General features: G+C 39.4%; 1 protein-coding gene across 3 annotated transcripts; it reads right to left on the bottom strand.

Annotated features, from left to right (window-relative positions):
* Positions 1–70,508: 70,508 nt before the first annotated feature.
* Positions 70,509–224,840, bottom strand: LOC149302367 (KH domain-containing, RNA-binding, signal transduction-associated protein 2-like). 3 transcript variants are annotated; one of them, XM_089482593.1, is made up of 13 exons: positions 224,750–224,840; positions 182,734–182,861; positions 163,515–163,631; positions 147,655–147,801; positions 123,136–123,260; positions 118,563–118,573; positions 116,800–116,990; positions 111,127–111,139; positions 104,437–104,458; positions 101,024–101,039; positions 79,625–79,707; positions 74,266–74,324; positions 70,509–70,603 (listed from the first exon to the last, which is right to left on the bottom strand). In XM_089482593.1, the coding sequence occupies exons 1-13, from the start codon at positions 224,838–224,840 to the stop codon at positions 70,509–70,511; spliced, it is 1,098 nt and encodes a 365-aa protein (XP_089338719.1). The 3 variants fall into 3 exon arrangements, with proteins under 3 accessions (XP_089338719.1, XP_089338720.1, XP_089338721.1); XM_089482594.1 differs by lacking the exons at positions 101,024–101,039; positions 104,437–104,458; positions 111,127–111,139; XM_089482595.1 differs by lacking the exons at positions 101,024–101,039; positions 104,437–104,458; positions 111,127–111,139; positions 118,563–118,573 and having other exon boundaries at positions 116,800–116,998.
* Positions 224,841–288,358: the final 63,518 nt, after the last annotated feature.

Here is a 288,358-nt window from a genome sequence, read left to right on the forward strand (position 1 = left end):
TTATTATAAAGTATTTGTATATATATGTCCAAAATATGTATGCCATGTCAGGTGAAAACATTTATAAGCAGAAATACATTTTTATTATCCATTTTGTTTAACTTATATCACTTCCCAGGTTATTTCAAAAATATTATTTGTATTTATTTTTACCAAATGGTGACTTTGTAACTGTATAAATAATATGTAAAATTCATAGATTATTACACGATTATTAGAATACAGTTTCATATTAGTAGGTTTTTGCTGTGCTCTTCATTTTATCTCCTGCTTCTTAGTGGTTTATTCTCAGAAGCAAATTTGAACTCATTATAAAATGGGGCCACTTTCTAGATCTCAGTGGCATATGCTTTCCTTTGTGATAAGCTTGACATTTTAATCAAGTACAGATACACATATTAAGTGTTTCTGCTGTTAAGACCCAAGGGAAGCACCTATAGCTGACTAATAAAAAAATCTTCTGACAGGCAACAACCATAGGGATTGTAAGTAATTTTAACAAACCTGAGTTTTCCAAAATGTAATTTTATTAGACATTTCGACTGGTAAACACTACAATTCAAATAAAAAGTATATACTTTTAAGTACAGACACTGGATTTAGTTTTTATTTTCCGATTAACACGTGTGTTAATGAGCGTCAAAAGTAATCTATATCATTCTTTCCCCTGGGACATGGAACAATTTTCATAGTTTTCCATTAGTTATCTTTAAGTGACAACTGCCTACATATACTTTAACTATAGAAGTATATGTAGAAAAAGAGAAAAAATTTGACAGCAGATGAAAATAACTTGGCCCATCTTGTGTGTCTTTTCCACCCTGCTTTAACCCCTTCAGTCCCAGGGGTTTTGGTACCTCAAGTCCCAGGGCAATTTTGCCTTTTGTCATACCCAATTGGTTGATGCCAGAGGATGCCCTTGCACGGCCCTTTAACTCCTGACGGCGAACCTACGGATTTCTGCTCCCGTTAACCCCTGCGATGCTGCGTAGATAAGGTTGGCTAGATGGGGAAGGGAACAGGGAGATTAGTAAACGAAGATGAAGACAACCAGGAAGATTCTTCGTGTTGTGTGTCTTCGTATACTTTTCGCCGCTGCCATGTTCGTTTGTTCGGTATTTGGGCTGAACAACAAAAACGCACCCTTCGGGTTCGTTTTCATGTTCGCCCAAATACAAATGCTTGTCCTGAAAAAAACAATATATAATGTGTGGGGTGCACTAAATGACTAAGTGGGCAATCAGAGTTGAATAAAGACATAGCAAAAGCACGATAACTGATCTGGTCATTTATTATTATTTATTGATTTATATAGCGCCATCAAATTCCATAGCGCTGTACAATGGGTGGACAGGAAAAAACAAGTAGTATGTAACATAACAATTTGACTTACAGAGACAACAGGTGAGGAGGGTCATTTAGAGCAAAAAAAAACAACCCGGCCCTGAACGGGTAATTACATACAGACACAACAGATGCTGAGAACTCAGCTTGCCATCTAGCCTTACGGTACTTTTCCACAAAGTTCCTAGCAAGAATAGGAGGGCCTATGAGGGCAAAGTGAATATTATGCGTAATTGAAACAAAAGGAGGAGTGAGACTAGGGAGTTGTAGATCTCTTGTTGTAGTAATTGGGGTAAAGCAGTTTTAGGTTGAAAAATAGGATGTATAAATAAAAACAAATAAAAACAGTTCTGTGGTCGGGTTAGTGCTTGTGTCAAGCTGGTGGTTTTCACATGGCTTGTGGTGTTTCAGGAAAGCTACAAGGTGGAAAAGAGAGACCTGAATAAGAGAAAGTGAGTGTTTTAATGTGAAAAAGGGGAGGGGTTATGGCTGTAGGAGCCCAGAGGGAGGAGGGGATTAGGAAGGAAGGAATGTGGATTTTAAAAAGTAAACCTTAACGTTTGGCCAACAAGAAACCATGTCCCCAAAATACATATTTGGTATGTATACAAATAAGGTTGAATACCATTTTTGATTCTTCTAAAGAGCCTTGCTTAAAATAGTGGCTTTCAGAGGACGTGTGGTGTTTCAGGAAAGCTTTTTTGATTCTAGTAAGGAACCTTGATGAAAATGGTGGTTTCCAGAGTGCTTGTAGTGGTTCAGGAAAGTTACAAGCTACAATGCATATCTAAAAGGCAGATTGTATTCATACAAGATACATATAATTAAGAGTAAGCCTAATAAATAAAACTTAATGTTTAATAGTAATAATTCTAAAAAAAAAATATTTTCTCTATTTTGTATAAAGAAAAAGTATTGTGCCCATTCACAATAGACCCTCATGCACTAGGCTCTCCCTTTGACTTTCCACAGCTATGTTGATGCTTTGAATGAATTATGAATTGTTTGCCCAAGAATTGATGCAAATTATTTCACAATAATTGTTAAATGTAAGAGTAAGAGATAGCACTGAAAACCTAACAAGATGAGTTAAAGTTTGCTGACCGTGCTTGTTTCAAAATGAAGTCACTGACTATGTGCTTGTTTCAAAATGGAGTTACCCACAATGTGCTTGGGAGTAAAATTACACTCAAAGCTTACGCCCGAAAATCAAGAAAAAACTGTGTGATATAGAACATGCCTTAATGCCAATTTCTAAAGGTATAATATAAACTCTATCACCAACTCTAATACACTTACAAGAGAGTTGGTGAGGTGTCTATAAGCTTTGCACCTAAATGGTGTTTGTACAGCGAATTACAGCTGCATGGATTTTTGGAAGAGATAGACCTTAACAACCAATACACAAAAAGACAATCTACACCTGAATACTAGAAGAGATGACAATAATTAATGAAACATTGTTCAAAGTAAAACAAATATTTCATTACCTACACACTTATCAATGCAGTGTAGACATGAACACAATACCATAAAGGAAAGGAGCTTAACTTTATAGCACATATAACAACCCTACACACCTTTCATTAAGTGCTTAGTTATTGAGCCCTCTAGCTGGCTTTGCTCTGCTCAGACCCAGTCCCTTCTATTATCAGCCTGTGCTGTTTGAAAGACTTCCCGGCACCCGACTTTGGCACCGTTTACTGGACTTTGTGTTTCTCCTCTATCCTGACCCGGCTCGTTACCCGTTGTTGCACCGTTGCCGCCTACCCTGATCCTGGTTCACCTCCCGAACTCCGCTTTAGATTTTGGCCTCTTACTTCTCCACCCTGCTGTACGCTCCCAACACGACCTGACAAAAAGGCTAGCAGGGTGCTCGGCTGTATAGCAAGAGGCATTAGTAGCAGGAACAGGGAGATGGTTCTACTGCTTTACAGATCTTTGGTCAGGCCTCACTTATAGCATTATGTACAGTTCTGGAGACCACATCTCATAAGATATTGACACGTTGGAGATAGGTCTTTTAAAAATCAGTGGAACACCATTTTATTATTATGACACTGCTATTGTCTGGCTGCTTCTCTGCTCACTGCCACAGTTACACAGCTGAAGACTAATAAACAGCCTGTCATGGTTACTCACGTGTCTGGTAACTATCTCCTTAGTTACCATGGCTAAGCCCATTATCCAGCCCACAGCCAGCCCCTTTATACAATTTAAGCAACAAATGTTAACTTTCTACTGGCCCTTTTATTGTTTCTGGTTCAAGAGTGCATTCTCTTGTGTTCCTAATTACCAGTGTATTACTTGGCTTTCTCTGACATCCCTCCAAGCTCCTGATTCCGGGCTTGCTCTTGACATCATTGATCTCCGTATTCCTGAGGTGTTTTGCACTTTACGTTTTGTGTCTGTCTAGTTTCTGGTCCCTAACAGACACCTTAAGTAAGTAATAAAAGTAGAATCGTTGTGATATTTTCATTCGCTTCGTGGTAGCAAGTGACATTTTTATGAATAACTCATTTATGGATATAATAATTGACGTGTCAAGCACGTCACGGTAAAACATCATGTTGGCGACACTTGAGTTTGATCTCTTTCTCCTAGCAAGTGGTGCCGCTAAATGCCTCAACATCGAAATGCCTTGTCTGCAGAAGTTAGGAGGCAATCATTGATAAGCTTAAACTGTGCTGAAATGCCTCAATATCGAGTTATTCAATGACAATAAAAAACCCACCCCAGGGTGCACTGTGACCTCTTCGAGCGCCATACCAAGAGATTTTGTCTCATGTACCCATTACAAAATAAACAAGTTCGCAAGAGGATCTCTCCAGACTAGGTACAGGTACTGCCCAGTTTACTAATCACAATTTGGGCAGACTGGATGAGCTTCCAAACAACCCAACAAACCTATGCATTGGTATCATTGTATGATTTAGATGTTGCTGAACACATATTTGGATGTGGTTTGAGAGTGACACATACCAGGAGCTGTAAATATGTACCTAAAGTAAAATGTGTGTGGAAAAAACACAAAAAAATACTACTGTAAACTACACACCAGGGCAGGCTCTGCCACGCTGACACCCAAACACACACCAGGACAGCCTCTGCCACATCAACACCCAAACACACACACACCAGACCAGGCTCTGACACACCGACACCCAGACACACACACACACACACACCAGGACAGGCTTTGCCACACCGACACCCATACCAAGACAGGCTCTGCCACACCGGCACACCAAACACACACACCAGGATAAGCTCTGCCACACTGACACCCAAACACACACACCTGACAGGCTCTGCAACACTGACACCAAAACACACGCACCAGGACAGGCTCTGCCATGCCGACACACCAAACACACACACCAGGACAGGCTCTGCATCACCGAGACACCAAACACACACACCAGGACAGGCTCTGCCACACTGACACCCAAACGCACACACCAGGACAGGCTCTGCCACACCAATACCCAAACACACACACAAGGACAGGCTCTGCCACACCGGCACCCAAACACACTCATACTAGGACAGGCTCTGCCACAATTTACTGCCACTACTCCTATTTAATAAAAAATGCAGCTTGAAATAGAATAAATAACAAAAAACCTTTACTTTTCCTCCCACTGGATTCTGGGCCTAGAAAGTTTTGTCCTCTGAAGTGACTACAAATTCGGGAGGGCGTTTTATCTCTGGATAAATAAAAATTACATAGTTGTATTTATTCCTACAGTAAGTAAAATGCCAGGAAACAGATGGCCAAAAACACCCTAGGGCAGGCTCTGCCACACTGACACCCAAACACACACACCAGGGCAGACTCTGCCACACCGACACCCAAACACACACCAGACCAGGCTCTGCCACACCGGCACCCAAACACACACACCAGGACAGGCTCTATCACACCAGCATACCAAACACACACACCAGGACAGGCTCTGCCATGCCGACACACCAAACACACACACACACACCAGTACAGGTTCTGCATCACTGACACCCAAACACACACCAGGACAGGCTCTGCCACACCAATACCCAAACACACACACAAGGACAGGCTCTGCCATGCCAACACCCAAATACACACACACACACCAGGACAGGCTCTGCCACACCGGCACCCAAACACACTCATACCAGGACAGGCTCTGCCACAATTTACTGCCACTACTCCTATTTAATAAAAAATGCAGCTTGAAATAGAATAAATAACAAAAAACCTTTACTTTTCCTCCCACTGGATTCTGGGCCTAGAAAGTTTTGTCCTCTGAAGTGACTACAAATTCGGGAGGGCGTTTTATCTCTGGATAAATAAAAATTACATAGTTGTATTTATTCCTACAGTAAGTAAAATGCCAGGAAACAGATGACCAAAAACACCCTAGGGCAGGCTCTGCCACACTGACACCCAAACACACACACCAGGGCAGACTCTGCCACACCGACACCCAAACACACACCAGACCAGGCTCTGCCACACCGGCACCCAAACACACACACCAGGACAGGCTCTATCACACCAGCATACCAAACACACACACCAGGACAGGCTCTGCCATGCCGACACACCAAACACACACACACACCAGTACAGGTTCTGCATCACTGACACCCAAACACACACCAGGACAGGCTCTGCCACACCAACACCCAAACACACACCAGGGCAGGCTCTGCCACACCAATACCCAAAAACACACACCAGGACAGGCTCTGTCACGCCAACACCCAAACACACACCAGGACAGGCTCTGCCACACCGGCACCCAAACACACACATACCAGGACAGGCTCTGCCACACCAGCACCCAAACACACACATACAGGACAGGCTCTGCCACACCGGCACACACACACACCAGGACAGGCTCTGCCACACTGGCACACCAAACACACACACACCAGGACAGGCTCTGCCACACCGGCACACCAAACACACACACCAGGACAGGCTCTGCCACAACGACACCCAAACACACACACCAGGACAGGCTCTGTCATACCAACACCCACATCAGTATGGGTTAATCTGCACAAAGCATAAAAATGCTTTCCACACTGGTTTGTTTTTTTGTGTGTTTCCCCTCTTGTGTATTGATGCCCCAGCCAGGCCCCCCTTTGGTTTTAATGTATACCCCCCACCCATGTGTATTGCCCCATGTGCATGTATTCCCCAACACCCTTGTGTATTGATTTATGTGATGTCCCCCTCCAGCCCCCCTCCCTTGTGTATTGATGCCCCTTTTTCTGGTTAATGTACCCATGTGTATGGATGCCCCCTTTTCTGGTTAATGTACCCATGTGTATTCCCCCCAGCCACCCACCCCCTTTGTGTATTGATTTATGTGATGCCCCAACCACCCTGTTGTATACTTATACCCCCAAAGCCCGTACATGTACGGACTCAGTGTGCCAGCTAGTCCGTGACGGCCAGCCCACCACGGATGCTGCAGGCTTTTGCACCGCATCATAGACGGCCCTGGCGCAGCTGCTTAATTTAGATTAAGGGCGGCCTAGGGGGCAATTGCCCCCTGGCCCAGTCTGCCCCTGCACCTCTGTAGAAGTGTGTAGAAGTATTGCTGAGGGCCAACATTATATCTGCTAAAATATGGTTATGGAAAGGAGTAGCATACTTGCACACAAAAATAATATGCATAAAGAAACCAGGCAGCATAATAAAATTATTACAGCTGGACAATATCTGGTTGCCTTGATATAAGGGATATGAATCCTCATTTGTCACATTATTCTTCTCTGCAACAAGATCATGTTGAATGTCTTACAGAAAATAATCAAACAAAAGCTGAAAGTCATATTTTTTTTAAGCCTGTCTGCTGGCACTTGTTTTTTTATGAGATTCTCATGAATGTTTTCCAGTAATTTATCAGCAGGTTTATTGTTGTTATCATTCATCAAGGAAAGTGTGAATTTATTTGCTACTCCCTCACGGTATATTCTTCACAACAGTAATATCTGTGCATGGCCTAGAATGTGCCATTATTTTTTTGTATGTATATATTCTAAACATACAATGTGGAGACAAAATATATATGTTCAGGGCCATAATTAAGTCTCACTGGACCCTGCTCAAACCTTTGTTGTTGGACACAATCTGTTCTGCTGTTCTAACTGCTAAGCACTGGATATGATGTCATATTATAGTGCTCCGGCTCTTATGGAGATGTAGAGGCATTATGTTTTCCTCCACAGTGTTAGTGGGCTGGTTATGAGGGTTTTTTTCTGTTCTTCCCAACCTGCCCATCAAGGAACCAGGACTAGAAGACCTCTTCAAATAAAAATATATCAAGAATGAGTACAGGTTAGATAACTGAGTGCATGTCCATTTCAAACACTCGTTATTTTTTATATATAACGTTTTTAAAAAAAAAATTGAATATGTTTATATACTAAGAGTCTTACCCTATGTAACTAAATCTTAGCTTTAAATCTTGTTGCTAAAATAACATGTGGAATAAGCAAAATACAAAATGCTAGGGTGACCACATGTCCCAGACTGCCCAATGGGACTTTAAGTCCCAGGTGCCGGGCAGCCTTAATCCAGGACAAAGCATTGTGTGGCAGAACCTGTCCTGTGTGTCAGAGCCTGTCCTGGTGTGTGTCTGGGTGTCAGAGCCTTTCCTGGTATGTATCTGGTTGTTTGCGTGTCAGAGCCTTTCCTAGTATGTATTCGGGTGTTTGTATGGCAGAGCCTTTCCTGGTGTGTATTTGGGTGTCTGTGTGCCAGAGCCTGTCTTGGTGTGTGTATTTGGGTATCAGTGTGTGTTTTGGTGTCGGTGTGGTAGAGCCTGGCCTGGTGTGTGGATGTGTGTCTGGGTGTCGGAGTGGCAGAGCCTTTCCTGGTATGTGTTTGGATGTGTTGGTGTGGCAGAGCCTGTTCTGGTGGGTGTCGGTATGTCAGAGCCTTTCCTGGTATGTGTTTGGATGTGTCGGGGTGGTAGAGCCTATCCTGGTTTGTATGTTTTGGTGTCGGTGTGGCAGAGCCTGTACGGGTGTGTGTTTGGGTGTTGGTGTGGCAGAGCCTGTCCTGGTATGTGTGTCTGGGTGTCGGTGTGGCAGAGCCTGTCCTGGTGTGTGTGTGTCTGGGTGTCGGTGTGGCAGAGGCTGTCCTGGTGTGTGTGTTTGGGTGTCGTGTGGCAGAGCCTGTCCTGGTGTGTATTTGGGTGTTGGTGTGGTAGAGCCTTTCCTGGTGTGTGTGTCAGGGTGTCGGTGTGGCAGAGCCCGTCCTGGTGTGTGTATGTTTGGGTGTCAGTGTGGCAGAACCTGTCCTGGTGTGTGTTTGGGTGTTGGTGTCGCAGAGCCTGTCCTGGTGTGTGTGTCTGGGTGTCGGTGTGGCAGAGCCTGTCCTGGTGTGTGTCTGGGTGTGGCAGAGGCTGTCCTGGTATGTGTGTGTCTGGGTGTCGGTGTGTCAGAGCCTGGTCTGGTGTGTGTGTGTGTCTGGGTGTTGGTGTGGCAGGGCCTGTCCTGGTGTGTGTGTGTTTGGGTGTCGGTGTGGCAGAGCCTGCAATGCTGTTTCCTAGCATTTTAATTACTGTAGTAATAAATTGATTTATTTAATGTTTACTTATCCAGAAATAAAACGCCCTCCTGAATTTGTAGTCACTTCAGAGGACGAAACTTTCTAGGCCTAGAAATGAGTGAAAGGAAAAGTAAAGGTATTGTGTTATTTACTCTTATTTCAATCTGCATATTTTATCACAAAGGATTAATTGCAGAAACTTGAATGTTGTTTGGGATCTTAAGAGTGAAACCCAATTTAGTTGTAAGAACTGATTTCATTATTCTCGTTGGTTTCACTGTCCTTCCCCCTTAAGAGAGGACCTTTTACATAAACATAAAATCACCAATGTGTGCATTTAAAAAAAAAAAAAGCTGGGATGAAGTATTCATTTGATGATGCAGTGCTAGAACAATTGTGGTGGTATTAATAGCCAAAAGTTTCTTACAAGAATATCGTTAAGAATAATGTGATCACTGTTTTGTTCCACTGAATAAAATGTAACTTTTTCATCTAAAAATTCTTGCAGTAGCAAATGTTTTGAGTCCATTATGTCTAATGTATTTAATTTATTAGGGCCTTTTAAAACTTTTGCTTTCTGGCATTTTAATACAAATATTGTGATAAAAAGAATGTTTTATAGTTATTTGTATGACAAATAGTGTGACTCGGGTATGTATAAGGGGTACGTGTGGGTACAAGAGCTCAACCACAAGATACACTATATGGGGCTGGTCTCCAAATGTTTCCAGGGCTGCTTTCCCAGTCCAGCCCTGCAGTTGGGGGGCATGAAGTCCTATGTGTGTTATCTGGGTGCTAGTCAGGTTCTACATGGGCAGTGTGGGTGCCAGGGCTGGCTTTGGCGTGTGCAACCTGTTATCTATGCCTGTAATTTAGGGGTTTTTATCTATACCTTTATTGTTGAGTTTTTATGTGAATTCCAATTGATCTATACCTGCAAAGCTGGGTTTTTGTGTTATTCTGTTGATCCATATATGCTATGCTATGTTTCTATACAAATACAGGGTTTGTATGTCTTATTCAGTTGATTGATACCTTGAAATGCTGTTTCATGTGTTGTTTATATGATCTATACCTGAACTACAGGGAATAAGTAAAAGAGGGGTATGGCTTAGTAAATTAAGGGACTCTGGGGATGATTATGGTGGAATATGTATATAATTAAATCTGAAATCAACATATCAACATTAAAAATATGCACCTGTGTGTGTAATCTCATGCTCTTCATAGTGTGTCCCTGAATGGCAGAAATAAAATGTGGTCACCCTACTGGGAGCGCTCTAGAGAGTTCTAAACCTTTTGAAGTCAGAGTTATGGTGTATTAAGGAAGTTTTACTTAGGACAGTCCTTAATAGGTTCTTAACATTTAAGATCCAATATACAGTTCAATTTAATAACACATTTAACTTTCATACTTCCGTAATCCTAATTTCTTTACAAAGTCATTAGACAAATGTACACAAATTTATAACACTCATTGGATTATAGCTTGTTTTGCTCACCATATGTGTTAAATATATTTTACACCACCTTATGTGTTTCCCCTGTGGCTATGGGTTCCTCTGAGGTAAGTGTAAAAGTGTTTGTTTATAGGTGTTTTTTATACCAATCTTAATCTGTAGTTCATTAGGTGTTCTGAGAGTGGAACCATTTCACACAGTTTTATATCTTATATCTGGTTTTTTATTTTATATCTGGTGCATCCGTTTTGGTATCTTTCTCTTAATAAAACCTTTAGGAAACGTTTAAAGGAGAGCTTTTTCTCATATACTTTTTAGAAGATCTTTCTTGTGGACTGATGTAGATACTTTTTCTCCCAGGGAGGAAGCCAAAGAGAAATTAACTACATCACCACTAACTACATGAATATACACAAAAAGAAAGCACTCACCTAAAAGTAAGATGATAGCATATAGACATGCCCATATTGGCATAACTGTTTTCTTATGCTTGAAGTACTGTGTATGGTGAAGGAATTTAGCACATTTTTGCTCACCGTAAACATACCTAATCTGATATTTAATTTCTTAGATTTTGCTGAATGTCGTGATCTGCTGAGATATAACAACTTCAGTAGAGGTGGGATCGTGAGACTTCTGCAATTTCCCCACTTTGCTATACTCAAAACTATGAGTAATTTGCTCAATGCAATGGTAAGGGAGAGAGTGAAGGAGGTAAGTATGAAGAGAATGAGAGAGTTGATAAAGGAGAGAGTAGGTATGCATGCATGTACAAGTTAAATGCCCACGGTTAAATATGGTGGTGGCTCTTTAATGTTTTGGGGCTGTTTGTCTGCCAGAGGACCTGCATATTCTGTTAGGATACATGGCATCATGGACTTAAATATCAACAAATATGAACAAATATTAACTGAACATGTGACTGCCTCTACCAGAAAGCTTAACATCGGCCGTGGTTGGACCTTCCAGTAGGACAATGACACAAAACATACATCAAAATCAACACAAAAATGGTTTACTGACCACAAAATAAGGGTCTTACCATGGCCAACTCAGTCCCCTGACTTGAACCCCATAGGACTGTTTAGTTTAGATGACATTCACAAACTGTTTGGGCAAAGCTGGCAGTGTGGGACATGTTGCTTGGGGAAGTTGTGGGGCTCTGCTGGTTTCTAGTTACGCCCCTGCTACTGTGGGAAGTTCCTAGGTGGGATGATTACATTCCAATTGTTCTATAAACATTACTAAATAATAAATAATTATCATGATAATCCAATTTCCCCCCTATAGGCAGCTTCTATGTGTATAATTAACAACTAAAGGGACAGAAGCCACATATATATACTGTTTAGATCAACAGATATCTTCAAAAAATCCTGAAATAGGTACAAATAAAAATTCCATCTAAATATATTCACATTTGATAAAAATGCATTTTTGGTTTAGGTAAAACTTTAGGTTTAGAATGCAATATCTCTTTAAATTATTGAAATCATCCAAATGAAGGTAATCTTTTATCTCTAGATACTTCTTGTCTGCTGTCTAATGCACAACAAGAAACAGAGATACATTCTGTTCTAGGTGGTGTTTGTAGTGAGCACAGTGGGGGATATATGATCATGAGAGTTCTGTCAAACATTGCATACCATTTTTTTCTTGGAGAAAAGTATATCTTTCATTATAACATCCCATGTATTAAAAATTCTGAAACAAAATAAGAAGAATCAATAAATATAGTTTTTATTAACTAGAGATTTAAAAATGAGTCATTGTTTTTTCCCCCCATTTTCTAAAGAAATTTTAGGACTGGTATTTCATCACTTTTGGTGACCATTCCTATAAAAGTACTGTTGCACTAAAGCCAATAACAGCCATAAAGAAATTGAGTTTTTTTCGCCTAATCACAAACTTGGCTTTATTGCAAAGAACATAGTATTGATTTTAGCCCGGAACACCAAATGCAGTGCCTCGCTGAATCACACTTCACTTTTCGCATACAACAGAAAATATATCTGAACAGAAAGCATCCTTTAAAGAGAATTGTATATAGAATATATGTTACTTTGATATATCAAGCAATTTAAGTACATTTGCAGAGAAGTATTTCCTGTTATAATTACCACAGCTAACCTATCATTCAGAATATATTTAAAAATTTCATAATAAAACATTTCAAAGCCAACGATGATACACCAAAAATTTTTTTTTTTTAAAAACCACCAAGAAACTGCTAATGTGCTTTGTATTTTAGGTAGTGAAAGAGAACTGGATAGCCCAAAATAAATTCAGTGTTCAAAAGATAATAATGTCAAATATTTATAAATGAAAAGTACTTCCCTTTGTTTACAGCTGCCACCTTAGAAACAACCCTCTCCAAAAAGTTGTAAAGCACATGCAATGTATGACAGGACGCAGTTTACTTTTTGCAGATGTAGTTATTTCTCCCCTGAAAGTTTTCATCCTTTGAATCCCAAGGAGATGGAAAGTGATTTTTGAGATCTACCTTTGTGGCACTCAAACATTTCTCAAATTTCTTTTTAACTTAACTCAATAAAGTTAAGTCGTTATCATCCTCTGCCTTACTGTGAACATTCTGGGCAAAGCTGACACCAAAATTTAAAATATGATGTATTGGAGCATGTACAGGTTTTACAAAAATGCAGCTGTAGTACTCAAAGCTAGAATCTTTTCACTTAATGTATTAACATTTCATGCATCTATTTTTATATCAAAAGTTTGTGGAAAACTTTTCCTAGCTTCTCTTAAATAATTGTTCACTTTCGATAGCTTCTGGAAATGTGAATATTTTACCCCCATCAAATCAGTGGCCCAAACAAATGTGCTAAATTTAGTTTTTATCAGTGGTAGGAAAATCTATCAAATAATTTGGGATAATTCCCAGTTGTCAAGAGTAAGCAGTCTTTTTAGCAAAAGTGCAGATCTTAAAGCCATTAACACTTTATATATTTCTATGCAATGTTTCTGTTGATTTGTACAAATGCAGATCTTCACCTGTATTTTTATTGTTAGTATTTTATAAATGTCCACTTCGCAGTGAAACTAATATTGTACTTTATTTATATATATTATACAACTTGAAAATGATAATACAAAAATGTATAGGCACTGTGTTAGTACACTTTTTATTATTTTTACCATTTTACTCTTGTGTAAGTTTTTTTATTCTTTAACAGAACTCTCTTTTAAGCTGCAATCCTGTATGTCTTTTTTCATAGCACCATATTTCATTTTTATTATATTTAGTGAGTTCCCATGGGACCTAATTAGTCTGTTTTCTGTTTTGTTAGAAAGGGATATAAAAGGCTACCTATTGAAGAGATCGCCTAAAGATGGGAAAAGTCTCAGTGATCTTTCCTTCTTGTTGTTATTGTTGTGTAAAAAGATTGTTTTTAATTGAAACTGCCAATCTAATTTGTGTCAGTGCAACATTAACAAAGCAACTCACAGCATGATAATCCAGAATGCTGGATTTCAAAAAAAGAAAAGTGTAGTTAAATTATAAATAATATACATGTTAGACGTTGATAAGAATTTATAAATATCAAAATTACAAATACATAACAATTTCAAAAAAATTGCATCCAGTGGTTCCAAGGTATAGAATCTAATTTATTTTTGTGTCTTTTCCAGTCTATGTTAACGTATAAAATGTTTATTACAGATAATTTTAGGTTTATGCACACTGTGGATTTACAGAAGCGAAATGACAGGTTATTTGCATATAATAAGGTATGTGATTAAAACATTGAATATACAACTTAAGGAATGAAAGGAAACTTTAAATTATTTTAAGTAGGGTTTGTTATGGAGACAAAGTTTGGAGTTCTAAGGTTCATAAAGAGGCATTTCATTCACCGGGAGACCAATGGTTGCTGATACAGAGTTGATATTCCAAGCTTTGGCATATATTTATTGATGTTACAATCAGCTGCAGTGAAATGATTGTCCTATGCAACAGATTCTAAAGATGTCCAGAATAAGACGGGATATATAAAAGTAGTAACAGGTTACTGGCAACCTTTCCCAAGGGGGTCAACCAGGAAGTCTTTGTATGTGAAGGCTTGCCACCCTCAGAGGCTGACTTTGTGATTACTTCACTAAATAATGTGCTCATGAAGAATTAATTCAGATAATATGACATTTTGTTTTTCACAACTACAAAGTATTGCAATTGACACAAACTTGTTACATATTTGTTCAATAATAACCGTTTAAGAGTTCATATTAAGTTATGATTACAGTATATTGATGATTGTTTTTTTATTTGGAAAGGTGACATTAATATCTTTGAACAATTCTGTGAGTTTCCTTCACTGGAGAATATAGAAGATATTAGGTAAACTTCTTGGATGTAAAAATATACAAGGAGAGATATTCCATACAGACTAACAAATCTACCCTTACTAATAGTGTTTTGCACGTTAGGGGTTTCCATCCACCAAGGAAAAAGCATGCAATATCTTATGGTAAGGAAAAATCACCAGGTTGCTGGAATAGCTGAATAGCTTGATATAACAATTTAAACAATAAGATTTTAATTGAATTTATTAACTGAACAAGCCCCTAAAAATAAGGATATTATTCCGTTAACACGTTTTCAATGTTTTCTAAAAGAATACATAGAAGTATGCTATTTAATTGGCATATTTTGCAATTAGATTCAAATGTTTGATACATTTATTAAAGGTAAACGAGTAGTAGACTTTCCAAAACCAAGGAATATAAAGAATGTTTTGGCATTGGGTAAAACATTAAAGTGTATCAAAGCAATTGTTTTATTCATACCAATTGACCCACTCACAGACAGGTAAGCACTTAAAGATTAAGAGCTATTATATGTATCTTACAGAGTGATCTTGGAGGAGGGTAGGAGCATTTTAGTTGCCAAATACCAGACAAATTAAATATATTAAAATATTTGTTCTGGGAACATAGGTATAATATGTTGATTTATACTAGTTACATAGTTACATAGTTATATAGGCTGAAAAAAGACATGTGTCCATCAAGTTCAGCCTTTCCTTTATCGGTTAATTTGTTGCTGTTGATCCAAAAGAAGGCAAAAAAACCCAGTTTGGCTCTTTCCAATTTTGCACTAACCAGGGAAATAATTCCTTCTTAACCACAAAATGGCAGTCAGATTTCTCCTTGGATCAATAAGCCATTTCCCCATAATTAAAGATTATATCCCCGAATATTATGTTTTTCCAAGTATACGTCCAGTTGCTGTTTAAACGTCTGTACAGGCTCAGATAAAACTACCTCTGCAGGCAGAGAATTCCACATCCTTATTGTCCTTACTGTAAAAAACCCTTTCCTCTGCTTTAGACTAAATCTCCTTTCTAAACGCATGACCACGTGTCCTATGCATAGTCCTGTTTATGAACAGATTTCCATACAATGGTTTGTATTGGCCCCGAATATATTTATATAATGTTATCATATCCCCTCTGAAGTGCCGTTTTTCTAAACTAAACAGATTTAAATTTGTTAACCTTTCTTCATAACTATAGTGCCCCATTCCTTTTATTAATTTTGTAGCCCCCTCTGCACCCTTTCTAGTGCTATGATTTCCTTCTTTAGAATAGGTGCCCAAAATTGCACAGCATATTCAAGGTGCGGACTTACCATTGATTTATACAGAGGCAAAATTATATTTTTATCCCGCAAATTGATCCCCCTTTTTATACACGACAATACCTTACTGGTCTTAGCAACCGCAGACTGACATTGCACATTGTTGCCTAGTTTGTTGTCTATAACAATTCCCAAATCCTTCTCATTTGTCATGACCCCTAACTCACTACCGTTTAGGGTGTAGGTTTCTTGTGCATTCCCTAACCCCGAAGTGCATAACTTTACATGTATCTACATTGAATTTCATCTGCCATTTGTGTGTCCAGTCCCCCAGTCTATCTAGATCCCTCTGCAGCACTGTAATATCCCGATCGCACTGTATTACTTTACCTAGTTTAGTGTCATCCGCAAACACAGAAACATGACTTTCAACGCCTATTGCCAGGTCATTTATAAATATGTTGAATAAAATTGGTCACAGAACAGAACCCTGAGGGACACCACTTACCACTTTTGACCAGCTTGAAAATTTACCATTTATAACAACTCTCTGTTTTCTATCTCTAAGCCAATGTTCTACCCAAGCACAAGAATTTGCAACTAAACCAATTTCCTTCAGTTTGAATACTAACCTATTGTGTGGAACCGTGTCAAACGCCTTGGCAAAATCCAAGTAGATTACATCCACTGCAACACCCTGATCTACACTTCTACTTACTTCTTCGTAAAATGCAATTAAATTAGTTTGACAGGACCTATGTTTCATAAAACCATGATGATTTTTCCTAATAATACTGTTCTTCCCAATTAATTCTTATTATCCCTAAACAGCCCTTCAAATACTTTTCCAACCACAGAAGTTAAGCTCACAGGTCCATAATTTCCGGGCACAGAGTTTGAACCCTTTTTGAATATAGGAACCACATCTGCCTTCCTCCAATCCTCTGGTACAATTCCTGAAAGAAAAGAATCCCGAAAGATTAGAAACAGAGGTTCACTTATTTCCTGACTCAGCTCCTTAAGTTCTCTTGGGTGAATACCGTCAGGCCCCGGAGCTTTGTTAATATTAACTGTCTTTAGTTGCTGCAGCACCTTGTCCTGAGCCATCCAATCACAGTTTGATTGAAAAAAAAATTCAGTAGTCCTATGTATATCCATTACCATAGGTTCCTCCTTAACATATACTGAGCAAAAATAGTTATTTAAAGTTTCTGCTTTTTCCTGGTCCTCCTTAACCAACACTCCCCTCTCTGTTTTTAATGAACCTATGTTTTCATTTCTTGTTGTTTTAGAATTTATGTACTTAAATAATTTTTTGGGGTTAGTTTTGCTCTCTTTGGCAATCACCCTCTCATTTTCTAGTTTAGCCCATCTAATCAGCTTTTTGCATGCTTTATTGGCTTCCTTATATCTTATATAGGATGCCTCTGATTTGTATGATTTAAATGCTGTAAAAGCCATTTTCTTATTTTTAATTTTCTGCTTAACCTCCCCACTAAGCCACGTTGGTTTAAATTTGTTTCTTTTATATTTATTTCCTAGTGGTACATACTGAGAAGTGTACCCTGCTAATATTTGTTTGAAAATACTCAATTTTTCCTCAGTGTTTTTATCACTGAAGAGTTTATGCCAGTCAATAAGTTGTAAAGCTGCCCTTATCTTATTGAAATTGGCCTTCTTAAAATTATACGTTTTAGTATTCCCCATGGGCAATTTCTGCCCCAAGCCCTTTTTTTTAAAAAAAAAAAGCGAAAGAGAGAAAGGGGCGCCGAGTGGTTTTCGCTTACCAAGCTGTCAGTACCCGCTCGGCGCCCCTCTCTCTCTCCTCTGCGGCGAGTCTCCCTGTTCGGTCTCGGTGCCGGCTTGTAATGCTGAGTGCCGGAAGCATATTGTTTGCCAAATGCAAATGGCACTCTTGTGAAGCTTGATGAATATTGTTTTGCACTTTGCTGTCATTTTCCATGCTCTCCATTGCAAGTGTTTTTGGAAATTAGTTAAGAGCTAAGTTAATAGCTCTGTTCTTGGCTACAATAATATAATGCCGTGGAAGTTGCAGAAAATGTTATGTTTTTCAAGCTCCAGCTTTGTTATTGTACTGACAATTTTAAGGCGTACATCATATGTTACCCCATAATATTAAAATTCTAATATTAGAATCAAAATTTACTGTGTTGTAATAGCTCCCTAAGTCTTTCAAAACACTTTACAATTGTAAATATGCAATTTCTTAATATAATTGCTCAAAAAATACAATAATTTTATTTCAGCCTTCAATAAGGTTCTATAGTAATCTAATTCAGAAACAAAGTAATATGGGTTTTATTTGATTTAGTTTCAAAAAATTGTTTTTTATCTGCAGGCCTGGGGGCTCCCATGTTACGTAGACTTAATATTTTGTCTGACTTCCCTTGCTCAAACATAACTATGTTGTCCTACTAAACCATAGCTGATAGCTAGTTAACAAAACAGACAAAATTGAAAAAGTGCAGGCTAACTAAGATGTGCTGTAATTGTCCATTGCTTGACATTGGACAGGTTAGGGGTCATCCAGAGGGCAAGTGTAGGTCAGGGCCTTTTGCAGCTAAAACCAGTGCTGTTGTTGTCAGGCATGTAGGGCAGGTATCACAGCTGAGGTATGTTTCTTACCTCAGCTGAATTGGCAAATATCTGTTCCTGAACGAGCGTCACAACCTCCCTTTCCTAAATTTTATGTTTATACTGTTGTGGCTTTCATAAGGGTAAAGGTTGCCTCTGGTTTAGGGTGGACAGAGGCTTGGTTATTAAACAATCTGGCTAGGGAAGGGCGGATTATGTTATGTTATTTTTATTTGTTTGTTATTTACATTAAATGGTTGTTTGTTAATACCTCTTATTCCCTCTAATAAACCCATGGCCAATTTTAAAATGTGTTTGTGTTTTTTTAAGTAGTTTATTAAGTTTAAGATATATACATGCAATGGACAATAGGGTTATGTCTATTCCAAAACTAAGTTTACTTCTGTGAACAGTTCTGCAAAGACTGCAATATAATCAGATAAACTAGGATTACAAAATGCATTTACATTTGACACTTTACAAATATTAAAGAGAGCTTATATGTAAATATTACAGTAAACATATAACTGTGCAATCCAAGTGTACGATGAACCTTGGAAACTAATGGATAGACCTACAGACAACATTGATTGTCTGCTTCTAACTCTAAAATGGTTTCTGTAACTGAAGTAAAACTTTATGTTGTTCAATAACAAACTGTGAACTTTATTAACAATTCTCGTTTTATTCCTGTGGGGAACTAAACTGCAATTGCAAGAAGGAACCACTAGGTGTGCTCAGCACAACAATCATAATACAGTGTTCCTCAACCTACTCCTCAAGGCACATCTAACAGTCCAGGATCCAGGTGTGTCTAAGGTTGAAAGTTTAAAGTTTAAAAAACAAAAATACCTCAAACACGTTATGCACATCTGAGTAAAACCTAAACCCTGGACTGTTAGGTATGCACTGATGCATTGAGGAGAGAGTTGAGGAATAGTGATATAAGAGACAGCAAAACAACACTGAGCTTATTCTGATGTCAATGGAGATAATGTTTCTTCTGCAGACTTCAACCTATTTTATTGTTTACCACAAAACAGTATAAAAGGAGTTATTGTATTGTCTAGTAGACCTAAAACAACAGAGCTAAAATAACATGTGGCATATAAACATGACAAATATGCAGCTGTCCAAAATCATGAAAACTAGAACTAGAAAACTTTTAATGTAAAGCTAGTAATGCAAAAATAGAGTGGGTTCCCTTTAAATATGTGCTATTTTAACTTTAAAAATGTCTTACAACAAGTATGCCTTGTTTTATTGACAAACTTCTTTGAGTATTACACCTAGTACAATGAAATATAAAGACCCCAACATTAAATCATCGGTTATGTTTAGAAAAGCCCCTGGCAGTTTTATATGTCTTGCCATTTTGATTCAACATTTTCAGCTAAGCAAACCTTTTGCATGCACCAAACAGTGTGCTTAATGACCCAAGGAAATTTCACTATTCTGTCTAATTAGCGTATGGCCTCAGAGAAAGTGGTGGCAGTGAAATATAAAACCCAGTACTTGGATGTGCTATTGATTAACTAAATTTCCAGAATGTCTTGTAATACAGAAATAAACCATTAAAATATAATTAATATCTTTTTTAATTAGACACTTTATTTTGCCTAGGTAAATGAATTGTGCTCAGACAATGAATCTTGTTTATTATAGCTGACCAGCAGTCCTATGAATACATTGTAATGGTGTACATTTATGTTTATTGCTAAATGTTGACATATAAAATATATTCTGTTTGCCCTTAATAGAATTCTGTTATTATTCCTTGATATGCTTCATGTTTGGAATTCTCATAACAAGTGAGTATGCTCGATTTAACATAATTATTTGACTGAAATAATATATGTTTTTTGTTGTGTTATTTTAAGAATATACCTTTATCTAAAGATGATTTTTTTTTATTTTTTTTTAACAGCAATGCCCTGTACAGGTTGCTGTATGGAACTTGCATTTATAGATATGTAACTACTGTTTCTTGTTGAAATACTGTGGAGGGTACCTAAGCCTTTCTTTAAACTGTATTTCACATGTCTAGCTTGATAGGCTGATGTGCCAAAGGTCACACGTGATTTCAATCCTAAACCCAGCTGCAAGGAAAGAATACTTTGGGAGCTGTATTTATTCACATTTGGTGCTGTCCTAGGCCTAACCCAGGGGAGCATCACCAGCCATCCTCTCCTTCACGCCACAAACCCTACTGTTGAGCATTGGGATATACTGGTATTCTTCATTTTAAGGACAGATCATGGTGGGTATGGCAATGTGGCTTTATAAACCAAAGTCCCAATAAAGTATGTTAATTTGCATCTGATTCGATTTTGTGTCATTACTCTGGTTACTCATTTGGAAATTCTTTACCAAAGTAGCACCTAACTCTTAGGACTATAGCAGCTACCCACCTGTAGCTGACTCACAGTGTGAGAAAAGCAGCAACGGTCAGGGACTTGCCAGTAGACCCTTGGTTCCCATATGTCAGTAAGTTATTACTGGGCAAGTGAGGGACACATTACAAAATTGGACATTATAAAAATGATATTACAATCTCTTTAAATAGGCCTTGTTACAATATATTAAAAGTTTGGGTTCAGTTGTGCAGTATAATGCATTGGTAAGCTAATAGCTGTGCTACCATTGCTGCTCCACTACAAATGTCGTTGTTTGTCAATTGACATTCAAAAAATCATTTGTGACTGTGTTTTTACAACTGTGTAAATAAACCATTTTTATACATACGTTCTTTTTGGCTTCTTTCAGGCTCGTATAGTGCATTGCTGGCCAATTCTACTGACGCTGTTTGTCAGTTGACGTTCGCAAACATTATATTTGTGCTTGTGTGAGCAACTGTGTATTCAGTAATAAGTAACCTTATTTTCAGATTCACTTGCAAGAAATATGTCTTCCTACTGGACAAAGAACACATATGCTCACTACTGGAAAAGATGATTTGTCTCTAATACTTTATTCTGTTTATTTTTCACTGTATTTTCAGTTGCTGAACTCCTAAATGATATGTGAGATTATAAATTGTGTAAAGAAACTAGAAATAAGGAAATAACAAATGCCATCTATTTTCTCATCATTTACGACCAATCTACTTTCTTTAAGACCAACACAATTCTAATGAACAGCATTTTTTTTTTATTTTCATAGAATTTGTATGAATTGTCCTAATTAGATAGTTATATGAGCTGGTTCCTAGTTAAAAGGGTGTATTTGAAATACAACTCCTTAATGAATTGAATAGTACTAAAAAAAAAGCTGACACAGTACGAAATTTGGCAGTTATGTCTATTACCACCTTAGCAATATATTTGATGAATTCCACCCACAGATGGATTTTAGTCTACAATCACTGCAGGGCATTATCATTTATTCACCACCATGAACTTTACACTACAGTGAATCAGCCTGCAGATGCCAAGTACAGTTAATTTAAAACATTCACAAAAAACAACAACAATATTCAAGTACTGTACCTAGTTGTGTCTTCCTAAACATTTGAAAAGTATGTTGTTGTTTTTTTTGTTAAGTTCATTTTTCTAGTTGATTTTTTTCCATAGTAGAAAATATAAACAAACAACAAACTAGAAAAACGCCCAAACTGTAGTAAGCGGTGTAAAACAGTATATGTCGCTCCAAATGCCTGCTGATTGTCCCCCCATGTTTATTGCCAGCTAATAAAGTCCTTTCGTATACAGATTCTGGTGGAATTATTTGGATTGTGTTCATTTTGGTGGTCTCGTTCTCTGCAGCATTGGATTGTTTTCTCCGCATCTTCGTTTTGTAGAAATTATAGAAACCTGATGAAAACAAATTAAATTAAAGCCACACTTAATCCATATTTTTGAAATAAACTATATATAAGAAGGATGCAAACCACATTCCTAAACTAGTATGGTCTTACAATAAAACCGAAGTTAGAAAAGAAAAACACCAGCCACGTGTAAGAAATTGTATAAACAAATACTTCCCAATTTCTGTACTGCTGCTGGCCAATCCACACTCGTCAAATGTTAGACAACTCAAAAATCGACAATATTGGGGCGCATGTACATGTAGGGAAAAAATATAACAATAGTGTAAAACTGTGGAATTTGTATAATAAAGATCTATGATATAATTGCACCCACAAACAAACAAGATATGTAAAGCTCCTCAACGGCCAATGTAGACGATTTCTTTTATTTCTTCATGAAACTCTATCAAAATAGATATAAAACCAGAATAGTGCAGTATCCTTAAAATCGCAAAAGGCAAAATGCACTTACAGTCGCGATGGCATACGGACATACACAACTTTTAGAAGATTCCTGCATTAGAATACGGACATACACAACTTTTAGAAGATTCCTGCATTAGGACACGGACATACACAACTTTTAGAAGATCTCTGCGTTAGGATACGGACATACACAACTTTTAGAAGATTCCTGCATTAGACATACACAACATTTTGAAGAAATGCCTGGCAGATGAGGGAGGTGGTGTGGGTGGGGTGAGGAGAGAGTGGAAGGTGGAGAAAAGTTGTTTGGGGTTGGAGAAAAGAGGTGAAATGAGGGAAGAAAATAATGTTTGTTTAGCCAGCTGAAGGGCAGATGTGTAAACGTGGAGGATGAACTTGTAGTGGTTGTAGTCAGCTTCGGAGCAAGATTTCCTCCAGACACACTCAGCAGTGCGGGAGCATTTTTGTAAATAGCGTGTCTGCCTTGAGTGCCAGGGCTGAAGCTGACGACGTGGAGATTTGCAAAGTTGAGGGGAGCAAGTGAGTCAAGTGCAGTTGATAGAGTGTTGTTATAGTGTGCTGTGGCAAGGTCAGGGCAGGTTATAGTAGAAGTCTGGGAAATGCCAAGTTGAATTAGATTAGAAAATTGGGAGGATTAACATCATTCAGATTTCTACAGGTGCGGAGGCGAGGAGGAGAGGAAGTAGGTTTAGGTGTTAGTGTACGATTGTAGGTGAGGAGATGGTGATGGGTAATGGGGATGGGGCGACAGGTGAACTCTGATATGGAGCAGAGATTAGAAAATACCAGGTCAATACAGTGTCCATCACGGTGAGTAGGGGATAGAAAAAATTGTAGGAGACCAAAGGAAGATGTGAACGAAAGAAGTTTAGAGGCAGCAGGGGAGGGTGGGTTATCGATGGGGATGTTGAAATCACCGAGGATTATGGTTGGGATGTTTGGAGAGAGAAAGTGGGACAGCCAGACAGCTAAGTTATCCAGGAACTGTGAGGAAGGTCCAGGAGGGCGATATATGGCTGCCACTCTGAGAGAGAGAGGGTAAAACAGGGGTATGGAGTGAACTTCGAAGGAGGAGAATGACAAAGAGGGGAAGGGAGCGTTGATAGGAGCAGGAGGGGGAGAGCAGGATTCCAACACCGCCCCCATGTGTCTTGCCTGGCCTAGGAGTTTGGCTCTCATATGTGAGAGCAGCAATAGAAGCGGTGTCAGAAGAGGAAAGCCAGGTTTCAGTAATGGCTAGGAGGTTGAAAGAGTTTACGACAAATAGGTTGTGCATGGCTGTGAGTTTGTTATAGACCGAGAAAGCGTTCCAGAGGGCACAGGAAAAGAATGGGGATGAGAGCTGTGGTTTATTGGTAGTGAGATACTTAGTAGTGCGGGACCTGTGGTGTTTTCTGTGGGAAGGCGAGCAAGAAAGGGTGGGGATTGTTAGGGGACCGGGGTTTGGATTGATGTCACCCACAGTGACAGAATGTGGGAGTAGGACTTAAAGTAGTGGGTGGTTTTGGTAGCGGCAGAAGTAAACAGAAAAATGTTTCTAAGAAAACATAGCAGATCATGCGAAGCAAGCATAGGTGATGGGAGGAGGGAGGGTGAGATAAGGATGGTGAGGGGATAATTATGGGGCTTGATGCAATAGGATATGGTGATTAGTTTCAGAGGAGAGGTGAAAAGAAGGAGCAAGATAGACAGTGTGAACATACTGTATCTGTGTGATTAGTGAGGGTTACCTGTTAGTGTTTGCAGTTCCTCCCCCCAGTTTCCGACTCCAGGTGTTAATTCCTGCTTGCCACTTAGAAACAGGGCCACTTGAAAATAGGGCCCACAGAGGCAAGGATCAGAGAGCCAGGCTGTAGATGTTTATAGCTGAGTGGCCCAGATGGAACATAAGACATAAGAATAAAGCAGTTACTTAATTCACCCTAATCAAATTAGGGATTGATATTATATTGTGACATTTAACAAGACAATGTGTAATTTTGTCTCTAAAATACATTATAACCAATAAAATCACAAGTATGTTTAAAACAACCCTTTCCCTCAAACTATGGTAAAAACCATAAATTGCACAATACAGTGGATTAATTATATTGTGATGCAGAGACACACAACAACTTTACGTTTCACTATATGATGGAGTAGGATACTATTTTAATTTTAAAATCCATAAAATATGTCTTTGTATATCTGTCGAAAAGATTAATACAATGTCAGCTTGATATCATAAAATTCTCTGGAGCAAAGGCAACTTCAAGCAAATAAATCTTTTTCAATGTGACAATCTTTCCTTTAAAGTCATTAAGATGTTTCAAACAAATGAAATGGTTAAACTCTACTGTTTCTGTCTTTTAGAATACATAAAGGACATTGATCAGACCTGACTTTCAGTCTTTGAACCTGCACAGTTCAAATAGCCAGAATGGCCTTTTTAATTGTGTATTGTTTTTTTTATTTTCCAGATTGAAGACGTTTATCAGTCAGTTTATCAGTGCTAGAATGGACTAATGTATAGGAAAACTAAGCTTAGCCTGTGCTAAATGGCAGAAGCTGAGTATTGGCCATGAGGATGGGCAATAGATGATAACCTTGTGAAGTGCCCTCTTCTGCTTCTGTATGTCTTAGCACCTGTGTGCACTTAAATGCATTTAATTGCTGATTGCTCCTTTTAAATTTTCATGTGGTCTCCCTTGGAACTCAGGCAACCAGAGGACATTTTTCAATCCATTGCCAACTGGCTCTAAGTTGATTATTTAAAAAATGTAATCTTTTTTTTTTATCTAATTTTTTTTCTTGTTTTGCACCTGTTTTTGTTTCTCTTATTTATTTTATCTTGGTCAGAAGATGAAGGGTTGAGGGCATCGCTTTTTACACAATTTTACACAAATGCAACTTACACAAATAAACTCCAGTTTATTGAAAGCACTACAGATGAGGCTCTAGAGCCTCACATCCCTGTACCTCTGTTGGAGGCTCGTGATGAGGCTCTAGCACCCTGCATCCCTGCAATCAGATTGTCTCTCTGGGTGGGGTTCTGGTGTCCCCATCCCAGCACGTCTGACTTTTGTGGGAGTTCTCCTGTTCTGCATCTCTGTACTTTAATTAACTGAAGTGGATGGGGCTCTGTTGCTTTGCATCCTTGATCTTCCAAAAGCAGTGGTTATTCTCTTCTCCCTCTAATTTGTACAATTGCCCTTTGTCCTCTGCATTGCTCAATACCAACGTCCGTGATCTTGAGGCATTACTGTCAAGGTGGTATAAGATCTCTTTGGAAAAGATGAGTCCCTGTTTCATAGTATTTCTAGAAATTCTAGGCATCTACCCTAACTTTGTCCCAGGTGGTAGTTTGGACTATCCACCAGGATTATTGGATCCCACAGCTGCTACTAGTGGGACATGATCGGGGGGAACTAGCAGGATATTCCTGGCTATCATTACCAGCTTCCTCGTAACGAAAGACAGGACACACCAGTCAGGATTTAAGTGAACATGCTTGATTTGAATTATGCATAGTTTATATTGTCACTTTACCAGGGATATTAACATACACAGGAAACAGAGAAAGATTTACATAATCAACACATGGGAAGACACAATGGGAAGACATTATACAGAGAACATTGGCACCAGACTAATCTCATCACATATACAACAATGGCTAATTCACAACAGAGGTGAGTTTATTAGAGATGCTACACTTAAATGTGGACTAGACCATGAGTCATTCTTGATATACATACAAATAAAAACAAGGTAATAAAAACACAAGTGATTACAATGTAACCAATGCCAATGTAAAATAGCACTCTCAATATTTTTTGTAAAATGGCGATCTAGTATCACTTGCATTTTAAGTCAATTTGCAGTTTTGTGAACTGTTCCCATAAGATTCCTGCAAGCTGTACCTTTAATGAGACTGTTCGATGGATGCTGTAGAGCAGAGTAGGTTAGATACAAGAGAACAGACTGGACTGGCAAGAGCCACCAAGGTCAGACAGGCCGGGTCAGCAACGGGAGTGCATGGACAGAAGCAAATGAGAAGACTAGGAGCAGGTCAATCAATACTGCAAGTTAATTTATAGTTCATTTTAGTGCAGTAAATGTACTGTTGTAGGGTGGATTAGGAAAGCTGTAGTGACTACTGTAGTGTATTGCAGGGACTGCAGCAGACATTTTCCCCGGTGGAGTTGATTAAGACAGTTGCCCATTTATGCTGCTAGATAAACCTATAATTTGTGGACAAGTTAAATTTTTTTTATTATCTATCATATCATCTATTATTCTTCATTGATAAATAAATATTGGTGATAATACATATTGGTGACAATCAGTAGTGTACCTACAGGGGGTGGGGCGGTTCATACAGAGTGCCACTCATCAGGGTGGTGCCGGTGGCCCGACGGCTGTGGAGCTTGCACACTGTGTGAGAAAAATCTTTTGCCGCCCAGGTTCTTGCTCCCCTTGGGCAGGGAAAAGAGTTTCCTCAACGCAGTGCGTGGGCTCCACAGTGCGGCACCAGTGATGCTCGGCTAGCCCCTGAACCAGAAATGGGACAGACAGGCTGTTAAGGGGGGGTGCAGAGGAGGCACAGGCAGGTTTCTAAAGTGGCTGAGGTGGTACAGGTAGGCTGGTTCAGGGGCAGAGTTGGCACAGGCAGGCAAAAATTATTTTTTTTAAATATTTTTTAAAAAGATTCAGTCCTGCTCCATGGGGCTCCATGCGCCTATCATCTGCCAGTGTCTGCCTGCCCAGGCCCAGTGTCCTACTACTACTACTGCTGCTGCTGCATGTCTTTGACGTCCTTACACTGGGGGAACCTTTTTTAAATTTCTTTAATGAAAGGTGATTCCGGACGGTGTTTGGATCTTCTCTTTTGGGAACACCCCTGAATGTCATTCCAAATGAAAAAAGGCCCCTGAATCCCGTCCAAGCTGACCGTCCAGAGAAAAACAAAAGACAAAATTTGTTGCCCAAAATACGGCCAAAATTAAAACGAATATTTTGTCCGAATCGATTTTGCTTGCTGTGCACAAGTCTAGCTTCTATTGACAATAAGAAGCTATTGGGAAGACTCTTTAGAAAGAGGCCTCTTAGGTCCTGAAATCTTATGTAACCATTACCTTTCTTTTTGTATGTTCTATTCAACTACAGACTACATTTATTTCTTGTGTTAATAGGGCTTGTGGTAGTGTGTGCCTCTACAAGGGACTCTCACAGCAGAACAGAACACAGAAGTTTCAAAATAAAGTCAGTTTTATATTACTCTGCAGCCCACCTAACACAGTCTCTTGTTAATAAACAGCAATTAAAAGAAAAACAATTTCCTTCACACATAGGAGGCTATAAAGCTCACTTGCATAAATGTTCTACAGGGAATCCGTCAGGTAACATCCAGTGCCAACCTGGAGGCTTCTAACACTGCCCTCTCTTGGTGACTTGTTAGGGGGAAGGGTTTGTACACTCCATCAAAGGATATATTGATTTTTATTATCACTGATAAGTGGCAAATTGCTTATGGACCTCAATAGATTAGCATAAATGAATATACCCCAAAATGTGTCAACTAATTGATTTATCACTGATACCAACCCTGGCTCTCACATGCGGTGAACTGGCCTTGCATAATGAATAGTAAGGTCAGTGAGGTGACTTAAATAAATCTGATTTGACTATGGAGAACTCAGTTCTTCTTGCAGTGGAAGCTCATTTCAATTGGTACTAATAAATAGTGAAGTTGCTTAATTCAAGCTACAAGTTTCCTGGAAACTCAGTTAAAAAAACTCATATTTTAGTTAAATTAAAGGGTATATTCATCATCAAAGGTAGGGCTGGATAAGCCAGCCAGTGGTATGGCATGAGCTGACCTGCAACCAATGATGCATGCAAACTCCAAAAATTTAGGCCATTTGGAATCTGGTTGACATGCCTTCCCACTTGACAAAGGCACTAGGCTTGAGTCTGTTTGACTTCTTTATTATTATTTATTGTTTTATATAGCGCCATCAAATTCCATAGCACTGTACAGTGGGTAGACAGGACATAGCAAGTAGTATGTAACACAACAAACTGACTAACAGAGACAACAAGTGAGGAGAGCCCTGCTCAAACAAGCTTACAATCTAGAGGGAGTTAGGGTGTATTACACAATAGGTAAAAGTGCCGTTGTTAGGGATAGACCAGCCACACTAGTAAAAGTATTGCAGGAGAGGGACTTGAACTTATTTCATATCATAGACATGTGTCCAAACAGCAAAAATTTACTAAAACTGTATTTCTTAATAAATGTAATGTTCTTAAAGGAGATAATGGTAGAAGAAATGTGGCCAGAAGCCACGTGTAGATGAGTCTCATTAGTCTGGGTGACAGATTGTGAAGCAGTTTCTCAGCAAGCTAGTATAAAGTATTTATCCCCCCTTTCATCCTTACAGAAGCAGTTAAAGAAATCAGCTGCCATCACACATAACAATAAATTGTCCAAATTCATTAGAAAGGAAGTTAAGATGGCTGCACCCAGTAAAATACTGATAATTATATACTATAACATTCAATCAAATATGTTTTCCCCATATGCTTTATTTTTACCAGCTCAACATGGTTTATATCATAATATTGACATAATATTTGAATAAGTTATATATTTACTCAAGGAATCAAATTTTTTCTGAAATTATATACTTTCATATCATAATAAAATCCAGTTTTGTGTCTAATTACATGGCAGCTTCAATATGACACCATCTTAACATTTTGTTTAGGAAATGCAGAGAGCTTGATTGTATCAGAAACCTCAAATAAGTATTATAAATATATCATTATACTTAAATTGGGACTCACTTGCTTGGCATTAATTTTATATCCCACTCAGCCTCTAACCATAGTAAAATTGCTTCTTTGTACATTTAAGTATTTCTGGTCTTGCACATTTTATCTGTGTGAGCTGTATACCTGTCAAGTAAGCAGAATTCATAACGGGAATCAAGAATAGATGAGGAAATTCACCTTATTTAATAAAGCAATAAGCCTTTAGTGCAGGCACCATGAGGATTGTTCTACACATTGTAAGTCATTTCGAACACTTTTAAGGAACTTTAAAACTTATTTTATGCATGAATACTAGAACACACACACCATTAAAACATTTATAGGAATGAGAACAAATCAGGACTGCATTGGAAAGTCTCACAGCAAAATAGATTAGGCAAACCATTGTGGTTAAGTGCCTGCTGCACTAAAATACAGTTTAGTCTTACAAGGAATACTTATTATTAATCACTCTTGGGAAAGTTTCTTTGGATTATATAAAAATATGATTGCTGTACCTGTTATCTGTGACTGTGATTTTTTTTTAATGTTTTCTTACAGAATAGCCCTGCATTGTAGGTTGTGGTAGTGATCAGGTCATAACTGCTTTGTAATCTAGACTTTACGAACACATCCTTAACCATGCATTATATAAGGCAAAAACTCAGCTCAACTTCAATGTAGGCATACACTGATTTATATATTTTGTAGGACTAAAGGCATATGATAATCAGAATATGTTTTGATAGGATATAAATTCAGTTACCAAAATATATTTGAAATCTTAGTCTAAGAAGCAGTAGCTGGCTACCTCATGACAAAATTGTTGTGGGTGACTTTTCTCCCCATGATGTCACATACATGAGTTTAGGCAAATGTTACATTATGTAAAATTCTTATGTAAGATTTCCCAAATATCATTCTATTGCTTAGTTTCCTCTTACAGTCACATAACATTTTCAGGAGACATGTTGGTCCATAAAACCTACTTCTGTTCTAGGTAAGTTCTGTTCTAGGTAAGAAAACAAAATCAATGCATTGACCATAAACATACTGTGATAACACGGAAATAACATGATGTGTTTCCATTGAAGACTTGCTCCCGTCACACAGTATGCAGAGGGGGTGGCACCAGAGTTGCCCACCATCCCGCCGCCACTGTCCTCAGCTCCCCACACATGAAGAGCTGGACGGCGGAGACTGCAACGAATGCTGTCGCAGAGAGGATCGACGCCCCACCGTGCACCCACGGGAGAGGAACGAGAACAGGCTGCGGCCGTACGGAATGCACCTGACACTCATAGACCATCTACAAACAGTTCATCATTAAGCACTATGATAATGCCTCAAGCAATTGTACTTTTTTTGAATGTGCATACGTATCACTCCATGCAGATCTATAAATAAAGCCTTTACAAGAATTCGCAAACCACTCCTGGAAGTTCCTGAATGTATTTCCCTTTAGCCTTGTTGAAGTATCTACCAACATTACCATAGATTGTAAGAACACTACTTAACCATACAGTGTTTATAAGACAGATATGTAACTAAGTATATTTTTATGAACCATCCTTTGTCCTAAGCAAGTTGTTTATCCGTGGACCTGATTTTGTGATCATGAGATTATCTCTCTAATTTCTGGGCGATAGCAGAATTTGATTCTGCCCCACGATGGCAGTAGATCCTTTCTGGCTTCTTCCTCTTTCTAGACTGTCCTGGGTAGCTTTGTCGACACCCCTCTTGACTTGGATGCGTGACACCCAGGGTTTTGGCCTTCGGTTACCTACTCATACATATACTTCTCAATGCCTGTCTCATTTGTTCCTCAAATCCTACTGAACCTCTCTATGTGACAATTTGAACGGCGCCGTATCCATCCATCCATTTACATGCATTGTTTTTATTTTATTTTGTTTATGTTCTACTGTTAATCTTGGCTACTCTCCAAAACTGATTTATGTGCTGACATATCCTGTAATATTGTATCCATAATTTTGGCTGCATTGTAATTCCTTGTACCGTATGACCTTTTAGATGCACATGCTGTACACTGTGTATGTATTATGCCTCTTCACAAGCTGTTTCTCTTTTATGTGTATCTCGCCTGATGTACACTGCTCTCTTACAATGCCTGATGTACCATTCCTTAATGTACTATACAATATGGTTTTCAATAAACGGAGATTTGAAAAAGATAGATATATGCAAGGCTTCCATTTTGCACATTTGCATACGTGGAAACTCATCCCCTAGTGAATATATTCTGAATGAAGTCATCGGTATTCAGACAATGAAATCATACTGACACCAACATTTTCTGAAATCAGAGTAAAAAATTCAGTCATTATGGCAGCCCATCTGTTTGTCCCATATGTTATTTTGGCCCCCTCAGCCAAAGAAATATAAGCACCGACTTTCCCAAGGACCCTGTTTTCCCCTTTTGCTGGTCAGATACCCCTTCTCCCCTGCTTGCTGTCTCACCAGGACCTAGCCACAAATTCATGGAACTGTACTGCAGCTATGAACCGCAGACATGCCCGCCAACAATTGCAATGCCGTCGTCTATGAACATCCATTGTCCCACCACGTCAATCTTTTTTGACTATAAAGAGGAAGCTCATTTTGGAACCCTTGTTTTATTATCCATCATTAGGACCAGGGTTTACCCAGAGTTGGCTATGTAACTCTGGCCTGGCTTTCCATGCTGACTATTCCTGGGGACATTCCCGACACTGTTGCTCAGGGTCTCAATGTCGGATGAAGTCACTTTTTAGAACATACCACCTTGAACCCTGAGCTCTCCATTGGTAACCCAGATTGATGCCGCTCCCTCTGGATCGCCCCGAATAGTGACTCTTTGTCAGGTGGGCATTGGCAGCCATAGAACTCTATAGAAGAGTTGGGCTGTCTGGTAGTTAATGGTATTATACTGATCCAATTATGTTGTTAAGTTTTGACTAGTGCTTGGGTGAACACAAAGGGTTAATCCCTTGAGCAATTCAGCTTTGAGCAGCAAGGTCTGAGTACGGAGTAGTCTGAGTACTGGTCTCAGTCATCTCCAGAGATCCTTTCATTGGTACAAAAGTTAAGGGATAAGGGGGCAAATCTGAGGGTATGGTGCTAAACCAGAGTTTGTAAGTGTACCGATTAAAATAACTATTTGTTCACTAAACTATTCTTGTATCATCATTTTGCATAATAAAGGGCAAGAAGACCCCAAAAACTGGATAATGAAATTGGTACTTAAAATGCCTGGCACTTTATAATGAATATTGATTTTACAAACTTGAAACAAACCCCTACATTTTTATAAATTTGGATCAATTTTGTTAAAATATCATTTGTTAGATATATATGTCAAACTATTTTTTGAGCAATGTCCAAATACCCTGTTCTTGAAAGCATCAAGCAGTGATATTGGAATTATTTTATACAGTAATTTCATTTCTTAAACATAACTTTTTTTTTAAGGAACAAAATGGTCGCAGATTATTTAGCGTTGGAATGTAAGGTGTTAAAGTTGGAAAACTATTCATCAGTTATCAGTAACAAACATATTAGGAATTTTTTATTAGAAATTTTAATTATGCCTAATTATGTATCGGCCAAAGCATAATTAAGCTCACCCGCCACGTCAAGGCACACTCTCAATAGGGTGAGAACCTACTCTCACCTCCTACATAGTGGGCACACAAAGCAGTTTATACTGCTACCAAAACCAAATTAATGTGTTGGGGGAGGTGCAATTAAACCTCCTCCCATTTAACCCCTGGACAGCAAGCTGCAACCAGACTAATGAGGAGCCAACAACCTCAAATATGTGCAAACAGGGAAAAGAAAAAATGTCGGTGCGCTAAGCTAGTCTCAGGCTCAAATAATACAAATGTATAATATGAGGCCTACCTAACAGTGTGAGCATGCTGCAAATACAGTGTGTTGGCTGTACAATGTATACAAAAAACAAAATACTGTCTGCGCTTCTCACCCTAATAAAGTTGGCAACAAATATATAAACATAATATAAATGAGAGGTAGCAGTATAAACTGCTTTGTGTGCCCACTATGTAGGAGGTGAGAGTAGGTTCTCACCCTATTGAGAGTGTGCCTTGACGTGGCGGGTGAGCTTAATTATGCTTTGGCCAATTCATATAACCAAAACCTCTCATTTATATTATGTTTATATATTTGTTGCCAACTTTATTAGGGTGAGAAGCGCAGACAGTATTTTGTTTTTTGTATACATTGTACAGCCAACACACTGTATTTGCAGCATGCTCACACTGTTAGGTAGGCCTCATATTATACATTTGTATTATTTGAGCCTGAGACTAGCTTAGCGCACCAACATTTTTTCTTTTCCCTGTTTGCACATATTTGAGGTTGTTGGCTCCTCATTAGTCTGGTTGCAGCTTGCTGTCCAGGGGTTAAATGGGAGGAGGTTTAATTGCACCTCCCCCAACACATTAATTTGGTTTTGGTAGCAGTATAAACTGCTTTGTGTGCCCACTATGTAGGAGGTGAGAGTAGGTTCTCACCCTATTTAGAGTGTGCCTTGACGTGGCGGGTGAGCTTAATTATGCTTTGGCCAATTCATATAACCAAAACCTCTCATTTATATTATGTTTATATATTTGTTGCCAACTTTATTAGGGTGAGAAGCGCAGACAGTATTTTGTTTTTTGTACTAATTATGTATCCCTTACATAAAATGTAATGGTACAAGTGATTACTGCATTGTGATTTGAACCATTATAGTGGAGGTTTCTCTTTAAAAGGGAAGGGTCAAAGTAGATCTGCTGGTTTTCCCAAATGTTACATTTTGTAGTTCAGAAGCCTAAACAAACAAATGATTCATATAAACAGATTTAAATAAGTGATACATATGCTAAAAATTGTTGATAATTACTACCGTATTTGCTCGATTATAAGACGAGGTTTTTTCCAGAGCAAATGCTCTGAAAAATACCCCTCGTCTTACAATCGGGGTCGCCTTATAATCAGACCTCAAATAGGTCTGACTATGACACTAAGATCCAGATCCCCTGCAGTGATGCAGGGGACCTGGATCCTCCTGTGTATGCCCCCCACCCCAACTTACCGGTGCTTCTGAGTCCCCGGTGCTTAGTCCGGGCAGCGTGTAGAGCTCTACGCGATTCCCGTAGAGTGGAAGTTGTCTACACGAATCGCGTACAGCTCTACACGCTACCGGGGCACTCAGAAGCACCGGTAAGTTTGGAGGAGGGAGGGGGAGGATGTGTTAAATGGGGGGTATAAGGCATTTCTGGAGGCAGAGTCCTCTGTGAAATGCCTTTAAACCCCCTTAATGCCACTCTGCCACCAGAAATGCCTTTTAACCCTCTATACGCCACTCTGCCTCCTGAAATGCCCTATACCTCCCTATATGCCACTCTTCCCCATAATATGCCTTTTAACCCCCTAAATGCCAGAGTGGCATATAGGGGTATAAGGCATTTCTGGAGGCAGAGTGGCACAAAGGGGGTCAAAAGGCATATCATGGGGCACAGTGGCATATAGAGGGTTAAAAGGTGTATCATGGGGCACAGTGGCATTTAGAGGGTTAAAAGGCATATCATGGGGCACAGTGGCATTTAGGGGGGTATAAGGCATTTCTGGGGCAGAGTGGCAAGCATGGGGGCAGATGTGCATAACTGGGGGGGGCAGGTTGGAAAAAAAAGGAAATAAAAACAAAATATTTTTCTCAATCATAGCTTTTATTAACAAACAATTGTTCACGTAGTTTACATGAATTAACATTTACTGGTAAAACTTTTTTCCTATAGGGTTGTCTTATATTGAGGCTTTTTCTTTTTTTCATAAATTAATATTCAGATTTTGGGGGGTCGTCTTATAATCAGGGTCGTCTTATAATCGAGCAAATACGGTATATTAGAAAATGATTTTGTTTTTCCAAAATCCACTGTGAAGATGTATTTGATCCTTGACTATTCAATTTATTACTTTTCCCCTTTCACATTAAAATCTTAAAATGTATTGTAGAATGTGTATAGGGTATAAAGAAATCACAGGAAAGTCCTGCTCTAATACTCTTTATCCCTTAATAACACCAATGGAAGAATATGACTGTGTAGCTGTAGATTTGCTAATAAATAACCAGGCTCTATATGGCAACAGATACAAACACATTGGAGTCTATTCGCTAAACAGCAAGTGCTTACGAGCTAGCGAAAATTGGACAAAGTCAAACTTGCAAGTGTACTCACATTAGCACTTGTAAAAAAAAACAACTTCCATCACAACTCCCATAAACTCACCTGGAGGAGTGTGGATGTGAGTTGATGGTAGTTGAAAAAAAATAAGCAACTTGCAGATTCATTATTGTGGGAGTTTAAAAGTGGCCACTGTTGTCGATTTTGACAGTGGAAAGGGGTCAGCATGGGCACCCTGACTGGTCTGAGGCTACACAGGCCCATACGCAACAAACTGTGATGCACTGTGTGTTCTGACACAATTCTATCAGAACCAGCATTAACTTTTTTCAGTAATTTGAGCTACAGTAGCTCGTCTGTTGGATTTGACCATACAGGCTAGCCTTTCGCCCTCCACGTACATCAATGAGCCTTGGAAAAAGAGAAACTAGAACTAGAAATTTAGCTAGCAAACATTTTTTTTAGTACCATACTTGTATTACTACTTAGAACTAAAACCAAAAATAGTTCTTAAGCACATAGATATAGAGTAATTCGTTTTTACTAAAATTGAAAAATGATGCAACAGTGCAATGTGTGATTTCATACAGTTCACTATTAAAGATGAAAGGATCAGTTTTACTTTTACATTTCTTAATGGCAGTCCTAGTGTTCCTGGTAGGGATTCCATTTATAGCTTCTTTTAGGTTGTTTTTTTCCCAGGAGATGTTGCCATTCTTCTTCAGACTCTAGTTCTCCATTAAGTAGAAACAATGAAGATATATTATTTGTTAAACTGTAAGAAGGTAAGTGTATGTAATATGGCCCCATTTATGTGAGAAAGGAAAACAAATTATATTTCTTTAAGAAATTATTTTTTATACTTTCATTGTGCAAATGTAACCTAAACAACTTTTAAATGTATATTAAAAAATAAGATGTCATTTTGTTCCATTCTATTCAACACAATTTACTTTGAAGCCTAAAAACAGCTCCAGTTTGACATTAAGTACACCATTTGGTGTGACATTTATTGTAAATGTGATACATACTAGCTATACTATGATGCCATGCCTTGGTATTAGCAATGATTAGTCTATGAAAATATAAGAAATATTATTAAATAATAAAACAGAGATTACCAAGGTGAATTGGTTCACTGCAGATTATTTTTTCAAAGGATGGGGACACCATTTTCATTCTATTACACACTCATTTTGGTCCATGCATTTGGAAAAAATTACAGAACAGTGACAAACTAATCTATGTTTTTAAATATCAGTTGTTCACATAACATTTATGAATGGTATTTGTTATCATAAATATCTAATAAAAGTTCCAATCTTCTTAAATGTCAATTAGTGCATTCCAATCTCAACATGCAATAAACTGCATTTTCCTATGGGCAAGAACTTCCTCTTGCCTGTTTTTAGAAATGTTCATGATTTGTACCATATCCATCTCTTAGTTAGGATCCCATTCTGTAGCCAAATCTGAACAGAACTATGCAAAGCTTTATATCAGGACTGCATATTATTATTATTAATTAAAAAAAAAATAAATATATATATATACACTGTAGCATCATCATATTCCGCAGCGCCATACAAATGGTAAATAGGACAAAACAAAAATCACATAACCATTTGGACTTAAAGAACAATATAAATAAAACCTGGTATTATAATATTTACAATATATATTATTAAGGGAAAAGTACCTATTATTAAAGATCTATCAAAGATTATTGCAAGCCTTATGGACTTGCAGCTTGTTGCGTATGGGGCTGCATAGCCTTAGACCAGTCAGGGTGCCCATGCTGACCCCTGTCCACTGACAAAATCACCTACAATGGACATGTGATCATAAGAACTGATTTATTTTCTTACATCACGTGGATGGCCTGGTATGTGTTTGTCGCTTACCTGGAGAACACACGGCACCAGGATGGATCCATGGAAGCCCCACGTCGCACCTTACAGGACTTAAAGGAGCTACTGCTAACGCCCTGGTGCCAAATACAACAGCACATCTTCAGAGGTCTAGTGGAGTCCATGCCTTGACGGGGCAGGGCTGTTTTGGCAGCAAAAGAGGGACCTACACAATATTAAGCAGGTGGTCATAATGTTATGGCTGATCGGTGTATATATAGGGCAGTGGCAATGCAAGTGGTGGCAGAGAGCGGAGGAGAGGCGAGCTGAGCAAACAAGCTGCTCGTCTGTGAGAACGTTTTCTGTGAGAGCTTGGTGCCCCTTTCTCTCCTCTGTTCATGGCCTCATGGACGCAGCCCATATGTTAATATATATATATATATATATATATATATTTATTTTTTGCCATGGAATCAGTTTATTGATTACACACCAACCACAAGTGGTCATATCCTTTTAACAGTGTCCCACTAAAAGGTTGCACTTCATCTTTGGGACCCATAAAAGTAATATCCTGTCAGTTGTATTGCTTTTTTTTACTCTTGCAATATTTGAATGTGTTATTGTGAATTTTTAATTCTTCATGAAGCAAACATCCATTATTTTGCCAATTGGCCAAGCAAAAAGCACAGTGTATATACATTGCTGCATACTATTTTTAGTTTTGCAAAATATTGTAGATGCAAATAATCTTTCACCTAAACTGTACTTTGCATTTCTATTTATTTTTTATATGTGATTTTCTGTTCACAATATCCTACAGCCATATTTTTATTGCTGTAATTTAAACTGATTCACATTGAAAGTGACCGTTTAAATTTTATAAATTTACACATTTATAATAATAAAACTGCCTTGGGCTAAGAAGCAATTTTGTTCTACCCTTGCTAGGAAACACTTTTTATACTGGTCATTTCAAGGAACGTGACTCCTATATATATATATATATATATATATATGAAAGCTCCTAGTTTTCTTTTGTGTTAAGAATGAACTAACACTTGAGGAGTTATTTATGCAAGATTTTTTGTTTCATGTGAGGGCTGAATTTGTGAGTTGGACTTTTGTCCAAACTCAATTTTTTTGAAAACTCACAAGCATTTGCACTTGAACAGTCCTGATAGGGAGATTGCATTTTTGGCAGATATGTGGGTCAGGTAGAGATGACACACTTATGCTTTACATGTATTGTTCAATCGTTGAACAGTATTATTTAAAATAAGTTAATCTTTTAAAGTGTTTTTGTGTGTTACAAAATGTAATATGAATTCTGTTCTTCATGAGGTCTTTTAACAAAATTGACCAACAAATCTGCTTTTATTTCTAATAAATAGCAACTATTTTATAGAATTTGATGGCAGTTAAGAAATGTTATGCCCATTTAGTCCTTGGTTTTATTTTAGATTCACGATAGCCGTATGCTCATTGAATGCATGTTTGAATTCCCTCATTGTAGTAGCCCCTACCACACTGAAGTAAATGAAATGTGTATTTAATGCTTGCAGGTCATCATTGTAAATAGAAATACCTCACAGACCACAAACAACACAGAATGAAATAGAACATGTATTAATGAAATAAAATTTCACAAGTTTGTAACCTGTGATACAGAAAAAAACATACTTCATTTAAGTGCTAAATGTACTTAAAACTAAGACAACCTTGAGTATACTCAGAATATCATTTTCAAATGTTAGTATCAAAGTTCTCAAGATCAAGATAAGCACAGAAGAACAAAAGTCACAAATATGTCCATCATATATAATTATATATTGTACTTAAAATGTTACATAGCAACAATACAGCAACTTTTTAAAATCTATGTATGAAAAAAATCCTAATGTAAAATAAACACGTCATTGTGAATTTTTTCAGATTAAAGTACTAAAGTATTTCTATGTTCCACTATAAAAAATACAGTAAACAAAATAAAGAAAGACTTTATTTCTTAATTATGTTGTTGCAATTTTATGATATCATTTTGGTGATAGATACTTCATTTTTCAGAAATGTAAATTCCAATTTCTCTTCCTAGTTTTACTTTGTATCATTTCTGAGTATAATTGCTTTTTGGACATCACTCAAGTTTATTATACATTATTTTAAATGTACAGTGATTTTAATTATATAGGGAAGTTTTAATAACATTCTCTTATCTTACATTTGTCATCACAACATATTGATGTTTGTAATGCTTGTAATCTATATAGACCTGGGCAACTTCATTCCTGTAAATGTTGAAGCACACTTTTCTACTATATATATTGTATAATCTAAAACCTGCATTTCATTATGTTCACAAAAATGTATCATTTAAATGGAGAAATTAATTACAGAGATAGAACCCTATCCACTAACTTTTTACTGTTGGAATAACGCTGGCTGCAGTAGAATATCTGACAAATTGGGACAGATAGGTGCAAGACGGATTATGTTTGTTTCAGTCACATGTTTACTTGAGCGTGTCTCAAAGTTTTGGTCAGCTGCATCATTACAATATCAGAATTATTAATCCAGTGCCATTACTTAAGGTAATTTTCCTCAGATCGAGGGGCCCAACAATGGGAGACACATGATTTGGCTTTCATGGGTTCTATGACTTGTAGCCTATAATCCTCTAATTAAATAATTTACATATATTAATTATAGGCTGGTATTTGAATCCATTTTTATTTTCAAATAAATTAAATCCTATGTAATGAGTTGTTCTTAGACTGAGATAACATTCAACTAAAGGTCACCAATTAATCATTCCTCTATGCAGATGAAGCCCTGCTTAGCTTTTGTTTATATTGAGAAAATGGGGTAATCACTACTAAACCATTGATACATATGATCCCAATTTTAGTAATTGAGCGTTGCAAAAAATGTGTTGTTTTGACAATGAATACTAAAGCAGTTATGTTAATTTAATTATGATTCTCTAAAATGATGTCTATTACATCTAACATAAAATGATGCAGTGAGTCTATACAGAATAACGTTTTTTTCTGCTGATAAAACAAAACCTAAGTTAATATTTGTTTACCTCAACTATATGTGGGGAAATACTCAGTGAAAATAAAAGCATTTCTATGTAAAAAAATGTTTAATTATAGATAAGTATATTAGCAACAACAAAACTAGCCAACACAATGAGTTAAATGGAGAGAAATATGTTGACTTTAAATGACTGTTTTTGTATATCTTCTCCAACTTTACTACCTATATAAATAACCAGCTAACTGGCCCTAAACTTCTGTCTCCATCATAAACTTATTTTGGTTCTTATTTCAGATAAATTCATATTTGTGTATGTTTGTGTATGGGCTATTATGTTTTTTTTTTATAATATATAATGAATAAGAATAATAATAACAATAATAATATATACTCTACTTATGTAAAACTGTCATAGTATACTCATTTTAGCTATAGCCTGCAGACAATCCCTTGTAAGTGAGACTTGTAGGTTGTAGTTACTAATTTCTGTGTGTATATTCTAGGAGAGGTTTACTTTTTCAGGCTCTTTTAAATACATTTGTGTTCATACTATATCACATTATACATGTGAAGATAGATTCCAGTGCGTAACACATTAAAATGTAAAATGTTATTGTAAATGCATTTTCATTTTTTAACAAAACAGTAGAATATTATTTCCAAATTAATTTACATCTATTAACCAAATAAACAGTGATGGCAATATTTATTGTTTTTCTTGATGTTAGTACTTCTCAACTTATATTTATGAAAAATAATACATTTTAACTAATAACTAAAAGAAAAATATTACTTAAACACTTACAATCAGACAAACATTCGAAACACGCCATATGTATGTTTATAATAGATCAAAAATATTTCAACCTGAATGAAAGTAGTTTGGTTATTCAAGTATCAACTCATAACACATAAAGATGTTAAAAAGCTACAAATCTAAAAATACTGCCTGGCACCCAAAGATATGTAAAAGTAACACTTACATTTACTGGAAAAAACTAATAAAAACAAACCGTGCTGGTCAAAAACATATGATACAATTATTTGGGATATACTAAATGATGCTATATTCAACATATTTATTTTAGTGATTTGCGGATATAATTATGGTTTATCTATACAGGAATCAACTAGACATTTGTTCGGATAGCTTTTATAAATATTACAATATAAATTGCAATGTCACTCGGATTTTCAGAACATGGCTTGAATCAGAGGATACAGTAAAGAATATTTGTTAAAAAGGTATATTGAGTACTGAACTAAAATTAAACCGTCACTGTTTATAATCTTTTAAGTCTTTCAAATTCACTTATTTAATCATTACTATTTCTCACCCTACTGTTGCTAGACTTACTGGTTTGTGGTTTTCAGACTCTTCACTGCCCACTTTGTTGTCAAGCAGTACTGCATGTTAATTTATTATTTTCTGGTTTCATTCTTCTTAATTGTGATTGATTAAATAATTGTATAACTGACATTCCTTAGCTATTTTAATAACTTTTGAATAACCTTGATCCCATTGATTCATTTGGACCTTACATTTTTTTCTTTTCTATTTAATAAGCAGAACAGAAAAATACGTTGAGGTCAGTTAGACCTTTATCCTCATTCCGTCTCTTTCATTTGCTGTCTTTGATCTAGCTAATTCCTTTTTTTCTGTACTTCCCCTTCACATTTTCAATGTGCAATCTGATAAAAAGGTAAATCGCTTTACTCATACCTCTAAAAAAATAGCATCAGTCCCTGCAACTCATAGGAATTATTTACACTCCACCCTGGTTGCATTTATATACATTTGTCCGAATCTATGGCTTCTAATGTCTATGTGTTTCTCTGACGTGCATATATTGCCACTAGTGTTATATATTGCCAACTTTGTCTTGTCAGTAGGCTATGTTAACTGGTACTTCTCCAATACTCTATAAACCACTAGCTTAGCTCTGACCCAGACTATGTACAGTGTGTTCCCTATAAGCACCTGATAAATCACAGCATGCATGCTCTCTAACACTTCACAAAAAAGTAAACTATAATAACTACAATTATCTGCATTGAACAGCATACCCCACCTAGGCAAAAATATGTAACATGGTTTATAAGTCCTCTGATTTACTTCTGTGTCCAATGTGTTACTCCATCCTTTAGTGTATTAGCCCTGTGATATCTTAGAATTCATAAATCATTGTGATTAGTGTATAACTTGAAATCTACCCCAACGACATTGCACGTTATTTTCTTTCATCTTATTTATGCAAATTACATCCACCCTCACTATATTGCACAGTAGAGGTTATCACTTCCATTTACCTTTGTAAATGATGAAGCTGTCTTAGGTTGCTGCTTGTTTGCGGGTCTTTCTGCCTTCAGTTTTGTCTTCAGCGAGTGAAATACAATTCAGTTAAGGCTTACCAGTGGTTTGCACCTTGCGGTAAATCCTATGTGTTTACTTTCATAAATCTTCTCTTAATTGCAGACTTTGACAATCAGATGCCTGGTTTCTGAAGAGTGTCTTTGACATGGCTAGATGTTGACAGGCTTTTTCTATACAGAGGAATAATTATTTTTCAGAATGTATAAAATTGTTGATTTACATGTTCTTAATGTTTTTGCTATCTCTCTGGTGGGTTTGTCTTGTTCTTCACCCCATTGATGTCTTACTTTATGTCTATTGACACCTCTTTGCACCCCATATTGAAAGTTCAAAGCTATAGCTTCCAAACGCAAATTCCACATTTGGAATCCAAACCTTATGTTGCAGAATCTTGTAATACCTTTTTTATTGGACTTATTTTAAGTTGACTTGCTTGGTCAGAAATGACTTTTGACTTGATAAAGGGAGGACTCCCGAAAGCTCGTCTATTATTTTAAATACTGTTAGTCCAATAAAAAAGGTATTACAAGATTCTGCAACATTCTGTTTTTTTGCATTCTTATACACTGGACTAATACGGCTACCCCAAACTACAGAATCCAAACCTTTTAACTCTAGACCTTTTAACCGCTTAATTGTTCATGAATTAATGACCGAGCATGACCTGAAACATTGCTGTTATTCCTAATCGCCCAATTCTGAAGTAAACACCTTCAAACAAAAACTGAATGTCTACACTTCAATCACATTTTGATTGCTTTATTTCAAATCCATTGTGGAGATGTACAGAGTTATGTTATTAAAACTATGTCACTGTCCAAATACTTATGGACCTAACTGTAACAAAAGATACATTTAATGTGCTGACCATAACTAATTTTCAGTTATAACTATTATGCGGTACTAGGTAACATTTTTTGTAAAACAAGCTTGTCAAATTCTATTTATGTGAAACAAATTAAACAAGGCTAACAAAATATAAATGGCAAAACCTACCAGGTATGGAATTTGATTATAAGAAAAAAAAACAAAAAACCCCATAGATGTTAGCTTTAACATTCTGTCAAAAATGTTGTTGTCTGATACGCTGCTGTATAAATAATAAAACAACATATTAAGCTATAAACAGAAAGTTTTATGTTGAAACAAATACTGTTTCCACACTGCCATTTGGAGATCTATCAAGACTTGACTAGAGTTGGGTGAACAAACAGAACTACACCATCTGGAGATTAAATCAGTGTCATGGCCACCCAGTAATCAGTTTATGATACCTGGAGACCTTAAGGCTAAATTAGGTAATTGTATATATGTGCATTGTTGAAATGAAAACAGAAGACAATCTATCATTATGTTATTATATTTATTTAATGTTTTTTTATTCAGAGTTATGATTTTCAGCTCTGACAAGTGTCTGTACCAAAGGCATAGCCAGGACATTGTTGGTTATATTGTAAGTGAGGAGTAACTGGATAACTGTACTTCGATGGATAACTATCAAGTTCTATCAATGCATGAACACACACTATGCGATATTCCGTTTCTTGTGTAGATCTAAATTTTATTCCTTAGGCAAAGGTTTGCTGAATGCATCTACAGCCATCTCTTCTGTTGGATAGTACTAAATGTCAATTAAACCTTGTTGCATGTCTGAGCAAATGGTGCTTCACTTCCATATGCTTGGTTCTGGGGTTAATCCTCTGTTTCTGTCAATATAATACATCTTTGGTTGTCTTCTAGAATTGGTATGGGTTTAGAAATGTCAATCACATTGCTTCCTGACATGCACGGGCTGATTCTACATATTCTGCTTCAGTTGAAGGAAGTGCACTAGACCAGCTTATGGTTCCTCTTCCTAGCTAAAAGATGTAACCATTTGTAGACACTTGCGGTCAGTAGTGTCTCCATCCCATTCAGCATCTACATATGCTATTTTCCTTGGGTTTGCAACTCCTGTTAGCTGCAATGTCATTAGAATAGTTTATTTTAGGTATACCAGTACTCTCTTCACAGCATTGCCTGGCAACAATGTCAAGTCTTCTTACAGTGTATATTGTTATAGTATAAACATGTTTTTAGTTTCTATGACAGGTTTTCTGTTCCCTTGTGCTTTAGATAATTTGGTTCAATATGTGTTCTTTTTTTTAAATTTTCTGACTTTGGTTGAGCTTCCATCCTTTTTCTCTGATATCTGATTGTAACCCTCTTCTTGTTCAAAACATGATGGCATCAACATAGATTAGAACGTATTTCCATTTATTGTCTTGGTTTCTATAATAAAGACATGGATCTGCTTTCGTCCTTGAGAATACATCCTCTGTGAGTGGTTCATTAATTATTTTCATTCCAAATTCTAGCAGCCTGTTTAAGACCATAGATGAATTCTGATGGCTGTGTCATGTAAAGTTAATCCTTGTTGTCTCTGCATATGAAAGCAGTTTTGACATCTAAGTGCTTCACTTGCATTCCCATTTTAGCTACTATTCGGAGGAGGGCTCTTAAGGTAGAATGCTTTACAACTGGAGTAAATTTCCTCTTAGTCTTCTCCAAATGTCTGAGTATATCCCTTGGCAATCAGTCTTACCTTGTCTCCATGGATATTTCCTGTTGCACTGTATTGGACTTTGGAAGTCTAATTGCTCCATATGGTTTTCTTATGTTGCTTGTCTACATTTTATGGCTTCAGCTTTGTGTAATTTTTCAATGTTCTCCTAGGATGAGGATTCAAATATATCACATGTTTTGGCAGTAAATGACAACTTGTAGGGTGGTATCCCTTTCATCACCCGAATTGATCGTATGTTGGTTGTATGCCTGTTTAAGAATGCTTAATGTTTACATTCCAAGTTCTACTTCTTGTTCTGACTCCTGAACAACATCATTTTGGTCACTGTCTTCTGCTGGATCTGTAGACAGATTTCTTTTTTCATGGGTCATGCAGTTTGGTGTCTGACTTCAAACTGGACATTTAGGCTTATTGTGACTTTGTTTGTCTTTGGGTATAGGATTCTATATCCTTTATAGTGGATACTATAATCCACAAGTATGCCTTTTATGGTTCTGTCGTACAATTTGGAACTTTTTGCTCGGAGTATATGCATATGCTTTACATTGAACCACTCTGATGTGCCCTAAACTGAATTTTAATCCATTCCACATTTTGTATGAAGTGCTCTGGAGTCATTGTTATTATTGCTTCTCCTCAATACTTGTTATGCAGTTTGGCATCTGATAGCACATATCTGTCCATTTCGACTAAGGTGCGATTGTACCGTTGTTTGGTACATGATACCTTGTTTATTTAGATACAATGTCACTTTCTTACTTATATATTCTCTACCATTTCCAGTGCATATTATTTCTAGTTTCCCCTGACAGTTCTTGTTAGTCATTGCTATAAAGACTTGACGTTTCTCCAACATCTCATTTTGCACTTTATTAGATACGTTGTGGTGTATCAAGAAAAGGTATCAATGAAAGTCAGCTAGTAGCTATTACCACCAGGTGTAGGGGTTCTCTGTGGTCCACACACACATCACTATGTATAAGTTCCATAGGGTTTGTGGTTTCCCTTTGTTACTTGGAACAGTAGTAAGCATTGATTTGGCTTTGATACAGCATGTACGTTTTATAAGCATATGACAAAGCTTTCTGATAATTTCGTTTTTGCAATTTCCTTTATGGCATCTAGATTTCAATGTCCTAATCTTTTGTGCCAAATATGGATACACGTGTCTGACTATAAGTGACTTTATTAGCTTGTTCAGTCTCTGTATTTTATGTAAGTCTGCCTTCCCTGTTGCTAGGATTTTTCTCCCTTTTCTTAATTGTGCATTCATTGAATCAAACTGTAAGTATGTAGCTAGTAAACATTTCTCATCTTGTAGCTTTCCTGCACTTTACCAAGCAGTCTGCTTACTAACATCTCAAGCCAAGCTCTTGCAAGATAGAAAAGCATCACTGCACCATAACAGCCTATTTACTACCATTTTCGCTTGCTTGGACCTCTTGTACCTCTATGCAGGATCTGCAAGCAAGTGTCTTAGTTCAAATTTTGTATATTTATGCATATTTGCACATTCCTTTGTCCATATCGCCTCACTCTCTGGCCTCCTAAGATCTCAAGCCAAGTTCTAGGTTTGGGACATATAAAACATTTATTATTTTAATACTTTGTCTGATGGTGTCATTTAATTTAGGAACCCTTGACCATTTCCTTCCACTGTGGTACTCCTTCCGTCCTCTAAGAGTACTTTATCCTTAACGCTGGAATAAGTTTTTGTAAAGATCAATCTACCAATCAATTTACCATCCATTTGGTGTGATTTGCAGAGCGAGCTTAAAGCAACCATTCCATGATGTCTTTGTGGTTTCATTTGTGACTGCTTTAGCGCTTTTTCTTGGCGTGCACGGTTCTTCGTGTAGCTTTCGAATGAGCAGTCCTTTTTTACACGTCTAGCATTTTTGCAGTAGAAACACCCAACAGTTTCTTTCATTTGTGTTTTTACCTTTATGTATCTTAAGAGCTACTTCTAGTCTCTTATTGTCTTCATGGCACATTTTCTCACTTTTAATATATTCATCAGTAAATTTGGCCTTTACATATTCCAGTGCTAATTCTGGTTCCAATCTTCTTTCTATGGCATTCATAAGGGCACAGTAAGAGTATAGAAGATTCTATAGTAATAATGACACCATATGATCTTCCTTAATTTCTTCTCCAATTCCATGTAACTGGTCCACAATCTCTAGCATTGCATTCACATGTGCATTTCTTGACCTTTTAAGATTTCACCTTATACAGTTTTCACTGCAAATATGGTTTTGTAATGCAATTCACATGCCTCACTCCAACGCACCAACACACACGTACACACTCACATAACAACATACTTACACTAAAACAATCACACCTCATACATCACCACATCTCACACATCACACCCTTACCTTGCTTAGAGCCTTTTCTTATAGCTGCTCACATATAGCAGCCCCGGTATTACCATGGGTACAAGTGGTCAGAATGGCCCTGTTCAAAGAATTTTCGACTGGGTTGAGAGGCTAGCCCACCCCTGAGCACAATAATGAAACTGTAACAAATGTTCTAGGGTTTGCTATCTACCGCTATGGAACATATACAATATTGCGGTTCCTTCATAAAACAATCATACAAATATCTTAGGGTGAGGCATTGAAAAAATATATGACATAGCAGCAAGATAGTAGTTTCACATACAAAATGCCAGAAAACAGGTAATTTGTAATTCGAATTTAAGCGGAAAGAGGAAAATGATCAATGTATTGTATCTAAGAATTAATTATGGGGAATAGCGTGGAATGTTGTAATTTCATTTAAAATTGGTTATAAAAAATCATTTTCATGTTTTATATTTTTTAAGAAAGGACTTTTATCTTTTCATTGTGTGAGTCTTCAGATAAATTGCTTTCAAGCTACTTTGAGACTACACTAAAAATTATTATAAGCCTGTACTCCCTACAGGGTATAATTTGTAATGACTCCTCTACTGGTGTTAAAGTGCTCATTAATAATAGCTAGGACGAGAGCCAGTGTATTGTATTTGCATGCAAACTTTGAATTATTTATTTTAAACTAGAATGTGGATATGCTTTAATGCACACTATCATCACCTGAATGAGTAAAACTATACATTGGGGATAAAAAAGTCAAAGTAATTTTCAGTGTCACCTTCAAAGACAAAAATTCAACAACAATTGTTTAATGCAGTCCTGTCTTCAGTCCACGGAAGATAATGTGTTGTATGTCATTAATCATTAGGCACAATTTCAATATTAATGTGGTCATTGGGTGGAGAATATTTTGATTTTTTTTGCTTTTGATTTTTGTTTTTACTTTTCCCTGTCTTTTTTATTTATCTTTTTGATGACCTCTTTCCTTGGTGGTCTTTTATAATTATGACCTTAAAAGGTGTGGATTAATTTCTGTTACTTACAAGTTGCACTGTTTTGGTAAAACCCTTGCAGCATCCAAATGATGTCTTAATGGACTTCATCCAGGGCCGGACTGGCCACCGAGATCCTGGGAAATTTCCTGGTGGCCCGGCCGGCAGACCAACATTCAAAGCGGCCGCCGTGCGTGCTAAGTTCAAAACAGCCGCTGAGCAATGGTCGTGTCTCAGCTCTTCGTCCTACGTCGTAAAAAGGGGTAGGGCGAAGAGCTGAGGCATGGCCATTGGGCGGCGCGGTGCATGCACGCGGCCGCTTTAATTTCATGAACGTCGGCCTCCATCCGCTGCCCCCACCAGACACCAGGGAATCAGAAGCAGTGGTAAGTCGGGGGGTTGTGTTATATGGGGTTTCATAAGAATTTTCTGGAGTCAGAGTGCCCCATGATATGCCACTCTGCCTCCAGAAATGCCTTTTAGCCCCCTATATGACACTCTGCCTCCAGAAATGCCTTATACCCCTATATGCCAGAGTGGCATATAGTGGTATATAAGGCATTTCTAGGCCCAGAAATCAGTGAGAGGAAAAGTAAAGGTATTGTGTTATTTACTCTTATTTCAATCTGCATATCTTATCACAAATAATTAATCGCAGAAACTTGAATGGTGGTTGGGATCTTCAGAGTGAAACCCAATTTAGTTGTAAGAACTGATTTCATTATTCCTGTTTGTTTCACAGTCCTTCCCCTTAAGAGAGGACCTTTTACATAAACATACTGGCAGACCGCTTTGTACCATGAACTGTGTACGTTTAAAAAAAATAATATCAATTTATCTGGCATGAGGTATTCATTTGATGATGCAGTGCTAGAACAGTTGTGTTGGTATTAATAGCCAAAAGTTTGTTACAAGAATATTGTGAAGAATAATGTGATCACTGTTTTGTTCCACTGAATAAAATGGAACCTTTTCATCTAAAAATGTTTGCAGTAGCAAATGTTTTGATTTCATTATGTCTAATGTATTTCATTTATTAGGGCCCTTTAACACTTTTGCTTTCTGGCATTTTAATACAAATACTGTGATAAAAAGAATGTTTTATAGTTATTTGTATGGCAAATAGTGTGACTCGAGTATGTGTAAGTCGTGCGCGTGGATATAAGAGCTCGACTGCGAGATAAACTATATGGGGCTGGTCTCCAAATTTTTCCAGGGCTGCTTTTCATTCCCAGTCCGGCCCTGACTTCATCCCCCTACCAGTTTTTTGGCTTTTTTTAAATTAATCTCCTCCATTTTACAGGTTAGGGGATGGCACATGTGCCATATGTTATTATTTTTTTTATTATATAACTGCTTATTTTCTCATAACTGATTAGTGACACATTAAGTGACTGATCATTGATCTGTCTCACTAATCAATGCCAACATTCATTTTTTTTTTTTTTACTTTAACCTATTAATTTCTGTCCGGTCACTAATGGCAACTGTCAGGATTTGGAGTTTAATTGTGGAATATATTAGGTATCTATGTGCTCAGGAGAAGTGGGAGATTATTTTTCTTATAGGTAGCCCGGTGTGAATCATATATCCCAAAATGTCTGACATGAAAAGTTAGAGAAAAATGTTCAAAACCCTGTGTTCCCTTTAGATTTGTGGTTGTAGTGAGCAATTTAGAAAGCAAGCGGAGTGTCTTTAAAATCTTCAAGGGGTGTACTTTTAGAGAATGTTTTGTTTTATGATGTTAATTTGAAAGGTGGGAACTCCAATATATATTAGACTTGTGAATTCAGATTTGTATGAATTGCAATTTTAATGAACAGTGAAAATATTTAAATATTCAAGGCAATTTAAAAATGCTCTGTTCTTGCAAGCTTACAATGTGTTGGGTGGTTAAAGGGCAAAGGATAGGTCTTGATTGCAATGGGGATGATATGGAGAACCATGTGTTGAGATCTTGCAGGTGGAAATGACAAATTATTTGTTTAGGATACTGACTAAGGATTTTAGGAGGGCAGGTTGTATGCTTCTCTGAATAGGTAGGTTTTAAGTGAGCGTTAAAAGTTAGGGGAAGTAGGGGAGAATGGGGTAGAGAATTCCAGATGATTGGTGCAGCACAGGTAAACTGAATATGGAAACAGGAAGAGATAATGACGATAGAAGAGATGCAAGTTCTGGGAAAAATAAAGGATGGTTTGGAGAGTATTTGGATAAAAGGGCATTGATGTTGGGTTGCAGAGTTGATAAATGCCCTGTAGGTTAGGAGTTTCAATTTCAATCTGGGTGGTATTTTTCTGGAAACAATGTTTAGGATGGATTGGAACTACACAGTTTGTTTATTTAGCTCTTTAAACAAACCCAGTTGCATACATAGACTATAATTGTATGAAGTCAGAGACAAACTACCATTTTCGCACATTTGTCACTCTAAACATTAAAATATTGGTTCTTGCTTGCGCTATCATCCGTTGCATTTTGGGTAATTTACAAATATGTTTTTTGCACATTCTGAGAGATTCAGCTGGAGATTTTGTTGGTTGTGCATTTCTTGAAAGTTACTATAATAGCAATTTTAATGTTTGAAATGTTTGGCATGGAAGCGAGACCCAAATGTTATACCATAATCCAGTTTACATGTGTTATAATTCCTTTCTGTGATAAGTAATACAAGCATCCTAATTGCCACACTTTATTTGTACATCTTACAACATTTTAGGGATTCTTATAATTGGCAAGCTATATTTAACATTATGCATATTCCCTACATGTTTTCATAGCAAGCGTGTTATAAATACATTTCCTTGGCAGTAGAGTAAATAACAGAGCTTGTTTTCTTTTATCTTTTTGGCAAGGCAATTATATCATTTTCAAATGTGTCTAGACAAATTTTCCATGGCGGGGAAGAATTATTAGCACCACTCAGATCGAATTTAGGGAGATCGAACTGAAGCATTAAGGAGAGTTGGCATGTCAGGTATAGTGGCTACATAGCAAATTTCTGCAGTCAAAATCAATAGACATAACACATACCATTCAGTTATGTTTCCTCCTGTGCTATACTCTTTTATAAAACATTTGCAATATTCTGTGTTTTCCCCATATCTTTCTAATATCAGAAAAAATGAATTAGGTACATGTTTGTTTCAGACAATTGAGATGAAAGCAAGGGAACTAACACAAACATATAACTTCATAACCTACTGATTACTATTTAAGTGACTAGAGTGGTTGCGATTAGACATGTCTATGGAGTATACCTTTATTAGCACTTATGTGACTTATGTGACCTATTTATTTAGCTAAGGAGGCATTAAGAAGAAGCAAAATGTATGTTCGTATACATTTTTATTAACATATTTCCTGCAGGTTATGTGCACATTATTGTGACTTTCATGACTGGAATACCCTGAGATACACCAATACTCACCAAACATTAGGATCTCCTAAAAAGAGGAATATCTGGAGAAAGGGATTTGGTGTCCAAAAAATGGTGAACTGAGGTGTTTGCTATAATATATGAAACTACTCTAATATTTCCAGGCTTCAATAAAAGAGGGATTTGGGTCCAAAAAAACCCAAATAGACAAGCTGAATAAAAAATGACTCTCTGTATCAAATTATATCTTCATACATTATTTTAAACCCCACATTTGTTGCCAATGTATTTTTAGAATACATGCAGGCTTTACCTCCTTTTCCCAGTGTGCATGCAAATTCTATTGTTGGTAGAGTGGAGAAAGGTTTTCAAAACAGAGGTATTATTTAGATTTATTTACAATACATTTATATTAGACAATCTAGTTGATGAATATGTCGCCAGTATTTGCCATGTTTTCTGTGATGGTCTGTATATTGGGATGCACATTTTAGTAATAAACATCAAAGATATGCAAATAAGATTAAATCAAATATACTGTATTAAAGTATATTAAGTTGTAGTTCCTTAATTTAAATATTTCAAATAGTATTTTGGGGGGATTTTGTGCACAGGTGTGCAAATCATGTGTATGGCTCCCAGGAGTGCAGCAACTGACGGATATTTAACCCTCTCAATGGTGACATTCTGTTTCATAATAGAATAATAGATATCAATAAACATTAATCAGAAGAAACATGTGGCTGCATTCCAAGACTTATTCCGGGAAGTCTGCCAGCTAAATAATAACAAATAAGAATATGTCTGGAGCACATTTAACTCCTGTAGTCAGCATTTGCTGTATCAAGGGAGCGCTCCAACTTTGTTTTGCATCTTTCCTTTGATCTCTTTGTGGCCAACTGGTATTGCAGTTGTCAAATCCCATGTGGTGATATTGTCATTTCTGACTTACGTGAATTTTGGCTGAGAGTGCTTGTTGTTGCTAATGTAGTCTGGAACATTAAATTGCTCCAGACACTCATATTCAGAATGAACATTCTATATTTTCCAACTAAGATTAAATTTAGTTGTGAACATTAAATTGATCCCCTTGTATCTGTTTGTTTTTTAGTTTGGATTTTTGAACCAAGGGGATTCACTTGTTAATTTAGTAAAGCTAGTAGGGAGATTTCAGTGCAGCAATATCAATTTTTTTTCCCCAAACATTCACATTGTGAGATCACTGTAAAAACTAATGAACATGGAGACAGGATAAAGCAAATGTATAATACATGAATTAAAGGACAATGGTAACTCATGTTTAAAGTACTGAAGTTTTAAGAAGAAACACTGAGAAAATACATTAGATTGACAAATGGGTGAGATCCTAATAGAAAAGGGTAGTCATGTATCTCTTGGCTGCTGCTGTACAATATCACTTTATCCAGAAGTATTGGAATACATTCCTGTTTAAAAGGAACACAGCTCCAGGAACATTTGGTAGAATGGGGAACTTTTTTATAAGCTTTGTTTTTACTGACAAAAAAAGCAAAATATATCAGTGAATTGAATTAAGTTTTGAGGTGTGACGAATACATTTTTTTGCATGAGTGGATCCCAGGTCTCAATGATAACTAGTTCTGTCAAAATAAGTGAGCCAACGATTGACTCACATGGATTTTTGCAACAAGATATTTATATTGTTGATAAATTATACATATTGGCATTGAAATATTGGATAATCTAAAATAGGAAATGTACCGTATTGGCTCGGATATAGGCCGCCCCCGTATATAGGCCGCACCCTAAAAGTTTGGTGCTTTTTTAAAGAAAAAGTTTTTTTCTTTAAAAAAGCACCAAAAAAACATGCTGCCACTCTGCCCCCCCCCGAGATATGCTGTCACTGTCCTCCCTCCCCGAGATATGCTACCACTGTCCGTCCCCCCCCCGAGATATGCTGCCACTGTCCTCCTCCCTCCCCGAGATATGCTGCCACTGTCCTCCTCTGCCCCCCGAGATATGCTGCCACTGTCCTCCTCTGCCCCCCAACTTACCGGAGCTGACTCCCGGGTGTCTTGCGAGGCCGGCGGGGGACATATACGCAATACGCGTATACAACTTCCGGTGCCGGCACATCCGGCACCGGAAGTTGTATACGCGTATTGCGTAGATGTCCTCCGCCGGCCCCGCAAGACACCCGGGAGTCTGCTCCGGTAAGTCAGGCGGGGGGCCAGAGGTAAAACGCATCGTGCGGTTAGACAACCGCACGATGCGCTTAGACAACCTTCCGTGCCGGCACCCCCCCCGTGGGAAGTGCTGGCAGGGGAGGCTGTCTGAGCGTATCGGGGAGTAGGATGCAGGTCCCCTGCACCGCTGCGGGGGATCTGTATCCTAACCCCGCTGCCTGCCCGGCGCCCGGGACTGCATGTCCCGGGCGTCGGGCGCTAGACCCCGAATATAGGCCGCACCCCCACTTTAAAGACTTAAAGTGGGGGAAAAAAGTGCGGCCTATATCCGAGCCAATACGGTATGTCCGCCCTGCCAGTGGCCTTCCTGCCATCTGCCCTGCCAGTGGGCTTCCTGCCATCCGATCTGCTTGAGGACTTCCAAGCCATGTGTCCTCGCTACAGCTCCCTTATCCTCGCTACAGCTCCCTTATATTCTGTTTCCAGTCCTGCTATTCCATCTTTTGTGTGCCAGTCTGTACCTACCTACCCATCAGAATGCATCAAGGGGAACAGACAGAACCCCTAGTATCCCCTGCACCTGGGCTCCTACCCAACCTGCTTGCCTGTGTATCATTGCCTGCAAACAATAGTTGCTTTAGCTGGGTGTCCATAAACCATTTTTTTCAAAAATGTTAACATGCTACATGTTAATAAGTAACTGTTAGAATCAATTTAAAATATGATTATAGACAAACTGTAACCAAAAGCACAAAGGAGAAACTTTACCCTATAATGAAAGGAATTAGGGAATAGCTAATTAATTCATGATACATTTATCCACCAATTAATTATACAGAAAATAATGTGTTTTTTACTTGGGTCTCATATTAGAGTATCAGATTACAAAGAATGCAGTAGTAAAAAAAAAAGAAATAAATAATATTTTATTTTTAAGAACTTAATGCTTGAGTTGTGATTGCTACATTCAATATGCTAAAGGTTTTTTGAAAAAAATACATAGTACCTGTTAAAACCATCACATGGTTAAAAAGTTTGTAGGCGATTCAAACCTTTCAAAAGCAGCATCTAAGTTGTACCTCTTCTGCGCTGTAACATAATGAAATGAAAAAGGAATGCCTAATGTTTATTCATTTATATTATATGTAAACAATGTTTAAAATAAAATTGTGAATGACAATGTATTGAAATGGAAAAGAATTAGCAGATTTAGGAAATATCTGGAAGAGCATTTTCAGAAAGGGGCCTATACACTTCTTGTGACTTGGAAATAAAGTTGACTGTTGAAGGTAGAGTTTCATGATTTAGATAAAGTGGTCCACGACACTAATTTGTTAAACTCAACTTGACTGCCAGGTTTCAAAATATTTGCGAGCTGCCACACTAACTCTCATGGACTTGGCTCAACCCCAAGTCGTTACAAGTTTCAAGTTACAATGTAAAGTAATGCAGCTTGCAAATTCATGAGTGCTTAGAAATACAAAATAGATCAGGCTTGCACATTGGACCTTAGAACTTCAGGGTATGGGAGCTGAATTTAGAAAAGGGGACATTCCAGCTAATACAGGTAAATTAATAATTTCCCAAAGCCAATTAAACCCAATACAATGCAGTCTTAAGTCATTTGTTACACCATTTAGAATTACTTTGAAGAACCCTGTTCTGCATCTGAATGCTCTTGCCCAGGCGGACCCCAGTAAACATCCTGCTTCCAATCAAGCCTATACACCTATGGAGCCTCTGCCTGATGTACTAGGCTGATCAAATTTTAGCAGTGATACTGTGATACTCCTTTCAACAATATTTGGCTTTTTAAAATAAAAAAAAATACATTTGTACCTTTGTAGTGTGACTTGACATATGCTCTAGTGTTAGAAAATGTAATTTTTGTCCCTAGGACAAAGCATAAAAAAAAATATCCATTAAGGGTTGATCCTAGTGAAAACAACATTACTGATAAAATTTCATATAAAGCTATATACACTGCTCAAAATAATAAAGGGAACACTTAAACAACACAATGTAACTTGAAGTCAATCACACTTCTGTGAAATCACACTGTCCACTCAGGAAGCAACACTGATAGACAATCAATTTCACATGCTGTTGTGCAAATGGAACAGACAACAGGTGAAAATTATAGGCAATTAGCAAGACACCCCCAATAAAGGAGTGGTTCTGCAGGTGGTGACCACAGACCCCTTCTCAGTTCCTATGCTTCCTGGATGATGTTTTGGTCACTTTTGAATGCTGGCGGTGCTTTCACTCTAGTGGTAGCATGAGACGGAGTCTACAACCCACACAAGTGGCTCAGGTAGTGCAGCTCATCCAAGATGGCACATCAATGCGAGCTGTGGCAAGAAGGTTTGCTGTGTCTGTCAGTGTAGTGTCCAGAGCATGGAGGCGCTACCAGGAGACAGGCCAGTACATCAGGAGACGTGGAGGAGGCCATAGGAGGGCAACAACCCAGCAGCAGGACCACTACCTCCACCTTTGTGCAAGGAGGAGCAGGAGGAGCACTGCCAGAGCCCTGCAAAATGACCTCCAGCAGGCCACAAATGTGCATGTGTCCACTCAAACGGTCAGAAACAGACTCCATGAGGGTGGTATGAGGGCCCGACGTCCACAGGTGGGGGTTGTGCTTACAGCCCAACACCGTGCAGGACGTTTGGCATTTGCCAGAGAACACCAGGATTGGCATATTTGCCCTGGCGCCCTGTGCTCTTCACAGATGAAAGCAGGTTCACACTGAGCACATGTGACAGACGTGACAGTCTGGAGATGCCGTGGAGAACGTTCTGCTGCCTGCAACATCCTGCAGCATGACTGGTTTGGTGGTGGGTCAGTAATGGTGTGGGGTGGCATTTCTTTGGGGGGCCGCACAGCCCTCCATGTGCTTGCCAGAGGTAGCCTGACTGCCGTTAGGTACTGAGATGAGATCCTCAGACCCCTTGTGAGACCATATGCTGGTGCGGTTGGCCCTGGGTTCCTCCTAATGCAAGACAATGCTAGACCTCATGTGGCTGGAGTGTGTCAGCAATTCCTGCAAGAGGAAGGCATTGATGCTATGGACTGGCCCGCCCGTTCCCCAGACCTAAATCCGATTGAGCACTGGGACATCATGTTTCGCTCCATCCACCAACGCCACGTTGCACCACAGACTGTCCAGGAGTTGGCGGATGCTTTAGTCCAGGTCTGGGAGGACATCCCTCAGGAGACCATCCGCAACCTCATCAGGAGCATGCCCAGATGTTGTAGAGAGGTCATACGGGCACGTGGAGGCCACACACACTACTGAGCCTCATTGTAACTTGTTTTAAGGACATTACATCAAAGTTGGATCAGCCTGTAGTGTGGTTTTCCATTTTGATTTTGAGTGTGACTCCATATCCAGACCTCCATGGGTTGATAAATTTGATTTCCATTGAGAATTTTTGTGTGATTTTGTTGTCTGCACATTCAACTGTGTAAAGACGAAAGTATGTCATACGATTAGTTCATTCAGATCTAGGATGTGTAATCTTAGGGTTTCCCTTTATTATTTTGAGCAGTGCATAATGTATTTCGGGACAAAATTTATTCAATATTTATTATGCATGAATCAATTTAAACACATACTAAATGCAATACTTTTTCCCCCTTAGTTGTTTAGTTAGCACTTTTTTTTATATTTTTCATACTAAATAATAGTGCATATGTATGGGTATGGTTTAAAAAAGTTTTATTTATAATTTGGGTAGGTAAAATAAATATCAGAGAAGGAAATTACGGTATAAACATTTAAAGCAAAGTTGCAAAAATGTTTTAGACCTTTTTAGACCTTAAGTGTACAAACAAAATTTGGCCTCTTCTTCTTTTTCCGCTCATGGTGAGAAATACACAATTGGCTATCGCACCGCTGCAGCCACTGGGTCGCTCAGTGGAGGGGATAACTCTCTTTCTCTGAAAGGCAATATAACACACTTATATACAGTTTTGATTTATTTGTTGTCATGTGAAATGTCAGTTTAAAGAAAAAGAAATAATACAAAGCACAAGGCTATTTTTTAACAAAATGTGTTAATAAATGGAAATAGCATTAGTATGTTTAACATATAAAATATATATTTTTACAACATATTTTACCATACAGATCTGAGATAATTCTTGCTTACGTTTATAACTATTTCCAGTAAAATACAAAATTATAAAGGAAAGATTGATACAAAATTACATATCTCTATCCATACCTCTCATCACACTTTGTATGATGTTTTGTTCCCCAAAAGCTGCAGAAGCTCCAGGTTAGCATCAGAGCCTTGTGACTGACCCCACCTTAAAAACTGTTGGAAAGATAATGGAAATTAGACATTAGTCAAGGTAATAAAAACATGCATTTTTTGCAAACTTTAAACATCCATACTAACATTCATGTACACAAATATTTGGAAAAATAAATCTTTAGATAGATTAATGATATTCTACTAACGCTTCTGAGTCGCTAATCCCAAAAGCGTTCACAGATTTTAAAACTGTTGAGGGAGGTGGAGATTCTCCATAAAGCAGACTAAGCACTTGCCAAAAGTACGCCTTGTCTTGGGTGTGTAGTGGTGATACATTGAGATCTCTAAATAGGTATTTAGAATGCTAAAGATCTCAACGAGTACATAAATAAGTTGATGTAACTGGTTTTGAGTATTGTATAATAATTAGGAAGCTAGAGAAGGGACTGCATTCAATAATGATAGAGGTTCCTGTTCTATAGGCCGAAGCTTATTATAAAGCAATGATTGCTAAATCATTGCATAGCTTCTTTTATATCAAAAACACACAAATCAAGTTACGGCAGGAACTTGAAGGCAGATAAGTTAAGTTGGTTCTTTCATGGGAAGATGAAATTAATTGCTGAGATCACTATCGTTGTTTATTCAGTGTAAGTACCATATATTACTTCCTAACTCATACATCCTGAATAAATAGTTTTCACATTTAGAGATGCAGACCAGTGGTTGATACTATCCTCAGAGAAACTGTACATTTATAAGTCTTTACAATCATGTGGATCATCTAGCCAGGTAATCTATCTCAAGCTTGTTTAAGTCTGTTTTATAGGCAAAATTTAAAGCTGGAATAAAAAGTTAATAATTATTAAAGAATTCCAATTTATTTCAGGTAAGGAAAATAAAAAGTTTGACCTTTTGATGTTTTTGTTTTATTAAGATATTTTACTACTGCAATTGCATGCATATTAGACTGAAAGACAACCAAAATCAGTCTGGACAAATGTTTTGTTCCTTTGTTTCTACATTTGTTTTTGTAGAACAAATTGTGTTTCCTGACATTTTGATCTGCTGACATGAAATTTCGTGGATTTTAGAGAGTCTCTCTCAGAGTTCACCATGATTCTACATGTTACACAATACACAGTCACACAACCCTATACGCATGCCTCCTACACCAGACAAAGTAACACTAACCTATAAATATGCATACTAAATGACACAGGGACACTATCCTATTACTTTCCCTGCATTTGCAAATGGAGATTTAATTTTGTGATGTCATTGTAGGACAGTGTTTGGAAAAATAAGCCTATGTAGATGAGTCTTTGTTGGGCTGGACATCTTTAAATATAGTCCAGGAGAAGTGGAAATATTTAAGAGATGTTCTGTTGAAGGCAGCAAAACATTGCATGTAACGTGTTAGTAAGACTAAAAGGAAAAGGAAACCACTGTGGCTCTCTCCACAGATGTGGCACAAGTATTGAAGGAGAAAAGGGTAGCATTTATGAACTATAAGCAAACAGAATGAAGAAGATGAGAACAAATTTAAACCTAAATCTAAGGCAGCAAAATGCATTATCAGATGTGCCAAAGCGCACATACAGAGGAGAAATTGCCAGGCTAACAAAAAAACTGTGATAAAACGGTTTTTAAATATTATTGAAAGAAGAAAATGTAAGCAGTGAAGGAAAATAAAAGAAGTTATGACAATAAGGATAAATATCTACTTGAACTCTGCAAAATAAAACCAGAGAAGTCCATACAGTATCAGATGATATACACTAAAAGTAATTAAAAGAGCTTTAAAGTGTCCTGGAAAAATGGTTGGTAGATGTATTTAACCAGTCACTAAGGGCAGGAGTAGTTCCAGAAGACTGAAAGTTGACAATTGTAGTATCACTACACAAAAAAGGTAGCAGGGAAGACTCAACCAACTATGAACCAGTCTTACATATGGGCAAATTAATGGAAACCATTGTAAAGGAAAATATTGTTAAATATCTAGATATAAATGGGTTCCAAGAACAGAAACATCATAGGTCGACTGCAGGGAGATCTTCTTACACTTATTTAATTTATTTATTTCACTTTTTACTTTGTACTCACCAATAATGAACACTAGCCATGGAGCAGACCAAAAAAACAAAAAAAACCCACAACCTTATAAACTAAGTTAACAATAACTGGGAGTATTTGATACACAAAATATAATTGGTCAAATCAGAAAACCACTGTGTTACTAAAGCATTGAATTAGTTTACTATTAGCAATTAGTTTCATTAAATCCACCACATAAAACAAATTATTAAGAAGCATAAAAACTTGAACAAATTCTCACTGTCATATAATAATCCAGAGCAGGATACCATATTTGGTGAGTGAATAAGAACTTGCATCTAACAGGACACCAAAAAGAAGCTGTTAAATTGAACAGTAGTACCACATGAGATTAAACTCCAGTATTCTCTGTTCAGCTGCTATAGTAAAAGGAAAACAAACTTTCGACTGACTGGACGTACTTCCACTGCTAGGTTAAAACATAATACAGCATGGGGTTATGCCAACGTTTCTTGCACAGTTGCTGTAAATAATAAATGGAGACCTCTGGCCGCCAAAAGAAACATCATGAATGTTCCTATATGTAACAACAGTCTGGCACTATAAATTCAAAAAGCAGAGCATTTCATCATAACAATAATTAACTTCAATATCTGGTATCACCAGCTTCCACCTCTGCATTGCGACACATACTTTTTAATATTTCTATTACTGATATAAAACATCTTAATGGTAATGTGTGTCTTTTTGCAGATTATACAAAGGTCTACAACAGGATAGACTACTAGCGGAACAAGCCAAATGGCAAGTGATTTAAGTAAATTAGAAGACTGGGCAAGAGTGTGGAAGCTGCAATTTAATGTTAATAAAGCACCATTTAGTATTGGGGGCACTGTTCTGTCAGTCACAACGTTAGAGAGTGACTGGGGAGTAATATTTATGAGCATCACAAAAAGCAAACAGAGTGCTGGGTTTTATAACTAGATGCATTAGTAGCAAGCAGTGGCGTTACATCATGCTGTGCCCCCTCATGTGCCCCCAACTGAAACGCTGTATTTTTTTATTTTTTGAAGCTGCGATTGATGCGGAGGAGAGAGAGGGATGCTAAGTGGTCGCTCAAGAATAAATTTTTAGCAACCGCTCTGCGCCTCTCTCCTCCACGAGGCCTCTGTCTTGGTCGCGCCGTCACTCAGCAGTGAAGAACCGCGGCAGAGCTCCCACCGCAGGACCTCTGCAAGGTAAGTGAACTTCAAGGGGGAGGAGGGAGGAGTAGATAGTGAGAAAGGGGAGATTGGGGTAGATAGTGAGAAAGGGGAGATTGGGGTAGATTAATTAATGTGTGCATGAATTGTGTGACTGAGTGAGAGAATTAATGAATTTGTAAGAATGAATATATGTAAATTTGTGTGAAAGAGTGAGAGCATAAATGATTGTCTGAATGAATTGTGTGAATTAGTGAGTGACTGTAAAAGTATTTGTGTGTATCATGCCTTTTAACCCCCTATTTGTCACTCTGCGCCTCCCCCACTTACCAATACTTCCCCAGACTTGTCCCCGTAATTCAGACTCCCTGGTGTCTAGTGGGGGCAGCCGGTGGATGTCTGTGCACTGTGTGTAGACAACCTCTGCTGCCAGTTAGTTCCGCCGGGGCCTCTATGACTGAGCACCGGAAGGTCATAGAATCCCCCAGAGGAAGTGCTAACAGCAGCAGAGGCAGCCAAAGAGGAGGATACAGGTCCCCTGCAGCGCTGCAGGGGATCTGGATCTTAGTCTTGTAGTCAGACCTCTATTTGAGGCATTTGAATATAAGAAGAGGGGTATTTTTCAGAGCAAAAAAACCCCTTGTCTTATAATCGAGCAAATACGGTACATCGGCAGCAGGGGCTAATATTAATATATATTGGCAACAGGGGCTAATATTAAAGAATTAAAAATAACTGCCATATCATGGTCTTTACTAAAAAGAGATAAGTACATATTATGTACTTAAAAATGCATGTCTAATGCATATACAGTATATATATATATATATAAACACACAGACACACACACACACAAATATATATATATATATATATATATAGTGTATATGTATCATTTTATAATTGGCTCCCCTACTTTGGTCCCTGGCCCTCCATGTGCCCCCCCCCCCAATATGAAAGCTGGAGATGCCACTGGTAACAAAAAAAAGGGAGGTGGTTCTGACACTTTTACAAATCTCTGAGTATTGGACACAGCCAGTCTCCAAAGACACTATCTCCAAAATTATATTGACGTTTTGGAGTGAGTTCAGAGGATGACTACAAAAGCAGTGAATGTTTTTCACGATAGAAAGAAATATTAGGAAAGATTAAGGGAACTCAATATATATAGCTTGGAAGAAAGAAGAGAAAGAGAATATGTGATGGAATATACTCACATACCTGAAGAGATTAAACAAAGTACAGGAAGGAAGTTTCAAACGGGGACACATTTTAGAACAAGAGGCCATAATCTAAAACTTGAGGGTCAGAGGTTTAGATGTAGTGTAAGGAAATTTTATTTTACTGAGAGGAAGATAGATCCATCGGAAGTGGAGGCAAATACAATAACGTAATTTAACCATGCATGGGATAGGCATAAAACTATCCTGAATCCGACAAGATCAAGGACCGATTAAGACCTGAATCTTACATCAGGAAAAATAATCAGACTGGATGGGACAAATGGTTCTTATCTGTTGTCAGGTTTTATGTTTCTATGTTACCCTGTACACAGTAGCACTAACCTATACATATGCATATTACACAATGCACTCACACTATCTTAGGCACATGCATATTATACAATAAGTGATCCTAACTTATGTACATGCTTACTACCCCATACTCAGTTACCCTGTCCTATACACATGCAAACTACGCAATGCAGTTCACACTACCATAGACACAAACATACTAAACAATACACATGGTTATTATCCTATACACAGTCATCCTACCCAAACAAATCATAGTGGCACTATACATTCTACCCAGTCACACAGAGCTTTACTCATTTATGTTATACTACACATAGTCATACTACTCTATACAATTGCATTCTGAAAAATACGCAGATTGCAGTAAACCATACACATGAAAATTACACAAGTTACTTAACCTACATTATTTTAATTATTTACTTTGGCTCAATTGGCTGTTCCTCTCCTTAACTAAATCATTTTGAACTTTAACTAGAGTCCAACAGTTATTTACTGTTTGTTAGATTTTATGAAAAATTCCTATAAAATTCCAAGTGATTAATTTAAGGAGACGAAAGAGGAAGAGCAAAGGACAAACAAATGATTGAAAGTATAATGGAATACTGGAAGTTTGTTTAAGGATCCCTTTACATTTTTGGAGTGCATGAATTAAGCAAAATTTATTAAAATTAAGGTTTGCACAAATCTGAATGCACAAGTCTAATACATATAGTATCACCTTACTAACAATGTTTGAAATAAGAAATCATTATTAGTGAAAATCTGAGAGAAAGTAAAGATGGAACACAGATATACAGTCAAAATAAGCTACTTATATAGGTATAATGGGGAACTCTCCGTGTGTGTCAACTGCGTTAGCATTCCTGCAAATGGAATTGGGGATTTGGTCAGAATGAATGATCTCCTCAATGCTGAGAAGTACAGGCAGATACTTATCCATCACGCAATACCTTCAGGCATCTGCAGCATGACAATAACCCTGACAATACTGCCAAAGTCATTAAGAACTATCTTTAAGAACATCCTGGAAGTGATGGTATGGCTTCCCGAGCTCTGATCTCAACATAATCTGTCTAGGATTACATGAGGAGAGAGAGGCAACTGAGGCTGCCTAAATTCACAGGAGAACTGTGGTTAGTTCTCGAAGATATTTGAAACAACCAACCTGCTGAGTTCCTTAAACACAAAAACTGCGTGCAAATGTACCTAGAACTAAAATAATTCATGCTACTTTGTTAAATGATCAAAATAAATTATTAAAATGTCTACTTTTGAAAGCATTCTTACTTTAAAGCATTTTTCACATGTGCCTTCACTTACATCACTTTTGCTCCGTACTGTGTTTATATATGTACAAACCCTGTAGCATGATGGCCATACACGTCACATTTAGGGGTCTTAAGCACAGTCCTCTAGGGCAATCAGAGTCAGAAACACCAGCTGCTTTATTTCAACTGTTCTAATGCCAAACCCCAAAACAAAAATCATAAAAGGAAACACGTAGCTCCCAATTGGAGCCCTCTCTAACTGTACGATGTTGGCCCAGACTGACCAGCCTAATTACCCACTAAGTTGACCTCTCAGCCAGATCCAGCTAAGCCAGGCTCTGGAAAACCTCCCCCATACAGCACACAAAAGGTCCAGGTAGGTAATGCCTCACTTGGCTCAGAGATGGTCGTCTTCAGGGCCTCTTATTGCCCTGGGAGCACAGGGGAGCTTCCTCTTTCCCCAACAGTCTCTCTGAGTATCAAGCTCCAGGGGTTTTTAATGACCTGTGCCTGATGCCAGCCCCATAGGAATCCCAGACCGGATCCTGCAAAAGAAGCGTACCAACCAGTCCCCAGAGAGATCCTTGAAGTTACAAAATAATAATTCAAAAAAAAATTACTTAAACACCTCATACCCCTTTATTTAGAAATTTAAATGAAAAAAACCCTTCCCTGTTTTCAACCCAAAAGTTGAAATCTAACAAAAAACATGTAGTATGTATTTTGCTCCACTATTAAATATTCTTTGAAAAGCATGATGTTATCTAAGTGTGTTTGCAAAAATATCTTTTGTTTTATTATTTGTATAATAGTAAATAACAGATTAAACATATAATAATAGTATCAAATAAACACCTTAAAAACACTATAAAAAAGGGGAATTTTGATTAAATAAGCATATAGTAAAAAAAAAGGGTGGAAAACCCCATGTCAGAAATGGGTTAATATTAGTTCTGTCTTATCCCTTAAAATGCCAGCTTATCACGGCTGACCCGTGAGCCGAAAAGGTAGATGGTTCCTAATAGCAGATGGCAACCACAAAGTCCGTGGCGAGGTACAAAAACGATAATCCAAAAACAAGGTCAGGTCACACGCAATGGTCGAGGCAGGCAGCAAGGAACGTAGGTCAAAAATCAGAAGGAAGGATCTGGTACACTAGTAGACTCAATCAGGAACGCTTAGGTACAGAGGCAGTAATAGCTTGATACTTGAGCAATGATCTCTCAGTGGAAGGGGCTTTTATAATTTGAATTTGGCGCCAAAATGACGTCATACTGAGAGACGCGTTGCCATGGCAACGCGTACACAACTCCTACGTTGCCGGCGTCTATCAGCAGTAGCAGGGAGTGGACGCGTCTCCATAGCAACCTGGGACCGCGTCCTCCTCCCTGCTGCTCTCTGCCGGCAGTGGAGGGGGCGTGCCTGCACGCAGCCTCTGCTCGTGTCTGTGTCAGCGAGCAGAGGCTGAGAGGAAACCCGACGCCGAGACCTGCCGACGCTGGAACCGGGGAGAGGGTGAGTTGATTTATGACACAGCTATATACAACAGCTTTAGGCAGTGGTCAGCCCGTAGTGAAGCCATCCTTCTATAGTAATGTACTGTAAAAAATTTCTGAAAGGACTAACATCCCGTCATATGGTCAACTATGACAAACTATCCAGCATGCTGGAAAAAAAATATAAACTTGGATGTATTTATGGGTTTAAGACATGACTATGCTAGGACAATAGTATTCTCTTACCTATATACATGAACCCAGGGCCGGCCCGACAATGGACCCGAGTGGGGCAACCGCTCCAGGCGGCACTTTTGAAGGGGCGGCACTTTGCCGCCCCAAGCCCTTTTTTTTTTAACGTGAAAGAGAGAGAAAGGGGCACCGAGTGGTTTTCGCTTACCAAGCTGTCATTAACCGCTCGGCACCCCTCTCTCTCTCCTATGCGGCGAGTCTTCCTGTTCGGTCTCGGTGCCGGCTTGTAATGCTGAGACCGAACAGGGAGACTCGCCGCAGGACTGCTGAAAGGTAAGTACAAGGGGGGGGGGGGGGCGGCAGGGACGGAATGAGAGGAAGGGTAGATAAGGGGGGGGGCATTTTTAAATTCTCCCCAGGAGGCATTTTGCCTTGGGCCGGCCCTGCATGATCCTATGTATTACAAGAATTGGGTGTTTGACATAGATAAGAATGTGTTAAATAAGTAGCAAAAATAGGAATTAGTGCAGCTAAATGAACTGAATTATGGTAAAAAAACAGAATACATTTGCAATTTAGTAATGTTAAAAAATTCTTATAATACCTATTTTAAACATAGCAGCATGTGTTTAATCATGATGTAATTATGGTATATACTGTAGAAGGTTCCTGAATTTCATATAAACATCAGATATGTGAAGCAGAATTTAGCCTGCACTACTGTATATTGTACTAAATGCATATGCCTTGCCTAGCTCAAAATGGATTTTTCCCCTAGTGGGTTAATTCTGTATTGAAACTAGCAATGACCCATCAGTGCCACTGGATGCTAGACAGGCTGTGCCAGATCCCAGAAGGAGAAGAGCCGCCAGAAACAGGGGATCCAGGGACACTTTTCATTTTCTTATATGTGATTTTTGCTTCTAAAGTAAGTGAAGTAATAGACAATGTAAGAAACCCTTACGGTGTATTTTAGAAGCTTACCATTTCTCTACATCATTCATGATTATCAATGCCTTCTGCAGTCCAAACGTATCAGTTATATATTCTAAGTTTTAGCATTCATAAGCTTGTAAGTATCAGAACCTATATGAAAAAAAGATAACATTTGCGTTTAGTCAAAAGATCTTGCAGTTTATCTCATATTATATTTACAGAATATAGTAACTGTTTTAGCGTGGCAAACACCAGTGTTCAATGTGTGACAAGAATCTTCTACAGTCTGAACATTTGCACTTGGACATCTCGTGCTGTATGCTGCTGGAAACCAAGCTGCAATCAAAGCTACAGCTAGTTTTGCTTATAATAGAACTAGATTTAGCAATTTGTTTTATTAAAAACAGTTATGTACATACTAGGACACCACTTTCTGTGACAAGAATTATCACAGAAAGTCATTGGTCACTTTGTACTTCTAGGGCACTAGGGAATTACTGAAATTTTGACCATAAAAACTTTTGCTGTCTACCTGTGATCAAGGACATTATGTTTTGTTTTTTAATACTTCTAGTCTCCCCAGTGTCTCTGTGGAAGCATAATATGCCAAATTTCCCTGAAGCTCCTAATGCACGTTGTTTGTGCTGATGTAGCTATTTTTATGCGCTACATACTTAAGCACTCAGTGGCCCCACTCTCTAATTATTTATTCAGTATTTATGTGATATTAAAGTATTGGACCGCAATATGGTCCTTTGTCAACAATGACCACGCTGCTGTCTGAAACATTGAAATCATAATTGCAGGATAACTAATTTATTATAGTCCCGTTAGTGTGAGTCACCATTATATGTTGTCAAGTGGTAAAGTATCTTGTAGAATGAGGTCATGTTAGCTAAGAAAGGTTACATTGATACATATGTTCAAAAGTTCATCGAAGTAAAAACTTATATGGAAAAAAATATGTTTTTAAACTTACAGAGTCGGTTACTGTCGTTTTCATTTATCAATTTCCCAAGTGTCCCAATAACCAGAACATCTGAAACAGAATATAAGAAATTAACCATACAATAGATCACAGTCTTGTGACATGTACTTAACATTAAACTACTTGAAAAGCAATGAATTGTTATTTTCTATACATTTTAATATATTAGCATGCAACTCCAGCTGCAAGGAATTATTGTGCAAATATGCAAAATAATAAATATTATTTATCCTCATCAAAAAAGTAAACCAATCACAGTGACAAGAAGCCAACATTTAACTTTCCACAAAACGATATATTGGGAATACAAATCATTTTGATTGCCCTACTCCGATTTTTTTTGTTTTCTTCAAAAATTTTAGTTATATAGATCATGTTAGCAAGAGTTGCATTACTATTATTGTTAATTTTAGTTCTGTTTATTTACTTAAGGTTTATACCATATAGAAGAATTTTGATGCCACTAGTTAATGTTAATTATTTTCTTTAATAGCCTGTATTCCTAGTTGTTATTTTCTTGCAGGTTTACTTTTTTAACTATAAGTAGCTTAATAATTAAGAATATTTAACATTTGATTGCATACTGAAAATTACAGCGTTACTATTAGTGTTACCTGTTTATGGTCTAGTCATCCTTTGAGTTCTGCGACACTTTTCCTTAATAATCAACAGCCATCAAGTCTGATAGTCTCAAAAGAAATATCAACCCTCTAAACTGCTTTCAAGGTTGGTGAATTTTAGCACTGAAAATTACAAATAAAGTTTTTGAAGTTGAAGTTAAATAGCAACATTTGGGCAGTGACACTGATGATTATTTGTAAAGATAAATAGTTAATAATCAAATGCAGTCACCACACTCCTAAGCGTGAAAACCAGAATAAGAGTCTACACAATGCTCGCACGTTAAAGAGTAAGTTTAATGTTTTGGGGGGAAGTTCCAAGTTTGAATAGCTAGGCATTAGGACAGTCTTATGGTAGTGGTAAGTGGTACACTTACCTCTTTTTACCTCCATTACATTCTCACGGAAGTCATGCTAGTAGCACAAACAAGTCAATCAGATTTTGGTTTAGCAAGATGGAGCTTAAAAAATAGTTTAGTATCCATTTATAGTATTAGATCCAATTTCCCATTAGCAAATCGGTCATTAGTGATTTCTAGTGGTGATTCATATAACAGTTTAGATTGTTAACTTTTAAGTTATTTAACAAGCAAGAATTATTAATACAGTTTTAAAAATCTTACACAAAATACTTATAACAGGCTTGGGTTCGTTTTGTAGTTTTTAAATGTAAACGTTTAAGTCGTCCCTAGAAAAGGAAATAAAGCAGGCATTTAGAACTAGAAAGCAAGTGATTGCAAATTTAGTTTCTTACAAAAAGTTTCAGCTTTATTGACAAATTATGGCAAACATATTTGACAAGTTATGATTTCCTATTTAGAGAAGATTACACATTGACTCTTATGTGATTGTTTTAACAAGTACAGATTAAAACACTGAACAAATTCAGTTAGCTACATACATACAGTAGCCAGTTTGGATTTCAAGCCCATTAAAACAGCATTTTAAATTAAATTTACAAACTTAATATTGAACATCTTGTTTCTTACATATATTAAAAATTCAGTTTAAAACACTTTATCTACAATTTAATTATTTTCTGGTCAAAAACATATTACAATAGTTTAGCGACCCTACACAAAAAACAGGCTTTGCATTTTCCGAATTTATCAAGAGAATTCATAGTTAGAACACTTTCATGCTTTTATAAAAAGTAATACACCACAATGAATCACAACCACGAGAACATTATCCTGTTTCATGGTTTATGGACTACATGATTCTGCAAAAATGCTGAGTCCATGTTAGAAAATAAATATAAAGCCAATGTCACACCAATGTCTGGAAGTGTATAGGGAAACCAAAAACAATAATTCCCCAAGATAAAAATGGACTATTACTTGTCATGTTGCTGTTTATGCAGAGCCGTAAGGCTATTAATTGTCTTTAAGATGAGGCCACAAATGTGCAGGAGGCCTTCAATATCTACCATACGGATGTTCTCGGTAGCCTCCTCTAGATGTTCTTTGAGGTGGTACTTTTAAGCTGGATCGGGATGTGGTCCATTCTTGCCCTAGAACCAAAAACCTTATTAATTATTTTCTTGGTAAATTATGTTTAAAGCCATTGAAAGTTCATCTTGTATTTTGTATCATAGATCAGTAGTCATTTACTTCTACATCTAGTTGAGTGATATCTTTGTATCATATCTGTGTATATATTTCCTATAAAGGGTTGCATGTGGTATTCAATATAAATTGAGAAAAAAATAATGTTTAATGGATTGTACAATAAATGTTTATCCAACCATTGTAGCTATTGTACCTTCAAGGCCAATGAAGCAAAATAATACACAGTACTTTAGTAGTGTTTCCTTTATAATTCATCCCCTACATCATTTTTATCATGTTCAAAAGATCTTGCACACATGGTGATAACTAATTTGATGAGTGAACACAACTGCAATTTTAGTCATTGGTGAGGCTCAGAAGCTTAATGGTTACATATCATCATACCTGGTAAGTCATTGGGTTTCACCCAGAGTCTCTATCCTGCTTCTCCAGGTCTCCGGTTCACTTTCCTCTTCCTCCAGACAAGGAGGTTTCATTTTGCCCATGACCACTCCCCACCAACTTCCTCTCCTACTCCTAGCCCACTTAAGGCTGCCTGAGGCTTGTTTGGCCCATATGCACAGGTAACTTTGCCTCTGTGTGGCTACCCCACCCAATGAAGCCACTCTCCCAAAAGGTAGCCATATCATATTTATATAGATGCTAAACGTGAAACCGGGGAAATTATCTTACCATTATCGTAAGATACATTTCTAAATTTAAATCTACAATAAAATGCAAGAAATAGTACATTTACACATTCTGGTCAGCTAATTTTATTGTTAAAATAATCTATTGTTCTTATTAAATATTCTGAATATTTTAACAGAATTCTTCAGAACTAGAACATACAGGACATAGTTTTATAATTTAGAATTATTTTACTGCTATATCTTTTAACTAGTAGAATACAGAAAAAAGCAAACTTCTTGTAGCTGCTGGTACCGCTGGCAGCTTTTATTACAGTTTACACTACTGTATGCTGAATTTGTATTTTATTTTATATGCTGACTACTTGTTTAATTTTGCTCCCTGTAGAGAGAATCACTTGTTATAAACTTCCATCTGTCTCCCAAGAGTCACATTTTTAAGTGCTTGTGGCGATGCAATTAAATTCAGAGATAATTATTACACACTTGTGAATGATTGCAAGACGTAAATAGTATATACTGTAATTAATGCGCACTCAAACTGTCATCTTTATAGTTTATTCTGCAAACATCTTTGTTGTACTTAATTTTAAGATAGGTTGTAATTCAGGAAAGTTACATTTACAATACAATACTAAATCAAGAACACCACTGCTTTATCAAACATATAAAACAATTGATAGGTATCCACAGTTTGCATATGCAACCATACATGTATGTATAACTGCCCCATACAGCTGTATCTACCTACTGTAGTTTTTATTTCCAATCTTACCAAATCTCTGTTTTCTCCTCTGAATGTTACAACACAATCTAATACTGTCTGAAAGTACTAATGCACTAAACTTCTACATCCTTAGGAACACCTTAATGTTTTATTACTGTTTATTACATCCTTATCTTCCAGAAAACACAATTGACTGAACTTTCTGCTTTATATTTTATTTTGATCCCTCACAAAGACTTTGCCACCTGCATCACTGTGCCAAATCAACCAAATCAAGCTTATCATACAGCGTCAAAAATGTTTGGCAATTGATTTAGATTTGTGTTATGTAATGTGCTGATGCATAACAGCTCATTGAAAAGAACCACTTCTAAATAAAGTAATGCCTGACAGTTATTTTCTAAAGACTGCATTTTTATTGCTAGATGAGCAAACTGTGATAATAGCAACATTGAAGACCGCACAGCTTGAGTAGGGGACATGTGGGCCTGAAACATTGCTATTATCACAGTATGTTCACTTGATAATACAACACAATTTTCAGCATTTTCCTTTGTGGATTTAAGTGCATTATATAAAACTTTACTAACATTTTACTAAAACAAGTGCTAAACACCCTCTACATCACTCTTGTGCTTGCATGTCCTTCTCTGAAACGTGTGAAAACTATTTACACACCAAACCCACCTATAAAATACAATATACACATACATAAATAATAATAAAGCAATAAAAGTTACAAATACCCTCTATTAACAAAAGGTGTGCGGTGGTGTTATATCAATTTGATATAACACCACCGCATACCTTTTGTTAATAGAGGGTATTTGTAACCTTTATTGCTTTATTCAATTCAAGTCATTTGCTCAATGGCACTGGATTGCAAAATGGACTCTGGCTACCGGGGAGCATGATTATATATTCTTGTGTTATGACCCTGTATCGCATAATTCACTGACTTTAATGGTATCCATAGACTTGAATGAGGACAAAAATATTGGGATACCTGACCATTACACCCAGAGGGACTTTCATGAATTTGCATTCTAGATACATACACTTTAATATGAAGCTGGTCTCCTCTCCCTTTGCAGCAATAACAGCTTCCACTATTCCGAGAAGGCTTTCCACAAGATTTGGGATTGTTTCTCTGATATGCCCATTCATCCAGTGGAGCACTTCTGAGGTCAGGCACTGCTGTTGGATGAGAAGACCTGGCTCGCAATCTCTTTTGTTTTAGTTCATCCCAAAGGTGTTCAAAGGGGTGACGATCAGGGCTCTGTGCAGGCCAGTCAAGTTCTTCCACACCAAACGCATCCAACCACATCTTTATAGACCTTGCACTGGGCTACAGTCATACTGGAATAAAAAAGGGCCTCCCCCAAGCATTGTATTGCCCAAAATGTATTGGTATGCTGAAGGGGACATACCAAGCTATTTTGAAGAAAAGTCCTATGCTTCCAACTTTGTGAGAACAGTTTGGGGAAGGCCTTTTTCTATTTCAGCATAACTGCAAGGGGGGCAGCTACATATTAATGTCTATGTCTTTAGAATGCCATGTCATAAAGGTCCCTGTAGGGTAATGATCAGGTGTCCCAATACTTTTGTCCATATAGTATTTCAGACTGTAAGTGAGATTCTGGTAGTTACAAGCAATTTTATAATGTGGTTTTTAAAAGCATCCAGATATTATGGAATGCATATAGTAAATAGATACTGTCTGAATCAAATATATAAAAGTAGAACTTGCAGGACACATACATTATCATCTTTCTTCATCCCAGTTACTAACTGCTCTAATATAACATTATGGTCCTGCTTCTATGTGTGATGAACAATGTAGATATATATTTGGCTATATTTGAGCCAACTTATAGCCAAATGGAACCTGTTGAAATAATTTTTCTTTTTCTTAAATTCTCCTTTTGTTTAGATTTTTTTAAAGTGTGCCCCAATCCTACTTTATCTCCACATTCACTTGAATTTTATTACTTTTATCTTTAATAGTTTCTTGTCAAAAAGTACATTTACATTTTAATGTTTTCAATGATGTTGCATAATGAATTAATTTCAGATTGAATTTCCTTTCCACAAAATGATAGAACCTCTAGATTTACTTTACACCTCTTTCAGATACCTATAAAGTTAGATACTTAAGTGTGAGATTACGCTGGTCCATTAAAAATATCTATCTATCTGTAATTAATTTCATATATAGTGCAAATAGGTAATAAATCATTGTTCTTACCATAATTATTGTAGCTCTCTTCAGTTGTACCATGTGCATAATCATAATATTCTGGTACACTAAGACATATAAGAAATAAATAGTTACAAAATAATGTTGTGTACATATTCTTTTTATCTTGAAGGTCTTCATATTTCATTTTGCATGCAAAAACACAAATTTTCCTAGAACACAAACTAATTTTTTAACCGTGGCAGGGATAAACATATATTAAAATGTATATTTTGGATATAGTATTAAAGTGTAAATCATTATAATCCTATATTTTACGTTTATCACAATGTCATGTACTCAGTTCCTCAGGACAATTTTTGTATTTTTACATCAGTAGTTACTATGCTATATGCTATTTAAATTAGTTGTAAGAGTAAATAATATAATTATTATAATATTATAATGCTGTTCCATGTTAGTACATTTGTTAAATATGGATCTATGGAGACTGTGAATATGGAAGCAAGATGATGGAAACATTATTTGCGGAAATTGTGCCATTTAATTACATACACGTTTTTAGCTCGCTATTACTTGTTAATGACACTTACTGTCATATTTTGCCTTTCATAAGATTAACGTGCACATGAAAATGTTGGATGTAATTTATTGACGCTCATAGCTTAATTTCACTGATGAATATATTCCAACATCCCGCATGGCAAATAATGGTTGCTGAAGTTATGAAGGCAAAAATACATTTTAAATCATACTATTCAATGATTTTAGGCGTATCAATAAATGATTCTTCTTAGTTTTTAATTTGCTTTTGTTGCAAAAGTTTTTACAATTTTTATCGTTATGCACATTTAATGGAAAGTTGGATTAATCTCTCTGGAGTTTATTTTTATTGAGTTTTATAACAAAATAACTCATACACCATGCCAATTAACATCTGCAAAAAGGGGAGACCGTGATATGTACGGGCAGGAAGGTCCAAAGTAATGCCTCATTGATGTTTTTCTTTTTTTAAATGGAACAATAAACAAAACCACATAACCACTTGAAGATCTTTTTTTTTCTATTAGAGAAGAAAATCACATTTGGCACAAGTCGCTTGTTAACTCATAGTGACAGCAACAAAGGGGAAAAGGGACACTGTCAGAGCTGTTTAACTCCTCATATAGAATATGTCCTCGTGTGATGCAATGTGACTGTCCAACACAGCAGTGTTCCTGGAAACCTATAAGTAATTCATTCTGAAAATGTGATTTGTAGTAAATGTATTAAGACTTACCACATATCATCTCTTACAGCAATTGGTCAGCAGAACGTTAGCATTCTTAAAACAATGGGGTAATTATGGCATACTGATAAGTTATTAGTTTAATAATAAGCAAAGATCTGCATGCTATATGAAGTCCTGCTAATAATGTTATTAATTATGCATAATCCAATGGTGTTACACAGAAATGTAACTATTGAAAAGATTATCTGTTACTTGGGAAAACAATTTTGGTGCATGCTCCTGATTTCTATGTTTCAATGTCATGTGAAGTATAACTGAGTTGTGCATTGATTATGTGTCAAGTATCACTGAACATTGCCTTTGACTTTATTCTGACAACTACATTTCTGGCTGAGAAGGGGTTTTGGATGAAATATGTGAACTGTTGTTCTATTTTATCTAACCTTTACTTAATATGATCTATAAAAAGTAACCGGAGTATTGAACCTGTTAATAAAATGTGTGCAGGGAAATAAAACAGGTTAATTGCTTGCAATAAAGCATGTCTCTTTGTTGCCCAGGGGAAGCTCAGTGATATAGCTTTGCTATCAGACCAGAATTTGAAGCTGGTATTTGGACACCCCAATCAAAAACAGGAAATTATTTTCATGAGCTTGATGCTAATGTCCTGAGATGGTTTGCCAACACATGATTTCCGGTTCAATTCCAATCAATGTGAAGTGAATTTTTTATTCAGCATAATATATTGAGCCCACTGTGTGTTGTACACCCATTTAGACTGATCATCTTGTGTACATACATGCACACACACATACACACATTTAGAGTTTTATTATATTTCTTTATTGATAAACTAGGATTGAATTTCCCTTTTCATGTCGTATAACAAAAATAACATAATATAAATTAGTAATGTCTGCATTCAGATTTAATCAGTAGTGCCACTGATTAGTGCTATAGTCTGTTTTGTCTTTTTTTTACTATGAGCTGTCAGTATTGTTGTGACACAAATAAATGCATATGCATAGATGAGTTTATCTACTAAACAAGGCGTATCATGTAGGAGGATATATTTTCAGTATTTAATATTATCATTCCAACCAAAAAATGTTTCCAGATCTATTATACTTACTCTCATTAGTACTAATAATAAACATAACCTGTCTGTGAAAAAATAATATTTAATCACCATTTCTGTGTGACTATTTTAGAAAGAGAAACGCACACATTGTATTGTAGTAGTTTTACTGCAGAAAATACTAAGCAGGAAAATATTCGACATATTTACTCCCTAACAGCACAGAGACTTTTTATTAAAGTAATGTTTCAATAATGTATTGCCTACTAGGATAAAAAAGTAAGTATGTGTTTAAAATTAACCATATTTCTCTTGTGCCACGTAATTAGTGTACCGTATTGGCTCGAGTATAGGCCGCACCCGAGTATAGGCTGCACCCTAAAAGTTAGTAATTTAAAGTGTAATAGATATGCTGCTACTCTGCCCCCCGAGACATGCTGCCACTCTGTGTGTCCCAACGAGACATGCTGCCACTCTGTGTGTGTCCCCCCGAGATATGCTGCCACTCTGTCCCCCCCCCGATATATGCTGCCACTCTGTGTCCCCCCCCAGATATGCTGCCACTCTGTCCCCCCCCCGAGATATGCTGCCACTCTGTGTCCCCCCCGAGATGTGCCCCCCTCCCCTAGACTTACCAGTGCAGACTCCCGGTGTTTTGCGCGGGGACATCTATTCTACTCAGAACGGTATACAACTTCCGGTGCCGGAAGTGCCGGCACCAGAAGTTGTATACCGTTCTGCGTAGAATAGATGTCCCCCGTCGGCCCCGCAAGACACCCGGGACTCCGGGAGTCTGCACTGGTAAGGAGGATTATTAAAGCTTACCGCGCAGACGTTCACCGGGGAGCGTAAATAGCGTCCACTGCCAGCACGTCTGCACGATGTGCTTTAACAATCTCCCTTGCCGGGACTCCCCCATGGGAATTCCCGGCAAGGGATATTGTTAAAGCACACCGAGCAGACGTGCCGGCAGCGGGGGTTTATGTGCATCACCGCTGCCGGTGAACATCTGTGCGATGCGCTTAGACAAGCTCCCGTGCCGGCACTCCCCCCGTGGAAAGTGCCGGCAGGGGTGGCTGTCTGAGCGTATCGGAGAGTAGGATGCAGGTCTCCTGCACTGCTGTGGGGGATCTGTATCCTAACCCTGCTGCCTCCCCGGCACCCGGAACTGCATGTCCCTGGCGTCGGGCGATAGACACCAAATATAGGCCGCACCCTCACTTTAAAGACTTAAAGTGGGGGAAAAAAGTGCGGCCTATATTCGGGCAAATACGGTATATGTCTAATGTATCTAATTCGATATACCGTAGCACCTTGTTTGATCAGTAATTCTAAATAAAAGAATTACAAAATTGTGTTTTCTTCTACGTACCTTTTACATGGGTTTTTCAAAAACTATTAATCTATTTAGTAAAATTATTTATGTTGGTGGAATTTGTTATTTATGTGCTTTCTGCAGTGTCTAAGTATGTTTGGCCAAGAAGCATTTATGAAAATAAGAACTGTGATAGGCTTCCTGTTATCTACTGCTATTCAATAATCAATGAGTTATAAGGGCAGTGATAGGAAAAATTATTTCTGCATTAACCAGGCATTGTGAAAGGTCAACCACGGCGTGTTTCTCGTGCAAAAATGGCCACATTCGCACTGCATAATGTATAATTAATGCCTGTTGGTTGCTAACAATAAATTATTTGGACTTTTACAAAATACAACTCCATAGTGGAGAAACCTACATTTAACACACAATAGAGAAAGATGAATGCATATATTTGCGGGTATACTTTGATAAATGATATTGAACAAACAAAACTGTAAATTATGCTAAATCATTATCCGTTCACAATCGATCTTCAACTGAGAGTTCACAAAATTAAGGCTGACAATATTCAGAGATTCAAATAAACCTTTTTCCATCTGCATAGACATACACTGACAATGAGACCAAATTACGTATTCTGTGTAGATGCTTAATGATTAGATTTGGGAACAAAATTTGTTGTCCGACATCCAACTCACTCTCTCACACTTTATCACACTCTCACTCACTAATTTTAATTCACTCTCTCATGCTCTCTGAATGTCTTCCTACCTTCTCTGCCAGCCACTTCTGCTTCAGTGTCTCACAGTTTATCTTCTATGTCTGTCTTCTTGTTTTTCATGGTCTTATCCTTTCTCCTCTCTTTTATCTTTTCCTTTCTCTCTTCTTTCTTCTCTCTTCTCTCTTCATCCACATTTTGGCGGCCATAATCTGCAAACATCCACCGCCGATCAAGGGTGTGGAAATCACCAAATGCTCCTCCATCTTGACAGTTCACACAAGCTTATCTTAGGGTAAAATGGCAGAGCTATTGGTGATATCTTATCCAATGGTTGGAGGGTTGGGGGAGAGGATATCACCTGAAGCTCTGCCACGGGGGGGGGGTTCACACAGGGTTATTTTAGTGCAAAATGGGGGAGCTTCTAGTGACGTCCTCTCCCCTGATCCACCAATCTGGGGAGAGGTTTTCACGAGAAGTTCCGCCATTTTAACGGAACTTCACACAGAATTATCATAGGGCAAAATAGTGGGATTCCGGTGACATCCTCTTCAACCGGAGGACAGGACGTCAATGGAAGCTCCACCATATCAGTGGAAGTACTTTACGTGGAGATGTAGAGGAAGAAATACGAGAGAAAAAAAAGTAGATGAAGAAAAAGAAGATGTGAGACACAGAAGTGGAGCTGCAAGACACCGAAGTGGTAGGCAGAGAAGGTACAGAGACATTCTGAGAATATGAGAGAGTGTGAGTGTGAGTGGAAGAGCCCACGAATTTCAAACAAAAATGCAAAGCTTTTTGCTTCAGGTTCGTTAGTTTTATAGAGGGTCTGGCCTTGTTTTCGTAAATTGGTACAAACTGACAAAATCGATAAATGTTGTTAAATTTGCAATTTCTACCAAATGCACAAGTCTAATAAGTAACATTAGTGTAGAAAATATAGAAGCACGATTGTTGAAATCTTATCCTATATCTATTCAATGAAATGGATTCCAAATACACTATGAAATAACTGATAAGGAAAATGTGTCATATAATTGTTGTTCAGTTTCAACATACCTTTCGGTTTGCATTTCATAATTGTTGTCATAGGCTTCGTAATTGTGCTCATCATAATCATCACCAAATCCGTCATCATAACCCTATAAATATATTAAAAACATAAATGTTAGTAATTTGGTTCCGCTGTATCGAAAGTGGAGGTTAATAGTGTCTACAATGATCATAGTTTGGATCTCTCAAGGTTTGACCCCAAGCCTTAGAATTTTCAAACCAGGCTCAGGATCTTAAACTTGCAGAGCAAGCAGTCTGGAGCTGTGACAGTCTGTGACTCCTTCACATGTTGATTTGATGATAAGATCTTCACAATTGATGCTTTTCAAGTTGTACCATCACAGCTCAAATCTTAATAAAGTAAACTGGCTACTTTATTAAGATGTCTACCTCCTGATAAGTAATATTTGTTATTATGATCATTATTGGAAACTTTTGTTTGCCACCGTTATAGATATAAATATAACATTTAGCAGGTGAAGCACTTTATATAGATCTGCTTTGTGCTGAGAATAGCTGATTATGGGTTGGAGTGATGGCATAACCATCTGCGCAGTTGACTGAATATTAAGGGTTCCCAGGTGTGGTAAAAGCCCTAGCTGCCATTGAACAGACAGTATACAATTTTTGTGGGTTCACTAAACAGGGAAAATGAGAATCATGGATAAATAAAGAAAAAATATTTTTTGAAAATGTTTTTTATTCAGCTCCTCTTTACTTATTTCTCAGTCTGTTTTTAGGAGTTTAGCAATGTGCTTCCAAGTATAGATTGCTTCACCTGCTTCATGCAGCATTTTCCCCAGAAAATTACAAAAGGTGCTAAAAAACTCCAGTGCACATGCATTTAAAATACTGAAGGCCATGGGGACTTGCTAAATGACTCAGAACATTTCATCACCAGATTTAGAAATCAGTCCAAAGTTAAAAATAAAAATATAGAAGATCATAGCACATTTCCATTTAGAATACTTCACTGCATCTGAAAATTAGTTTGTGTTTATTCCAAAATTCAAATGTTTAATTTCATCACCATCTTACAAGGTCACTTTTTTGCATTTTACCTGACATTAAATGTATATTTATTTGTTTTCCTGTTCTTAATGGCATTTAAGTAATATGTGTTTTCAATCTGCCAAATATTCTTATATATTAATTTATGTGCATTACATTTATATATTATTAGTTTAGGTTACATAAACTACTACTATTCTGAATAAATTTTATCAGTATGACATGTGTGTCCTGGTTGTATATATAGAATTTAGAACTCCAGATAAAATAACTAGAACCTGGGACAAACATAAATGGCCTATTTGAAACTTGACTTGAAAATTAATTATTGGATGAGAATCTCATACTCATATCGGTTAACAATTCAGCTCACCATGCACATATTTTAACAAACAGCTCACATTTACCTACGCTGTTAGCGTGTGGAATCACGGTACTGCACGTCTCATTTTCAATAGAGAACCATAGTGCATGTAAGGCCATAAGTCACCCAACTAAGAGCAAAGTAATTGAAAATATAGGTACAATTGAGCTAAATTTGTCATAAAAATGAGATCCCCTTTGCCTTAATCAAAAGTACAAATAAAAGGGTAAAACCAGATGGTCTACTTGAACAAAATACAAAAATAAGAAAAAAAAATATTACATTTAAAACTAACTTTCATTATTTACTGAATAAAAATAAATATAATAAAAGATAATATGGATACAGCACTTAAATATCAGAATTGGATACATTTTGCATATGCTAAATTGTCTGTGGAAGAACTAAATTGCAATCTAAACATGTAAGCAATTTAGTTCTATTATTATTGAATACGAGTCTTATCTGATTGTTTTTATTCCCTTTATTTTTATTCAGTAAAAAGTTAACAGGTTTTCCCACTTTCTTTCTCTTTGTGGACAGAGTATTCATTTTACATGCATGGTAGATTCAAATTTACTTGTTTGGGCTTCAGGCCAATTATCACTGGTGAAAATTATTTTCATTTAAAGAGGCGCTACATATGTCTGATTGTTCTCTTTAAATATTTACGTGGTTCATTTTGCAAATGCCTGGGGGTAATCTGCAGAAACACCCAAAATGCTTTTCCCTCTTTCCCAAATCCACCTAGCAAAATACCATGCACTGGTTCTGGTGAGGGCTGAGTGCAGGGGCTCTGTTTAGACCTCAGTGAACATTTTTAAAGTCCTCCCATTGATTTCAATGGAGCATTTTCTTGCCACTGATGGGCTGCTTGAAGCTATCGATCAGTTGCAGGAAAGTTCTTCCATTAATGTCAGAATTACTGCAACTTTTGTGTCAGGTAAGACACAAATGGGACATTAGACTGTAGATTATTGTTACATTTTTGTTACAAGCTGTGCATTACATGTGGTTAGTTCAGTTGATACTTTTCTCACAGAAGTCCCACAAATCTATTATGGCCATAGCCATACAAGAGGGATAATTAAAAAAAATAATGCTAGCAATAAACACCAAAAATGGTTTTAAAATGTAAATTGTCCAATATACAAATACTCTAACAATTACTTTAGACATATCTACAATCATTTCACTGTAGAAAATTTGACAAAAATGTATTAATTTAAAAATGTATTCATTTTAAAATGTATTAAGCTAAAATGCTTAGATAATGATTTGAATGTTTGGGTACATTCCAATTAGCCTTCTCCTAAAACTAGGGGAGGCAGTATCCACATATAATATTCCACATTCTTGATTGCTATATTACAGCAAGTTCTCTTTTCTCAGTTCTATACACCATAGCTTTCCTCTACATGATCTACACAAATAAAAACACCCAAACTAAATTCATTCTTACTTGTGCGTAGGATTGTACATGAAACAAAAAAATGGTAACATTAGCAAAACTCTATTATTATTATTATTACTACTTATTCTTTTGTAGCTACTCCGCAAATCACCCGGTCAGCATGTAAGTCTGTTTACAATTGCTCTTTCCTTTTCAGTTTCTCCATACATGTCTGCCTTTTTAAAATATATTTGTGCCATATTCCTTTAGTATCTTAGCATACAAACCATGAAACTGGTCTGAATAATAATTCCTTCTAGAGTTGAAGTTTTGCTCATGAAGCCCAAATGGCTAATCTTGCTAACCTGCTAATGGACTTTAAATTCAGTGAAGCCTTATAACGTAGCTTTCCTTTAATGAAGCCAGATCCTTATATTTTAACACTCATTCGGGAAACCAATTAACTCTAGGTCTATTGAACAACTTGAGCAGGAAATAAATCAAGTGTTAAAATATTGGTGAAGAGCCAGGCTGTCTGTAATTAGGTTACTGATGTATCCAAAGCAGCCTCCGATATGCTCTCATGGATTGACAGCTTCTACTGTCCAAGGCAATTAGAATTTATGTCCCAGTTTCATAGGTGATATCTGAGCAATGAAAACACAATACAATTACTTTACCATTTTCCAACCTATTACTCTGACACGTTTCAGAAATATTCTAACTTTTTACTTTTTACTGTCTAGCTATTGTCTATACCACTAATAATGTAGGTCCTACCTAAAGAATTCTGAGTATATTTAAATAGAACACTCTGGCATACCACTTGTTTGTAATCTATGTATTCAAATTTAAGGCACAACTTTATCCATTTTTTCATTCAATTCTATATTTACTAAATGTAGCACTTTTATAACTAAATGTGGTATTAGACATAAAACAGTCACTGGGTTTAGAAATGATCAATGCTTTTAGTGACTTAATATATACAGTATATATTATACAGTACTGTGCACATTTTTTAAATGGGGTGAAAAAATCTAAAAAATGTGCACAGAGAATTTTGAGCTCCCCTTGTAGGTTAAATACAGATGCTGCATTCAATCATGCAAGTCAATGGAGCCCAGATTACTAATCACAATGTTAAGAAATAAATAATGTGGTAACATGTAACCTAATTCTTCACTGATGTCACCATCAGGGAAACCATCAAGTTTCTTTTACAAATCAAAACAAGCAGATTCATGTGCACCCTATAGGGAACCAATGAATACAAAATAGTGCCAACGTTGTCCAATTAAAAGTTAAAGTTTTACATTTTACAATATTTTTCTAATGTTTCTACTGTAGTGGAAGGAGATGCTTTTTGTTTGTTTTGAACCATCATGTTTTAACAAAATGGAAAAAAAGTCAAAAATATTTATAAAAAAGAAAGTTTATTTTTATGAGCAAGATCAAAAATTTGCGCTGGATCTTGACAAACATGTGGCAAGGAAAGAGTTCAAATAAGGGCATTTGAAAATACCCATGGGTGTTTAGTTTTCAAAAATTCAACTCTCCCAAATAGGACATGGGCATAGACTGACCAAATGTCAAAACTCAAAAAATGCACGCCTCCCAAATGTGGCATTTTACAGATGCTGCATTCAATCATGCAAGTCAATGGAGTCCAGATTACTAATCACAATGTTAAGAAATAAATAATGTGGTAACATGTAACCTAATTCTTCACTGATGTCACCATCAGGGAAAGCATCAAGTTTCTTTTACAAATCAAAACAAGCAGATTCATGTGCACCCTATAGGGAACCAATGAATACAAAATAGTGCTAACGTTGTCCAATTAAAAGTTAAAGTTTTACATTTTACAATATTTTTCTAATGTTTCTACTGTAGTGGAAGGAGATGCTTTTTGTTTGTTTTGAACCATCATGTTTTAACAAAATGGAAAAAAAGTCAAAAAAATTTATAAAAAAGAAAGTTTATTTTTATGAGCAAGATCAAAAATTTGCGCTGGATCTTGACAAACATGTGGCAAGGAAAGAGTTCAAATAAGGGCATTTGAAAATACCCATGGGTGTTTAGTTTTCAAAAATTCAACTCTCCCAAATAGGACATGGGCATAGACTGACCAAATGTCAAAACTCAAAAAATGCACGCCTCCCAAATGTGGCATTTTACATCCGAAACAACCTACAAACCTATGCATCGCTGTAGTCAGAATATGTTGCTTAATACATATTGGGGTTTTGCTTGGCAGTGACACATAGCAGGAGTTCTTAAATTATAACTTAAGTAGAATTTATGTGTGAAAAAACACCACCAAAAAGTACAACTATAAAATTTAATAACGGCTGGTGGCAGAATTAGTACATGGAAAAGAGTTAAAATACCAGCATTTGAAATGTCCTGAGGTGTCTAGTTTTAAAAATATATGGTTTGATTGTGTAAATTGAACTGGCTTCAATGATGTCCCAAATGGGATATGGGGGCAGGAGGATTAGATGTCAAAATTCCAAGTTGAAAAAACAAAATGTGCATGTCCCAAATGTGTTCCTTTTGGCCCCAAACAACCTGACAAATCTATGCATGGGTGGGATCACTGTACTCAAGAGAGGTGTGAAGTTTACAGAGGAAGAGGTGCGGTCTATGCAGGAAGGCGTGGGGTAAATTAAGAATTGGGGGACGCGTGTGAATAGTCAGGCCGACAGCAACACAAAACCTAACCGATAATGCTGTTATGTGGATTCTCGGCCATGTATGATGGGAATATAAAAAACTAATACTAAGTTTGGGACATGTCTATTCCTTAAGACATTCCACACTAAGATAAAAACTTCCTTTGGTTTCCTAGAGGTAAATGTTTACATTAAAAATATCAAAAATAGCTGCACTGTCAGTATAAACAAAAAGGACAATGCACTAGCTATAGGTAAAACTATTTCTGACATATCTGCCGGTGACATATTTGTCACCTTATTGTTCCTCTCATACATTTTGCTATTTGTTCTTATAGACTGTAATTCATTGAAGCAGTTGAGCAAATTTAAGTGTGAGATCAAAATTATTCTTTTGGTACATTACATGTATGAACTGTGGTTATCGATCATTAAAATTTCAGAAAAAATAACTGTCAGAATCTTTATATAAGATCTTCATCTTCACTATATTGTATTATTGGGTGCAGTATGCCTCTAGTAATGACACACACAAATGTTGATTGGAAAAAATATGTATATATCACCAGCGAAGGAGAAGCATATCCCACTTGGTAAAAGACTGCCGATAAGACACCCACCCACACAGAGGCGTATCTAGTGAAAATAGCGCCTATGGCAAGCACTGAAATTGCGCCCCTGTCCAAACTTCCACACATTAATTCACACTCTTTACTACCCCCTCTCCCTCCCTTGTCACTTTCTAACCCCTTTCACTCCCCTTTCCCTACTACCCTCTTCCTCTCCCCCTTTGTAGTTCTCTCACCTTGAGGTCCAGCGACGGGAGTCTTCTGTCTTCCTGCACTGCTGCGGTGCCCGCTGCTTCACTGCTGAGCGCCGTAATATGACGTCATATTTCGCCGCTCAGCAGTGAAGCAGCGGACACCAGCGAGCGGCTTTTAAACGCTGTCTTTTTTTTTTTGATACGGGGGGAGAACGAGGGGACCCGAGCCGTTGCTAGGAGTCCCTCTCTCCTCCGCATCAAAAAAAAAAGACAGTGTTTAAAAGCCGCTCTCTGGTGCCCGCTGCTTCACTGCTGAGCGCCGAAATATAACGTCATATATAACACTGTTGCTAGGCGCCCCTCTCTCTCCTCCGCAAAAAAAAAAAAAAAAAAGACGGCGTTTAAAAGCCGCTCAGTGGCGCCCCCTTTCAAATGACGCCTATGGCACGAGCCATAGCTGCCATACCCTAGATACGCCTCTGCACCCACATATATCCAGCTCCAAGGTGTCAATACACCAATATTCAGCAGGAAATTAAAATGAACTGGAAAGATAATTAATACATTACTTTGGAAAAAGAGTACCAGCCATCAGACTTGGAACCTGGCACTCTACACAATAAAGCTCTGTTATGAGGATACTTTCACACTGGGACTGACTCTGTCACACTGGGACAGTCTGTGTGCTGCACTTCCTTAAAAAATGAGCAGGGTAGCGGCCATCAAACCTGGGACCTTGGACTCAACATAACATAGTTCCATTATTAAGATACTTGTAAGTCAAGGCTGACCACACTGTGTGCTGTGCTTCCGTTCAGCAAATCGGGACTCGAAATAAAAGATTATTGGAAAAGACAAACTTGAGCATTACAGGAGGACCATAGTAGTAGTAAAATGGACGAATGTAAGTTCCACCTCCTGGTAAGGCTTTGTCCAGGTCATAATGAAGTGTCTTGATTATCAGTTTTATATTGCACAAAGTGTTGCAATCAGCTGTTAGCATAATCTACTGTGTTAATAAATGTTTAAACATCCTATGTCCAATGAATAAAAAGCACATAAATAAAACATCCCAATGTATTACTCATAATTACTTAGCGGTACATACTACCTATTCCCTTACGTCCTAACTGGCAGCACAAGATGGGTATTACTGCCCCTGTGAACAATTAGGACAGGTGGAAAATTAATGATTTACACAATTAAATAAACAATTAATCCCCTTACCCCCCCTATAAAGGGAACTCCACCCCTAACCACAGTGTGCTTTTTTCTGTCCTTTGGACATATTGGGACAGGTGGTGGTCTCTGTGTGAGACCTTGTGTTAGCTTGCTAACCTTTATTTTTTTCTTTTTCAGGTGCCCTCCTGTTTGGATTGTGTATCCTATTTTTGTTTGCTGCCCTGCTATGCCCGCAGGACGGCCTCATTTCACCCAGCTTTATCTGTGTGTTTGTGCTGGATCTATACCTGACTGGTTTGGATGTCTCCTCCCAGCTGCTTATCTTCATGTCTGATGAGCTAGTCTCCTCTGTGATGTCCTGGAGTTCTCTATGCCTCCCCAGTAGTCGTTTTAGCTGCTGAGGGGGAGGAATCCATTCCTGTTCACAGGAACAAACTCACAGCGATACTGAAGCACGAAGACCACAACAGGGTAACTAGAGAGAGCACTTCCTGATTTTTAAATCCACTGCCTTCTCCAAGCTCCGCCCCTCAGATGACATCACTGCAGAAAGCCTCCTGCCCTGTCTAGCAACGCCCCCTATATCAGCAGGACCAGAGAAGGGCCGTGCCCTGGTAGGTATAGATTTCTGAGACTGGCGGGTGCGTGCAGACGTCCGTCCGCACCTTTCCGGTACTGAAGGAGTAACAAAATCTATGTTTCCGCTTAATGTAGACCAGCAGCGCCCATGGGGTTCTTTCCCCTAAAGTCGATATGGCCATCGCCAAGATGTCCAAGAGGACCGTGGTACCCGCGGATAATGGATATCTTTACAGGATACCATGGATAGGCGCATAGAGTGTTCCTTGCGCCGCAATTATGCGGCTGCTTCTGCCTCAGCTACTGTGGCTATATCCTCTAGTGAGGTTACTAATTTTCTGCGCACCTGAAAGTCTCAAATCCAGTCGGATATTGATGCAGGTGTTCCAAGAGACGATCTTGAAGCAGTTCAAAACAGCTCAACTGGCTGTGGAATTCCTTTCGGATGCTGCGCCTCAACATCTGAAGCTAGCCTTCAAATCTATGGCGCTATCTGCTGCTGCAAGGAGACCCCTATGGTTAAAACCTTGGAAAGCGGACAACGCCTCCAAATTTTCGCTTTGTGGGTTGCCTTATGAACCTGGCAAGCTGTTTGGCAGTGAGCTGGACAAAATCATGGAGGGCCTTTCTGACAAGAAAGGCAAATCCCTCCCCCAGCAGGTTTCTAGAGGGAGGGGCAGACTGTCCAGAGGATCCAGGTCCCAGGGACCTTCTAGATCCCAATGGCATCAGGGGACTCAGAAGAGAGGAGCAGGTCACTCCCGCGGGTCCTATGAGAAGAGAAAGGACTTTTGACGCAGAGAGTCTGGCGCCAGAGAGTCTGGAGGTAACCCCTCCTCCGGTGGGAGGTCGTCTATCTTTTTTCTGGAGGCTTGGGAGAGGTCCATACCAGACCTCTGGGTGTTAGATGTAGTCTGGTCAGGCTACAAAATAAATTTTGTTTCCCTACCGCCTCTGAATTTTGTTCTGACAAGGATTCTCTCGCGCGAGAGGCAAAGAGCCCTAGAGGAATCTATCCACGCCTATATACAGAAGTTCCTCCAGAAGAGCGTGGATTCGGCGTCTATTCACCAGTTTTCCTAGTGCCCAAGATCACAGGAGACTGGTGGATGATCTTAGATCTACGCTATTTGAACAAGTTCATAGCGAGAAAGAAATTCCACATGGAGTCCATCCGCTCTGTAATAAATATCTTACAGCCGGGAGACGCGATGGTCTCAATAGACTTGAAGGACGCTTATCTACATGTTCCTGTTTGCCAAGCCCACAGGAAGTATCTGTGTGTGGCTGTATCCCTTTGTGGCGAAGTGAAACACCTTCAGTTTGCTGTCCTTCCCTTCGGAATCTCCTCTGCTCCGCATACCTATACCAAGGTTGTTGTTGCCGTGGTAGCAATCTTGAGACTAGAAGGCCTAGAAATCGTCCCATATTTAGACGATTGGCTTCTAAAAGCCGCTTCTGCAGAAATTCTGCATTCTCATCTTCAGCAGGCTCTGGCTTTTCTCCACCAGTTAGGGTGGATAGTAAACTACCAAAAGTCTGAGTTGGTTCCATCCACTTCCAGGAAGTTTCTGGGGTTCATAATCCACTTGACCCGGATGACTCTCTCTCTGTCTCTCGACAGACACAATCGGGTTGTCAGAGCCACCAGTTCTCTAAGGACCCCTCAGTCGGTGTCCATCAGAACGCTTATGAAGCACATGTCAGCGACTGCGGATGCAGTCCCTTGGGCCCTTTGGCACCTATGCCCTCTCCAATCAGAAGTTTTGGGCATTTGGAATCGCAACCCTTTAGGGTTGAACAAAATGTGCACCCTGTCTCCTCAAGTCCGTTGCTCCCTTAGTTGGTGGGAGCATCTGAAAGATTCTGTTGACCACGGACGCATCCCTTCTAGGTTGGGGAGCCCATCTAGAGGACATTCAAGTACGAGGTACTTGGTCCCGTCCAGAGAGCCTTATGTCTTCGAACTTCAGAGAGCTCAGAGCAATCAGATTGGCACTCCTTCACTTTGCTCCTCAAATCCGCTGTAAAGCGGTGAGAGTTTGTTCAGACAACATGACGGTGGTTTATTACATCAACAAACAGGGTGGCACGAGATCTCAACCTCTTCTCAAGGAAGTGGGAAGGATCCTATCATGGGCAGAGCAGAACCTCTCCCACCTCTCTGCAGTCCACATTCGGGGATCTCTCAATGTGGTAGCGTCTGAGTCGGGGTCTCAGTGTTCCAGGCGAGTGGTCGCTAAACCAGGAAGTATTTCATCAAATTACTCTTCGGTGGGGAATGCCAGAAATCGACTTAATGGCTACGAGGTTCAACACCAAGGTGAAGATCTTCTGCTCCCTATACAGGGAGGACAATCCTTGGGCGATAGATGCTCTGTCCATCCCTTGAAGGTTCGGGCTGGCTTACATCTTCCCTCCAATTTCCATGACACCAAGGATATTGATGAAGATCAGACAGGACCAGACCTCGATATTGCGATAATTCCATTCTGGCCGAAGAGGTCATGGTTCACCCAGCTCATGAGTCAGGATCTGTACTGGCAGCTTCCAATATCAGAGAACCCTGTGTTTCTGGGCACAGGGTCTCGCCTAGATCTGAGAATTCTCAATCTGACAGCCTGGAGATTGACAGCTCCCTATTGAAGGATAGTGGACTTTCTTCTGGGGTCTTGAGGACTTTGTCTCATTTGAGAGCGGAGTCTACTAATAGAGCTTACAACCGGATTAGATGCATTTTTTCACTATGGATTTCCTTTTGCTCTGTTCTGATGTTCCATTCCTTGTTTCTGCTTCAGCTCTTTGCTTCAGCTTTGTTTCCTTTATAAGGTGTGCCCCACCCGTGTGTTCTGTTTGTCTCAGTCTGCAGTCTAAAGGTATGTCTCAGTGCTATGTGTGTTTGGATTACATGTTTGGTTTGTTTCGTACCACTGTCAGCAGGGATTAGCATTAGGACCCACCGTCTTTGGAGTACTTTGGCATAGTGATGGGCTAAGCATACTATGGCCATAAGATGTGACGGAATCTCCAATAGTTCTCAAACAGTCCTAGGCTGGTTTCTGTATTTGTGTGTGTCAGTCTGTGATGTACCTGTGGAGTGTCCTGATCTGTCCTGTCCTGTCTGTATCCCCGGTAGAGGGGTGTCCTGTCTTGTTCATGTCTTGTTCCATGTAGTGCCCTGTATTATGCATATCTTGTCTGGTTATGTTTATTCCTTGTCATGTGCCCTGTATCATGTATATCTTGTCTGTTATGTTTCTTGCCTGGTCTCCCTACCCCTTGCTTGTTATGTTTCTTCTATAAACTCTGCTTAGCTTCCACACTCCCAGCCTGCAGCATCCCGCACATGAGTCTTGTGCTTTGTCTCATGCCTGTTCCAGGGTGCCTGCAGGATTTAACTTCGTTCTGGTCTACATCTGCTGCTATATTAGGGCGCTGGTATCTGGCTGCATAACCCTAGATGCTCAAAACCCGGGTGAGTGCAGTCGCCCTGCACCAGGCCCTGTCCTGACACTCTGCTACTGCATGCCGAACTCCTGAACTCCATCTTTGGGCGCGCTGGGTCATTACAGTCGTCCATATGGACCCAGTTTCCTGACAGTGGGTTTCTCAGATCCACCATTTCTTCCATATTACAGTTCCTCCAAGATGAACTGGATAAAGGCCTAGCTCCCTCTACACTCAGAGTGCACACCTCAGCCATATTGGCTTTTCTAGGAAAACCTCTGTCCCAAGAACCTCTTATCAGGAGGTTCCTTAAAGGAGCTGAAAGGTTAAAAACTAAGATCCTGAGACCAGTCCCTCAATGGGACCTTACTGTCGTGCTCAGGGGGTTATGCTCTCCCCCCTTCGAGCCACTGGAAAGCGTGGACATGAAGTACCTTTCTTGGAAGGCTGCCTTCCTAGTGGCGATCACCTCTGCCAAGAGAATTGGTGAGTTGCAAGCTCTTTGTGCCTTTTGAGCCTTACACCCTATTCCTGCCTGATAGGGTTCTCCTAAGGATCCTGCCAGCTTTTTTACCGAAGATTCCTTCGTTTTAGAACATTAATCAGGTAATTTCTCTACCTGTTTTTCACCCGGATCCTTCAACAGAAGAAGAATCTCTTCTACATACTCTTGACGTCTCCAGATGTCTGCAGATCTATCTACAAAGATCCGGTGTCTTCAGGACAGATGAAAATCTCTTTCTACAGTTTTTTGGCAGGAACAAAGGATCTAAAGCTTCTAAACCATCCCTGAGCAGGTGGATAAAGAAAGCCATCAGAGAATCCTTCTCAGCTCAAGGCTTGCCTCTTCCTGCCTTTGTCCGCGCTCACTCTACCAGAGCGGTAGCTACCTCGGCTGCTGAGAGGGGCCTCATCCCTCTTCAACATATTTGTGCTGCAGCCTCCTGGAGTTCTAACTCCACTTTTATGAGCCATTATAGGCTAAATTGAAGATGTTCGGAAGACACTGCCTTTGGGCGGTCTGTTCTGAACGTCGTTCAGCCAGAAGACCATCCCTCATAGGTAATCTTCTAGCTACTTCCCCTCCTGTGCTGCCAGGTAGGACGTAAGGGAATCGTTAATTTCTAACGATAATTTGTTTTCCCTTAGTCCTAATGGCAGCACACTGATATCCCTCCCTCTTATATTTTTTAATTAATTCTTGTTATAGCACACTGTGGTTAGGGGTGGAGTTCCCTTTATAGGGGGGGGTAAGTGGGTTAATTGTTTATTTAATTGTGTAAATCATTAATTTTCCACCTGTCCTAATTGTTCACAGCTACAGTAATACCCCTCTTATGCTGCCGTTAGGACTAAGGGAAAACAAATTATCGTTAGAAATTAACGATTATCCTTTAAACATGACAAACTATATAAACACATCACTATATTTATACACAAAAAAACTCAGAAAACATTTAAAGGGAAAGGTTAAATAAACTGCTACAACAAAATCTACCCATTCAAGTAAAACAATATATGTATATGTCAAGGGGCTTTGCATTATACAAAAAAAAAGGAGCAGAAACCAATCAATTATATTTCTATTATATAAATTATATTTTATTCTTTTACTTTTCAGAAACATGCACATAGGTGCAAGACAAGTTAGAGTGTTTATCCATCTGCTCTTATGTTGAAGCAGATTGGTGAAAAAGTCTCTCCCTCTGGGACTGCTCTAGCCTGTAATTCTCCGTTATTTGAATCATGCCATTCAGAAAAAATGTTGGGCACTTGAACTTTTGTGGTTTTTACTCAAGATGTCTCTCATATGGTCAAATACCATCTTTGAAACACCTTGTTGCCATTCCTATGTCCTCTAATTTTGTTGGCTTGGTGTTTATTATTCACAACACCTTGGACCCTCTGGATGACTCTCTAACAGTCTTTGCTATTACCACAGGGGAATGGCTGTCACGGAGCTGGCTAGTCTGACCGACTACCTCCCCTGTCTTGTGCTCCCTTAGCCTGGGACAACACACTTTCCCCGGTTCCCCAGTCACTAGCCGAGACTCAGTGTAGGGTAAAACCAAACGAAGACTGATTTCTTTTGGACACACAGAGCTGGATATACCCAGCAAAACACACATTAACATAAAACAAGATATTGGGACACAAACCGCCCCCCTTAATCTGCCTCCCAGAGACAACAGGGGCAGTAACGGGATTAACAATACAATGGGGGGGGAGACTGATTTTTACAACATTAAACTGAAACAATGGCAGTCACTCCCTGGTGGCAGATCCTGGCTGTCTGCTGGAGATAATCCCTTTAGCCGGTGATGAGATGATACTGCTGGGGGTAGCCACAGAAGTCTCTACAAACCCAGGGCCCATAGTCAATAGGGAGGAGGCTGGCAGTCAGGCTTCTCCAGTGGTCCCAGTGATGGAGGCTTCCGTCACAATTCTCCCACCTCCGAATTGGACTGACACAGGATGAGACCCCAAACGGGTTGACTCCGTAGTCAGTCAGCTTATTTGGCCCATCAATGCCTTCCCAAAATTGGTGCTCCTGCTGCTGCTGGGGAGATGGGCCGGCTGCGCCATCTCCCGGGTACCGCTGGGGAGTGATGCCTCCTGCTTCCCCTCCCTGGTGCTCCTGCTGCCGTTGAGGAGGGAGGTCAGGTTGATCCGGTCCTGGAATTAGGTTCTGCCGCTGGGGAGATGGACTGGCTGTTCCACCTCCCTGCTTCTGCTGGGGAGGCGGGTCGGCCGCTGTATCTCCCTGAATTCCTGCAGCTTTGGTAGGTGCTGGGCAGAGGCCAGTGATGCTCTGTCCGGTTGCCAGTGCTTCAGCTGGGGTTAGGGAATCTTGTGGGTCGCTGGGGAGGGAGGACCAGTTCCTCCGCTCCCGGACATGTGAGCTGCCGCTGGGGAGATGGGCCGGCTGCCGCATCTTTCTCTATTCGTCTGCTTAGACTTTTGGTAGCCCTGCTGAATCATCTTTTTATAATTGTCTATCTCTGAACCTTCACCCTTAATAAGGCTTTTAGGCTAGAGGCTGAAAGTAGATTATTTGTTGATTCCTTTACACATCGGTTGTGAGTATAGTACACTCATATCTAATATATAGATCCAAAAAAAGGTGACTTCCACATTGCAAGTACATATGAATCTCAAATGAATCTCAACTTCTTATCGTTATCATTGAGATGATCTTGCACACCTCCAAACCCACTTCATAGGGGACGGAGGAGTACAAGTTTTCCACATCAATAGTGGCCAGCAGGGTGTAATTAGTGACATTTATCCCCTCATCTATTGGAATCCCCAGGTATTCATTATATAAATTTCGTCTGAGGGTTTAATGATGATATTTAACATTGAACATAGTTCATCCAGGGGTTCTTACTGATTTCCTGACTAGAGATGGGAAGGCCTGGAAAAACAAAATGGAAAAATTTGGAAAAAAACTGGGTTTTTGTCCATTTCTTTTTTAAAGCCTTTTTTAAGGAAACATTGGAAAAAAATGGAGTGTGGAATATGTAATATTTTTATGACATGGTATTCAAACTATATAACATGAATGCCTTTATGAAAGAATTCTGAGACTTTATGTAACGTTTCAAGTCATTGCACATTCTCTCACGTCAAGACAAGCAAATTCTGAGAAAATAAATAGAATGCAATTCTCAAATAGCATCAATATGCATTTCTGTCTGTAGGAACGCTTTAGTAGAGTGACCACATTTTATTTCTGCCATTCAGGGACACACTATGAAGCCCATGAGATTATATATACCGTATTGGCTCGGATATAGGCCGCACCCGAATATAGGCCGCACCCTAAAAGTTAGGTGCTTTTTTAAAGAACAAAATTTCTTAGAAAAAAAAACCACTTAGTGGAACAGATATGCTGCCACTCTGCCCCCGCGACATATGCTGCCACTCTGCCCTCTCCAGACATGCTGCCACTCTGCCACCCCGAGTTATGTTGCCACTCTACCCCCACTGAGATATGCACTCTGCCCCCGAGATGTGCCCCCCCCGAGATATGCTGCCACTCTACCCCCCCCTGAGATATGCTGCCACTCTGCCCCCAAGAGGTCCCTCCCCTTGACTTACCGGTGCAGACTCCCCGGGGTCTTGCAGGGCCGGCAGGGGACAGCTACGCAGTACGCGTATTAAACTTCCGGTGCTGGCACTTCCGCCGTGGGAAGTGCCGGCAAGGAAAATTGTTAGCGTACATCGTTCAGACGTTCACCGGCTGTGGCGATGCAAGCGTTAACAACCTCTCGCTGCCGGCATGTCTGCACGATGTGCTTTAACAATCTCCCTTGCCAGGACTCCCCCCGTGGGAATTCCCGGCAAGGGAGATTGTTAAAGCACATCGTGCAGATGTGCCGGCAGCGGGGGCTGTTTACGCGCGCATTGCCGCTGCCGGTGAACGTCTGCGCGATTTGCTTAGACAACCTCCCGTGCCGGCACTCCCCCCATTGAAAGTGCTGGCAGGGGAGGCTGTCTCGGCGTATCGGAGAGTAGGATGCAGGTCCCCTGCACCGCTGCGGGGGATCTGTATCCTAACCCCGCTGCCTGCCCAGCGTCGGGGGCTAGACCCCGAATATAGGCTGCACCCCCACTTTAAAGACTTAAAGTGGGGGGGAAAAGTGCGGCCTATATTCGAGCCAATACGGTATATATATATATATATATATATATATATATATATATATATACATATGTATATATATATATATATATATATATATATATATACATATGCGTTAGACATGCATTTTTAACAACATAATATGTTTTTATCTCTTTGAAGTAAAGACCATGATTGGAATATGATTTCAGAATAACAGCTGAACTGGCAGTTAGTTTCCGTTCTTTAATATTACCCCCCTGCTGCTGATATGTATTAATATTAGCCCCTGCTGCCGATATATTAATATTAGAAACCTCCTGACAAAATAAATAAATATCAGACCCTGCTGACAATACATTTTATATTGAAAAAATTGGACCCTAGGCAAGCATTTCCTTGGGCCCTGCTCCACGCTCTATGTTCCCTAGCATGCATTCATTCCCTTTGCTACCACACCAAAGAAAAATATTTGCCACAGTGACTGCAGATTAGGGGAAGACTGTGAGAGTCAGTGCAGTCTTCCCTCCTTCTGACCCTACTGTGACATTGAGAGGTCCTCTATGTTCCCTCATTCACTAAGCCATACCTCTCTTTTACTTACTTAAATAATGCATGGAAACATAGCATAGCAAGTATAAAGCAACAAGTTAACACACAAACCCATCTTTGCATGTATAGATCAACTGGAAATCACATGTAAACTCAGCACTGAAGGTATAGATCAAATAAACAACACATGGAAACAGCATTGCAGGTATGGATCAACAGAATAACACACAATCCTAGCTTTGCAGGTATAGATCAATTGGAATTCACATAAAAACTCAGCATTACAGGCATAGATCACAGGTTACACACCCCAAAGCCAGTCTGGCCTGCCTGTGCCATCTTGCCCAACCTGACCAGCACAGAGATAACACAGATAGGACTTGCCATCTTTGTCCCAAAACAGCCCGGCCTGTGCCATCTTTGTCCCATAAAAACCCTACCTGTGCCATCTTGGTCCCCAAGGCTCAGACAACCTGCTTGTGCCATCTTTGCCTTTCTACAAATCAATTATACATCTATAATACACACAAACACTTTTACAGTCCCTCACTAATTCACACTTTCATTGGCATAATGCATTCACACAATCATTTACACATAAATATTCATTAATGAATTTTCACACATTTATTAATTCTCTCACTCATTCAGACAATTCATCCATACATTAATTCATACTTTCACTCATTCAGACAATTCATCCACACATTAATTCATTCATTTTCTCACTCATTCACACAATGCATCCACACAATGCATCCACACATTAATTCATTCATTTTCACTCTTTATTTTAATATTCTTACTACCCCCTTTCTCACTTGCTACCTCTCCTCCCTTTTCTCACTATCCATCCCCTCTCCCCCCTTTTCTCACTATCTACCCCTCTCCCCTTTCTTACCATCTACCCCCCCTTTCTCACTATCTACCATCCCCCTTTTTGTAGTTAACTTACCTTGCAGAAGTCCTATGGTGGGAGTGCAAGGCCTCTCCTCCGCATCAAAAAAAAAAAAAGGATGGTGTTTTAATTTGGGGGCCACTGATTCCATGACAATGCATTGTCCCTGATTGAGGCTGCCCGGGACATAAAGTCCCATTGCGGGCAATCCGGGACATGTGGTCATCCTACGCTTTAGGGAAAAAGGCCTCAGTTTAGTTTGGTTGTAGCTGAGCTCTATCTTTTTGGTATACAGAAGTTGGTTGTTTCTGTCCTCTAAGTTAGGCCTCGGTTGACAGGTAAGAGAGTTAACTTCATCTGAACAATTAGATTGTCTTTATAACCTTTCTAAATCTAAATTATTCTTATTAATGCTCACCAATGTAAAATGGTGAGACAAATATTCTGATTTCATGTATAGTTGACATGTATAATTGACATATACAGACCTTGTTTCATTTGTAAAGCAAAAAGCACATTTAGTTTTTTATTTACTGAATAAGCTGTACTTTTATTATAAACACTGGATTTTGTGTTCCTGTTGTAACAAAATAAATTACAATTTGTAAAATGACTCCATTATTTTATATTTTTCAGAAAAAAAATCAATTTTTTACAAAGAAAAACAGGGAAATGTTTTTTCCCATGGCTGTAAACTTTCCACAAATTTTACATCTCTATCCCTGACAAATTTCAATGTGAATGTCTATTAGTTATTATTATTATTATTTATTGTTTTATATAGCGTCATCAAATTCCGTATCGTTGTACAACGGGTAGACAGGACATAACAAGTAGTATGTAACATAACAAATTGAGACAATAGGTGAGAAGGGCCCTGCTCAAACGAGCTTAGTCCAAATATTATCAATCTCTTTTTAGCAATTTTGTAATTAAATTAACAGGCGCCTTTGAAGGTGGAGGCATGAAGGAACAGGCAGGTCTGAATTCTGAAAAAGTCAATATGCCTATTTTCTATTGTATCTACCTCATCTAGATGGCCATTCTCTTTAAGTAGTTTAGTTCTTTAAGTATGTCTTAACAGGCCTCATCTCTGACATTAAAGGTAGTCTGATTACTCTCTCCACCACCTCAACCCCTGTGCAAGCCCCAGAGATTGTTGACCAAGGTTATTTTTCAGACATTCAGAAAAAAGAATTTGTTAATAATCACTTCATCAATGCTTAAGCTAAGCAGGCATGAAGAACCTTACATTCTTCATGTCTCTCTCTTGTATTTTAAAATAAATTTGCGATTCTTGTTGCTATGTAGGCATGCAATCTCAGAAAGAATAATTATTTTCTCAGTGTGTTACAAAACTAAAGAACACTTTTTCTTTTTTTACTGCATGACTGCTTTTACATTATATCTTATTGTAAATATTGGGACTATGTAGCAGATAACTGAAACCTCCAACAATGTAGCTTCACTTGATTTATAATTTGCAAACACTGAAGTGAAACACATAAAAGCAAACTCAATTAATAAAGGTAAATTGAGCATGTAGAATTTAAGGTATTTCATTTGGTTTTAGTGTGCAGATTCATATTTCTCTATGAAGGAGTCATATTAATTTTGTTATTTCTTTTTGGAGGATAATTATATTGTTGTAAAAAACAAATCATTTGTTTGTAATATAAACCACTGATGCTTACATCAGCTGAATCCTTTTATCTGGTCTCTATCAGTCTACATGTTGTGATGGTAATAATTTTAATGCCCCAAAAATTTTTCAGGATTACAAAAAATAAATAAAACATTTCTATTATATTCTAGTTTTTTTTAAATATAATTTCTTGTTAGGTTCCTATGTCATGTTAACAAGAATGTAAATGTTGTCCTAATGCACCCAGAGAGGCCAGTATCTTTAGCAAATGTGTAGTATCTTTTACAGGATCCACATAAGCGTTTAAGACCCCTGAGGTCTACATCATGTTTTATCAATATTTGAGTTTTAATATATTTGAAAGCTAGATCCTATGAAAAGGAAAGCATATTGCTCTCATAATGTTTCAGTAACTACTATGCTTAGAATCACTATTACTCATCAAGAAACTGTTAAGAAGCTATTTATTGATGCAAATCTACTAAGTACTACATCATACACTCATGCAATGGTGTTTAAAGAATAAAATGAGCAATACGTATATGTATACCCAGATGTGGCCCTAGGCATTGTGGTGCCTGGGTCCTAGGACAAAATGCTGCCCCCGACCAAAACCACATCCATTATGTTATAGCATGATTAAATTAATTCTTTCATGCTATCTCATTCACTCTCTATCACACTTTCATTCACACTCTCTAATGCTCTGATTTTTTTCCTACCTTCCAACTGCTTCCATGTCCTTGTCTCCTTTCCCACAGCTCTGCTTCTCCTCATGCCTCTTCTTGCTCTTTCTTCATCTACTTCTCCCTGTTCCTTCTTTCTTCGATGCATCTCTGTAAGCATGGCCTCTAGCATCACTTCTGCAAAAGGACGGCACTTCCAGGCTTCCCCATCCTACCAACTGCAAGAACAGCAAAAAGGCTGCCCCTGGGGCTCTACTCTTTTGCAGGAGTGCACCAAGAGGGCAGAACATTGCGGCTAAAGAGAGGTGCAAAAATGCTTCTCTTTTTCTATGGATCTGGAAAGAACAAGCCTTGGGCCACCTGAGTCCCATGGACCCACCAGGACCAATGTACGGACCGGGTCTCAGTATACGGTACATACATGAGTTCATCTCAATGATTTCTTTTTATGTCCTGCCATTTATTGTTTTAATATTGTTATCTAAAATAAATTGTGAGCTTGATGGTGACGATCGGTAGGTAACGAGATGTATATATTTCTTAAAGCCATAAACAACAGAAGAACACAACGCAGCTGGCACAAAACTGGAAATGCTATGAAAATATTTACTTTTCTTTGAGCATTTCTCACTTCTTGCAAACACCCCTGTGTATTTATTTAGCTGCATACATTAATTTAGTTCATTTTAAGCATGTTTGGGCTCTTGACATTGCACCATTAAATGAAATAAAGCACAACATATTTTTCATGTTGTTCCTAGAAAATTGAGCTTTTGGTAAACAATCTGTGACACTAATGCTAATTGAATAAAAATCGGAGCAAGTTATTTCTACCATGGGATAATTAGCTTGTGCTGTGCTAAAAATTACTGTCTGAAGAAAATAAATCGATTAGACACATCAACCTTTTTCTGTCCTTTTGAATGAATTGTATGAGACAAGTTTTGCCTGAAGGTACATTTTGCTCTGATTCATATTTATCATTCTTCTTTCAAAAACAAACACCAAAAAGACAACAAAAAATACTCTCGGACTGTTGTCAGTAAGGATACTATAGTGGAAATAGAATGTGGTTGTGCATACCATTAAGCACTGTGCAATATATATATTTTCATCGTGTAGCTTTTCATTAATCAAAAAATTCAATTACATAAAAAATATGAGGTACTTATACAGAAAAAAATGAGGGGTGCTTAAGAGCCTATAAAACTACCGTATTGCATGCAGTTCCGGGCGCCGGGCAGGCAGCAGGGTTAGGATACAGATCCCCCGCAGCGGTGCAGAGGACCCGTATCCTACTCTCTGATACGCTCTGACAGCCTCCCCTGCCGGCACTTTCTACGGGGGGAGTGCCGGCACGGGAGATTGTCTAAGCGCATCGCGCAGACATTCACCGGCTGCAGCGATGCGCGCGTAAACAACCTCTGCTGCCGGCACGTCTGCACGATGTGCTTTAACAACCTCCCTTTAACAATTCCCACGAGGGGAGTCCCGGCAAGGGAGATTGTTAAAGTACATTGTGCAGACGTGCCGGCAGCAAAGGTTGTTTACGCGCATCGCCGCAGCCGGTGAACGTCCACACGATGCGTTTTACCTCTGCCCCCAAGTCTTACCAGAGCAGACTCCCGGGAGTCTTGCGGGGCCGGCGGGTGAAAATCTACACAATACGCGTATTGTCACGAACCGAGGACACAGGTAGATAAGGAGCCCAGGTGCAGGGGATACGAGGGGCTCTGTCTGTACCCCACGATGCATGATGGCTTGGGGTTGGTACAGACAGGCGCAGGAAATAACTCAAAGACAGAAGATGCGGATTAAGAGTTGTATTGCATATGATGGTACAATATATATATATATACAAAGAAAGTCACTTGGCAGGAAGCCCTCTCGTTGGGGCACACACGGCAGGAAGCCCTCTCGTTGGGGCACACACGGCAGGAAGCCCTCTTGTTGGGGCACACACGGCAGGAAGCCCTCGGGTTGGGGTACACTCGGCAGGAAGCCCACTGGATGGGGCACACTCGGCAGGAAGCCCACGGGATGGGGCACACTCGGCAGGAAGCCCACGGGATGGGGCACACTCGGCAGGAAGCCCTCGGGTTGGGGTACACTCGGCAGGAAGCCCACGGGATGGGGCACACTCGATAGGAAGCCCACGGGATGGGGCACACTCGGCAGGAAGCCCACGGGATGGGGCACACACGGCAGGAAGCCCACGGGATGGGGCACACACGGCAGGAAGCTCTCTTGCAGGGCACACGGCACGACTATAAGCCCTCTTGCAGGGCACACGACTAGAAGCCCTCTTCCAGGGCACACGGCACGGCTAGAAGCCCTCTTCCAGGGCACACGGCAGGTTGCCCACTTGCAGGGCACACGGCAGGTTGCCCACTTGCAGGGCACACGGCAGGTTGCCCACTTACAGGGCACTCGACTTGGGAGTCCACTTAGTGGGGCGCTGGCCGCAACTCAGGAACACGGCAGGTTGCCCACTTGCAGGGCACACGGCAGGTTGCCCACTTGCAGGGCACTCGACTTGGGAGTCCACTTAGTGGGGCGCTGGCCGCAACTCAGGAACACGGCAGGTTGCCCACTTGCAGGGCACACGGCAGGTTGCCCACTTGCAGGGCACTCGACTTGGGAGTCCACTTAGTGGGGCGCTGGCCGCAACTCAGGAACACGGCAAGAGACAAAGCAGGAGCAGATCAGGAACCAAAGCAGGAACAAATCAGGAACCAAAGCAGGAACAGATCAGGAACCAAACAGGTAGTCCTCAAACGTTAATGTCAAGGCCCAGACTGCAGGGCTGGGCAGGTTTATAAAGGCTGACTTGATCAGGTAAGCAACTGCAGCTGGACCTGATAATTAGTCTGAGTGGTTCTGAATGGCAAGGGCGGCCATTAGTGGCTGGAAACATGAAATGAATGGCACAAAGTTTAACCAAGTCCATACAGCAAAGGGTGAACGTTACACGTATACAACTTCTGCTGAGTGCCGGCACTGGGAGTTTTATACGCTTATTGCGTAGATGTCCCCCTTCCGGCCCCGCAAGACACCCAGGAGTCTGCTGTGGTAAGTCGGGGGGGCAGAGTGGCAGCATATCTCGAGGGGGGGAGGACAGAGTGGCAGCATATCTCGGGGGGGTGCGGCCTATATTCGGGTGCGGCCTATATCCGAGCCAATACGGTATATAAGGAGATAGAACAAATAAGGGGTACTCTCAGACATTTATTTATATGTATATATATATATATATATATATATATTGTATGTGTATGTATATATATATATATATATATATTAGACTTAATCATTTGGATTCCTACAAATTCAAATTTTAATGAAATTTGCCAATTTTGTCAATTTGTATGAATTTCTTTGATTCTTTCACTCATGCCCTCTCACACTCTCACCCACTCTCTCTCTCTCTCTCTCTCTCACACACACTCTTATTCACGTTCTCACACACTATCATTCACTCTTTCTCATGATGTCTCTGAGTATATCCCTACTGTCCCTGTTTCCTTGCAGTGCAGCTCCACTTCAGCATCCTCTTGTTCTGTTTTCTTTCTTCGTTTACTTCTCTGTGGATATGGCCTCCTGGCGAACTTCCGCAAAAGGGCTGAGCCTCCAGACATACCCTCTCCACCAATTAGTAGAACATAGTAGAGGTAGTCCCTGTGGCTCCACCTTTTTGCAGAAGTGCACAGGAAGGCCACAATAATGTACATAGATTGGTGGAGAAAGAGAGGCGCAGAAATGCTTCTCAGGGAATCTGTCTTTAGAGCTGTCTTCAGAGCCATGGGAACAGCCTCTCCCCCATACTACCAATCATGAAAAAGGGTGTGCCTGGAGGCCCCACCCTTTTGTGGAAGTTCAGCAGGAGGCTACAATCTATCTTTATCACCTAGAAATTAGGCATGGCCAATCAAGCTCTCCTTACGAGAGACACTTAATAGTGCACAATATTTATAGCAAGTCCATATAGGTTACAATATCAGATTGCCCCATGACAAACCTAAAAAAGAATTCTGTGCATGTGTGTCCTTTTAGTTTTAGAATCACTGAGAAAAAATTGGAAATACATTTTTTATATGTAGAAAAAGAAAACCATGTAATATTGTTTAACCCTTTAAAACAGTCATGGCATTTTTTCCATGAACCAGCAAAGAAAACTATGTTATGTTCTTATTCTCTGGAATCAAGATTGCTTAACCAGCCTCGTGACATTAATTAGAAAGTGGGGCTGTGTATTTGCACAGACAGTGATACCACATATTAACCTGATCTACTGCATTTTGGTAACTCTAGTTGTGAGGAAATTTACAAAAATACATTCTTGTAGAACTTATTTCTACTAAGAAGGAAGCCTTAAAGTTGCCAAAGGAAATCACCTTCCAAACAAAACTAAGCATGTAATAGACGATGACAGTGCCAAAGGGCTGTAGCTGACAGGGCAACAATGCACCTGAGACAGGATTTGGATTTATTTTGCTTGGTAGCAGCCGATTCTCAAGAAATCGTGATGCCTCCAAGTTACTCTATCTTTCTTTTTGGTACCTAGCAACAGCTTTTGGGAAAATTCAACACATTCTTTAACTACTGTCTTCTAGTGTAAAAGATTTGAAATAGGTGGCTTAAAATATGTGTCTTAAACCATTAGCTTTTCAAGGTCTGTTCAAATAAAGGCTTTCCTCATTGTTGCTTATAAACCTGGTTTTGCGGGAAAGAAAGATACATCCCTAACATATCTTACCGGCATAAAAGTTAACAAATCTGAATGCCATGTTTTGCAAGATGATTTATTATCCCAATCTAAAGAAAATGCAGCTAGTGTTTTGAATTCCATCAGTTTACTAGTGCCACAGAACCAGTCCACACTTTTTAAATGGTGCAAAGCAATTGTACATAGACACAAATTATATAAATGGAATTTCTAGTTATTTAATTCACCGAGCAAATGTTGCATTATATATATAAAGAAGCCCAAAACTGTTTATTAAAGAAGAGGCTTACTAGTGAATGGTCCTTTATAATGCAGATTAAAGTCATTTAGATAAAAGTGTCACTATATAATATAATATAATATAATAATATAATAATATAATATAATGTGAATATATAAGTATCACATTTAAAGGGACATTCCAGAGTTTCATTTAGCTTCATCAACAAATAATGCATATTAAGGTACTTAATAAGTATTTCAAAATGCATTCTTTAACCTGTAAAATTAATGGAAGCACTTATGTGCACTGGGTGCCTCATTAGACCCCCCCGAAGATTCGCTGAGCCAGCACTCTATGCCTACTAGTTGCAGGGTGGGTAAAGAGGCAAATGCAAATACAGGGATGCTCCAGAATCCATTCAAGCATTTATAAGGATGTCACAAATGTGAAAAGGGACCACTCAACTGGCATATGAATTAAAGTCCACTTTAAACTTTAAATTGACTTTCATATGTGGTTTATATTCTATACAAAGATGTCACTAGTCAGAGCTGGCCTTAGGTATTCTGGCGCCCCCTGTGCGGACTACTCCTCTGGTGCCCCCATCCCCCAAAAAAGAAAGAAAAAAAATAGCTAATCTGCTGTAACAAAAACATTTTTTTTAAATATTGAAAAAACTGGACCCCGCTACCACACCAAAAAAAAATTGCCACACTGACTGCAGATTAGGGGAAGACTGAAAATCACATGTTAACTCAGCATTGAAGGTATAGATCAACTAAACAGAATCAGACATACAAACCCTCTATTTGTAGGTATACAATAATAATGTATGGAAACAGAGCGTACCAGATACAGATCGACAGAATAACACACACCCAGCTTTGCAGCTATAAATCAATTGGAATTCACATATAAACCCAGCATTAAAGGTATAGATAACCCCCTAATTTACAAGCCTAGATCACAGGTTGCACAACCCAAAGCCAGCCCTGGCATCCACATTGCCCACATAGAACCTGATCAGCACCCAGATTACCCACATATTACAGCCCAGCCTGAGCCAACTTTGTCCCATAACAGCCCAGTGTAAGACATCTTTGTCAGCAAACTATGTACCCCCTCTTCTCACTATCTATCCCCTCTCCCATCTACCCCCTTCTTATCTGCCCCTTCTCACTATGTACGCCCTTTTCACAATGTACCCCCTCCCCCTTCTCACTGCCTTCCCCCCATTCTCACTATGTTCCCCCTTCCCCACTTCTCAATATGTACCCCCTCATAATAATAATAAATAATGTTATAATTAATTTACCATGATTTATTCTTGCTAAGATGACTTTATGTTATTATTATTATTATGATTTGAGTAACTCTACTGTTTTGGACTGTCATGTTCTTGATGTAGAGGTATCATCACTTACTGGCTGAGAGTAATATGATTTAGAGTCAACCATATTTATTAGACTTGGGCACCAGGGGGCTCTTCGTGTTCGTCTTCGTGCTGGTCTTCGTGAAAAAAAAATCTTCGTATTCCGCGAATATTCGCCTGTTGCTGTCTTCTCTTCGGGCGAATATTCGTGGACATTCTTCGTGTTCGTTTTTTCTTCATTTTTGCCGGTTAAGGGGTTAATACAGGGTTAACGCGTACCGCAGCAGCTCTGGCGCCAGGAGCTTAACAGTCCGTATGAGCAACTCTATTGGTCGTCAGCAGGGGGCTCGTCTGCCAATGGTTGATGGCAGACGAGCCCCCTGCTGGAGGCCAATAGGGTCGCTCATACAGACTGTTAAGCTCCTGGTGCCGTAACTTGTCCGGCAGATAATAAATGATAGAACAGGGAGACCAGTGGGATCTGCCGGACAAGTTGCTTCATTAGGGGTTAACTTTTTAAAGTCTGTACGAGCGACTCTGTTGGTCGCTCGTACAGACTTTTAAAACCGCAACGCTGCAACATACCCGGCACATCCCACTGGTCTCCCTGTTCTATCAGTTAAATGTCCGTACGAGCGACCAATAAAGTCGCTCGTACGGACATTTAACTGATAGAACAGGGAGACCAGTGGGATGTGCCGGGTAAGTTGCAGCATTGGGGTTTTAAAAGTCTGTACGAGGGACTCTGTTGGTCGCTCGTACAGACTTTTAAAACCGCAATGCTGCAACTTACCCGGCAGATCCCACTGGTCTCCCTGTTCTATCAGTTAATAAATGATAGAACAGGGAGACCAGTGGGATCTGCCGGACAAGTTGCTCCATTAGGGGTTAACTTTTTAAAGTCTGTACGGGCGACTCTGTTGGTCGCTCGTACAGACTTTTAGGCTCCTGGTGCACTTGTTGCACCTTAAGGGGTTAAGGGGCCGTGCGAGTGAGCCTATTGGTCGCTTGCACGGCCCTTTAACCTATGGAGACCTGCAGGGTCTTCCTCTGGCATCAACCAATTGGTTGATGCCAGAGGAGGTCCCTGTAGGCGACCAATAGGCTCATTCGCACTGCCCTGTAACCCGTGACGGCGAACCTGCGGATTTCCACTTCCGGGAAATGCCGTGACGCCGCGATGCTGCGAAGATAAGTTAGAAGGGGGGAAGAATGGTAGACGAAGACGAAGACGAACACGAAGATCTTCGTGGTGTGTGTCTTCGTCTTCGCCTACGTTTTACCGCCGCTGTCTTCTCTTCGGCGTGTCTTCGGAACGAACAAGAAAACACACTCTTCGTGTTCGTTTTCGTGTTCGCCCAAAGTCTAATAGGAGTTTTTGTTATTGTACTAAGCTAGATTCCTATAACAAAGTCATCACACTGTATTGCTATTATACTCAAAATCTAAATTGATTTTTCAAGTATCACCAGCTGCTTGTCAGGGAAGCCTTAGCTCTTTATTTAAGTGCTTGTGGCATAATATCTAATCAGTTTTATTTAATCAATATGGTATCCAGCTGTTCTGATCCCACTAAATATAAGTTAGGATTTAATCAAATAATGATAGCTATGCCTTGTAGGTTTTCTTTGAACCCAGTTTTCCAAACCCTCAACATAAGAGGGTTATTAATAGAGTTGAAGGTTATAATTGCAGGAAAAGGGTGTACTTTGTTTACTAGCCTTGATAAAATTGGACAACTTCCTATTAATTATTTAAGGTCTGTTTTAGAAAAAAATATGGTATGTATATTTCTTCAACGTAAGTGAATTGTGGTAGTGCATTGTTGTAATTCTTTCGCCATTTATTTTTACCCAGGGCTAGATTTATGTTCCATGAACAAGCATGGTAAAAATGGATGGTCTAATGGCCAAATGGGATGGAACATGGACAGACCAATACAGAGCATTGGTATTGTACTGTGAATTAATACAAAGAAATGTGTTCCAAGAAAGTGACATATACTGTCAACTGTTTGTGGATAATAACACATACACACAGCCTGCATGTGCCATCTTTGCCCCCTAACCGCCTGCCTGTTCCATGTTTGCCCCCCAAACACTTACACATCCATGCTAACATAAACACTTACACACATACATACATTCTCATTCTTTTTTTTTTCAATTCACCGTTTATTGCAAGGCAGATAAGACAGAGCACAAAATCTCAACAGCAGTACAAAAAACAAGATACATAAGGTACATAGTCAGGAGGGGTCGCCTCCCGTAGGATACAGGCCAATTAATTGTCAGCACGAACACAAATGTACAGTATCCATTGAAGGCAAGGAGATTTGTGCTACATAACAACCGCAATCGACAAACAGTGGCTGTAGGCAAAACGGCATGTGTAACAACAATAACAAGAACAAGAGCAAGAGTACCTGCAAGAAAAGGACAGCGTAAGTAGGAGAGGGTGTCTTGGCAGGAAAACCAGACTGTCCCACGTCACAGGTAAGTCAGGTACATCAACATTTCGTGTAAAATCAAACACAATATGAGTGGTAAACATAAAAGAAATAAAAATATAAAGTAAATGGACTGAGATCGGAGATCCGAAGTGGAGGCAAAAGGCAGGAAAGGACTCAAGGCACCAAGGAGCCCGGACGGTCAGCAAGGGAGGAAACATAGGTGCGCCAGTGGAACCACTGGAGTTCGACCGAGTGCTCCTGGCCCCTAGCAGCCCCCGTGAGGATCTCCATCTGGTAGATAAATTCAACGCGTCGGAACCAGGCAGACATAGAGGGAGGGCTGGCGGATTTCCAGGATCTAGGAAGGGTGGTGAGGGCAGCATTAATTAAATGAAATTTGATGGAACCTTTGTAAGACTTGAATGGGATAGTGTTGTGATGCAGGAGAACGGATGCCGGGGTGGCTATGAAAGACTGGTCGGCTACCGCCCGGATAACTGTAGACACCTTGTCCCAAAATGGCCGGATTGCCAGGCAAGACCACCAGATGTGGTAGAGGGAACCAGTGTTACAGCGCCAGCACGTAGGAGGGATCTGGGGTAAAAATCTGTGTAGGTCGAGGGGAACCTTGTACCAGCGGGTGACAATTTTAAAGAGCGTTTCCTGCACTCTGCTGGAGACAGTCCCCTTGTGCACAATCACAAGCATCCTCTCCCAGTCCTCCAGGGAAAAAGAGATCCCCAGGTCTCCCTCCCAGAGTCTAAAGTAATAGGGTTTGGTACGGACCACGGGGGTGAGCTGAATGGCGTACAAGGCAGAGAGGAGGTGCGGGGGTTCCCTGTCTGCCATGCAAGGCACGAGCGAGGATGCCTGAGGAGGCGAGAAAATGCTTAACTTGATGGTACAAGAAGATCCTCGGGAAGGGGTTAGTCGGGGCACCAGTCAGTTCCGTCAATGGTTTAAAAGTGGAGCCCTGGGAGACATGGCAAACCCGAAGCACGGAAACAGAAGGGGGAAGCGTAAGGGATGACATACGAATGGCATCTCCCCCAGGCACACAGTCAGGGTGCCCTGAAATAGGAAATAGGGGAGAGGGTTCCAGCAAAACTCCTCCAGCACGCATAACCCCTTTGAGTGCTTTCAGTGTTGACGTAATCAAGTGATGAGGGGTTTGGACAACACACCTCTGCAGTTCAGAGATCCAAGGAAGGTCACCGAGGGGACAGGATAGGGTCGCGGCCTCAACCTGAAGCCAGGGCCGGCTAAAGCCAACAGACCATTCGACGATGCGACGGAAGTGGGCAGCCCGCCAATACAGTTCCAGATTGGGAAGGCCCATCCCCCCCGACGTCTTTGGCCTAGTCAGGTAGGAAAAGGAGAGCCTAGGGGGTTTGCCCTTCCATATGTACCGAAGAAAGGCACTGTGACACTTATGTATGTAGGAGCGAGGGAGAAAGTTGGGTAATGTCTGAAAAAGATAAAGAAAATGAGGAAGAACATTCATTTTAAGAACACTAACCCTGCCGAACCAGGACACATGGGGGAAGGCCCACTTAATCAAGTCAGCGTGGAGGGTAGCTAAAAGAGGATCAAAGTTCAGGGCCTTAATCTTAGTCAGGTCCAAGGGGATGAGGACGCCGAGATATTTAATAAAATCCTCCTTCCATCAAAAGGGCATCGTGGAACGGATATGATGGGAAAGGTCCGGCGGAAGGTGGAACCCCATTACCTCGGACTTGGACAAATTGATTTTATAATTGGAGAGATAGTGGAAATGCTCAAGTAATGACAACAAAGCAGGGAGAGAATGGTACGGGTTCGAGCGCGTCACAAGGACATCATCAGCAAACAGCGAGATTACATGGGAGCGACCTGCTATCTCAATACCTTTAATGACCGGGTTGGACCGAACCGCCGAGGCAAGTGGCTCGACCCCCAGGAGGAACAAGAGGGGAGAGAGAGGGCACCCCTGACGCGTCCCATTAGACAGAGTCACCCCACCGGATTGGAGTCCATTAACAGTAACGCGGGCCATGGGGGAGGCGTACAGCACACGGATACAGGTCAGGAACCGCGCACCCAGACCGATACCCTCCAGGACATTAAATAAAAAGGACCAGGAGACCCGGTCAAATGCCTTTTCGGCATCCATGGAGGCAAGAATCATTGGGGTCCGGAAGTACTGGGCATGCGCAACAATATCTATGACCTTGATTGTGTTGTCTCGCGCCTCCCTCCCTGGCACAAAGCTAATTTGGTCCGGGTGGATCAGACCCGGCAAGAGGGGACGGAGTCGGTTAGAGAGTACTTTTGCAAATAGTTTGACGTCCACATTGATTAGTGAAATCAGTCTATAGCTACTGCAGAGGTCCAGATTTTTGTCAGGCTTGGGTATGACCACAATACAAGCATCCAGCGCCCGAGGGTCGAAGGGCTCACCCCTAGCTATAGCATTAAAGTGAGTGAGTAAACGGGGGCCTAGTAGAGGTAGAAATCTCTTATAATAAATGGCAGAGAAGCCATCCGGGCCCGGGCTCTTGCCTGAGGGAGAGCTCCTAACTGCAGATTCAACCTCGGATATCGTGATTGGATCGTCAAGGAGCTTACTGTCGTCCGGGGTCAGAACTTTCTGAAGGTGCGCATCCAGGAAGTCAGCAGTGGCCCGCTGAACATCCGAGGGGGGCCTGGGCTAGGTGGGAGATTGTAGAGAGAGGAGTAATAGTGCTGGAAACACTCAGCGATTTTATGGGAGTAGAAGTGCAGCTGATTATGTCTATCACGAATCCTGAGCAAATAGCTCTGAGCCCTTTTCGCTCTCAGGGCCCTAGCCAGCAGTTTACCTGGCTTGTCCCCGAATTCGTAAAATTTATGGCGCGTCAGAAAAAAATTACGCTTAATACGCGTGTCGACCAGGGACACTAGTCTCATCCGAAGGGCAGTGAGTTGTAGTTGCAAGGACGGAAGGAGTGTCAGTTTATGCCTCACTTCCAGCTGTGCTATTTGTCTGGTAAGGGACAAGATAGAGTCCAAGCGCAATTGCTTCGCCGGAGCCCCCAGCCCAATCAGGTGGCCTCTCATAACTGCCTTATGGGCCTCCCAAACAGGGATATGCCCAGGGATATACGCCTCAGATATGCCCAGGGTGGAGTTCTACGCGAAGTAGGTAGAAATATGGGAGAACAGAGAGGATACATTTTCAGGGTCATCCAGCAGAGTCTCATTAAGCCTCCAACTCCATTGTGGCTTAGGGAGCGCGGACAAAGAGATAGACATAAACACAGGAGCGTGGTCACTAATAGTGGAAGGACCTATCTCAGCAGAGTGCAGGATGGAAGTGGGATATAAAAAAGGTATCGATCCTGGAGTAAGTAGTATGTGGCGATGAGAAATGGGTATAGTCCCTACCATCCGGGTGTAAGACCCTCCAAGCATCTATGAGTTGGTTCAATTTAAAATGTTTGAGGACTTTGCGAATCATGGAATACGGGATATGTGATCTGCCAGAGGACGTGTCAGACAAAGGGTCCATATTAAAGTCCCCACCCAGGACAGTAATCCCCTCCTGGAAATCCGCCCGCTTGTTAAGTATGGAGATGACATACCTACTCTGCTGTGGGACTGCAGAGAGTCCCTAGGTCACTGTCCAGAGAGGACAGGGGAGCTCGGGGGGGGGGGGAGGCTCGCGAAACAGGTATAGAGGGGAAAAAGTGGAAAGGGATGAATGAGCAAAAAGAAATAGGTGGGTGAGCAGGGAAAGAAAAGGAATGCAACTACTGCGCCGTCCGCCTAGGAAAGCAGAAAGCTTCCCACGGGTCCGATAGGGTGGGGAGACAGAGCATGGAGATAACGTGCACCCAGAGGAGGTCTCAAGGGGCATAGCCCCGGCAAGGAGGCCCAGGTTGGCGGCCATATCTGAAGGGGGCGACACAACATGTCAGGTAAAGGCACGACCTCACCGACAGTGGTCTCGACGTACCCAATAAAAGTTTAAACTAAACAAAAACACAGCAGGTGTAGTATATAAAAAAATAAACATTAGTACAGAGTCACAGCCCCGGGTGTGCGTAATGTGTGTGCAGTGTAGAGCCAGGGGTAGACTAGGGCCAGTCCCACTGGGCATCAGGTCTGGAATGGGAGCCCAAATACAAACTGCCCAGAGGAGGTATGGCAGTGAGCACAGAGGCCCGAAGCATAGGACACGGACCCAGGCTCGTGTATGGCGGGCACACGGTCAGAGGCGACCAATCGGGTATAAGACCCAGAAATCAAGGCTATCAGCAGTCGTGGACATGTCTAATGTGTGCGAGGTGAGGCGTGTATGAGTGGGTGCGAGGAGATCAATATGGGAAAACATAATAAAAACGTGGAAAGCGCAAACCGCACAAAAAACATAACACAAAAAAAACCCAGAACATAATACCCGATCAGAGTCCACAAGTCCCGGACTATGAGGATGAGGGGTTGCGGTCACGGGCACTCGGAAAGGCGGGTAGAGTTCAGCAGATAGGTGCCCGGAACCAGGCCAGAATCATCGATATCCTCACCGGGAGATGCAACATGGAGAGCAACGAAGAAGGTCAATTCAACCGGTGGTCGGAGCAGTAGAAGGAGCGCGTTGGGACCTCTTCCTGCGGTTGGTGTGCGGGATCCAGGAGCCGGCCGGGTGGGAGAGAGGTTGCAGAGTCGGCGGAGCAGCCTCCCAGTCAGGAACATCAATGGGGGGCAAGTCCATTTCCTCCAGGAAAAACTTCAATTCGTCGGGTTGTCTCAGAGTGGAAGTTCCCCCATTTCGCCTCGCGATAAGCACAAATGGAAAGCCCCATTGGTAGGGGATGCCTGCAGCACGAAGCGCTGATGTGACGGGTCGCAGTGCCCTGCGCTTCTGAAGGGTAAGTGGAGACAAATCCTGGAAGACAGAGATCTTCTCCCCTTCAAATTCCACGGTGCCAGCCAGACGGCATGCCTTGAGAATCGCCTCCTTGACCGTGTACTCGTGCATACAACAAACCACGTCTCTTGGTGGAGCAGACGGGGAACCCCTTGGTCGAAGAGCACGGTGAGCCCGGTCAAAATGGATGGGAGAGTCCACAAGTCCCGGACTATGAGGATGAGGGGTTGCGGTCACGGGCACTCGGAAAGGCGGGTAGAGTTCAGCAGATAGGTGCCCGGAACCAGGCCAGAATCATCGATATCCTCACCAGGAGATGCAACATGGAGAGCAACGAAGAAGGTCAATTCAACCGGTGGTCGGAGCAGTAAAAGGAGCGCGTCGGGACCTCTTCCTGCGGTTGGTGTGCGGGATCCAGGAGCCGGCCGGGTCGGAGAGAGGTTGCAGAGTCGGCGGAGCAGCCTCCCAGTCAGGAACATCAATGGGGGGCAAGTCCATTTCCTCCAGGAAAAACTTCAATTCGTCGTGTTGTCTCAGAGTGGAAGTGTCCCCATTTCGCCTCGCGATAAGCACAAATGGAAAGCTCCATTGGTAGGGGATGCCTGCAGCACGAAGCGCTGAGGTGACGGGTCGCAGTGCCCTGCGCTTCTGAAGGGTAAGTGGAGACAAATCCTGGAAGACAGAGATCTTCTCCCCTTCAAATTCCACGGTGACAGCCAGACGGCATGCCTTGAGAATCGCCTCCTTGACCGTGTACTCGTGCATACAACAAACCACGTCTCTTGGTGGAGCAGACGGGGAACCCCTTGGTCGAAGAGCACGGTGAGCCCGGTCAAAATGGATGGGAGAGAGTCCACAAGTCCCGGACTATGAGGATGAGGGGTTGAGGTCACGGGCACTTGGAAAGGCGGGTAGAGTTCAGCAGATAGGTGCCCGGAACCAGGCCAGAATCATCGATATCCTCACCGGGAGATGCAACATGGAGAGCAACGAAGAAGGTCAATTCAACCGGTGGTCGGAGCAGTAGAAGGAGCGCTTCGGGACCTCTTCCTGCGGTTGGTGTGCAGGATCCAGGAGCCGGCCGAGTGGGAGAGAGGTTGCAGAGTCGGCGGAGCAGCCTCCCAGTCAGGAACATCAATGGGGGGCAAGTCCATTTCCTCCAGGAAAACCTTCAATTCGTCGGGTTGTCTCAGAGTGGAAGTGTCCCCATTTCGCCTCGTGATAAGCACAAATGCAAAGCCCCATTGGTAGGGGATGCCTGCAACACGAAGCGCTGAGGTGACGGGTCGCAGTGCCCTGCGCTTCTGAAGGATAAGTGGAGACAAATCCTGGAAGACAGAGATGTTCTCCCCTTCAAATTCCCTTTGCCAGCCAGACGGCCTTGAGAATCGCCTCCTTGACCGTGTACTCCTGCATACAAAAAACACGTCTCTTGGTGGAGCAGACGGGGAACCCCTTGGTCGAAGAGCACGGTGAGCCCGGTCAAAATGGATGGGAGAGTCGTCCGGTTGTTTAAGCAGCGAGTTGAAGATGGTCTGCAAGGTGGAACGGATTTTCAGCCAAGCCACGCACCCGGAGGTTGTTTCTCCTGCCCCGATTATTGAGGTCTTCGAGCTGCCGCCTTAGCTGTTGTAGTGAGTCCGTGTGTGTGTGTAGGGTGGAAGAGAGGTGATTAATCCTCTCACAGGTAGTCGAATGGCCTTCCTCAAGTGTGACCACGCGGTCTCCTATCTGTTTCAGGTCATGCTTAATATCCACGAGGTCGGCCCTAACTCCATGGAGAGCATGCTCCAGCGAAGACAGCCACAAGGTCCACTTTCGTCGGGAGCAACTTGAGGGCTTCTCTCCTCAAGGAGGACAGGGAAGGTAAGCCCGGGTCCGGATCCGAGAGGCCCAACTCTGAGCAATCGCTGGCCTGACTAGCAGGCGAGGGCGCCATCTTGGCCTCCGAGTCCCACGAATCTTGGTCAGGTGTGCCATGGAAGTAAGACCGCATGGAAAGATTGGAGGTCTTATCCCGGGTCCCTAGAGATCTAGGGGTACCCCCAATACGGTTGGTCTTCCCCATTAGCAGGTTATAGCGGAACGGAGCGTAAGTTAAGGCGGACGGCGAGCAGAGCTAAAGGCTTAAGCGGCCATCTTGATCGAGCGCTGGCTCCGCCCCCCTACATTCTCATTCTAACATACATTAATTCACTCCCTCACGCACCCCCTTACCTCACCCACAGCTTACCTCTCTGGTGCTTGCACGCTGTGAGAGTAGCCTAGCTTTTACCACAGGGTCACACTGCATTCCTGCCTTACCCTGCTGGTCCAAAACTGTTCACAAAGGGCCAGTTCGATCTGGACATGCCCAGTCCCACCCTCTGTGAATAATTGTGGACCAGTGTGAAGGAAGCAGGAATGCTATGGGGTAACGTTAAATTACCCTGCTGTAAAAGCAAGGCTCCTCACACAGCTCATGAGCATCAAAGAGGTATGCTGTGGCCCTTGGCATGCAGGGAGAGGGCGAACAAGTGATTGTAGGGGACATCTAGGCCCCCTAGAGACGTGGGAGCCATCGCAATTATGACCCTGGTAGTTTTGCTACCAAGTCAATTGTTTAATGCGACGATCACTAGGATCTCTAGTTTTAAATTATGACTTCTTGTTCTAACATTTGCTCATCTTTGAAATAAATATTTCTCCTGTACCTTGTTAACTCCCTATATGTGTTTTAATGCTATCGCATCCCCTCGCTATTGTCTCTAACAAGCTATACATATTAACTAAAATGGAAGTGTTTGGTATGAAAAGCATTAAAGAAGTTTATACATAGCTTCTCAAGCTCAGTTAATCCATAAAGCAGCCAGTAACCATATATTAGCAATTTATTTCTTATACTTGTCAATTCCTTAAATATTTAAGATCCTTTCGAAAACATTTCAAATAAGGTACTGGCCAGATATTTTCTTCTCCAGTGACATAATATATAGAAGAGCTCATGAAAAACGTCTGTTGAGACGTTTGTTTGAATTAAATAGATCAATATCTCTGATAGATCTTTACCAGAGTCAAAGATCCCAAGTCAGCTAATTTCAATAACAAAATTGAACCGTAAACCAGAAATAACACAGATCACTAAAAGTATTGGCCATCTTCTAGCATATTGTACTTTTGGAGTTCCCACTGGGAGAAACTCCATTTGATATGGTAATTTCACAGATCTAGGTATTCGTACTAGAGTGACCATTCAGTCATACGATTATTAGTACTTAATAATGAAGAAAATTTTCCATACGTTAATGTAAAGGTTAAACAGTGTGGCCATATAGAGAGTGTAACAGTACAAGCTAATCCTATTGGTTTTTACTATTGTGTTTCTATTTTTGACTTATTGCCCAGAATTCAAGTGATTCAAAATGACGGTGCTTTTGGAGTATTAGGGAGAGGATGTCACTGCAAGCACCGCCATTTTGGTAGAAGTTTGGCCAGGTTATGTCCGTGTAGATGCGGATGAAGATAGCAGATAGCTAAGGGAAAATCTGTCTCAACAATGTAAAATCTTTTACTTTTTAGGTTCCGTGAACTATATTGACCAAACTTGTCTTTGGACGTGGTGCTTCTTTAAATATGTCTCCAACATGATGGATATGTCTGTTTTGCTCAATACATGTAACTTCACACCAAAAATTACATTCATATGTAGAACTTACATATTCATCATAAGATTCAGGATCAGGTGGTGGTGGTGCTGAACGATATCCTGGTGCATTTGGAGTTCCTCTAGCTCTTGGCGTAAGGACTCCACGAGCTACTGGTGGAAGTGGCAGTGCTCCGCGTGCAACAGGTCCACCTCTGGGGACTGTACTGCCTCGGCCAGACAGAGGTGGAGGAATTGCACCGCCTCTATTCCTATAAGAAAATTATTACAAAATATTTATACAAATAAAAAAGTAAAATTGTTTTCTACATCACTCTATTTATGGGTACCATTTCTTGTGCTTTAAATGATTTGAAGCTCTATGGATTTAATTTCTATACTAAAATCAGGATAAAAGGTCAGTCAATCAATGTTTCGGAGCACATTTTTTTCCATAGACATAAACAGGTTACAACTATGTAAAATTTATTAACATGAGCGCCTGGGAAAATGAAAACCTTTTGCCAAAATGTTTCAGAGAACATTCTTTTTAGTATATTCACTAAGGAGTGGGGGTAGGGGGTATTGATTAAAGTAAACAAATCCCTACCTACACCCTTGTAGTGAGGTGCAGTGGGGCAAAAAAGTATTTAGTCAGCCACCAATTGTGCAAGTTCTCCCACTTACAAAGATGAGAGAGGCCTGTAATTTTCACCATAGGTACACTTCAACTATGAGAGACAGAATGGGGGGAAAGAATACAGGAAATCACATTGTAGGATTTCTAATGAATTCATTGGTAAATTCCTCAGTACAATAAGTATTTGGTCACCTACAAACAAGCAAGATATCTGGCTCTCACAGACCTGTAACATCTTCTTTAAGAGTCTCCTCTGTCCTCCACTCGTTACCTGTATTAATGACAACTGTTTGAACTTGTTATCAGTATAAAAGACACCTGTCCACAACCTCAAACAGTCACACTCCAAACCCCACTATGGCCAAGACCAAAGAGCTGTCGAAGGACACCAGAAACAAAATTGTAGACCTGCACCAGGCTGGGAAGACTGAATCTGCAATAGGCAAGCAGCTTGGTGTGAAGAAATCAACTGTGGGAGCAATTATTCGAAAATGGAAGACATACAGGACTACTGATAATCCCCCTCGATCTGGGGCTCCACGCAAGATCTCACCCCGTGGTGCCAAAATGATCACAAGAACGTTGAGCAAAAATCCCAGAACCACACGGGGGGACCTAGTGAATGACCTGCAGAGAGCTGGGACCAAAGTAACAAAGGCTACCATCAGTAACACACTACGCCACTGACGTGGCTGACTAAATACTTTTTTGCCCCATTGTATGGAGGGATGAGGTCCATTCAAGCACGGTTTGGTAAAAATCTGTGTTTGCTGCCTTGACACTTACAGTGCCCTCCACTAACACTGATACCCTTGTTAATTGTGAAAGAATGCTGTTAAAAATTATGTAAATACATAGTTACATAGGCTGAAAAAAGACATGCGTCCATCAAATTCAGCCTTTCCTATATCTGTTAATTTGTTGCTGTTGATCCAAAAGAAGGCAAAAAATCCCCGGTTTCGCTCTTTCAAATTTTGCACTAACCAGGGAAAAAAATTCCTTCTTGACCCCAAAATGGCAGTCAGATTTCTCCTTGGATCAATAAGCTGTTTCCCCATAATTAAAGATTATATCCCTGAATATTATGTTTTTCCAGGTATCCATTCAGTTGCAGTTTAAACGTCTGTACAGACTCCGATAAAACTACCTCTGCAGGCAGAGAATTCCACATCCTTATTGTCCTTACTGTAAAAAACCCTTTCCTCTGCTTTAGTCTAAATCTCCTTTCTTCCAGTCTGAACGCATGACCACGTGTCCTATGCATAGTCCTGTTTATGAACAGATTTCCACACAATGGTTTGTATTGGCCCCGAATATATTTATATAATGTTATCATATCCCCTCTGAGGCGACGTTTTTCTAAACTAAACAGATTTAAATTAGTTAACCTTTCTTCATAACTATAGTGCTCCATTCCTTTTATTAATTTTGTAGCCCGCCTCTGCACCCTTTCTAGTGCTATGATATCCTTCTTTAGAATAGGTGCCCAAAATTGCACAGCATATTCAAGGTGCGGCCTTACCATTGATTTATACAGAGGCAAAATTATATCTTTATCCCGCGACTTGATGCCCCTTTTTATACACGACAATACCTTACTGGCCTTAGCAACCGCAGACTGACATTGCACATTGTTGCCTAGTTTGTTGTCTATAACAATTCCCAAATCCTTCTCATTTGTCGTTACCCCTAATTCACTACCGTTTAGGGTACCGTTTAATTGTTACCCCTTTGATCTCTTCTTCAAAAAATACACAATGATGCTCTGCTCTCATGGATATGAAACAATAGCAAACACAACACAAGTTAATCCAAAAAAGAAAGTAACAAAATTGTAAAATATATGTGTGGCACAATTATTAGCACCCTTTTAGCCAATACTTGCCAAAATAACAGCCCTGAATCTTCTACTATAATGCCTGATGAGGTTAGAAAATAGATGGCAAGGTATCTGAGACCATTCCTCCATATAGAATCTCTTCAGATGCTTCAAACTTCAACTCTGACAGACTCTTCTCTTCAGTTCAACCCACAAGTTTTCTATGGGGTTGTCAGGATCCACAGGAGATTCAAGCAAGCAATCTTGCAGATTCCAGGTGAATCACCTATCCACTACTTCACCAGGTCAATATTGGGTTGCTGTTTCAAATCCCTGCAGATCCTGACATATCAAGAGCATGCAGGAATAACATGGCCAAGGATAGGTAGAAGGAAAAAAAAATGCCAAGAAACACCTGGTAGGGTAGTGATTCACCTGGAATCCACAAGGTAGCTGGTTTGAATCCCTGTGCATCCAGACAGGGGTTAAAGTCAGGGGACTGTGATGCCTGTGGTAGGACCTTAGTTTTGTGCTTAGTAAACAATTTTTATGCTGATTTGGTGTGTATTTTGGATCACTGTCCTGCTGAAAGATCCAACCAAGGTCTATTTTAAGCTTTCAGGTGTTCATTTAACATCTGTTTATATTTGATATTTTCTATGTATCCTAATAAAATGTCCAGGTCCTCAGCAGAAAAACAGCCATCGCCATATTTAACCGTGGGCATAAGGTAGTTTTCCATATGGCAATCTTTCTGTGTGCGTCAAGCCCACCTCTGGCTTTTATTGCGAAAAAGCTCTATTTTGGTTTCATCTGACCATAGAACCCGATCCCATTTGAAGTTGCAGTAGTGTCTCGCAAAATGAAGACAATTGAGTTTGTTTTTGGATGAGAATATATTTTTTCGTGATACCTTTCCAAACAACTTGTGGTAATATAGGTGATGTCAGATAGTCGTTTTGGAGACTTTCTGTTTTGGAGATTGTTTGGATGCAAATTGGGTGCTGAGCAAGTCCTGTCGATGCAATCTGGGTACTGCAGAAAGATCTATGTGTGCAATCTGGGTCCTGGGGCAAGTCCCATGTGTGCAATCTGGGTCCTGGGGCAAGTCCCATGTGTGCAATCTGGGTGTTGGGGCAAGTCCCATGTGTGCAATCTAGGTGCTGGGGCAAGTCCTATATGTGCAACCTGGGTGCTGGGCAAGTCCTGTGAGTGTAACCTGGGCTTCTGGGGCAAGTCCAGTGAGTGCAATCTGGGTGCCAGGGCTGGACTTTAGGGGTGTGCGACCTGTGATCTATGCCTCCTATGTGGGTCAATGAATACTAATGTACATTTTTCACTTGATTACACTTTGGTACTTTTCTGTTTGTGTTTTTGAGTCTAACTTTAACATCATAGAAATTTGTTTGGACAACTGTTTTACCTACAGATACTGGTTGTAAGAACTAGGGAAGCTTGCACCAATGGCCCAGCACATATAATTAAAAAGTGATATTAATTTACTGATAGTAAAAGATTCTAACACATTTAACATCTCTTCTAACCCCAATAATATAAAAGGACCATATGTAATTATTGGTATAGGCAATAGTCAAAGATATGTAATCATTGTTCATAAATAAATGATCATTAAGATATATTAATAGGTTTCAATGATAGGCTTCAGGGTTTCCTTGACCTTAAATATGGAATGAAGGATTTGCTGAACAGGCATTCTATAGATATGATAGTAACTTGTTAATGCATGGTATAGTTGTAACTGTAAAAGGGCATTACAGTGACCACCTAAAATAGGGTTAAGACGTGTAAAGACCTTAGTGAGCATGTTTGAACACCTAATTAGGTGAAGACCAATAGACTGACATCATTATCCAAACCGTATATAAGCTAGGCATTGGAGAGGCATGGCAGGAGAGGTTGAGGGAAGATGTACTTGCCATCCACGGACTCTTCACGTCCCAACACTCCCTCCATCCTCAGGAATGCATAGGACAGATGCTATCAACTAAATTCCTTTCCAAGGTTTTGTAAGACTTGTATTATTTTTGTTATCTACTTTTTATATTCTTCTTCAATTTTTGTTCGTATTAAATCTTTTACCTTTGTTTGCATCTAAGTGACTCTGCCTATGTTTGACGCACATACATATATATGTGTTCCAATTATTTGAAGTTTGTGTTGGCCCTATATTTTTATTACATATCTGGCATGCCAGCCCTGCGTATTTTTTCCTGACCTGTTTGTGTTGGCCCTATATTTTTAATACACTGATGTGATATCGAGAGTTATGTTGTACCACCATTAGTGTCTGACTCAGTATGTGCTGATGAGAGATATGTCGTACCACAGTGTGTGTATATCTTGCTCATCTATCTAATGACAAGAGATACACTGTACCACTTTCAGTGTCTGGATCACAATATAATGATAGACGTTATACTGTTGTGGTTGTGGTATACCACTGTCAGGCTCAGTATATATACACAGTATCTCACAAAAGTATTTTATTATATCTTTTCATGTGACAACACTGAAGAAATGACACTCTGCTACAATGTAAATTAGTGAGTAAATTAGTGAGTGTACAGCCTGTATAACATAATATAACTCAACACACAGCCATTAATGTCTAAACCTTGGCAACAAAAGTGAGTACACCCGTAAGTGGAAATGTCCAAATGGGGCCCAAATAGTAATTTCCCCTCCCCAGTGTCATGTGACTTGTTAGTGTTATAAGGTTTCAGGTGTGAATGGGGAGCAGGTTTGTTAAATTTGGTGTTATCGCTCTCTCACACTCTCTCATACTGGTCACTGGAAGTTCAACATAGCACCTCATGGAAAAGAACTCTCTGAGGATCTGAAAAAAAAGGATTTTTGCTCTTTATAAAGATGGCCTAGGCTATAAGAAGATTGCCAAGACCCTGAAACTGAGCTGCAGCACGGTTGGCAAGACCATACAGCGGTTTCACAGGACAGGTTCCACTTATATCAGGCCTCGCCATGGTCGACCAAAGGAGTTGAGTGCTCATGCTCATCATCATCATATCTAGAGGTTGTCTTTGGGAAATAGACATATGAGTGCTGCCAGCATTGCTGCAGAGGTTGAAGGGGTGGGGGGTCCGCCTGTCAGTGCTCAGACCATTGCATACGCCACACACTGCATCAAATTGGTCTGCATGGCTGTCGTCCCAGAAGGAAGCCTCTTGATGCACAAGAAAGCCCGCAAACTTGAAGACAAGCAGACTAAGAACATGGATTACTGGAACCATGTGGATGTGCATTTTATAACCTGAAGATTGATTTCCCATGCAATGCAAACTTACAGATAGAAAAAAGCTTTACTTTCCTTCAAAATCAAGTCAAACAGATCCATATGTAGCAAGACATCAACAATAACCTAGATCTAGACCTTTTGTTATTACTGATCTAGTTGTTTTGTGTTGTTGCTAGCAAGAAAATGTTTTTTTTTTCCTTTCCCCAGGACAAATAGTGCTATAAACATAACACAATATTCACTAGAACTAAAACAAGAAAATACATTTTAAAAAAATGCACACCATTTGGAATTGTACTTCAGATTTTATTTCTAATGACTTCCATGCAATAAAGTTCTTAATAATATTCAGCTGCATTATGTTATTTTTATGAGAATGCTTTACTACATTGATTCTCGGTAGAGAACAATGGATCGCATATTGATAAACTACCGCCTACAGTAATTCTTGATAAATAATGTTTAAAAAACAAATTCCAAATAAAAATATATGCAGTACAAATTTGTTTTCTATGGTATTCTCCCTTTAAAAACTATTAATATTAATTGTGGTTTCTGATGGGTCCTATCGAGTAGTAGAAAGAGCACCAATTTCAGGTGCAGTGTTGTTCTTGCAACAACCAGACTGGACAATGATGTTTCCCTTATAGGATGTCACAGTACTTTTGTTGCTCACCTGACAGTAGTGGGCGGCACTCTAGCCCCTCTACCTCTTGTACCCTTTCCTCGGTTCGAGTCTTCAGATCCATTTAAATATGACAATTCTCTTAATTGCTCTTGCCGAATTTCATCATTGTAATCCTGCCAAAATGTAAAAAAAAGCACTGGTCAAAACACTGACATATATATTTAGAAAATTAAAATATTTGGACACTAAAGTGTATAATTGTAGAAGAGTCTTGCAAGGCTGTTCAACATTTATACATATTAAAACAATACCTATAAGCGTCAAACTTGCACAAGATGGGCAAATGTGCAACTTGCAAATTTAATGCAGTGTGTGCAAAAGCAAGTCAAATGCAAGTTAACTTGCATTTGCACACACCCCCAATAAACATGTTCTCAAATTGCATATGCTTGACAAGAGAAGGCTGAGTTAATACAAGTTGATTGAACAATGTAAATTGAACAATGAAAGCAACTTGCAGATGCATTTACTTAAATTGTTTGCCAGTTGCAAATACATGTTGAAAATTAGAACCTTAGGGCAGGGATGAAGGGAGGAGGAGAGGTACAGAATTTTAAAGGGTTTGTACTCATTGTAACCCTCTTTACTCCAATGAACAGGGGGGTCTAGGATGCTTCTAAATGCATTGAATTAATTCTTACCCCACCATCCCATGAATTTCCATGGGGGTGGTAAAAAGGGATTATGGGATGAAGTATGTGTCTCATATGTATACAAGTTTTCATGTATCACCATGCCTTTGCCAGAAACAGTTAGTCACAGGCACTTGTACACATTTGCAAGCAACTTGCATATCAGTTAATGTTTTACGAGTGCTATTATGCATAGCATGCAACCTTAGTCAGACCAGGTCAATTAAGGGTTAACTCAACCTTTAAATGAATAGACCCATACGTAAGTGGATGCATGCTTTAATTTTGTTGAATATCCGCAGGATATTGTCTTTGGCTGTATTGAGGGGAAAAATTGAAAATGTTTTTTCAAACAGTTGAAATCTAAAACTGTATAGTTGCAAATCATTCACATGGTATCCAAATGCTTTTCTTCTGCAAAAAAAATGCAGTTGCAGTATAACAGCACATAATACATATGTGAGTTTGCACTACAACATACTAGTGAAAACCTTTTATATGGAGACACTGGGTATGGGAATATCCAGTGCTGTTTTGGCTTTTCCAAAGTAAACACAAGGTACTCTAGAACCAAAAATGAAATGTGCCTTGGCAATCTTAAGTTCAAAATATACATGGAATATACATCCAATTATGTGGATTTAACCAAACCAGTTATTTAAACATAAAGAGAATGAATGTTTGTACTAAACAGCAACCCTAGCAGAAGGTTAGATCACTAGAATTAAATGAAATTATACAGTATGGAAAGTAAAAACAATCTAACTACAAAGAATCTGGATTTCAATTGAATTTATTTTTTCAAGTTTTCACAACACTTTTTGGTTATTACAAGACTTAATTAGGATCATACGGAATTTTAAGGCTTAATGAACATAATGAAACTTAATTTGTTAATGTATTTGATCTCATTGGATGTTCAGAGGTTGCTTTGATTTTATTACACTAACACTTAAACTCGGAATAAGGAACTTGCTGTGTTACTCACTAAATGAGCACCTTTTTCATTTGTGTCTATGATAGGCTATATTCTAAATCTCAACAAACGCTTCTGGCAACAAAGTTCCACAGTAGCATCCTTAAACTTTAATAAACACCTGTGTGTTCTTACTTTGGTTAACGTAAATCACTTTTCAGATAACATATAATTAGTAATAAAAGACACTATAAAGTAAATATTGCCTAGTTTGAAGCAGATGAGTAGAGGGATGGTTGCAGTTATAAAAGAGTGCACATATATTAGACTTGTGCATTCAAATTTGTACAAATTTCAAATTCACCAAAATTTGCTGATTTTGTTAATTCGTACAAATCCCCAAAAATGAGGCCAGAGCCCCCCACAAAACAGATGACACCTAAGCAAAAAGCTCAGACGTTTTGTCCGAAATCTGTTGGCTTTTTCATTTGCGCTCCCTCTTCCTGGAATTTCACCCAACGTTATGTCCACAGAGATGCAGACAAAAGAAAGAAGAAAGAAGAAAGGATATAGAAAATATAAGATAAAAGGTGCAAAAGAGGATGTAAACTATGTGTACTTTAAGGGGATATGAAGTGTATGTATTTACATATATTGCAGGAGCAAGCCCATAGCTGACAACTAGACTAGACAAAAACAATTTGAAGAAATGTTGTCCATTTCTTATCAGACAACACATTTTATTTCCTGCCATTTCAGTTGGGACAACATTCAGAGGGGCTTTTTCATTAAGAATTGAAATTCATTGTCATACACCCGCATTCACTCTCCCATGCTCTCTCACTCTTCCAATTGGGAGATGCTGTCTTCTTGGCACTACCCTTTTCCAGAAATACTCTTTGAGACCAGAATAATGAAGATTTTATTTGCACATTTTTCTGCTAATCTGTCTGCATAACTCTGGACTCTTGGAATACTTCTGCAAAAGACCTCTACCCTTTTGCAGGAGTGGTCTGGGAGACCTGGGTCACGGAGAAACTGATGGAGAAAGAAGACAAAAGAACGAATAACAAGAAGAGTCAAGAGAAGAAGCTGAGCTGCGTGAAAGGAGACATTAACCTGAAAGCGGTCAGCAGAGAAGGTAGGGAGACATTGAGAAAGAGCGTGAGAGAGTATAAAAGAGAGCATGAGAAAAGTGAGAATGAGAGAGCATGAGAGACAACAAGTCTACTGGCAACATTATTGTAGTTTTTGAAAACTACAAAGACTCTTACAGAAGCATGAACATACCTCTTTAAAATGAGCCATGTTACTACAGGGAAAAGTAACTGGGGACTTGTGTTTCAGCTCCTTAACTTTACTATAGATTATGGAACAGCCAACTCAGTGAGCTTCTGCTAAAGGAAGAATTTGGCTGGAACCGGATAATGTATGGTTAAATTAGTGAAACTTTTCCAACGTCGCTCCACCCTTTGAACTTCTAAAGGTCCACCTCGGCCTTTCATAGTTGAGAAACCTGCCAGCACTGGTCCTTAACTGCTCTAAACCTGGCCCTTCATAATAAATAGTGATATTAGAGAGTGAAAGGCACAACTCTCCTGCCAACTTTCCTAGTGAATGGATTTCAAATTGGTGCTTGGATGCCAGTTTTGGCTCTGCTCAGTGTCGTCTGAATCATTTATATCTCCTTTTTTCCTTAGTTTGTCATTCCTTCTGAATAAAGGACCCAAAAGCTCACATGAGTCAACATGTGGGACCAATAAAAAATATTAACCTACAACTAAAGACCCTATGCTGAGACACAGATTGATGTACATATTTAACATATATTTTTTGACATTCTTTTGAAACGTGTTTAAATTAGTTTCTATACCACTTTTTTGTTCTCATTAAATTGCCAAACTTACCGGCACCTGTAATAAAGATTACTCACTGAAAATAAATTGAATAACTAAATTTAGCTTAACTTTGCTTTATACTGTAACCGTATTGCAATAAAAATGAACAGTGCTTAGTTTTAGCCCATTAACATGCAATTGATGCTGCAAGATCAAGCAGCAAGATCCATTATAGGGACTTGAAAAAACCCAAAAGCCTCATTTGAACAACTGGAATCTATTATTTAAATCAGTATTAGATTTTAATGCATATTGACTCTCAATTAGTAATCGGGCCATGTAACAATTACAAATTATTTCCCCTGATCTGGATATGTGTGGACAGATTTTAGCACAAAATAAAACTCATTAACACTTTACAAATGTTATCATAGAGTATGTCAATTAGGACATCTCTTGAATGAATGTCTAAGATAAACAAGTATACATCTAAACTGGTCATTATTGCTAATATACTAGAGGGAATGACAGAAGACAGAAGAAGAAGAAGAAAGTGCTGTGGAAAAGGACACAGGGACACTAAAGCAGAGACAATGTAAGAGAGTGTTAGAAAGAGTTACTTAGAGTTTGAGAGACAACATGAGTGAAAATGTGAGCGACAGTGATTAAAAGTGAAAAAGCAACTTAATACAAATGAAACTGTTGAGCTCTCTCCTCAGAGGTGTAGCTGGGGGGCTACTGGGACTAAAGCCCCTGGTCTCAACTTCCTAGGCTTGAATGGAGACTCTGGGGCCTAAGCATACTTATGAAATTATTATGTGCAAGCCCAAAATTTTGAACACGGAAGATCACAAAATTCACTTGTCCTGGGGAAAGTGAATTTTGTGATCTTCCGTTTTAAGCATACTTAAGCTCCAGGGTCTCCATTTGCAGCTATGGGCTGGCTAGGGAGCTCATAGATCTCCCTTTATCTGACCCCAAACTAATGCCGACCACTGGCATATAATGCCATAAAGGCGGAGAAGGAAATTAGTAAGCATCCCCCTGACTCTCATAATAGATGCAGTGGTATAAAACCATTTAAGACCAAAAGCTGTAAACCATACAAACATATAAATGAATCATCTACACATAGAGGAACTGAATCATATTAATGTATACATCATTCAGTGCAGCCGGTATACATGGTACATCAATAGCAATAGTAAATGGAATGTTTTGCACGCCACACATTATTTGGGCGCAGTGTCTCAGAACATTATATTAATGTTAAAATTTGATCTTTCAAAAAGAATGGTTTGATTCTAAGAATATTATTCTCTTCAAACTAAAACAATTTAGTGACAGAAGTTTTATATTATATACTGTATATATATATATATATATATCTATATATATATATATACATATAGATATATATATATATATATATATATATAGTTGTGTGAAAAAGAAAGTACACATATAGGGACGTAAGAACAATTGTATGTTACTTAGCAGGTCTAAAAAATATGTAAATGCAATTTGAGATGAACAAGAATGCATGACATATTACACGGTGTCATGATTTATTCAACAAAAATAAAGCCAAAATGGAGATACTATATGTGAAAAACTAAGTACACCATTACTGCTTCCATAGGAATTAAGATGCTAAGTAGCAGACATGTGCTGCAAATCAAATGCCCTTGTTTAATTGTTCATCGGCAAGTGTGACCACCTCTGGAGCATTCAGATGTGTGTTAACACAATCCCAAGGAGGAAAGACTTGATCTTGAGCAATGATCTTAGAGAACCAATTGTGTCTACCCATCAATGTAGGTTGGGTTATAAGGCCATTTTCAAACAATTTAAAGTCCATCATTGAAAGAAAGTTACAAAAGTAGAAAACATTCAAGACAGTTGCCAATCTTCCCAGAAATTGGGAAATTGCAAATTCTCCCCAAGGTCAGACGGTGCAATGCTCGGAGAAATTGTAAAATGCACAATAGTTACATCTCAAACTCTACAGGCCTCAGTTAGCATTTTAATTGTTAAAGTTCATGACAAAACAATTAGAAAACAAATGAACAAGTATGGTTTGTTTGGAAGGGTTGCCAGGGGAAAGCCTTTTCTCTTTTAAAAGAACATGAGAACACAGCTTAGGTTTGCAAAGTATAATGCAGTCTTGGATGCCAAAATAATTGAATGGATAATGCAATGGTCAGGAGACAGAAGGTTGAAGTAAATGATGTTTATTTGGAGGAAGTAGCCATTACTAAAGGAGTACCTCAGGGATCAGTATTGTGACCAGTACTTTTTAATCTTTTAATAGAGATATTACTGATGGTCTTAATGGTAAGCAATAATCGCTTTAAGCTGTGTGTGTATGTGAGCGCATAAGTTTTGCAGCCACAATGTGCTGTGCGCACAAAGGCTACTAACATATTTATCCCCTCCTCATCCTCAGCCCCTGAGTCTGGCAGTGTGCAATGCAGTGTTCCTCTGCAAATCTGCTGGTCAGAGCTGCACCAGATATGACATCATAACCCTGTGGCGCTGACTGGCAGATGTGCATAGGACAGAGTTCAGAGGAGTACAAAAATGGTGTGTGGTTTGCAGGATAAAATTATCATGAAAGACTAAGGGCTTAACATGTATAGCTTGGAGGAAAGAAGAGAGAGTAGATGTAATAGACACATTAAAATACTTACACTGATTTAACAAAGTACAGGAGAGACGTATATTTCAATGGAGAAGAAATACAAGAGAGAGTTGTAGATAAATGGAACAGTCTCCCAACAGAAGTCGAGAAGGCTGATACAGTGAGGGTATTTAACCATGCATGGAACAGGCATTAAGCAATACTGCTCAATGACCAAGGACTGATTGGAGTGTGAGTCCTTACATCAGGAAAAACAGCAGGCAAGATGGTCAAAATGGTTCTTATTAGACTTGTGCATTCGTCTTCGGGCGAACATGAAAACGAGCACGAAGAGGCCGTTTTTTTGTTCGTTCCGAAGGAACGTAGAACAGAATACAGTGCCGGCAAACCGTAGGCGAAGACGAAGACTCACAATCACGAAGAATCGAAGATTCTTCGTGATCGTCTTCGTTTTTGCCGCGCAACCGCCAAAATTTCAAACAGGAGTGAGCTGATCCTCGTCTGTCCAATCAGCTCACTCTTGTGACGTAACGCTAAGGGTCTCGTCCAATGCCTGTGCTGCTGTTTTTTGAATTCTGAAGGCGCCTTTATAAGACCAGAGCTTGCCTGAGAGATCCATTCATTTTTCGCTGTGACTGCTTTGGCAACACTGCTGTGCTGCATCCGAGCGTTACAGAGAGAGATTGTTCTGTTCTGTGTGAGACTGGTAAGCCTTAGCCTGCCATTTCTCACTGTGTACTTCATCCTCACTTCAGTGCTACTTAATTAATATATTTAATAATAATAATTTGATTAATTTAATTTTTTTTAAATTAATTTGTCATCAACTTTAGTGTAAGTGCTGTTGAGTTGACAGTGCACCCAGTGCCTCAGTGGCACTGGGGTGCCCTTGCCCTGGGCTGGCACTAGTGCCTATTGCCTGTCCTGCTTAAATAAATTAAATAGAATTTATAAATTACAATTTAATAGAATCTATAATTTAATAGTTCATTATAATATTATATATATATATATATTTGTCAGTCATATATATATATATATACTATAGTATACTAGTGTAGAGTGTACTGTAGACATTCATCTACTAGTGTCTAATTTAAAATCAGTAATATTAATTAATATAATTAATAATTGAATTCATTATAAAATTATATATATATTTGTCAGTTATAGTTAGTAATAGTATACTAGTGTAGAGTGTACTGTAGACATTCAGAACATCTACTAGTGTCTAATCTAAAATCAGTAATATCAATAATTCTCTAATTCTTTCTTATCTTAATAGTTAATTAAATTAGCTATAAATAAAAGTAATAATATTAATTAATTACTACTAGCGTATAGTTCAGCTAATCTTATTAGTACTGGTGCTGCAGCTCTATAGTTTGTGCTTTGTTTTAGCAACAGTAAGAGACCAAGTCAATTTTTCTTAATTAATCTTTCATTTTATTTCATTTGTTTTGCTCACCTCAGTCCATCAGTGAAGTGAACTTGTTGGGCTAGTGAGTGCAGCCGCATAAGTGCTGTGTTTTTTTTTGATCAGCAAGCAGTGACGTTAACTGTTTTGCAAAGATTTTCTCATTTATTTTACATTTTATTTCAATTTTATTAAAAGTACCCTTAGTGTTTTGCTCACCTCAGTCCATCAGTGAAGTGAACTTGTTGGGCTAGTGAGTGCAGCAAGCAGTGAAGATAACTGTTTTGCTGTGACATTTTATTTTATTTCTAATTCTTTTCAAGAAAAATTGACTGTGACGAGCTGTACTAAGCAAAGCTTCAAGCTACTAGCTGTAGTACTAAAATAATTCTAATCTTCTTTAATCTTAATCTATAATATATTATAAATAATAATATTCTAATTCATAATCTATAATATAAGTAATTCTAATTCTAAATTCTAATTCATAATCTATATTCTTCTATCTATAATACATAATATATAAGTAAATTAGTTCTAATCTATTAATATTATATAACTTAATATTAATTAATAAATCATATACTGAATCTGATTTAACCTCACTTTAGCTTAGTGGGTTTGAGAGCGTCTGCCTAGAGGTAGACTTATAGTAAGGAAATATAGCTTTAGGCTAGCATAGTGGTAGGCTAAGCTCTTAGGTCCGTGTAAATTCAAATTAAAAATAAAATACTGCTAGTTATTAAATAGTTAATCTTGAGTTAATAATTTCAATAACTTTAGGATTTTGGCAGATTGCACACAGCACAGTGCAGTAGTGCATAGTTTTACTTTTTAAGCAGTAGCACTGAAGAGAACTTCCTCTAATTTTTTTGTCTTTAATTCGTTTTTCCTTTTTTTTATTTTTATTTTTTTATTTTTTTTTTTATAGTTTTTTAAACACTACACTACACTACACTACACACACAACACAAAATTTGAAATGGATCCTCCTTTTGGGACTAAGGAGGGACAAGCTCCATCTACCACCACCACCACCACCACCAGCACCACTACCAGCACCACCACCAGCTCTAAGATGCAGCCTTTGCGTCAGTCTAGTCGGCCAAGTAGGCCAAGCTCTCGCTTATCATTTGGGGAAGCATTGCTTGAAGGATCATCAAGTAAAGGAAAGGCACCAAAAGCAGGCAGTAGTAGTGCGGCTAGGCCCACAAGCTCTATGGTTTTTTACGGAAAGCCTAAAGCACCAGAAGCACGTTCAAAGTTAAAGGGTAGCACAAGTAGTACCAGCCCAGTGACTAAAAAGAAGTGCCTTTTGCCCCAAGCAGCATCTTCCCCATCCACCAGCAGCATGCAAGGTACCAAGCAGAGCCAAATTAGCAGCAAGACTCAGAGGGGTCCCAAACCAAAGCGATCTCATTCCTTTGTAGGGAAAACCACCACCACCACCACCCCCGCCTCTACCACCACTAGTGCTGCGCCTACTGTTCCCACTGGTACCGCCACGCCATGTCCTCCTAGTACCTCTAGCAAGCCACCAAGTCCTTACAAAATTTTTGTAAAGACAGTTAGAGAGAGGGCTACACATAGTGGAACTCCACCTAGCGAGGTAGCAGAGGAGCCTGAGACTGAGAGGCCAAGTGCAGAGTCTATTCTTCCTGCTCGCACTACTACTAGTCACGAGTCTCACGACGATATCAGTCTTAGCTCCAGCCTAGCAGGAATTCCATTCGATCTGGCTAATGAAGAGCTAGACTATGAGCCAGAGGAAGTAGAGGAGATGAGTGGTCAGGAATCAGATTCCTCAGGGAGCAGTGTCCAAATGACTAGTGCACAATTTTCCCCTGAGCCTCCACCTTCTCCGCTACGATCATCACCATCACCACCACCAGCAGCAGCAGCAAAACCTAGCAAATCTAAAGCAATTAGCAGTCCCACTATGGCCAGTACTGTTACCACCAGTCCCACCACCACTAGTTCTGCCTCTGTTCATCCACCCCGAGCAGTAAGAGCAGCACCCAAGGCACACTCCAAGGCTATGCGCGCCCCAATTTGGGAGCACTTTGAAAATGTTGAAGAAGGGCGCTATGGAAAGTGCAAACATTGTGGGAAGCTAATAAGCAGAGGGAAAGTGTCTGGCCATTTTACCAGTGCTAGCATGAAGCATCACCTCAGCACTCAACACAACGCTGTGCTATTGGGGAAAGATGCAGAGGTAAAACTTAGTGCAGGCAGCATAGCTGGTGGCCGTGGAAAAACCCCAACAGCTTCTTCTTCTGAGCCAATAGCAGCAGCAGCAGCAGCAACTAGTGCTGGCAGCCAGAGACCAAGGCAGGTTGGAGCACTGCATGCCCAGCCCACCCTGGAAGAATTTGGGGCATTCCACTCCAAGAGAACGATGCCCAAACAGCAGGCCAATAAAGTAACGCGACTTATTGGTCAGTTCATTGCTGTTGGAGGGGCATCCTTCTCCATGATTGAAGGGGAGCCTTTCAAACAATTGATGGCGGCTGTGGCTCCACAATACACAGTTCCGTCACGTTCCACTTTCAGCAGGAACATTGTCCCCTCGCTGTATCGGTCCTGTGTTGCAGCAGTGAAAGAGGAGCTTTCCAAGGCTGCTGGTCAGTGTGTTCATTTCACTACAGATTTGTGGAGTGCACCTAGCGCCCAGCATGCCTTTCTTTCTTTGACAGCACACTGGTGGCAGCCCGGTGTGTCTAAGGAAGTTGCTGCAGCAGGCTACCGATCATTCCTTCTCCATGCAGAAGTGATGGATGAAAAGCACACTTCCCAAAATATTCTGCATGCGATTAGGAAAATGTTTAGCCTTTGGGTGGGAGCAGAGGCGGGCACCAATGTTGAAGTTGGTTTTGTGGTAACTGACGGAGGTGCCAATATGGTGAAAGCGCTGCGAGATGGTCATATTGTTGGTGTGCGCTGTGCAGCCCACATCATCCATCTTGTAGTGAAGGCAGCAATGTCAGAAGGAACTAATGTGGCAGCAGTAGTTCTGTCCCGCTGCAGAAAGATCGCTGGGCACTTTCACCATAGTGTTAAGGCTAGCCAACTTTTGAGGGAAGAGCAGGCGAGGTCAGGTCTTCCCGTACACTGCCTACGTCAGGATGTCAGTACACGGTGGAACTCCACGTTAGACATGCTAGAGAGGATTTTGGAGCAGCAGAGGGCAATCCATAATCTTGCCTCAGAGCACAATATTGGGATTACCTCTCCATTGAATAGGGAGGATTGGACAGTGATCGCCCAGCTAGTGGCAGTCCTTAAACCATTCAGGGATGCCACAGAAAATTTAAGCTCAAACACTGCCAGTCTGGCCCAGGTAATCCCTGTGTTCTCCCATCTAGGCAGCAAGATGGATGTGTTCCTTGGAAACCGTGAGGCTGTTCAAGGTGGCACTCTACATCCTGACGTAGCAGCCATAGTCAGGAAGCTGAAGGATCTGCTAAAAGTACACCTTCGCAAGCGAATGGAAGAGAGTCCCGAAATGATGCTAGCGTGCCTTTGTGATCCAAGAATTAAGGGAAAGCTAGCTTTGAAATTCAATGTTCTCAGTAGCTACCGGGAGCAATTGGTCAACAAGGTGCGTGACTGGCAGCGTAAAATGGGAATGCTGTCCGAGGAGGGTGAGGTGCAGGAGGAGGAAGAGATGATGTGGTCTGCTACCCCTAGCAGCAGCATCAGCAGCAGTGCCACAAGCAGCACAACACAGCCGAGTGGAGCAGCTGCGTTTTGGGAAGAGGCACTTGGCAGTATAGTTGGACCATCTGACAGAGCTAGCAGCAGAAAGGAGAGTAGTGCTGCTGAAATGGTCAAACTTTACCTCTGTGAAGTTCCTTCTGCTCCTAATGTTGATCCTCTTAGCTACTGGGATGAAAAGAAGAGTGTGTGGCCTGCACTCTCATGGGTTGCGCAGCAGCTTCTATCATGTCCGCCAACCACTGTTCAAAGTGAGCGCGTGTTTTCTATGACTGGAAACATACTGAGTCCACAGCGCTCACGCATGGCACCTCATCTGATGGAGCAGATTGCCTTTCTTAAATTCAATCTGCCCAAATTGGGTTACCCAGCTCTTAGCTTGGAAAGTTAAATTTTTTCTCTCTAATGTTTAAGGTAGTTTCTCCCCCTGGTTGCACTTGCTGCGGTGTGGCAATGCCTGCTACCTCCGCTGGTGTAGCCAATTTACGCTAGGGCCTAGTGTCTGAGCTCTGTAAGTCCGCTCCCAAACGCCTAGGACTGACAGTCTTTGGATGCTTTGCCCTGGGGTGAAACAGGTGAGTGGGTCGTCAATTGCCCACTCATTCACCTTTTTCCGTTTCCAACGCTGCTGCTGGTGGTGGTGCCAGTATCTTTTGCCAGTTCGCTTCCTGGCTGAAATCATGCCTCAGATGTCCCTAATGGAAAGGGTAGTTTCTCCCCCCTGGTTGCACTTGCTGCGGTGTGGCAACGCCTGCTACCTCCGCCGGTGTAGCTAGCTTATGCTAGGGCCTTCTGTCTGAGTTCTGTAGGTCTGCTCCCAAACGCCAAGGACTGACAGTGCTTGGATGCTTTGCCCTGGGGTGAAACAGGTGAGCGGGTCGTCAATTGCCCACTCATTCGCCTTTCCCAATTCTGCTGCTGCTGGTGGTGGTGCCAGTGTCTCTCTTCAATGCCAGTTCGCTTCCTGGCTAGTGTCATGCCTCGAATGTCCCTGATGGTAAGGGTAGTTTCTCCCCCCTGGTTGCACTTGCTGCGGTGTGGCAACGCCTGCTACCTCCGCCGGTGTAGCCAGCTTACGCTAGGGCCTTGTGTCTGAGTTCTGTAGGTCTGCTCCCAAACGCCAAGGACTGACAGTGCTTGGATGCTTTGCCCTGGGGTGAAACAGGTGAGCGGGTCGTCAATTGCCCACTCATTCGCCTTTCCCAATTCTGCTGCTGCTGGTGGTGGTGCCAGTGTCTCTCTTCAATGCCAGTTCGCTTCCTGGCTAGTGTCATGCCTCGAATGTCCCTGATGGTAAGGGTAGTTTCTCCCCCCTGGTTGCACTTGTTGCGGTGTGGCAACGCCTGCTACCTCCGCCGGTGTAGCCAGCTTACGCTAGGGCCTTGTGTCTGAGTTCTGGAAGTCCGCTCCCAAACGCCAAGGACTGACAGTTTTTGGATGCTTTGCCCTGGGGTGAAACAGGTGAGCGGGTCGTCAATTGCCCACTCATTCGCCTTTTCCAATGCTGCTGCTGCTGCTGCTGGTGGTGGTGCCAGTGTCTCTTCTCTGCCAGTTCGCTTCCTGGCTAGTGTCATGCCTCAAATGTCCCTTATGGTAAGGGCAGTTTCTCCCCCCTGGTTGCACTTGCTGCGGTGTGGCAATGCCTGCTACCTCCGCCAATGTAGCCAGCTTACGCTAGGGCCTTGTGTCTGAGCTCTGGAAGTCCGCTCCCAAACGCCAAGGACTGACAGTGTTTGGATGCTTTGCTCTGGGGTGAAACAGGTGAGTGGGTCGCCAATTGCCCACTCATTCGCCTTTCCCAATTCTGCTGCTGCTGCTGGTGGTGGTGCCAGTGTCTCTTCGATGCCAGTTCGCTTCCTGGCTAGTGTCATGAATCAAATGTCCCTAATGGTAAGGGCAGTTTCTCCCCCCTGGCTGCCTCTGTCTGCGGTGTGGCAACGCCTGCTACCTCCGCCGGAGTGGCCAGCTTACGCTAGGGCCTTGTGTCTGAGCTCTGGAAGTCTGCTGCCAAACGTCTAAGACTGACAGTGTTTGGGTGCTTTGCCCTGGGGTGAAACAGGTGAGTGGGTCGCCAATTGCCCACTCATTCGCCTTTCCTATTTTTCAATGCTGCTGCTGGTGGTGGTGGTGGTGCCAGCATCTCTTCTCTGCCAGTTCGCTTCCTGGCTAGAGTCATGCCCAAAATGTCCCTAATGGTAAGGGCAGTTTCTCCCCCCTGGCTGCCTCTGTTTGCGGTGTGGCAACGCCTGCTACCTCCGCCGGAGTGGCCAGCTTACACTAGGGCCTTGTGTCTGAGCTCTGGAAGTCTGCTGCCAAACGTCTAAGACTGACAGTGTTTGGGTGCTTTGCCCTGGGGTGAAACAGGTGAGTGGGTCGCCAATTGCCCACTCATTCGCCTTTTCAATGCTGCTGCTGGTGGTGGTGCCAGCATCTCTTCTCTGCCAGTTCGCTTCCTGGCTAGTGTCATGCCTCAAATGTCCCTAATTGTAAGGGCAGTTTCTCCCCCCTGGCTGCCTCTGTCTGCGGTGTGGCAACGCCTGCTACCTCCGCCGGAGTGGCCAGCTTACGCTAGGGCCTTGTGTCTGAGCTCTGGAAGTCTGCTGCCAAACGTCTAAGACTGACAGTGTTTGGGTGCTTTGCCCTGGGGTGAAACAGGTGAGTGGGTCGCCAATTGCCCACTCATTCGCCTTTTCAATGCTGCTGCTGGTGGTGGTGCCAGCATCTCTTCTCTGCCAGTTCGCTTCCTGGCTAGTGTCATGCCTCAAATGTCCCTAATTGTAAGGGCAGTTTCTCCCCCCTGGCTGCCTCTGTCTGCGGTGTGGCAACGCCTGCTACCTCCGCCGGAGTGGCCAGCTTACGCTAGGGCCTTGTGTCTGAGCTCTGGAAGTCTGCTGCCAAACGTCTAAGACTGACAGTGTTTGGGTGCTTTGCCCTGGGGTGAAACAGGTGAGTGGGTCGCCAATTGCCCACTCATTCGCCTTTTCAATGCTGCTGCTGGTGGTGGTGCCAGCATCTCTTCTCTGCCAGTTCGCTTCCTGGCTAGAGTCATGCCCAAAATGTCCCTAATGGTAAGGGCAGTTTCTCCCCCCTGGCTGCCTCTGTTTGCGGTGTGGCAACGCCTGCTACCTCCGCCGGAGTGGCCAGCTTACGCTAGGGCCTTGTGTCTGAGCTCTGGAAGTCTGCTGCCAAACGTCTAAGACTGACAGTGTTTGGGTGCTTTGCCCTGGGGTGAAACAGGTGAGCGGGTCGCCAATTGTCCACTCATTTGCCTTTCCCATTTCCTTTTCCATTTCATTATTTTCCTTCTGATACACAACCAACCAAACATAACACACACAATAACACATATAACACATATAACACACAGTGACATCACACATAACACACATACACACACACTTACAATGCACAAAACACAAGGACCTTTTCCTTGTTATTTGCCCTGGCCTTCACTCACTAATAGCATTACATTAACACTATAACTCACACTTCACCCTATAACATTTTTCCATCCACATACCTGCCAACAGACCCAACTTTTTCAGGGACAGTCCTGCTTTTTTCCAGTCCTGTCCCATCTAATTTAGCTAAACTAGGTATGCAAAATGCAAATACACATAGGTAGTTATAGCTCGGTAGGTAACGCTACTATAAACATTTAATAAATATAATCAAGTACTAAATAATAAATCTAACTTTAAAATACATTTAAATAAACCCCTATTTTTTTTAAAAAAAAAACATTAAAATTAAATTATTATTATTTAGACATAATCCATCTTTAACCAAACCAGTGCACTGCTACTAATCTTAAACATAACCTTACATTAACCCTAAGCTATTTTTTAGTTCTTGTCCAACATTTTTCCATCAGCATACCTGCCAACACACCCAAGATTTTGGTGGACAGTCCTGCTATTTTCCAGTCCTGTCCAATAAGTAAGTTGGGTTGTTGCAAAGTATGCCATTGTAAATAGGTAGCAAATGTTAGGCATGTAAAGTGGTCCAAAATCAATTTAAAAATGTAAAATATTCCCTATTCTTTTATTAAACATCTATGGACAGTACACCTCGGTATGTGTGTGCAACTCTATTGGTCGTTTCGGCAGGGGGCTCGCCTGCCATCAACGAATGAAGTGCATTCTGCAGTTCTGCAATTCACTCGTTGATGCCAGACCAGCCCCCTGCCGAAACGACCAATAGAGCTGCACACACGTACCTTCACGGCAGCTGCTGCTGCTGTGATGTGTTATTAACCCCGTATTAACCCCTGCTAGGCAACCAGGAGGAAAACGAAGATTAAACGAGCACGAAGAATGTCCGCGAATATTCGCCCGAAGAGAAGACAGGAATGGGCGAATATTCGCGGAATACGAAGATTTTTTTCCCCCGAAGACGAGCACGAAGACGAACACGAAGAGCCCCCTGGTGCCCAAGTCTAGTTCTTATTAGACCTGTGCATTCATCTTCGGGCAAACATGAAAACGAACACGAAGAGTGCGTTTTCGTGTTCGTTCCGAAGAGACGCCGAAGAGAAGACAGCGGCGGTAAAACATAGGCGAAGACGAAGACACACACCACGAAGATCTTCGTGATCGTCTTCGTCTTCGTCTACCATTCTTCCCCCCCTTCTAACTTACCTTGTCTTCGCGGCATCGTGGCAGTTCCCGGAAGTGGAAATCTGCAGGTTCGCCGTCACGGGTTACAGGGCAATGTGAATGAGCCTATTGGTCGCCTACAGGGACCTTCTCTGGCATCAACCAATTAATGCCAGAGACTTTACGTCGAGCGACTTTATTGGTCTCTCGTACTGACATTTAACTAATTGAACAGGGAGGGAGATCAGTGGGATGTGCCGGGAAAGTTGCAGCATTGAGGTTTTAAAACCCCAATGCTGCAACTTACCCTGCAGATGCCACTGGTCTCCCTCCCTGTTCAATTAGTTAAATGTCCGTACGAGCGACTTTATTGGTCGACTTTATTGGTCACTCGTACGGACATTTAACTAATTGAGCAGGGAGGGAGACCAGTGGGATGTGCCGGGTAAGTTACGGCACCAGGAGTTTAACAGTCTGTACGAGCGACCCTATTGGTCGCCAGCAGGGGGCTCGTCTGCCATCAACCAATGGCAGACGAGCCCCCTGCTGACGACCAATAGAGTTGCTCATACGTACATTTAAACTCCTGGCGCCAGAACTGCGTTAACCCCGTATTAACCCCTTAACCAGGAAAACGAAGAAAAAACGAACACGAAGAATGTCCACGAATATTCGCCCGAAGAGAAGACAGGAACAGGCGAATATTCGCGGAATATGAAGATTTTTTTCCCCCCGAAGACGAGCACGAAGACGAACACGAAGAGCCCCCTGGTGCCCAAGACTAGTTCTTATCTGCTGTCAAATTCTGTTTCGTAAAATATAAACCGTACAACAAAACAATCATCATTATTATTGATGTATGTATCATTTTTTTCAGTTTGATAAAATGCTGTTCAGTATGACATAATTTATGAATTTTTAATTATTTCAAATACTGTGGTTTGCATTAACTTTATGATTCACGCTGCCTAAAGACATTTAGACATAGGGAACTGCTGCAAAAATGCAATCCCTTTGGTTAAGGTATGAACTACTGTTAAATCATGCTATTATAAACTAAGGCTATTGAATGTGTATGTTTTTACATTGCTTGAACTCAACCAAAGTAATGGAGGGCAGAAACAATAAATTCTACAAGCACCAATTACTCACAGTAAAATGTCAGAGCAAGGGTGCTCCTTCTGCCCTGAATAAAACACTGAAGGGCAAGGAAGATTATTTTTCAGCAAGCCAATGTTGGAACATTGCCACCAGAGCTGTGAGTAATGTTCCCCAGTTAGATTCATGTTACAATAAAATTTGTTCAGAATGTTAAAAGGGAATGTTTGAGTATAGTGAAGAAATATCCTTCATATAGAAAAATCAATACACTGGGCATTAAGTTCTAAGTATGGGATATAAAACATGTATTTAAAATGTTGTTGCTTCTAATTTAATTTTAATATAATGATACATTTTAGACACAAAATTAATAATTTTGTATTCTATTAAAAATAAGTAAAAGCTGCCCTATCACAGATGCGGTTTTAGCCTAAGTGTGGACCAAACAAACTTGATCAAACAAATAAATGAAAAAAGGTCCAAGGTTAGCAAGGGAACATACAACGTCGAGAGATACAGTATGTATATGTGTATATATAGTATATGCATTATATACTCACTGGCCATTTTATAAGGTACACCTTGCCCTCAGAACTGCCTTCATTATTCATGGCATACTTTCTATGTATGTGTGTCCCCCACACTATTACACCACCACCAGCAGCCTGAACCATTGATACAAGGCAGGATGGGTCCATGCTTTCATCTTGTTTACAACAAATTCTGACCCTGCTATCAGTCTGTAGCCCACCTGCTTCAAGGTTTCGATGAATTGTGCATTTAGAGATGATATTCTGCATACCTTGGTTGTAACGAGTGGTTATTTGAGTTACTGTTGCCTTACTGTCATCTCAAACCAGTCTGCCCATTCTCCTCTGGCCTCTGACATCAACAAGTAATTTTTCGTCCACACAACTGCCGCTCACGGCATGTTTTCTCTTTTTTGGACCATTCTCTGTAAACCCTAGAGATAGGTTTACAGAGAATATTAACACAACTTGACACCCACACACCCAGACAGTCACATTAACACAACCAGTTACACACACTAACACACCTGTACAGACACTTACACTAACACACACATAGGCAGTCACACTTACACATGCATGCACTAACACACCAAGACACTCACACTAATACATACACCCAAACACTCACACTAACATTCAAACTCAAACATAACCAGACACTTACACAGACACTCACAGTAACATACATATACTAGTATATCCAACTCACACATATGCAATTAACTCACTTGTTTTGCATCTACTCAGCCCGTCTTCAGTGCAGCTTGCACAGAGTTTGCAGGGTCATGCAATGTAACATTATGCAATGCTGCTGAACCCATAAAGAGGTAAGTCTGGGAGTTAGGATTTAGTTCTTTATTGGTTCTTGGGGGACAATTACCCAAGGATGAATATGTTAAAACTTTTGTAATATTAGGTTACAATAAAAAAACAATAATTTTAGTACTAAATAAGAGATGTGTTAAATAATAAAAATAATTCATTTTCCTTGAAGTGTAAATGGGCATCTTAAAAGTTATTTTTGTGTTTAAATACTTTTGTGAAAGCATAATGGAGAACCAGCAAGTCTACTGAGTATTCTTTAGATCGATATTTTTTCTTTATAATTGGCAGACTAATACAGAGTGAACATCTTAATGTAGACGCATAGTACTTGCTGACCTTCATTGGCAGCAATTGTTAGTGTGACAGGTACATACAGTTCTTTTGATACGCTTTTGTTTTCACCAATTCCATCTGTTAAAAATTACGTAATACTTAGCATAAATATTTTACTACTAGTTCTGGAAGATATATGTAACTCTTTTTTATATTTTGATATCTAGGTACATAACACTTACTCGGAAGCTCAAAAACTACAGTGGACCCCAAATATGTTATCAAGGGTCATTACACCTCATATAACCAGAGATCAATGCTAACATTAAGTAAGATCCGCATCTATAACCACTTTATCAACATGCTAAAGGTCAATTCATTCGCAGGGAAATTGATTGGGTAACAAATTAGCATGCAAATTGATACATTAGAACTAATGTGTAAGTCTGGCAGACCAATTTATAAATGACAGGTCCTTTTTTATTACCAAGATGAAGATCACACTTTTGAGGAGAATTTTGGATAATGTATAAATAATGTCCCTGGGTAACATTATTAAATATGAATTATCAAGTCACAATAATAATAGACCCAGCAATAAGATTCCCTGTCTTTGTGCTGGTGTGCCTTACTGTATTCATGGAAACAATGGTGCATTTTTTATGCAAGCATTTGTTGTGCTGTATTATTTTACTTTAACTTCTTTTTGAACGTTGCCTCCCTCAGCCTATTAGCTTGTAACCTTACCCACAATATGTGCCTTCCATCTGGGTACCTTGCATCTATTATGACACGTAGGGAAACTAATAAATCTACTGCATACAGTAGCCTTGGGATAGCTGTCAATCAACTATCCAAAAGAAGACCAGTCCTAATCCCACAGGATCCAAAACTGGATTATATTTTTCAAAGAAGGCACCAACATATGTATTTTTAAGAACATGGTGCCCATTTGTAGTTGGAAGAATTAGTAAACGTGGTTGAAAACATAATAATCAATTGGAATCTCCCACCTAAATTATAATTTTATTGTAGGAACCAATGGAAAAAAACTGCAATATTCCTTTTACTCTGTCAAGAACTAGTCAAATAATCATGGCTTATGTTTTCAGTTATAACCATATAATATCAAATTGTACTTAAAATATATCTGACATTTTTGTAAGTAATGTGATTGATAATGATTAACCAATGGATGCTTGAGTCATTGGTTGGCTGAAAATACTACCAAATTGTCAAAGTCAACAAACAATCACAAATTGTGCTGACATGGTATAATCAATATGTATGTATAAAACAATGTTCCAAGCCAAATTATTAGAATGTATAATTATGTTCAAACAGAGTAATAATCAATGCATGTATTTAACTGGAATCCTAAAATACTATGTAATCAAGGCATTATAAATTCAAACTTGTTGCTTCCCACTAATGAATAGTTTTATTGGTAAATATATGTTGCTGTAGTGAGTAACAATGATTACATAGATAATAAATACATACCATTTATTTTACAATTATAATTGTGGTGCACCAACCATACACACACATTCATATCACCCACACATACAATATATATATATATATATATATATATATATATATATATATATATATTTAGTAGTATTTAAAAAAAATGTAATAAACTATATACTTCACAAATAAGTTATTTGTCAGTATAATAAATAAGGGAATGGAAATAATTTGGAGCTTTATGTACAGCTTAATAGCTTGGAGCTATGTTTCCCACTTTTTTAAAAGATATCATAAAACTATGGATGACACAACAGTGACATAATTAAAAATACAATACCACACTAGGTTCTATGATGATGATAATGATAATGTATTAGAACAGCTGATTATGAGGTTACTAACAGTATATGTTTTCAATTAAAACAGAAATTAAATATTGCTAGTAGCAAATATATATGAACAGAGCTTTGAGAGGTGTGAGTGACTTATGGAGTAAGGACAAAATAACATGCCTTTCACCTCTGTGTCAAGCTGACCAGGGGTTCTGTTTTTTTATCTTGCTATTCCTAGAACTGTGAGAATTAGCTTTTAGCAAGTCATCAAATTCATGTTGTTACATTGAAGGTGATGAAGGCAGAAGGAATCCAATCTTTAAAAAAATGATTCAATTCATAAAGGAAATACATGTAAATGAAAGGATAGAAAAATTATGTCAAGAAGATATTTCCAGCACAATGATAAAAGGCAAAGCTGATCACATTTAGGGTTTTTTTTCCTGGGACTCTAAAAACTAAACGGATAACTCCAATCATATTAATACAAAATATAGAATTTATAAAAATCAATGGAGTATTGTAAGAAGTGAAAACAAAGCTCTTGTAAGCAGACCACACAAAAAAACAAGAATTAAATACAGCAAGAATTAATGCACAGGAAAATATTTATATTTGTATTCATGGCACATACGTTGACTATATGAATATCCTATTATTTCACAGAGGAAAGGCTTTTTAACACAGGAATATAAATCATGGTCAAGAACATACTGAGACTAAAACTAGATTTTTTTAAAATAAATATGTTACTAAAAATGTGCTTGATCTGATAAATATGTCTATAGTAAGCTCCCATTGTTAAAAAATACATTTTAATATCAATTTGTAATACCAAATTAATCAAAATGCATAAAATATGTGCGTATTATTTTTCAGAATGATCCACTCAGGTATTCCCATTTAATAACATGTTCTAAAATTCCATTGTTGCAAATCTACCGTGTACCCACTTATCCTTAAAGTCCAACATCAATTAATCAACCTTCCTGGTAACACTTCCAGAAGGTTCTCTCATCATTAGTAAATGTGAATGCAAGAAACTTTGCTATGAACAACAAGGAAAAATCAGAGGAACAATGGTACCAGAATGCAGACGTGATAATTCACTAGCTTCTGTAGTACTAAAACATCCATGGCGATTAGATTAGCCAATTTTATCTAAAGGTAGAACAAAAATATAAAACATATTCTATTCTATTGTCCATCATTGACTGTCAATGATGGTTGCAAAGTGTCAGTGTGCAATACTGTTGCAAACTATATCTGTTACCAATGTGTGATTTCACTTGTGTGGTAGATACTGTATATGTTTAGAGAAACAAATGTGAATGTAATGTGTATTTGCTATCCTATTCTAGTAACTAAAAGTTAACGCTTTTTCAAAGCAGGTCTAGATATATGTAAACACAATCACATCCTTTGTTGCATGCTATAAATCTGTTACAATTGCATGTGCATGCACTGCAACACTACACAAATGGTAATTAACCCTTGCAATGCCAAATAAAATTAGCCATTGCAATGTAGCCACACAGCTAAAAACAGCCAACACCTACAACAAAATAGTATGTCTGCCAACAAAAAGGTTTAATGAAATGTGTGTGGCTATAGTGTGTCAGTTTATGCAAAAGTTTGCATGTGTTGTGTGCATCTCAATTATTTTGCACATAAGAAATACAATTTCCAATGAAAGTAGCTAATGGCCGAATAAAAATGGTGTGGCTAATTTGTTCATTTACTGACCAATCTTTTTAACAAAGAAAAAAAACATGTTTCTGGGCAATAATAGAATCAAGCCCATTGTGCAGTGCACATAGAATTTGGATTAGTCCTTAGATTCCTTACAAATGAGCCAAATGGCTACTCACAAATAGTTCTGATTTGCAGGAGGCATAAGAAGTAATTCTGAGGGTATGTTCCACAATGACACCAGTCTGAAAAACAAAAGAGAAAAATATCCAATAATAATATAATATCTTTAATTTTTCTAGATTAAAGAGATGATGCAATCATATTATGTAGTGTATCTGTCATAAAAATGTAAGTGTCTTTAGTGGGCGGTCTACATGTCTTACAAATAAGGACTCTCACTAACTATTTAGGCACTGGTTACAAAACATTATTTCCTCCAGTGTTGTTAAGGTGCAGAGAAAAAAACAATTTTGGAACCTTGAATGAACTGACTACTAGTGGCATTAAGATTAGGTAAAGCTAGCTGCAGGAATGAGGAATGTGGCGCTTGGGAACATGATTATAGTGCTAGAAGAGATTGCGTGCCTCAAATATATGGGGGTTTTCTATCTCTAAATCCACTCTGGGTCATACTATACAAGGTGCTGATTTAATAATATGCATGGTGCATCAAACTCAATGTGATTGCATCACCTTTATAATCTAATTGCATTAAAGATATTGTAGTAAAATTGAATATACTTCTATATATTTGAAACACTGACATACAGCTCATATCTATATTATTGTCAGATATGCTTGTAACCCCTCTATGTAATTTGTGAGTTTTCCTTTGGCTCCTTTGCTTTCAGGGAAAAATTACTGAATTTCCAAGCTGAACATTTAGTGCTCTAATGGGTATTGCAGGTAAATCTGGTATTTTCAATTGAATTACAAAAGGGGAATATACCCTCAAAAATATAACCCAGATACATATAATGAAACATTATAGCTCAAGCATCCTATCTTCTCAACAAAACCACCTCTTGCGATTATGTACAAATAAACAGAGAAGCAGCCTCTTAACAGAAAGAAAAACAATTCTACATCTAGATCAAAAGGTGTTCATGTATGTATGCATTACAGACAATTCGACAAGCAGTCTATAGGGTTCTACCATAGCAGTTAAGAGTCATAGGTCAAAGATGAATCTGTTATATCAACCTAGGGAACCAGGACCAAGGCAAACATTTGATAAACCAATCAGCCACTAGAGACAATATTACTTCAGTGTGAAGCATTGTTATTGAGTGACATTAAGTGTCACTCCCAAATTTCCCCTTGCTGCAAGGTCCATGAACAACCCAGGAGAGAACATTATGTGCCATCAGGATGATGGCTTGCCAGTTAGAAAGCAAAGCAGTATACTGTTTCTGGTATAAACACAAATTAAATCACATACACATATAGTACAAATCTGAAAAAGTGATATTAAATATTTTTTTTTCATACACAATCTGTAGATATATTACAAAAGAAGTATTTGTGCATAAGATTGTAGCTTGCCAGTATAATTTTTTTTTAAAAGTCAAAGTATCCCAATGTTTCACAAGCAGTAAAACACATAGCACACCTTGCTATACATCAATAGTTAGAAGGATAGTAAGATTTTTGGGGACTTTCAGGGATGGAATTCCAGGGTGTGTGTCTGTTTAATTAGACAGAACTAACCACTTGTAGTGGTGGGGTTAGCCCAAAAACAATTGAAAGTGGACAGAATATGGTAAGATTTGAGTGGAGAGTGGGCTGACTGTGGAGAGGAGCCAGCAGAGCAAAGCTTAATTCTTACGCCCAGAGATTACATACACCAACAGAGGCCCAGTAATGAGTTATGTTTTCCTGAGCCTCATAAAAAATATGAAGAGATCCCAAGTACACGATGTCACAGTTCTTTGTACTTTATGCAAGAATCCACATCCTGGTATTTTCTTTTGGATCCCTATTTGGGATAAGAGGTAATAAGTTTAAATGGTATGCTTTATTCTAGCTAAACTGGTGACAGATTTATAGATTGGGGGAAAAAAACTTTCAATTCTGAAGCATAATTCCATCATCATAATAATTAACTAGATTCAATACCTGAAAATGAATTTCTGCATTAAATTAATATACTTTGGAGAGAGAACAATTTGCATATGGCGTCAGGTTGATGATGTCAGTACGCAAAGTCAAGTAGTATTAAAGTAAATAACCTTAATGCCTAAAATAAAAAAAATAGGATGTGTTTATATTGTGTAATATTTTGGATTTTGTTTTAAGATATAACTAACTTATTATTGAAATGAGTATGTAAAAACACTAAAGCAAGTTTAGCAATTTATGTGAGATGATCAAATTTCAAATGTACAGTCTTATTCTACGTCAGAAATATAGTTATTCTGACATAACTATAACTCTGACATACATCTTATAGATAGATTATTAACAGCACAATAAGTTAATACAATTTTAAAAAAATGGGTGACATTTACCGGAACAAGGAATTTTTTTATCTCTTCTAAAGCATGACTCATGCGTGAATAAGCTTCCCCCGGTGGAGCAAACACTTCAATTAATACATGAAGTTCATCACTCAAGTGTGCATATTTCGCTTCCCCACTCTTCCTTAATTCTTCTTCCTGAAAGATGTCATTTATAAGAATGAGAATCATTTGTATCACATTGATTTATAGCAATAAGACGCAACTTCTATAGAAAAAAAAATTGAGAACAAAGTACATACAGCTCAGAGAAATTTGAAATATATTAACTTAGAAGCATTCCTCATTATGGATTCAATTAGGTTATTTAAGATTTTCAACATTAAGTAATTGCATATGGCTTATTAATGTTCCACACTTAAATATTTTAGATTTAAACTAGCTAGTGATTGCTTGACTTCGACTGACAATTGCAATGATAGTGAACAAGAGAAGTTGGATCATTAGTGTATATCTGATGAAAAATACATCATAACTGTACATGATGAGGAAACATTTGAAAAAGCTTCATGCCTAAAATAATATTATTATGAAACCAAAACTCAATTTTGCATAATAACATTAGGGTTAGTAGCACTGTATAAAAATGGGAAAGTAACAATCTAAAGATTAACTAAAGAATTAACAAGCAAAAAAGCAGCTTCAACTTTATAGGTTTGCATATGATAGCTGCAATATGACTATGTGACCTTTTCACTAAATGTGAGTGCATTCATGAAAGAAAGGGTTAAATAAAGGTGCAACTCAAAAATTCTCTAAATCCAACTAAACTTTGCTCTTCGAATTCCATAACCTATAGTTGCTTGTGGGTTGGAACTAAGTTTGACATCCCCAGGAGGCTGTGAGATGACTTATTTTAACCCCCTTTCCTGCACAAACTTAAAATAAATAAATAAATGTAAAAAAAAAAGAAAGCACAAAACAGGGGTCCCCAGTAGCACATAGAAACAAATTAACCTCTTAACAACCCCCCTTCCTCTTGTTCCTGGTGGGCCAAGGGTAGTTTAATAAACCTGGAGGTTTATAAAATACCCTATGGGCAAGCCCAGTGCCGGATATAAAGACCCGGAACGACTATACTTCTGTGTGGTCTTTTGATGCTCTATGTTTGATTCTGTATCCTGAAGCTTTGTTTAAACTCCTGGCCTGTCTGACTACTCTCCACCTTGCGATTTTGCACTTTGCTGACCTAAACTGTGTGCCATATCTGGCTATCCTGATCACTTGCTCTGTGTACCAACCTTGGTTCTATCTGACTACCCGCTTAGTGTACCAGACTCGCCATTGGCTGCCTACCTGTACTGTGTACCTGATCTGGCTTCCTGGGGCTACTTGTCCTGAGCAACTACATGTGGCATCTCCTATTTACATATATTTGGCCCTCTGGCAAATGCTTTTGTACCTACAGTTGTGCTCAAATGTTTGCATATCCTGGCAGGAATTATGAAATGTTGGCATTCATTTTAAAAATATGACTGATCATGCAAAAAACTGTTTTTTATTTCAGGCTAGTGATCAGGTGAAGCCATGTATTATCATATAGTTGTTTGGTTCATTTTTAAATCATAATGATAACAGATATCACCCAAATGGTCCCGATCAAAAGTTTGTTAGGTCTCACGTGGATGCACCTAGCAGACTAGATACTGAGCCATAGGGAGCATAAAAGAAAGACCTACGTAACACAGTAATGAAACTTTATAAAGATGGAAAAGGATATAAAAGATATCCAAAGCCTTGAAAAAGACAGTCAGTACTGTTCACAAATATGTTGTTCTCTTCATACTAAGCCAAGGTCAGGTAGAGCAAGAAAGATTTCAGCCCCAACTGCTAAAAAAATTGTTGGGGATACAAAGAAATGCCCACAGGTAACCTCAGAAAAAATACAAGCTGCTCTGAAAAAAACAAAACGATGTGATTGTTTTAAGAAGCACAATACAACGATACACGAGCTACATGGTTGAGCCTTTACTGTGCCAATGCCACAAAAACACCCTGCTACAATACCTTGACACGGCTCACAGCTTCTGTCCCACTGTAATATGGAGCAATGAGACCAAAATAGAGCTTTATGGTCACAACCATAAGAGCTATGTTTCAAGAGTTGTAATAAAAGGGATTTAGGATAGTATGGTTATATAAGTAGTTATACACTCACTGGCCACTTTATTAAGTACACCTGGTCAAATAGCTAATCAGCCAATCACATGGCAGCAACTCAATTCATTTAGGCATGTAGACATAGTCAAGACAACTTGTTGAAGTTCAAACCAAGCATCAGAATGAGGAAGGAAGTGGGGATTAAAGTGACTTTGAATGTGGCATGGTTGTTGGTGCCAGGCGGGTTGGTCTGAGTATTTCAGAAACTGCTGATCTGCTGGGATTTTCACGCACAACCATCTCTAGGGTTTACAGAGAATGGTCAGAAAAAAAGAGGAAATATCCAGTGAGCGGCAGTTGTGTAGACGAAAATGCCTTGTTGATGTCAGAGGAGAATGGGCAGACTGGTTTGAAATGACAAAAGGCAACAGTAACTCAAATAACCACTTGTTACAACCAAAGTATGCAGAATACTATCTCTTGATGTGCAACCTTGAAGCAGATGTGCTACAGCAACAGAAGACCACAACGGGTGCCACTCCTGTCAGCTAAGAAAAGCAAACTGAGGCTACAATTGGCACAGGCTCACGAAAATTGGACAATGGAAGACTGGAAGAACATTGCCTGGTCTGGTTTCTTAAACATGGCAATGAGTTCACTGTACTCCAATGGCCTCCACAGTCACTAGGTCTCAATCCAATAGAGCTCCTTTGGGATGTGGTGGAATTCGGGAGAATTCGCATCATGGATGTCCAGCCAACAAATCTGCAGCAACTGCGTGATGCCATCATGTCCATATTGACCAAATTCTCTGAGGAATTTTTCAGCACCTTGTAGAAAGTATGCCATGAAGAATGAAGGACGTTCTGAAGGAAAAAGGGGGTCCAACCCAGTACTAGCAAGGTGTACCAGTAAGTGTATAACAAGTTACATTGTAGTAAACATAGTACAGACAGCTGCTGATACAAGATAAAGGCGGTAAAGAGACATCGTAAACAAGATGATGGCTTAAGTTCTCAAATATTCGACCAAGCCATGAGTGCCTGGCTAGCATCCAAAGGCATGGCCGACCACTACTATTTACATCAACAAACAGAAGTGATGACAAGATAATACCAAGTGACGTCAACTATGTACCAGGGTGGAAAAAAGACCAAGACCCTGCACAGCCAAAGTGTCTCCTGTGGTGTCAAAATGCATGCAAGATCAGTCCAGGGTCAGCTCCAGGGACCCCTTGCGTCTGAGAGCAAGTGGCTCTTTAAAAAGACTGGTTCCAGGGTTCCCAGTCCACTCTGAGTTGCGAGATGATCAGCTAGGAGAGTGATAAATACTTGGCTTGGTAATGTATTACTGTAATATTGCTTGATTGATTTGATTTCTTAATTCGCTCATACACACACTTAACTACTATCCGTTGTAGTGAGAATTTTGTATTAAAGTTTTGCTTGATCAAACTGCTGTAGTAAGTGTTGTAATTTCATATCCTCATTCATTAGGCAATACAGGGGTCAATAAGGCCTATAGTGAAAAGAATACCATCCCTACTGTGAAGCATGGTGGTGGCTCACTGATGTTTTGTGGGAGTGTGAGCTCTAAAGTCACAGGGAATCTTGCGAAAAATTATGCCAAGATGAATGCAGAATGTTATCATGAAATACTGGCAGACAATTTGCTCTTGAGCCTCCACACTATTTGGATCATTGAAGTCTTAGGGCTCAACACTTCAGTAGGGTATCCAGGGTGAATAATTCCTATGTTGTATGTTCCTGGTGCTGGTGTTGTAACACTTGCAAAAGAGGATAGACAGACTGTAGGGTTTGCGTTAGGTAAGCTGGGTTGCTGAGCTTAGAACAGGCCTGTAATTAACAAAGGAAGCTCTTGATGTATCTTGATGTGACAAATGTAAATGTAATGTCTCTTGAATTAAGAGGTCTGGTTGGGCTTTACTGTCTTCAGATCTCTTTGCATTAATTAGCCCGGGGGGGGGGGAATTCCCCCAGGCCGCCCTGAATCTAAATTAAACGGCACCCACTGAAGTGGTCGATTCACTTTAGGTCACCGATTATTGGTTGCTCTCACATATCAATGTCAATGGCCTAAACTTGTTACTTATAAGTGATCTGATTAGATTAGATTTAACCAAATAAAATGCTCACTGATTAATCATCCTTTAGGTCTCTGATCATTCATCTGTCTCATTGTTCAATAGCCAGAGGCCTAATTTGAGCATTATCCCTATCAATATACAGTAACTGTAACTTAAACATAACCGTATCTAATACTTTCACGTTCCACTAACAGAACTCTGGCCCTACCCCTTACCCTATTCCCTAACCTCTAAAATCCCCCACTAGGAACATAACCCTGTTTTGTCAGCCTAGGGTCATTTCTCTGATTTTCTTTTTTATTTCTTTTTTTCACTAAACACTTTAATACACAAACCAAACAGCTAAAAACATTTCAAAGTTTTATAATAAATTAGTACAATACTAATACAGCAATACGTTATACTACTCGGCATACTCCTATGCTAGAAGATATTAATCACATTGTACAAATCCATTTTATTATTTGCCCTATAGAAAACTATAGAGCTATAATAATTCATTTAATACAATAGCTTTAACAATAATATATATATTAAAAAAAATTAATAATTAAATCCTATATTCTAATTTTATATGCCCAAAAAACCAACCCTCAGATCTCTGTTATTAAAAATTCCAAATTCACTGGCCTCCAGTGTATTCTTTTTAACTGTTTTATTGTGTACACAATAAATTAATGCAAAGTAAATGTTGCTTTCATTTTCACAGTGGAAAATTCACTATTGCGCTAACTCATTAAAAAGATTAAAATAATTTATCACTTCCCTTGTGAGCCTTAATCAAGCTATGAATAAAAAAAATGCACAAATTTAAATACTTGCTATAAATAATTGAAATTTATTCAAAACGGAAACAGGAAACATAGGGAGTGATTAAGTGTTACAATCCAAGATAATCTGCTGCCTTTTGAGAAAAGGTTTTATCATTAATTTACAATAACTGATCACAGAACTATAAAACAGAAAACAAAAACATAGGAAAATTTTATTTTATTCTGGGATTTTTGTACTGGTCAAGAAAAGATTTGAGATATTTGGGAAGACTCTGCTATAGCTACATTTAGTAAAATTTTAGTAAATTTAGTGAATTTTCCACTGTGATAATGAAAGCAACATTTACTTTGCACAGATTTAAAGGATGTACCGGTTTGTCCTAAGGGGCACAAAGGTATTAAAACAGTACTAGTGTTCGCATGATATTTTCAGAGGGATGCAAAATACTCCTTTGAATGTATTCTAGCATTGTTATCTTAGTCCAAGATGTACAGACTAGCTACTTTTGGTGCTACCTTTGCTAAACAAAAGAATAGCTTAGTTAACCTGACACAAACACTCTGACTAATACAAATCTAAAGAGCTAAGGGTTTAATTCCACAAGCAAGGCTTCTTTACTACAACAGTGAGCTCAAGGAGGTATTTAGTAGGAAAAGTCACCCAAACGTCAGCAATAGCAGCCTCCACATTTGCAGATAAACACAGTTAATTCGTATAAAATAAATATAGGTATTTTTAAATTTCAACATACATCCCTGTATATAGCATTCTATTTAATGCTCAAAGAAAAATATTTAGTATTCCATGGGAGTTCCCTTTTCATAAAGAATCACAAATCATTCAGTTTGCAGAAAATAATTATCTTTTGAGTATTTATCTAAAAACAGCTAGTCTTTTATAGGTCCAATTAAGAACTCTAATAACATATATGAGTAAAACTGGCACACATTTATTAAAACTAGGTATCAAACATCCTTGCTAGAAATATATTAGCAAACCAAAAATAAAACCAAAATTCTTAAAAAAGTTTTTAAAATATTTAAAATAATTTAAATTTAAAATAAGTCAGATAATAACAGATACATATACTTCCAACCAAAACCATAAACTGATTTCCAACCATACCAGGCTAAATGCATTTATCTGATGGCAAAGAATATATCACCATTAACACATTAAAAAGGCGCTGTTCTGTGATTATGCTGGCTCAGCTAGTACCACGGTGAACTTTTATTGTGAACATGGTTTAAAGAACACTATTCAAATTAACTGTATTACCACTAACCAAGATACAACATTCTTAATGGAATTCAGCACAATTCGATTGATGTTTGTACTTTGTTTGAGAATTGTCATGTTCCTGGCAGGTCTCCAAATCTTTCTCAGCAGAATCTCTATCAGAACTGATAACTGACAAAATTAACTACAGACACTACGGGATATTGTTTTTAATAAACTTAGACTCTGGAATAAATACACGAGCTCCCAATACTGTCTGCTAAATTTTTAAAACCACAGCACGCTTGGTGCTCTGCAGATGATATTAAATGAAAAGGTGGTTATGCTGCAAAACACACATGAATTAAGAATGTAATAGGCTTGTGTAAATAAACAAAAAACAATTCAGACAAAATTTTCATTTCGAATTTAGTCCATTCATATTCAGACAACAAATTTTGTTTTCAGCCCTTTTGGTTCAGATGAAAATCGAGGGACATTTTACATTCGGAAACTAAATTTGTTGTAACTCATTCTAATTTACTCTCTCGTGCTCTTTTACATGGAAGCAGTTGGTGGAGTAGGTAGGCAGAGTGAGTGTGAGAAAGAGTGAATGAGAGTGCAAGAGACCGTAAATAAGAGAATAAGAGAGTGAGTGAGAGTGTGAGAGAGCAAGTGAAAGAACCAACAAAATTCAAACAAAAACTTTGCTTAGTTTCCTTTTGTTTTGTTGGGGGGTTCCCTCGTCTTTTCAGAGATTTGGATGAATTGATGTTATATAATTTTTATGATATATATATATATATATATATATATATATATATGCTTGCTTTGCTCGCTCACATGCTCATGGGAACTCATGCATGCCTAAGAGAGCACGGCGGGCGCATGTATGACATCAGTGAGGCTAAATATGTGCCCTTACCTCCTGCTTGCCTTGAATAGCACACATATTGAACACATATGATTTGCCCCAGCACACAGATTCCACACATGGGATTTGCCCCATGAGCCAGATCCACAAATCCACAGGACTTACTCAGCACCCAAGTTTCAACCAAAAGACTTACCCATCACCCAGGATGCATGCACAGGACTTGCCCAGCACCCATATTGCATCCACATGACTTAAAGAGTACCCAAGTTGCATCCAAAGGACTTGCCTAGCGCCCAGGTTACATGCACTGGACTTGTACTAATTGCACTAATAGAACCTGCCCAGAACTCTTTTAATTTTTTTTACTATCTCTCCCCTCTTTCGCTATATATCTCTACCCATTCTCATTATCTATCCCCCTCACCTCTTCTTAATCACTAACCTTGCTGAAGACCTGTAGGGGGAGCAGTGAGACAGCAGTGGGACAGCAGTGAGACAGCAGTGGGACAGCAGTGGGACAGCAGTGGGGGCAGGTAACAGAAGAGATAGAGGGGCACAGAGCAGTCACTGAAAAATTGTTTTTCAAGAATCTTCCTGGAACTTGGACACTAGTTTATGCTTCTGAATTAACTTGTAACACTAACAATTAACAACATAACATAAATATACCTCCCTAATTCCAATATAGGATACCACAATAAACACTCTTAAAATAGGGTACAGTTGTATTTGTATACTGAAAATACAGTAAAATCTTGGTTATGTTATTGTTAACATAAGATTGTTATAACATGCATGTATCATTTAGAACTGCCTTTTAAGGGAAACATAGAAATACACATTGGTACAGAATACTATGCTTACACATAAGGTTGCTGAAAGATCTACTTACATAAAGCAGGGAATATCTGTATATTCCATTTTATGTGTAAATTTATAATATTACCTATATGTTATGAGAGTGCATGTTGTCTGGGTAGCTAGATATCAAGATTCTATTAAGCATTTTGTTGTTTGTCAGTGTTAATACCCAGTATGAATCCAACAATGTAATACATTCATGGTTAGTGTCAGCTAAGAGGAACATTTATCTTCTCCTACTGAAGCTATTAAGAACATCTGCAGCAAAATAAAAGAAGGTTTACATGGTATTTACGCTTAACAAATATGGACCCTTGCTTTACTGTTATTAACAAAGAATGGTTCTATGACATATAGATATTATCTTTACTATTAATAAGCTTACATTACATAAACAAAAACATATATCACATAGATTAGGTTGCGTTACAGTATTGTAGATTACTCTTAGACGACTTTCCTTTTCTTGCTTCTAGAGTGGTGCAAGTAAACATCCAACATCCAACATCAAATCTGCTCATCTTTACTTGTAACATTGGCTGCCCACTCATTTTTGACATGTTTCTACCTGCCTCAAATCAGATATCTTGATATTATATGAAAAATGTGTTGAAATACATACAGATATGTATACATTATAGTTCGGTCAAAGGAAAGAAAGCAATTTAAAAAAAAAACTTTTCAAAAAAGTGACTGGATTTTTTTGCATTGTGTAGAGAATAATGAAGTTACAGATTTAAATACAGATATCCTAGATGCCATCTATCACAAAAACCTTGTTAGCAACATGTCGATAGCCAATTATTGTCTTAGTTTTCACAAAGTACACTCAGATTTCTTATCAAAGGGTTCTTTTGCGGTAAGAGTTTTTTGAACAGAACCTGTATGCTGCTTTTTACTTACTAGTAGCTTGGATTTCAATTGTAAAAGTTTGTTGATTTATGACATAGTTTCCATTTCAACATGTTGAGCTAAATACATTGAATAGATGGATAGGCAGACTTTGCCAATGAAATGTGAAGGGCTATAAAAATGTCTCAGTGTCTGAGACAAATAATAAATATAATATTTCCCTCTGGTCTAAAACAACATTTATTCTGTAAAAATAGATATACTTTATAATTGATAAACCTTTGCATTACTTTTTTTTTTTTTAGATTTTGTAAAGTTTTGGTACACACAATGTATATATATATATATATATATATATATCTATTGTAGCTATATATTCTCCCGCTACATATAGTTACTGTAGATAAGCTACCTACCTATGACATATGGTTTCCATGAATTTTAATTTTAACATACACTTTACAGACATAACAGATTTTGCACATTTTAATTAGGCAAACATGAATTTCTATTTCTGTCATATCAATTTGAAAAAGTTATAGCTGCCTAAATTTAATTATTACAGGAAATGTAGTGAAAATAATTAACTAGACATTTCAAATATTTTTTTTTTACGTTTAAGCAAATTAGGGTAATATGAGCAATTGTTCATCACAAATGTGCAAAATGGAATAAACCAGGGATAAGATGAGAATGACATTTGTGCATCACATGATGGGAATTGATATATATTGTGCTTGGGATTAACAGATTCAAATTTCAAAATCCAGTTCATACAAGAAAAAAAAAATTAAAGGTCATTAAATTACATGTCAAACCTATCATTTAATACCATAAAACACCTTAGTGGACTTCTTAAGCGAGATTGTTTATACAACCTTATACGTCCCACTGTAATTATCTTTTAAAATTATTATTATGATGTGAATAAGATGATATATGCAAAATGATAAATGTCCCACAAACACACACAGCACATTTATGTGAAAATTGTAAAATCAGTGCAACCTTGACTCATTCCTACTAAAGTCATGCTCTAATGTTCCCTAAAATCAGAATATGAAATGCAATTACCCAAGTCCACACTCAATTTAAAGCACGTAAGATAGATTTCTCTGTGTCCCTTTTGTGTCTTCACAAATCATCTTCCAGAGCAGAACTGGTGGTGTTAACCCGATAGCTACACAGTAACAAAACAAGCTTCTCCGGGAATATTTTGGCCTGAAAAACAGTATTTTACCATCAGTGGCAAAAGTAACTCTATCATTTTGACTATTCTTGATCAGTTGAAATTATATATACAAAATATACATAGAATGAAATGAGGACAACATAGAGGGTATGTGTTTAAAGGAAATTAAGCAATACTGCAAACACAAACCCTTAAGGGCATCGTAAAATTGGAAACACTAATAAACACAATAACTAGGGCCAGGGATAAGATTAAGTCTTTCAATATAGCTACTTTAGTGCATCAGCAATTAAACAGGAACTTTTTCGGAAAGGATGGGTTGTAATACAATTCCCATGTAATTGTTCCCATGGAGTATGCTGGTGATTATTTCTTTCTCTATGAATGCTGAATTTAAATGTTTTGCTATTCAACTGTAGAACTTGCTGGTCATTGCAAATAACGTATAGTGGAAGCCCATTGAAAACAAACACACTGTACTTAATAAAATCATTTTTTAATGAAATTACATATGTTGGAGGCATTCAGGAAAGCATGTGTTTCCTTTAAATTATAGAAGTATTGAAAAAACTATTATTACATCTAAACTTACTAGTAATAATATTCATGTAGTATTTCTACTAGTATGGTTACAGGTACTATTAATAGTAATATTTCCAAAACTTCAACTACTAGTCCCACTAATGTTAACACTTATCCTAAAGCTTCTTCTAATACTAGTACCCTTTATTTATTTTTTTAGACTAAACCGTAGATTGAGCTAGATTCAATGCTGGAGATACATTTATCACAAGTAATTGAAAAGCAGTTCACTTTTAGATTAAAATTTAAAACAATTAGATAGAATCAGTGATTGATTTTATCTCAGTTAATGTGAAATAAGATATCTGTTTTTCATCTTATTTTTTTCCATTGCAATATATGCAATGATGGCTATTCTATACTGGAGATTTATCTCTGACATTGAGTCAAGGTAATATTCATATCAACATTGCTAGAGAAGTTTAGAAAATAAGAAGTATCCCAGGGGCGTGTCCAGAGCCTGACTTCGGGGGGGAGGCACTCACACTAACACACACCAGACATTTACACCTACACACAACCCACACTTATATTAACAAACACACATACATGCCCTCACATTAACAGAATGAGGCAATAACACACATGCACACACACACCAAGACACACGCACATTAACACTACTAGACGTTTAACACACACTAGCAAACATGAACACCTGGACCCTATACGAATATGCCTAGAAACTCAGACAGCCAGATATTCATTCTAACTTAATCAGACACACTAATGCACACTAACACAAACATCCAGATAACAACACTGACACTCACACTAACATATCCTGACACACTCACACAAACTAACATACCCAGCCACACACTTATATTAGTATATATACAGTTGTGCTCAAAAGTTTGTATACCCTTGAAGAATTGGTAATATATGTACCATTTTTAAAGAAAACATGAGTGAGCAGGCAAGACACATTTCTTTTATTTCTTATGGGATTCAGATTCAACTGTAGGTTATAACAGAATGGTACAATCATTAAACAAAACATGGCAACAAAAAATGAAATGACCCCTGTTCAAAAGTCTGCATAACATTAGTTCTTAATATTGTGTATTGCCCCCTTTAGCATCATGACAGCTTTCAGTCTTTTGTCATAGTTGTCTATGAGGCCCCAAATTCTTGTGGAAGTCATGCAAGTCATGCAAAGTCTTTGGTCGTCTTGTATGAACCGTGCATTTGGGATCTTATTAAGGTCAAGAGACTGTGATGGCCACTCCAGAATCTTTACCTTTTTCTGCTGTAACTACTGGATAATCAACTTGGCCTTGTGCTTAGGATCATTGTCGTCCTGGATAGTCCAAATTCCATGCTCAGCTTTTGTGCGGAAGAATTGTTTGCCAGTATTTCCTGATAACATGCTGGATTCACCTGCTGTCAATTTTCACAAGATTTCCTATGCCTTTAGAGCTCACACACCCAAAACATCAGTGAACCACCACCATGCTTCACAGTGGGGATGTATTCTTTATATATTATATTCACTATAGGCCTTGGTGACCCCTCTGCAACCATAGCGCTTACAGTGCGCCAAAAGCTGTAAGACATGCCAATGCTTTGTCGGGCATATTGTAACCGTGCTCTTTTGTGGCATTGGCGCAGTAAAGACTTCTTTGTGGCAACACAACCATGCAGCTCGTTTTTGTTCAAGTATTGTTGTATTGCGCTCCTTGAAACAATCAACTTTTTCCAGCCTGTATTACTCCTAATATTATTCCTAACTATTCTTCTTGCAGTTGCGGCTGAAATCTTTCTTGGTCAACCTGACCTTGGCTTGGTATCAAGAGATTCACAAATTTTCCACTTTTTCAAGGCATTGGATATCTTTTTATGTCCTTTTCCATCTTTATAAAGTTCCATTACCTTGTTACGCAGGTCTTTTAACGGTTCTTTTCTGCTCCCCATGACTGAATATGTAGCCTGCAAAGTGCATCCACGTGAGCGCTAGCAAACTCATTGATTATTTATACATAGACACTAATTGCAATTTAAAAAGCCACAGGTGTGAGTAATTAACCTTTAATTCGTGGAGTATGCTGTTGTCTTTCTTGAGTGGGTGCAGTTGGCCCATTATCCCCTTCAATCCACCCATAAAGTATCTCCAACTCTGCATTCTACATATTATATCAAAATATGTTTATATATATATATACTGACTGTATTAAGGAAATACATGCAAAGCATGATTATGTAGAAGCACACATAAAAGTAGTAACTTTTTCTCAGCTTTCAGTTTACTTTTTCTTTTTACAATATATAGTTATATATTTTCTTAGAACAAATGCTATTTAACATAAAAATATTGTAAGTGAATCTGTAACAAAAAACACATAATCTTGAACTTCCCCTTAATTAATATAAGGGCATAAAAATCTTAAAACTAATTAGATACTATATTACTTTCTAGCTAACACCCAGCTTCACCTATTCCAACTATAGACATATGCACTGTAAGAAAAAGGATGGAGGTTATTGACACCTTCTGGACTCACCTTTCACTTAGATCAGCAGCATCTCAAGGTTTGGGAAGAGACCCAGACTCAATTTTGCATTGTAGGACCACCACCAATAGCAGCACTACACTAACCAATAGATACATGCAGCAGTATGCTATGGGACTGAAGAATGGGACATTTTGATGAATGGAAGGAAGCAGCAGCAGTAGAGTACTGGGTATCAGTAGAGCAAGGGTGCGGCGAGAGAAGCACTCGCCTCGGGCGCAGCAGCGAGGGGGCGTACAGCCGCCCGATCAGCAGCTGCATGATGTGTTCTAGGGGCCCAGTTGTGAATCAGATTGCTGAAGCCCCTAAAAAACAGTAGAGTATCTATAGGGGAGAGGCAAGCATAGAGGCTATCTCCCCTGTGGCAGTCTTCAGGGGAGTTCCAGGGCAGCTGCAAGATTGTAATCTCCCCAAACAGCCCTGCTCAGCGGGCGCTCCCATGGGCAGTGCACACCCAGGCACCATGATTGCTGGTCTGGGTAGGAGGTGTCCAATGAGCAAGGCTGGTTAGGGAGAGCACAATCTCCCTTTAACCGGCCCGTTAGGGAGCGCCTAATCACTATCCACCAGCAATTGATGCCGGGATATGATGTCATACCCCCCGCTCTGCATCAATAGCCGGTGCATAGTGATGAGGGAGCACAAAAGCAGAGGTCTGAAATGACAGACCTCACCCTACCACCACAGGATGGAGGGTGAGAAAATTAAGAGATGGGGAGAAAGGGGTGTAAGGGCAGTGTAAGTGTACATATGTGTATGTTTTTAATCTTGTGTGTATGGGCAGGTGTGGTATTTGTTTGTAAGATGGTGTGTGTATGTGCATATGTGTGTGTAAAGGCAGGGGTGTTTAAGGGCAGTGTATGTGCATGTTAATGGGCAGGTAAATGTAAAGGCAGGAGTGTGTAAGGGAAGTATATGTGTATATGTATATGCGTGTTAATGGACAGGTGTGTGTAAAGGCAGAGTGTATGGGCAGGTGTGTGTAAGAAGAGTGTATATGTATATGCGTGTTAATGGGCAGGTGTGTGTTAAGTCAGTGTGTATGGGCAGTGTATGTGTATATGTGTGTTAATGGGCAGGTGTGTGTGAAGGCAGAGTGTATGGGAAGGTGTGTTTAAGAACAGTGTATATGTATATGTATATTTATGGGCAAGTGTGTAAGGGCAGTGTAAATAAAATAACATCTGTAAAACTGCAGCAGTAGAGACAGGGCAGAGCACGGCGTAATTGTGCCAATTGTGCCTCATGTTGGTAGGTGGGGTGGAGTATATTTTATCAATACTGCAGCCAGGATGTTCACTAATACTGCTGCTGTTGCTGCAGGTGGCTGGTTTCTGATTTCAGGAAAAAAAAGGGCTCAGTCTGCTGTTGCCTCCGCCCAACTCACAAGAACTAGAATCACTCTGTTTATCAGACATTTCCAAATTGTTTTTTGTTGCTGTAGTTGTAGTTGCTGTTAATTTGTTAATTTGCTGTTAATTTCTGATTTAGTATTTGTGTTGTGCAAAATTAAGAGGTTTTACTTGAAAAGTATTGCAAGAACTAAAAAAAAAGAAGTTAAAATATTTATGGATTTATTATTTTATGTTGTCCAAAAATAAAAGGTTTTATTGTTCGTATAAAAAATATATAAAGAATTGTGTTTTAATAATTTTTACATTAAAAAACAGCCCTAAAATAAATAATTTAATTATTACATAAAAATGGAAAAAACCTTCTGCTGCAGTCCCAGCAAATCAATAAAATAAATGATGGTTGTGCAGCTTTTCCAATCCACTCCAACCCAGCCAATTTTCTGCACAACACTACTTGACACTTGCAGTATGGTAAACAGATGAAATTCAATCTCAGCTTAATCTAACATTGTCACACAGTCCTAATATATATATATATATATATATATATATATATATATATACACATATATATATAAATATATACTAAACCTGTGCTCCCATAGCCTATCCTCAGTATTCACAATTCTTTGCAAGTGGATGTTGAATGTGGACGTTTGATTTCTCAAAATAATGGGACAATATTAAAAGCTTCGGACTATTGACCTTGAACAAAAATACAGCTTCTTAAAATCGTCTTATGTTTTTTTGAGGTTTTGAGAGATGAAGTCACATTTTTTGTGCCTTAAGAAGTTCCCAGCTTCTAATTGTGGAGGCATCACAATCAGTGGTGGACAGAGACATTTTGAGTGGGGCACACTTTACTTTTATACAGTTTAGTTTTATACAGTTTAAAATCTCTTGATCATAAAGCTACCTTCTACAATTTTTGGTAAAGGTTGTAATGTTCGTTTCATGAATGTATATGCATCACCAGATAGTAATGAATGAGTGTATCTCCTTCTTTTCCAAAATGTTCTTGCCCTTTAATAGCCGGAGATGATTTTAATTTTGTGTTACCAGGTGAAAATAGATGTGGAGGAGATGACAGCCAGAAGGCAGATCTTCCCACTAGCTTAAAAATGTTATTGCTGATTTTAAATCGAAAGATCCATTTAAGATGATTTAATTCACTCAAATTCAGTAATAAACATACAGTAATAAGTTGTTAACGATAATTAACCCCAACTGCTAACCTTTAACCTTTTATATCCCTGCAGAGATGTATTTTGATGTACATTTACTCCATATTACACCACACACACTAATTCACATTGATCTGAATGTTTCAATTATTCTATCTTCTGCAATTTGCAATACAACAAAGCGCTGAAGACAACAAATAAGACAAATGTAAAATGTATTACTAAATAATATTTACCTTTGCTTTGTCTCTCATTGAACCTTTACCCAAGATTGACATTTTTGCCCCAGTTTCTTCTTGTAACCTCTTCAAAGAATTCCCTCTTGGTCCAAGCAACTTTCCAACAAAATTGAACTGCAAAAAATACAACAAAGCTATAATAATTATATGAATGTACAATTACTGTAAAGTAGAAATAGGCAACAATACAAATGTTGTTGCAGTTCTATTATTCAGTTGTCACTGAGACAACCAAAGAACAATTTGTTTACAAACCATGGTACATGTAACTTTAAATATGTAATTTGTGGTGTCAATTCTTTTTTTTTTAAATTGCAAATGAAATGCTCCAGAAAATGAATTAACAAAACAGGTATGTGATTTCAATTGCCCTCTTTTTAACAGCAGATGGATTTTGACAAAGAAGTTTTAAAACATGTCACAATTTATGTGATATACTGATAAGGCTTATTTATCAGTATTCAAATAATACAATGCATACCCATTACTGATTGCATTACATGCAACTTTAAATGAATATTGCCAGATGTTAGTCTATATTTCTCCATATACAGTGCTTATGACGAACACCATTGCTTAACTCACAGGTACATTGGGAAGATCCATAGGAAGGTTTAATTTTAAGATAAATGTTATTTACAATTATACAAATAGTCATATATAGATTTACCATATGGTAAATACCATAGAATTTTAATCTTCTTTATACTGGCCAAATGGACTTACAATACGATGTTCCATCCCAATTACAGTATACATCATTGTATGCTGTTTTATTCAGTATGCATTAGTCAGGACACCTTAATTTGACTTTTTGATTATTCTGTGCAGTAAAAAGAAGTCAAATTTTAAATTAACAGAGCTTAATGTTCTCTTATTTAACAAGAGAAAAAAATGAATCAATAAACTTACCTTTTAGCAAACTTTTAAAAAGAAAATGTTAACTTTTTCGTTTGCAGCAAAAATCTTACAAAAAATAAAAAAAACATCAGAAATTATTGTTGCTGTGTTTACAGTACAAAGGAGCGAAATTACATTTGTAATGCTTTTACTCAGCACTAGAAATCAGGTACAAAAGCACCCAAATGCAAGTTCTGAGGTTTGTGGTATGAAATTATCTAATTATGTATGGTTTGTACATTAATAACAGCAGGGCATCAGTCAATGTAAGAGTCATAGAACTGTCTAGAGAGACATTAAACAAAAGCAGCCTTGGAGAAGGCTAGATGAAATGTGCATTGAGCATATAAAGGTGAGGAAGATTAAAGCTAGAGGCAGCTATGCACAGCACGTTCATGGTTAATTATTTATCCACCTGCTAGAAACAACAGCACACAAAAAAGATGTCCTGAAGTAAAAAAAAAAAAGGTTAAAAAAGGAAAGCAGTTAATAAAAGAACAGGTCACTCCCCAAATATGAGATGCTTTATGTATTTGAGGACATACCGTGTTTAATCATTGGTGTAATTCATTTTTTTTTTATTAGGGTGATGTTTGATCAATCTGTTGTAGGTCACTTTTTTTTAAACATGAAGCCTCCAGCTGATATTGAACTTCATTAATTCTCAATCACGGCATCAACTAATGTGCCCATGATGGATGTCAATGTCATTGTTTTTACAATGAATTACAATCAAAACCCCCCCACGAAATTCTCATTCCCTGTCAACCCCACTGCCATGTCAGAAAAATAATTTTGCTTCTAAAAGGCCCCCAATTTTATTCTGAAACAAATGGGCAGAAATGGTCCAAAAACAAAAGGGTCAGAAACTAACTGAAACATGTGTCTGAATCGTTTATTGCCCATTTGCACATGTGTAATATCGGTTTAGATCTGTAAATAAACAAAAAATCAATTCAAGACAATAGGTGAGATATTTTACTAATTAAAGAAGAAATACATATATGGAAAACATATTAAAAAAAGTTATTATGAACCAAAATTAAGCTCAGCAGTCTTCCCAATTATTAGCAAATTATTATTGCAATTATTAGAAAGTGAACTGTAATTGATATCAATGAGTGTTTCAAAACCAGTTTGATGCTTTTTAATTAAACCTTTCAGTCAGTTACACACTAATTGAAGGATAGTGTATATCAACAATCAATTTTATGACTATACAGGTTTAAAGATATTCTATAAAAATGACAAGATAGTTAAACGTCTGATGCCTAGGGTCATCCTATTAATTTATGAATAATAGTCTCTGTATCACTACCTGACTATCTTCTAACTCTCGGGATTTATGTAAATATAAAAAGGAAACAGGTCCAAAAAGAACCTCCATGACAGCCCTGCTAATCACAGACCTTAATCATGTCTAAAGTTGCCAACAAGATTAAGTTGGGGTATTGACATTACTCCATTTCCTGGTTGACCTAGTTCCATACGTGCATTATATGGAGTTTCTTCTTTGTACCGGTGTAACAGAAACTCCATTCGCCAGAAGGGGCTCTATGGGCTTCCCAACAGAGGAACCTATTGAAGAATTCACTTTAATGAATTTAAGTATTATTTAATTTAATTTTCGCACATATTGTGGTGTTGTTTGTAAATTTTGCGCAGCACTTTATTTATTTATTTATTTATTTCTTGTTTTGTGTGTTAACACAATGCCAAGATGAAGGACATCACCAATGATCTTAGAGAAGTAATTGTTGCTGCCCATCAATTGGGCAATTGTTCTCCTCTGTAGCGATGCCTATGCAATAATTAGCTAATCATAGCAGCAATGTTTGAGGTTAAAAATAACCAATAGAAAATATAAATATTTTGGCTTAATGACCCTTTCACTTCCATATATGAAAATACCAATTACAAAAGACATCAGTTTACACTTTAATTATTACACTTTTTCTTAAAACCTGAAATATAACCACTTTTTATACTAACTAGCATAAAAAGAATATTTCTTCATTAGTTTGGGGCACACGGTTTAACTGTTATATAGGATCATATTTGTTTAAATTGAATAGACCCCTTACGAAAAATTACTGCAGTTTTTCTGAAGTAACACATTTACTGCACTTTTTTTTTTTATATTGCAAACCTACAGTTGTACTTCAATGTACTGCAGCTTTATTGCATTTGTACTTCCGTACAAAAATAACTGCAGTACAACTGCAGTACAGTGAAGTACAAATGCAGTACAACTGCAGTAAATGTGCAGTAATACTGCAGTAAAAGTGCAGTATTGCAGTTTTTTCATGTCCAAAAAACAGCAGTATTACTTCAGAAAAACTGCAGTAATTTTTTCGTAAGGGACGTTAAAATCAAATTATCACAATTCAGTTTAAACCAAAAGGGTACAGATTTTATTTTTATTGTGTTTTAATATTTTAATACTCACTGCAGGACATTAATAATTGTAGTGTTTCTATGAAAAATGGCTCAGAAACTGCAGTCTGCATAATTTTATGAATTGACTGATGTCTTTTTTGTCAAGAAAGTTTATTAAAGGGGTAAATATTATAATATATAATAAGATGGATAGAAAAGGAGTAACAACAATGCATGCTTGGTATACCAAACATTTTATTTTTAAAATATGGACAAATCAAACGTGGAAGACTGACCATGATTGGCCTTTTTTCAAATTAATTATATGTTCCTCAATGTATCACAGGCACTTGCAGAATGTTGAAGAACAATAATGAAAACACCAAACTCTTTGAAGTCTAATGTGCACAAGAAAACATTTGGTAGCTATATTATGGAAAAATTACAATAATGGAAGTAATGGAAGTTCCAGGTCTGAAAACATTTTTACTTCAAATATGTTTATTCTGACACACCTTGGTTAACACAAACCTTAATTAATTAAATTACCTTACACATTCAACCATTAGGCTAGGTTTCCACTTGGGTTTTTGTCCTGCGTTTTTTTTCTTGATGAAAAACGCCAAGAAAACTGCCACTGCATTTTTCTGCGTTTTGGCGTTTTTTTCTGGAGTTTTTTCTGGCGTTTTAGCCTTTCTGTGGAAATTGCTTTTTTTGACCTTAGGCAGTTTTTCCAGCCTTTACAAGTTAGAAGTTTCACCCAGCTAAAAAAGGGATTAGGATAAATGGCAAGTATCTGCCCCCTGATGTCATTTACTTGGTAGAGTTCTACTTAAACGCCCCGGCGGACTCTAGGAAGATTGGCCCCAAATGATGGTGCAAATAGTTTGCTGTTGCTTTTGGCACGCAGGATCCAGTTGATGCGTCGCGTATGTTTGTTTGTAATGGCATGTTTGTTCCAAATGGTGTGGAATTCAATATGAACTTTGTTTTGTGTGAAACTGTTTGTTTCCAGCCTATTTCTCGTAGGACACACAGATACTGGGTCCATCCTCTGCATTGTAACTGTGGAAAAAACGCCATAAAAAACGCCAAGGCAATAAACCCACATGGCTTTTTCATGGCGTTTTTTCTCTCCCATAGACTTCTATTGGAGAAAAACGCCAAGATTTCCTTGTAAAAAACGCCAGAGTGTCAACATGCTGCGATTTTGAAAAACTGCCACAGAGCCCAAAAAAGCAGAAAAACGCCAAAGAGGACTGAAAAAACGCCAAACAGAAAAACGCCAAGTGGATATGGCATTGTGCGATTTCCTATTGAAGAACAGCTAACATCTGGCTGCAGCGTTTTTTCACTAAAAAAACGCCAGGTGGCGCTATTGGCGTTTTTATGGGCGTTTTTAGCAAAAAAAAACCCAAGTGGAAACCTAGCCTTAAAGTAGTTTATTTTGGTTCTGCTTTTGGTTTTACATGCCTTTTAACCTTACATGGCTTTTAACAACATTGTTTCAAATAAATGATTACTAAAGCATAAATATTGTGTTGCATTAAAACAAAAATATATATTTTCTTCCTTATTTAGTATGTTTAATGAATTGTATGTATATTGCATAATACAGCATTGCAGGATGTTAAAAGTGCTGTAGGAAAGTAATCTTTGATAATGACCTTTTCTGTGGTCCATTGACAAAGTAATTTACCTCCTGTTTTTTGTTGAGTTGCAAGAATGATTACTTTTGTGATCCGTTATTAAAATCCCTTTTTTCATTTATTACAGATAGAACAACATATTTGGACTGCTTAGTATAGATATTTATCCTGGTAAATGTTTGTTGTCGGCATCTTTCCCTCTGATTTACAGCATCTATTTTCGTATTTCGGCTGAAGGAGTACATTTTGTTAGCAGAAACCTTCACATTGATTACCTTTACTTTGCAAGTCATTTGGGACTGCAATCTGCTTACAGTGAAATGTGAGCTATTTCTATAAAGGTCTGAGAGATGAAAATCATTTTAAAAGCACACAAAAGTTACATATCAACAAGCTAAAAATGACAAATTGGCATGTTCCTTTTTAGTAGCAAATGGAAAAACTATTGATTGCTTTTAAAGTATGTCGTTTGGCATTTTGTGCCATAGCACTTTAAAACCTTTTACAGGAGCAAAGGGAAATATGTTTAATAGTTCGCAGTGTAATATGACACAAACATTTTAGAATGTATTGACTAGAAATAATTTCACTTGTTTAGTCACGTTTACAAGTTTAGAAACACTCAGAACTTTCCCACAGGGTCTGGTTCCAGCTTTGATATTAAAAGCGTGAATCAAATATGATCTATAAGCTTACATTATGATATTTCTGTTCTGTGTTTCTGGCTGATTTGAATGGGGACATAATTTGGTTTTTAAGGGACAACCTATGCTGCTCTGTAAAGCACTAATGTGAAGTTAGTTATTAGCAGTGATGGGCCTCTGCATGGGTCCACTTTAACTATAATACAAGATTCTTGGAACACACTGCCGGACCTACCCTGAAAGTACATAATCAAAGGGATAATGTGAAAATATGCATATTGTTACCAATATGAAGAGTCAGACATTTCTGAATACGTGGTAAAAGAATTTCAAATTTAAAATAGGTAGGTTAGTTGTTTTTTAATTGCCGAACTCATCAGAGTTCATTTGCATTGGTGTCAAAGTCAAATTTGATTAACTTCAATAAAATACATGATTCTGCGTCAGGTGGAAATGCATACTGTGATTAGTTCAAAAAATTCAGCAATAGATTGTGATGTTGCTATTAGTGTCTAATTAAAGTCAGCAATTATGCAGTGAGTTGATCTTTCAGCATACTGTTGTACAGTCTACTAGCAATTAAATATAAATTTGATACTTGCAAAAGATGTATATGTGAATTAGCATAACTATTATCATTTTAATAAACAAATCTAAAAAGGTCACCCCATGTTTTTTATATGCAGTTAAATATTACACATATGTTTTCCTATGCCAAGAAAAGGAAATCATGTTTATTGTGCTGGATTCAATGGCAAAAATACATGGATCACAAGTAATTGAATAACAATCACCCCATAGACTGCAGTGGAAAACTGAAATTATTTATCTATCTATCTATCTATCTATCTATCTATCTATCTATCTATCTATCTATCTATCTATCTATCTATCTATCATAAACTGCACTAAATGTATTTACTGAGATAAAATGTATCTATATGTTTCTTATCTCATATGTTGCTCTGAAGTCTAAGGAAAGATTGTTTTTAATAACTTGTGGTCCCCAACAATGAAAACAATGTAAACAAAGGTTCAATTAGTAGTTTGGCAAGAATGTTGATCTATATTGCGTATTATGTTATGTTTTATCACATGGCAAGTTTTTGGTCAGTTTAACAGATCACTTTGGGGGATTGAATCTCTTGTCTATGTTGTTATTCAAGGTAATACAATAAATTAATTAAAATAGGAGTGGCAAATTTGCAGCTGATGTGTTGTCATCAAAATGCAATTACTATTAATTTATCTTTTGTGGCTTATGCCCAAAAACCCTCTCTGCTGCAGTCTGACATTTATTCCTTTGCTATACCAACTATTGCTATGAATATTTTCTGCCATTTTCAAAATGCAGAGTTTTCATCAACTATTTGAGGAGAAAGGGATACAGTTATTAAATCAACATTGTCTAATCATATTACGTCACTTAAGCAGTGGGTTAAAATTGTGAATATCATTAAAACATACCACCCTTCAATATATTGTTGCATTACTATGTTTGTATCAGTACATTTCACTCAGTAGATGCAACATGTAACCCATTGCAGTGGAGACATGAGTTGAGAATATTCAGTGATGTTTAGCAAAGCCATTGTAATAGTTTTCAGGGTAAGCAGACCATATACACACCATGGTTAAAATATTTGACTTTATTTTGTAAACAACCAAGTAAAAATATGAATATTGTGTGCAAGCAAGTATAAGACATAACTCCTGGCAAGGCTGTGTGTATGTGGGTGTGTGAAGTGGAGTGAGGTGTTATTTGTGATTAGAGGTACGTTTTAGTGTAAGTGTGTGTGTATATGGCAGTGTGAGTACATGTATATGGTACAGAGAGTGTGTAGGTCTATGTGTTAGTGTGTATGTTAGTTACTGGGGGGTAGTGGGGCACTTAGCTGTACCTGTCCCCAGGTCAAAAGCTGCCCTCACTTCCCTGTGCTGACCAGACTTTCTCTATGCATAATGCTAGGTAAGCATTATGACACAAAAATTAATAGGTAATCCACAGAAGTCTTGCAATTTCTTAATGTATTCCATATGAAATCACTTATGCTGACTCTTCCACAGAAGTTTTCCAACTTTTTTAATGTGAGTTGCCATATACCATTTAGAAGCTTAGATCTTGATGGAAATTGGTAATGTAATGGTAATGTAATGTCTACTAAGGACTTCACTAAAATACTTTGATGTGATACATGTTCCTTAAGGGCCCAAGTGCTTTAGAAATGGTCTTCAAGTGCTACTCTTCTGGATTTAACTTAACTAAATGAACATTAGAAACGTCGTTCTTAGTACTACTGGATTCCCAAACCTTTCCTTAATTCTTTTTCTTCATGTTTTTAAACACATTATATATTATCTGCTACAGTTTATTTACAGAACATATTGGAAAGTATGAATTAATTTTTTGTCTAAGTGAAGTAGCACATTAAAATGGACACTCGAGCCAATGCCATCATATGTATCTTTAAAGTTATGTGGTGTCCCCCTTACTGCAACTTACCATGCAGGACATACATTCTGCCGAACACATCCCCATTACGTGATAATTACTACCACTCAGCTCCACCACTGTCTCGGCACAAGCTCCATGCAGCCCCCCTGTGAACATGCACAGAAAACACTCACACTCATTTCAATGGCAGCACTTTCCCATCTTTTACTGGTTGCTACAAGCAGCCATTTAGTGGTGGCACACATCAGGGCATGGAGGGTGCTGTGCAGTTTCTTTCTTTCTTTCTCTTTCTTTCTCTCTTTCTCTTTCTCTCTCTCTTTCTTTGTCTTTCTTTCTCTCTTTCTTTCTCTTTCTTTCCATATGGAAGTGTTTTAATTTCTAAAATGACCGTAATGCAATTGTATGTGCATAAATAACCCATTACTATTCTTTTGTCCCTGGAGTATTGCAATGTGAGCAATGGATGGCAGATTTATCTGCTTCAGTCCATGTTAAGAAATATCTTTCCCAAGTAATAATATTTTACTACCTCCCCTCTTTAGGCATCTAGGGCTGGGGTCACATGAGGTGTAGAGTGGTTATGAAGTCATAACCTGACGCTCCCTAAGTGCCTTGCAATGTGTAGGACACAGTAAAAATGAAATCTATGCCAGAGTAGGTGCTGATGTCCTTAGGGACAGTATGCAGTTAGGCTAGATGGAAGGACTGTGTTTGGTCGAAACTGTATGCTATACATTCATAAAAAAAACCTGTTTTAATTGATGTTTAAAAATAGAGACTTAGCTCAAGACATTACCATGATAAAAAAAATAAAAAATCTGGACTTGTGTTTTAGAGCAATGAAAGTAGCTATTACCATGAAAGGGTTAAAACTTGTAAAATTGATACAAAAAACATCTTTCATGAAGAATACATGCCTTTTTTATATGAATATACTGTATATGTGTATAATAATTATTTTTACATATTGCTGGATTTATTAGGATATCCTAAAAGACAAGCCTACTTTAAAATAAAAGAGAGCCTTTAGGCATCTGGTGATGAATTCAGATACTCATCAATTAACTTCCTTGATGCTTGGGATCAGGCATATGTAATTATCTCCTTTAATAACTGAACTTCCACACTCCTGTTCCCTTGGGCATCCCACAAACAATTTGGTCACAGCCCTGTGTGGAAATAGATTTTAATTTTTGTGAATAAAAAGGATAAAAAATAAAATGTTTTTTTTCACATATACAGCAAAGTCATCAAATAAAATGTAATCACTGTATGTTTCTTATCTTCAGTTTTTGGGCAAGCTGTATTGGCTAATCCGATTTATATTAAGGCAAATAATTTTACATCTGAAAGTAGAGCAAGGCAAAAGGAGTGTTTTTGTTTCCCAGTAATTACGGTGAATATTACACAATGTCACTACAGGAGCAATTACTTAATTCAACTATTGAAATATTATGTTTGACAAGTGACATGACTGACCTCAGAAACTCTGGGGTGAAACAGTTTTTTTTTTCCTACAGAAATTTCTGTTGCTTGAAAGGTGCCATTATTTTATTTCTTCCCACCCCTACCTGAAAACTCAGTACTTATTTGATGCTGGCAAAAAGGCCGATATACTTTCATTATCAATTTTATGTTACATATATAGCATTAGCACATTCTGTAGAGGTAATAAAACAGGGGAGACACAATTAATAATAATGTTTAAAATTGCTAATAGACAAAAATGACAAAACATGAACATAAAAACAAGGGGAAGATGGACAGAAGATGAGATTCAAAAAGAAAATTTGCATACCCTTTGTCTTTTTATAAAATGCGTGTATTAAAGTGACTAGAATAAGTGTCTAGTTTTATTTAAACTCTGTCCATTATGTATTATACATTCTGTATTTACTGTATTGTACATAATGTTTTTATAAGTAGCACATGTTTTAATAAGTTTTTGAACAACAACTTGTTAGTCAAGAACAGTCAGTAAAGTACAACGTAACTCTTAAATTACCGTATTTGCTCGATTATAAGACAAGGTTTAAGACAAATGCTCTGAAAAATACCCCTCGTCTTATAATCGGGGTCGTCTTATAATCAGACCTCAAATAGGTCTGACTATGAGACGACTAAGATCCAGATCCCCCGCAGCTGCAGGGGACCTGTATCCTCCTGTCTCCCCCCCCGCCCCACTTACCGGTACTTCTGAGTCCCCGGTATGTAGCTGGGGCAGCGTGTAGATGTCTACGCGATTCGCGTAGACAACTTCCGCTGCAGCAGGAAGGAGGTGTGGCTAGCAGCAGTGGTTGTCTGCGTCCATCACGCAAACCTTCCCCGGCTGTCAGAGATCAGAGTTCCCCGCACCCGCGAGGGGGAACTCTGATCTCTGACAGTCGGGGAAGGTCTGCGCGATGGACGCAGACAACCCCCGCTGCTAGCCACGCCTCCTTCCGGCTGCAGCGTAAGTGCGTGGGATCTACACGCTGCCCCGGCTACATGACAGGGAAGTCAGAAGCACCGGTAAGTTTGGGGGGGGGAGTGTTAAATGGGGGGCATAAGGCATTTCTGGAGGCAGAGTACTCTGTGAAATGCCCTTTAACCCCCTTAATGCAACTCTGCCTCCAGAGTGGCATATAGGGGTATAAGGCATTTCTGGAGGCAGAGTGGCACATAGGGGGTCAAAAGGCATATCATGGGGCACAGTGGCGTATAGGCAGTTGGAGAGCTGGCAGCCTAAGGCCTGGGGGGCAAGTCTAGTCAACTGGCCCATTGCACCATCAAAGCGGCCGTCGTGCGGCAGTCACTCCATCAGAGCCTAATGAAATTAAAGTGGCCGGTGTGCACACACCGCATGCCTCAGCTCTTCATCCCACCCCTTTTAAGACGTGGGAAGAGGAGCTGAGGCATGGCCGTTGGGTCTGACAGCCGCATGATGCAGGGGCGTACCTAGAGTATTTGGCACCTGTGGCAGATCCTGTATGTGGCACCCCCCCCACACACACACTTTAAAACTGCATAGTTTCTATGGTTAGGCAAACATTGACAGGGGTACAGCAAAATTGTTATCATTATATACTTAGGGATTATGCGGTACCACCGTCAATGTGTGCCTATACATTGAGCCAGACACTGACAACCCCTATCACTATATACTAAGCCAAACATTGATGTGGTGTAGGCTTACCACTTTAGTGACTGGCATAGTATATATTAGGGATGCACCGAAATGAAAATTCTGGACTGAAACTGAAAATTCAGCATTCACTTGGCCAAAACTGAAAAAAAAAACAAAAAAAACTTTAAAATACTTTATTAAAAGTAACACCAAAATTAGACAAAAAAAATCAATAACAATATTAACATATATATATATATATATATATATATATATATATATATACACACCCACATATATATAACAACAATCACGATCCTATCATGCCCAGGTTCTAGCATGTGCTGGCTGACTTAGCATGATAGGAGTGTGATTGCTGTTTGCAATTATATATATATATATATATTAATACTGTCATTGAATTATTCTGTCCAATAAAAGTGTTAACACACCAAAGTTGAACCAAAAATAATTTATAACAGCAATCACACTCCTATCATGCCTAGGCAGCCACTACATGCTGGAATCTGGGCATGAAAGGAATGTGATTATGGACTCCCTATGCCAAGCTATCCCCCAACACTTACACATCCATGCTATCTGAAACCCTCATTCACAAACATTCAGCATAACACCCATCACTCTCACACACTTACATTCAGCATAACACCCATCACTCTCACACACTTACTAATCCACTCTCCCTGAATCTTGTCCTACCTTTTCTTCTTTCACTCTCACTTTTCCTCCTCCTCCTCTTCTTCTTCTTCTTCTTCTTCTTCTTCTTTCTGTCCTTCCGGTGTACTGAGCGCGGAAGACGGTGGGCGTGGCTTCAGTGTTGTGCGCCGGGATTTGACATCAAGTCCCGGCGCACAGCCACAGTTGCCGCGCACATCGTTTCTAAAGGCGTGCCGGCATGGTGGCACCCCTCAGATGAGCGGCAGCCAGGGCGGACCGTCCCCCTCCCCCCCGCCAAGTACGCTACTGGCACGACGGCCGCATTCAATCTTGCTCGCGGCCGCTTAGTTTTTAACTTTGTGGCTGCATTGAATGCTCGTCTGCCGGTCGTCCGTCCGGCCCACCGGCCCGGATTTAGGGCGGCCTGGGGGGCAATTGCCCCCCGGCCCAGCCCGCCCCTGCATATAGGGTTAAAAGGCATATCATGGGGCACAGTGGCATTTAGAGTGTTAAAAGGCATATCATGGGGCACAGTGGCATATAGGGGGTATAAGGCATTTCTGGGGCAGAGTGACAAGCCTGAGGGCAGATGTGCATAACTGGGGGGCAGGTTGGAAAAACTTTTTTCCTATAGGGTCATCTTATATTCAGGCTTTTTCTTTTTTTCCTAAATGAATATTCAGATTTGGGGGGTCGTCTTATAATCGAGCAAATATGGTATATATGTAAAGTATACAGTTTCTTAAAAGCAAATACACTTCTGGGTAGATTTGATTCAGTTTCTCTATGTCAGCAATATATCTTTTCCTCAAGCAAAATATGTGTATAAAGATAATGCAAAAATATCCATGTAATGTCACAGCAGGTGTGCCAAACCCAACAGAACATCTTCTGTATCTATAGCAATGCACAGAACACTTAGCAGGAAAAAAAACTATTTAAGAACAGAAATATATATTTGCATAATTCATGCTGATTTTCGTTTTGCCAGAGTTTTTTCCCCCTCAAAATTGTAGATGCAGCATTAATGTGGCACAATATTTGTCTTCTAATTCAAGTTGGTAGTATAAAGCATGACATTTAAATGAGTGCCCTATTTTAATGAATATAAAGGCCATAAAGTCTATAAAGACTTTAAAGTATAAAGACTATAAAGTCTAATGATATTTCAAACACTATTATCATTTTAATTGCCCCAAATTGCAAAACAAGCTATGTGATGTTAAGATGCAAGACTTAGGGTGTTTTACTGATATCAGAAGAAAAGTATGTGTATATAATGGTTTTGCTCTTACTGGGAATCCTTAGGGCATTTTCTTTCCAATAAGGAATATTACTGTGTCAGTACTTACCATATTTTTTTTTTCTAAAGATGTAAATGTAGATAAATATCCACCCTAAGCAACACAATATTTTCTATGGGTTTCTTTGTTGACATACACATATATAAAGTTATATATCATCACAAGTTTGGGCTTAACATAAAATTAACAAACCAAATCAAGCCATCTGTTTGGCTAGGCTAAAATATTGTAAAGACAGCATCATATAAAATGTACATTTTAGTTGAAAGATAGCCTTTGGCATGGGTTGAATTATCACAAACTAAACAGGCATACACTGATTCACTGGCATAACTCTGCATAATATAATCTGCAAACAGTATGGTCTCTGTAATCTATTTTAACAGTATTTAACGGATTTTCATGTATCACAAGATTAGATGCTTTAACTAACTAACTATATATATATATATATCAGATATGAAAGTTGAAAGCACTGTTTGTTTTTTTATTTAAACAACTGTTTGTTCCTAGTTCAATATTAAGGTATACGAGTATTTAAGCACAAACAGAAATAATAGCTCTACCGAATAACAGAAGAGGAAAGATTACTGGGTGCTAAAACCCTACTAGCTGATAAAGTGAGAAGAAAAAGAACCTACAGTATCTGATAAATCAAAACACTGATTAAGATTCAACTAGAAATAGAGATTAATACATGTTATTTCATAAGAAAGACAATTTGTCCCTCCTTGATCTCCATCTGGACAAGGCATAATTCTATTCCTAGTGGTTGCTAATTAGTAGACATGTGCAAATGGTTTCGGTTTGTTTTGGCCCATTAGTTTTTGGGCAACAAATTTTGTTCATTGCCCATTTGGTTCGGCTGAAAATTTAGGGGCAGAGTGCACAGGGGACACTGTGCACTTTCCCAAAAGGGCTGAGCCACGGGGACGGTCTCTCCCTCGTTACCTCAGTTGGGCAGAGGGTGTGTCTGGTGGCTCCACCCTTTTGGGGAAGTTCCCCAGGAGGGCATGCCTAGATTGGAGGATCACTGTAAGTTCCAACCGGGAAATGTCAATGGGGATTCAGATTGTGAAGCAAAAGTGGTATACAGAGAAGGTAGAGAAACATTAAGAAAACGTGAAAGTGAATGTGAGAACCAGGCAACAAATTTTGTTCCTGAATTAAAAATGCTCCCCGAATTTTCAGCTGAACCGAATGAGCAAGAAACAAAATTAGTTGGCTGAAAACGAATGGGCCAAAAACCAACCAAAAAAGTACCAATATGCACCAATATCTAGATCATCTGGAGACCCGTCAGATTGTTAGTAGCAAATTATATTACGTTACATTTTATTTATACTGATGAGCAAATTTCATAGCGCTATTACAAATGGGAAGTGAAGCCTAAAAACATTAAAATTGACAACATACAGACAATAACATTAACACATGTTAAGAAATACTGGTATTGACAGAGAATAAGGTCATGCTGTCATTGTGATCTTACAACCTCTTAGAATCATGTGAGTAGCAAAAACAAAAATGTAAATTAAAAAAATACTTGTAATTTGCACTCTTTATCTCATAACAGTTATACATGAACGATATACAGTGTATATATATATATATATATATCTATATAAGCCTACATTTTAAAGTGAATGATTTTTGCTTTATACACCGACACTCGCTAATCCTTTATACTATTAATAACAAATCTTACAACACTAAACTCTCTTCAAATTAGAAATTTGCACTATAATGCATGTATTTTTGCTGTTGCGGTTTATATTGGGGTGAAAAATAACAATGAGAAAAAAGTCATATGCTAAATGACATGAGAGTGTTTATGGAATACTTAAAACTAATTGCATCTTTTTGTGTTGCATCAGTAATAAAAAGAACTTAATTAAATATCTGAAATGGCTTTGACTTGTTAAAACAGAGAAAATTTGGAGATATTTCTTAAACCGTTATTTTTAATGAGATCCACAAAATGTTCTCATGCCATTTCTATGTTTTCATGATATATTTGTTCTAGACTGTAAATAAGCAATATCAAGGGATGTTACATTAGCCAAGTCCAAAAATGATAAATAAGACATACACGGTGCTATCACACTGTGATTAATAGTGTTTCCTATTCATGAAGAAACACCTTTCAATTCAGTGTAAAGGATTCTGCTTTAAAATTTATTTTTTTACTACACTATACCATTCATATTTAGGTTGATTTATAGAGATATAATACATGGGGTGCTCCTTGTAATATATACAGGTAACGTGACGTATTATTCAATTAAATATTGTATAAGTAATGTGGTCTTCCAAAATATGTTTTTATAGGTGAAGTATTGACTGTATGCCGACAGGTGTTCTTTGAGTTAATACAGCATCTGAGAAACTAATTAACTGCATAATTTGTTATTTACGATTTGCCAAAAAAAAGCAAGTCTGTCAATTTATTTTTTTAATGATAAACTTGAGGTTTATAGTATATGCAATGTATGAATTAATACACAAAAAAATATTAGGTAATAAAATAAATAAAAAATAAGCTTTGGAATCTATTGTATATCTACTTGTATTGTTCATTATCAGTCTCAAAAGTCTCATCTACAGGCAAGCATCCATATTTTTGGATGCACATAATACCCAGACCCAAATGGTACAGATGGTTGACTGTTAAACATAGGTTCTCGTGGTAGGAACACAACTTTTCACAACTTTTCTGTCTTTTCTATCTTAACTAGTTTCATAGGCATTAGATAGCTTCTACCGTTATATACCGGCACAGACACTGAAGGTGGTACAGCATAACACTTACTGTTATCATTATATACTGAGGCAGACATTGACGGTGGTACAGCATAACACTTATCACTATATACTGAGGCAGAAATTGACGGTGGTACAGCATAACACCTATCACTATATACTGAGGCAGACATTGACGGTTGTACAGCATAACACCTACCACTATATACTGAGGCAGACAATGACGGTGGTACAACATAACACCTATCACTATATACTGAGGCACACATTGACGGTGGTACAGCGTAATCCCTATCACTATACATTGAGCCAGACATTGACGATAGTGCAGCATACCACTTCATTAGTAGTAGGGATGCACCGAAACGAATTCTGGACTGAAACCGAAAATGCAGCATTTACCTGGCCGAAACCGAATATGGGCCCCCCCACACCATAAAAAAAAAATCTAACACTTTTATTTCAGGTAAGTAACACACCAAAATAGGACAAAACAATTAAATAACAATATTAATATATATATATATATATATATATATATATATATGATATATATATATATGATTGTTAACAGCAATCACATTTCTATCATGCCCAGGCATACCCAGATTCTAGGGTGTACTCGCAGACTTGGCATGATAGGAGTATGATTGCCCTATCTACCCCTTCTCACTCCCTTCTCCCTATCTACCCCCTATCCCCCCGTCTCACTCCCTTCTCCCTATCTACCCCCTCCTAACTATCTACCCTCTCCCACTTTGAAGTTCACTTACCTTTCAGGAGTCCTGCGGTGGGGGTGCAAGGCCTCTGTCTCCCAGCTCTGCCACTGTATGGAACAGTATAGAGTGATGGGAGTTATGATGTACTAGAGCATAATTATATAATGAAAAATACATTGGAAATGGTACAGCATAACACCCATCACTCTCACACACTTACCAATCCGCACATATACCAATCCACACACATACCAATCCACACACACACCAATCCACACATACCAATCCACACATATACCAATCCACACATACCAATCCACATATATACCAATCCACACATATACCAATCCACACACATACCAACCCACACACATACCAACCCACACGCATACCAATCCACACACATACCAACCCACACGCATACCAATCAACACACATACCAATCCACACATATACCAGTCCAGACATATACTAATCCACACATACCAATCCACATATATACCAATCCACACATATACCAATCCACACATATACCAATCCACACATATACCAATCCACACATATATACTAATCCACACACATACACCAATCCACACATACCAATCCAGACATATACTAATCCACACATACCAATCCACACATACCAATCAACTCTCACTCACTGCTTTCCTACCTTTCCTCTTTTCTCCTTACAGCTTCTTTTCCTCCTCTTCTTCAGTTCTTCTGTCTTCTTCCGGGTCAGAGGGCACGGACAGCAGTGGGCGTGGCTTCAGTGTTGTGCGCCGGGATCTGACAACAAATCCCGGCGCGCACAGCAGCTGTTGCCGCGCGGATCGCAAGGGAGCGATATCGGAGGTCTTTAACAGACCTCCGGCTCCCTTGAGTGATTTTAAGCCGGGTTCAAGGGTTGAACCCGGCTTAAAATCACTCAAGGGAACCGGAGGTCTGCTAAAGACCTCCGATACCGCTCCCTTGCGAGCCTGCTCCTCCAGCGGCGGACATTGCTGTCCGTCTCTGGAGGGGTGCCGGGTGCCGGCAAGTTGGCACCCCCCTGATGAGCGGCACCCGGTGCGGACCGCCCCCCCCCGCCCCCCGCTAGGTACGCTACTGCTCTAGACAGCTGGAAAGTTAAATTATGGTACATAAAGTATACATTTTCAGAAACTACACCCCTTGGCGCATCAAATGAAGGGCTGCATGTATTCGTAGCACAAGACTGGAGTGCGCAAGACATAAATGAACTTAACTTAATTTTTTTATTTTTTTTTATAAGTGTGATATTCATTTATTTGTTGTGCACGTCAGATTTGTGATACAAATACAAATAAGACCTCATTTGCTGCGGCTGGGGGTGTAGTTTCTAAAAATATATAGTTTTGTTGGCATATTTTAACATCCCAGGCAGCTATAGCTGTTTAATTGACGCCAGCCATGCATTAAATGTAAAGATGTCTTTTGCGATAGTCTAATAAATGTAACTTTTAGCAATAAAATATTAGAAAAACACAGTCTACTGTTCTCAATTTCTGTTTATTTTAGACCGGTTACCTACTACAAATATTTAGCAGCACAGCTTTTGATATTAGAGTTTAGAAAAATAAAATTACAAACTAGTTTTTATTGAGTCGAAAGTGAAAAATTAAAATTTTTCCCATTTTTGGCTATATTTTGCAAACCTGATGAGACATACACATATAAAAATGGTATATTTGGAATCTGCTGGGTGTGCTGAAAAAAAACAATATATGGTTTGTATAGTTTATTCCCAAGAAATTTACTTATAAACGCGTTTAAACGTGAGATGCACCAAAATGCCGAAAACCAGCTTAGCACCAGGGTGGGAAATGGCTTAGCAGCCAAGGGGTTAATTAATAATTATTATTGTCTAAAGCACTAGCACTGCGCTTAAACTCAACATTCCGTGATGTTCAACCATTCTAACTTGTTCTAGAAAGATGTCTCTTAATTGTATACCAATTTACCATGGGATGATACATATAATACATAATACATAATACATAAATACATATAAAGGGGCTGGATAAGAAAGTATAAAAATTGCCAAAGGGAAGGCTATACTTATCACTCCAATATTAGAATACACTGATGAAACCATGTAAAACTAAAATTAAAAAAACAATGTTAATATCACAATCGCACCTCTTGATAAAATGGATACTAGATAATGGTTAAACAGTTGTGACTCCCTAGTGCCCAGAACATGCAGATTTATAACCAATGTGACAAACATTGTGTTGTTACTGTATATAACTTTCGAGATTTTCTTTTCAACACATGAGATAGCATTGTTTTCCCTAAGGCAACCTGTCAACCGTTCTAACACATCCTGCTGGTGGAATGGGTACAACAGATGCTCTGGGAAACACCATGTATTGCATTACACATTAAAATAACTATTTTAGGTTTTTTGGGGGTTGGAACAGACATCTCAGAAGGTGCACACTTGAGCAAGTTCCTTGATAAAGAAAAAAGCTAAAACTAGCCCTTTCTTCTAAGAGTCAAGGTTGCTTGTTGTTACAACTGTAGTGTCTTGATTCATGATCCATCCCATTCACTTACAAATAGTCATATATATGTTATGCAATAGAAAAATAATACCTTTGGATACTGCTTTACTGGTATCAATACTCTCTCAGATAGTTTGATGTTTTTGTTGCTTATTATATCTAGATATTTCTTTTCCTCGTCTTCCTTCTTTACCTCGGAATCTTGAAACTTTTCAATTTCTGTAGAAAACAGAAAAATAATAATAACACAAAGGTGACAACAGAAGGAATAGAAATGTCCCTGCTTTATTTTTGAAGTTAGCTCAAAAGGAAACACTTTTATTATATTTTAGAAACGATGATAATGAAAAAAAACACTATTTAAAAAAATAATTTCTACAAATACAAAAAAATGCTATTTACTTTAAAGCATTTAGTTGATTTTGGATGTATATGGATGTCAATAGTTCGTCAAGCTATAATGAAACATTTTTTTACAGATCAATTTGTAACTGCACATTTGTAATCAAAATATCAATACCAGTAAAGCAAGTAAACAAGCAAAAAAAATTTTAACTAAAAAAAAAACTAAAGAATTAAGGATTTAACAAATCAGTGACAATAGAAATGAAAAAACAACATACACAGTTCAGTAATTTGAGTAATAATTCAACATTCATCTTTGTAGTTAAATTTTTTCACAAATCAACAAATACTGTATGTCTTATTAAGAAAATCTGTAGGAATATTATAAACCAGTGAGCTGAATAAATCATCGTGGAAACCTTGGGAAACTTGCAGTGCTAAAAGCAGAGGACTAGTTATAATACCTTGGATTAGGATTCATTTGGACAGAAATTTGGCACTATGGATATTGGAATCTATTGGTGATTAATAATCTAACATTGTTTTTTTCAGAGTAGGCATGAGTGGTGGCTACATATTAATTAACTAACTTTGCCCTCAAGTAATTCACACTTGCAACATCTCTCTCAGTTTCCTTTATTGTATTCATACCTAAATTCACAAAAAAACCTCAAATTAATTACAAAATTATTAAACAGAAGTTATATTAGATTCAGATTGAGAAAATTAGACATTTTAGCAATCTGTGGTAATTTAGAGATCTCCATCTGTATATTTTATTCACAAGGGAATGAAAAGTTCTGATTTTTAACTTTTTAAAACCACCATTATAGTGTAGACAGGCAGGTAAGTACCGTATTTGCTCGATTATAAGACGAGGTTTTTTCAGAGCAAATGCTCTGAAAAATACCCCTCATCTTATAATTGGGGTCGTCTTATAATCAGACCTCAAATAGGTCCGACAAAACGAGACTAAGATCCAGATCTCCCGCAGCGCTGCAGGGGACCTGGATACTCCTGTCTTATGCCCCCCCCCATACTTACCGGTGCTTCTGACTCCCTGGTGTGTAGTAAGGGCAGCGGGTAGACGTCTACACGATTCGCGTAGGCAACTTCCGCTGCAGCTGGAAGGAGGTCCTGTTAGCAGTGGGGGTTGTCTGCCTCCATCGCGCAGACCTTCCCCAGCTGTCAGACAGGAGTGTTAAATGGGGGGCATAAGGCATTTCTGTAGACATGTATTTTTAACCCCCTTAATGCCACTCTGCCTCCAGAAATGCCTTTTAACCCTCTATATGCCACTCTGCCTCCTGAAATGCCTTATACCTCCCTATATGCCACTCTGCCCCATAATATGCCTTTTAATCCCCTACATGCCAGAGTGGCATATAGGGGTATAAGGCATTTCTGGAGGCAGAGTGGCACAAAAGGCATGTCATGGGGCACAGTGGCATTTAGAAGGTTAAAAGGCATATCATGGGGCACAATGGCATATAGGGGGTATAAGGCATTTCTGGGGCAGAGTGGCAAGCCTGGGCAGATGTGCATAACTGGGGGAGCAGGTTGGAAAATAAAAGGAAATAAAAACAAAAAAATATTTTTCTCAATCACAGCTTTTATAAAAAAAATAGTTTACATAGTTTACATGAACTAACATTTACTGGTAAAACTTTTTCCCTATAGGGTCATCTTATATTCAGGCTTTTTCTTTTTTTCTAAATTAATATTCAGATTTTGGGGGGTCATCTTATAATGAGGGTCATCTTATAATCGAGCAAATACAGTATTATGAAAAGACTATATACATGATTCATGTATTTATCTTATCATATTTCAATATATCAACCAGAAACAATGTAATCAGGCAGGATTTAAGAGGATTTAATGGGTTTATTTGAATTTTAAGTGACCATAGGTCATCTTAGTGTTGGCTGCTAACCTTTATGACACTACAGTAGTAAAAACCTTATGAAGCTATAGCACGGTAAAAAGCATTTCAGTTCCCGTTTCTTATATTTTATGAGCTTTGTATATAGAGTAGCTTGTAACTGCTAGAAGGGTATGTTAATCAGCCCATCCATTGTCAGCGGTAACAATTGCTTAACCTATGATTGCCATCAATATAAAAAGCTAATTGAGCTCATAATTGTTAAAATATAGAAGTGTCTAATTAACATCACAATGCCACAGGCAGTGAAAAGTAATTAACCTATTTATTGCCAACATTAGGCTACTCAGATCAAATAGCTTTACTTTAACGATGTTCAGATCAAAGGCGATCATTGAACCAGGTTCTGTTGTTAACTGTAAAAGTGAAAAGATATATATATATATACATATATATATATATATATATATATATATATATATATATATACGTATCGGTTTGTCTTTGTCAATTCTAGTCTTGTCATTATGTGCTCTCTCCCCTTGTGCGTTACCTTGCTGCTTTTGATTCCTGCCCTAATTTCAGAAAAAAAACCTTGATATTCTAATGTTCCACAGTTGAAGCCAATGTTTTTCAATGTAAATTATTTTTTCATAGGTTGACCAGTATTTGCTCAAAGGCCCTTAGTTGCTCTTTGCCTTCTGCAAGGTTGAGCTTGGATCAGTGTTTCAGAAAGAGTGTAGACATTTACATGTGAATATCTGTGTATGTATGTATATGCATGGATGTGTGTGTCTATATCCGTGTAGCAGCACAAAGAAAGAAGCAGAATCTATGACAAAAGTAAACATTTATTTTTATACTGTCCCCTTAGCTGTGTCCAGGAGAGGGCTGGCAGCCTAAGGCCTGGGGGGCAAGTCAAGTCAAGTGGCCCATTGTGCCACCGAATCAGCCCATCTTTTCCTGATTTTCTAACGCATATTGATTATAAAAATACAAATATGATTCAAATGTGGTTTAACATAAGTAAATTTAATAGCAACAAAGGATAGTAAAAAAAACTTAAAACCTAATGTCCCCCTGATGCTCAGCCAGGTAAATGTCCCCCATGATACTGGCTGAGAATTATGGGATGTATAGTACACAGCAGCAGGGAAAGTGTTTTTAAGGCTAATATGAATACCCTATCAGGATCAAGTGGGCCCATACACTCTCAAATATTAATTCCCTGGAAGAGCTGATTGGGGACAGAGCTGACACATGGGAGCTGAATGTGGACAGTAATGACATCGGGGGCTGAAAGGGGACAGAGGTGACACTGGAGAGCTGAATGGGGACAGTAACGACACGGGGGGTTGAATGGGGACAGAGGTGACTGTCACATATGTGTTACATATATATATATCTATCTATCTCTCTATATATATATAGATATATATATATATATAGATATATATAACCATGACCATGTTTATGATTTTATCCAAAACAGATTACAAATTAGAGAATTATTTTACGGTGCCCTTTTATTTTTTTTCTTCTCCTCGCTCCATACATAATTATCATATCTGAAAGTATTTTTTACTCCCAGCAGCAATCACTACATTCTACAGGTTAAAAGTAATGGAACAAACTAAGTACTGTGCTCAACATTTGTTAATTACATGGGGAAATAGTGGTTTGGGTCAAATGAGCACTGTGGATAGCTGATCTAATTATTCAAATAATGTAACATAATTAACTGCTCACTGTTGCAATTCATCAGTTTATAAAAGAACAGTTATAATAGAGAAGAAAATTGCTTTTTTATTACCGCTTCTATATCATATTCCAACAAACAAAGAAATCATGGGTTACTGTAAAACATTTTATTCAACACTATACAATAGTTCTTGGCAGGTTTGCAGTCGCTCTACGTTATGTATCACATGTTTTAATCTGATACAGCATGTTTAAGTTTTCCATTTTGCACAAAATATATTTTACTAAGAATTCTACTTCTTAAACAAAGTTACTAAAACTAGAAAAAGCTGTTGTTTTGTCAATGTAATTGTTCTGGAGATATTTGGTATGTATGTATATATATATTAGACTTAATTAGTCAATTTGTACAAATTTCAGTTGTCTCTGAAAACGAGGTGAAACTCCCCATGAAAAGGATAAAAACTAAACAAAAAGCTCAGAGTTTTCATCCAAAATCAGCAGACTTCCACTCTCTTACACTCTTTACAAGTCTTCATATATTCTCTGCTGTCTACATATATTCCTATTACAGTTATTACAGATATTATTGCAGTACAACAAGATAAAGAGATCATTATTTGCTCAGCGGAAATGGTCAGCACAATAGTGATCCTGGATTATAACAACTGAGCGATATCAAGCTATATAAACCCCTAAACCAAGACCCATGTGGCCAATACAGTATAAGGATCTCTGCAATCCTACATACATAATTTCATGTATAGAAGGAAAAAAAAGACTAACCCTAGCCCTATGTGAAAAAGTCAACCAACTAACCAAATTTAATTCTGCTCTCTATTACAAAATCCTGAAGGAGAATGTCCAGCCATCAGTTTGTGACCTAATGAGCCGGAGTACACCCAAGCAAGTCCACCTCTGACTCAAAATAATCAAAATGAAGGTTTTGGAGTGGCCTAATCAAAGTCCTGACTTGAATCCAATTGAGATGCTGTGTTCTCCTTAAAAATGCAGATCCTGCTAAAAAACCCTCTAATGTGGCTGAATTAAAACAATTCTGCCAAGAACAGTGAGGGAAAATTCCTCCACAAACATTTGATTGTAGTTGTTGCTGCCAAGGGTGGTGCAATTTATTAGTAGGTTTAGAGGGGCAATTATTTTTTCAGATGGGTGATAAAGGTTTTGACCGGAAATATTTACAACGTGACAAGTAAGCAAAAAATAAAGAATTCAGGAAGGGGGCAAATACTTTTTCTGTAAATCAGATCAAGACATAAGGAAATGTGAATGTTTCTACTGTTACAACATGGGATTGCAAAGCTTACAATGAGATTTACTATCAAAGTGATAGCACATAGAGCTGTAAATATTTTCTTAATCAAGGCTAGTGCAGAGTGTTTTAAGGAAAGGGATGATAACAATAAATATCATCTTGGGTTAACTGCCAATACTTCAAGTGGATGAAAATATATGGCATATGTACAATTTTTATTTATATACTGTATATACCTTTGCGAAACATTTTAATGTATAATTAAAAATACTGATGCATGTAAATCAAATGAAACAACATTTTATAGAAATGAAAATGTACTATTTGTTGAAACCTTTTGACTTCAATGTCTGTTCAATGTCAATATCTGTTTGGAATGACTCCATTAATTTAAAAAAATCAGCAGTTGTCTATAATCATTCCTTCTATACCTTCGAGCTACACTATATAAAATAAGTACAGTAATTTGTCCATTGCATGCAATAATACAGGATTCTGTTATAAGGGAATATCTACTTTATCTGGCTCTACGTATTGGTGTGGAGCAAGATAAATGCCCCATTAACTTGAGCTCAGCAGTAAGCAATAAATAGCACATAGGAATAATTGCTGCAAAACTCTGGCTCCCATCAGGCATCTCTAAAACACCACTGCTAACAAAATACAACTAAGATGAGCGGTTTTGCCCATTATTGTTCACTGCATCAGAGCCCCTGCTGTGGTACCGGTATTTTCATGGACTAAGAATGAAATTTTTTTCCCATTTCCCAATACGATGATTTAAGATGTGAATGAACATAGTGATAGAAAATTGTGTCCATTTAATTTGTTCAATTATGTATTCTGTTATTCAGTCTCAAAGAGAAACTGTACATAAGACCTCTACGCTACATTTTATGTTCTATATTGTATAATTTACAAGTTATTTACCCAATGTAACCCCTTTAATATTCTATGGACAAACCAGTATGTGTGTGTGCGCCTCATCTAGCTAGTTCTCTCATCAGGGAACTGCTTCTCATCCAAAACAGTCCTATGCGAACCAATGAGTGGCCAGTATACTTCTGTGATCGCTGTGACAACCAATCATAGCAATCACACAACTGTTACTACTGATGTTCTGACTCTCCTCCATCTGGAGGAGAGAGAAAGAGCATCCTGTTTTAAATTCTTCCCTGTGGTACATGGCTGATACATCCTGTGATACCCTTCCTATATCAAATGAACCCTTCCCTCCACCCCCACCCGATCATTTATTAGGGGGGGGAAAAAATATATATATATATTTCTTTATTATTTTTTTATTACAATTGTTTTTCATTTTAGCTTTGTAGTTTGGTATATTAGATTAGTGTTCGTTAGTTTGGTGGGTGGTTAGAGTGAATAGGGGATGGTTTTAAGGAGGGAGAAAATTAAAAAATTCTGGTACTTGGCCCTACTAATGGGTGTTATAAAAAAGTCCACTATTGTCACATACCTGGCCCGGCAGCCGCCGAGAAGAAGGGGGAGACCTCCCACCGTGCCGCGGCAACCGCAGCCGCCACGGAGAAGAGGGAGACCCCCCACCGTACCGCAGCAGCTGCAACCGCCACGGAGAAGAGGGAGACCTCCCGCCTCTACACGGCAGCCGCCGCGGAAGAGGGGGAGACCTCCCGCCTTGCCGCGGGAGCCGCAACCGCCGCGAAGAAGAGGGAGACCTCCCGCCTCTCCGAGACAGCCTCAGCCGCCGCGAGGGAGGGGAAGACCTCGCGGCTCCACGCGTCGGTCGTCCTGTGTTGGAGCCAGGTCCGGTCCTGCTGCGTGCACGCGGTCCGCTGCACGCCACCTAGTGGCGCCAGCCGGTACTACGGCTCCTTTTAGATTTTTACGTTCTGCCAATCCCAAGATGGCCGCGAACCGGAAGTGACGTAACGGCACTTTGAATTTTTGGCGGGAATTCAGTAATTGATGCCTGGACTTCCTCTGCTTATTTAAGAGCCTCAGAAACACTCCAGCCTTGCCTTCTGATGGTTGTACCTATCTCGTATAGTGTCTGCTCAGTACGCGTTCCTGTTGATTTCCCGTTACCGACCCGGCTTGTTCCTGATACTGACTCCTGGCGTTTGACTCTGGCTTTCCTCACGTTTATCCTGACTTCTGGCTTCCTGACCTCGGCTTACCCTGCTACGATCCTGACTTCTGGCTTCCTGACCTCGGCTTGCTCATTGGCTATTCTATACTGGACTCTGGTTTTCTGTCTATTGGACTTGCACACGCTGCTCTACCTGATTACAGGTTCTACCATACGCTGTGCGTGACAGAATCAGAAGGCCAACATGAGACCTGCATCGGTAGGACAGCAGAGTTCTACGGAGGATGGATCATCGTCTGGATCAGTTTGCCCAAGCTCTCCAGACGTTGTTGCAACGCACCGACCCAGCGCTACAAGCTCCTCCGGCAATTGCGGTTCACCCACCACCACCTGCACCTGTCCATTCTGTGCCCGCTCATCTACCTCCCCCTCAACGTTATGATGGTGAGCCAGCAGCATGCAGAGGGTTCCTGAACCAGTGCGAGATTCATTTTGAACTTTCACCTTATGCCTTTCCTACTGAACGGGCTAAGGTGGGCTATGTGATTTCGTTACTCACGGGCAAGGCACTGGCTTGGGCCTCTCCACTATGGGAGAGAAATGCTCCTCCTGTTCGGTCCTATTCGGAATTCGTCTCAAGTCTGCGTTCTGTATTTGACGTTCCGGGAAGGAGAAGTACGGCATCAGCATCCCTGTTCTCTATCCGCCAAGGCTCCCGTTCTCTTCAGGAGTATTCCATCGAATGCCGCACCTTGATGGCAGAGGTCAACTGGACCAACGAGGCTCTAGTCGCCGCATTCCTGAATGGACTATCTGAATCCCTCAAGGATGATCGCGGCTAGAGACCTTCCTACGGACCTGGATGCGGTAATACAGTACGTCGCCCAGGTGGACTTACGTGAAAGACAAGCTCAACGCGAGAGCCTGAGACGACAGGAGAGGGGAGTGAGGGACACTGTACGTCATTTTTCCCAAGTTCCGTCCTCACCCATGGTGTCCGATTCTGCGGAGGAACCTATGCAGCTGGGGGCAGCTAGACTCTCGGAGCATGAGAGGAGCAGGAGGAGGAAGGAGGGATTATGCTTGTATTGTGGTCTGTCGGGACATTTTCTCAAGAACTGTTCTAAGAGGCCGGGAAACGCCCGCACCTAGGTAGGCTGAGGGGACCTACTATAGGTGTGATTAGACCATCCCCTGAAACCAAGATTACCCGCATGACGGTCCCAGTTCGACTCGTCTGGTCTAGGGGTTCCGTGAACACCATGGCCTTTCTGGATTCCGGCGCCGCCGGCAACTTCATTGACTCTGAGTTTTGTACCCGGTTTCTGGTTCCCACCCTTCCCCTGCCCAACCCGTTGTCTGTGGAAGCTATCGACGGGAGGCCTCTTCTCCAAGAGCACATAACTCTTCATACGACTCCACTTACTCTCTCTGTGGGAGTGGTTCACAGCGAACCGTTGCAGTTGTTGCTCATCCGTTCCCCTTCTGTTCCGATTATATTGGGGTATCCTTGGCTGCGTAGTCACAACCCTTCCATTGACTGGTGTACCAACCAGATTACGGCTTGGAGCAGTTCCTGTAAGGATCATTGCATCTTACCTCTGAGGACTACGTCGGTGACATTGAACTCCATCGGGACTTCACTTCTGCCTGAGGCGTATCGGTGTTTCGCGGACGTCTTCGACAAGAAGGAGGCGGAGAAACTACCCCCGCACCGACCTTATGACTGTCCCATCGATCTGCTTCCTGTTACCATGCCACCCAGAGGTCGGGTTTATCCGCTCTCTGTTCCCGAAACCAAAGCTATGGAGTCATACATTGAGGAGAATCTTCGTCGGGGTTTTATTCGCCGATCTACGTCGCCCGCAGGAGCAGGATTTTTTTTTGTTAAGAAAAAGAATGGAGAGCTTCGCCCATGCATCGATTACAGAGGTCTTAACCGCATCACGAGACGTAACACATACCCCATTCCATTGATCTCCGAACTGTTTGACCGTTTGCGCGGTGCTACCATCTATACCAAGCTGGATCTTCGGGGGGCTTACAACCTTGTTAGAATTCGTGCTGACGATGAGTGGAAGACGGCTTTTAATACACGGTCGGGACATTACGAGTATACAGTGATGCCTTTCGGGTTATGCAATGCGCCAGCTGTTTTCCAGGAGTTCATCAATGACTGTCTCAGAGACTTCCTGCAACAGTTTGTCGTCGTGTATCTAGACGACATTTTGATTTACTCTTCGGATCTTCCGACTCATCACACGCAGGTAGCTAAAGTACTACTTCGACTACGGCAACATGGGCTCTACGCCAAACTGGAGAAATGCGAGTTCGAGGTCCGTAAGGTCTTGTTTTTGGGGTATGTCATTTCCCCGGAGGGATTTGAGATGGACCCTTCCAAAGTACGGGCTATCAAGGACTGGCCACAGCCCGTGGGTCTGAAACCGTTACAACGCTTTCTGGGGTTTGCCAACTATTACAGACGTTTTATTAGAGACTATTCTAAGATTGCTGCTCCTCTGACAGCCCTGACCAAGAAAGGGGCCAATACCATTGAATGGCCACCCGATGCCGTCTCCGCTTTTGACCAGTTAAGGGAGAGGTTTACTACTGCTCCGGTACTGCGACATCCGGATCCTCTCTTACCGTTTGTCCTGGAAGTGGATGCCTCTGAGACAGGCGTGGGGGCTGTCCTATCCCAGAGGGCCTCATATATAGCGGGCCACTACACCCGTGTGGATTTTTCTCCAGGAGATTTTCTTCTGCGGAGAGAAATTATGACATCGGCAACAAGGAACTGTTGGCGGTTATACTTGCTCTGGAGGAATGGCGACATCTACTGGAGGGGGTACAAGTTCCTACATTAATCTTAACGGATCATAAGAACTTACAGTACATCGAGACCACAAAATGTCTCAATCCTCGGCAAGCGAGATGGTCCTTGTTCCTGTCACGTTTTCCCTTTGTACTGACCTACCGTCCAGGCAGGGCCGGCCCTATAATGGGGCAGACTGGGGCAATTGCCCCAGGCGGCACTTTAGAAGGGGCGGCACTTTGCCGCCCCAAGCGCTTTTTTTTTTTTGAAGCGGAGGAGAGAGAGAGGGGCACCGAGTGGTTTTAGCTTACCCGCTCGGCGCCCCTCTCTCTCTCTCCTCTGCGGCGAGTCTCCCTGTTCGGTCCCGGTGCCGGCTTGTAATGCAGAGCGCCGGAAGTGACGTCAATTTCCGGCGCTCAGCATTACAAGCCGGCACCGTGGCAGAGCAGGGAGACTCGCCGCAGGACTGTTTAAAGGTAAGTACCGGGGGGGGGTCGTAGATTATGCCGTCGGCGAAGTTTAAAATGCCGCCCCCCCCCGGCGTCGGCGGGGGGGGGGGCGGCGTTTTAAACTTCGCCCCAGGCGGCGTTAAGTCTTCGGCCGGCCCTGCGTCCAGGATCCAAGAATGTCAAAGCGGACGCTCTCTCACGCATGCACACGTTTCCTGAAGAGGAGTGTCATGAACCCGAGGCGATCGTTCCTGCGACCAAGGTTGTGGCTGCTACCCGACTTACCTGTCATACTCCTCTGGTGGATCGTATTGCTAGTATGCAGACTCAAGCTCCTGTATCTCTGCCAGCTGGGAGGTTGTTCGTTCCTGTTCGTTTCCGGTCTCGAGTCCTCCGTCTTTCTCATGGTTCCAGGACGGCGGGACATCCGGGAATTACACGTACTAAGGAGCTCGTGTCCAGAACTTTTTGGTGGCCGAATTGGGCCAAGGACACTGTCCTATTCGTCCGGTCCTGTACCAAGTGTGCAGCTAATAAGTCTTCCAAGAGACTACCTGCTGGCCTGTTGCATCCTCTGCCTCTTCCTTCGACTCCGTGGACGCACATAGCCATGGACTTCATTGTGGACTTACCGAACTCCAGAGGTCATACTGTTATCCTTATGGTGGTTGATCGCTTTTCCAAGATGGCTCATATGATCCCGTTGAAGAAATTGCCCTCTGCTGCCATGTTGGCCGAAGTTTTTATACGCGAGATCGTCCGTCTCCACGGATTACCCACTGAGATTGTCTCCGACCGAGGTTCTCAATTCATAGCACGCTTTTCGCGTGAATTCACTAAGGCCTTGGGTATTACTCTGGCATTCTCATCCGCGTATCATCCACAGTCCAACGGAGCAGCGGAGAGGGCTAATCAACACTTGGAGCAATATTTGCGCCTGTTTGTCAATAACCACCAGGACAATTGGGTTCATCTGCTACCCTTCGCTGAATTTGCCCGCAACAACTCCGTACAGGAGTCCACAGGAGTATCGTCATTTTTCTGTTTGTATGGTCTGCATCCACAGTCCTTTCCCGGAACGTTCCCCGCCTCGGCGGTTCCAGAATTACAGGAGAGATTGGCTACCATACGGTCCACGTGGTCTTCAGTATTAGAGGCGCTGCAACAGGCGGGCAGGCGTCAGGAACATCAGGCTAACAAGAGACGCTCCAGTGCTCCTGCGTATTTACCTGGAGAGAGGGTCTGGTTGTCTACCCGGTATCTCAAACTCAGGGTTCCTTCCATGAAGTTGGCTCCACGTTTTATTGGTCCTTTTCCTATTGTTCGTCGGATCAATCCAGTAGCCTACGAACTTCTCTTACCTCGTACCCTTCGGATTCCTCGAGTCTTCCATGTTTCGCTCCTGAAGCCTCTGGTGTGCAATCGATTTACTGCTACAAGACCTACTGTTGCGGGGACTTCTGGTGCAGATCCACCTCGGCGTTGTCCTCAGACGATTCTGGCCACTCGCAGACAACAGGGGAGCGTGCAATATTTGATCTACTGGAGAGGTCTTGGTCCAGAGAGTCGTTCCTGGGTACCCGCGGCTCGTCTCAACGCTCCTCGTCTGGTACGGGTCTTCCTCGCCAGGAGACGGGTTGGTCTTGCCAAGGGTCGTCCGGTGGCCGCCCCTTCGAGGGGGGGTACTGTCACATACCTGGCCCGGCAGCCGCCGAGAAGAAGGGGGAGACCTCCCACCGTGCCGCGGCAACCGCAGCCGCCACGGAGAAGAGGGAGACCCCCCACCGTACCGCAGCAGCTGCAACCGCCACGGAGAAGAGGGAGACCTCCCGCCTCTACACGGCAGCCGCCGCGGAAGAGGGGGAGACCTCCCGCCTTGCTGCGGGAGCCGCAACCGCCGCGAAGAAGAGGGAGACCTCCCGCCTCTCCGAGACAGCCTCAGCCGCCGCGAGGGAGGGGAAGACCTCGCGGCTCCACGCGTCGGTCGTCCTGTGTTGGAGCCAGGTCCGGTCCTGCTGCGTGCACGCGGTCCGCTGCACGCCACCTAGTGGCGCCAGCCGGTACTACGGCTCCTTTTAGATTTTTACGTTCTGCCAATCCCAAGATGGCCGCGAACCGGAAGTGACGTAACGGCACTTTGAATTTTTGGCGGGAATTCAGTAATTGATGCCTGGACTTCCTCTGCTTATTTAAGAGCCTCAGAAACACTCCAGCCTTGCCTTCTGATGGTTGTACCTATCTCGTATAGTGTCTGCTCAGTACGCGTTCCTGTTGATTTCCCGTTACCGACCCGGCTTGTTCCTGATACTGACTCCTGGCGTTTGACTCTGGCTTTCCTCACGTTTATCCTGACTTCTGGCTTCCTGACCTCGGCTTACCCTGCTACGATCCTGACTTCTGGCTTCCTGACCTCGGCTTGCTCATTGGCTATTCTATACTGGACTCTGGTTTTCTGTCTATTGGACTTGCACACGCTGCTCTACCTGATTACAGGTTCTACCATACGCTGTGCGTGACAACTATAAATTATTTTTGAAGAACAGACACAGTGTTATCAACTGGCATTTTCTCTCATATTATGAATAGGGGCAAATATTTGGATCTGCTAAGATTCATCCATTTCCATGATAACTCCCAATCTCCTTAGAGCTGACTCCCAATTTAATGTATAGAATAAGATAAAGCCCGTTATTATTTTTTTGTACCCCAGAGCAGAATGTCACAATTGATGAGTCCCTGGTCCTTTTCAAGGCTAAACTGCACCTCAGGGAGTATATCACGTCAAAGTGCTCACTGTATGGCATAAAGCTGTACAAACTTTGCGTGAGCGGTGATCTATGAAGTCACCTGATCCCAATGGCTGCCCAGAATGTGCATCTTCTTCATCTTCTATCGTTTATCTTCTCCCTTCTTTCTTCACTTTACTATCTTCAACCGCATCTCAGTGGACATAACCTGGCAGGAATGTCCACTAAAATGGCAGCCCTTGGGGTGGTGTCCTCTCTCCGAAACTACAATTGAGCGAGAGAACATCACAGAAAGCAATGTTATTTCGCCCTAACTTGAACTCAGGGGCAATATGGAGGCGCTAACAGAGATGTCCCTTTCCCCGATCCTCTCCCAAATTGGTGTTGTTCCTAAATGCTTCCACTTTCCAATAATACCAATTTAGCAGGGATGAAATTTCACCCTGTTTCAATTATTGCAAACCCAGCATACCAAATGTCAAAATTCATGTTAAAACTTAATGTATGTATCCTATAACCGCTGGGAAAGTATGTAAATTCTATAAAAATAAGGAATTTCTGAAAATTTATACATTTTGAGGCTATTTGACGGAGAACCTACAGATTTCCGCTCCCGATAACCCCTGCGATGTTATGTAGATAAGGTAGGCTAGATGGGGAAGGGACCAGGGAGATTAGTTAACGAAGACGAACACGAAGATTTTTCGTGTTGTGTGTCTTCGTCTTTGTATACGTTTTGCCGCCGCTATGTTCGTATGTTCGGTATTCGGGCTGAACAACGTAAACGCACCCTTCGTGTTTGTTTTCATGTTCGCCCGAATACAAATGCACAAATCTAGTTCCCAGTGCCCTTGAGTGTTCAATAAAATAGAAACTGGTTGGTGACAGGATTATTGAAAGTACTGGGATAAGATACTCGAATTAAGTTAATGTAAAATACACTTTTGACATGATCTATAAATAAAACAATACATAAAATGTAATATTAATAGCTAGTATAAGTCTAAAGTGCTTGTGATAGTTGTGATGCTTTTTCTTCAGGTGAATTCTAGATGGTGATAACGAAATTAAGTAAAACACTCAATTAAGGTTTTCATCCAGCCAAGTCCGGGTTGTGACACAAGAACAGTGATATTTAAATGCTATTAAAATATAATCACTATTAGTAATAACAAGCAGAATAAAGAACATAAAATCTTATGTTTACTGCATTCCAAATGTTTATACTTGCTAGCAGAACAGCGCAACAATCTATGGTTGTGATATAGGGGTCTGTTGGTGGGGTGTCCACGAGACCTGGTATATAACAGCTATCCACAACCTGATTACTGTGATCTTGTGCTGACACACAGAACACAAATGCATTGCAGTACTGTGGACAAGTCACTTGTCTGAGGACACAACTCCTCAACTGCATCAGAGAGGAACAATAAAAATAAAATCAATCCATGGATTGCAGCAAAGGTCAGAGACACAATGCTGGGAAAGAAGGGAAAGGTTGAAACGTTATCATGTCAGCTTGATTATCTGTGTGAATAGTTTCCTCTAGTAAGTGGATATACAGCTGAATAAAAAGGGCTAAGGAGAAGCACACAACAGATTTCTGGGAAACTCATTTTACATGTTGTTGCTTCAACACCAATGCAAAATAAGGAAGCATTGCCAAACACTAATTTACATCTAAAGATTTTTTTCCCACAGAAATTCTTTGTTATAAGGGTTTCTGGGTAAATATATGCAGATCTGTTTAATGAGGAATACTTCTTTTTGCCTCTAAATCCACTTTATACATGGATTCCTTAGAGCCCATGTCTGGGACAGATGTGCAGAACCCTGACCACTAACACCAATGAGAAATGAGACTTGAAGAAGATTCTCATTCAATAAAAACAGGAAACAGTAAATATTACAGTTGTGTTCATGCATAAAACAGGGTCAACTTAATACAGTCATTTTCACCGTTAGGTCAACAGCTAAAAGCAGTGTCTTCATTCCATCAGAAGTGGTAGAGACTAATACGGAAAGGGAATTTAAGCATGCATGGGAAAGGCAAAAACTATCATGAATAAGATCAAGATCGAGGATTGATTAAAACCAGTTATACATCAGGAAAAAGTGGCAAACTAGATGGACTTAATGGTTCTCAGCTGCCATCAAAGTCTGTTTCCATTGCTTGCCAGGAGCAGAACAATGATTTTTTTATTTTTATTAATTGGCGGCAAAGTGCAAAGTTGCAACAAAGATACCAACCTTATCTCACTGACATGTCCTATGGATACTGTTATACATACATATATTTGTGAAGTTCCAGATTGACGGTATACCATGGAGCAAGAGATTAACTGGAGTTTGTTTTTGGCTTAGATTGTCTGACACTTATTTGATTTATTTAAATATAAGTTTGCTCTTTCTTTCTCTATAAATTTTCTCTTTCTCTCTCTATATTTCTATTATCTCTTTCTTTTTTATATCCCTCCCTCTCTTTTTACCCTCCCGCTATCAAACCCTTTTCATCTTTTTTCACTCCCTATTATCTTTTACTACTTTTTCTTTTTCTCCTCCATTTATGTATCCCTCATTTTTTCTATCTCTACGCTCTCTCTATCTCTTTCTTCTATTCCCCCTCTCCTTACGCTGCATTCTTTCATTTTGCTCCTTTTCTCTTTCTCATTTTTTTTTCTTTCTTCCTCACCTCTCTCTTTCTTGTTTATTTTCTTTAATTCTAACCATTGCTCTTGGAGTCTCCTTTCTCCCCCTCTCTTTCTTCTGTTCCCCCCTCTTTCATTCTCCCTCTCTATTTCTTCTTCCTCTTTTTTCTCACTTATTTATTGGAAAATTTTTGGCACACGTTAATGCCTGTGTTGTCACTGGTGGTATCACCAGTATTCTTCATCTGTACAGCATTCAGGTATATGCCTATTCCTTAGAGGCTCAGCAGATGCTTTCATGTCCATCTATCACTTCAGGCAGATGATAAAACATACTTATGATCACTGGTGTGGAACCCAGGCGCAGGGAAGACCAAACTTGCTTAAAGTGGTACATGCCACTAGCGATCTGAGGTTAAAACAGAACTCTTTAGAGTAGTTAAAAGCATGAATAAAAGGTTAGATAGTCAGGTGTAACTGTAGAGCACAGTGGGCCAAGCCACCAGAGGGCAAGGGACTATGATCACAAAAGCAAAGCCGTAGTCACCATGCTGGGTTGGTACCATAGAAAAGAGGCAACTAGCCGAATCTGGAACCAAGTACTAGGTCAAATGTGCCGGGTGGGGACCAGGAGCAAATAAAAGACAGCCGAATCAGGAACCAAGGAGCGAGGTCAAGAAAGTGGGCTCAAAAAATGTCATGTCACTGGTGCATCACTGTCGGCTATGTGGTCAAGACTGAGAGGTAGCTAATCAACGGTGGGTACCCGCTACCAAAGGGAGATTGCTGCCGAGCTGAGTAGATAGGATGCCAAAGGTCAGTATAAATGGTAGTTTAGTAAATTTTCAGGATGACAGAGGTCAAATTGATGACTAGTACTATGAAAGAGCTAAGTTGTGGGTATCAGAATGTGTAAACTAAATAAAACTTCATGACAACAACTTCACTTAAACTAGTCATAAATCCAGCCAATTAAATCTACTCAAAGCAACAGTACTTTAGACAGAAGAACCTGATGTCAATTTTTAGTGATCCATTGGATCTTTCTTGGTTTTACCTGTCACATAGCTGTTTTGGGGTTTTCTGTTGCTTATTGTAACATCATATAGAGCTCTATGACATGTATTAGCATGATTGTGATGAGGGAGAATACAATATTAACAAGAAAACATTACTTTACTGTTACTGTATTACACAAATGTGACTTTTTATGGAAGGGCAGGACGCATCTATAGCCCAATCCATAATACAGACATTGAACCTTTCCTAAAAATCATATTTTGAATGAATAAACATATACATATAAGTAATTTCTAGATCTCCTAAGCACATGCTGGCATGGCATGAAATATTTTAGTAATTGACTACAGCACAAACCTTACATTACAATTTAACATGTTACATTTGAAAATAATTTTCTTATATTTAGAAAAAAGTATAAAATCTAGAAAAGAACAAGTTTGAAATAATAATTTTTTTGTAAAGCATTTTTTTTACTTTTGTCAGAGTGCTTTTTCCCTTGTAATCACGTTAACGCCGAAGGCCAGAGCTCCCTACTGTTACTTACACAAAGAAGATATAAAGTCAAGTTCTGTAATTATTTTGCTACCTATAGTGGTTCAGGAAAAGAGAAACAATCTTTTAAAGTCATGTTTCCACAAGATGTTTCATTACATTTACTTTTACCAAAAGCAACCATCTCTATAGATAAATTATGTATATCTTGCAAGTGTCTGAAATGTAATGTACCTGTTACAAAACAGAAATCCTTAATAAACACTTCCACTATGCACTTCATCAAATGAACCACTATCTTTGATCTTTTCTTAATTTCATTTTTCACAGTTATACTGATGTGTCTTTGATCTGCCACAGTCTGAAAATGTATTTTAATAAGAAAAAAAGACTCTCAAATTATTCTATAGAAGAAATTAATGGTTTAGGCTATTCTTTTGACTCTTGTAGTTTACTATGTTATGTTTAAAGTTAATATATTGTGAAAATATTAAGTTATAATCCATATTTATTAAAAAAATATATGTTATACTATTACTGCAAATCAAAACCTGTAAGAATAGCATGCGCTTGATGATTTCTTAAAGAATTAACCAAACCCATTTTATATTTGCCAACAATCATCAATACTAACAGAAAAATGCTTTTATTGTAAATGGATAATATTTTCACAGTAATAGAATACTTTTTTTTGCAAGTTATTGGGTACAAGTAGCATATTACTACTGCAAAACCATTTTTATATCATATCTGGTCATACTGCACCCATGCCCTATTTGGGACATATTTGAAATGGGCCAATTCAATGTAGCTTTATGAAAACCATACATTTCAAGTGCTATTATATTAACTCTTTCTTTGCTAGGATTTTTTGAAAGATTCAGCGCTAATATAAGGACTTTTTTATATGGAGAATTCTCAATCACGTGGGTCAATATTGAGGCATTTCAGCAACACTGTTTGAGCTAAGGAGGCGACCATTTATTTTGGGGCATTATAATGGCAATGTTTGGAAGAAGAATGTGATCTTTGAGCCTGTTTAACCCCATGATATGCCATCATTAAGGGGATGCATGTCTGTGATGTGCCTGGCACGTCAATTGTCATCATGGTGTTAAGTTACCATTTTGGATACTATATACAGCATTATATTTTTATTATTTATTGATTTATTCCATCAAATTCTGCAGGGCTGTACAATGGTTAAACTGGACATAACAAATAGTGACAAATAGAGGACTCTGTTCAAATGAGTTTACAATATAGGAGTAACTGGACTTTTAGGATAGAGAACATGTCTCTTCTTTCTAAAAAAAAAGTTTTGCTGTAAGTGTAAAATAGAAATTCCAAACATAGCACTGTAATTCTTTTCAAAGCACCATGTGGGGTGAAAAGTAACCACAGGGAGGTTGTCCTGGGGGCCATAGCAACTACTCCTAGAGCCCGCAGCTACCCTGGTAGGATGGGTTACAACTGCAACTGGGCCCGCTACTCTAGGTCACTTCCATGTAGGCCCACCCAGTCTCATGTACCACACAGTGGATGCAGGAACCCAATGGAGTCACGTTATGTCATGTTACGATATAGCACATGACCCTGCTGCTTTTCCCTGGGTGGTAAAGGAGAAGTTGTTTGTGAATGAGTATCGGTGAATGAGTATCGGTGAATGAGTGATCTGTGAATAAATATATTTGAATGAGTAAATGAATAAGTATGTGTGTGTGATATAATGGATGTGGAATTGGGGGGGCAAACATGGCAAAAGCAGGCACTTTAGGGCAAATATGGCACAAGGAGGGCATTTGAGGCAAAGATGGCACAGGTAGGCATCAGCATAATTTTGTGCTCCAGCACTGCACCTGTGGCGTGAGGAGATCACGCGGAATCACATTAGGATCAGAAGGAGGGAAGACTGCATTGACTCTGTCTCCTAAGTTCGGGAAATACTTTTGTTTTATGGGGGGAGGGTTTTGTTGGAGTAGTGTAAGTGTGGCGTGATTGTATGACAGTGAGTGGTCCAATTAATATTAAAGGCGACCCTGCCACCAGGAGTTCACTGATGGACAGAAGATACTAAGCAGGGTCTTTCTAAACCTGCATTAAAAATGCTTGAGAGGTCCCCAAAGGGATCTTGAGCCATACAACACTGGAAACAGTTTAAAAACAAAAAAGGAAAATATATAAAAAAATAAAAATAATAATAATATATTTATTTATGCCTACCACTAGAAGCAAAAAATTCTATAAAGAATCTCTACCCCAAATCATTAAGCCAATAGTATTAAGAATATGTAACAAAGAGTAATGTGTAAATGATGTAGCCCTTAAACGCAAATATGTATGTTGTGTATGACTGTTATCGGGAGATATTGCTAAACGTAAATTGGGTCATTGTTAAGCTGTGTCACCTACAGTATGAGAGAAATGTTAAGCAAAATTGCTTTTTAGTATTTTTTTTTAACCTATTATCACTAACAATTGTGTTCTATGTACTTCTATGGTTCTAAAAGCAGGCCCTACTTCTCCCCAACAAACAGATGAATATTTTGTGTGGGCTCATTACTTATGGAAAAGGGGAATCTTGCTTTAAAAACCATATGGCAAATTATGAAAGGGTTAATAGAAGCTTTTTAATAATTCACTAATAAATCAAAGTTAAAATAAAGAGCAGTAATGTATAGTAGGATTATGATTAGTATAAAATCCATCTAATCCAGGGGTGGGCAATTAATTTTCCCATGGGGCCACATGAGAAATTGGAATGGTTTTAGAGGGCCAGACCTCTACAAACTACAAACTCCGAAGCCTTGTCCATTTTGTTAACTTATGTGCTGTTTAATAAAGTTATTCAAGCCTACGTCATTGGTAGAGGTGCTTGAATAAGTAAGGCCTGAATAACTATTAGCACAGCACAGAAGTGAACAAAATGAACAAGGCTTCGGAGTGCATACCGTATTTTTCGCTCTATAAGACGCACCTGCTGATAAGACGCACCTAGATTTTAGAGGAGAAAAAAAAGGAAAAAATATTTTGAGCTAAAAAATGGGCTAAAATATTTATTACAATAACTGAATAAGCTATGAACACAGTAAGACACACGCAGTAAGACACACACAGACACAGTAAGACACACACAGACACAGTAAGACACACACAGACACAGTGAGACACACACAGACACAGTAAGACACACACAGACACAGTGAGACACACACAGACACAGTAAGATACACACAGACACAGTGAGACACACACAGACACAGTAAGACACACACAGACACAGTGAGACACACACAGACACAGTAAGACACACACAGACACAGTAAGACACACACAGACACACACAGACACAGTGAGACACACACAGACACAGTAAGACACACACAGACACAGTAAGACACACACAGACACAGTGAGACACACACAGACACAGTAAGATACACACACACACAGTAAGACACACACACACAAACACAGTAAGACACACACACACAGTAAGACCTCCCTCCCTAACCCCCCTTCTCAGTATCTCCCCTCTAACTCCCTAACCCCCCCTTCTCAGTATCTCCCCTCTAACTCCCTAACCCCCCCTTCTCAGGATCTCCCCTCTAACTCCCTAACCCCCCCTTCTCAGGATCTCTCCCCCCCGCCCCGGTCACTTACCTTAAACTCCTGTGTTGGAAGCGTGAGGCGTTTGTCTCGGGTGCCGGCGCTTCACTGCTGATCGCCGGCGTCTGACGTCATATGCCGGCGCCCAGCGTAAGGCGCCGGCACCCGAGACAAACGCTTCCAACACAGGAGTTTAAGGTAAGTGACCGGGGCGGGGGGGGACACCGGACTCATTGGTGAGTCACCAGGACACTCTTTGCGGGCCGGTCCGAGCTATTCAGCGGGCCGGATGTGGCCCGCGGGCCGTGCTTTGCCCAGGTCTGATCTAATCTCTCATACCAACTAGTAAATACTTTGCTATGATCAAATGCATGAATGTCAGAATGAATAACATTAAAATAAAATGCTATATTGTTAAAGCATCAATAATTAGTCAAAATTGTGCCATTATAAATAAAATGCATGAGACAGTGCTGTAGGCTTTAACAGCATCAACCATGGCAACTTAAGTGAGCCAAGGGCTTTCATCCATTAACAGATTTTTGATTACATCTACATTTTAAAGTCAAATCAAACTAAGAGAAAGCGCTACTGAGAATAATGCTTCCTCTTTTTTTAAAGGCAGAATCACACCTTTAAATGAATGTTAAAACACATCATGCAGGGCTTACATTTTATTTATTTTGCAAATCAAAGTTTATTCAGTTTCAAAAAAGAGGCCACAGAGAATAAAGAAAATAAAACAATAGTAAATCTTTCTAGAAACCCATGAAAAAAAGAATCAGACCCAGTCCATCACAAGATAATATTGTTGTTGCTGTATTTTGTGGTCCCAGTGGTGTAACCAGAGTTGCAGTCGCCCAGGGCATAAAAAAAATTATGCCTGCTAAGATGCATCATTTGATGATTGTCAACACACATCCCCAAACAGTTAATGTAACTTACTTTTTATTATATCTTTTTTAAAATTTATTTTACTACTCACATTGTGATTAGAAAGCTGGGCTCTATTGACTTGCATGGTTGGGTGCAGACATCGAATGTAGATCGCTTTCTGCACCCCTTTAAAACCAATTTTTTTATCAAGGGGTTAAATATGGGGACACTGACTGCAGAATAGGGAAATACTGTCAGAGTCAGTGCAGTCTTCCTTCCCTCTGACCCTACCGTGACTTTGAGAGGTCCTCCCCCATAATCATCCCCAGAGTCCACATACCCTTTTCCTTCCTCCCTGTAGTTCAGGTATAGATCAAACAAACAACACATGTAAACAGCACTTGCAAGTGTAGATCAACTGAATAACACAGTCAAACCCTATATTTGCAGGTATACATAAATTATGTATGGAAATGTTGCACAGCAGGTATAGATAAACACAATAGCACACAACTTTGCATATATTGATCAACTGAAAATAGCATGTGAACTCAGTATTGAAGATATAGATCTAATAAACATAATCAGAGATCCAAATCCTGTATTTGCAGGTATATAATAACAATGTATGGAAACAAAGCATAGCAAGTATAGATCAGCAGAATAACACACAAACCAAGCTTTGCAGGTATAGATCAACTTGTCAGGGTTCAGCCCCAGCCTTGGAAACTGCCAGGCGTGGCCGCCCTTTAAGAGGTCTGCCTGGAGTTGAACTCCTCTCCACAGCTTGCTGTCCTGTTTATTTCTGTCTGTATTTTATGTACCTTTGCCCTTTTTCTCTTATACATCTCAGCTCCTCACTCTATCCCCTGTGTTCCTTGCCTTGTTGCCTGTCATTTGTGGCACCCTGTACCATGTATACATGTCTTGCTATGTATATAATTAATGTGCTGTGTATTTCTGTTCAGCTGTTTGGTTTTGCTATTACCATGCCTCCCTCACCTGAAGCCTAGACGACTCACACCTGACCTAATGGACATGCTTTATATCCCTGCCTCCCTGTAACAGAGTTGTGAGTTCAATAAGTTCTTTGGAGCCATAGTTCATGCCAGATGCTGGATTTGTCTGTTGGATTTGCCTGCCTGCCTGCCTGCCTGCCTGCCTGCCTGCCTGCCTACCACTTTCACCCGGACTGCCTACTAGATTTCCCCTTTTTTGCTTGTTACCTTTCCCAGACCCTTTTGAATACTTGCCTGGACTTTTCTACCCTCATATGCATGATATGCCTCCTACTCTGCTGCTTCTGGTGAGATGCCTTGCTTTACTTTTGAAATATAACCTATAACCAAACATTCTGCTTGTGTCCTTTGTGAAGTTTGTTTACATCACTGTGTTCTTACACTCCTGCGCTCTGGACTCCAACATCCAGTTAAGTGCTGCAATAGAATGAGCCCGATAAACTGGAAGTCTCATGTAAACTCAACCCTGAGGTATTGATCAACAGCACCGCAGGCCTTGATCAACTGAATTAGACATTCAAACCCTGTATTTGCAGTTATACATGAATAATGTATGGAAACATAGAATAGCAAATATAGATCAACAGAATAACACACAAACCCAGCTTTGCAGGTATAGATCAATTGGAAATCACATGTAAACGTAACATTAAAGGTATAGATAAACCCTCCAAAATTACAGACATAGATCAAAAGCTAGCCCTGGTGTCCACATTGCCCACATAGAACCTGACCAGCAACCAGATTACACACATAGGAATTTTCATCTTTGTCCCCAAACAGCCCAGCCTGAGCCATATTTGTCCCCAAACAGACCAGCGTGAGTCATCTTAGCCCCTAAACAGCCCAGCGTAAGACATCTTTGTCCCCAAACAGCCCACCCTGTGAGATCGTTGTCCCATAAACACCCTGCCTATGATATCTTGGTTCCCAAGGCTCAAACACCCTGCTTGTGACATCTTTGTCTTTCCCCAAATCACTTTTACATCTATGATACACACAAACACGTATATAGTCAGTCATTCACTCTTTCATTTAGATAATCATTAATTCTCTCACTCATTCACTCAAATCATTTACAGATTAATGAATGCATTTTCAAAAAACATTCAAGCAATTCATCCACACATTAATTCATTCATTATCTCATTCATGCACACAATCATTAATTATATCACTCATTCACACAAATCACTTACACATATTCCTTAATGCATTTCCAAAATAAATTTCATCAATTCATCCACGCATTCATTCTCTCATTTATTCACACATTTCATCTACACAGTAATTATTCATTCTCTTACTCAATCTCACTCATTATTTTAATATTCTTACTAACCCCCTTTCTCACTAGCTACCTCTCCCTCCTTTCTCGCTATCAACCTCTCCCCCTTCTCACTCTTTTCCCCCTCTCCCCTTCTCACTAACTTTCCTCTCCCCCTTCTCGCTATCTTTCCCTTCTCCCTATCTGCTGAAGTCCTGCGGTGAGAGCGCAAGACCTCTGTCTCCCTGCTCTGCCGCGGTGCATGCTGCTTCACTGCTGAGTGCCGTAATATGACATCATATTCCGGCACTTAGCATGAAATGCCGGCACCGCGACCAAGACAGAGGCCTCGCGCTCCCATTGGCAAAATTTTGCATGGGTTTACAAAAAAAGTGGAAAAGGAGGAACAGAAGAAGTTAAATGGAGGTGGGAAGGTAGAAAGGATGACAGGGCTAGGAAAAGCAGAATAATAGGGACAGGTTAGTGCCCGGCAACGATAATGCACAACAGTGGCTCATTCATCACATTAGCCTCTTCCATTCGATCCATGATGGAATGTACAAACTCCTTGATTACCCTTACTTCCTAAACCTTATTAATAAATTTCTTATAAGAGGGAATTGAGGGCGTTCTCCATTGAAAAGGTATCAAGTAGACCAAGTCTTCGCGTTCCCCTTCGTGAAAAAAAAGGGCGAACATTCTTCATGTTTGTTTTATTTTATTCATTTTTGCTGGGTTTTTAGCAGGGGTTAATCCGGTGTTAACGCGGTAATGATAGGCAGCAGCTTTGGCACCAGGAATTTAAAGGTCTGTAAGAGTGACTCTATTGGTCACTGTCAGGGGGCTCCTCTGCCATCAACCAATGAAGGGCAGCTGCCCTTCATTGCCAATAAAGTTGCTTGTACAGACCTTTAACTACTGGTGCAATCTTATGGATTCCTGTTCCTTTTAACCCCTGCATTGCCAAGTAGACAAGGTAGGCTAGAGGAAGGAATTTGTATGGTGGAAGGGACCAGGGAAATTTGCTAGGAGATATTAACAAAGACAAAGACGAACAAAGATTCTTCGTGTTGTGCTTCTTCATCTTCGTGCATGTTTACCTGCGGCCATATTAGTTTATTTGGTATTCGGTTTGAACAACGTTCGTCCATGGTCTCCCGAATACAAATGCACAAGTCTAGTATCAAGCACTTGGATACTTTTATCACCCTACTGATCGGGGAGTGTTTATATACTGAAATAGCAGAGTGTTATAGATGGAGGAGAGGGAGCCGGTCAATCCTCTTAGGAAAGTCAGAAGGAACCACTCCAAGAAAGGCTGAAACCGTATGTTTATATAAGTGTCCAATTCCTTGCCACATCATCTACAATTGGTATCAACATCGGGGATCAACAGAAACAGGAGTGGAGCCAAATCAGGAACAAACAAGCGAAGTCAAGGGCAAGCTGGGTCACAATGGGTTAATCACATGAAAATAAAGCAGAAGCAAAGGCACGCACTTAAAATAACCAAGGGTACTGAGAGAGTGAAGGTGCAGAGCTAATATAGGCAACCAGGAGCGAGAACGAGGCAATGGAAGTCGCCAGAGGTCATATATGTGCGCCATCATCGTGTTCAGCCAGGGAAGCGCGAGGTCTGCCACGCAGTCTGCCTCACCATTTGCCTCACGGTCATAAAGGCAGCGAGGAGGCAGCTTGTACCGGCTACCTCAAAAGATTGGTGGCGGGTCGAGGAGGACATTGGAGCGGGTCCCACTGTACATGACTAATTCAGTTTTTCAAATTGGAAGTTTGACATCTGGTCATCATGCCCCCATGTCCTATTTGGGACATCTTTGAACCAGGCCAATTAATTTATCCTAATAAACATTTACATTCTTGAAAATTACACACTCCATGGATGTTTCCAGCACTAGTTTTAGGACTTGCTCACAAAAATAAACTTTTTTGTTTTTTTTCTAATACATTTTGTTGGATCTGGATGGTTCCCTGATGGTGACATCACTGGAGAATTTTACCTGTTACCACATTTTTTTATTTTTTTTTAACATTGACTAGAGCCCTCAACAACTCTGCACCCCCTTACACCTCTATCCTCCTATCCAAATACACCGCTACCCGCCCCCTTCGCTTTATTAATAGATGTAATGTAATAAATGTAATGTAATGATTGAATGTAGTACCTGTATTCAACCTACACATCCCCTCTTGGGAACTCCTGATGACTCCTGAGATGGAATTTCAGTGTTGCTGAATGCCTCAAAGCAGGCATCCGCCAACATATTGTATATGGCGCACGTCATCACTTTGAGGAGGGATCACAAGAGCAGACTGGAGCTTGTTAAGTGTTTTTTGCATGTTATAACTAGATGCGGTTAATCTAAAATACTTTATCACACTTTTCCACAATGATACAAGTTTACTCTAAGTATATTACCTTTAATTCATTTTTTGGACACTGATGATACTAATAAATGTAAAGAATTTGATACCTGAAATGGAAATGTATTTTAATTGACCAAGTGAATACTTTAAAACTCAGCTACAGTATTCACAAGTAGGAACATGACACAACATAGTAGTGCACCATGGGGTGGAGGGGTCTTATATTAAAGTAAAACAATGGTGGTCACTCCCTGCTTGCAGATCCTTGCACAGGTCTGCACAGTGCTGGGCAGTGGGTTCATATGGATTCCCTTTACCAATAAAATTGCATACACAATTCTTGTGAATAGTTAAGGATGGTCCACTTTGCTAGAGGTGACACAAGGTATGTTTCCTATTACAAACTGTGAAGCACACAAAATCAGTCTGCCACTTTGTTTGTTAGTTTGCTTGGAAGCCAAGACACATCTCAGCAGTAAAACAAACCTTGACTAAATTATAAGGATTAGCTTACTGCTGTTATATCAGTGTTGTCTACCTTATGGATGCATGGAGTTGAGTACAGAATACTACGGATGCTATGCTGGCAAGGCGCAGTCCTCTATATTGTAAACCAACCAGTTTTGGAGATCAGTGATTTCCCTTGCAGCAGAGCACCATGGAAGATGCTTGCCCATAGAGGGCCCGGCCACGATGAGACCTACTGCCCTAGGCTTAGGCTAGGAATATGCCTTTGGCTGAAGGCATTGTGAGGGATAAGGAGAGGACATCTGTTAAAACAGTTTAAGCTCTGTTAATACATAAATTAAGATAGATAAGTGAAATAGCTAGAACTATCTATCATTTCTTCAAGGCTCAAATTCATAAAAAAAAATCCCAAATGCACATGAGGGCTATTGAGAAGGCCATTTGTATTCCTATAGCAATTCTTAATTAGTCTTCCATTGAGTATAACATACTGTTCTGTGACAAAAGGCATTACAATCATTTCACAAAAGGAATTACAAAGGGCAGTTCAGACAATTCCATTTTGGAATTGACAAAGAACTGAGAAACAATACATGATAGGTTCACCCTTTAAAAGCACCAATATCTGGTAGGAAAAAGGTTTTATTTTTCCTACCAGCTTATTGTTTGTAAATTGTAATACAGAATTATAATTTGAAGACTGTTACATATTTGCTTGTTGGCAATATATTGGATTTGTAACTAGTAGTTAAAGTTGTCTTATACTCATTGGTTGCAAAATTTGCACCATTGGTTGCAAAATTTGCAAAATGAAATTAATATTAGTTCAAATTGGAGTCCCCTGAAAAAAAAAAAATTCAATATCAAATACAAATAGCATAGTCCAGTATGTCCCAGGGGCAGGTGCCCCTTATGCCGTGCGTTAATGCGGCCGCATAGGCCCAGTCAGTCCAGTCCTGACTGAGCCTATTTTAAGGTAGGTGCCTGGAGCTGCAGCTCCATCAGCCCCTACGTCAATCCGGCCCTGGGCCGCCCGGCCCACCGGGAAAATGCCCGGTGTGCTCGATTGGCCAGTCCGGGCCTGCCGGTGACTATCCTTTGAACGGCCCCCTAAGGGTTTATGACTAAGGCATTCAGTAATGCAATAACATAAGAACTTGTTAGCTTCTTCTAGCATATCGATCACTATGGAACATCCAAAAAGGTCATATTATGGACTTCCAGGAGGAATATATTAAACCTGATTTCATGCACAATGCACACAAATTTCTCACATCTCACTAATATATCGTTTTAGTGTGATAGATAAGTGAAAACCTTATTTTTATTTTACAATATAAGTTTACCGTCAAGTTTGTCATCATTATTTCGAAACTATAAAAATAATTTAGCCTGTAACAAGATTTATACCACTTAAATATGAATTACATAGCATGTTACATGTAATATTACAGTTTACATGATATATTCTTCTGCTTTTAATATAATAAAAAATCAATAGTCATAGCAGGTAAACATTGATTAACTGGTGGAAACTGTATTAACTTAAGGTAGTGACAGTTTTGCCTGTGGATTAGTTGCACTTCTGTTAAGGCAGCCCTCACTATCTTTTTTTGTACCACAATAACTTCTTAAACACATATAACCGTTTCCACTCTTTTCTATTTATAATTTGGAAGAACTTGCCAGCTCACTGTACTGCAAATCATCTTCAGGAGATCTACCACTTCCTAGTTCAGCAAAGATGAAAGAAGCAGACAACATAGGTTTCTCATTTAAACCCTTACTGTACACAGCAATGTAGATCAGAAAAATGAATACGCTTTACATTTTTAAAGGCCATAAAAGAGGTCACTGTCTAAAATGTGTGACTTTAATCTGGATACTCAATGCCCTACTGTTTCATGAAGAATTTTAACATAGTAGTGCTTTAACCTACCAATTTTATTAAAACTACTGTGATCTGAAAGATGTTACTTTCCCCATAGATTCTCATAATAGAGGAATGATCATCAGCATCCATATCTTCGATGTTCTTTATAAATAAAATGAGACACATAAAATCTGTGGCATACTCCCTTGATTTACAGTTTAATATGTGTACTAAAAAGAGTTGTCCACAACAAATATAAAAAAATACAAGTTGCAATAGCAGTAAATGGAATCGCAATATTCAATATCAGGATAAGTAGGTGTTTTAGTGTCTCCTGGGCCCCTTCAATGAGAAAATGGTGTATTTATATGGGTTGCTGTCCTAGGTCTGGTCAAGGTAGCTCTCCCAGCCGTCACAGGACCTCCCTCACACGGGGGAAAATGATGTTAAGACAGAATGCAATAGTGGAAATAGGACAGTTATGATAAAGATATGTGACCTCCCCAACTGGTCCATAGATGAAGCTGTGTAAAACCAATGAATTTGACCTCAACAATTCCACAAAAGGGCTTAATCCTAGCTTATATGTTTCCACAATTCTGAAGCAAAGGTGGAGATTTCAACTCAATGCTTCATTCATTCACTAAGAAGTTGAGTGCTTAGTCTAGTTAAGGGTTAACTAAACTGACCATACTCAGAAGAGGTTGAATGCCCTTGCATGTTAAAACTCACAAAACAAATTCTCTAAAAGTTTCAATCAGAACTTGAATGTCCTCGCCTGAAATTTTTTTTTAAATGAAACCCCTGGAATACCAATAATGTTTTTAAATAAATAATTTAAAACAGGGTACTCCTGGGACCCATATTCACTACTAATTCTGTGCACAATGTCTGTGTGTGAGTGTGTGTGGGGGGGATAAAATCAACCTGCTCAGAGAGTAGGGAAACAAAAATATATGCAATTATAATAACTACATTAAACATGTATTACATATTTAATGTTTTATTAAAAACCAACCACTTCTGTGTCCCTGTCTCCTTTCCCACAGCTTCACTTTTTCTCTTTCATCTTGTTGTTCTTCTGTTTTCTTTCTTCGCCTGCTTCTACCCGTGTCTTATTTCTTCATCCACTTCTATGTGAACCAGGCCTCTCAGAGCACTTTTGCAAAACAGTTGAGTTTCTAAGCACACCCTTTCCCCCAAATGGAAGATGTGAATGCCCGGTCAAATGTAAGAGCGTTATATGTGGCTTTTATTCCCAGCAGGCTGTCGCATGTATATAATTTTATCAGCCACTGACCTTAAAGTGCCAAAACTAATTTTAATCTCCAGTCTGGTACTGGGGGGACACTACTGGTTTTGGAAGCCAGTCTGTATACAGAATGTCACAGTTCTTTAACCATCCAGAAAGCTTTGCCTCTATCAGGCTTTTGATTTCAGAATTGTGTACAAGCAGCCATATTTTACTTGCAATTTCACATGTGACCACTTGGTGATATAAAATACAGATGAGTGTGTACACAACATTTTCCCATACAGAAGAATAAGATATGCTGTATCTGTTCCTCTGTGGAACACTCGCTGTAAAACTAATTTTGTAGATGGGAATGCCGTCCTTTTTAGTTTTTAATGTATGTGGCTTCCTAGAGTTCATAAAAAGGTGTAGTATGTGCAGCCTGTGTATTTTTTTTTGCATTTTGATAACTAGGTGCAGTTATGTTAACTAAAATAATTTATCATACTTTTCCATGATGAAACTTGTATCAATGATCAAGTAAATACTTCAAAATTCCCCTCTTCAGTGTCAGCATATTTTGTTGATATATGATAACTTATTCTGTATTTTGTTTTGGGACTTTAAAATGTCCCTTTGAATGCTGATGACCAACAATGAACTAATTGTGAGAATGCATAAAAAAGTATAGATATGTCCAAATCCAAAACATGAATAGTTTCCAGCACCTATTGAAGTGGCTCTACCATTATTTGCAGAAACATAATAACAGATTTTAACACCTGTACAGTGATTTGCCAGACTGCTGAGAAATCCCAATGAAATGAAAACAACAGATGAGAAATGTATCATGTATCACATCTGAAGTGGCAACACATGATAGAGGGTCTATGTAAAGTTGTTCCCCTACAGAAACTTTCCCCATTTTTATATAATTGCAATATGTGTCATAATAGTCTTGTGTTCTCCAGTCTCATATTTTTTCATTGACATAATTATGGGAAGCTGCAAGATGGTTCCTCATGTCATATAAAACAGATATATTATTTTTCTCATCTTATCTCTAGGTATTTTGATGCTAATTAATATAGCGCCTGGACCTGCAGGAGAAGTTAGTGAAGAAAGAAAATGAAAGCCAGAAGAACAAGAAGAGCCAAGAGAAGAAGCAGAGCTGCAGGGACACGGAAGAGTGGTGGGCACAGAAGATAACGGGCAGGGAAGATAGGGAGGCATTGAGAAAGAGTGTGGGACAGTATGATTTAGAGAATAAGAGAATACGAGAAAACATCAAAGAACAGGAGTGTGAGAAAGTAAATTTTGTTTCCGAATTGAAAAAGCCATTCGAATGTCGTCCGAACTGAAAGGGCAGGAAATTAAATTCCTTGTACGAAAATGAATGCACGAGAAACGAAACAGAAAACTTGTCCGAATTGTTTTTAATATCATATAATGTATTATTATAGCACTTTAGTAATTATAGTAAATTGCGCAATTTCCCTAAAACTACACATGAAAAAATAAAAAAGTATCTCTTGCTGTGTTGGCTTTGAGCAGAAGCATTGTAATTGTTAGTTTATTCAGTTTAGTTTACACATTACTTTATCTGCTGTACATTTGGAGAGCAGCAGTTTTTATTAATGATGTCTTCAGAATCTAAAAACTCATCACCAGGCAGCAGTTTAATGATCTAGCTGCAGCCAACAGAGAATTAATCCATTAATAACTATCCATCTGTATGCTTAGCCTATTGCCAATGATATAAGGTTTTTTGTTTTTTTTAAAGAGGATTGTGTGTTATAGTTCATGTATAAAGAATGCACAATTAAACAATCAAACATGAATGGAAATGGGGCATGAGTGCATTATATATCTATATATACGCTTATATAACACTACTTGAATTATCATATATCACATCATAGAACATAATTGTACAATAAGACATTACAATACACAACAAAATGTTCTACTTAGACAAAATTTTAAATGCACTCTACGTGCAATCTAGTATGTTAACCAACTAAACCTTAGCAGATCTTTTATTACATAATTAAATTTTAAGGTTTATTCACATAAGCAATGGAGGCTTTTTCCATTTTTATGGCAACAACCTATCAGTACTTCTTTTGCATCACATGGTAATCATTCAGGTGAGAAATTCTAAATGATCCAAACTTTTATGTTTTAACAATTACTTTGGCAAATGTTTATGTAATATATATAATCAGCCTATTATAATCAATCTTATTTTGAAAATAATACTAATATTCTGCTCTATAGGTGTTCAATTTTATTTCGGTGATCATATGTTAACTACCTCAGGCTAAATACAGAGAACATGGCACCTTTGGAACAAAAAATGAAGCTCCTTCCTACTTACCCCCCAACCACCCATTGCACAAACTAATGTTATATTTGTGAAAGCAGTGCAGCATATACCGATCTGTATTAAAACTTTGTCTTATGTTTGTCTATCACATTTAATAACCTTTTAGTTCTACCTTAGGATCATTTGTTTCTCATGTCGCTCACATTATAGATATTTGTTTAGCAGCCATATTTTTAGGTATGAATTGTATGTGCCATATTTGTATCAATTGAATTGCATGAATATGTACAATGTAATTCATTCCCTGTTCATCTGACATCAGCTATTAAGGGGGACAGTTAATTGCAGGCTAAACATTCCAGTATGGTTCTTAAACAGAGAATTTCAATCTATATATATACCTCCCAATGATGGTCTAGTGAACTATCTAACCAAAAATAAACAGAACGGTGTGTGTGCCGAGAGTGGCTCTGTCCACTTAATATAGTATGGATCTGTAAATTTTGGTAGTGACTAAACTAGCACAAATTGGCCTACTTTACACTTGTATTTATTATTCTCTTCTGCTAGCTAGTGCACCTCAGTATATGTTACTGGCATACATGTACTATTACAGTAGAATACTGAAGATCCTTCTGACCAGTAGCCTGGTCAAGAGCCCACATGTCCTTGTACTGGTCCAGTGAGCACCTGTGTTACAGTCCTCTACAGTCCTCTAAGGATTTATTTCATGGAAAGTTGATCCGAAATCCCTAGAGAGCTACAAATATATGTATTATTTATTGTAATATATACAATATTGTTTTTATTAGTAACTAATACTCTAAAATACATAAGTAACTTTGCAACCCCTTGCATTCAACAAAATTTACAATACATAGATTAAGCCAAATTATACCTACTGCACATTCTCTTGAATTCACATATTGTAATTAACTAATATATATATATATATATTTATGATGTTCCAAACTGCTTTTTTATTTATGCCTGAATAAATACCTTGGTGCAATATTTGAGAATGTAAACATGATCAGTCTAGTAAGAATACAGTGGAATATATGTGATTATATTATTTGTATACAATCACATATATTCCATTGTATTCTTACTAGACTGATCATGTTTGTGATTGTATTATTTGTATATGAATTGTTTGGGTTTTGCTACATCTCTTGCAATCAGAAACAGGAGCTACAATACATAATAATGGACAAGTTTCATGTACAGTGGCTTTTACATGTTCTCTCAATTTATATTTCTCAACTCTAACAATATATTTCATTGTTAATATAAAAAATGTACTGAAATACAAAAATAAAAGCTGTTGTACTAGATGTTATTTAAGCACTTAAACATTTAGAGTGGTGTGAAAAAAGTACACCGTTCTGCACCTATAGTCTAGCGCGGGCTAGTAGCAGGGTTAGGATCCAGGTCCCCCGCAGCACTGCTCCTCTCTGGCAGCCAGTGGACGTCTGTGCGATGCAGACCACCCCCCTTCTGCCGGGGCTTCTATGAAAGAGCACCAGCGTTAAATTACCTTCTGGTGCTCCACCATAGAAGCCCCAACGGAAGCGCCGGCAGCAGTGGAGGTTGTCCGAGTGGATTGCGCATACGTTCCCTGTCTGCCAGAGAGGAGGATTTCCCGCAGCGCTGCGCAAGACCTGTATCCTCCACTCTGGCAGCCAGTGAACGTCTGTGCGATGCACGCAGACAACCTCCGCTGCTGCCCGCACTTCTGCCGAGGCTTCTATGACGGAGCGCCTGCATAGGAGCTCCGGCAGAAGTGGCGAGCAACGGCAGAGGTTGTCTACACGCATTGCATGTTCACTGGCTGCCCCCGCTAGACACCAGGGAGTCTGGAGATGCATTGGTAAGTCTGGGGGGGGGGGCATAAAGCATATCAGGGGGCATAAAGCATATCTGGGGAGCTGAATGGAATATCTAGAGGGGCATAAAGCATATCTGGGGGCAGAGTGGCATATCTGGGGGGCAGAGTGGCATATCTGGGGATCAGAGGGGCACATCTATAAGTAAGGTGCATTATGAATTAAGGGGGAAACCTTAAAATGGGTTTTGGTTTCCCAACTTTCTGTTTGTATATAACATATGCTGACTAACTGCATAACAGATACCAAAAATGTTAAAATAAATGTATTCCTGTTCATTAGGTAAAATACCGTTTTACCATTCCACTAATGTGTATTTTTTCTTTAAAAATAACTTTAAGGGTGCCTATTATCGAGCCAATATGGTGCATAAAAGGTTCATGTTTATTATAATTCCTTAACGATTCGCACAGTGAAGGGAATACAAAGCAAATGTAGACACCGTATGCATTTCATCCTGACTGGCACTGACCCTTTATTGTGAAAAGCCTAATTACATTAACCCCTGCTGAACCTGGGGGGTCATATATGTTAACCCATAAATATGAATTCAACATAATGCTCTGTGTCAGATAGCACAAAAACAGTTTAAAAACAAAAAATAGATAACTGTACTAATGGGGCATTAAACCTCCAGAAGAAGTAAGGTGCATTCACGATCTAACATGATAATTTAATTTAAATTGCTACACAATACTTTTTTTTTTTAACATACTGTTAATCACTTAAATTATAATTGCAACTGTTGAGGGAACAGTAAAGAATAAAGACTTAGGTTTATTAACTCTACTACCATAAGCTTTACAAATCAGGGAGAAAAAAAATAGCTAAACCTATTGTTTTGTATTGTTTAATAATATTAATTTATTTGCTTTTATTTTATTTTAATTCAAAAAGTGATATACTTTCCACTCTGTATTTAACCCTTTAGGTAACATTGTGTCCAGAGTAAAATAATCAAATAGGTTGCTCTTTTATTTACTTTATTAATTATATGGTCACAGACATCAATCCAGACACACCTCCCCTCAGCAACTCAACTGAGTCAGTCTTTAATACATGTTCCTTAGTAAAATCGTCCAATAAGTAGCTCTTTCATTTACTTTATTAATTGTATGGTCATTGACATCACTCGAGACACACCTTACCCCAGCGAAACAACTCAGAGAGCCTTCAAAACCTGTTGCTGAGGTATACAACCTGAAACACATTTAGGACTTTAGCTCATATATCTCTACATTTCCCTGCATCCTAATTACCTCGGATTTGTAACTGTTTGAAATGTACCACATTTAAAACTCCCACTTTCTTTCATGGATATAATTCCTCTCGTCCTTACAGTTATCCTCACAGGTATAAATCCAGACACACCCTCCCTCAGCAACTCAACTCAGACTGTTTAATGCCCCCCCCATCCCCTAATTAATATGCTATATAGGTGATGTGATGAACTAAACCTATAAAGAAGATCAGATGGTGTAACTTAAAATTGCATCTAACCACTGGAAACCCCCTTTTATTCAAAATTATTGGCTGTCTATTGATTATTTCAGTCACTATACTCTATGTCGCTGGAATCATCAGGCTTAAAACTTTGCTGTGACTCACTCATCCATCACAGGTTCCCAATCCCATAATTTGTTTATATTTTTCTTCTTCATTCACCTTATGTGTCCCATGTTCCCATTACGTCTAGATTGTAAGCTTGGTAGCAGGGCCCTCTACTTCATGTTTTAGTCTGAATATTGTTGTCTAATTTTGTCTGTAACTTCCCTTCTTATGCTCTTTAACAAACCACTGCAGAATTTGTTGGCACTATATAAGTAAATGGTAATAATAATGATAAGGTCTCCTTTTTCTTCTATTTTAATTTTTCCTATACCCTGAAAAGTAAAGAATTTAAACTCACATCCTCCACATTGTTGAAAATGTCTATTGATTGGGGACTTTTGTTCACCACTCTCAATATCATCTAAATGTCCCCTAAAATGCTCCATTAAAGGTCTTTTAGTTTATCATACATTTTATGTATAGCACTTTATGCAAGTAATCAAAAAACTACATAAGTTGTATTGCAATTATTAAATTAAGCTATAGGGAATTATGTTTTGTGTATACATGAATTTTAAGAACAAAATCACAATACTTACATCTACCAACACATTTCAAAGTATTTTTACAATGAAACCAAGTTTCACTCTGTTTCTGTCTTTTGTAGAAAAATAACTTGAAGACAACAGCAACCCCATTATCTACCTTTTGTTCAAGAAATATTTTATAAATATCATCACTGGGAGATGCTACTTAATAATGTCATTTATTTTATTTGATTGCTTATTAAACTGGGATTCAAAAACTAGTCTATTGTCCATTTTATTCTATTTATTCGTCTTATCAGATACCAATACCCTTATATCCAGCTTCCTAGCCATTACATACCCCTTTGAGATGGTTTCTATATTAAGGAGTTTAATTTTAACCTTTTCTGCCTTTTTGTCATACGCCTCTACTGCAGAGCAACTGTATCTCATTTGGATCAATCCCCCCTTGGGAATTGCGTGAAAGTGTGTTTAGGATGGGCTAGACTGGGCCTGTAGAATCATATTATCCCTATAATGTGTTGAATTTATTCCAATTTCAATTCCAAAAATATGATTTGATGAATTAAAGTTTAAAATAAAGATTAAATTAAATTTAGGTCTCCTTACCATATGACCAACAAACCATCCAAAAATTGTCGACATGAGACCACCACCTTATCACTAAATGGATTTCTATGCCCAAATATGTGCCCCTGCTCCCACAACCTCATAAAACAACACAATGGCTGTACCTTGCCACTGGAGATAGAAACATCGAACATTAAATATCTACTGAATACATAAAAAAATCCAAAAGAACAAATAAAGGAAAGCACTTTCATACATAGGTCATTTGGTATAGAAACAAATACAAATAATAAATATCAAGCGTTAGCCAACTATGCTGATGTTCCCATTTAACCTGATCCAATTGTCTCAAAACATGCATGGAATCTTAGATCTAAACTTTTTTAATGGATGTCTTTTGTATAGATTGTATACCTTGTATAGATTCTTCAAATTATACACTGTAAAATTGACATAATCTTGTTTATCATGTAAAAAATTGTTTTCTTTCTGTCATGTCTTCAATCCTATTATATTTTCTCACTGCTATTTTCTCCTGTTCAAAAAACGCCTTTGTGTCTTTAAATAGAACAAGATCCTCTCGCAATTTTAAAATGTTAATTTTCACTTTTTCCAAAATTGTTTAAATACAATAATCAATTGCATCAAGTGATCATTCATTCAAAGTTTTGTTTACTTTGTTTACCACTATAACATTATCACCAATTACATAAATTGGGACTTGGGACTTTATGCATTCTAACCTACTCGGGTCTCTGTTGCATTCCACATACTTCTGCAATCTCCCACCACATTTTTTTTCTTTTAGACTTTACTTTTCTAGTGAACGAAACAAAGAGTAACTGGCTCCTGTTAGGCAGTCCATAAAATTTTTTCAATTGAGTCAAGTGAAATTTAGTGCACTCTGGAGCTGCATAATAAGGTACATTAATGTAATTCCATCCACCAAACAAAGTAACCATGCTACACAGTGTCCGCTGAAAAACTGTTTCTTATTCAAAACCCACCCTGCAAAAAACTGTAAAATGTAGAGGAGAGCCACAAGCTAGGCCATTGACATCAATCAATTGTTAAGAAAGTACTCATGCTATAGTTTTTTGAGCTTGACTGTGAATGCACTCCTCTATGTCTCCATACAAATTCTTAAGAATAATGTTGTGTACAATCAATATGAAGGTATGGGTATAATGAGAATGTAAAGTTAGGGAAGATGACAAAGAACTTGGGAAGAAAGTAAAATACAATAGGAAGTTCAGGGCTCTTTTAGGTGATAGTCTTCTGTACTTTAACCAAGCTAGAAAATACCAGTTAATTTTCCTTTGGATCATTCAACAGTACTCCTCTTTATATTAACATAAATTTGGTGGAAGATTTGCGTGGGAAAATGTAGACTTATAACAATGTTCTTTTAGTGCCTATATTATGGAACAGTTGAACAAAAAATTATTGAACAGTATTAATGAACACATGTAATTACGAAATAAATAAAGATGATAATAAATGCATCAGATACTCTGCAAGCAAGCGGATATGTGGGTGGCTGCAATTCTATTACAAACAACAGGAGATTACCAAGAATAACTTCATAAAGACTTGATTTGTTTAGCGAAGTTAATAAATGTTGTTCAGCAAAAAATATCCAAAAAGAAAGTATTCCGTGAAAATTAACCAGTATGTAATGTGCATGTAGTCTTAGCATCAGTCATTTTATTTTCAATTTTCAAGATAACTTTTTTATTGTATTTAAATTTAATTTTTCTAAAAGTTGATATCCGAAAAGGTGATCTACATATTATTTAAGTATAACTAAGGGTGCTATCGGTCTACAATAAATCATGTAGTCTGATGTAAAACATTTTAAGTAATCTGACTTTGTTTGTTACTTTGAATATGTAGCCACAATCATGATTTGAGGCTGCACATTTCATCTACTGATCCTGCATCACAACAAAATGCAAAAGTATATAGCATATAATTCAGCAACAACCTGAGAATTGGGTTTTTAGGTGTTTACCTCCAAGATACAGTCATGTTTTAGAGTCAGGACTAGGATATTTCCCAGCCTGGGAACAAGTAGAATGGTATTTCTCTATTTATCTGAGCATTTGTAGCACTGATGCATTCCTTCCCACCCCTATGTAGTATAACAGTAGCTATGTTCATTCTTGACTATGGTTTTATAAGTAGCATCTGCTGGCCATCAAGCTGGCCTAAAAATTGGGGATGGTTTTTATTCGGTTTTCTGCTGCCTTAGACTATTCTATAAACTAAATAGTCTAACCCTTAATTATTTGATTTTATAGTAGGATATCTATGTAGTTCTGCATATGGATACATGATACAGTTCACTGTTATATTGTTAACAAAAGTTTTGTATTTATCATATTAATTTGGCAACAAAAAGTATGTTATTGAATTGTATATATTGGAATTTAGGTCTCTAGTCCAAAATATTCCTTTGGAGTTAACATAGCTCTGAAAAGATAATCTGCCTTGATGTAGAGCTAAAAACAAAATCTAATCTAAACCAGTGAGTAGTCAACATGTAGCCCTCAAGCAGTAACTCAAATATGAATTCCATGAACTGTGCGAGTCCCTGACTAGCCATGGCAGCTGAAGTTAATCAAAATCTGGATAGCTACCTATTACAGAAGCCAATCAAGACAGAAAAGACAAAAATACAAAAACAAAAATAATGACCGCTATGCTGCACTGCTCTGCTTCATATATATAATTGAAAGGACAGAAACATTCTTGTTTATACTTGTCCCACTAAAACCTATTCTCTTCAACTGGTGAAAATTTTACAACTGTAAAAACAGTACTATATAACTCTTTTCTTCCAGTGCACGAAAAGCCAGAAAAATAAAGATATGTCGGGTCAATATTTGGTTAATATACAATGAACACAAATATAAAAGCTATATGGATGAAGTACCATAATAAATTGAACTATATACTATAATTGAACTATACATTGAACTATATATATATTACATGGTATACATCCTATTTGTTTTCCTTCAGCTTGAAAAAAAGAACATTGTGCAGATGTGACCCTTGCAAAGTTTGCTTATTGCTAATGGGCATTAGAAGTTATAACATTGATCATGACACAATGTAATTTTTTTCATGATGGTTCAATATATATACAGTGGCAACTGTTACTACTTTAAGGTTTTCACATACATGGCGACACAAGAACATTATAGCTCAAGTGTCCTACGCAGAGATTTTTGCATTTTAGTTGCTATTTGTTGAGTGAAACAAATGCTTGCGAATGCCTCTAATATTACTTACAAGCTATATTATATGCAACTGAACTGAAGAGCCAGCATGACAAAAATACAACATATTGCATTCATTCTAAATATTACCCTCATTAGCAATCATATGAGAGCTGCTTGTCATTTATTGTGAATAATGCAGACTGCAGTTGTACCAGTGAAACACAGGTCACCAGAGTGACACAACATTTCAGTATTTTGAAAATCTGTGTTGCCTGTGCTTTTGTCTACTTTGCCAAGCGTTAAAGAAGGCAAAATCAACACAGTTTTCACTAAACCCAGCACTACTGTTGAAAATGAAATCATGCCTATCTTTGTTATACATATTGCAGTCTTTGTTCTTCTATGATTCAGCAACCTTTACTTGTGAAGGCATCTGTGATGTATCCAAATTACAGCTCTGCTTTTGTAAGCAGTACAAATAATTGAAAAAATATAGACCTGGCTCCACTAATTAGAAGACACTCTATTACTTGTTATGCATCCGTACAATATTGTAATAATACTTTTACTAAAAATGTAAAAACAAAAAAATTAGCATAGGTATTCAAATCATAGGTATCAAATTATGTATATATTACATGGCTTATTCCATTATTCGTTGCAGTGTTGGTGTTTTATTTGTGTTAAGAATAATACCCCTGTTTAGATAGACTATAAAGTATATGCAATATCTACAAATAACACATGCTCCCCCTGCTGGAAAGAGATCGCACTGCATGATTTTTGTCAACCTCCACAACAGGAATTAGGTCCATAGAATTATATATTTATATAAACATTGTTGCATGGTATTCATTATACTAGTGAAGCACCTACACAAAGAAATATTTTTATAGTGAAATATAACAGTTGCAGTATTCCAAAGCATATGGAATATGGTGCTCCTGGCATCACTATGGTTAAATAATTAAATGGATGCATTACGCTATGATTCTGCAAAAGTACAAGCTAACAAATATATCTAATTTCTCTTTTATAGGCTGCAGCATGACAGATGTTCTCAAAAGTCTTGTTGACTTAAAATCTCATACTGAACTATTTTCAGGTTGATAAAGTGCATTCAATGTCAAATATAAAACAGAAATGAATCCAAGCGCATTCTCCTAGTGAAAAGTAGCATATGGTAAAACAAGAAAGTAATCATTTCCAATAGATGTTTAGCAATTTGCCAGAGCTGAAACCACAATGGAAATAATTGTATTCAAATCAAAGCAAGCTTTCGGACCAGAAGTAGAAACTAAAAGGAAGCATGACTGACACATACAGCAATCACCTGTGAAGAATGCTTTATGCCAAATTTGAATCAAATGCAAAAACTGAAAATGAATATTTATTACATGGGTTGTTAGGATTTAGGCAAACCACTATAAAAGGAAGCCTTCAACTTTATACTTTAAATATTTTTTTCCTATAGAGGCAAATACAAGGAAACACATGCATTACTTTCAAAAACTAACAGTTTCCTTTATTTATATTTAGTGTTGTTGATGTTGTATGTTTGCATAGGCTGTTTGATAATGCTGGGAACTTCTGTGTTCGCTGTGATTTCTATATCAATACCGATCTGTTAATGCACAGAATTTGACACATATGTATATCATTGCTGAAGATTCCTGTACTCTGGGAGATCTTCTCACCTTGCCACAGGCACCCTGAAAGGGACAGGGCATCTATCCCTGGCTAAACGCACTATATATGATTGAAACGCTACTAATGACTACAACCACAGGTTAACGTGGAGGATCCTTACCTTCAGCCAAGAGGCGCATAGCATGAACAAAAGATGGATCCAGGCTATCCTTCTCTGCCATCAGCTCTGGCAAATATTTCTCCTGTTCCATAGCACTGCTAAGAATGCACAACGTCACTGTGAATTTGGGAAGCTTAGAGCGTCCTTGTGTCTATGAAGTCCTGAAGATCTTCGATCAGCCTACAGAGATGCCAGTGCCACAGCACCGGGCGCTTTAACTGAACGCACTCCAAGATGCACGGTATACACAACACCCCACAAGATGCTTACAGCCTATCTGGCACTTCCCTTCCCTTTGCTCCTCTTTACCTCTTTTTTTTTTTACACCCCTCCTTTAAAGATTCAGCTACAACGCAATGTGAGCGGCCTGTTCTATGGAGGAGGTGAGAGATAAGTGAGTCCCGCCTCTTATTAAAATAATTGGAGGGGTTCTATTTGGCTTTTCAGAGAACAATGTGTTCTGGTATTGGTTCTGCTGTCTCGTCACGTTCTCGGATTGACAGAAATGAATGAGCAGTTGTACCGGAGCTGTCCGGGGTGCTGAAAGGAACGCTAAGTGGCTTAGAAAGGGAGATAGCTGTCTGACAGCGAGGATAGTGACCGATAGATCGTGTACACACAGGTACGGCTGTAGGTTACAGGGAGACACACACGCACACTCACACAGATACACACAACAGAAAAGGGACGTGTGTATCTAGTTCTTTATTGGCACACATCATACAGGAAAGATAGAGCAAATGTTTAATAACAAATAAATAAAAATAATAAGATGGATGAAATGTATTGATCGTCAAGCCTGCAATATTGATTTTGTTTTCCCTTTGTTTTCTACAAGACAGAGCCTTATGGAAAATATCAGTGCCGTGTATAGTTTAAAACAAAGCACAGAACAGTGCGTGTCTTCTGTAAGGTGCATTTATATGGCCAGAGAGTTATAAGGGCTTAAGTCGTGGAGCCTGCCTGCATATGCCTATAGAAACAAAAGGGGATCATTATACATCCGATGTAAAGTTAAATCTGTATACAATGCCTGTTTACTTATTAGATGTACTGGTGTAGCATTTGCATTGTTTTGACAGTCCACATGGGCAAGTCCAGTGAAAATTCAAGATTCGTTTTTATTAATTATTATTTATTAAAGATCTGTGTGCTTCCACATGGCTAATTGCCTCTGTTATTAATGGGATGGACAAGAGAGAAGATTTAATCTGTGCAACTCAACGTATAGTACTATGTATTTCAATAATGTATGAATTGCCAGCAGTGGCAGAGGCCAAATACTACAATTAGTAGCATTCCCAATTCTCTAAACTTTTCAGCATATTGCTTCTTGTGGTTAAATTAGAATCATCTCTCTTGACAGGGGTAGGATAGGATGTCCATTCATTATTTTTATGGGGTGCACCATACATTATTGGCACAGCACATTTTTCTACCATCATTCTAGGATTACAAACAAAGCCCAAATAAACACTGATCATCAGCTTAGGCTGCCTGAATTAAATGGGCACTGGGTAGAGGCATATTCTTTCTAGGGAGACAGGTCTGAGATGGTCCAAATTAAGACCCAAATTAAAACTCCTGTGCTCCCTTTTCATCCTCTGATGTTTCTCCTTTCTAAAAGCTCAACATGTTTGGTGGTCGGGAGTATATTAAAGGGTTCTACGGCTTCCCTTTTACATGAAACATCAAGGCAAAGTAGAATATCTATATAGTAGTTTTTAGAACATGAGTCAAAGAAAGAGTTAATTTGGTTGCAGCACTGCTATATCTTCAAGTGAAGTGATCTATAAGGGGGTGTCTGATTTCTTAAAAAGTAGTCTTACCTACCTCACTACTAATATATCATGCTTATATTTATATTATATTATATTATATTATGGTTATATTTAAAACCAGCCACCTTACTCTTATTTATGGCTCTGTGTCAGGATGTTGAGCATAGAAGTTTAGTTTTGAATGACAAAAGGCATAATTGCAACATTTTATTCTCAGATTGTGACTGTTTATGCTCATATTCCTATTGTTGTAAACAATAAATAATACCAGATTAACAATCATAGAATAATATGGATTATAAAATATTGTCAAAATTCAGTCATTTTTTACTTACATTATCTGTAACAAGCTTATTGACTAATAGTGAGATTGCTTTTTTATGTTGCAAAGGTATTTTCTGTCATGACATATTTATTTGAATGCCCTTTGCCAAAACATTGAAACATCTTCCTCATGTGCTATAATTTCTTACCTACTGCCCTTTGTGCCATATTTTAGAGATCATTTAAATATCCATTGTGATGGGATGGCTATTACCCTGAAACATTGTTGTGGTCGTGGCCTGTTTTATGCAAAATTATGCTAATATTTAAATACACAATTTAGACAAAACACATCTAACAATACAACAATAAATTTGATTCAGGAATACAGTTAAATTATGTAAAGACGAATACCAACAGATGTTATGATATATAACCTCTAGCGGTAAAAACAATATATCGAAAAAGGTTACCATAACAAAGTTACAGACAGTCAACAATTATATTCTAATAACATTGTAATAACATATGTACTTAACTTCAGAGAGTATCAGCATATCAAATCACTCCTTTGGTGTTCAGTTTCCAAAATGGCTCTAGATACCAGGTTCATATAAAAGACTTTAAAGGATTCTTTCAGTAGTTGTTTTCTAAATTCTTAGTTACAATACTAGGCACTAAACTAGTCCTAGCTTCTTGGCACTTAACTCGCCCAAGATGGAAGAGCAGCTTTCTATTTCATGCTTTTTCTCTGGCAAACTTTTGCAGCTCCCTTAGCTTCTGCCATGCTGCTTCCTTCTTGTCCTTCCAGTCTCTTCTCCTCCTCCCCCTTCTTCCTGGAGTTCCTGATATCCCATTGTTCCTGGTATAGCCCACATGGCTTTTCATGTAGGTAGCCATTATCTATGGTCTTAGATAAACAATAGATGGACACATCATCACTCACTCTCTAGTGCTACCTGGTGGTAGAGGTAATGCACTTCTTAAACAATAGAACTAATTGATATTGTAATGTATGCCACAGTTAGGGGAGTGGTTTATCCAAAGGGAGATACAGATATTGCGTCTGTGACGTGAATCACTAATATTGGACGATGCAATCCATGTCCACAACAAACATTATGGTAGGAAACCAAAACAAATTTGCAAGTTGAATCAGTTAATACACCAAAATAATGCATTATGGAGTTCCTTTCTAGTTTTGTAATACAAAATACCTGGATTGTGATTTCTGCATTAGGAACCACAAAAGCCTACTGCCTCTATTTTGGGGGTTCATTCTCTAAACCGAAAGTTAGGAGGAGAGCTGCAGTTTCATAATATCACTGATTTTGCTTTGCAATATGGAGGAGCAGCTCTGGTAAGTTTACCCTGATAGAGAGCTTAAGCTGGCCTTGTATAATGCATTATAAAAACAATGGTTTGGATGTTCAGTCCGTAACCAAAAGTATATTGTCCGTAAAATGCTATCCTCTACAATATGACATAGATTTCTATGTTCTTATGTACAAGTTGCCTTCCAGATAATTCCATTGGTAACTTTTCTAACTCTACAAAAGGCCAGTTACTTAAGATTATAATGCTTGTTTTATATTCAATTACTTTAAAGTCATTTTAAATGTTGAAATATACTTAACCCTACTTGAATTTTAAACAGTTCAGTTTTGGAAATTAATATTAATTTAATATAATTAATATAACTAATTCCCTCTAATAATATTTACATCTCTGCAGTCTGAAATATGACTATTGTTAATTAAGGTATAGTGAATAGCTGATTATAAACAGTATATAAATGCTTCTCTTAACATTGTTGGAGAAAATAAAGATTAGCTACTTAATGGGTAAATACTTCACTGTAATGGATGACTGCTTACATGAAACAAATTACAGTATATTGCAATCATTTAAAATCAACCCTAGCGTTATGTATTTTTGTTAAGGACATGGCTTTATAGTGTCCTTGTCTCATTTTCATACCTTGCAACAGTAAATCTAAGGCACCCAGATCACTTACATTCTGAAAGTCTTAGTGTTTTTTTTCTCTATGGCACACTTTAATCTTGGTTTACAAATGTATCACTTAGTAACAGTGAACTTGGGAAATAGTAATGCAAAGAAAATTGTTTCAGATTTTGAAATATATAATTTTCAAATAATAATAATAATAATAGACTTAGGATATAAAATATGACTAGTATACATATATATCCCCCACCTTAAGTGTATATTAAAGAGATGTTCAGTAAGTTAATTAAGTTATCCTAAAAGCTGTGAAGCTGACAGTTTCCTTTTAAAGGCCAACATCTTTAAGACTATTACTATGGAGGTATAATTTATCTTCATAAAAATAAAAATTAACCCACAACCATGGAAATATGTTTTTGGTTTTTTTTTGCACTTGATGCCTACAGTGTCTTACACATCTCAATACGTTCTCTCTTCCTAGAAGAGCTAACCTCAAAATCAGTCATAAACAGTATAAATTATCAAAGCAGCAGGGTTGCTGTTGAGAAAAGGATATAGCTTTGAGTATTTTTGCCAGCAGAATAAAAAACACAGCCCTGTAGATCTAAGGCACCCAATAAAAATTAACAAATAATCAGCATTTAGGTGGAAAAAGACAGCTAAGTTGCATGTTTCATCAAATTAAAGAGGGGCTGTTGCTTGCACAGAGTTTTAGCCTTACTAAATTTATTATTTGAACAAGCTAAACTTAGAGTTTTTGTTTTGCATTCAGCGTAATTCTTTTGGTTTTACTGCAAGAAAGTTGAGATTTGTGGCAAAAGGTAGAAAAATTTGTTTTTGAACGATTGAAAATTTAAATTGGGTTCCTGATTGTACCCAGGACTAAACACGCCTGCATAGACAGGCAGAGGGTAACAGGCTCGAGAGTACAGAGATTACACTTTCCCTCAATGGATGAGTTCATTCCAATAGTGTATTCACCAAATCAAAATACATGCATATTAACCAGCAATAAAAGAGCAATGAAACAGGTTATGCTTACGTCCTTCCTGCACTGGGAGACCCTCAAAGCTATATGCTGCTTCACAATGCGAGATAGGCTGCAGGGCTAAATGCAAGGCATCACAAATCAATCAGTGGCAGAGTCTCCCTTTATTGCTGGAATGGTCTTTTAGTAATACATGAAAGTCTTTGTAGATATGTGTCAACATGATTATGCTCATTAACTATTGTTTAACAGTTTTGTGGTAGGTTAAAAACAGGATTGCCATGCTGTACTCCCTATCCTGTCGGTCAAATTCTCAAGCTCCCAACAATCCAGGTTCACTGACATGATTAATTGTGTTAAGCCACACTGAAGCATTCTACATAACATTATTTTAATTTAAAGTTGGATTTAAATGTTTTACATCTGACAACCCCTATTCCTCACATGTTGAGCCGCAGCAGCTATGATCTGGAGGCTAAGGCAAGGTAACGGAGCATCGAACTTGTAAAGGAAGATCAGCCAAAGGGTCAGGGCAGTCAGAGAACAGTCTTAGGTCTTGGACAAGGCTAGGGTTTGGTACACAGAAATTAACTAATATGAAATGCAACCGCAGTACAGAGAACTGACTCATACAACAGGCCAAGGAGGAATGGTAACTGGTAAATTGAGATATTCTCATATAATTAATTATAAAGTTAATATTATTAGGGGTCTTAGTAGAAACCCCAGGGCCCTGGTGCAAAAATTGCCCCGGGCCCCCCAACTTCACCAAGCAACATGTCCCCCAGTCTCACCTTTGATCTAAACAGCTTGTGGGCGCCACCTTTGCCCCAAAATGCTTGTGAGTGTCTTTGCCTCAAACAGCTTATCAGTGCCATCCAAACCCCCAAACAGCCCATCTGTGCCATCATTGTCCCAGCTTGTCATTGCCCCTAATCACACCAATTCTAAAGAATCCTTCCTCAGATCCCGTCTGTTTGACTAACTACCGCCCTATCTCTCTGCTTCCTTTTATCTCTAAGCTGCTTGAACGGATTGTGTACAACCGCCTCATTAACTTCCTCTCCTCTAATTCCCTCCTTGACCCTCTACAGTCTGGTTTCAAACCCCTTCACTCTACTGAAACAGCTCTAACAAAAGTCTCCAATGACTTGCTCTCTGCCAAAGCAAAAGGTCACTACTCTATTCTAATTCTACTGGATCTCTCTGCTGCTTTCGATACTGTTGATCACCACCTTCTTCTACACTCACTTGCTTCTATAGGCATTCGAGATACAGCTCTCTCCTGGATCTCCTCATATCTGTCTAACCGTTCCTTCTCTGTCAACTTCTCTGGCAAGACATCATCACCCCTTCCACTTTCGGTTGGTGTCCCCCAAGGTTCAGTCCTTGGCCCTCTGCTGTTCTCTCTTTATACTTCCTCTCTTGGCACACTAATCAACTCATTTGGCCTCCAGTATCACCTTTATGCAGATGATACCCAAATCTACCTGTCTTCTCCTGATCTCTCTTCATCTCTCCTGTCCCGTATTACCAATTGCTTGTCTGCTATTTCTTCATGGATGTCACAACACTACCTGAAACTTAATCTTTCTAAAACTGAACTCATTATCTTCCCTCCCTCCATCTCCACTCCACTACCTGAATTCTCTATCACCATTAACAACACGACTATCTCTCCTACTAACCAGGCCCGATGCCTTGGGGTCATCCTTGACTCAAACCTTTCCTTCATCCCTCACATTCAGTCCCTCGCCAAATCCTGCCGCTTGCACCTAAAAAACATCTCTCGTATCCGCCCATTCCTCACCCAAGAATCCACAAAAACACTCGTTCATTCCCTTATCATTTCCCGTCTTGACTACTGCAACACTCTTCTGGTTGGCACTCCACTGTCTCGACTCTCTCCTTTACAGTCTATCCTAAATGCCGCTGCTAGGCTCATCTTCCTTGCACGTCGCTCCTCTTCTGCTTCCCCCCTCTGTGAAACCCTCCACTGGCTCCCAATTACCTTTAGAATTAAATTTAAGATCCTGGTACTGACATATAAGGCCATCCATAATACTGCTCCTCCGTACATTTCTGACCTCATTAGCAAATACTCTCCTACTCGATCCCTACGTTCCTCCCATGGGCTAAGGCTCTCCTCCTCACTCATCACCTCTTCCTTTTCCCGTCTACAAGATTTCACTCGAGCTGCCCCATATCTCTGGAATCTTCTCCCAAGGAACCTTCAGCATTCTCCCTCCCTCCCAACTTTCAAGAAACATCTAAAAACCCACTTCTTCAGAGAAGCATACCATCTTAGCTGCTAGAAATTCCTTGTCATCGATACAACCCCCACAATACCTCTCACCCTTTCTCTATGCCTTATGTTTGTCACCCCATTTCCCTCTAGATTGTAAGCTTGCGAGCAGGGCTCTCTCCACCAAATGTATCGGTTTGTCTTAGTCTGTCAATTCTTGTCTTGTCATATCCCTTGAATTTATGTATTGTATTAAGCGCTGCGTAAACTGTTGGCGCTATATAAATAAAGGATAATAATAATAATAATAATAAACAGCTTATCTGTTCCATCTTTTCCCCAAAACAGCTTGTCTATCCCTTCTTTGCCCCTTGCTCACCCCCTTCCAACATACATTCACACACGTACACAAATTACACACTTACTCACTAACACACACACTCCATCTCCATCCACTCCATCCACTAACACTAACACACTACACATCCTCAAACACACAGACTTATAAATCCATGCTCACACACACAATAGCGCGTCCATGCTCACACACACTTATGCATGCTCATGCATATATATATATATATATATATATATATATATATATATATATATATATACATACAAACATACATACATGCCACCCCTGCTTACCCCTCACTGCTTCTGTTCGGCTACTTGCTCTTTATGCGAGCAGCCTCATTTTCACCTTTCACTGCAGGTTCACGTCAAGTAACAATACTGATTATTATGTGTGCATGGTCTACCTTCATTCTTCTAGAGCTGGAGGTGTTGTGTGCATATTGCCTGGGGTAGAAAAACCTGATTTGGAAGAGATAAGGTAATACTGCAATAAAATTGATTATTTCGCTAAACAACAGAAAATGAGACAGACTATTCATAAACATTATCAATTTTATTGGAAAATTGAAAGCTGTTATAATTAATGGAAACATTTTTCAGGTTTTTCAGCTATTTCATTTAAGTTATTCCCTAATAATATTTAGATAATGTTAAAAAAGCAAAAATAATATGTGAAACTAGAATATTTTGTCTCTGCATGTTTAGGTTCCCGTTAGCTAATTGTTTATTATCTACAACAAAATCCTGTTAAGCTGCATTTGAATATACACAGATAACATTTAACAGCATGTATCTGCTGATACAGAAAGCAAATATCCCATGAGTAAACATTTATGTTTTTTTAATGGGGTTGATCCAAAGAACACAGTGATGACACAGCATGATAAGATTTAATGGAGAGTGGCTTATTATTAGGAAATTTGTCTATTTGTTGTGTAATGCAATGTTACTGTGAGGTTGCTTTTAATGTCGGCAAGCAGGGTCAGACCTACCATACAGGCAAACTAGGTGTCTACTTAGGGCATCAAGCTTTACCCTATCAAATCATATATTTTTGAAAACTAGACACCCCAAGGTATTTCAGATGCTGGTATTTTAACTCTTTCCATGCACACCCCAATATGCAACTTCTCTTGAGTACAGTGATATCCCCAATGTATGGGTTTGTTGGTTTATTTAAGCCACCTTTGAGAGGTGTGCATTTTTGGGGAATTTGCACATCTGGTCGGTCTGTGCCCATGTCCTATTTGTGACTAAAACTATGCAATATTTTGGTAGGTGAGGTGGACAAGATTTAGCACTAGTAATAGATTGAGGATGTTCATTGGTACTGCTGTGGCTGCTGCATGTGACTTTTGGTAGGGGTAGTTCAACTTCTGACTCCAAGCAAGAAGGCTTATGCCTACTTGGGACTGGTATACTGGTGGTCACTTTTTTGTACACACTTGCCGCCAGCTCTGCACAAACACTGGAATCACTCGTACTCACCGACAATAATATTTTTTGTTGTCCATAAACAGAAAGTGTTGGCTGATAATGTAAATGAATAACTGTCTTAAACTACTCAGGAACAGGTGTGGTAACTTGTCTTGTCCCCATAAACAAAGGGATTAGGTTAAGGTGGGCGTTCTTAGAATCCTTCCCTCCCACAGTTCACTAAAGGAAGTGATGAAACAGGATGTGACGTCAAATGAAGGGTATATAATATAATACCACACATGGACTCTTTCAGTTCTTTTTCCTTTTCCTCCATGGTGGATGTGGTGAGAGTGAGCTCCCGGCAGTGAGCTATTATCGGATCTGGAGGCTTAACATTGGGTGAGATCAAATTGTGTTGAAGGGAATTGTTATATGTATAGAGAGAGAGATAAAAGGGGGTTGTTGTCCTGTGGGGTTTGGCTATGCGTGTATATGAGATAAATGTGTTTGCTGTGTTGTTACCTTATAATAAATACCTTTTAATGTAGACGAACCTTTGTGAGATATATTTTTATATTTGGTTCAAACACCACATTTGGCGACCACGAATTTTAGACTTCTACAAAGGGTATTTATGAGGAAATAACATATTAATGGACAGTCAGATATAGCTTTTGGGGGTATATATAAAAAAAATGTTTTCATGCTACTGGCCTTTCTTTTTCTCTGGGTTTAAGTCTTAGTATTGTATAAAATTGTTTTGTACATTACATATTTTAACTATTTTAAGTTAAGTAGCAAGTATTTACATATTAATTTTATTGTGGCAAAGTTATTGTTTTGAGGAACAATATAGGTTATTTTGTGTTTGAATGTGCCAGTCCAGGCCTCCATTTTGAGAAGACCAGACTCCATTTTTGTTTTTGAATTATCCTAGTTTGGGCCTAGATTTTACCGACCATCCAGGCCTTGAATTTCTTTTTCTATGTTAGTTTAGGGATTTGGTATACTTGCCTTTCTGGGTCTTACTTGTTCTTTGGGTTTACAAAATAGAGTATTCAGTCTTAGTATTGTATAACCTTATTGTTTTGTACATTGCATGTTCTAACTATTTTTAAGTTAAGTAGTAAGTATTTACATATTCATTGTATTGTGACAAGGTGATTGTTTTGAGTAACAATATAGGTTATTTTGCATTTGAATGTGTTAGTTCAGACCTCCATTTTTAAACATATCAGCTTAGGCTTTTATGCTACTTGCTTTTGTGTTTGAATGTGCCAGTCTAGGCCTCCATTGTGAAAAGACCAGACTCCATTTTGGTTTTTGAAATTATCCTAGTTTGGGCCTAGATTTTACCGACCATCCAGGCCTTGAATTTCTTTTTCTATGTTAGTTTAGGGATTTGGTATACTTGCCTTTCTGGGTCTTACTTGTTCTTTGGGTTTACAAAATAGAGTATTCAGTCTTAGTATTGTATAACCTTATTGTTTTGTACATTGCATGTTCTAACTATTTTTTAAGTTAAGTAGTAAGTATTTACATATTCATTTTATTGTGACAAGGTGATTGTTTTGAGTAACAATATATGTTATTTTGCATTTGAATGTGTTAGTTCAGACCTCCATTTTTTAAACATATCAGTTTAGGTCTTTATGCTACTTGCCTTTGTTTGAATGTGCCAGTCCAGGCTTCCATTTTGAAAAGACCAGACTCCACTTTTGTTTTTGAATTATCAGAGTTTGGGCCTAGATCTTACCAACCAACCAGGCCTTGATTTTTCTACTAGCTTTTTACTTGGTCTTTGGTATTTGTAAAGTACATGTTTTAATTACTTTAAAGCTAATTAGCAAGTGTTATAGCTTATTCATCTCCAGGGTTTAGCTAGTGAGTTTGTGTACAGTTAGTAGGAATGTCTTTTCCAGGGGCCAAATATTTTTCATCAGAAGTACGTGAGTACTTTAGGAAATACATTCAGAAACATGATGGTCCATATGAGCTTCCAGAGCCAGAAAACCCAAGCTGTGATAGAGAGGAGAGATTAATGGATATACTAACACAAGTGGTGACTAACAAAATGTATAGTACAAAGAAAAGGAAATGTTTGGTCACACAAGCTGTTGTAACCACAATAGGGGGCCTAGCAGATATAGTAATAGAATTACGGCAGCATAGTTTAGAAGCAACAATTAAAATGGAGGAAGCCATGAACAATAGGGATTGTTTAAAAATAGCAGCTTTGAGAACAACTACAATTGTTACAGAACTAGAGAAGGAATTAAGAGAAATAGAAGAGCAGAGGGATGCCTATGGAATAAAAATAACAGAACTTCAAAACATAATCTTAGATTTCAAAAATAGAACAAAGCTAGAAGGGAGACAGGAAGAAGTCAGGGATAGTCCCAAATTGTATCCAGACCTGAATTTGTTCATGGCACAAAACAAAGAATCAGTGCAAAAAATAAATCAAAGTGGCAAGGAGTTCTTCTGTTCTTCTATTCCACAAATAAATACCATACCACAAGCACCAGTTATTGTATCCGAAATATTCAATGCCAGGCAAACACCCACAGGATTTTCTATGCAGACTCGACCCATGACTATGGCAGATAAAGACAATTTTCAGAAATGGTGGGGAAGTATGCCAACTAACAACTTTAATAATTTTACACACTGGTTCATGAGGGGAGCAGAAAGAGCTAAAAAAGGAGGCCTCAACTTAGAGGAATGGACAGAACTTTTAGAATATGCTATGGGCCCTATGGCTAGTAGACTATTGGGGTTTAATCAAAGTGTGTCTGACCAGGCAGGCAGAATTGCTGCAACAAATTTCTATCTACTCACTATTGAGAAAGAAATAGCTAATATCACCATGAGAGCAACAGACGGCCCTAGAGAGGTAGCTCAAAGAATATTTTTCTGGTGGACATTACGTCAACCACAACAACCCCTGGTGTTGGGGTCACCAGAACACATAGCTAAAGTAATGGAAGCCCTTCCCCGGGAGTGTCAAGAATTTGTCAGGCTTTTTGACCCAACGCCAACAGACTTAGAGATGGTACTAACTAGAGCAGATAAGTGGTGGATCAAGCATCCTTTCACAGAGCAAGCCTGTACTGTTTCTTCTGTGAAAACATTCAAGGTTGAGTCTGGTAGAGATATAGATGGCAATTGGAGAAACAGGAGGTGGGATGGATCTCAGAACAAGAGGGATAATGAAAGTTGGAGACAAAAACAAGATTTTGATAAAAGATGGGGAGATTCGCAGAGGGACCAGAGGAACAGAGATGGTAGCAAGTGGAGGACTAATCAAGAGGGAGAGAGAAATGGGAACATAGGATATTGGGAGCTTAGGAGGCAGAAGGATAGGGTAGAAGAAGAAAATGACATACTTAAAAAAAGGATAGCTGAGTCAGAGAGGAAGTTGAAGGAATGTGATGGCAAGATGCAATATAGTGTAATCAAAGAACAAAATAAGAGTGAGTCACAATGACTAGTTCCAGCCCCTGCACCACAGTATCTCATTCATGCAGCTCATTTAACCATGGATGAGGCAGGTCGGCCTACCATTTATACAGTCATTGCAGGGGTAGGAAAAAATATGTTGGTAGATACTGGAGCAGCCGTTACAATGACCAACAGAGTCGTAAATGGGGATTGTTCGGTACGTATTGTGGGAGTCACTGGAAGTCCACAGGAGGTCAGAGCGGGCCCGATTGAGGTGGAAGTTGGGGGAAAAACATTACAAGTAGAAGCAATAGTGGGTTGGCCAGAAGAAATATTGGGAATCGAAGCTTTGAAAAAAGGAAATTTTATTGTAGACCTTGCCAATTTATGTTTGTGGAAGACAGAAAAAGTGGATCAGGTAAATACAGAACAGACAGAAGGGGCTGTGTGCCCAATGGCATATATTGTCTCTCCAATAAAAAGTCTGGGGAAAAACAATTTGAAGCTAGAACAACAACCAGAATGGCTGCAGAAGCTAGTCCAAGACATACCAGTTTGGGCTGCAGATAAATTAGATTGTGGAAGGATGAAAGGTATGGTCTTGTTGGAAGGAGATGACCCACAATGGCAAAGGCAATATCCAGTCCCAAGGGAATCAGTGGCACCAATCACTGAGATGATAGAAATGCTGGAAAGACGTGGAATTATTAAGTCTGGAAATGGGTATGCATGCAATTCACCTTGTTGGCCTGTGAGAAAAGCTATATTAAAAGGGAATGAAAATGGAAAAGCAGCCTCATCATGGAGACTTACCATTGATTACAGGGCTGTGAACAAACTTGCAAAAAGAATGGCTCCTGTTGTTTCGGTTTATTGTGAAATGATGTCCAAAATTTCCCCAAAAATGAAAGTGTTTAGTGTAATAGATGTGGCAAATGGATTTTGGTCTATTCCCCTTGCTGAAGAATGCCACTATCGGACTGCATTCACGTGGGAGGGACGACAGTATGCTTTCACAGTACTACCACAGGGGTACTGTGACTCCCCAGCCATTTTTCACACATACATGAAAAATGCATTGACAACTTTTCCCCGACCGGAACGCATCATCCAATATGTTGATGATGTTCTTTTACAATCTCCAAACATGGAAGAACACAAAGAAGATCTGGCAATATTATTACAATGCATAATAGAAGCTGGACTTAAGCTAAATGGGGCTAAGGCACAATTGGCATGCCAAAGAGTCAATTTCTTAGGAGTCACCATATCAGGAGATGGACGATCAATTGATTACGATAGGGCAAAAGTAATTGCTCAATTACCCATTCACACAGACTGCACAGCACTCCAATCATTGCTTGGAATAATGGGATTTTGTCGTGAATTTACCCCACGATATGCACAACTGGCAAAACCCCTTTATGAAATTCTCAGAGCACAGAATTGGGATTGGACAGAGGAACACTCTTTGGCAGTACATGAATTGAGAATCGAACTGGGGAGTGCACCAACTCTGGCATCTCCAGACCATGAAAGGGAATTCAGATTATACCCAATTACAATGTCAGACTCACATGGAGCAGTCATCACTCAATTGTGGGGACATACAGAATGTCCAGTCGGCTTTGGATCTCAGATGTTGTCTGCTGTAGAGCTGAAATTCGGATGGTGTGAGAGATTGATTTTAGCAGCATACTGGGCTATTAGAAGATTTAAATACCGTATTTTTCGCTCCATAAGACGCAGTTTTTTTCCTCCCAAAGTAGGATGAAAAATCAGCCGCGTCTTATGGAGCGAAGATGCAGGCAGGGAGGGGGGGGCAACGATATACCGTATTGGCTCGAATATAGGCCGCACTTTTTTCCCCCACTTTAAGACTTTAAAGTGGGGGTGCGGCCTATATTCGGGGTCTAGCGCAGGCAGGCAGCGGGATTAGGATACAGATCCCCCGCAGCGGTGCAGGGGACCTGCATCCTACTCCCCGATACGCTCAGACAGCCTCCCCTGCCAGCACTTCCCACGGGGGGGGGTGCCGGCACGGGAGGTTGTCTAAGCGCATCGTGCGGATGCGTTTTACCTCTGCACCCCCCGCGGACTTACCGGAGCAGACTCCCGGGTGTCTTGCGGGGTCGGCGGGGGACGTCTACGCAATACAACTTCCGGTGCCGGATGTGCCGCACCGGAAGTTGTATTGCGTAGATGGCCCCCGCCGGCCCCGCAAGACACCCGGGAGTCTGCTCCGGTAAGTTGGGGAGGGGGGGGCAGAGGGGGACAGTGGCAGCGTATCTCGGGGAGGGAGGACAGTGGTAGCATATCTCGGGGAGGGAGGACAGTGGCAGCGTATCTCGGGGAGGGAGGACAGTGGCAGCGTATCTCGGGGAGGGAGGACAGTGGCAGCGTATCTCGGGGAGGGAGGACAGTGGTAGCATATCTCGGGGGGCGGGGGGGGCAGAGTGGCAGTATGTTTTTTGGTGCTTTTTTAAAGAAAAAAACTTTTTCTTTAAAAAAGCACCAAACTTTTAGGGTGCGGCCTATATACGGGGGCGGCCTATATCCGAGCCAATACGGTACTCACCAAAAGTGTCCCGGACAGTCTCTGTCTCGCTTCGCCGTCCAGGGGAGGTCTTCATCTGGAGACCGCCGCCTCTGTCGCCGCCTCTCCTCTTCTCTGGTCCGTTGCGACGGCTAAGGGCGGACTGGATGGAGAGGACGGGGGGATTTGACGCAAGCGCCGTGTCACGTATGGCGCCGGCGCATGCGCAGTACGGCGCTTGTAGTCCAACTACACTTCCCATCATGTCTGACCAGCTTTTTTCTGTGCAGGCATGACGGGAGGATGATGTCCTTTTTTTATAGCCCATTTTTTAGCTCAAAATATTTTTTCCTTTTTTTTCTCCTCTAAAATCTAGGTGCGTCTTATCAGCAGGTGCGTCTTATAGAGCGAAAAATACGGTACCTATTTCAAAGAATAATTATCTGTATACATCATACACCATTGCAGGTCCTCAGACAAGGCAGTCTGGCAATTAGTCACATCAATAATGCCCGTATTCAGAAATGGACTATGGCACTGCTTGCTGATAACATTTCAACACATGCCTTAAGGGAACCAAAAGAATGGGTGGCTGGAATTTGCATAAAAGGAAAAGCTCACGAATGCCAAATTCATCCTGAACCAACATGCCATGCGGTTTTCAAAGATGCCACTCATCTTGCAATGACCTTTATTCAATTGTTTGTTTTATTAATTTTTGGGGGGTTTGGGTATTTGTTTCTGGTTTTGTTGTTCTTTCTCTCAAGTTGTTCCTGCAGGGCAAAGCAAAGCTGTATAAGGATGAAGATGTGCTTCTAAAAAGATTCAGATTAGGATGAAGGAACTACAAGAATTACAAGACCATGATGAGGAACTCAAAGAGATTCGGAAGAGATTACAAAAAGGAGAAGAAGTGATATACAGGGATAGAAAAAGTGATGGATGTGCAAGGGCTGATATGTGTATCAGAAGCAGGCACACCAATTTTTCTCCAATTTTTATTTTATGTTATTCAATTGTTGTTTTATTAATTTTTGGGGGGTTTGGGTATTTTTGTTTCTGGTTTTGTTGTTCTTTCTCTCAAGTTGTTCCTGCAGGACAAAGAAAAGCTGTATAAGGATGAAGATGTGCTTCAACAGAACATTGTGGTGGATCCTTGTTACAGGATGGATAAGTATAACCTGTATCACAGTAGGGATGGGTAGACCGGCAATGAGGCCAGAAGATGCTGCAAATAAGGGAGATTCTAAATTTCAATGATCTTTCTATTCCTAAAAGGTGTACAAGATACCATCACAGAGTGGACTGGAGTAGGGAGACGGAAAAAACGGGATACACTTGCAGCCCTTTTGGGAGGAGTCGGAACTGGATTGGGAGTATGGAATTCAACAGATATCATCGGACTTAACAGTAGGATAAACTCCCTAACTGATGGCATGGGACATGCCATGAAAATAGGTGGGGTAGCTGACTCCCTTATAGTGAGTAGACCGACAGACAATGTAGATGACAAGTGGGCAAGACAACTCAATGCAACAAGGATTATTATGTCATTGAAAAGAAAAGGAGTGGACATCACTGAGGAGAACCTTAAATACTCCTATATTGAAGGCCCCGGTCAATGGATGCCACATGGATTACAATGTGGGACAATAGGACTAATGTTTGCAATTCCACGTTGGGAGTGGCAAGCAGAACAGCTGAACTTTATACATAGCATTGGCACTATAAGTGATGAAATCTATAAGAAACACTTCCCATCCAAAAGACTGGCAACCATTTCAGGTTTGGAGCTGGATGAAAGTTGTTGCAGGAAATATCAACATCGATGACTGTGCAATTGTGTTTGGGGAAAAAGGTTCAAATACAGATTGGACAAATTGAAATGACTAAAAAGGATGTTGAGCATCCCTGGCGGGGAATCCTTACAAATGTAGAGACACATCCAGTTATACGAACTCTGTCACTATACTTTTGTGTGGCAATGAAACAGATGAGGAAGAAACTTACAAAGGGGATATATAACAATGGGTTTTAATTTTTTTATTCTCTCTCTCTCTTCCAAACATATACATCCTTCAATGAAGTTTGACACTGCAAAGCTTTATTCACATACAATCACTCACCTAAGATCTATTAATATGTGAACTGACAGCCATAAGAAAGTACAGGAGAACTTATGTCGCTGAGGGAACTATTCCGGAAGGACGGTGGGTTGAATTTTTCCTGTACATCAGGTTTTCGCTCCCACTGGGTTTTCCTGTACTAGAGGGATAACTACAAAATTGAGTAACATAGAGGAAGAAAAGTGGGGGAATGTGGTAACTTGTCTTGTCCCCATAAACTGTCCTTCCCTCCCACAGTTCACTAAAGGAAGTGATGAAACAGGATGTGACGTCAAATGAAGGGTATATAATATAATACCACACATGGACTCTTTCAGTTCTTTTTCCTTTTCCTCCATGGTGGATGTGGTGAGAGTGAGCTCCCGGCAGTGAGCTATTATTGGATCTGGAGGCTTAACATTGGGTGAGATCAAATTGTGTTGAAGGGAATTGTTATATGTATAGAGAGAGAGATAAAAGGGGGTTGTTGTCCTGTGGGGTTTGGCTATGCGTGTATATGAGATAAATGTGTTTGCTGTGTTGTTACCTTATAATAAATACCTTTTAATGTAGACGAACCTTTGTGAGATATATTTTTATATTTGGTTCAAACACCACAACAGGTTCTAACAACTGAAAGATGCAAGCCCAGTAGAATCTCTGGTTTTGTCACCAATGTTTATTTATCAATGAAGAATAATAGATGATACGATAGAAAGATAATTAAAATATTAACTTGTTCCCAAATTACAGGTTTGGTTAGTACTAGCGCAAATGGGCAACTGTCTTAATCAACTAAACTCTACAGGGGAAAACATTTGTGCTGCAGTCTGTGTAATACAGTACAGTAGTACACTACAGCTTCTCCAATCCACCTTACAACATTACATAAACTATTAATTTTCTTGCATTATGGTAGGAAAGCAATGAGTAATTTTCTCAGCCTCTGCTAAGCTTACTGTCACTGTCTTGCAATCCAACTCGTCGTCAGACTGTTGCTTCTGCTACTGACAAGTTACAATGGCGTCAGCAGCAGACTATATGTAATGCTTGTCCCTTCTCCTTGTAAATGATGATTGGCCAGAGTGAAAAAAGTAAGAAAAACTCCCACAGGTTGTTGGGCCCATCAATCACAGCCACAACCATCCCATTTTTTTTATATGTTCCCTCCTACACACAGTCCCTCCCACTTTACCTCAACAACAAGCACCAAAACGGCTTGTAATGGCACCAAAATGGCTTGTTATGGTGCTGGCTACACGTGGCAACGAACGGACAAATCATGGCAAATTTTCGCCATGCCGTTTTGTACTGGACTTTATATATATATATATATATATATATATATATATATATATATATATATATATATATATATATATATATATATATATATATAACTCACTGGCCACTTTATTAGGTACACCTTGCTAGTATCGGATTGGACCCCCTTTCGCCTTCAGAACATTCTTCATGGCATACTTTCTACAAGGTGCTGAAAACATTCCTTAGAGATTTATCAGCTGCCGTTGCTGCAGATTTGTTGACTGCACATCCATGATGCAACTCTCCTTTTCTGTCACATCCCTAAGGTTTTCTAATGGATCGAGATCTTGTGAAATCCCCTTTCTTCCCAATTTTGATGCTCAGTATGAACTTCAGCAAGTTGTCTTGACCATATTTACATGCCTAAATGCATTGATTTGCTGCCATGTGATTGGCTGCATGGGCGTAGGAACCCCTTAAAATCTGGGGAGACAGCTTTTTCCCCCATCAGATCCCCACTTTCTCCCCATCTCTTTTTTTGCAAACACGTACAATAATATGGACCCTTTGGCCGCGCTCCATGCTCCCTAGCATTCAATCACTCCCTCCACTCCCACACCAAAAAAAATATATGTGCCACACTGACCGTAGATTAGCGGAAGACTGTGAGAGTCAGTGCAGTCTTCCCTCCTTCTGACTACTCCGTGACATTAAATCCAAAATAGACAAGCAGAGGCTCAGCACTGAAATGGTAAAGTGAGTTTATTTCACACAGGCAATGTTTCGACACACAGGTCTTTCACGTTGCCTGTGTGAAATAAACTCACCTTAACATTTGAGTGCTGAGCCTCTGCTTCTCTATTTTGGATTTATTGAAGGACTTGGTGGTACCCTGGCTGGTGCACCATCTCACAACTGAGTGCTGCATTCCAACCTTTGTTTCTGTGTATACTCTGTGACATTGAGAGCTTCCCCCCCGTAAGCATCCCCTGAGTCCCTTTGTCCCTAATTCACTAAGCCACACCTCTCTTTTACTTACTCCCTGTAGTTCAGGTATAGATCAAATAAACAACATATGGAAACAGCATATGCATAGATCAACTGGAATTCACATAAAAAGTCAGCATTAAAGATAGAAACCCCCTAAATTACAGGCATAGATTACCGGTTGCACACCCCAAAGGCCAGCCCATTGTGAGCCAACTTTGTCCCCAAACAGCCCACTGTGAGCCAACTTTGTCCCCAAACAGCCCAATGTGAGCCAACTTTGTCCCCAAACAGCCCAGCTCACAAAAAATTAAAGCAATTCATCCACACATTAATTCATTATTTCACTCATTCACACAATTCATCCACATATTAATTCATTCATTCTCACTCTTTATTTCAATATGCTTAGTACCCCCCTTGTTACTTTTATCCCCCTTTCTCACACTGTGTACCCCCTACCCCCCTTCTCACACTATCTACCCCCCCTTCTCACACTATCTACCCCCTCCCTACCCCACCCTTCTCACACTATCTACCCCCTCCCTAACCCCCTTTCTCACTAGCTTCCCTCTCCCTACCCCCCTCACTTACCGTGCAGTCCTGTCTCGGTGCTCTGCCGCGATACGCGCAGCTTCTCTTCTGAGCGCCGGCATATGACGTCATATGCCGGCACTCAGTGTGAAGCGCCAGCACTGAGACAGATGCCTCATGCTCCCACCATTGCAGTCGGGGCAGTGTTGAGACGTGTGGCGGCAGGGAGCAGAGGAGACAGAAAGACGCCGAGCAGTTGTTGAAAACGACCGCTCGGCACCCCCCTCTCTCTCCTCCTGCTGCGTTTCTATTGGGGGGGTTCCTACGGCCCTGGGGGGGACTTCTTCATTATCGGTCCCCCCTGCATGAGTTACTGGGGGGGATATGTCCCCCCCATCCCCCCCGGTTCCTACACCCATTATTGGCTGATTAGCTATTTGTGTTAACAAGCAATTGAACAATTGAACAGTGGCCAGTGAGTGTATATTCTGTCACCTGCATTATTCACTTTTTGTGACTTTTAAAATCATTACATTACTATTATTTTTATGAAGGTTTCCCTTTATTTAAATGTGAATATCAACAAGTTTCTGACATTGTAAAAATCTAAATATCAGCATATTTTTCTTTTTTTTCCCAAAGATATATTCTGAAAGATGTAATTTAGAACTGCAAAGTGGGTCATGTTGTAAACATTATTAATGTTAAACACTTAATATTTCACTTTGGGATTTGGATTAAACATGAAACAACAATTGTTTCTTTCAGGAAATGCAATCTGCTACATGCGATACCAGCTTTGAAGCTGTGATCCTCCTTAGGTATTTAATCTAGTTCTCAGAAATATAATATGAGTGGTCATTAATCTCGTGTTTATTTATTTTTCACAGAAGTTACCAGTATTCAAGCAATATTAGACAGAAGAAGAAACAAGAAAACATAACTACAATAAATGAATATATAAAAAGTTCACTTACTAATAACTCCTTTGCAGACCCAAACAACACTTTCTGATCGAGGTAGGTAATGCTTCTCTTGGCTGAGGAAATTCTGCAGAGGCTGTCTATCTCACTCTTTCAAACTAACATTTTCCTTCACTGAAGATAACCTAAGTTTTTTAATTATCTTAATAGTAATAATGATAATAATAATAATCGAGGTATTAAATGTAAACAGTAAATAAAGTACCACTAAGGACTACTTCCTAGATTTGGAGATCTATATAAATAACAACCAAATCCAGAGCAAACTTTTTGAAAAAGTAGATGTTAGCTTTATCATTATAGATAGTGGACATTACCCGATGTGGTTAAACAGCATCCCTAAACGCCATGCAACGAGACTGCACAGAAACATCATTATGTGAAGATGAAATGCATTTATTAAAAAACAGAAAAAGGATAAATGAAGTTGGTAAATTATATAGGGAGAAATTGTTAAGCCATAAAAACAAGGCAAAATGATAATGAAATAAAAATCTAAAACTTAAGAAAAACATTACAAAATGCTGGTCTATCATACGGCAGGATGAAAGTTCGTAAGAACCTATCATGGAATTTAACACACCATAAACTACCTGGGGAAAAAAGAAAACACATCACATATTACACTATGTCATGATTCATTCAACAAAAATGAAGCCAAAATGAGATCTGCAGCAGGGACCCCGTGTGGTCCCTCCCCAAGATGTCAACGTCCACCATATATTATTTTAAACATCTCAGGAGGAGAGCAACGAACACCTCCTAACCTTAAACGGTGTTACTGAAATGCCTTAACTGCACCAACTATTTCTAATTTAAAAGAGAAGGAATGAGATCTATGTCCCAATAAAATCTATTGGCCAATAACATTTCAGATTTTTTTTCTGTATTTTTTTTCTGTAATTTTCTGTAGTTTTTAATAACTAAATCAGTAAATATACATAAAGTACTTTTCTAATACCCTATTGGTTAATCCCTTAAGGACCAGAGGTTTTCCTGGGTCAATAACCAGAGTGATTCTTTGTATACCACATATATACAGCGTATATAACTTTACTTTAATGTTAAAAATACATATAAAAAGGAAGCAAAAAATATTTTCATTTTGAAAGTCTGCTGTGTGATGCTGGAAGAAAATACCCTGATTTTTGTTCATGCATAGGTTTGTCGGGTTGTTTGGGGGTAAATGGTCATATTTGGGAAACATATACTTCAGATTTTTTTACTTTGAATTTTGACTTCTGGTCATCACTTACGCATGTCTTATTTGGAATAGCTTTGTAGCTGGCCAATTCAATTTACAGCTATCAAACCATATATTTTTGAAAACTAGACACCCCAGGGCATTTTAAATTGTAGTATTTTAACACTTTCCATACACTAATACTACCACCAATCTTTATGGAAGTATTTTTATTGATTTTTTTTGGACTTCAGGTATGAATTTACAGCTCCTGGTTTATGCTACTTAGGTTCATCAAGTTGTTTGGGTGCAAAAAGAAAGTCACAATTAGGAGGTACACATTTTTCAACTTGTAATTTTGACATTTGGTCATCATGCACACATGTCCTATATGGGACATCTTTGAAGCTGGCCAATTCCATTTACCTCCTTTAAACGATATAGTTCTGAAGTTAGACACCCCAGGGTATTTCAAATAACTGGACGTCACAATTCCTCCACACTATAAATGTGTACTTTTTAAACACATAAGTAAATAAATATTAAAAAAGAAACTGAAAAAATATACATTATTATTTCTAACTCTCAATCTAATACTAACCTACTTATTCCAAACAATTGCCCACCTAACTTACTAATGAAATAAAATCAAGATACCGACAAAATAAAAGAGATAGGAATCTGCACAGTACAATGTACAGATCAGAGTAATCCAAGAAGTTGCCCGGGGTTGCAAGGGTTAAATTAAATTAATATTGTTTTTAGAAAAGTTTTAAAATGTAAAAAAAACCAACCAAAAATAAACAAATATATTGGAAAAATAAAATATTTCAAAAAGCAAAAAATGTAATTCACGGTATACATTTTTGATAAAGTGTATCTGTACCTGCAATTCTATCATTCTCTGCACATCACAATCACAATGAGAGGTACAAAGAGTGAGGCAGACTGTGAGGTGACTGTGGAGGACATTGGACCACAGTGAACTCATTGTCATTTTCAAGAAATCAGTTTGAGATGATGTGAGCTTTGTGATATGCATTATCCTGCTGGAAGTAGCCATCATAAGATGGGTACACTGTGGTCATAAAGGGATGGACATAGTCAGCAACAATACTCAGGTAGGCTGTCTTGTTTTAACAATGCTCAATTGGTACTAAGGAGCCTAATGTGTGCCAAGAAAATGTCCCCAGCACCATTACACCACCAGCCTCAACCGTTGATACAAGGCAGGATGGATCCATGCTTTCATGTTGTTTACTCCAAAGTCTGGCCCTGTCATCTGAATGTTGTAGCTGGAATCTAGGCTCATCAGACCAGGCAACGAACTTCCAGTCTACCATTGTGCAATTTTGGTGAGCCTGTGTGAATTGTAGTCTCAGTTTCCTGTTCTTAGCTGACAGGAGTGGCACCTGTTGTGTGGTCTTCTGCTGCTGTAGCCCATCTGCTTCAAGGTTCGACATGTTGTGCATTCAGAGATGGTATTCTGCATACCTTGGTTGTAACGAGTGGTTATTTGAGTTACTGTTGCCTTTCTGTCATCTCAAACCAGTGTGCCCATTCTCCACTGACCTCTGACATCAACAAGGCATTTTCGTCCACAGCACTGCAGCTCACTGGATATTTCCTCTATTTCTGACCATTCTCTGTAAATATAAACCAAAAACACAAGAAAAGAAAACACACACCAATGGTGTAAATTAATAAATAATACTTTCCCTAAGTAGGCAGCAGCATCCAAATAAGCGTTCCTCCAACACTTAATCTATACAACTCTTCCAAATGGGGCGCACATCCACATAGGGGAAAAAAGAGGTTTTTGACTCTGTATGCAAATGAGGCTTAGCAGTATTGCAAGTAAGTAGTGCACTCACATTTCCTGGAATATACCTTAACTATATTTTTCCTTATAGGAATTCATAGGGGTGCCAATAAATGTAACGGCACTGTACATGTAATAATTGTAGAAACAGATCTTAATATTTCAGATTATGAATTAAAAGAGCACAGGTGATGGACACCTGCTTTCAATGTGTTGGGAAATGCATACAGTGCGCAAACATTTTTTTCACGTAACAAAAAGGAAAAGCAGGTATTCGTCAATTTTGATAGTAAAGGTTCTACTTTGCATCTAAAAAACAAATGCTTTAGGTTGTGAAAAGTAAATTACCTTTAATATTAATGCACTAGTGCACCCTAGTGGTAAATATGTTAAACAACGTACAAATTGAACAAAGACTTGAAGTAAAATAAGTTGTAATAATCAGTATTATGGGTAACAGCAATGAGGAAAATGCATTCCCTTATAACCTTGAATATAATGTTAACACAGGGAACATCCCGCAACGGTCTTGAGCCAGCGCTGGAGCTGATTGGAGGTGAGTAGATCACATGCAGGAAGATGCGTTCTCATTGTATTACATTGTTTATTAATTAACACTGCTGTATTCTGTGTAATTTATTGTGAATTGCATGGTTAGTCTGTATATTGATGGACTATATTGTATATTGAAATTAGAAATTGTCATTTAAATAAAAAATGAAATATCGTAAAATAATCAATTAACAAGGTAAATCATATCTTATTATATTATACAAAAATACCTTGAGAAATTCAATTGAAATTATTATGGTTATAATTAAAGGGAAACACCAGTTAAAGTAAATAGATTAAATATTTTTTATAAAATATATAATTCCTACTTAATGCGTTGATAATGAATAAGCATTTAAATAAATGAATGTAGTAAATAACAAAATTCAGACATTAAACCATAAACCAAACAAACGGAAATATACTCTCCATAGTAGGCTCTGCAAGCCCTGCAAGGACTCCTCCAATCCCAAAGATGTGTATAAAATGACACAGAGAACAGTGAAAAATCTTCTCCCAGAATCACCCCAGGAATCATTAGGGTTTAAATAGGGTTGGATTAGGGAGTGAAAACAAAAGAAAGCAACAATAGCTAAGCACTGTATGGTACAAAAAATAATTAAAAATGTATTCCAAATACACTCACAAATAAAATTGCATGGAGGACCAGCTTAAGTGCAAAAGCAGTTTATGACATATGCAGATTACCGGTACACCTTCACTTCACCGGAAGAAGTCTGTGATGTTTTATACTTTAATAAATTAAATGATACAATTTGTAGATTCTATACATTCTGTGCAATCTCTTCAGAAAACAATGGAATGTTTATTTTGTTTATTCTGGTTGCTAACTGGTTGCTATCATTCTACCCTTATTCCTCCCTGGTAGTATCCAAACATACTGGCCAGTCAGGTGCTTCTGTTCAAGGAATAAAGGGATTTATATTAGTTTTTTTTCAATTTTCCATTGTTGCCTGTGTTCCTATACATATCCTAAACATATCTTGATAAGCTCTATAACAGAACATGACACTTTGCTCTATCCAATTTATATGTGTTACATTTTTCTGCAAGTGTTTTATAGTTATAGGTTGTTTCCGATGTACTTCATTACTCTACTTCTATAACATTTACTGAGACAAATATATTATGTTATTTGAGTCATTAATGGTTTTGTATGTAATATAATCAATTTGTAGATATGACTTAATCTTAGCTACTACACTTAAGAACCAGCTGAATATAATGTTTTTATCAGATATGTATAATGCTCTGATGTAGCACACATTATGAAAAGATGTTAGCCCGATAATTTATTCTAATTGAATGCTGTTTCTTCTGATTGGTCCTCTGTGCTTTTAAAAGGTTGATCTCTGGTTACAAGTGTTTGGCTATGATTAGGCTGTCCAGGCGAAATGCGCAAGATGTGTTTTCTGTTTATTTTTGTCTTTTAAGCAGATGGAATAAAGATTTTTACTTTTTAAATATACCAGACTCTTGCCAAATCAATTTGTATGACTGTCAAAGTTAGTGCGCTGAATAGCTGCTGAAACTCTCTTTAAATGTGTTCATAGATTAAAGAGTTCAGTTAAAATAGTCAAGGTATTATTTATTTTTTGAAGGACTATTTTAAGCACTATTTTTCAGGTCTAGGGGGTTATAAAATCACATTTAGCACAGAAGTGGCGTGATCACCTTTGCAGTTTGACCATACAATGTAGGAAATGCTGTAGTGACAACACCAGCAAGGTTGAACTTGATAAAATATAAACCTATGGATTGCATTACATCATAATATTGTTCTTTAGCTACTATGTATGATCTACAAAAACAATATTCATAATATTTGTACATAAATGAACTTGGGAACCAACATCTGCCTCAAATGCATTCAATTTCAGGAACTTTAGGTTTTCAAAACAGAGCTCAAAAAATTTAAAATGTAAACTTTGAAAGGTTAGGTGGACCTCTGGACCATATCTGAGAACCATTGATTCAGGGTATTGATTTTAGTTTCACTAATTTATATTTGGGTCTACTCACTAAAGAAGGGATTTGAGGAAGAGTTAAACTTTTCAGATTCCTAATATTACTAATTCACTATGTATTACACCAGTGTGCTTCTTTAGTAAAAATATTTGAACTTAAACTTTATAATGCATAGCTAATTCAGTGAGTAATTAAACAAATCATTGCGCTACCTATGTATTTTGTTGGGACAAATCAGACTTTCTTCTATGAGGTGGATTCCATTTTCAACTCTTCTGAAAACTCCTTCTTTGCTAAATAGACCACAATATTTTTTAAGGTGGAATACTGGATTACTCAACAGAAAATTTTACATATTTATATTTATACTCCCCCAATACAGACTGTTAATGATTAATTCTTTCCAAATCCATACAGTATCATTTATATTTGTTAACCGTTTATTTGTAACCTCTTTATTAAATAAACCACGTTTATTAATTTATCACTTTAACCTCCTACTTTTGAATCCTACAGGTTTACCTTTGCAACGTTTAAAAAATGATGTGCAGAATAAAAAGCAATGATGTCATTTATCTTGATGAACTGATGCAAATCAACTAAGAAAATGTAACCATAAATACATCAATGTTAACATTTAGAGCTATTGCTATGACTTTTGTATTGTCTGATAATTTTATTGTTTTCATGGATATATTGCAAGATACATTCAATTTTAATACATATCTTTAATTCCAGGTGACAATAAAAAGAAAAATATAAATTCCTACTTCTCTCTGACATTTATAGAATGCACTTCCAGAAAAAAATAAAGAGCAAATTAGTTTTAGCAGCTAGCATTTACTGTAAAGTCCTTTAGCAGTTTCTATGGTGATTTTTTATAGTTGCAAACAGATGCTGTGAGGAGTAGTTATATTTCTACATCATACTTGTCAAGTGAGTGCCAAATCAGCATGCTTTTTGTTACATTCTGCTGTTTTCCCTGCTTTGAACTATAGCTCTCATTGCAACACCAAAAAAATAATTACAATATTTGTGTTTTACTTTCACCCCTGGTTAGTGGCCTTTGAAATATTTATTAAACTTAATTTACATTAACAAGTATAATGTGTCAATTACAAGTAGCTTATATAACAGTAATAACTATAAATGTAGAATCAAGAAACACAATTATCCTGTCGACATATTCATGTTTTGATTTTTGTTTTAGAATCTCCAACATTATATTTGAAATTGCCAATAAAGGTTTGTGGTGGACGAAGCCGCATAGTCTGCAATAATTTAAATAAAAAGTTTCTCTTTTATCCCGTGCCCTGCTATCTAAGTCCATGTAGGTGTATTCAAAGTAGACTTGTGCATTCATATTCGGCGAACATGAAAATGAACAAGAAGGGTGCGTTTTCGTTGTTCAGCCCGAATACCTAAGAAACGGACATGGTGGCGGCAAAACGTATACGCAGACAAAGACACACAACACAAAGAATCTTCATCTTCGTTTAGTAATCTCCCTGGTTCCTTCCCCATCTAACCTACCTTATTTACGCAGCATCGCAGGGGTTAATGGGAGCGGAAATCCGGAAAGGTTTGCCATCAGGAGTTAAGGTCCATAAGAGCGACAATTGGTTGATGCCAGAGGCACCAACCGATTCTATTGGTCGCCAGCAGGGGGCTTGTCTAACATCAACCAATGAAGTGCAGGTGTACTTCATTGGTTGATGGCAGAGAAGGCCCCTGCCGGCGACCAGTGGGGTTGCCCGGACTGACCTTTAAAATCCTGGAGCCAAAGCTGCTGCGTAGTACGTACTGCGTTAACCCCTTCTACAAAAAATGCCAAAAAACGAACACGAAGAATGGCCGTCGCCCAAGTCTACTTCAAAGTTATCTACTGTAGTAGGCATGTCTACAGGCGAGTGCTTGTAAATTGTTTACAATGTAGCAGCAGTAAACATGAGTTTGACACATGTCTAGCTCACAAATTACTGCAACCAACTTACATTAGAACATTAGAACTCTCAAAGAATAAACAATGTGCAAATACATCCTCTCTCAGGCTTTGTCTTGCTTATTAACCAAATAAATACTCAGAACACTTAAAGGGTTGAAAAGGCCGCAGCCAAATTTATTTTAGGTCATTGTCACACCAACGTTAACACAGACAATTACCAAACTTACATACAGTGGGGCAAAAAAGTATTTAGTCAGCCACCAATTGTGCAAGTTCTCCCACTTAAAAGATGAGAGAGGCCTGTAATTGTCACCATAGGTACACGTCAACTATGAGAGACAGAATGGGGGGAAAGAATACAGGAAATCACATTGTAGGATTTCTAATGAATTCATTGGTAAGTTCCTCGGTAAAATAAGTATTTGGTCACCTACAAACAAGCAAGATATCTGGCTCTCACAGACCTGTAACATCTTCTTTAAGAGTCTCCTCTGTCCTCCACTCGTTACCTGTATTAATGGCACCTGTTTGAACTTGTTATCAGTATAAAAGACACCTGTCCACAACCTCAAACAGTCACACTCCAAACCCCACTATGGCCAAGACCAAAGAGCTGTCGAAGGACACCAGAAACCAAATTGTAGAACTGCACCAGGCTGGGAAGACTGAATCTGCAATAGGCAAGCAGCTTGGTGTGAAGAAATCAACTGTGGGAGCAATTATTCGAAAATGGAAGACATACAGGACCACTGATAATCTCCCTCGATCTGGGGCTCCACGCAAGATCTCACCCCGTGGTGTCAAAATGATCACAAGAACGGTGAGCAAAAATCCCAGAACCACACGGGGGACCTAGTGAATGACCTGCAGAGAGCTGGGACCAAAGTAACAAAGGCTACCATCATTAACACACGCCGCCAGGGACTCAAATCATGCAGTGCCAGATGTGTCCTCCTGCTTAAGTCAGGACATGTCCGGGCCCATCTGAAGTTTGCTAGAGAGCATTTGGATGATCCAGAAGAGGATTGGGCGAATGCCATATGGTCAGATGAAACCAAGGTAGAACTTTTTGGTAGAAACTCAACTCGTCGTGTTTGGAGGAGAAAGCATGCTGAGTTGCATCCAAAGAACACCATACCTACGGTGAAGCATGGGGGTGGAAACATCATGTTTTGAGGGCTGTTTTTCTGCAAAGGGACCAGGACGACTGATCCGTGTAAAGGAAAGAATGAATGGGGCCATGTATCGTGAGATTTTGAGTGAAAAACTCCTTCCATCAGCAAGGGCAATGAAGATGAAACGTGGCTGGGTCTTTCAGCATGACAATGATCCCAAACACACCGCACGGGCAACGAAGGAGTGGCTTCGTAAGAAACATTTCAAGGTCCTGGAGTGGCCTGGCCAGTCTCCAGATCTCAACCCCATAGAAAACCTTTGGAGGGAGTTGAAAGTCCATGTTGCCCAGCGACAGCCCCAAAACATCACTGCTCTAGAGGAGATCTGCATGGAGGAATAGTCCAAAATACCAGCAACTGTGTGTGGAAACCTTGTGAAGACTTACAGAAAACGTTTGACCTCTGTCATTGCCAGCAAAGGGTATATAACAAAGTATTGATATGAACTTTTGTTATTGACCAAATACTTATTTTCCACCATAAGTTGCAAATAAATTCTTTAAAAATCAGACAATGTGATTTATGGACTGTGTTCTCTCATTTTGTCTCTCATAGTTGAAGTGTACCTATGGTGAAAATATGGTGAGATGCTCCACACAAACCCAGAGGTTCCCAACATCATGCCCATCCAGAAACTTTACATCAATTCTTACCACCATTGACCAGACCACGGTATGAACTAGACTTGGGCACCAGGGGGCTCTTCATGTTCGTCTTCGTGCTCGTCTTCGGGGGGAAAAAAACCTTCGTATTCCGCGAATATTCGCCCGTGCCTGTCTTCTCTTCGGGCGAATATTCGCGGACATTCTTCATGCTCGTTTAATCTTCTTTTCCTTCCCGGTTGCCTAGCAGGGGTTAATACGGGGTTAACAACACATCGGAGCAGCAGCAGCTGCCGTGAAGGAACGTGTGTGCAACTCTATTGGTCGTTTCGGCAGGGGGCTGGTCTGGCATCAAAAAGTGAATTGCAGAACGCACTTCATTCGTTGATGGCAGGCCAGCCCCCTGCCGAAACGACCAATAGAGTTGCACACACGTACTGAGGTGTACTGTACACAAAATGACCTAGAGACAAATGCTCCAAGGAACTTGGCCTCCGTTTATCATACACAGTCACACATCCATAGATGTTTAATAAAAGAATAGGGATTATTTTACATTTTTAAATTGATTTTGGACCACTTGTAATACATGCCTAACATTTGCTACCTATTCACAATGGCATACTTTGCAACAACCCAACTTTTACTGGACAGGACTGGAAAAAAGCAGGACTGTCCACCAAAATCTTAGGTGTGTTGGCAGGTATGCGGATGGAAAAATGTTGGACAAGAACTAAAAAATAGCTTAGGGTTAATGTACGGTTATGTTTAAGATTAGTAGCAGTGCACTGGTTTGGTTAAAGATGTATTATGTCTAAATAATAATTTAATTTTAATTTTAATGGGTTTTAAAAAATTAAGGGGTTTATTTAAATGTATTTTAAAGTTAGATTTATTATTTAGTACTTTATTATATTTATTTAATGTTTATACTAGTGCTACCTACCGAGCTATAACTACCAACGTGTATTTGCATACCTAGATAGCTAAATTAGATGGGACAGGACTGGAAAAAAGCAGGACTGTCCCTGAAAAAGTTGGGTCTGTTGGCAGGTATGTGGATGGAAAAATGTTATAGTATGAAGTGTGAGTTATAGCGTTAATGCTAGTGAGTGTAGAAGTGAAGGCCAGGACAAATAACAAGAGGAAAGGTCCTTGTGATTTGTGCATTGTACGTGTATGTGTTATGTGTGTTATGTGTGTTGTCACTGTGTGTTATATGTGTTATGTATTATGTCACTGTGTTATTTGTGTTATTGTGTGTGTTATGTTTGGTTGGTTGGTTGTGTATCAGAAGGAAAATAATGAAATGGAAATGGAAAAGGAAATGGAAAAGGCGAATGAGTGGGCAATTGGCGACCCACTCACCTGTTTCACCCCAGAGCAAAGCATCCAAACACTGTCAGTCCTAGACGTTTGGCAGTGGACTTCCAGAGCTCAGACACAAGGCCCTAGCGTAAGCTGGCCACTCCGGCGGAGGTAGCAGGCGTTGCCACACCGCAAACAGACGCAGCCAGGGGGGAGAAACTGCCCTTACCATTAGGGACATTTTGGGCATGACTCTAGCCAGGAAGCGAACTGGCACAGAAGAGATGCTGGCACCACCACAACCACCACCACCAGCAGCAGCATTGAAAAATGGGAAAGGCGAATGAGTGGGCAATTGGCGACCCACTCACCTGTTTCACCCCAGGGCAAAGCACCCAAACACTGTCAGTCTTAGACGTTTGGCAGCAGACTTACAGAGCTCAGACACTAGGCCCTAGCGTAAGCTGGCCACTCCGGCGGAGGTAGCAGGCGTTGCCACACCGCAAACAGACGCAGCCAGGGGGGAGAAACTGCCCTTACCATTAGGGACATTTTGGGCATGACTCTAGCCAGGAAGCAAACTGGCACGGAAGAGATGCTGGCACCACCACCACCAGCAGCAGCAGTGAAAAATGGGAAAGGCGAATGAGTGGGCAATTGGCGACCCACTCACCTGTTTCACCCCAGGGCAAAGCACCCAAACACTGTCAGTCTTAGACGTTTGGCAGCAGACTTCCAGAGCTCAGACGCTAGGCCCTAGCGTAAGCTGGCCACTCCGGCGGAGGTAGCAGGCGTTGCCACACCGCAGACAGAGGCAGCCAGGGGGGAGAAACTGCCCTTACCGTTAGGGACATTTTGGGCATGACTCTAGCCAGGAAGCAAACTGGCACGGAAGAGATGCTGGCACCACCACCACCAGCAGCAGCAGTGAAAAATGGGAAAGGCGAATGAGTGGGCAATTGGCGACCCACTCACCTGTTTTACCCCAGGGCAAAGCACCCAAACACTGTCAGTCTTAGACGTTTGGCAGCAGACTTCCAGAGCTCAGACACTAGGCCATAGCGTAAGCTGGCCACTCCGGCGGAGGTAGCAGGCGTTGCCACACCACAAACAGACGCAGCCAGGGGGGAGAAACTGCCCTCACCATTAGGGACATTTTGGGCATGACACCAGCCAGGAAGCGAACTGGCATTGAAGAGACGCTGGCACCACCAGCAGCAGCAGCAGAATTGGGAAAGGCGAATGAGTGGGCAATTGGCAACCCACTCACCTGTTTCACCCCAGGGCAAAGCATCCAAAGACTGTCAGTCCTTGGCGTTTGGGAGCGGACTTCCAGAACTCAGACACTAGGCCCTAGCGTAAATTGGCTACACCGGCGGAGGTAGCAGGCATTGCCACACCGCAGCAAGTGCAACCAGGGGGAGAAACTACCCTCTCCATTAGGGACATTTGAGGCATGATTTCAGCCAGGAAGCGAACTGGCAAAAGATACTGGCACCACCACCAGCAGCAGCGTTGGAAACGGAAAAAGGTGAATGAGTGGGCAATTGACGACCCGCTCACCTGTTTCACCCCAGGGCAAAGCATCCGAAGACTGTCAGTCCTTGGCGTTTGGGAGCGGACTTCCAGAACTCAGACACTAGGCCCTAGCGTAAATTGGCTACACCGGCGGAGGTAGCAGACGTTGCCACACCACAAACACGTGCAACCAGTGGGAGAAACTACCTTAAACATTACAGAGAAAAAAAATTAACTTTCCAAGCTAAGAGCTGGGTAACCCAACTTGGGCAGATTGAATTTAAAAAAGGCAATCTGCTCCATCAGATGAGGTGCCATGCGTGAGCGCTGTGGACTCAGTATGTTTCCAGTCATAGAAAACACGCGCTCACTTTGAACAGTGGTTGGCGGACATGATAGTAGCTGCTGCGCAACCCATGAGAGTGCAGGCCACACACTCTTCTTTTCATCCCAGTAGCTAAGAGGATCAACATTAGGCGCAGAAGGAACTTCACAGAGGTAAAGTTTGACCATTTCAGCAGCACTACTCTCCTTTCTGCTGCTAGCTCTGTCAGATGGTCCAACTATACTCCCAAGTGCCTCTTCCCAAAACGCAGCTGCTCCACTCAGCTGTGTTGTGCTGCTTGTGGCACTGCTGCTGATGCTGCTGCTAGGAGTAGCAGACCACATCATCTCTTCCTCCTCCTGCACCTCTCCCTCCTCGGACAGCATTCCCATTTCACGCTGCCAGTCACGCACCTTGTTGACCAATTGCTCCCGGTAGCTACTGAGAACATTAAATTTCAAAGCTAGCTTTCCCTTAATTCTTGGATCGCAAAGGCACGCTAGCATCATTTCGGGACTCTCTTCCATTCGTTTGCGAAGGTGTACTTTTAGCAGATCCTTCAGCTTCCTGGCTATGGCTGCTACGTCAGGATATAGAGTGCCACCTTGAACAGCCTCACGGTTTCCAAGGAACACATCCATCTTGCTGCCTAGATGGGAGAACACTGGGATTACCTGGGCCAGACTGGCAGTGTTTGAGCTTAAATTTTCTGTGGCATCCCTGAATGGTTTAAGGACTGCCACTAGCTGGGCGATCACTGTCCAATCCTCCCTATTCAATGGAGAGGTAATCCCAATATTGTGCTCTGAGGCAAGATTATGGATTGCCCTCTGCTGCTCCAAAATCCTCTCCAGCATGTCTAACGTGGAGTTCCACCGTGTACTGACATCCTGGCGTAGGCAGTGTATGGGAAGACCTGACCTCTCTTGCTCTTCCCTCAAAAGTTGGCTAGCCTTAACACTATGGTGAAAGTGCCCAGCGATCTTTCTGCAGCGGGACAGAACTACTGCTGCCACATTAGTTCCTTCTGACATTGCTGCCTTCACTACAAGATGGATGATGTGGGCTGCACAGCGCACACCAACAATATGACCATCTCGCAGCGCTTTCACCATATTGGCACCTCCGTCAGTTACCACAAAACCAACTTCAACATTGGTGCCCGCCTCTGCTCCCACCCAAAGGCTAAACATTTTCCTCATTGCATGCAGAATATTTTGGGAAGTGTGCTTTTCATCCATCACTTCTGCATGGAGAAGGAAAGATCGGTAGCCTGCTGCAGCAGCTTCCTTAGACACACCGGGCTGCCACCAGTGTGCTGTCAAAGAAAGAAAGGCATGCTGGCCGCTAGGTGCACTCCACAAATCTGTAGTGAAATAAACACACTGACCAGCAGCCTTGGAAAGCTCCTCTTTCACTGCTGCAACACAGGACCGATACAATGAGGGGACAATGTTCCTGCTGAAAGTGGAACGTGACGGAACTGTATATTGTGGAGCCACAGCCGCCATCAATTGTTTGAAAGGCTCCCCTTCGATCATAGAGAAGGATGCCCCTCCAACAGCAATGAACTGACCAATCAGTCGCGTTACTTTATTGGCCTGCTGTTTGGGCATTGACCTTTTGGATTGGAATGCCACAAATTGTTCCAGGGTGGGCTGGACATGCAGTGCTCCAACCTGCCTTGGTCTCTGGCTGCCAGCACTAGCTGCTGCTGCTGCTGCTGCTGCTGCTGCTGCTATTGGCTCAGAAGAAGAAGCTGTTGGGGTTTTTCCACGGCCACCAGCTATGCTGCCTGCACTAAGTTTTACTTCTGCATCTTTCCCCAATAGCACAGCGTTGTGTTGAGTGCTGAGGTGATGCTTCATGCTAGCACTGGTAAAATGGCCAGACACTTTCCCTCTGCTTATTAGCTTCCCACAATGTTTGCACTTTCCATAGCGCCCTTCTTCAACATTTTCAAAGTGCTCCCAAATTGGGGCGCGCATAGCCTTGGAGTGTGCCTTGGGTGCTGCTCCTACTGCTCGGGGTGGATGAACAGAGGCAGAACTAGTGGTGGTGGGACTGGTGGTAACAGTACTGGCCATAGTGGGACTGCTAAATGCTTTAGATTTGCTAGGTTTTGCTGCTGCTGCTGCTGGTGGTGGTGGTGATGGTGATGATCGTAGCGGAGAAGATGGAGGCTCAGGGGAAAATTGTGCACTAGTCATTTGGACACTGCTCCCTGAGGAATCTGATTCCTGACCACTCATCTCCTCTACTTCCTCTGGCTCATAGTCTAGCTCTTCATTAGCCAGATCGAATGGAATTCCTGCTAGGCTGGAGCTAAGACTGATATCGTCGTGAGACTCGTGACTAGTAGTAGTGCGAGCAGGAAGAATAGACTCTGCACTTGGCCTCTCAGTCTCAGGCTCCTCTGCTACCTCGCTAGGTGGAGTCCCACTATGTGTAGCCCTCTCTCTAACTGTCTTTACAAAAATGTTGTAAGGACTTGGTGGCTTGCTAGAGGTACTAGGAGGACATGGCGTGGCGGTACCAGTGGGAACAGTAGGTGCAGCACTAGTGGTGGTAGAGGCGGTGGGGGTGGTGGTGGTGGTTTTCCCTACAAAGGAATGAGATCGCTTTTGTTTGGGACCCCTCTGAGTCTTGCTGCTAATTTGGCTCTGCTTGGTACCTTGCATGCTGCTTGTGGATGGGGAAGATGCTGCTTGGGGCAAAAGGCACTTCTTTTTAGTCACTGGGCTGGTACTACTTGTGCTACCCTTTAACTTTGAACGTGCTTCTGGTGCTTTAGGCTTTCCGTAAAAAACCATAGAGCTTGTGGGCCTAGCCGCACTACTACTGCCTGCTTTTGGTGCCTTTCCTTTACTTGATGATCCTTCAAGCAATGCTTCCCCAAATGTTAAGCGAGAGCTTGGCCTACTTGGCCGACTAGACTGACGCAAAGGCTGCATCTTAGAACTGGTGGTGGTGGTGCTGGTGGTGGTGGTGGTGGTGGTGGTAGATGGAGCTTGTCCCTCCTTAGTCCCAAAAGGAGGATCCATTTCAAATTTTGTGTTGTGTGTGTAGTGTAGTGTAGTGTTTAAAAAAACTATAAAAAAAAATAAAATAAAAAAAAAAAAAAATAAAAGGAAAAATGAATTAAAGACAAAAAAATTAGAGGAAGTTCTCTTCAGTGCTACTGCTTAAAAAGTAAAACTATGCACTACTGCACTGTGCTGTTGTGTGCAATCTGGCAAAGTGCTAAAGTTATTTAAATTATTAACTATTTAATAACTAGCAGTATTTTATTTTTAATTTGAATTTACACGGGCCTAAGAGCTTAGCCTACTACTATGCTAGCCTAAAGCTATATTTCCTTACTATAAGTCTACCTCTAGGCAGACGCTCTCAAACCCACTAAGCTAAAGTGAGGTTAAATCAGATTCGGTATGATTTATTAATTAATATTAAGTTATATAATATTAATAGATTAGAAATAATTTACTTATATATTATGTATTATAGATAGAAGAATATAGATTATGAATTAGAATTTAGAATTAGAATTACTTATATTATAGATTATGAATTAGAATTTATATTGTTATATATTATTTATAATATATTATAGATTAAGATTAAAGAAGATTAGAATTATTTTAGTACTACAGCTAGTAGCTTGAAGCTTTGCTTAGTACAGCTCGTCACAGTCAATTTTTCTTGAAAAGAATTAGAAATAAAATAAAATGTCACAGCAAAACAGTTAGCTTCACTGCTTGCTGAACAAAAACACACAGCACTTATGCGGCTGCACTCACTAGCCCAACAAGTTCACTTCACTGATGGACTGAGGTGAGCAAAACACTAAGGGTACTTTTAATAAAATTGAAATAAAATGTAAAATAAATGAGAAAATCTTTGCAAAACAGTTAACGTCACTGCTTGCTGATCAAAAAAAAACACAGCACTTATGCGGCTGCACTCACTAGCCCAACAAGTTCACTTCACTGATGGACTGAGGTGAGCAAAACAAATGAAATAAAATGAAAGATTATTAATTAAGAAAAATTGACTTGGTCTCTTGCTGTTGCTAAAACAAAGCACAAACTATAGAGCTGCAGCACCAGTACTAATAAGATTAGCTGAACTATACACTAGTAGTAATTAATTAATATTATTACTTTTATTTATAGCTAATTTAATTAACTATTAAGATAAGAAAGAATTATAGAATTATTGATATTACTGATTTTAGATTAGACACTAGTAGATGTCTTGAATGTCTACAGTACACTCTACACTAGTATACTATTACTAACTATAACTGACAAATATATATATAATTTTATAATGAATTCAATTATTAATTATATTAATTAATATTACTGATTTTAAATTAGACACTAGTAGATGAATGTCTACAGTACACTCTACACTAGTATACTATAGTATATATATATATATGACTGACAAATATATATATATATATAATATTATAATGAACTATTAAATTATAGACTCTATTAAATTATTATTTATAAATTCTATTTAATTTATTTAAGCAGGACAGGCAGTAGGCACTAGTGCCAGCCCAGGGCAAGGGCACCCCAGTGCCACTGAGACACTGGGTGCACTGTCAACTCAACAGCACTTACACTACAGTTGATGACAAATTAAATAAAAAAAAATTAAATTAATCAAATTATTATTATTAATTATATTAAGTAGCACTGAAGTGAGGATGAAGTACACTGTGAGAAATGGCAGGCTAAGGCTTACCAGTCTCACACAGAACAGAACAATCTCTCTGTAACGCTCGGATGCAGCACAGGAGTGTTGCCAAAGCAGTCACAGCGAAAAATGAATGGATCTCTCAGGCAAGCTCTGGTCTTATAAAGGCGCCTTCAGAATTCAAAAAACAGCAGCACAGGCATTGGACGAGACCCTTAGCGTGACGTCACAAGAGTGAGCTGATTGGACAGACGAGATCAGCTCACTCCTGTTTGAAATTTTGGCGGCTGCGCGGCAAAAACGAAGACTATCACGAAGAATCTTTGATTCTTCGTGGTTGGGAGTCTTCGTCTTCTCCTACGTTTTGCCGGCACTGTATTCTCTTCGGCGTGTCTTCGGAACGAACAAAAAAACGGCCTCTTCGTGCTCGTTTTCATGTTCGCCCGAAGACGAATGCGCAAGTCTAGTATGAACCCCACAGATAACTGGCAAGCTTCTGCCCCAACTGTAACAATATAAAAACCTGACCATCCAGGTAGATGACAAAAATATAAAACAAATCCTACCTAACTAGATCTAAATATGTCAGGCCCAGTCTTGAACCGGGATAACTCTTTTCTGTGTGCGATCTGCCACCAGTGCTCCACATGCTGGAGTTTTACTTTAGCACATATATATAGTGTTTTTTGCCTGCTACCTTGTGATACTCACTTGCTATGAGTCATCACCAACACTCACAACCTCTTTACTCAGTACATAAGCCTGCCTAAACCAATTCTCTTTGTTCAGTTGTTTCTGATGCTTAAATACTGCAGTCCTGGTCCTGATTGATTTGTCTGTTTACTGATCTTGCCCTGATACCTGGATTATGTTTCTTTCTGCCTGCCTTTGACTCTAGGACTGTTTATTGACCATGTGCTGAATCCCAGTACTCTGTATCCTGGAATCCATTGCAGAATATGAGCCTAACAAAATATACCCTTCCTACCACCCCCCTTTAACTTTACCTGACCCTCTGACCCCTCCCATAGGCCTTGGGAACTTATAAATTCACTTACTTGTGATTAAGCGTTTTCTGTTAATTTTGTCTTTCATAACTGAATAGTTTGCTAAATTTCATACCAGTGTAGCAAATAAATTGCTACATTGTTCCTTGCAATATAAATCCCAATATAATATAAGATATTTTACATAAAAATCTTGGTCTGCTAAGATTATCTTCTTGACTGAATCATACCTCAATGTCCTAGTTTTTAGACCTTACACTGATAACATTGTCATCTACAATAAGCTAAATGGAGCTAGTTTCCAACATGTATGAAAGTCTCAATTAGAGCTGATGGAACTCAGATGAGTCAATCAAGTTGGAAATAAGGATAAGGGTTTATCCAGAAATTCAAACAATTAATCTTCTCAGGAGGCAGTTTAGTGCTAGATATCAACAAAATCCTAGCAAACAATCCAGAGGGTTAAACCAATAGCCAGAGACAGAACAACTGCAGATTAATTGGGAACTGAGAACAGGCAACACAGGATACCAAAGTACCTGTTTTGTCTTTGGATTGTGTTTATATATTTGTGCCTAACAAGCCTCTAATGCTGGAATGGGGACAGATGAGAAGGAACCAATCCAGAGTGACTAATGCCAGTAGAAAACAGAGATCTCAGCTCCCACATAGCCTCCTGGTGGAGGCCTAGGTAAATGCACAAGGTCATCAGTTCTAAGCCTGTGTTTCATTAAAGTAATATACCCTTATGTGTAGCCTTCAGGCATGATCAGAGTGTTCTTGACAGAAGACTCAGGTGCATGGACATGATTCCAATGAATGTTGTTCTAGACCATAGCCTTTCTATTGTATCAAGAATTTCAGATGACCCGTGTCGATGCAAGAATCAAACATTTAGACTACTTGATTCTCAATATCATTAGCACTGTTTACCATTACAGAAGCTGTAGGGGATGCTTGATGGTCAGGGGATGGGTCTGGTTTCCCCCTCAACCACCAACTAGATTGTAAGATCCTTTGCATCAGTTTGTTATTCTATGTGTTATTGTATGTGTTTCTAAATTTTTCTTCTGACTGTAACAGCGCTGCAGAATCTGCCGGCGTTTTATAAACAAATGTAATGTAATGTAATGAAGGGATACTGGGAGTTGGAGCTTGATTGCCACAGGACGGATGACTTTAATAATAGTGAAATGACTGATGTGGCATAGTCTCTATTTTTGGGTAGATGGGAACACTTGAGATTTGATGTGGAAAGCCTGACCTTGTCTCATTCCTTTTCTTGGGATGCTGCATTTTAATGTTGGTCAAAACATTTGTAGCATATGTGTCGAGATTGCAGATGTTGGCAGAGTTTTTTCATGGTCTGGTTAGGGTATGCAGATGGGTTGACTGATTCAACAGGTAAATAGCATTCACTGGACCCAATTATCATGAAGGTGAGAGCTGAAACATCTCAGGTAGTGTTCAAGGGTTTGGTTTATTCAGCCATTTTAGTCAAATTTGTTCATGCATGAAAAGCCAAGGACATTGAAACATTTCCAAACCATGGCATAATGCATTTGACAAGTGGGAGGTAAACTGTATCCCTCAGTGAATCAGGAAATCATGTGGGATGATATGCAGATGAAAAACCTCTTTGATACATAGACCCACGGTCTCTTCTGCCACGGGAAGCCATTCAGTTAATATAAAATGAGCCAGTTTGGTGAGGCAAATAAGAGGCAAATGTAACGGAGGTTTGAAGTGTGGCTCCTTACAGTTGTCACAGATGACAACTGATCATTGCTGATCGCAGCAGGCAGAGCAATCGGAGATCCCAGCAGGATCTAGACAGACCCTACTGAGTCTTTCCTGTCCTCCAGTAACCTCCTGGTGGGTGTCAGCAGACATATATAATGGCATACTGGTTCTTGCACCGAGTCCTATTACACAAGATTGGTCCGTGGCTGGCTTCTGCAGACAGGAATATACATACTCTATATCTTGGAGTACTTTTCCTGCTCAAACACCACATTGACCTGGTTCTTTAGAGCAAAATTGACAAAGTATTGCATACACAATGACACACACATAGACACACATCCTGGAAGAAGACCTAGCTGCTAAAATTCCAGACAGGAAATTGTTATGGAACAAACCACCCACGGCAAAGGAGAGGTGGAATGTATTCTCAGTTTTCCCTTTACAGTTTGGCTCTAATTATACCATGATACATTGGGGTCTACTAGATAATTGAAAGGATCAGCTGTGGAGGGGCCTCTGAAGCTGTTTGAGCTTTCAGCAGCTGCCCTTTTTTCCTTTGGGAGTCATTTGGGATTTCCCCCTTTGGGGTGTTTTGTTTACTGTCCAATGCAATTAACAATATCTTAGAGGTGTGTTTTCAATGGACATATGTATTTTTTTAACCTTAGTAACTATGGAATGAGTAGACCCTGTACATGTTCATCATTAGATGAAGAAAAAATTAATTACTTGTGCGTTAACTGTTTACTTGCATTTGCAATATGTTTGCGCTGATTAGACCGTGGAGGAATTGAAATAGGTTAAATGGATCATTCCACAGAAAAGGGTTGAACTTCTGTTGCACTTAACTACCGAGGATTATGAGTGCAAAATCTAAAATGTACTAAACAGTGTATCTTTATGCTGTGTTAAGCTTCAAATTATAGAAGTGGTTATATATGCATTATTTATGTTACTTAATAGTTGCCTTTAAACTATTACTAGTTTAATAATCTTAGTAACACACACGACAGGTGCAAAAATAAAAAATGAAACAATCTATAAAACATATAATTGTAAGAATCTTTTGCAATAATATGGTTTTATATCAGTGATATCATATGTGTTTTCGTTTATACAGTAATTGCGTTTGTTATCCTATTTGATCACATTATTCTACTTGCAACTAGTTTGAACTTAGTTCTGTTGCTTGGCAACCAATATTATATTTATTGGTAAGTTCTCAGTTTCTGTTTTATATATTCTGCATGTGTCTCTTACAATTTGTTTTATAATTACATGTTCTTATTTTTTTCTTAACAAATAAGTAAAGATTTAATTTAATTGAACCTTTTACAATTTTATTCTCTTTTTTTCCTCAGGTTGATTGAATTGAGGTTGAAACAGATTATAAATGCATTTATCTCTACCGTAATGGCTTTTCATTATAAGGTTTTTTTTTATCTCTCTAGAAAAAGTACTGCCCTTGACACCCATGTCTAGTTCAATTCCCACCATTACATTAACCTTTATATTTTCAAATGAAAGTTGATTTTGCAATTGCTCAGCTAAAGCTTTATTGATATCAACATCTGATGTGTGAACACTTCATTGTCTTACTGTTAGTTCTGTGGTTACTGGAGAGCCATTACATAGTTGCATAGTAGAATATATTATGCATGCATAATACAAACTGAAATTTAAAAAAGGGGGTTGAAATAGCGCTAGGCAAGACTTTCTGAAGTTAATTCTTTGTTAAAAACGTATAAAACAGATTCTTGAAAATCCTAAAAGTTCATAAAGTAGAGCAGCAGCCCACTTGCCAAGGTTTCTTGGCTTGATTGATAGTAGAAATTCACAAAGGGGGTAGTGGTTGCGCTTCAACAATAAAAAATAGAAAAAAGAAAAGTAGCACAATGGTGTCGTATGCTTATATTCCAGGTATATATAAAAATAAGATATAAATGTGGTGCTCACAATTTTTTGGAGCTATCCTAGCTCCAAAATGCACGTATGGGCGATACAATCCTCGCCTAAGGATGAAATAGCAGCAATGGTGTGGTACTCAGGTGTTGGTTAAAATAGAGCAATTTAAAGGTTGCTCTTTCCTACAGGTGTAGGTAATAAAATTACCAACGAGGAAATCGGAGCAGCAAGTGTCCTTCTTGATAAAAAAGAAAATGATCACAGGAGCAATGTAAAATGGTTATTTATTTATACTTTACAGAATAAAAAGTATAAAATAATATAAAATAGCACACTACTCTTTTCACCTTTACAAAGGCTTTTTCAAAGTGTTAAGGCCTTAATTGAATATCAGCCCCATATTTAATGGAGCCATTATCCTGCATATGTGTGGGGTCCCAGCCCCAAATCTTTTTTTGTTCAGAATAGGGACAAACCCTGCATTTGTAAATATAGTTGAAGAACATAAATAAGATGCATATGAAAACATAGTTGTTAATACCTCTGTGGCCCATGACATCATGCAATGGTTTGGGACCATCTGGGAAAGCGCCTGCATAGTCCAAATAATACTAAATAAAATATTTTAAGTATAAAATTAACCATATTAAATTTACTTCAAATACTGAAAAAACACTTTCACAATAGATGATAAACAGATTAATAAACATGTAGCTCTCCTGCAAAATTATTTATTAAACAATCTGCAATCTGATATCAAAGCATTACAGCAACATTGAAAATTCACCCCAAGGCGCACTGTGATCAATCCAGAGAGTGGTCACAAGCACCATAGCAAGAGATTTTGCCTCTCGCAACATGGTGGCACCCATTAAAAATTAACAAGTTCCTAAGAGGGTCTCTCATGACATTCCTGAGAACTCTGCATTCAACTATGCAAGTACAACTTACTAATCACAATGTGATTAGTAAAATGTAAAAAAAAATTGAAAAATTGTTAAAAAAATGAATAGTAATGTGGTAACATATAAAGATTATTCTCTAGTGATGTCACCATCAGGGGACCCATCCAGCTCCAACAAAAAGTTTATTTTTACCAGCGAGTCCTAAAATTAGCGCTATAGCATCACAAAAACCCTGGCAAAAAATGCACACCTCCCAAATGTGCCCTTTTAGCCCACAAACAATCCGACCAACCCATGTATGGGTAGTATTTTACAGTGACATATACCAGGAGTGGTAAATTCATACCTGAAGTTCAATGTGTATGAAAAAAACTGCCATGAAATTTGATTTGGTGTCTAGTTTTCAAAAAGATATGGTTTGATGGAGTAAATTGAATTGGCTGGGTTCAAAGATATCCCAAATAGGACATGGGGGCAGCGTTTTCAACATGTCAAAATTAGAAGTTGAAAAATTGAATTGGCATTTGTCCCAAATGTGGTCATTTACACCCAAAATCAATGCGACAGACCCATGCTGGAGGGGTATCACTATACTCAGTGATGAACACACATTGGTGTGTTGTTTGACAACAACATATACAATGAGTGGTAAATACATACCTGAAGTACAGATGTGTGTGAAAAAAACACAACAAAAATGCTACACAAACATTGACAAAGGCTGGTAGTAGAATTAGTGTCCGGAAGGAGTTAAAATACCAGCATTTTAAATAGCCTGAGGTACCTACTTTTCAAAAATACATGATGTGATGGGCAAATTAAATTGGCCGGCCTCAAAAATATCACAAATAGGACATGTGCACATGCTGATCAGATGTCAAAATTCCCAAACATTGCACACCTTCCGGATTTGGACCTTTAGCCCCCAAACCTTACAAATCAATACATGGGTGGTATCACCGAACGAGATGTTTCTCAACACATATTAGTGTGTTTGACAGTGACATATACCAAAAGCTGTAAACTTATACCCGGAGTATATTTTGTGTGTGTGTAAGGGGAAACGCACATTTCTTCCTCAAAGTTGATGTGTGAGTAGCAGTAAAAATGGGCAAGCGTAAGGATCTGGGAAACTTTGATAATGGCCAAATTGTGATGGCTAGACAACTGGGTCTGAGCATCTCCAAAACTGCAGCTCTTGTGGCCTGTTCCCAGTCTGCAGTGGTCAGTACCTATCAAAAGTGGTCCAAGGTAGCAAAAGCGCTGAACTGGCATCAGGGTCATGGGCAGCCAAGACTTATTGATGCGTGTGGGAGGAGAAGCCTGGTCTGTGTGGTCAAATTACTGAAAATGTAACGCTGGGTCTGATAGCAAGGAGTCAGAACACACAGTGCATCACAGTTTGTTGCGTATGGGGCTGCGTAGCTGCAAAGCAATCAGAGTGCCCATGCTGACCCACTGCTGAAAGTGCCTTCAATGGTCAGGTGATCATTAGGACTAGACCAAAGAGCAATGGAAGAAGGTGGCCTGCTCTGATGAATCACATTTTCTTTTACATCACATGGATGGCCTGGTGTGTGTGGGTTGTTTACCTGGCACCAGGATTCATCCATGCAGGCCCTACCTCGCAACTTGCTGGACTAGAAGGATGTGCTGCTAACATCTGGGTGCCAGATATCACAGCACACCTTCAGAGGTCTAGTAGAGTCCATGCCTTGATGGGTCTGGGTTGTTTTGATGGCAAAAGTGGGACCTACACAATATTAGGCAGGTGGTCATAATGTTATGGCTGGTGTACATTGGGATGTCTAGTTTTCCAGCATATACAGTTTTATGGAGGTAAGTTCAATAGGCCGGCTTCAAAGATATGCCAAATAGGACATAGGGGGCAGAATTTTCAACATGTAAAAATTCCAAGTTGAAAAACAAATTGCACAGGCACCATTGCTGGATGAGAAGGTCTGGCTCGCAATCTGCGTTCCAGTTCATCCCAAATATGTTTAATGGGGTTGAGGTCAGGGCTCTGTGCGGGCCAGTCATGGCAAGGGTCTTCCCCGCAAAGTAGGAAGCATAACATTGTTCAAAATTTCCTTGTATGCTGAAGAGGCCTTCACGTCCAACATCTGTGCCTGACCTCACAAATGTTTTACTGGATGAATGTGCAAAGATTCCCACAGAAACATTCAATCTTGTGAAAAGCCGTCTCAGAAGAGTGGAAGCGGTTAAAGCCACAGGAGGGAGTCATTTTCTATTCCAAATAAACCCCCAAACTTTATAATTAAAAATCTATTCCCTTTACTAATTTTCTAATCATTCCATCCTTCGCTTTCAGTCATGTGCGACATTTAAAACACTATGTTCTGGTGTGCTATTGGGTTTATTTATTTTTTTCCCACTTTCAGTAAAAAAAAAAAAAGCTGTATGTATTATAATATATAATTACATTAAGTTTATAAAGAGCTGAACCTATTATGTAAGAGCTAAATAGGGAGTTTCAATAATATTCCACAAACATTAAACAAGGAGGTTTGGGAGTTGAGCATAAAAGCAGCAGCAAAGGAGAGGCCCTAAGAAAAGACAGCTTGGAGCCTGGTGTTACACAGATCATCCATCCATACATCTATTTCTGTTGCAGCATTCCTTAATAGCATACTCTAAATAATCAGATATATAAGGTGCAAAAGGTAATACATTAAATTAGTATGAAACTGCAACATTCCGCCATTAATGAATAAATGTAGCCTTTTCAGATTACCTGAGTTGCTCTTCTGAGGAAATTAATATAGACAATGAAAAGGCCACGGAAAGAGCAACCTTGTTGTAATGACAGAATGAATCACCCACAGCCAAAAGCAAGTTTCTATTTTTTATAGACTTGCACTCTTGCCAGTATGATTAAAATGTGATTGATTAGTCTGCCCTGTGGTGTTCGATCATTAAATGGTTGTTTTGTAGTTTTTTTTCCTATGCTCTAAACAAATTTATCACGGCTTTTCATAGTATATCTTGTATCTATACATGTGTGAGGGGAAGAGGAAGGGCAATATGAAAACATTGACACGTAAAGAAGTACTTAATGGCAGTTTGAACACTGATGCTGAAATTGTACAGATGCAGAAAAGCACACAGTGGCTGTATATTTAAATAAACCTGTGCTAATGAGGAATATGAACTTTTCCTGCTTAGATTATATTACATTATGGTGGTCATAAGTGAGAAGTCTATCATAGATGCAGGTTAGGGCACACTTCCCCATATCATTATATGGGAAAAATATTTTATGGCCCTGCTTATATATACCATAAGCCAGGACTAGACACAAATAGGTAAAATTTCCTCCATTATACCAGCCCTAAGACTGGACAATGAACCTGCCTAGACAAACATCATTACATACATTTGGATATTTTTACTAAAAAGTTGAGTGGACAGTCGGGAAAAACTTAACTCACCAGACTTAACTGAGGCTGCATGCTATTGCTATTGCTTGCTATCACACACACACACACACACAACAATTTGTACATTTACTGAATGCATAAATTGCCTGTGAGTAAAAGCAAGTGCATGTAACTTTACATTTTGAAATATAGAGGTAAGAGCATTAAAGTGAAATGAAAACATTAAAATGAATAAAAAGCTTTCCCAATGCGCCTAAATTCACACAAGAACAGTGGAATATAACTAACCTTTTGGAAAGGCATAGAACCCAGCTTTTACTCTACCATTCCCTCCCTCCATCCATTGTTCTTAAGGACTGAGGAGATCAACAGTATACAAAAAAATCAAATAAAGCTACATCCCTATACGTCAATTTCCTAGGGATTCCACCTTAAAAAATTAAGCTATTTCAAAAATACTTTTTAGGGGCCAGTGTTGTTAACCAATGCCCTTGAGTAATATTTAGTCAATGAAAAGGAAATATCCTACAAATAAGATTAAAAAAAAAATTACCTTATAATCAAGCAAATGCAGTACTATCTTTACAGTGTGTTTTAAGGGTGAATGATTTTCTTCTTGTGTTGTCAGAATAAAATAGTTCATTTTATTTTAGTTAATATTACTAAACTATTTACAAAATCGCAAAACTGAATGATTTAGAAATGTGAAAAATGACTTAGCAGAAATTATATAAAGGGACAATGATTATATTCATAATACAATAACCATTTGAAAAAAATTCTTTTGTGTCTTTGAAATGCATAATCAGCATTATTATTATAAAAAAAAAAAGTATGGGAAGGGCATTGAGTATCATGGAGTCATGGCATAAAAGGTAATTTTGCATTAATAAAGTGGGTAACTAACTAACTAACTAATATTTCCTTGGTATCAGAGAGCTGTAAACACTTTGTAATCGGCTTATGTGGTTTAAATGATTTGACCTGCCCAGGAAGGATCTGGTTTAATATATGATTCACACTTAAATAAAGAAAAATATCCAAAGGGGTAACAAGATTTCCTTTGTAGGTCATGAAACACCAGCAACCATGTTCCTTGGTACATAGTAAACTTTAGATATACCCTTATCTGGCTATGTTGACAGGTGTAGGTAACAACCATCTTGCCCACACAAGTGCGACTAAATTGGTAATTCTGTAGTCCCATTCTTATAATAAATATTTAGTTGTGTCTAGTACCGTATTTGCTCGATTATAAGACGACTTTGATTATAAGACGACCCCCCAAAATCTGAATATTAATTTAGGAAAAAAAGAAAAAGCCTGAATATAAGACGACCCTATAGGAAAAAAGTTTTACCAGTAAATGTTAATTCATGTAAACTATTACATTTTTTAATAAAAGCTATGATTGAGAAAAATATTTTTTTGTTTTTATTTCCTTGTATTTTCCAACCTGCCCCCCAGTTACGCACATCTGCCCCCAGGTTTGCCACTCCAATATGGCACTGTGGCCCATGATATGCCTTTTAACCCTCTATATGCCACTGTGACCCATGATATGCCTTTTAACCCCCTATGTGCCACTCTCCCTCCAGAAATGCCTTATACCCCTATATGCCACTCTGGCATTTAGGGGGTTAAAAGGCATATTATGGGGCAGAGTGGCATATAGGGAGGTTTAAGGCATTTCAGGAGGCAGAGTGGCGTTCAGGGGGTTAAAAGGCATTTCATAGAGCACTCTGCCTCCAGAAATGCCCTATGCCCCCATTTAACACCCCCCCACACACACACACTTACCGGGGCTTCCAATTTCCTGCTGTATACCGAGGCAGCAGTCTTCCTTCTGTCTCCCCCCCATTTAATACTCCACCCCACCCCACCCCACACACTTGCCGGTGCTTCCAATTTCCTGCTGTATACCGGGGCAGCGGGTTGACGTCCACACGATCCGTAGACAATTTACGCTGCAGCCGGAAGGAGGTGTGGCTAGCAGCGGGGGTTGTCTGCGTCCATCGCGCAGACTTTCCCCGGCTGTCAGAGATCAGAGTTCCGGCAAATCTGATCTCTGACAGCCGGGGAAAGTCTGCACGATGGACGCAGACAACCCCCGCTGCTAGCCACACCTCCTTCCGGCTGCAGCGTAAATTGTCTACGCGGATCGCGTTGATGTCAACCCGTAAGTGACGTAACCCGGAAGGTCATCAGAGGACAGGATATCCCCTACGGGGCTATGAGGCACAGAGACGCTGCGATCTCTATGCAGGTCTGTGAGGACCTGCATAGAGATCACAGTGTGATCCGTGCAGGGGGATCGCGGGGAGGGGAGTGAGAAACCATGTCTCTCACTCCCCCTCCCGTCCTGAAAGAGAAAAGCTGGGGAAAAAAAAGTTAATTCATTAAAAAAATAATATTAAATAAATCATTAAAATAATAATATAAATAATACTAAAAAAAATTATAATGTGAGCTGTGATGTCATTGTGACATCACTGGCATGTTCAGGAGGTCCCTAAGAGGACCTCTAACCATTTCTGTGTTAAAAAAATATATAAAAAATACAAAAAATATGTAAAAAAATTAAAATAAAAAAAATTTAAAATATAAAAAAAAGATAATAAAAAAATATTAAAAAACTTTACTTACCATTGCCCTAGCATAACATCTAGCCAGTATAACCCTCCTGCCCCCGTTCACAACCCCCAAACCTGTCAAGCCATAGGCATAAAAAGTATACAAAATTGTACACCTTATAGTATGCTCCCTGGTGCTGGGAAATTCTGGAAAATCTATATAAATTAGGTATTTCTGAAATCAGGACACCTGAATTGATAAACTTGGAGGGGATTTTCCATCAATTTACCTAATTTTGTGAGGATTCAGAGGGAAAATGTAAAAAAAAAATTAGGTTTTTTTTCTAATCTTCGCTAGTTTTTCCTAAATTTCTCATTCTAAATTTTCAGCTAATCATCCAACTATGGTATCAAACGAAAGCTCGATCTCTCCTTGAAAAAATAATATATAGTTTACATGGGTACACTATTCAAAGGAAAGGAGAATAATCGCTAAACCGACATTCCCCAAAAATGGCAAAATTGCTCCGGGCTTTGAGGTACCAAAAACCCCTGGGATTGAAGGGGTTAATACCTGCAATGCTGTTTCCATGTATTTATTTGATCTATACCTGCAATGCTACGTTTCATATACTATTGTATACCTGCAAATACAGGATTTGATTCTGTTTATTTTATATATACCTTCAGTGCTGAGATCACAAGTGAATTTCAGTTGATCTATACATGCAAAGCTTGGTTTGTGTGTTAATGTGTTGATCTATAACTGCTATCGGCAACTGGGGCTAATATTAATATATATGGGCAGCAGGGGCATCAATACACAAGGGGCAAAAACACTAAGGGGGGGTATAAACGACAATGCAGTGTGAAAAATCCATCCTGATGTAGACGTCTGTGACGTAGATTGTGTCCTGCTGTTTTTGGTCCTGTGTGTTTTTGGTTATCAGTGTAGCAGAGCCTGTTCTCGGGTGTGTGTGTGTGTGTGTATAGGTGTTGGTGTGGCAGAGCCTGTCCTGGTGTGTGTTTGGGTGTTGGTGTGGCAGAACCTGTCCTGGTGTGTGTGTTCAGTTATCAGTGTGGCAGAGCCTGTCCTAGGGTGTGTGTTTGGGTGTCAGTGTGTCAGAGCCTGTCCTGGTGTGTGTGTGTTTGGATGTGGGTGTGGCAGAGCCTGTCCTGATGTGTGTGGGTGTCTGTGTGGTAGAGCCTGTCCTGGTGTGTGTGTGTTTGGTTGTCGGTGTGGCAGAGCCTGTCCTGGTGTGTGTGTCTGGGTGTCGGTGTGACAGAGCCTGTGTTGGTGTGTGTGTTTGGTCATCTGTTTCTTGGCACTTAACTTACAGTAGGGATTATTTAATTTATATGTATCCAAAGATAAAATGCCCTCCTGAAGTTGTAGTGACTTCAGGGGACAAAACGTTCAAGGCCCTGAAATCATTTAGTGAAAAAGTTATTTATTGTGTTATAATATTTATTTCAAGGATTAGTCGCAATCAATTGTGGCTTCAGGCTTCCCATGTTGAATGATCAAGTATTATTTTAGCCTAATAACAAAAGTATAATTCCATAGCACATTACTTTTGGAAATTATGAATGCCCCCCCAGTTTGACTGTGGTATCTTGTGTGCCCCCCCTATATATTGTTTCTAGAGTCACCACTGATTATGATGGTCCAACCATTGCAACTTGATTTATGAAAGGACCGAGCTGGCCCCACATAATGCACAGTCCAATGAGAGGCTTTTCGATGTATATGTTCCATTTTACAATACATCAGTAGCTCATTCCTCTAAAATCAATTTTGTAGTAGGAAAGAGTAGTGGGTTTCATTTTCAAAAATACAAAATCTAGGGAATGAAGCACATGCTTGTTTAAAAAAAAACATTACAGCAATGCAAGTTTCTTTAGATGTTCATCCACATATTACTAGGTACACTAGATGCTTATACAGTATCATCTCATGTTTTATATGTTCTTAATCAGAAATACAGTGATAGCAGCTGTTTGTTTAATGTTTCAGTGAGTTTAACTTTTAAAATGACATGTATGAGGAGAGTTCATACATCAGAACAAAATATAGTATCCCATAAACGCTACTTCTCCATTGAATGCAGCTGGTCATGGGTATGTGAAAGTAAAGAGCAGGGCATTCACAAGCTGCAGTACACTTGACTTATACATATGTTGAGCTCTAAATATAACTACACAAAAAACAGAAGGTGCATTTCTATTTGGATTTCAATTCCATTTGGCATTCCATATTTCAAGACTTTGACAGCTACTTAATCAGCTGAAAACACTTATCGCAGAAGAAATGAACAGAAATGATGCTTGTAACTTTAATGTGAAAAACTGTTTTTGCTTTATTTCTAGGATTATTATTCCTAAATCCACAAGCCATGGAATTGTTACTGTCAAGGCAAATATGTAATAGAAGAAAGTAATCAAGTGTTTAATTTATTTCCTTTTCTTTGAGTAACTACCAGGATTGCTAAGCACAATATATGCATTACATATCACTAAATAATAGCATACGTAAAGAAAATACTACAGACAAAGATCTAGGAAAACCATAACCTAGCTATAAATCCCACACATTAGTCTCACTTTTGAGTAAATTACATTTTCTTTTGTTCTCTTAAAGGGACATTCCATACATCATATGTGCTTTAAGTCATATGACAGCTGATTTTAGGGTATGAAGGGTAGGAAAAACCCTTCTCTCTTGAAGGAGCTAATTCTACTGGAGCACCCTCTTAATATTTATTCTGAAAACTACATTCCCAGACTCAAAATGAAATGTATAAGTCTGTCATTTACTGAACATGCATAGTAAGTATGCCCACCTGGGTAGGCAAATATAGTATTAAACAAATGAAAAAAAAAAATGCTTATAAATACTACAGCGCATAGGCATGTAAGAAATTTTGACCCTCTTACAGGGTTATTCTTTTAGGGAATGTGTGACGAATAAAGCACAAATACAAGCGTATAGAAAAATGTATATTGATATTGAACTAGGCCACTGTTACAGGTTATAAAACATATAACATACAGAAAACATTTGATAATAATACAAAACAAAAGGGATACTTAAGCACATTCTTGGGAAACCTCTCTCAGCTCACAGGCTTCTCCCGAACGCCATCTTGCGCAGCTTCGTTCTGAGTCTCCTGACCCAGGACACTTCTGTTTGCTGCGCTCTCCTTTCTCAGACTCTCTTTTCTCCCTCTTCTTTCTCTCTTACTCTTCTTTCTCCGACTCTTCTTTCTCTCAGACTCTCCTTTTCTCAGACTGCTCTTTCTCCTGCAGCCCCTAACTAGTCATCCCAGAATTCCTTGTACCTCCCAGAAAGTGGTTCACCCAACCCCTCTTTTCAGACATTTCCTGTATGACCCAATTATGGAGGAGACAGGTAGTCTATGCAAACATGCACACAGTTATGTTAATATACATCGGCTTCAGTTGTCTGACCCCCTGTGGGGTATCCCACCTCTGTTGGAGCCTTTGTTCCAAACCCTTTGTAATGCATTACTATGCAAATTACCTTACATTGTAAAACCAGATATCTCACCTTATAGAAACCCAAATCGTCCCCAAAACATTATGCAATAAATGTAATGTCCCATTTTAAAGGCACCCTTAATTTCTTACAGGCATGCCCCTATTTGTGACATATATGAATATACACTCACTGGCCACTTTATTAGTTACACCCGTTCAATTGCTTGTTAACACAAATAGCTAATCAGCCAATCACATGACAGCAACTCAATGCATTTAGGCATGTCGACGTGTTCAAGACAACTTGCTAAAGTTCAAACCGAGCATCAGAATTTAGGGTTTACAGAGAATGGTCCGAAAAAGAGAAAATATCCAGTGAGCGGGAGTTACATGGACAAAAATGCCTTGTTGATGTCAGAGGAAAATGGGCAGACTGGTTCGAGATGACAGAAAGGCAACAGTAACTCAAATAGCCACTCGTTATAACTAACGTATGCAGAATACCATCTCTGAACGCACAACACGTTGAACCATGAAGCAGATGGGTTACAGCAACAGAAGACCACACCGGGTGTCAGCTAAGAACAGGAAACTGGGGCTACAATTTGCACAGGCTCACCAAAACTGCTAGACCTAGCAGTAGAGCACAGTGCCAGTTAGTGGCTGCAAAGTCAAATAAGATATTTGCATGTATTTAGAGAAGTATTGACTCAAGGGAGGAAGATATTATTCTGCCTCTTTACAGGTCCATGGGAAGACCCCGCCTTGAATATGTAGTTCAATTCTGGGCACCTTTTCTTAAAAAAGACATAATGGAACTAGAGGAGTGCCACAAAACTAATAAGGGGACTGGAAAGTTTTAATTATGAAGAAAGGTTAGAAAATTTAACTTTTTACACATTAGAGAAACAGCGTCTTAGAGAAATATGATAATGTTGTCATATAAATTATTTGATCCCCTGATATTGTACGTCTGCCCATTGACAAAGACATAATCAGTCTATATGTTTAATGGTGGGTTTATTTGAACAGTGAGAGACAGAATAACAACAAAACAATCCAGAATTTCAAATAAGTTATAAATTGATTTGCATTTTTCCCAGTGAAATAAGTATTTGACCCCTTTGCAAAACATGACTTAGTACTTGGTGGCAAAACCCTTGTTGGCAATCACAGAGGTCTGACGTTTCTTGAAATTGGCCACCAGGTTTGCACACATGGGATTTTGTCCCACTCCTCTTTGCAGATCCTCTCTAAGTCATTAAGATTTTTAGGCTGACGTTTGGCAACTCGAACCTTCAGCTCCCTTCACAGATTTTCTGTGGGATTAAGGTCTGGAGACTGACTAGGCCACTCCAGGACCTTAATGTGCTTCTTCTTGAGCCACTCCTTGGCTGTGTATTTTGGGTCATTGTCATGCTGGAATACCCATCTATGACTCATTTTCAATGCCCTGGCTGAGGAAGGAGGATCTCACCATTCATCGTCCTGTCACCTTAGCAGGAAAACACCCCCAAAGCAAAGTGGTACTACCTGTCACGTTCTGCCCAGGCTGCGGAGCTGCATATCTGTCTTGCTTCAGTTTCCCTGTTTTGCTTCGATCCATTCCTGGATTTCCTTATGCTCTGTTCTGATCGTCCATTCCTTTCTTCTGCTTCAGCTCTGTTTCCTTTTTAAGGTGTGCCCCACCTGTGTGTTCTGTTTGTCTCAGTCTGCAGTCTAAGGTATGTCTCAGTGCTATGTGTTTTGATTACATGTTTGGTTTGTTTCGTACAACTGTCAGCAGGGATTAGCGTTAGGACCCACTGTCATTGGAGTACTTTGGCGTAGTGGTGGGCTAAGCATACTATGGCCATATGATGTGACGGAATCTCCAATTGTTATTTAACAGTCTTAGGCTAGTTCTTGTATTCATGTTTGTTTGTCTCTTATGTACCTTTCCCTTCTTCCTTGTATCATCTGAGGATTCTGGTTCCTCTCTCCTCTCCCTTGGTCCTAGTTAATATGTCCTATCCTTGCTTAAAGGAGAAGTGTCCGAGGATTCCGGCTCCTCACTCCTTCCCCTGTGTTCCTTGCCTTGTTCCCTGTCCTTTGTTGTGCCCTGTATCATGTATATCTTGTCTAGTAATGTTTATTCCTTGTCTGGTTCACTGTAGTGCCCTGTAACACGTATATCTTGTCTGGTTATGTTTCGTGCCTGGTCTCTCTGTCCGTTGCTTGTTATGTTTCTGCTATATCCTTTGCTTAGCTTCCATACTCCCAGCCTGCAGCATCCTGCACGTGATTCTTGTGTGATGTCTCATGCCTGTTCCAGGGTGCCTGCAGGATTTCACTTTGTTCTGGACTACATCCGCTGCCATATCAGGGTGCTGGTGTTTGGCTGCACTACCCTAGGTGCTCAACACCTGGGTGAGTGTGGTCACCCTGCAACCAGGCCCTGTCCAAACTCCACTAGTGCACTGAGACTCCTGCATACAATCATCGGGCGCGCTGGGTCCTTTCAGTCATCTGTTTGGACCCAGTTCGTGACACTACCTCCGTGTTTGATGGTGAGGATGGTGTTCTTGGGTTCATAGGTAGCATTGCTCCTCCTCCAAACACGGCGAGTTGAGTTGATGCGAAATAGCTTGATTTTGGTCTCATCTAATCACAACACTTTCACCCAGTTCTCCTCTGAATCATTGAGATGTTCATTGACAAACTTTAGATGGGCCTGTACGTGTGCTTTCTTGAGCAAGGTGACCTTGCGGGCGCTGCAGGATTACAGTCCTTCACAGCGTAGTGTGTTACCAATTGTTTTCTTGGTGACTATGGTCCCAGCTGCCTTGAGATCATTGACAAAATCCTCCTGTGTAGTTCTGGGCTGATTCCTCACCGTTCTCATGATCATTGAAACTCCACAAGGTGAGATCTTGCACGGATCCCCAGATCGAGGGAGATTGACAGTTATTTTGTGAGTCTTCCATTTGCGAATAATCGCAACTGTTGTCACTTTCTCACCAAGCTGCTTGGTGATGGTCTTGTAGCCCATTCCAGCCTCGTGTAGGTCTACAATCTTCTCCTTGACGTCCTTGGACAACTCTTTTTTTGTTGTTATTTGTCAGTGCGCATACAAAATCAGCAGGGGATCAAATCATTTTTTCCTTCACTGTATAAATATGTACAGGGCCCATACAAAGGGCTTGCTAAAGACCTGATCATTAATTAAGAACATTACAAAGGACAAGAGGTCATCTGCTAACACAGATTTTCTACAGTAAAGACAATAAAAGTATGGAATTCACTGCCTGAAGAGGCTAGCAAATACATTAGATGCCTTTAAAATGGGCCTGGATACTTTTTTAATGAAGCAGAACATAGAGGGGTATGTATGATAGTATAGGAATTAATATTTATTTAGTGCTTGTTGATCCAAGGAAAGAAGGAATAAGAAAAGGGTTGAGATTGATGGACCCAAGTCTTTTTTCATCCTAAACTATTACTACTAAAATTGGACAATGGAAGACTGGAAGAATGTTGCCTGGTCTTGAGTCTCGATTCCAGCTGCAACATTCAGATGGCAGGATTAGATTATGGCGTAAACAACATGAAATCTATCCTGCCTTGTATCAACGGTTCAGGCTGGTGGTGGTGTAATGGTATGGGGGATATTTTCTTGGCATACTTTGGGCTCCTTAGTACCAGTTGAGCATTGTTTAAACGCAACAGCCTACCTGAGTATTGTTGACCATGTCCGTCCCTTTATGACCACAGTGAACCCATCTTCTGATGGCTGTCAGAGAACCAAGAAAACTAGACGGAAACAGGATATGCTGAAAACGTTTTATTAAATAATAAAAAATAGCAAAAATAAATGTAAGCACAATCCGGAATCATAGTCAAAAATACAGGCCGGGGTCAAACCCAAAACAGGTAGTCAGACGTGCCAGGTCAGGAACACAGAAGGCAGCGGAGTCAGGAACAGAAGCCAAGATCAGGAACAAGGAGAATCAGCAAACCAGGCCAGGGTCATACACATGAATCGACAGCAGGAATGCACAAGGAGGTCTGAGACTTACACACTTACACCAATAAACATGCACAAATACTCATTAATACACATTAACACACACATACACATCCATGCTTACACACTTAAATATTTATGCTTACGCTATTACACGATACACATACAGGCTCACACACAAACATTTACTTTCCCCTTCAACCAGAGGTTTTTATCAAGAGTGATCTAACTGGAAATTACCTAAACACGCTATATATTTAGGTAAAATGAGGTGTAAAGTTGATATTACTTACCTGTGCACGATGTACACCATTTGTACTTCTTGGGAAGTAATGTCAAGTTGCAATGTGTTCCATAATGCGTCTCAAACCGCACATGCACACACATTGTATATAAAGGCATATAAGCAGTCTCTTATTATATGTAAAATGAGGCATTCAAACAGACAAATTAATATATAAGGAGATTGTGGAACGATGATATATAATGTTTGGCAGGGGAGGGCTGGCAGCCTAAGGCCTGGGGGGCAAGTCTAGTCAACTGGCCCATTGCACCATCAAAGCGGCTGCGAGCAACATTGAAAGCGGCCGTCGTGCGGCAGTCACACCACCAGCGCCTAATGAAATTAAAGTGGCCGGCGTGCACGCACCGCATGCCTCAGCTCTTCATCACACCCCTTTTAAGACGTGGGAAGAGGAGCTGAGGCATGGCCGTTGGGTCTGACTGCCGCATGATGCAGGGGCGTACCTAGAGTATTTGGCACCTGTGGCAGACCCTGTATGTGGCACCCCCCCACACACACACACTTTAAAACTGCATAGTTTCTATGGTTAGGCAAACATTGACAGGGGTACAGCATATTTGTTATCATTATATGCTTAGGGATTATGCAGTACCACCGTCAATGTGTGCCTATACATTGAGCCAGACACTGACAACCCCTATCACTATATACTAAGCCAAACATTGATGTGGTGTAGGCTTACCACTTTAGTGACTGGCATAGTATATAGTAGGGATGCACCGAAATGAAAATTCTGGACTGAAACTAAAAATTCAGCATTCACTTGGCCAAAACTGAAAAAAAAACAAAAGAAAAACTTTAAAATACTTTATTAAAAGTAACACCAAAATTAGACAAAAAAATCAACAACAATATTAACATATATATATATATATATATATATATATATATATATATATATATATACACACATATATAAGAACAATCACAATCCTATCATGCCCAGGTTCTAGCATGTGCTGGCTGACTTAGTATGATAGGAGTGTGATTGCTGTTTGCAATTATATATATATATATATATATATATATATATTAATACTGTCATTGAATTATTCTGTCCAATAAAAGTGTTAACACACCGAAGTTGGACCAAAAAATAATTTATAACATGCCTAGGCAGCCACTACATGCTGGAATCTGGGCATGAAAGGAATGTGATTACGGACTCCCTATGCCAAGCTATCCCCCAACACGTACACATCCATGCTATCTGGAACCCTCATTCACAAACATTTAGCATAACACCCATCACTCTCACACACTTACATTCAGCATAACACCCATCACTCTCACACACTTACATTCAGCATAACACCCATCACTCTCACACACTTACATTCAGCATAACACCCATCACTCTCACACACTTACATTCAGCATAACACCCATCACTCTCACACACTTACTAATCCACTCTATCCTACCTTTTCTTCTTTCACTCTCACTTTTCCTCCTCCTCCTCTTCTTCTTCTTCTTCTACTTCTTCTTCTACTTCTTCTTCTTCCTGTCCTTCCGGTGTACTGAGTGCGGCAGACGGTGGGCGTGGCTTCAGTGTTGTGCGCCGGGATTTGACATCAAGTCCCGGCGCACAGCCACAGTTGCCGCGCGCATCGTTTCTGGAGGCGTGCCGGCATGGTGGCACCCCTCAGATGAGCGGCAGCCGGGGCGGACCGCCCACCTCCCCCGCCCGCCAGGTACGCATGACGGCCGCATTCAATCCTGCTCGCGGCCGCTTAGTTTTTAACTTTGCGGCCGCAGCCGCATTGAATGCTAGTCTGCCGGTCGTCCGTCCGGCCCACCGGCCCGGATTTAGGGCGGCCTGGGGGGCAATTGCCCCCCTGCCCCCCGGCCCAGCCCGCCCCTGATGTTTGGCATTCATAAATACCCAGATATTAATATTAGATAATACATAATAGAACAGAATGGCAATGATTATGGAGTATTCTGTAACATTCAACATATGTTAAAATATACACATAACAAGATGTAAATATTAGATTTTGGCACCAGCAAAGTCCTTGAGTTCACCTTTGTGTTCATCTTGGGGAGGGGGAATTTTTTTCCTATTTTATGAATATTCAACTGTTCCCGTGTTTGTTTCTGGCGAATATTCGTACATGTTCTTCGTGCATGAACTTGGAAATGTAGCTGCTGTGGCCTCTCCCCAAGTGACCACATCATAAGTGGATAGTTAAGAGTTACACTGGACTATCCAGACATCCATCCCTGGTCTTCATGCTTTTATCCATCATCTGGCACTAATGTCCCCCATGTCTCCTTCTCTTACAGGTATGAATATCACATATTTTGTCTGAACCCCTCATCTCTTGCTGTAACCCCTGTTTCCACTTGGTATGAATATCACATATTTTGTCTGAACTCCTCATCTCCTGCTGTAACCCCTGTTTCCACTTGGTATGTCTTTATCCTGCCTGTCTCCATACCTTGCTTCTCTCAAAGGGTTAAATTCGGTGCCCTCTAGTCTAGCTTAATTGCAATTGTAAGCCAAGGTGTGAAACATCTGCCTCCTGTTTGCAATCACCTTATCTGGCCTCACCTGGAAACGTAGCTGCTGTGGCCTCTCCCCAAGTGGCCACATCATAAGTGGATAGTTAAGAGTTACACTGGAGGTAAACTGAAGGGAAACTACAAACGACATACAGAGTAACATTGCAGAAAGCAGGTAACCCACATAAGCACTTGCTTAAAGGCATCCAATGCCCACAAACCACAATCCCATTTGTTATCTGTCTGTATCCTACTCCTTCTGTGCTCAGGTGACATTGAACGTAACCCTGGCCCCACTATCCCCACCTTCCTCCGTCCCTGCACCTTTGAACTAACACAAACTACCGCAATCCCTCCAATCTTAAATCAGTCCACTGTAACCCAGGCACCCCTTTCTCCTGTGCCTGCTGGAATGCTCGCTCTGTGTGCAACAAACTAACTGCTGTCTATGACCTTTTCATCTCTAACCACCTTAGTTTCCTTGCACTCACTGAAACATGGTTGACATCCTCAGACACTACCTCTCCTGCTGCTCTCTCTTACGGTGGTGCAACTCCCTACTAACCGGTCTCCCCCTTCTCCTGCCTTTCGCCGCTTCAATCCATCCTCAACACTGCAGCCAGATTAATTTTTCTCTGCCACCGTTCCTCATCCGCTGCCCCACTATGCCAATCACTTCATTGGCTCCCCATACCCTCCAGAATCAGATTTAAACTTCTGACCCTGATCTATAGAGCCCCCAACAACTCTGCACCACCTTACATCTCTACCCTCCTATCCAAATACACCCCTTCCTGCCCCCTTCGCTCCTCTCACGACCTAATTCTATCTTCTACTGTTGTTAACTCTTCCCACTCCCGTATTCAGGATTTCACCCGCGCCGCACCCCTCCTGTGGAATTCCCTTCCCTGTTCCCTCAGACTTTCTGCCTCGTACGGAACTTTCAAACCTCTCTGAAAACCCACCTGTTCAGGGAAGCGTACTACATTCCTGCCCAGTTCTCCCAACCATCATAATCAAGCCATCTGAACAATCAACAGCCTCAACACATCATCAGAACCAGATCAACTCATCCCTATCCAAGCTGTCCTCTCCTATTGTCTCACTTCCCCCTCAACCACCAACTAGATTGTAAGTTCGCAAGAGCAGGGCCCTCTTTTCCTTTGCACCAGTTTATTGTTGTATGTGTTATTGTATGTGTTTCTAAATTGCCCTTCTGACTAACAGCACTGCGGAATCTGCCGGCGCTTTATAAATAAATATAATCTAATGTATTTGTTTTTCTCTTTGTTTTCTGTCGTTATTTGTCCTTAAGTCTTCCATAGTATAGCAGGGGTTAATGCAGGAATCCACAAGGAGAAAAAGCTAATACTGTGAGAAAAATAGATCCCTAGCACTCTAACAGAAAAAACTAATAGCTTGAAAAAAAGTAAATCCCTAACATGCTAACCCAGCACTCGTTTCGCTGAGATACACCTCGGCTTCATCAGGGCGGGGAATCATTAAGTGGAAACCCCGGCTTTGGCACCAGGATTTAGGGGTAAATCAATATTTATTGAAATTTTCAAATTTTGTAGGGATACAGAAGAGAAAAATCAGGGAAGGTAAACAAGGGAACACACACTCCAATATAGCATGTAAGGAGGATGACAAGGCGGCATACAATAGTGCAATAACCAGTAGTCATGCGGAGTACATCAAAAACATGCCAAATGAGCATAGTCACTCGGTCATGACCCCCATCAGTGGTAGGAACATGAATATAGAATAGGGGAAGCCCACGCAGATAGAAAAACACATCAACATAAGCATATATGAAACCTAGTGCTTAGATGAAGCAAGTGCCGAGATAACACAGCACACCAGTACATCACATGAAAGAACCAGGCAGACGCCGAACTAGAGATACGATATACTAGTGTATGAGCGGGGCATGCCAAGGAGAGAGGCGCGTGTGTCCCAGAAGGGAAAATTAAAAAAAAAAGGGGGGGGGGAAGAGGAGAGAAAGAAAGGGAGAAAAAGGAGAGAGGAGGGAGAGGGGGAAAAAAAATAAAAAAAAATTAAATTACATATACATAGGGGGGGGAGGCAGAGCAGGCAATAGAAGTAGAATAAACAAAAACAGAATAAAACAAAAAGTCCCAACAGAAGCCCATTACAGTCACGCACGTGGCGCGTCAAACAAGGAGGTGGCCGGAGAATCGGAAAGGAGCTGCATCCAATAGAACAAGGTACGCAGATGTCTAGTCGCCGCATCCGAGGCAGAACAGATAAGCTCATCAAGGGTTCGCGCCCTCTCAACACGCTGTAACCATTCCCGAATCGTGGGGGGGGCAGAATCACCCCAGTGCAAGGGGATCAGGGCCTTCGCCGCAGTTACTAAATGGCGGAGCACAGAGGATTTATACCAAGAGATCGGGTATGGCATATGGTTTAGGAGCAAAAACTCAGGGGTAAAGGGGATAGCGTTATCTGACAGGATTTGAAGATAGGAGTGCACAGTCGTCCAGAAAGGGCGTATGCTAGGACAATCCCACCAGAGGTGGAGGATGGAACAAGGCGAGAAGCCGCATCTCCAGCACGCGTCCGACACAGCAGAGGTATAGTGCGCAGTAGAAGCAGGAGACCGGTACCACAGGGCGAGCAATTTGTAGGACATTTCCTGGTCCCTATTGCTGATGGAGCAGCGGTGCGCAAGAACACACATCTTCTCCCACTGAGCCTCCGTGAAGACCACTTGTAGAGAAGACTCCCATCTGCCCATAAAGGAGGGCAGGGCAGGGTGCAGGACCGTCAGGAGGAGGCCGTAGAGAAGGGAGACACCATGAGCAGGGAGTGAGGCGGTAACGCAGAGGCGTTCGAACGCGGTGAGGTCCCTGAGAACATGATGGGGCCGACTCAAAGACCGAAAAAAGTGGCAAAGCTGCACATAACGAAACCGGGCCAACAGGGTCGGAGGACCCGGAGCCACCAAGTCCCCCAAAGGCTTGAGACCGGAACGAGACAAAAAGGCACGAATACCAGAGCCCCCCGCTGTGGTCACAGCAGGGAAAAGGTCAACACCCATACCCGGCGGGAAATCCGGATTATCCCGGACAGGGGTGAGCGGCGACGGGATAGTAGACAGTGCAGTACCGCGCAACAAGGAGTGCCAGACACGCAGCGTCGCCCTGAGAAAAGGATGGTGGGAGGCCCACTGATTGGCCGTAGGGATCGCCAACCAGGGAAGGGACCTGGCAGGGAAGCCCAAGAGAGCATCCTCAATGCCAATCCACAGTTTCTGCGGCGGGCCATGCACCCATTCCAAGATCCGAAAGAGGTGGCAGGCCCTATAATAAGTACGAGGGCAGGGGAGCGCAAGGCCCCCTCTAGCCTTGGGGAGGATCAAAGTACTGAAACGAATACGGGGGGAACGGCGCCCCCAAACGAACCGAAGAAAAGCAGAGCGGACGGCAGAAAAGAACAGAAGAGGTATGTGAATAGGAAGAGTCTGAAATAAATACAACAGGCGGGGCATAACAGTCATCTTCAAGACATTAATCCGTCCAATCCAAGAGATCGCTAGCCCAGACCATTTCCGCAGATCACAGCGCAGAGACGTCAGAAGGGGAAGGAAATTATAAGCATAAAGTTGGGGAAGGTCAGCGGACAACCAGATACCCAAGTAGCGCAGCTTCGAGCAACACCATTTGAAAGGGAAAAGAGCACCCAGGGCACTACACTCCCGCGGAGGCAGGGTGA

Source organism: Sceloporus occidentalis, unplaced genomic scaffold, assembly GCF_023333645.1.
Source record: "Sceloporus occidentalis isolate IW3139 unplaced genomic scaffold, rSceOcc1.0.p SCAF_19, whole genome shotgun sequence".
Classification (NCBI taxonomy): Eukaryota; Metazoa; Chordata; class Lepidosauria; order Squamata; family Phrynosomatidae; genus Sceloporus; species Sceloporus occidentalis.

Bases quoted from the DNA above. Each gene is read 5' to 3' on its own strand.
- LOC149302367 (XM_089482593.1), bottom strand. From the start codon at position 224,840: ATGGAACAGGAGAAATATTTGCCAGAGCTGATGGCAGAGAAGGATAGC. The intron at 182,862-224,749 runs GTAAGGATCCTC...TGTTTTCTACAG, and splicing joins TATGCGCCTCTTGGCTGAAG to AAATTGAAAAGTTTCAAGAT. The intron at 70,604-74,265 runs GTAAGAACAATG...TTTTGGTTCTAG, and splicing joins AGAGAGCTACAATAATTATG to GGCAAGAATGGACCACATCC.